This window comes from Balaenoptera musculus, chromosome 10 (genome assembly GCF_009873245.2).
Source record: "Balaenoptera musculus isolate JJ_BM4_2016_0621 chromosome 10, mBalMus1.pri.v3, whole genome shotgun sequence".
Lineage (NCBI taxonomy): Eukaryota > Metazoa > Chordata > Mammalia > Artiodactyla > Balaenopteridae > Balaenoptera > Balaenoptera musculus.
Window position 1 is genome coordinate 44,324,030 of NC_045794.1, and position 212,719 is coordinate 44,536,748.

Genomic DNA, 212,719 nt, shown 5'->3' on the forward strand with positions numbered 1-212,719 from the left:
GGTTTTCAGGAACTAATGGGAGTTGCCATCTGACAAGGGGTTTTTATTATAGGAAGAGTTTTGACTTATGATTCAGTTACTTTAGTGGTTACCAAAATGAGTGATAATCAAAATATTTAACAGCTTGTTCAGTAATCATTTATATAAGTGTTTGTATATCAATAAATAAATCAATAATAAAAATAGTCCCTTTTGTATACTTACTAAACTTCCTACTAGTGATGAAGTTTTTAACACAAATCATTCTAAATTTTTCTAAACCATTTATTGATTATTTTTGCAAATTGTTGTGGGAAAACTTTGGTTTGACATACTATCACTAAATGCTGTCTGAACCACAGTTTGTATTCCCCACAGTTACCAGAGGGGACTAGACGACGCCAGACATTAAATTGAAAGTCATTAGATGATGTGATATTTGAAAAAGTACAGTCTTCTTTCAACAAAATTGTTCATAATGCTGAATACTCTCCTGGCTTCTGCTAAACTAATATCAGTTATATTTATAATTTTCTAACTCTTTGTCTCGTTCCTGAGCTTCAGGTAAACTCTTTCAGACTTTCATCATTAAGGGTGATGTTACCCCTAGATTTTTCACAGATGCCTTTTATCAGGCTGAGGAAAGTTGCTGAGAATTATCAGGAATAAATGTCTGGTTTCGTGTGTACATATTCTCCTTTCTACATTGTTAACATAGTAAATTACATTATTTTTGAACATTAAACCAGCTTTGCATTCCTGGGATAACATCTACTTGGTCATAGTGTATTATCCCTTTGATCCTTTGTTGGATTGAATTTACTAAATATTTGTTTAGAAATTTTGCATTAATGTTCACAGCAGATATTGACCTGTAGTTTTCTTCTTTTGTTCTGTTTCTGTCTGGTTTAATGCCAACTTTTTACTGGCTTCATAGAATAAATTAGGAGGTATTCCCTCATTTAAATTCCATGGAAAAGTTTATGTAGAATTGTTTTTAAGGTCTTACTTATGTATTTGGTAGAATTCAGCAGTGAACTGGAGTTTTTCTTTGTGGGACAGTTTTTAACTATAATTTTAATTTTTTGAATTACTCAGTGAAATAAACTTGGACAATTATTGGGCTTGCCACATTTAAAGACATTTCAGGAATCACTGTCCTTTACTGCCTACTCTCCAATGTCTTGAAAAATATATATATATTGGTATGTATATGGGTGTCTATGTGGCATATGTATCAGAGGGTAGAAGGAGAGAGGGAGGAGAGAGAGAGTCAGAGCGAGAGTGAGAGAAAGAGACTCTCTGTTGTTATTGATTTAGAAAGTGGAGTAAATCTGGTTCCTTTTACTTTTTCTTGGCCAGAATCAGAATTCGACTCCTTTATTTTGCAAATCAAATTGAGCTTCTTTTCCAATCTGCCTGAGTAGTAGAAAAGCAGTGATTTTAGCTATGTATAAATGTAAAGAAACTAAAGGAATGCCTGGGAATTGGGGGTGAACTTGGTTATATAAGCAGCATTTAGTGATCTAGTTTTGGTATCCACTGGCATCAGAAAAATAAGAAATGAGTTATATTTATTACATGTTTGTGTTGAACAGAGACAGAAATTTCTGCAAGTGATATTTGTAAAACAATGCAATGAAGGGTGAAAAATATCCTTCCAGAAGAATATTTATAATTAATAATAACTTTGATTGACTCTGATTGAGAATATTGCTATTCTGCCAGAAGAAGACCAAATTCACTGGTCCTCAAACTTCTAAGTAGGGACTGACTTCATTAGAGTCAGTTGAGAGTCTTCAAAAATAAATGAATGATCCCTGCACTCGTCTCAATAGACTTTTCAATATTGAGACTAATTAAGAATGAGGTGTGATCCAGGAATCAGTATTAAAAGCGAAACAAAACAAAACCTCCCCAGCTGATTCTGAGGAATGGGGAAGTTTGGCAAACACTGACCTAGTTGACCTCCAGGGCCCTTTTTGCTTTTCAGAAAGACCACACATTTATATATATGTGTGTGGGTATATATATACATATATATATATTTCTAATTTACTTTCTTGTTTGTAAGAATAACTACATGGCTAGATCAAAGGATTTAGAACTTATTATGGTAGGTAATACGTAGGAGGGATTTTTAGTTCGGTCTTTGCATAATATAAAGAGTAGGATATTTCTCGATGTCAAACTGAAGAGTCGATCTAGGATTCTCTTTTCATTCTAGTAAGTAAAAATGAAGTACATGAGACTTAGAAATAAATAGGTCTACTTACTGAGTTCACTCAGATAGTTGAATAAATCTAATCTATACTGTTGAACATGTTGCAGTTAACTGCACTTTCTTCAAAGCTTCCTTTAAAGGAATAATGAGCTATTAAAATTCTTCAGTGAAGCTTCTTTTGGTATCTCCTGGATCTCAAGTAAGGTACTTGATTTTTAAAAATCTCAACTTTTTCTGAAGATAGTTTTCTTAATTTAGAAAAAAAATTTTTTTTCTGTTCAGTCTCATATATCCACTCTTTTTTTTTTTAAGGTTTTTAGAAATTTCATGTAATGTCTGAAACATTTATATTAACATATTTCCATACAAATAACCCAATGAAAGTTTAGTATTAGTTGTTTTGTTTGTTTGTTTGTTTTTATGCTGCAGGTTCTTACTAGTCATCAATTTTATACACATCAGTGTATACATGTCAATCCCAATCGCCCAATCATATATCCACTCTTAATGAGCACTTTATATTTCCCAGATCCTACATATTTTATTTAATTTATATACATCACTTAATTTAATCCTTTCAATACCATCTTATAGGATAGATGTTCTAAGACATATTTTGCTGATGAGAAAACAGAGTTTCATGGAATATGAACAATTTGTCCAAGACTACTTATCCAATGAGTGGCAGGACATGGATTAAAACTTAGATTTATGTGAATTAAACGCCACAGTTTTAACTAATAAGACATTTTTGACTTCATAAAAAATAGTAACAGAAGCTAAATTAGTTTCACTTTTTCTGACTCTATTGTAGTTTTGATTTTATAAAAATGTCCAAATTAAAATGTGACTTCAAATATGATATTAATTTCCTTGATGGGAAGATTTTTTTTGATATTTCAGAAATTAAAGATAGTAATGGGCACAAATTTATAACATAGAATTTCTTCTTTTCCACTTGGATTAAATTTTTCAGATATATTGAAAATTATTGATGTTTTATCCACATACATCTTTAGTATTTGATATTAAGCATTGATAGTTATTTTAAAAAGCAAAAAGCAAAACCTGTGCAACACAGATTTTGTTTGCTCTCTGTATTTGTGTTAATGTCTTCTGTTTAACAATGTATACAAAGACAAAAACAGTTCTTAGGAAAGTTAATCTTGTACTTCAACCATAAAGTTTGCTTCTATATATACAGAATAATTCATATATCTGAGATGTTAATGCTTGACAATAAAAGGAAAAAGATGTGCTGGAGTTTGGCTGCCAAAAAGGGAGCAGAGCTACTAGCAATCAGAGTTAAGTAGTAAATGGAGTAGGCAGTAGAGGTTGAAGAGTGTCTGCTTAGTGTAGGAGGTAAGAGTTGATCTATCATTTCAGATGACCTTCTTTAAGACTGGTGCTTCATTCCACCTCATGAAGCAGTAATCGCATGTTTCCTAATGTCTTTTATATAGCAGAATGTTTTAAGACCACCAAGTTAACTGCATCTTATGGTGGGAAAAGGAATTGACCTAAGTTTTCAGCTGATACTCATTCCTAAAACAAAAGTAATTTTTTTAGGTGCTTGTTTGCTTGTTGATTTATTTGACTAACATTTATTATGCATTTAAGGTGTTCTAGTAACTGCAAAAATTGCTTTTCATACTCAGTTTCATATTATTCTCACAACAATCCTATAGTTAGGTATTATTAGTACCTCCCATTTCACAAAAGAGGACTTCAAGGCATTGAAAATGTGGGTAACAATCTTAGATTCTTTTAGACTGAAAGAGGTGAAATTTGGACTCAGTCCATCTGATTCCAAGGCTCTAAACAAATGGCATAAAATGACTCATAACATCACTGTCCCAGATGTCCTTTGTCCATCCACATTTCTCATATCATTGACATTGAATATATTAGGAAAAATTATATATAATATATTTGGGTACTAATACTTCCAAAAGTAAAGTTATTCTGTCAGATGTAGTGCCAAGACAACCTCATCTTCTATTAGCATTTTTTTCTGTCATTTGCAGCAACGTGGATGGCCTTGGAGGGTATTATGCTAAGTGAAATAAATCAGACAGAGAAAGACAAATACTGCATCATATCACTTATATGTGGAATCTAAAAAAATACAACAAACCAGTGACTATAACGAAAAAGAAGCAGACTCACATATATAGAGAAAAAACTAGTGGTAGCCATTGGGGAGAGGGAAGGGGGAAGGAGAAAAATAGGAATAGGAGAGTAAGAGATACAAATTATTATGTATAAAATAAGTTACAAGGATATACTGTACAACATAGGGAATATAGCCAATGTTTTACAATAACTATAAAAGGACTATAACCTTAAAAATTGTGAATCACTATATTGTACACCTGTAACATATAATATTGTACATCAACTATACTTCAATAAAAGAAGAACCAAAAGTTGACAAGGCTTTCTGTAGGGTTCGGGATGATCCACTCATTTTCTCAGATAAGTCTCAGCTATGAAGAATGAGCTGAGTAGGACTTACTCAGAAGTGACCGAGTTTATTCTGCTGGGGTTCAGAACATCTCCAGAAGTACGGATTCTCTTATTTTTATTCTTCTTGCTTATCTACATGGTCACTGTGGTGGGAAATATCAGCATGTTAGTTGTCACTAAAATAGACTCCAGACTTCATACACCTATGTATTTCTTTCTCAGAAATTTGTCCTATTTAGATCTCTGCTACTCCACAGTCATTGCTCCCAAAACTCTGGCTACGTTCTTTCTTTCTTTTTTTTTTTTAAGCTGGTGAATTCTATCAAACGTTTATTTTTTTTTAATTTATTTTTTAACATCTTTATTGGAGTATAATTGCTTTACAGTGTTGTGTTAGTTTCTGCTGTATAACAAAGTGAATCAGCTATATGTATACATATATCCCCATATACCCTTCCTCTTGCATCTCCCTCTCACCCTCCCTATCCGACCTCCCTAGGTGGTCACAAAGCACCGAGCTGATCTCCCTGTGCTATGCGGCTGCTTCCCACTAGCTATCTATTGGACATTTGGTAATGTATATATGTCAGTGCCACCCTCTCACTTCATCCCAGCTTACCCTTCCCCCTCCCTGTGTCCTCAAGTCCATTCTCTACATCTGTGTCTTTATTATGCCCTGCCCCTAGGTTCGGCAGAACCAGTTTTTATTTTTTTAGATTTCATACATATGTGTTAGCATATGGTATTTGTTTTTCTCTTTCTCACTTACTTCACTCTGTATGAGAGACCCTAGGTCCATCCACCTGACTACAAATAACTCAATTCCATTTCTTTTCATGGCTGATTAATATTCCATTATATATATGTGCCACATCTTCTTTATCCATTCATCTGTCGAGGGACATTTAGGTTGCTTCCATATCCTGGCTATTGTAAATAGTGCTGCAGTGAACATTGTGGTACGTGACTCTTTTTGAATTATGGTTTTCTCAGGTATCTGCCCAGTAGTGGGATTGCTGGGTCGTATGGTAGTTCTATTTTTAGTTTTTTAAGGAACCTCCATGCTGTTCTCCATAGTGACTGTATCAATTTACATTCCCACCAACAGTGCAAGAGGGTTCCCTTTTCTCCACACCCTCTCCACCATTTATTGTTTGTAGATATTTTGATGATGACCATTCTGACCGGTGTGAGATGATATCTCATTGTAGTTTTGATTTGCATTTCTCTAATGATTAGTGATGTTGAGCATTCTTTCATGTGTTTGTTGGCAATCTGTATATCTTCGTTGGAGAAATGTCTATTTAGGTCTTCTGCCCATTTTTGGATTGGGTTGTTTGATTTTTTGATATTGAGTTGCATGAGCTGCTTGTAAATTTTGGAGATTAATCCTTTGTCAGTTGCTTCATTTGCAAATATTTTCTCCCATTCTGAGGGTTGTCTTTTCGTCTTGTTTATGATTTCCTTTGCTGTGCAAAAGCTTTTAAGTTTCATTAGGTCTCATTTGTTTATTTTTGTTTTTATTTCCATTCCTCTAGGAGATGGGTCAAAAAGGATCTTGCTGTGATTTATGTCATAGAGTGTTCTGCCTATGTTTTCCTCTAAGAGTTTTATAGTGTCTGGCTAAAGGTCTTTAATCCATTTTCAGTTTTTTTGTGTGTGTATGGTTTAGGAAGTGTTCTAATTTCATTCTTTTACATGTAGTTGTCCAGTTTTCCCAGAACCACTTACTGAAGAGGCTATCTTTTCTCCATTGTATACTCTTGCCTCCTTTTTCAAACATAAGGTGACCATATATGCATGGGTTTATCTCTGGGCTTTCTATCCTGTTCCATTGATCCATATTTCTTTTTTGTGCCAGTACCATACTGTCTTAATTACTGTAGCTTTGTAGTATAGTCTGACTACTATAGTCTAGTCCATTTTTCTTTATCAAGATTGCTTTGGCTATTCAGGATCTTTTGTGCTTCCATACAAATTGTGAAATATTTTTGTTCTAGTTCTGTGAAAAATGCCATTGGTAATTTGCTAGGAATTGCATTGAATCTATAGATTGCTTGGGTAGTATAGTCATTTTCACAATGTTGATTCTTCCAATCCAAGAACATGGTGTATCTCTCCATCTGTTTGTATCATCTTTAATTTCTTTCATCAGTGTCTTATAGTTTTCTGCATACAGGTCTTTTGTCTCCTTAGGTAGGTTTATTCCTAGGTATTTTATTCTTTTTGTTGCAATGATAAATGGGAGTGTTTCCTTAATTTCTGTTTCAGATTTTTCATCATTAGTGTATAGGAATGCAAGAGATTTCTGTGCATTAATTTTGTATCCTGCTACTTTACCAAATTCATTGATTAGCTCTAGTGGTTTTCTGGTAGCATTTTTAGGATTCTCTATGTATAGTATCATGTCATCTGCAAACCGTGACAGCTTCACTTCTTCTTTTCCAATTTGGATTCCTTTTACTTATTTTTCTTCTCTGAATGCTGTGGCTAAAACTTCCAAAACTATGTTGAATAATAGTGGTGAGAGTGGACAACCTTGTCTTGTTCCTGATCTTAGAGGAAATGGTTTCAGTTTTTCACCATTGAGAAGGATGTTGGCTGTGGGTTTGTCATATACGGCCTTTATTATGTTGAGGTAAGTTCCCTCTATGCCTACTTTCTGGAGGGGTTTTATCATAATTGGGTGTTGAATTTTGTCAAAAGCTTTTTCTGCGTCTGTTGAGATGATCACATGGTTTTTCTCCGTCAGTTTGTTAACATGGTGTATCACATGGATTGATTTGCTTATATTGAAGAATCCTTGCATCCCTGGGATAAACCCCACTTGACCATGGTGTATGATACTTATAATGTGCCATTGGATTCCGTTTGCTAGTATGTTGTTGAGGATTTTTGCATCTATGTTCATCAGTGATATTGGCCTGTAGTTTTCTTTTTTTGTGGCATCTTTGTCTGGTTTTGGTATCAGGGTGATGGTGGCCTCATAGAATGAGTTTGGGAGTGTTTCTCCCTCTGCTATATTTTGGAAGAGTTTGAGAAAGATAGGTGTTAGCTCTTCTCTAAATATTTGATAGAATTCGCCTGTGAAGCCATCTGGTCCTGGGCTTTTGTTTGTTGGAAGGTTTTTAATCACAGTTTCAATTTCATTACTTGTGATTGATCTGTTCATACTTTCTGTTTCTTCCTGGTTCAGTCTTGGAAGTTTATATACCTTTCTAAGAATTTGTCCATTTCTTCCAGGTTGTCCATTTTATTGACATAGAGTTGCTTATAGTAGTCTCTTAGGATGCTTTGTATTTCTGCGGTGTCTGTTGTAACTTCTCCTTTTTCATTCCTAATTTTATTGATTTGAGTCCTCTCCCTCTTTTTCTTGATGAGTCTGGCTAATGGCTTATCAATTTTGTTTACCTTCTCAAAGAACCAGCTTTTAGTTTTACTGATCTTTGCTATTGTTTTCTTTGTTTCTATTTCATTTATTTCCACTCTGATCTTTATGATTTCTTTCCTTCTGCTAACTTTGGGTTTTGTTTGTTCTTCTTTCTCTAGTTCCTTTAGGTGTAAGGTTAGATTGTTTACTTGAGATTTTTCTTGTTTCTTTAGGTAGGCTTGTATAGCTATAAACTTCCCTCTTAGAACTGCTTTTGCTGCATCCCATAGGTTTTGGATCGTCGTGTTTTCATTGTCATTTGTCTCTAGGTATTTTTTGATTTCTTCTTTGATTTCTTCAGTGACCTCTTGGTTATTTAGTAACGTATTGTTTAGCCTCCATGTGTTTGTGTTTTTTACGGTTTTTTCCCTGTTATTCATTTCTAATCTCATAGCGTTGTGGTCAGAAAAGATGCTTGATATGATTTCAATTTTCTTAAATTTACTGAGGCTTGATTTGTGACCCAAGATGTGATCTATCCTGGAGAATGTTCCATGCGCACTTGAGAAGAGAGTGTAATCTGCTGTTTTTGGATGGAATGTCCTATAAATATCAATCAAATCTATCTGGTCTATTGTGTCATTTAAAGCTTCTGTTTCCTTATTTATTTTCATTTTGGATGATCTGTCCATTGGTGTAAGTGAGGTGTTAAAGTCCCCCACTATTATTGTGTTACTGTCAATTTCCTCTTTTATAGCTGTTAGAAGTTGTCTTATGTATTGAGGTGCTCCTATGTTGGGTGCATATATGTTTATAATTGTTATATCTTCTTCTTGGATTGATCCCTTGATCATTATGTAGTGTACTTCCTTGTCTCTTGTAACATTCTTTACTTTAAAGTCTATTTTGTCTGATATGAGTATTGCTACTCCAGCTTTCTTTTGATTTCCATTTACATGGAATATCTTTTTCCATCCCCTCACTTTCAGTCTGTATGTGTCCCTAGGTCTGAAGTGGGTCTCTTGTAGACAGCATGTATATGGGTCTTGTTTTTGTATCCATTCAGCAAGCCTGTGTCTTTTGGTTGGAGCATTTAATCCATTCATGTTTAAGGTATTTATTGGTATGTATGTTTCTATGACCATTTTCTTAATTGTTTTGGGTTTGTTTTTGTAGGTCCTTTTCTTCTCTTGTGTTTCCCACTTAGAGAAGTTCCTTTAGCATTTGTTGTAGAGCTGGTTTGGTGGTGCTGAATTCTCTTAGCTTTTTCTTGTCTGTAAAGCTTTTGATTTATCCATCGAATGTGAATGAGATCCTTGCCAGGTAGAGTAATCTTGGTTGTAGGTTCTTCCCTTTCATCAATTTAAATATATGGTGCCACTCCTTTCTGGCTTGTAGAGTTTCTGCTGAGAAATCAGCTGTTAACCTTTTGGGAGTTCCCTTGTATGTTATTTGTCATTTTTCCCTTGCTGCTTTCAATAATTTTTCCTTGTCTTTAATTTTTGCCAATTTGATTACTCTGTGTCTCAGCGTGTTTCTCCTTGGGTTTATCCTGCCTGGGACTCTTCTGTGCTTCCTGGACTTGTGTGGCTATTTCCTTTCCCATGTTAGGGAAGTTTTCGACTATAATCTCTTCAAATATTTTCTCGGGTCCTTTCTCTCTCTCTTCTCCTTCTGGGACCCCTATAATGCGAATGTTGTTGTGTTTAATGTTGTCCCAGAGGTCTCTTAGGCTGTCTTCATTTCTTTTCATTCTTTTTTCTTTAGTCTGTTCTGCAGCAGTGAATTCCACCATTCTGTCTTCCAGGTCATTTATCTGTTCTTCTGCCTCAGTTATTCTGCTATTGATTCCTTCTAGTGTAGTTTTCATTTCAGTTATTGTATTGTTCATCTCTGTTTGTTTGTTCTTTAATTCTTCTAGGTCTTCGTTAAACATTCTTGCATCTTCTTGATATTTGCCTCCATTCTTTTTCCGAGGTCCTGGATCATCTTCACTGTCATTATTCTGAATTATTTTTCTGGAAGGTTGCCTATCTCCACTTCATTTAGTTGTTTTTCTGGGGGTTTATCTTGTTCCTTCATCTGGTACATAGCCCTCTGCCTTTTCATCTTGTCTTTCTTTCTGTGAATGTGGTTTTTGTTCCACAGGCTGCAGGATTGTAGTTCTTCTTGCTTCTGCTCCAGATATTATTGAGGCATCCAATCTTCAAAAATTAAGACCTAACTTGTTGGCTACTCCCCATCAGAGAATGCTGTGGCTTATAAATTCATCTTCCTTATTGTTCAACTACTGTCACAGAGGCCTTTATAGTACCTCCTTGTGTTGGAGGGTCTCCTGCAGAGGTGGTAGGTGGCTGTGGCTCACTGTGGGGACAAGGACACTGGCCGTTATGCTTTTTATATGATAATTTTTATTACTATTTCCCTATTGTGGACTGAACCAAGAAATAGTGTGAAGAAGAAAAACATGGCAATTTCTGAAGACTCATTTAACTATGACATCTTGTGCATGACAAGCAGAATTGTGAAACCAGAGTGAGTAATGACAAATCTCTTGTTTTAGATGTTTGTTTTATTTTCTGCAAAACATGATAGGGATCTGGTCGTTTGTGTTAAGTATGATTCAAGTCAGGGGAATAGAACAGGAAATGGAGTATGCATTAGTTTGCATGGACTTTTAAACTTCGTCTTTAAAATAGTCTGTGATATATAAAATTCTTGAGAATTTTAAATGAGAAATCCTTAAAACATAGCCTGTCTAGTCCATGTGCACGTTTCTTACTGGTACCAATTCACCACCAGAATCCAGCTCTCTTTATTCCAAATTCCATATTTTTTTTGCACAATACCTTACCCAAACCTAGATTAGGTAAGAGAAAAATATTTCTTAATAAGTAGGTTTTATTCCCCCTAATCCTAAGGATTTGTATATTTGGTAAGGAAATTTTCTGATTAACTTTTTGTTTTGAGGAGAATATCATCTTAATTATGCAAGAGGACAGAATCCCTCTAAGATATCCTTTTCATTTAAAGTGTCTAATGTGCCTTCTGGAGTTCATAGTTAAAAGAAATTTACATCTCTAATGCAGCAAACCCTGGAGACCAATCAAAAACTCACATAGCACTCTTCTGTTGTTGCCATTAATCACCTTGGTCCTTAGAGAATATTTATACAAATATTTTTAGTTAAAGATGAAGTCACCCCCAGGGTAGCATGTTTGGGGCCAGTCGACTCTGATGATTTCCAAATAGTGTGATTCCCAGTGGATGTCTAAAATAACACTGCATTTTCACAGTTAAGTGTGCCAGTTAGAGAGATACCTAAGAGAGTTGGAATCATGCCTTTGAGGTTAATGAGAAAATGGGACTCCACAGGTTTCAAAGTACAGTTGGGGTGTAGGGTAGCTAATTTCTCAAACTTCCTCTAACAATTTGATCTGTTTTACCATAATTAGCTATAGGTTATACCAGGGCAACCAGATGATTCCCACTGGGGGAATGAGACTTTTGCATCCTGCTATGAATTATCTTAAAGCCCATGGAAAATAACTCACAATTTTAATCTGTCTCATTGGGCCCTATTAAAAAGTAAATTTAGTCAAAGAACAAAATGAGAAAGAACTTTAAGAAATCTCTGAATAGGTGATTACAGGGCAAGATAAGCTGAAATAGCTTTAAGTAGTACATTACATGTTTAAAAATATAGAGTCAGAGACAAGTGTTTACTTAAGTTTTCATACTTGTCATACACACACAGACACGCACACACACATACTCACAAGAATCTCTTGGGTGAATGTCAGCATTATTGGAGTAGTTTCCAAAGAGTCCACATGTTAAAAGTAATTTTAGTACATATTCAAACACTATTATTTTCTGACTCCTTCCACAGGGAATTATATCTGCCCTTGACCACATCTTCTTTTAAAGAAATCTATTTGAAAGAGTGATTTGTAGCTTCCTGTTTAAATTCATTTTACATTTCTTAACGTCTGGAAGTTAGTTTAAAATTTATTTACAGTTATTTTTCCTCCAGTGGAAATAGCCATCTTATATTATTCATCAGGTTTAATAAATATAATCTAGAATAAATTGGGGAAAAACAAAAACTCTTTTTCTAAAACTGTTTTCTTTATATATGGACAAATTTGAATCACTGTTTCTCTTCTAACACTCACATGTAAAGTAACATTTTACCCAATTTCTTGGCATTTTAAATATATATATTTACATATGTATTTTAAAAATCAGTTTGAATAGTAAGATGCAATTAAACCATTTCTCCTGAGATGCTATTATTGGGAGAATGAATGAAGATATTTCCATTAGTCAATCAGATAAACACATTACAATCTTTACTTCACTCAGTTAATATACTTATTATTTGTATTCCCTTCAAGGTCACATATACAGATTATAGATTTTATATATATTATCTCAGGGCTATTGTTTGATTGATTAGATTGAGCAGTTGCTTTGAACCACATTAGAAACTATTGTCATATGATGCTCTAGCAATATTCTCAGCTAGTCCTTTTAACCAGAGCTGCCACACAAGAGAATAATAAATTAATTTCACTACTCATGATTTAGGATTTGATATCAACTAAATATCAAAATCATATCACAAGCAACCTGTAATAACAATTACGTATGCACAGGATTTGAGGAATGGCTACCAAAAAAATCCTTGTCCAAATCTTCTCAAAGACATCTATTATACTCAGCCATCTTTAAAGAGTTTTCTCCCTGTCACCCACCAAGAGTTCAAAATAACTCTGGGAAGATAATTATGGGGAGGAATTCTCTATGATGATTAAAATTGGTAAATATGAAAGAAGAGAGTGAAATGGTAAAAATGATGAATCTGTAATCTACATAAAACAATGCGTAGAGTCTTTCTACTTATATTTTCAGAATAATTGAAAAGGAAGACAAGGCACTATGTTAGCTGTTCATCAAAAATAAAACATTTTATACCTTCCAATTGAGGCTAATTCCAGACACTAAATAATTAAGCTATAATTCGAAGGTTTCTTTTACATTTCCCAGAACCTCATATCATTTAGAGGTGGAAGACTTATTATTTTTTTAAAAAAGAGGTAATGTTTAAATTTTAAAGCTTTTCCTTAAAGTAGAAAAATATTCTTGTTATCATTTTTAGTGAAATAAGAGAATTTCAGTTTTGATGATAGGTTATCAGATGATTGTGGGACAGAAATTAATTAATGATATATTTAATTATAGTTGTCTATCTTATAGCATTAATGCATATAAATAATCCCCCCAAAGATTGGAAACCATATTCTACCTAAAGATAGAGGGTGGGATCAGGAAGGAGTGATACAATGGATATTTAAATTTTAGGTACCCTCTTTTAGTGTTTATTTAACACTTTAAAATGCATAATGTTTTGTGTTTTTTTTACGTCAGAGAAGTGCTTTAAATAATTTAATTTAACAGACAGTTCAAACTGAATTCATTCTATATGCTTCCTAAATGAATAACCAATTAGGATACACTTGAATAAGTTTAATCAAATGAGAATTTCATATTTTTGAAGGCAGTCTATTTCATTTTCACATGGTTCTGCTTCTTAGAAAGATTTTCTTCATACAAAGAGGAAAGGTGCTTTCCTGTTAGTTCCTCCCATTGTTTTAAAAGCTACCTTTTTCTTCTTTAAGAATAAATCAGGGCTTCCCTGGTGGCGCAGTGCTTGAGAATCTGCCTGCCAATGCAGGGGACATGGGTTCGAGCCCTGGTCTGGGAAGATCCCACATGCCACGGAGCAACTAGGCCCCTGAGCCACAACTACTGAGCCTGCGCATCTGGAGCCTGTGCTCCGCAACAGTGAGAGGCCCGTGCACCGCAATGAAGAGTGGCCCCCGCTCGCCACAACTAGAGAAAGCCCTCGCACAGAAACGAAGACCCAACACAGCCAAAAATAAATTAATTAATTAATTAATTTAAAAAAAAAAAAAGAAATTAAACCTCTTGTCCTTTTACATGTGTAATGATAATAACTTTGGGTTTCTTGTATAATATTCAGCTTCCCTAACAACTTCAGTCAAACCTTATCTGTCAAGACCAAACATAGCAATCCTGTCCACCCTTATGTTCTTGCTCTATTATTTTACCTGGGTCTTTCAAATGTAGTAGCACTTAAAATTGAACAGAATTATTTATTTATTTATTTGAAAATATTTATTTGGTGCTCGCTTCTTGAAAGATGTAGATAAAGTCTGTGGACTTCTTGGATTGAATATTTTGGAAATCACTGATGACCATGATACGCTCTTAAGCAGCATATAAGTTATTGTGGAGAGGGATTCCAGGGAGTTATAAATGCTATTGAGAATAATAAAGTTAGGTGACAAAAACGAGTCATATGTGACACACTCTTTCTTTGATATACCCATAAAACAGTGAAGAAGCAAGGGAGGGAGTGATCCTGTTTCTTTGGGTAACTTTTAAATAATTTTAATAAATGTAATACTTTTAATAAAATTGCATATGTCACATTATCTTGAGAGCTAAAATGTCACGAAGCGCCAGATTTTTTTTTTAAAGTGTAAAAATGTTCAGACTTGACTATGTTCAGATACAAGCACTGTAAATTCTGTCCACCAGATGGCACTGCTAGGGAGCTTTTCATGGACAAGTCCTATACTCTATACAGTGAAATAAACTGCCTCTGAACTTAACTAACTGGTAGGATGTGAATATAGTTATATGTCATTTCCTTCCTTACAAGGCATTTATTCAGCAGTTAGTAACTTGGACTGATTGTATTGTGTATATTGAAAACACATATAATTTGGTAAAAATTTGTAAGTATACAAAATCCTATTCTGGGTTATTATACTTATCACCAGATTGGTCAATGTTGCCAGATCAATCAATAATTATTAACAAACACTTGACATCTGCTTTTCCCTAGTGATAACTGTATATAGAAATTGAGAAAATATTATTTTTTGAGTCTTACCTAAGCATTATTTTTAAAAATTCAAAAATTAACACCAAATGACTATGCATAGTGCTATCTAGGAAAGGGTGTAGACACTGATTATATGCTTTGGTCTGTGTATTTGGGAAATTTCTCTTGAGTCAGGTGATCCGGTCCCAAAGATTACTTTTGCATTATGTAATTTGTTTGGCTTTTTCCTTCTGATGAAAGTAGAAAAACTTCATAAAATTAGAAGTCTCAGAAATCCTGCCAAATGGATGACTCTGAATTGTTTATGCTATAATATGTGAGCAATATTTGTTGAAGAAATTTTCATTATTCTGAATTACTCTTAAAGGATATGCACATGTTAGATGGAATAACAACTATCACGAGAGATATTATAAAGTCAACTAAGATACTGCACAACGCCCAGCACACAGCAAGCTCTAAGTGTCAGCTAGAGAGTAAATGACTTAAGGCCAAAAATATGGTGAGTGAGCAAAGTGAGGGTGGGGAGGAGATTGTCTGAGCAATGGGCAGAAGTTTGAGACCCTTTTGCTTAAAGATGAAGATGGCTGGCTAATCTCCATGTATGGGGTAAATGGGGGTGATACAAGCTCTGCAAATCTTGGGAACCCAGACTTCTAGAAGACTCAAGGCCAGTTTCCTGTCTTTGTCCAAATAGTACATGACTTTAAGCAAATAACTTAATCTTTTTGTTCATCAGTTCCGCTGTCTTTGTAAGTGGATTCATTCATTCATTTAATAAGTGTTTAGCTGAACACTTGGCATGTACAGGGTACCATGCTAGTTGTTCTGGTGATTCAGTTAGCCTCTAAGACAGTTGATAACTTAGTGATCCAGAGCACAGGAGCTGGAGTTAGACAGGACTGGATTTGAACGCAGACTTTCTCAGTTACTGGGTATGTGACTTTGAGAAAGTTACTGTCTGGGCTTCCATGTGCTCATCTGTAAAATGGAGAAAATAAGGTTCCTATGTCATAGTGTGATTGTGAAGATCCAAAGGTTTCATGAATATTAAGCCGTCTAGCATAGTGCCTGGCAGGGACCTGGCACTTGGGAAACATTAGCAGCTGTGAAAACAGACAGCCCCTCACTACCTCCCCAACTTGCCCTGCAAAACCTTACAGTGGAGGGCTTCCCTGGTGGCGCAGTGGTTAAGAACTTGCCTGCCAATGCAAAGGACACGGGTTCGAGCCCTGGCCCGGGAAGGTCCCACATGCCGCGGAGCAACTAAGCCCGTACGCCACAACTACTGAGCCTGAGCTCTAGAGTCCGCAAGCCGCAACTACTGAGCCCACGTGCCACAACTACTGAAGCCCTTGCGCCTAGAGCCTGAGCTCCACAGCAAGAGAAGCCATGACAATGAGAAGCCTGCGCACCGCAACGAAGAGGAGCCCCTGCTCGCCGCAACTAGAGAAAGCCCGTGCGCAGCAATGAAGACCCAACGCAGCCAAAAATAAATAAATGTATTTTTTTAAAAAAACCTTACAGTGGAGACTCTTCTCTAAAAAGTGCTGGAGACTCTTCTCTAAAAAGTAATGTCTCATGAGAGTACCAGCAAAGGTGCTTTCCTCAAATACTTGAAGGCTGTCTGGTACAAGAGAGCTTTGACGTTCTATAAAATACAAAGAATTTAGCCAAGACCAATATAATCAAGACTTCTCCTACAGGCAGAGCAGGCCAACGCTAGACAAGGCTACCCCAATAGATGGTGAGTCCCCCATGACTGCAGATGCTCAAACAGACACCACACGGCACCCTTCTAAGATGTTGTAGATAACATCCGAGCATTGTCATGCTCAAATATATGACCCTTAAGGTTACTTTTAACCCTGAAATTCCATGGGTAATTATTTCTGACCATGAGGAGCAGAGATGCTACCATAGGGGAGGGAGAACTTGAGTTGAGCTTGAAGGATGAGTGGGATTTTAATAGAATGCATAGAAACATTCCCCGCAGGAGGCCTTCTCTATGGAAATGCATGGAGGCCTGGGAGAACAGAGTGTGGACAGCTGGTATCGCTGATCACAGGGCCCAGATAAGAGGAGAGTGAAGTACAACACGGCCAGTCCCTGCCCCACTCCCCTCACAAGGCAGGTGCCAGAACCTGACAATCTATGAAAAAGATTCTGCAGAACCCCAAAGCGGGATACAATTGGGCATTATCACACACGCAGTTCACATCATTGCACGACATTCTAAATCCACAGCCCCCCATGGTGATCATTAGATACAGGCTTGGGACAGTCCCTGACTCAGTCCACTGTGGGGGGCTGCATAGTTTCTTTCAGGCTGGGGTTTTGGTCCAGGGAATACAAAGAGGCCTAGGACATAGCAGCTACTCCATCCCTACCCTGTCGAAAGACCCAGAGTACACCTTGGAGTCAGGCCTGCACACAGGACCCAGAGCACAGGGAACAGTGAGAAATACATGGAATCTGGACTCAAGAGACCTAGATTCAAGTCCATGCCTGCCACTCCCTCCACATACCTCCAGCAAATTATTTAACCCTGCCTCATCCATAAAGTGGAGACCCTAACTCCCTCAGTTGATTTGAGAGGGACTGTATGAAAGGTGCTTTATGAAATTACAGGAACTGCTGATTGTTTCTATATAAACGTCTCTTTCTTGGCTATACCATAGGCTCTAGCCTGAAGGGATGGCTAAAGTAAATCAGACTCTGCCTGAATTCCTCCTTCTGGGGTTCTCCGACCTAAGGGCCCCCTCTTCTGAGGGTGCTTCTGGTCTACCTGGCCACCTTGCTGGGTAACTCTCTGATCATCCTTCTCACATGGGCCAGCCCTACCCTTCACTCGCCCATGTACTTCTTCCTGCGCCACCTCTCCATGGTGGAGCTCCTCTACACCACTGACATCGTGCCCAGGACCCTGACTGACCTGGCCTCCCTGCACCCCTGCACCATCTTCTTCCGGGGCCATGCAGCCCAGATGTATGTCTTCATTGTCCTGGGCATCTCAGAGTGCTGCCTGCTCACAGGAATGGTCTATGACCGCTAGGCTGCCATCTGCCGGTCCCTGAACTCCTCCACCCTCATGAGCTGGTGGGCCTGCATGGCCATGATGGGCATCTCCTGGCTCATGGGCATCATCACGGCCACCACCCATTCCTTCCTCATCTTCACCCTGCCTTTCCCCAGCTGCCCAATCATCCCACACTTCCTCTGTGACATCCTGCCAGTACTGAGGTTGGCAAGTGCTAGGAAGCACAGGAGCGTGATCTCTGTGATGACAGCCACCGTGGTCTTCATCGTCGTCCCCTTCTCTCTGATTGTCACTTCTTACGCCCGCATCTTGGGTGCCATCCTGGCAATGGCCTCCACCCAGAGCCACCGCAAGGTCTTCTCCACCTGTTCCTCCCACCTGCTCGTGGTCCTCCCCTTCTTTGGAACGGCCAGCATCACCTACATCTGGCCCCGGGCAGGCTCCTCTGTTACCACAGACTGCATCCTCAGCCTCTTCTACACGGTCATCACCCCCATGCTCAACCCCATCATCTACACCCTTCGGAACAAGGAGGTGACAAGGGCCCTGCAGCACATGGTGAAGAGGCAGGTCCCCTCACCCTGATGGGACTCAGGGGTTGTCTGCTCACTCACTGACTGCTACTCCTCCCAGCCCTCAGGTGCTGGTTTCAAACCCAGCCTAACAGAAACTATGCAGCACCTCAGAGATTAGGCTTCCTGGCAGAAAGCGTTGGCATTAAAACAAAGATAAATCTATATCTTACCTCCTCTCCCACACCCCAGACTCACTACCAGAGCATGAGTTATTAGGATGAGGCAGAATGGAAGGGAATGCTGCCAATGGGGAAGAGCATTTAATCTCTTTGAGGTTGTTCTGGATCTGTGAGCAAGGTAATTGCCATGGCTATACCAGTAGTCAGAGGTCCGTGTCAGTCATGAAGGCAGATGTCTAGGAACTTCACATCCAACTAAGTGACCCACCCAGAGGCCATGGAGGAGTTTACCTGGCCCTTTGACCTAGTTTTCTCCCAGAAACACACTGCAGTCTTATGCCCTGGATGCCTTTTTTTTTTTTTAACATCTTTATTGGCATCTTTATTGCAGTATAATTGCTTTACAATGGTGTGTTAGTTTCTGCTTTATAACAAAGTGAATCAGCTATACATATACATATATCCCCATATCTCCTCCCTCTTGCGTCTCCCTCCCACCCTCCCTATCCCACCCATCTAGGTGGTCACAAAGCACTGAGCTGATCTCCCTGTGCTATACGGCTGCTTCCCACTAGCTATCTATTTTCCCTGGATGCCTTTTAGAAAAGAGGGAACTGTTACCCCCTTGAAATATTCCACATGAATATTCTTCCCTGCCTTTCCCCATCCTTGATTTCTGACATCATCCTTAACTGGTGATAACACATCCAACTGGACAAGAGCATCTCCCTGGATTCCCTATTCTTATCCCAACATGTGTCATAAGCTTGATCCCGTACCTCCTTCTCTGGCATCTCAGACTGGGTGAAACCCTGAGGCCATCCTGGATGGGAACTAGAGAGTAGACACTTAACAGTCACTGTGGCCACCCAGCACTTGACCCTCCCTCCTTTGGGGAACTCTCCACTTTAGAAGTCTGGTAGGGAGAAAAACCATCACCCTCTGTGAGCTAAGAACATGTCCTAGCCCCCTAGGCATGTGACCCGGTTGCACCAGTCGGATGCACCCATGCCTGACTTTGAGTAGCAAATGCCCACAAGTGGCAGAGAGCTGCCCTTGTTCTCTGGCAACAGCAAAGAAAGCTGCAGCAGCAAGTTTCTGATGTAGAAGTGGCATCTGGTCCCTCATGGAAGCACCAACCGTTTCCTCAACTGACCAACTCATGTTTGGGAGTTACCCCTGGTTAATGATTGATTACAGTTTAGAAGTGTTTCTGGAAGGCTCCCTGGAAGAAGTGACTTGATGCAGTGTTTCTAACCTTCCTCACATCATGGCACACATAGAAAATGCTAATATTTGAATGGCACACCAGAGTAAACTGAAGGGAATTTGGAGGCATCTAGATAGGACTTGATGGAAAAAAATTCAATGCACTCTCTTTTTACTGTATAATTATAAGGAAAATAAGATATACAACAATATGGAAGTTTTTGAATACTGGTTTTACATAAAACTTCCAAATAAAATATTTAAATTTTTATACGAAACTTGAGCTTGCTTCCGTGAACATAAATTTTGTATTAGCTTTTGTACTTGAAAAATGACTAAACACCTCCTGATCAAAATTTTTTATTTATTTTTTAATTCAACTATAGTTGATTTCCTGATCAAGATTTTTAAGTATTAATTTCTTTTTTTAATAAATTTATTTATTTATTTATTTATTTATGGCTGCGTTGGGTCTTCGTTGCTGTGCGTGGGCTTTCTCTAGTTGCGGCGAGCAGGTGCTACTCTTCATTGCAGTGTGCAGGCTTCTTATTTCGGTGGCTTCTCTTGTTACAGAGCACAGGCTCTAGGTGCACGGGATCAGTAATTGTGGCCCTCGGGCTCAGTAGTTGTGGCACACGGGCTTAGTTGCTCTGCGTCATGTAGGAGCTTCCAGGGCTCGAACCTGTGTCCCCTGCATTGGCAGACGGATTCTTAATCACTGAGCTACCAGGGAAGTCCCAAGTATTAATTTCTTAAAATAAATATCGTCATCACAAAAGAAAACTATTCACAGAAGTGGGTGATAAAAAAATGTAAAATCCTTTTTCAAGGTCATTCAAAATTTTGCAAGAGTTTAAATTATAGGTAATTATATTTTTTTTTATTTACTAGCTCTTCCTTTTCTTTCATTGACAAGGGTAATGTTGAAAATTCTTGTTGATGATGAAGAAGAATTTCATATCCAATCATACTTTTCATGCATGCAGAACATGTGTGCATTTTTAGCACAGCCTCCGTGTGGCCGGCTTAGATACCATGATAGGGAACATCAACAAGCAACTGAAGGAAGATTCAGGACCAGTAGAGAGCTGGACTCTCAGGATGCCCCTTGGACTCTTCACCCTCCTACCCCTGAGGGCCACACCTTGGGCTGTTCACTGTGTGCCTTGGGCACAGAGAAGCCCACCTCCTCCACAATTCCACAGGCTCCTCATCCACACTGGGCAGCAGGATGCACCGGAGCTGGCTGCAGGGAGTAGGCATGGAGGTTGCAGAGCACATCATGGGCTGCCTTCCTCCCACCGAGGCCAAGCAGTGGCTACTGCTCATTCTTCTCAGCAGCTGCAGGAACCTCAGGGTGTATCACCAAACCTCACTCCTTTGGGGCTTGCCCCTGAGGAGTCTCAGGCCAGGCTGCTTATGGCCAGATGCAATGGGCCTGGCGTCTCCGTCTATTCCAAGAGCCCACACATCCAGAAACCAAGGGCTAAGAGGATCACTCTCTTACAGAACACCTGCAATCCGTGTGGTCTTCCTGCATGCCATGATACACCCGTTGGGAAACTCAAGTTTAATACACTCACTCAGAAAACACAAGTGACAAACTATGTCCCAGAGATGTGGGGCAAAAGGGAATAAAACACAACCTAATGGGGGAGAGAGGCCAATTAACAGTCAACTACAATCTTACAATTTTATATGAGATGTGTACCAAAGATAGGACAGTAAAGGGAATTCCCTGGCGGTCCAGTGGTTAGGACTCTGCGCTTTCACTGCTGGGGTGCAGGTTCAGTCCCTGGTCAGGGAACTAAGATCCCGAAAGCCATGTGTTGCGGCCAAAAAAAAAGAAAAAAAAATAGTATGGTAAGGAGCACAAGGGAAATGTCCCAAATCCAGCCTGGGAGGGAGAGAGACAGTTTCATGGAGGATGAAATATCTTAACTGAAGATAACTTAACAAGGGAAAGAAGTAGGAAAGGGAACAGAATGTGCAAAGGTCCAGAGGTGATAAAGAGCATGGCACACTCCAGGAACTGCAGGGCGATTATTACAATATGTAATAATTTATATAAATATAGATATATAATAGACATTATAGATATATAGATATATGATGAGCAACAGGGAAGTGACAAGAGAGGAAACTGGTGCAAGCAGTGACCAAATTTGTTGGGGTATGAAAAGGTCCAGTTAACCACACGTCTCTCCCTTTTGGGTTCTCTACCAACTAGGAAAATACACTGAAATTAGGTAGAAAGCCCAAGATCAGCCTTATTACTAGTCAAGCTGACTTGGAGGGTATGTCTTGAACCCAAGGTCACAATGAGCTTCCTCCTCCCTACATTTACCCCCAGTAACAGGCAGAGGATCTGTACACATCACACATCCCTCCAAGCAGTCCTGCCCCCAGCTCACCAGCTAAAGGCAAAGAGTGTGTGCAACCTCAAGCGGGCCAGGCCAAAGAAGAAAGCTAAGGAAGGCTTAGGCCACGCTGGGCAGAAATGCTTTCTACAGTATCATCAGTACGTTCACTCCTCCTCCCCTGAAGAAGCGAGTGAGGGGCTAGAGGGAACGGCAGGTGTTGTTTCCACCCCTGTTCTCTTCTGGGAATGGAATAAAAAATCTTCCATCTTGTGGAAAACCCAAGGAGCCGGGTAATAGATGTGCTCCCACCTCCACACAGTACAAATCATGAAGGATGTAGGGGTCACTTTAGAATCTGGGGACTCATCCTGAGTCACAAGATCAGATTTGAGTTTTTAAAAAATCATTCTACTGGTATGAAGAATAGATAATAGTGGCAGGAAAAAGAGACATGGAGACCACTAACCAGTTTATCAGTAATGGTGCCTAGTGGCAAACAATAGATTCCACTCTGCTCATCTTAAGCAGAGAGGAATTATTCAAAGATTGAGCAGTGCACGGAGCCTCCGAGGTGGGGGCAGGGAGCCAGGGTCCTCAGCGGTGCAGCAAGGATGACACTCGACACCCCACAGGGGCAGCCTCAGTATCCACACTACTGCCACCAGGAGCTCGGTTCATACAACCCTGCCCAGCGCACACTGACGGCACTCGGGACAACACATCACAGCTCTACCACAGCTGCCCCCAGGAGCCAATCATCTCTCCCACATGCTCTGTGGACTGTAAATTCTGCATCCTTACTCAGCCCCAAACCAAAGTATCCTGCAGATGAGTCCAACTGGAGGAACCATAGCCACATGCCAGCACCGTAGCTGCAAGGGTAGCTGGGAAAGCAAGTTTTCTGGCTACTACTTTGGGAGAGGGGGTTCATAAGACAGAAAACTTCCCGTACATTAGAGAGCTGTTCAAAAGGTGCTGGAAAGACAGAAAACAAGACAAATGTAGACAGCTACAAATCCCACTGCTGTCACTGGAATCCAGGTGATTCTAGCACACTCTCCACTGGAAAGAAGGGAGAAGAAGTACAGTGCAGTGGGCTGGTAGAAACTTGAGACAAAAAATAAATGATTAGCGCCTGAACGGGAAACACAAAAAGGGAGTGGAGCCAGGATGAATAGTAATAGTAATAGCTAAGACTGTCTGAATACATACTATATCAGTGTAGTAACACGATACTAACCCCTTGATTACCTTATGTAATTCCCATAAAAACCCTATGTGGAAAAAAAAAAAAAAAAAAAAACCCTATGTGGTAGGTACAGGGATGGATCCCAATTATGTGGGACCTAAAGCTTATATCCTTTGAGAGAGCCCTATTTAATAAAATAAGACAAAAGTACAAATATAAAATTAAGTACAATGTTTATTTTAAATGAAAAAAGAAATGGTTAAAATTATATATTTTTTTTTAACTGGCAGATGCCACAAATGAGATACGATCCAGAAAAATAATATATTTTTGTTACTTAACTCCCTGATCACCTCTATGATTCTTTTTCCCTTGTTTTTTGCTGTGTACTCTTTGATTGCCTTCATATTCATATGAACAATGATTTTGTAATACACTTTCTGCAAAGCAATTAGGAAGAAAATTTGTCTTCCCCCTAGCATGGTTGATTGAAATTTGTTGTTCTTTTATTGGTAGTTTAGAAAAAATATATATTTTTAACTTCACCACTCACTTTTGGTAATTTTGTGTAAGTTTTTAGGATTGTCAAATTTAGTCAAACCTCTATCAAGTTTCTTTCATATATTAGCTGTAAATTTTCCCAAAGTTTCAAGTTGTCTTGTGCAATGAATTATCTTAAATAGTCTTTGAACCTCACTCATTAGCCAGTTTGCCCTCAAGGTTTCCATTGCAGTACCATATTAAATTTGTTTTCTTCTTTGATGTCAGTATTTTATGTCTAATCAGCAGGACATCTAAATCTTTTCCCAGTGTGTTTATGTGAGTCACTCCTCTTCATTAACTGACTGGTGTTCAGGTTGACTATTGTCGCATAACAAACCACCCCAAATCAAGTGGCATAAAGCAATAGACAGTTTATTGTGCTCGTAATTTCTGTAGGTCAAGAATTTAGACAGAGCACACCAAGGATGTCTCGTCTCTGCTGCACAATGTCTCTGTCATCAGCTGGAAAAGACTCAGTAGCTAGAAGTGACTTGAACAGCTGGGAGCAGAATCATCTAATGGTTTCTTCATTCACATGTCGGGAGCCTGTAATGACTGAGTTTATTGACCTACACTTGATCTCTCCATGGGGCTTGGGCTCCTCACAGCATAGCAGCTGGTTTCCAAGAAGGAGTGTTCCAAGAGAAAACATCCAAAGTAAGCATTCCAAGAGCCAAGACAAAAGCTGCAAGGTTTTTGACCTAACCCTGGAAGTCACACAGCATCGTTTCCACCATTGGTTATAAGTGAGTCACTAAGGCAAGCCCAGATTTAAGAGTAGGAGGTTTAGAGTCCATCTCTTGATATAGGAGAGTGACAAGGTCACATTGCAGCAGTGCATGTGGGGGACTTCCGTGGTGGTCCAGTGGTTAAGACTCCACACTGCCACTGCAGGGGGCACAGGTTTGATCCCTGGTCAGGGAACTAAGATTCCACATGCTGCACAGCGTGGCCAAAAGAAAAAGAAAAAGAAAAAGTGCATGTGGGATGGGAGATAATGCTGCTGCAATCTTTGGAAAATATTATCTGTCAGAGATAGATTATCAAGTAATCCAAGAGCCTATACTTCATGCAAAATCTATTCCTCTTAATGGATTACTGTTTTTAATATAATTTGAAATTTCTATTATAATTCACTTCTCAGTATAAGAATAACTTCATCATTCGTCTTTATTGCTTTTGTTTCATATTTCATCATTTTCATCTAGGTTTTCTCTCAGTTCCTTTATAAATAAATCTGAAGATGACAAAGGCAGGTAACTTCATATACATCCAAGTCAACTAAAGGTGTTTTTGATTTCTCACTTTTTAATTGAAACACTCAAAACATCTTTTCAAATTTCAGTTAAAATGAAGCATTTGAATTTAATCAAATACTCCATTCCCATTTTTTAAAAAAAAGAAGAAAATTAATGGTGTGTTTATAATTATATGTGTTCCTGCATTATCAAGTACCTTTCTGATAGGAGAGAAATTTTTTTACTTAGAGGATGAAAACCAAATCCTGCTTACAACATTACACATGTGATGATTGGAAGGTTTTTTTGCCGTGTACTAACTTCTCGATCCATACATTTCCAACCTTGTTTCTCCTCCACTTCCCATATTTTTTTGGTGCCAGGCACCATCAGACACATTTTTACCATAATACATCTGGTGCTGTACTCTGTGTTGTAATGCTGAGTGTTATGGCACAGTGGGTAGACGGCGCATTCCTGGAAGTCATTCCTGCATCAGGACAACTAGCAATAACTTAACTGTATTCAAAAATAACTGTGGGGGCTTCCCTGGTGGTGCAGTGGTTGAGAGTCTGCCTGCCAATGCAGGGAACACGAGTTCGAGCCCTGGTCTGGGAAGATCCCATATGCCGCGGAGCAGCTGGGCCCGTGAGCCACAACTACTGAGCCTGCGCGTCTGGAGCCTGTGCTCTGCAACAAGAGAGGCCGCGAGAGTGAGAGGCCGGCGCACCGCGATGAAGAGTGGCCCCCGCTTGCCACAACTGGAGAAAGCCCTCACACAGAAACGAAGACCCAACACAGCCATAAATTAAAATAATTAATTAATTAATTAATAATTAATAAATAAATAAATAACTGTGAACCACATAAACCCAGATGGTACCATCCCACCAAACTCAAACTTTATCTATCCCCAACTCAACTTTGCCTTAGATCCAAAAACTGCCATGGCCACTTCAACAGCACCCATCACAAGGGGAAATTGGGCAGAGGAAGTCATAAAGGAGAGAGACAGAAGTTACAACAGACTGCAGTTAAAATATATCACTTTGCAATTTTTATAAAAATATATGAACATAGGACCACAATTGCTAGAACTTCCTGGCCCTTTTAAGGAGCCCATGCAAGTGAAGAGCCCCAAAAGTTTAAGCTTCACAGTAAATCTACCTCTAAGTAGACTCTTATCATATCAGTTGCAACAAGATGAGGAAACCAAGGCTCAGAGATGTTGAACTACTTTCCCTAGGTACCACAGCTAGGAAATAACAGACTTGAGTTTCCAACCCTAGAGCCCACACTTTAACTCTCTACACCATTAGTTCTCCCTCTGATAATGTGAGTTTAGAGAAAGTGGGAAGATGAGCGCAGACAAGGAGCTAAGGAAAATAAACAGAGCGAAAGGTGGAAAAAGGTTAGTGGCACAGATGAGGAGAAGCAGGATAGCCTGGACTGCCAGAAAGCCACTTCTTCTCACCTGGGCTACGTATGCAAATATTGAATAAGAAAATGCATTTTCCCCTGTCTTATTACGTGGAAAACAGTCCAGAATCAGTATGCTTTCTCCTGGAAGGGACAGAAGTTCACCTTTCTCGACTTGCCTCAGAGTTACACCAACTCTAGCTCTATGGCATCATTTAATCCACAGGCATCTTGATCATCTCACCATCCTGTAGGACACCTCATGGCCCATTATATTGATGAGACTATGCTGACAGCACCTGGAGAGAAGCAAATGGCAGGCACTCTAGATGCACGTTCATACCAGAGAGTAGGAGATAAGTCCCACCAAATTTAGGGACCTGTCACCTCAGTGAAGATTTTCTGGGGATGTCAAGACATCTCCTCAAATGTTAAGGACAAGTTGCCTCACCTTTTTCTCTCTACGGTAAGAAAAAGACCTCCTATGGGTCTCTGGATTTGGGAAACAACACATAGCCCATATGGATGTACTGCTTCAAACTACTTAGCAGGTGTCTTACAAGCCAGAGCAAGAAAAGGCTCTCTAGCTGGTCCAGGCTACAGTTCTGCCATCTGGGCCTTCTGAACCACCCAGAAGACCCTGAGATGTTCAGTGTCAGTGGCACTGAAATCTGTGTTAAGTCCAAGAGGCAAGCCCAGGTTTGGGAACCAAACCCAGGTTTTGAGAGCCAAGGCCTTCCCTTTGGGGCAAACAATTAGTATCTTATTGTGAAACTGTTCTCGGGCTCCTTGTAGGCAACAGTATATACTGAACACCTGACCACTGAACACCAGGTGACTATTGAACTGTACTGCTCACCATAGATTGGATGTAACTGATCCATCAGCCGAAAATTAGATATTTCTAGTAGCACTTCATCAACAAGCAGAAGTGCTAAATTTAGATGGGGCCCAAGCACACCCTAAAGACACCTTGCATCTACCCCTTTCCTCAGCAAATCACACCCAATTCATTCTTAATGGGGCTGTGAATAGAATAGCCATAATGGCAGGAAAGGAGGCCATGTATGAACTCAACAAAAGGGGCTTCTCTTCACCAGCCGACCCACTTATCCCCACTGCTGAGAATTCACTTGTCATTTACTTTGATTTGGTGGTTAAGAGCTTTGTGGGAAACAGAACTCCACCCTCCTCTACAGAAGCCAATAAGGCCAAAATACTGGCTTTCCCTAAACTCTTGGCAGCCAAGACACAGGTCTGTGACCTTAGCTAGTCCCGGTGGATGTATCTGCCTAAGACTTTTTTTTTTTTTTTTTTTTGGCTGCATTGGGTCTTTGTTGCCGCGCGCGGGCTTTCTCTAGTTGCAGTGAGCGGGGGCTACTCTTCGTTGCGGTATGCAGGCTTCTCATTGCGGTGACTTCTCTTGTTGTGGAGCACGGGCTCTAGGTGCACAGACTCAGTAGTTGTGGCACGCGGGCTTCAGTAGTCATGGCACGCGGGCTCTAGAATGCAGGCTCAGTAGTTGTGGAGCACGGGCTTAGTGCTCTGCGGTATGTGGGATCTTCCCGGACCAGAGCTCGAACCTGTGTCCCCTGCGTTGGCAGGAAGATTCTTTTTTTTTTTTTTTTTGGGCAGGAAGATTCTTAACAACTATGCCACCAGGGAAGTCCCCAGAGAAGTCACCAATAACCAATGGTGGCAGTGCCAACAGCATCCTAGCCAGACCACCCCTGTGGTATGACCTTGACCGTGGTTCTGATCTCTGAGTTTCTCTTGGTTCTTGATGATTTTCTAAGCCTGGTTCTCCAGGATTCCTACCAACACTGTGAGCCACCAGAGGCAGTTTTTCTCCACCCCAGAACTGTTCACTTGTTACCCCTTTCCTTCTCTCCCAAGGCCCATAGGGAATGGCTCATCTGATCCCTTCTGAGTTATCCCCACTCACAGCTTGTATGAGGATTTCCTCATTTCCAAATCCCCTCTCTTCAAAATCCCACAGACAGCTTCTCCCTTACCTCTCTTCAACATACATTTTAGATTTTCCAGCAACTTTAGTGAAATTCTTTTAATGAAGAAAGTTCCCAAATTTTTAAGATGTCTAAAAACCTCAATGAAAGTTTTCACTGAAGTTCACAGAAATGCAAATGATAGCAGTACCAATCATACTAGTAGTCAAAATAAACTATTTAACACTTTACTATTTGCCATGCACTGTGCTGAGCAGTTTTTTTAATATTTATTTATCTATTCAACAAACATTTCTTGAACATCTACCACGTGCCAGGCACTATTCTAGGCACTAGGAATACACTAGTGAACAAGACAGGCAGCATCCCTGCCTTTATAGGACAAGTATTTTATTGAAAGGAGAGAAACCATAAACTAATAAGTTGATTTCAGATGATGCTAAGTGACCATATAGCAAAGAATGACTGGGAAGGCTACATTTTATCCTCACGACTATCCTGTGAAGCATAGAAATGATGGAAATCATTGTTTTACACATTAGGAAAAATTAAGGCATAAAAATGTTAAGAAACCTCCCAAGATCTCACAGATAGTAAATGGCAGTCAGGATTGGATCTTGGAGCTTTCTAGCACCAAAGCCAAGCTCTAAACCACTGTGCCATAGTGCTATCTATAACCAGCCTTCTGGTAAACCTTCCTTAGCCAGCTCCATATTCTCCACTCCTAGACTTTCTAATATATTAAGGAACTCTATTCCACTCTTTAATGCCCCTTATTCCCAAGGACAGACATGGACTCCTCCATCCCCAGCCTTCCATATCCTCTTTTGCACTTACAGGAAGACCAGCATTCACACAAGTACTAAGGGTGAGTTTCTGCTCAAACAAAGGACTCACGTCAGAGGAAATTACTCTATTTCCCAAGTGGCTTCCTTCTTCCTAAATGGAGATGATCAGAGCTTTCTACTTAGATCCTCACCTCCAACTGCAGTTCCAGCCCTGCTTGAATAGCACCTGGGGATAGAGTTGCCAGATGTAGCAAATAAAAATATAAGACATCTAATCAAATTTGATTTTCTGATGAACAAAGAATAATTTTTTAACGTACGCATGTCCCAAATATTGCTTTCTCGAGAAAGATTAAATGGTGCTAAATCCTTCTGGCCAAATATTTCACAGGACACACTTATACCAAAAAATTACTTGTTGTTCATCCGAAATTCAAATTTAACTGAACATCCAGGGTTTTTTTTGGCAACTCTGTCTGGGGTCCCTGAAAATAGGGGGACCTCAGCCTCCAGAGTTGATGGTCACCACCTCAGGTGAAAGAAGCACGAAGCCACTTAGGGCTGAGCCAGTCCAATTTCAACACATCCTCCTCCTCTTGCCTCCACCCTTAGCTCAGAACATGAGGAAAAAGTCTCTCCCCTTGTCTTGTTCAGATACCAACTCTATCAGGAAGTCATTCCTTGAGTCTAACTTTGATGCCTCATGTTGCACTCTCAGTCCAAGTATGTCTCAGCCAGTCCTTGATAGACTGAGGGAAAGTGAGTTCATGCCCTTCTCATCAGGTCTTTTCTGCATTGCAAGATCCTAGACATCCATTCCTTCCCCACCCTGTTCTTCCCCGGGCTATCTAACCCTTCCTGACTCTTAGTCCATTTCCTTGCCCTGAACATTGGACTGCCCTCAGTTGGACTGTAAAACAACAAAAATTCTTTTGGAGGGCAATTTGGCAATATGTTTCAAAAGCTCTAAAATTGTGCATATGTTTTGACTCAGCAATTCCATTTCTAGAAGTTTGTGCTCTGAAAAGCATAAGTATACAAAGATATAACTGCAATGGTATCTATCTCAGCAAAAGCAATAACAAAAATATTTAATTCCAATAATAGAAGATTGCTTTAAATTTTAGTATCCAACTATATAGGTATTAAAATAATGCTTTAGAAGCCTACTTATATGGTAAAACGTTACAATATTGTTTGATAAAGTGGAAAACAAAAGTTGTGAGCAATTCACACAATATAATCCCATATTTTTAATTCTTAAAAATATGGGGGCTTCCCTGGTGGCGCAGTGGTTGAGAGTCTGCCTGCTAATGCAGGGGACACGGGTTCGAGCCCTGGTTCTGGGAGGATCCCACATGCCGCGGAGCAACTAGGCCCGTGAGCCACAACTGCTGAGCCTGCACGTCTGGAGCCTGTGCTCCGCAACAAGAGAGGCCGCGATAGTGAGAGGCCCGCGCATCGCGATGAAGAGTGGCCCCCGCTCGCCGCAACTGGAGAAAGCCCTCGCACAGAAACGAAGACCCAACGCAGCCAAAAATAAATAAATAAATAAATTATTTAAAAAAAAAAAAAAATATGTATATATACATATACAGAGGGAAACCAGACCACAATAATTTCCCAAGGGCATTATTAACACCAAAGTATTAATAGTTACTGTCTTTTCTTCTGGATGCAAAATTCCCTGCAATTAACAGTGTTACTTTTGTAAATTGGAAATGAAAATCAATGCTATTTTAAAGGCCCTCATGTACTGTGCCTTGAGAGTGATTTTCCTGCTTATATTACACTGTCCCTCTTGCAGCTTACTGCTAAAGGAGAGTTTATAAACAAGCAAGAATGGGCTGCCCAAGAAAAGTAAAATGGTGCTAGATCCTCCCAGCAGGCAAATTAAGGTGGCTTCAAGCAGAAATAGTGGACAGTTTACAAGAAACAAAAGCATCATCGTGGGAGTCCAGGAGCCAGACCAGACCTTCTGATCAGAGTCAGAGTCTAGAGATGTATGTGCATTTCTACCCTAGGATCAGAGGAGATGAAGAGGAAGTCAGTCCATGGGTGAGAAAGAAGCTGAGTAGAGAATATCAACATCTCAGGGATCCCGGGAGAGAACATTTAAGTCACAACAATGTAACTAGACAGATGCTTCCAGACCTAAAGCAGCACCAGGCAAGACTCGGCACCTGAACCGCCAAAGCCAGGTCAACTCTTCCCTGCCCTGTTCCTACCCCAGGTCAGACCTCGCACCTGAAGTAAAGGAGCTCATGTGGTAGCGGAGGTGACTGATGGGAAAGAGAAAGGCTCGCAGTGAGGAGTCTGGGAGAAGGGGGAGAAGCACTGTCTACAGGAATCGTAGCCCCAGGAAGGCGCCCTGAGCCTCACGAAAGACCAGAATTGTTCAATCATCGCACAAAACGGGCACCTCCTCAACCTCCCCCAAGTGCATGTCTCTCCAGCTTTGTACCTACAAACAAGTCAGGTCAAGGCCGTAAGAACAGGCCCCAGAAGCCGAGCTCTGAGCAGCAGGTCAGAGCCCTGGGCCCTCGAGCTGGCACCCACACCACCCAGGGACTCCAGCTGCACCCTCCTCCTTGAAAATCTCCAAGGATCAGGCCCTTATCTCCAAGAACTTGAGGGGGTCAAGGGCTCCAGACGTATCTCTTCACGAGCCGCCTCATTGCCCCTGTGACCTCCTTGTTTCTCAGAGTGTAGACCAAAGGGTTGAACATGGGAGTGATAGCTGTGTAGAAGAGGGCAAGGACCTGGCCCCCGTCCTGGGAGGAGCCTGCCCATGGCCTCATGTAGGCAACAGTCCCCGTCCCAAAAAAGAGCATGACCACAAGTAGGTGGGAGGAACAGGTAGAGAAGATTTTTCGACGTCCCTGGGATGTCGCGACCCCAAGGATGGTGGCAAGGATACGGGCATAGGAGGCTACAGTCAGTGAGAAGGGGGTCAGGATAAAGGCTCTCGTGAGGGCAAGATTGCCCACTTCACCCCAGAAGGTGCTCACGCTGGCCAGCCTCAGCACAGGCGGGATGTCACACAGGAAGTGATGGATGGTGTTGGCACCAGGGAAAGGCAAAGTGAAGATGAAGATGGAGTGAGTGGTGCCGGTGATGATGCCCACGTGGTAGGAGGTGCCCACCATGCGCACACACGTTCCCTGGTTCATCAGGGTGGAGTGACACAGCTGCCGGCAGACGGCGGCACAGCGGTCATTGGCCACGGCCTTGAGCAGCCCGCATTCAGTGATGACAGAGAGCGAGAAGTACAGCTGGGTGAAGCAGCCGGTGGGCGGGATGGTGGGGCCGGAGGAGAGGAGGTCGGCCAGCATCCTGGGCACGATGGTCTTGGTGTAGAGGAGCTCCACTGCAGAGAAGTGGCGCAGGAAGAAGTGCATGGGCAAGTGCAGGGCAGCGTCTGCCCGTGTGAGGAGGGTGATCAGTGAGTTTCCCAGCAAGGTGACCCGGTAGACCAGAAGCACCCCCCAGAACAGAGGGCCCGGAGGGAACCAGAACCTGAGAGCCCCAGCAAAACAAACTTAGTTACCGCTGTGACATTGCCACCTGCCATGTCCCCAAGGCCAAACTGGGAGAAGGAGCCAGGAGGAAGCTCAAGCAGCACAGGAGGCAGCTGGGCAAAAACAGAGGCTCCAGCAGCAACAGGAAAGGCATGAAACGGTCCACAAGAACATCCCAGGGATCAGGAGTGAGATGGGTCAGCACCCGGGCTGCTGGCACTTCCCTCCCAGAAAACGCCTCAGGACAGAAAGAAGGGAAACCAGGGGAGCAGAGCGGGACAGCAGGCCCTCCTTGAGGCTGGAACTTGAAAGACACGGGGATGGTTGGCTTCACTCACCAGAGTTCTGGGTTCTGGGAGCAAAGCGCTGGGACAGATAGAATAGCTCCCCTTTGAGAAAGTGGTGGAGGATATGGGCAGAAAGGTGGGTGTGCAGTCAGAATAAATAAAGCTGGCAGAAGGAGACTGGAAGAAAAATGGATCCAGCATGAGGCAGGGGCAGAGCTGGAGTGAGAGCAAGCGCGGGAGAAAGAGAACACACGGGATCAAAGGCTTCAGAGAGAAGGCAGGTGGGGCTTCTACCTGCACGTGGGTCCCCATGGCCCCCAGGATGGCCCTCCTGGCAGCACATGAGGGAAGCTCACTCCCCCCAGAGCCTGATTCCCAGAGCAGAGGCGGGGAAGCTGAAGTAGTCAGAGGAAGAGAGTTCTGCCTGGTGATGGGGCAGAAGGAAGCAGCACCTAAGCCTCTCTAACTCCCTGCTGTCAGGCCTGGGGTCTGGAGTCCACACCCCGAGGACAACAGAGAGACCACAATGTAGAGGAGTCTGGGGTGTATCCAGGGTCCCTCAGAGAGACCTGAGTAAGCTGGGCCCAGAAACCAAGTGTTCCTGCTCCCTGGCCAACATCTACCTGCTGAACTGTTCAGCCCACTACCCCAGGGGCTGCCCTCTGCCGGTGGCCCGCTCCCAGAATTAGTCCCTAGGCTTCTCCTTTCAGCGCCTGGAAAGCAAGGGAAGCACTTTTTCAAAATCCTTTCGTAAAACAGTGCTAATACTCAGAGAAAAGAAATTGCTGAGACAGCAACTTCTGACTTCTGGTAGAACTTCCCAACCCAGCCCGGGGGTTCAACCCACTCCCCAGCTGCTGAGGGAGATGTTAGAAATAGGAAACAGATCTCAGCTGGGGTAAATGACGTCCCCGACAGCAGGGGGTGACAGAGGTGACCAGAGAGGATGCCTCAAGTCCCAGTGGCTCAAAGAATAAGGACCAGAGAGAAATTCTAGTCCTTAGAAAGATGCATACCACTTAGCCAGGAAAGAAGCCTTCTTTGCCACAGGTTCACCTCCTGTTTGGGGTTCTATGAGATCCTCCTAATTCAAGGCAGTCTCTTGTTTATTTGGGTCATTTTCTATTTTAGGTTGTAATATATTTAATTATTAAAAGTTTCAAACAACTTATGTAGATAATCTACCCTCATGGAGGGAAGCATAATTCCCCACTCCTTAAGTGTGGGCTATACATAGAACTTTCTGGAAAGAAGGGGGAAAAAAGAGTAACTTTACAGAGGAGTAGCCTGACAAACACCACTTCAACCAGGTGATCAAGGTCAATGTCAGCAGTGTCAAATCAGGTGATAGTGTATTACCTTTGATCTGATGTGATGAGAACAGAACATCACCTCTGTGGCTTCCCTCCTAAAACCCCTAATTCCAGTCTCATCATAAGAAAAACATCAGAAAATTCCAGTACAGGAACAGGCTACAAAATATCTGACCAGTACTCCTCAGACTTTCAAGGTCATCCAAAACAAGGAACATCTCAGAAACTAAGGAGACATAACAACTAAATGTACCAGTATCCTGGAAGAGAAAAAGGACATTAGGCAAAAACTAAAGAAATCTGAATAAAGTATGGATCTTAGGTAATAATAATGTATCAGTATTGGTTCACTAATTGTGACAAATGTATCATACTAATTCAAGATGTTACTAATAAAGGAAACCGGAGGTGGGGTATATGAGAGCTATGTGTATTATCTTTGCAATTTTTCTGTCAATGTAAAACTATTCTATTTTTTTTTAATTTATTTATTTATTTTTAGCTGTGTTGGGTCTTCGTTTCTGTGCGAGGGCTTTCTCTAAAAGAAAATGTTTATTTTTAAAAGTGAATTTATTTACATGGAAAGATGTTCACAATGTATTATTAAGTGATAAAAAGCAAGGTAGAAAACAGTAAATTCTCAATATAAAATATATATTTAGATGAATAAACAGATGCATAGGTAGTTAAGACAGATATACACCGAAGTATTAACAATAATACGCTCTGGATGGAATGCACTTGGAGTGTCTACTATGATATCTTTGCTTTGTGGGTTTTTTAAGTGTGTTTTTGATCCGTTGATCACACAATAAGAAAAAATCATATATGAAACATTAAAAGAAAAAGATGGAATTTGTTTTAACATATTTTGGTATTTTTAAATATCTGATTTACTTTCAACCAATTATGCCTACTTGTGCCTTTGGAAATGTTTTTGTCAATAGTTTAATTTTGCAATTTGGTGAACAGTGAATGTTTCCGATTGTCAGTGCACATTTTTCAGACATATGTGTCTTAGAAAGGCTCTGAGAAGAACACTTAGGTTGTTTCCAGATTTACGATGTTGAGCATTTCTGCAAGTTCCTGTAAAGTTCTGTAAAATATTAAGTTCTCTTGATTGAAGCAAAATTTCTGCAATCAATCTTAACCACAGAATGCATTGCTTCATTCTCAGAAACTAGATTTTAGGTAGATTAAGAACTTCTTTAAAATCTCATTTAACACCAAAGTCCTGGCTGCCTTAGGTATTTTTGCTCTACCACTTTAAAATTTTTAAGTGAAATAAAAGATAGTATTTGAATAAAATAAAATAGTTATAAATAAAAAACAGGAAGGAGGTGGTAGAGAATCCGGGTAATGGACCCAAAAAGGCAGACATTTTTCCGTAAGAGCAGTGTAAATCTGGAGATATTCAAAATGGTATCACATTGCCCCCGTGTGGTGAATCTCTGAGTAGCCACGTTCCAGGTCATCCCCTCTCTCTGAGCTGTGGGTGAGGAGATGGTAAAAGGAAGGGGACTTTAAGGATCTACTTGTCCAGACTCCAGTCTACAGAGGAGGAAACTGAGATCTGGGAAAGCTCATCTGGTTCATCCTGGATCATTCAGTGAATTAAGGGCGGAGCCAAGCACGCCTGACAGGGAAGAGCCCACTCTCGCCTCAGGTAGGATGTTTCCATCAGGTCCATAGGTAGGTGAGGTGATTTCCGCCAAACCAGATTTCACATTCCTGGAATACACCTGCTTGCCGTTCCCCTGCCTGAGCACCTTTCTCCTCTTCTCCTCAAGTTTGCGTCCTGCCCACCTTTCCAGGCCAAGCACGGACACACCCCCTCTAAGAAGTCTCCTCTGCTTCTCCCAGAAAAACCACATCCCCTCCACAGCCTTCCATGCTGTATCATTTCAAAACTTAGTAACTTAGAACAACAAGCATTTATAAACTCAATGTTTCTGAGTCAAAACTCCGAGTGTGGGGGGCTTCCCTGGTGGCACAGTGGTTAAGAATCCGCCTGCCAATGCAGGGGACATGGGTTCGAGCCCTGGTCTGGGAAGATCCCACATGCCATGGAGCAACTAAGCCTGTGCGCCACAACTACTGAGCCTGCGTGCTGCAACTAATGAAGCCTGTGCGCCTAGATCCCGTGCTCCACAACAAGAGAAGCCACTGCAATGAGAAGCCTGAGCACTGCAACAAAGAGTAGCCCCTGCTTGCTGCAACTAGAGAAAGCCCGCGCGCAAAGATGAAGACCCAAAGGCAGCCAGATAAATAAATAAATAAAATAAATTTTTTAAAAAAATATCTGAAGGTTGACAACTGCAAAGTAAAAACATTTTAAAAAAAGAAAAATCTGAGTGTGACTTAGCTGGGTGCCTGTGGCTCTCATAAGACTGCGGTCAAGATGGCAACCAGGCTGCCCTTATCCCAAGGCTCCCCTGGGAGAGGGGCTGCTTTCAAGGCTCACTCCCGGGGCTGCTGGCAGGTCTCAGGCGCTCCCTGGCTGGTACTTCCCATTCCTTGCCATCAGTTCCAGCTCATACCGCGGCACAGCTACCTTCTCTCCGAGTGAGTGAGCGAGGGAGAGAGTGAGAGAGCGTGAGCCAACAAGGTGGAAGTCAGAGGCTTTTTGGAACCCAATCTCAAAAGTGACAGCCCATTGCTTTTTTTTTTTTTTTTTTCTTTTTGGCCGCACCTTACGCGACAGGTGGAACTTCCCCACCCAGGGATCGAACCCGAGCCTCCTGCAGTGGAAGCGTGGAGTCTTAACCACTGGACCACCAGGGAAGCCCAACAGCCCATTACTTTTGCTGTGCACAATCAGTTAGAAGTAAGTCCCTAATTTTAGCCCCAAAAGGTCCAGGTTACAAAAGACCACGCCTGTGATCTTGCTCACTCTCTCTCACGCTCCCGCAGTCGCTCAGAGGAAAGGCATCTGCCACGTTGTGAGCCCCAACGTGGCAAGGACCTGGTGTGTCCGTTTACTCAAGGGCAGGGGATTACATGAGGGCCTGAGCGCCAGGAGGTGGAGTGGCTGGGGGCCAGCTGCGGGGCTGCCTGCCACACGTGTGCAGCTCTGCTACGGTGGACATTGCCCGAGCATCTGCTGAGTCTAGCCCTAGTTGAATAATCACTTTAGTTAAATCCCATCATCTGCCTAGTGAACCAGGCGTTATTATTATCTCTTTGCAGATGAGAAGGCTGAGGCCGGGACATGTGATAGGTGTGGCTTGCCCAAGTCCCATTAGTCAGTAATCGAGCCAGGATCCAAACCCAAGCCTCTGACCCCAAGTCCAATGCCCTTTCTACCTCAGCTGCCTGCCACTGGTCACTCTCCAGGTTGGACTCCTGGTTTCACCACCAAGCTGTGTGACTCTGACCTCTCAGAGACTCGGTTTTCTCATCTGTAAAACAAAGATAATTCCTACCTCATAGGGTTGTTGTAGGAATTAAATAACATGATGTATGAAAAGCACTTAGCACAGTGTCTGGTATATAATAAAAGTCAGCATTCTGTCACATGAATCAGGGAAGAGGGAGAAGGTGAGTTCACCATGTCCATTTCCACCCTGGTCTGGGAAGACAATAAAATTTCAAAACCAAAAAAAAAGCTACCCGAAGGATACCAAGGTTGAAGAAAGTATGGGATTGAAGGAAAAGTACCTTGAAAGTTACTACTTTGAGTAGAGAGGAGCTTTAGGAGGCCCTCCGCTCCCAGCCTCTAGGGCAAGGAGCGGGCTTTCTTCATCATGTCCTGTGACCTTTCTCATAACAACATTTTTATTCAGATGAAAGTAGAAATTGGTTGGCTGCAGTATCTGGGGTGTGGGTTGATGGGTGGACATGAGAGGAGACAAGGAGAGGGAAAAAGAACTGAAGAATAATAAAACGAGAAACGGGATCCGTGGCTGTCAGCCAAGCCCACAAAGATTAGAAGATGAAACGGGTCTCAAGTTGCAGCTGAAAACATCAGGTTAGACCCAGGGAACTAGAACTGTAGTGGCCTCCACCCTAGAGATCACGAAGACACACGTAAGTCTAGGAAATCCATGTATCCTGAACCCCAGAACTTCCTGACTCCTGGGCTGAGCTTTCACTTCGTGGGGAAAATGGATAAGCGAAGATCTCACAGGTGCTAAGAGCTCCTGAGAGAGTGAGCTTGGGGCAGGAGACTGGCTCTCCAACCCCCTGAGATCCTTTTAGCTCTGAAAGTCTAAGGAGTGTTTTATGTACATCCACGTGCAACTTAATGATTAACAAATACTTTCTCCTCTGGGTTGCTGTGTAAGTTTTAACTAATTCCTCGGGGTCAGCCAAGTCTCCCTCAGGTCTGCCCCCCAGTCCCGCAGACCCCAGAGCCTTGGCAACAGTAATGACCTCAAATGAGAACATCTCCACAAGTACAATGGTAATCACAGCCACAATAACTGAACAATTAATTTTGTCCCTCAACATTAAAAAAAAAAGAAGACAGAAAGAAAAAAGAACACAGGGAACTATACCCAATATTTTGTAATAACCTATAAGGGAAGAGAATCTGAAAAAGAATATATATATATATATATATATATATATATATATATATATATATATATATATATATATATACTCAGTTATATATGTGTGTGTGTATGTAACTGAATGACAGTGCTGTACATCTGAAACTAACATGATACTGTAAATCAACTATACTTCAATTTTTATAAGTAAATAAATAAATAAAAAGAAAAAGTTTGCAACCTAGCAATGAATAGAGCACTTCAGCAATTTCATGATCTCATTTGGTCCTCGCATCAACCGTAGAGACAGGCCTAGGAGGTATTACTACCATGTTTTAGCAAAAACGGAAAACTAAGGAGCTACGACGTGACTGCAAAGTCACTTGGCCAATGAGGGTGGAGCTGGGACTTGAAACCTAGAAGCCAAATCTCTGGCTCCCGGTCCAAGACACCCTAATACACCACCCACTCCTGCCCAGCTGGGAATCCCTCCCTTACCAGCTCTGTCCCCACATCTGTGACTTGTCCTCTGAAAGCCCAGCTACTTCCAACATCAAGAGACCACAGTGTCTTACACGGCAACCCAGGAACAGCTGACCTCCTCTAAGAATCCCCCTACTTTCTCACATCCTGCCCCCTCACCACCAGCCAGGCTTCTGGAGCAAGGACGAGGGCATCCTTTGGGGAGGTCATTGGCCCCTGCCCACAGTCCTCACGATGCTTCTGTAACCTACCCACCACTCTGCCCTATGAACTTCCATCCCAGAGCTAAGGGGAGACTCGCTGTTTATATTTGTTAATTTGGTGTTTCGTTTCTTGTTGCCCAGCATAAATAGCTTACAAAGACACAACAAACAAACCAAAAAAAGGGGAAAAGTAGGAGCAAAGGAAATAAAGGGAAAGAAAATAAATGTTTAAAAAAGAAAAAGAAAGTTACGGATATAAAATAGAGCCAAGAATGAAACTTTAAAATGCAAAATATAAGACCTATGCCCTTCCTAAGGTTGGGCCACAAGTTTGGCTCAAAACTGTTTAGCAGCCAACCCAGAAAGGAAAGTGCAGTCAGTTCCAGAGTTCACAGTGTCCATGAGATAAAACAGAGATAGACTACTCAGGGCAGTATAACTGTTCTTGGAACTAAGACCAGACAGAAGTCTCTCCCAAGGACACCCCTAGAGAGATGACTGTGGTTCACGTCCTTACCATTGCTTTAAAAGGGAGTTTCTTGGGATGGATTCTAACGACTGCCCTCAACACAGGCGATGCCGTTGCACCAAAGGACCTTGGCAGCTGTGGGAGGGACCGGGCGCACCATGTACCCAGCTCTGTCCTCATGGACCTTGATCTAGGGCAGGATTTCTCAATCTTGGTATGACTGACATTTGCGGCCACGTCATTCTTGGTTGTGAGGGACTGACTGTTCTTGCCTTGTAGGACGGGTAGCAGCACCCTTGGCCTCTGTCCACTAGATGCCAGTAACACCCTTTTCCCCAGTTGTGACAAAGTGTCTCCAGACCTAGTCAAATATCCCTTCCGGGACAAGACCGCCCCCCCGGTTGAGAACTACTGACCCAAGGGTAGAAATCATTGCTTCTATTTTCTTTTTAATGTGGAGAGACAAAAGGAATCTGGTTTTATTTTTATTATTTTTGACAGCTTTATTGAGGTCTAATTTACGTAATACAAAATCCACTCATTTAAAGTACGCAATTCTTGGGAATTCCCTGGTGGTCCAGTGGTTAGGACTCGGCGCTTTCACTGCTGGGGCCCGGGTTCGATGCCTAGTCAGGGAACTAAGATCCTGCATGCCGCGTGGCACAGCCAAATAAATAAATAATTTTAAAATATATAGCTTAAAAAAAAATAAAGTGCACAGTTCAGTGGGTTTTAGTATGTTCACAGGGTTGTGTAACCACCACCACTACCTAATTTTAGAACATTTTCATCACTTCAAAAAGTTACTCTGTACCCCTTAGCGGTCACTTCCCATTCATCCCTCCCCCCAGTGTCTCTCAAATGGATTTGCTTCTTCTGGATATTTCATATAAATAGAATCATGCAACATGTGGAGTTTTGTATCAGGCCTCTTTCACTTAGCGTAACATTTCCAAGGTTCGTCCATGTTGTAGCATGTATCAGTTTATATCCTTTTTGTTGCCAAATAATATTCCATTATATGGATATATCATATTTTATTTATCCACGCATCAGTTTAAGGGCACTTCGGTTGTTTACACTTTGGGGCTACTATGAATAACTCTGCAACAAACTCTCACAATTTTTTTTGAATTATAGTTGATTTACGTTGTGTTAGTTTCAGGTGTACAGCAAAGTGATTCAGTTATACATGCATATATATCTTTTTTTTCAGATTCTTTTCCCTTGTAGGTTATTACAAAATATTGAGTAAAGTTCCCACACGTACAAACTTTTTTTTTTTTAATTTATTTTTGGCTGCGTTGGGTCTCTGTTGCTGTGCGCGGGCTTTCTCTAGCTGCGGCAAGCAGGGCCTACTCTTCCTTGCATGGGCTTCTCATTGTGGTGGCTTCTCTTGTTGCAGAGCATGGGCTCTAGGCACGTGGGCTTCAGTAGTTGTGGCGCTCAGGCTCAGTAGTTGTGGCTCGCGGGCTTAGTTACTCCACAGCATGTGGGATCTTCTCGGACCAGGGCTCGAACCCATGTCCCCTGCATTGGCAGGCAGATTCTTAACCACTGCGCCAGCAGGGAAGCCCACGTACAAATTTTTGAGTGAATATGTTTTTAGTTCTCTTTGGTATATACCTAGGAATGGAATTGTTGGTATGAGCTCTATGTTGTGTTGTTGTTGTTGTTTTAAAAGGAAGATGGGGCTTCCCTGGTGGCACAGTGGTTGAGAGTCTGCCTGCCAATGGAGGGGACACGGGTTCGAGCCCTGGTCTGGGAAGATCCCACATGCCACGGAGCAACTGGGCCCGTGAGCCCCAATTACTGAGCCTGCGCGTCTGGAGCCTGTGCTCCACAACAAGAGAGGCCGCGATAATGAGAAGACCGCACACCGCGATGAAGAGTGGCCCCCACTTACCGCAACTAGAGAAAGCCCTTGCACAGAAACGAAGACCCAACACAGCCATAAATAAATAAATAAATAAATAAAATTTAAAATAAATAAAATAAAAGGAAGATGTATTTATTTATACTCATTTTTTAGATTCCACACATAAGTGATATCATATGATATTTGCCTTTCTCTGTCTGACTTCATTTAGTATGATAGTCTCTAGGTCCATCCACGCTGGGCAGCTTCAATCTTAAAATATTGTCACTGATTATTTGACCAATGCCCTGATGATAGGGCTTTCCTCACTGACCAGATAAAGACAAGGCCTGTGAGTGGGGCTTTTCCAGGGATCTTCCAGAAAGGTCAAACAGTGACAATTCTCTGGGGTTCTGCTCTTTGGGGAGTGCTTCAGGAGCCCAGCAGGACTGGAGTTGCTTGGGTGTGGAGTGAGGTCACAGCTTTCTGTGATATTAATAAGTTGGTCCATAAGACTGGCACTCACGGTTTTCCATTGTTTTTAGTGCCTTTCTTGAAAGGGGAAATGCAGTTTTCACACTGTTTCAGAACATACGAAACCATGAGTTAACTTTCTACAACTGTCATAACTGATTTCACATTCTATCTACAAACTGCATGTGGCAGGCAAGGCCACCCAAAGAATGAGAGAGGGCTAGTCTTCTTCCATTTTTCAGACTGTGGGTATATTAGAAAATGAATAAGTGCCAGAACAGAGTTACTAAAACATTGATATTTTTTTTTAACATCTTTATTGGAGTATAATTGCTTTACAATGTTGTGTTAGTTGCTGCTGTATAGCAAAGTGAATCAGCTATACGTATACATATATCCCCATATCGCCTCCCTCTTGCATCTCCCTCCCACCCTCCCTATCCCACCCCTCTAGGTGGACACAAAGCACTGAGCTGATCTCCCTGTGCTTTGTGGCTGCTTCCCACTAGCTATCTACTTTACATTTGGTAGTGTATATATAAAACATTGGTATATTTTTTATGTTTATTTTTAACCAACCAAAACTTCAAATACAATCAATAAATGCAAAGACAATGTGACCTTATTGGCAATAATAGCAAAATCTATACTTGAGGGCCTTCATGAATACAAGGCCCAGGCCAAAAAGCTCTCCTGGTTCCCTGCGTGATAACAAGAGCCTTCCTTTCTGTCCTAATGGGAATTTCTCTGCTCCCCATGGGAGGAAGGGAGTGAGGATTCAGATAAGTCAACCTCAAGTTCTCTCTTACCAGGAGAGCACCTGTAGCTCAGTAGGTCAAAGTGATGCCTCCTCCCAGCAAACCCAAGGAGGTGGGGAGAAGTTCATCCTCCCCCATCCATGGCCATACCGCAGCCTCTGGCAGCATCCTCCTGCCTCTCCAGGCTTCCCGAAGTGAAAAAAAATCACTCCCAGTGCTATAATGGAGATTTACACCATTTCTTTCCTGTCTGGCCAGGGAACTCTGGACAGAGCAGTCCGGAATAAAAGGACGAGACTGCTGCTTTATTTAACTCATCCCTGTATCACACAGCAAAGGAGTCCTTAAAGACCCAGGACTTAAGAATAAAAAGGTTTCTTCTTCCTCTTTCTCAACCCATGTTCAAGCTTCAGATTTTAGCCAAATGCTGATAGACGTTTTCCTCTGTCCAGATTTTACCAGATCCAAAGTGGGGAGGAACTCTCTGATTTCATGAATGGAGTAGGTTTGTGTGCGGTAGCCAATTTCCTCACAAGTTATCTAAAAAACAAGCACACCTCACCATAGCAAGGATTAATTTTTCTCTAGCCAGTAAAATCTGGTTTCACATTAAGAATATATTGCCCCTCATGTTAAGATTTGGATTCTATTCCTTACAAAATGACAACCTATGCTAGGGAACACGTGACTTCTTCCCAAGCCTGCATTAGCTCTGCTAGGTCACGCATCCCTTCCCAGGTCAGGTGCAAACTTCAAGTTCCCATCCACAACACTCTCCCCTGAGAGAAGAAAAAAGGAGAGCTCAGTAAAAGCAGCTATCTGGCTTTGATTGAAGCTTTGCTCTGATCTTCCACATCTTGATGTTTACTAGGCAAAATAATAATAACCATACAGTGATATCTTATCTCTGGATGATGCAAGTGGTTTACAAAGCACTCTCACTTGCATTATTTCATTTGAGCCTCATCTGAGAGGTAGGCACAACATACTTTTCCCATGGAACAAAGGAAGAAACTAAGGCTCAGATAAATGACAGGCTACGTAGCTTGCAAATGGTAGAATGGGAACTAAGTGCAGAATTTCTGACTCACAGTTCAGTGCTTTTTATATAGCATATCATTGTTTATAGAGTGTTACTTCTTTAATATTGTCATGTCTTTTGGATATGTACCTTCATCTTCTTATGCAAGTTGTAAAAAATCCAATAAATGATATTATTTCAAGATGAGGACAACAACAACAGAAAAAAAGGAGAGCTCAGTACTTCTTAACAAACATCATAGTTGGCATGTTAACTCATATCCGATGGCTTCCATTATTTTTGCTGTGAAATACCAAAGCATTATATGGGAACATAAGAGGCTGCATGCAGAAGTTACACAACAAATATATGTAACAAGAAGAGCACCCTGGGTTGCTGGAGGGCACACACTCTTCTTGCCACTCCGCTCATGCTCCTTGTGAATTGTCCTTGTGAACAGAGGATATCTAAGATGAAAGTCTGCCAACTGCACTATAAAGCCGGGCATTCTAGCACAGCCACCCCTTCAGAAGGTGAAAATATTGCTTAGGATTGCCGAGAATAATGTTTACACTAGACATTCTGACCCCTACTCCAACCCTGAGCCTCTCCTCATTCCCGAAGCTGAGGACTCAGCCCCGGTCCCTGCCCCAACCCCAGGAACTGTCTCATCTGATCCTCTGGCCTTGACCAATGCTCACTGACTAAGCCTCTGCCTGTCTCCCCTACCAGTTCCATCCAAGTCTACCTCCTGCCTCACCCTGCCCCGGCCTGATCCTGGTTGGACTCCATTTGGGCTTGCTTAGCCAAGCCCAGTCCCAGGCCCCAGGCAGCTCCTGTCTGACCCTGCCTGTGAGGCACTGAGTCTGTAGATCTGCCCATGTGGGCACAGCTTAGACTGAGGCCTTTGCCACCACCCATTCCTGAAATCAAGCTCTGGAATGTCCAGGCAGCCCCACAGAGCACTGCCTCTTGGAGGAACCAGAGGGACCAAGGACCCTGAACTCACAAGCTCCATCCCCCTTTTCAGCCAATAAAGTGGTTTCTTAAGACAGAAATTCTCAAACGTAGATGTATAAGAACCTGCTGTATAAAAAAATAAATAAAATAAAATTCAAAAATTCCAAAAAAAAAAAATGTAGATGTTCATATGAATGACCTGGGGGACCTTGTTCAAAATGCAGATTCAGATTCAGTAGGTCTGGGGTGGAACCCAAGACTCTGCATTTCTAACAAATGCCCCGGTGAAGCCAATATCGTTGGTCCAGGGAACACACTTTGAGGACCAGGGTTCTAGAATACTAATTACTGTGGTTCTGCAAAATTTAAAACAAAGAAACCACACACACAGTTCACAGTAACAATGGCCCTAATCTCCACCAAGGGAAGAGAAGTTATTCCCTCACAGAATGCTCCAGCCCACAGAATCTAGAGTCTGTCGCTGCATATTTTGCACTAATCACATGCAGCACTGCTTTGCGTTTCACTTAACAGTTTCTTATAGGTGTGTTTTGTTTACTACTCGTGCACTGGTTCCTTTACAGCACTCATCCATTCTGCAAACCTTATTGATCTTTACTGTGTTGGTGCTATAGCGGAAGTTATCAGACCGTCCCTGTGCTCAACAGGCTCAACAGGGAGACAGATCTGTAAACCGGTATCTTCGGCACAATGTGATGAGCACAATAATAGTATCTGTAAATAATGTGAGGGAAAAGAGGCCTAGAACCCCATCTCGTCAGGGACTCATCAGGAAAGCCATTCCGGGAAACGAAGAGCCTGAAGTGAATCTAATAAAGAGAGGAGTGAGCCGAGCTAGGTGCAGGGGACCCGCCAGGCAGAGCACAAAACAGCCGGGGAGGGCTTCCCTGGTGGCTCAGTGGTTGAGAATCTGCCTGCCAATGCAGGGGACACGGGTTCGAGCCCTGGTCTGGGAGGATCCCACATTCCGTGGAGCAACTAGGCCCGTGAGCCACAACTACTGAGCCTGCGCGTCTGGAGCCTGTGCTCCGCAACAAGAGAGGCCGCGATAGTGAGAGGCCCGCGCACCGCGATGAAGAGGGGCCCCCGCTTGCCGCAACTGGAGAAAGCCCTCGCACAGAGACGAAGACCCAACACAGCCATAAATAAATAAATAAACAAATACTTAAAAAAAAAAAAAAATGAGTCCAGCTTTTAAACATGTTTGATGAAGAACTTTTGGCTGGTGTTGTAACTGTGTATCATGACTGGTTGTTTGTTTGTGTGTGTGTTTGTTTATAAAATGTTCTCTACATATAATTACTATTCTTTGTAACCTATTTATTTAAAATAAATTTGAAAACCTTTTAAAAAGAAGAAATGAGTCTGAAAATTACGTTATACTTTTTCAGGTGTGATAATATTGTAGTTATATTTTTTTGTTTTGTATCTTTTAAAGGTGTAGACTAAAATATTTAGAGATGAACTGAAAAGATTTGCTTCAAAACAATACTCGGGGGTGGGAGGGGAAAGTGGATGAAGACGTGGGCAGAGCAGGACTAACCAAGGGTCAACGTTTGTTAGGGCTGGGGACCGCACTGGTGGTCCAGGACCATCCACCCTCCCATTGCAGGGGGCCCAGGTTCGATCCCACACGCCGCAACTAAGACCCAGCGCAGCCAAATTAATTAATTAATTAATATTTTTAAAATTTAGGAAAAAATTCCAGAAGGTTTCAAAAAGAAAAAAAAAGTTGTTGAGGTGGATGACGTATACATGGGTGCATTGTACTATTCTGTTAACTTTTGTATGTATTCAAATTTTCCATTATACAAAGTTTTCAGAGAGAACCATAAGATGGAAGAAGGAGGAGGAAGAAGAGGAGAGGGGGAGGGGAGATTGAAAGGGAGAAGGAGAATAAATTAAGTCCTAGGTTTTCGCTTGAGCAGCTGATGGTGCCATTTACTGAGCTGATGAAGAGAATGGGCAGAGTGGAACACGAGATTTAAGGAGTATAGTAAGTCCCATTTTGGACACTTTAAGTTGGACACATCCAGGAGGCATGCTGAGGAAGATGTCATGTAGACAACTGGATATGCAAATCTGAATGAAACTCAGAGGAAAAATCTGCACAAAAGAGATAAATATGTGAATAATTAGCATATACATGGTGTTTAAAACCATGAAAATGGATGGAATTACTTAATGAGAGAATGTAGACAAAGGGAGATCCAAGACCAAATCCAAAGAAACAAAATTTAGAGGGTTGAGTAAATGAGAAAGGAGTCTGAGAAGTAACACCTGGGGAATGGTATAGAAAAAGGAAGACTGTTGTTGGGACAGCCTAAAGGAGATAATATTTCAAGGAGGAAGTAGTAGCCAACTGAAGCTGTTAAGGGGTCAGATAAGGTAAGAACAGGGTCAGAAAGAGAAAAGCAAATACCATATGCTAACACATATATATGGAATCTAAAAAAAAAAGAAAAAAAATGATTCTGAAGAACCTAGGAGCAGGACAGGAATAAGACGCAGATGTAGAGAATGGACTTAAGGACACGGGGAGGGGGAAGTGGAAGCTGGGACAAAGTGAGAGAGTGGCATGGACATATATACACTACCAAATGTAAAATAGATAGCTAGTGGGAAGCAGCCTCATAGCACAGGGAGATCAGCTCGGTGCTTTGTGTCCGCCTAGAGGGGAGGGTGGGAGGGAGAGGCAAGAGGGAGGGGATATGGGGATATATGTATACATATAGCTGATTCACTTTGTTATACAGCAGAAACTAACACACCATTGTAAAGCAATTATACTCCAATAAAGATGTTAAAAAAAATAAAAGGGTAACAGCAGAGACTAGCCACTGGATCTGGCAATGTGGAGGTCATTGACAGCCTTGATAAGAACAGTTTTTATTAGAGCAATGGGTTGGAAGGGGTGGAAGAGCTAATGAAAGGTGAGGAAATTTAGATAACACGAGCAGGTGACTCAAGAAGCATGACTGTGAAGTCGATCTATAAAATGAGGTTAGCTAAAGGGAGATGTGGAGTCAAGAGAGAGCTGAGTTTTATTAACCTGACATGTATTAGAGTACATTAGTATGTTGAAAGATGCAAGAAGGGGTAGAGATAAATGATTCAGGAGAAAGAGGAGATAAAACTAAGATTAGAATCCATAGCAGCATTGTTCATAACACCCAATAAAGTGGAAACAACCCAAACGAACATCAACTGATGAATGCATAAACAAACTATAGTATATCATACAATGGAATGTTATTTGGACATAAAAAGGATGAAGCATTGATACATGCTACAACACGGGTGAACCTTGAAAACATTATGCTAAGTGAAAGAAGCCCGTCACGGAAGGCCACATATAGAATGACTCCATTTATATGAAATGTCCAGAATAGGTAAATCCATAGAGACAGAAGGCAGATTGGTGGTAATGGGAAAGTTGGAAGAAACAGAGAGTGACTGCTAATAAGCACAGAGTTTCTTTTGGGGGTGATGAAAATATTCTAAAATTGACTGTTGTGATGGTTGCCCAACTCTAAATATACTAAAACCACTGAATTGCATAATTTAAACGGACGAATTTTATAGTATGTGAATTGTGAATTATCTCAATATCTCAATAAAGTTGTTATGTTATATGAGTAATAAAAAAGGTTGGGCTATAATAGAGACCTAAATAGGGCTTCCCTGGTGGTGCAGTGGTTGAGAATCTGCCTGCCAATGCAAGGGACACGGGTTCGAGCCCTGGTCTGGGAAGATCCCACATGCCGCAGAGTGGCTGGGCCCGTGAGCCACAATTACTGAGCCTGCGCGTCTGGAGCCTGTGCTCCGCAACAAGAGAGGCTGCGATAGTGAGAGGCCCGCGCACCGCCATGAAGAGTGGCCCCCACTTGCCGCAACTGGAGAAAGCCCTCGCACAGAAACGAAGACCCAACACAGCCATAAATTAATTAATTAATTAATTAATTAATTTAAAAAAAATAGAGAGATTAACCCTGGACAGGAGTAACAACACAGCCTCCATTATAATAAAGCAGGAAGGATGGGAGAAGATTCAGATAATCTGTAGGTCTTGTGATAGAAAAGAAAGAAGTTTACATCTGATAGTTTCTATCATAAAAGATGAGATAAATTAATCAATTAAGAGTAAGGGTAGAAAAGAGGTTATAATAGGTTTGAGGACAGAGGATTTGGTATGAAACATTCATCTCAATACTTATTTAACACAATTAAGTATTTTTATCTCAACCCCAAAGTCCACATCATTCTATTTTTTTTTTAATTTTAATTAATTAATTTATTTATTTTTGGCTGCATTGGGTCTTCGTTGCTGCGTGCAGGCTTTCTCTAGTTGCACCGAGCAGGGGCTACTCTTCATTGCAGTGCACAGGCTTCTCACTGTAGTGGCTTCTCTTGTTGTAGAGCACAGGCTCTAAGTGCGTGGGCTTCAGCAGTTGTGGCATGCAGGCTCAGTAGTTGTGGCTTGCGGGCTCTAGAGCGCAGGCTCAGTAGTTGTGGTGCACGGGCTTAGTTGCTCCACAGCATGTAGGATCTTCCCAGACCAGGGCTCGAACCCGTGTCCCCTGCATTGGCAGGCGGATTCTTAACCACTGAGCCACCAGGGAAGTGCCCCACATCATTCTTAATGGGTACCTTAGCCAAGGTACAGTCAGGCAGTTTCACTCTAGCAGTTTCCAACAGAAGCAGTGTAAGGTGGAGAACTGGTTTAAAGGGAGAAGTTAGGAAGGTTGGACGAGCGGAAGGAAGAAGGGGTGATACCCAGAGATCATAAGCTGAGAGCACCCTTGGGCTGGATCCCACAAACCCCTGCTGTGTCTGCTGTGGCCATTGTCACAACATGTTCTCCATTTGCCAAAGAAGGCAGAACTGGAATTGCTGAAAAAGTGCAGCCTTTGGCTCAGGCTGATGGAGCCTTGAATCACCCATCTCCACTGCTGCTACACAACCACCTCTGCCCACAACAGCCATCCTGTCCAGCTGAAAGCAGGAAGATGCTCCCTTCCTCCCACAGTCTGACCTCCCTCGAATGCTTACTATTGGCAGAACCCACAAGCACGGGAGCCAGGTAATTGTAGTCTGCAGACTCTTCATCCCAGCAATATAGAGCATAGTATAAAAGGGTGGGTGAAAGCCTGAGAGAAAATAGGTATAACCTGTGGGAAAGCATTAGATGTATTCCCATTAATTTCAAGAACAAGGAAAGGAATTTAGTGTACATACTACTATTTAACATTGTTCTGAAGGCATTAGTGAAAACAAGTAAGCAAGAGAAAGAAATAAAAGGTATAAAAATTGGGAAGGATGGAAAGAAAGAAGTAAAATTATTATTATTTACACAGATCATTTTATACCCAATAAGTCCAAATAATTAAATAGAAACAATTATTATAAACAATGAGAGAATTTAGTAAGATGACTAGGTGGAAAATGAACAAACATAAATCAAAAAAGATGATATATATATGCAAATGGCAACCAATTAGAAGATACAATGAAGAACAGACTCCCTCTTATATTAACCAAAAAAGTAAAATAACTAGACAATAGAAATGTTCAATATCTTTGAAATACTGCTGAGGGGACAAAAGAAGATGTGAATAATTGAGAAGACATAGCATACTCTTGGATAAAAAGACATGTCAGTTCTCTCTAAAATATATTTAATACAATCCTAATAAAATGCCCACAGCAAACATCATACTCAGTAGTAAAAGACTGAAATCTCCTTGAAGATAAGGAACAAAAAAAGGATGACCGCTTTCACCACTTCTATTCAACATAGCATTAGAAGTTCTAGCCAGAGCAATTAGGCAAGAAATATTAATTTAAAAGTATCCACATTGGTGGGACTTCCCTGGTGGCACGGTGGTTAAGAATCCGCCTGCCAATGCAGGGGACACGGGTTCAAGCCCTGGTCCGGGAAGATCCCACATGCCACAGAGCAACTAAGCCCGTGTGCCACAACTACTGAGCCTGTGCTCTAGAGCCCGTGAGCCCCAACTACTGAGCCTGTGTGCCCCAACTACTGAAGCCCACGTGCCTAGAGCCCGTGCTCCACAACAAGAGAAGCCACCGCAATGACAAGCCCACACACTGCAACAAAGAGTAGCCCCCACTCGCCACAACTACAGAAAGTCCGTGTGCAGCAACGAAGACCCAACACAGCCATAAAAAATAAATAAATAAATAAATAAATAAATAAATAAATAAATAAATAAGCAAATCATTAAAAAAAAAAAAGACTCCATGCTCCCAATGCAGGGGGCCTGGGTTTGATCCCTGGTCAGGGAACTAGATCCTACATGCATGCCCCAACTAAGAGTTTGCATGCCACAACTAAGGAGCCAGTAATCCACAACTAAGGAGCCCATGAGCCACAACTAAGGAGCATGCCTGCTACAACTAAGACCCGGTGCAACCAAATAAATAAATAAATCTACATTAAAAAAAAAAAACAGTATGGTATTAGATAGGGAATTCCCTGGTGGTCCAGTGGTTAAGACACTGCACTTCCACTGCAAGGGCCATGGGTTCAATCCCTGGTCGGGGAACTAAGATCCCACATGCTGCGTGGCCAAAAACAAAAAACAGTATGGTATTGGAGTAAAGACAGACATATAGAGCAATAGAATAGAATAGAGTCCAAAAATAAACCCTCAGTTACATGGTTAAATGATTTTTGACAAGGGTGCCAAGACCACTCCATGGGGGAAATGGAAGTCTTTTCAACAAATGGTGCTGGGGAAATTGGATATCCACATGCAAAAGAATGAAGTTAAGCCCTTATCGAACACTACACACACACACACACACACACACACACAGATTAACTCAAAATGGATTAAGGACCTAAATGTAAAACCTAAATCAAAAAACCTCTTAGAAGAAAACAGGGAAAAACTTCACAGCATTGGATTTGGCAATGATTTCTTGGGTAAGACAGCAAAGGCACAGGTAACAAAGAAAAAATAGACAAATTGGACTTTGTGAAATTTTTTTAATTTTGTACATCAAAAGACACTATCCCCAAAGTAAAAAGGCAACCCACAGAATGGGGGAAAACATTTGCAAATCATATATGATACCAGATTATTATTCAGAATAGAAAACTCCTAAAACTCAACAACAACAAAAAACAAACAACCCAATTCAAAAATAGGCAAAAGACCTGAATAGACATTTCTCCAGAGAAGATATATGAATGGCCAATAAGCACATGAAAAGATGCTCAACATCACTAATCACTAGGGAAATGCAAATCAAAACTACAATGAGATAGTCCCTCAAACCCATTAAGACGGCTACCATCAAAAACAAAACAAAACAAAACCCAGCAAACAACAATTGTTGGCAAAGATGTGGAGTAAACAGAACACTGTTGGTGGGAATATAAAATGGTACAGCTGCTGTGGAAAACAGCATGGTGGTTCCTCAAAAAATCAAAGATAGACTATCATACGATCAGCAATTCCACTTCTGGGTATATACCCTTTAAAAGAATTGAAAGCAGGGAGGGTCCCAAAGGGATATTTGTACACCCGCTTTTTTTGTCTTTTGGCTGCACCATATGTGGGATCTTAGTTCCCCAACCAGGGATCAAACCCCCAACCCCTGCATTGGAAGCACGGAGTCTTAACCACTGGACCACCAGGGAAGTCCCCCATAGCAGCATTATTGACAGTAGCTAAAACATGGAAGAAACCCAAGTGTCCATTGATAGATGAATGGATAAGCAAATGTGGTGTATACATATAACAAAATATTATTCAGCCTTAAAAAGGAAGAAGTTCTTCAATATGCTACAACATGGATAAGCTTGAGGACATTATGCTAAGTGAAATAAGCTAGTCACAGGAAGATAAATACCGTATGACTTCACTTACATGAGGTACTTAGAGCAGTCCCATAGAATCACAAAGACAGAAAGTATAATGGTGGTTGCCAGGGGCTTGTGGGGGGAGGAGAGAATGGAAAGTTACTGTTTAATGGATACAGAGTTTCAATTTTACAAGATAAAAAGAATTATGGGGGTGGATGGCGGTGATGGGTCCACAACAGTGTGAATATATTTAATACCACTGAATTGTACACTTAAAATGGTGAAGTTTTGTTATGTGTATTTTACTACAACAGAAAAAACAAAAAAGAAGAAAGAAAAAAATTAAATGATACCGCCAAAACAAAAGAATAATTACACATTTTAAATAAATGAATAAATAGCCATTCCACATGCAGGTATTTACACACAGGAAATACAAGCATATATCCACACAAAGACATGGACATAAAAGTTCATAGCAGTTCTATTTGTAATAGACAAAAACTGGACACAATCCAAATGTCCGTCAACAGCTGGATGGATAAATAATTTATGGTAACTCCATAAAATGGAATACCACTCAACAATAAAATGAATGTTGATTTTCTTTTCTCTAAACAAAACTTCCTTCGGCCACTATGCATGGGCACTCTACAAGAGGGAAAGTCCAATAGCCTCAAGTCTCACAAGGAGCATTTTCCAGGGCCATTGGTGGCCTCTGGGGGAGGACGACTTTAAACAAAGTTCCTGGTTGGGGCGGGTGCTCTGTCCAAGTCCACTGCCTCTGTCCTGCCGGTCAAACCCACTGTGCCCCGGCCAGCGCGGGGCTGAGGGATAAGTTCTGGGGACAATTCCTGAGTCAGGCAGGGATGAACTATCTCAGGAAAAGGTCTCCCACACGGCGCTGCTGGAGCCGGGGCAGCCCCTGTGCTGCTGCCCAGCAGAGAAGTTTTGTGACCTCCCCCACCACCACCCCGGGGTTGACACATTCTTCTCTGTGTTTGGCTTCTATCTGGGGCAGAGGCATGTTACAGTTTACAAAGCCCTGGGGGTGTTCCAGGGGCACCCAACCAGAATTTCCAGTTTGCATAAACTGAGCAGAACCTGAGCCCGGAATGAGGCCGGGACATGCCGAAGGAGTCCGCTCTGCCCGGGCATTTGGCCCCCATGAAGCTGTGATCTGAGACGTAGCTCCCCTCCCCCTTCCCGCGTCTCTCTGAGACGATCAGCACACACCAACCTCTTCAACTGGGCACAGCGCCCCAGAACTCAGGACACACTGGCACCACCTGTTTCTTCGCCCCACGTAATAAAATTGGTTGAAGAGCCTACGGGATTTTTGGGACCAGTGCCCTCTGGAGAGATTTCATACATCAACTCCACCCCGGCAAAGAGGAAACTGCCAAGTAGGAGACAGGGAACAAAGTCCTATCACGGGGCGAAAGGAGGCTCGAGTCTGCAGCGGCGGAGCAGAGAGACAGGCCAGTCACCCAGGGGAAGCTCCGCTCAGAGCCAGGCTACCATGGACACCCTGGTCCGACTCCTGCAGCTGCTGGTGCTGCTCCTGACCCTGCCCCTGCACCTCATGGCTCTGCTGGGCTTCTGGGAGCCCCTGTGCAAGACCTATTTCCCCTACCTGATGGCCATGCTGACAGTCAAGTGCAACCGCAAGATGGACGGCAAGAAACAGGAGCTCTTCAGCCAGATAAAGGGGCTGGCAGGAGCCTCGGGGAAGGTGGCCCTACTGGAGCTGGGCTGTGGCACTGGCGCCAACTTCCAGTTCTACCCATCTGGCTGCAGGATCACCTGCCTGGACCCAAACCCCCACTTTGAGAAGTTCCTGACAAAGAGTATGGCCAAGAATAGGCATCTTGAATACGAACGGTTTGTGGTGGCTTTCGGAGAAGACATGAGACAGCTGGCCAATGGCTCCATGGACGTGGTGGTCAGCACCTTGGTGCTGTGCTCGGTGCAGAGCCCAAAGAGGGTCCTGCAGGAAGTTCGGAGAGTACTGAGGCCGGTGAGCAGAATGGGAAGTGTATGGGCATGGGGCAACAAACGTAGCATCAGGCACCCCGGTGTCCAGGGCACCCAGGATGGGGAATCTCAGGCACTAGTGCATTAGACACCCGCCCACCCCCACCTGCTGGTGAACAGGAGATATGACCAGGGCCTGGATGGGGCAGGATAGGGCGCTGTGGAAGCACACAGGTGATCCACCTAACAAAGGGGGAAAGAGAGGTGAAGGACACCTAGGGATGTGGTGTTTAAATTGAGATCTGAGGGATTAAGCAGGGGGTGGAGGGAGCAGCGGAAACAAAAGAGTGTTCTAAGTAGAGGTATTAGGGGTAGTAGAATCCATAAAGTTTGGAACTGGGTGTGGACAGAAAGGAGTTTAGGAGGATTTCCAGGTTTCTGGCGTGAGCGACTGGTGGAGGGAGTGAGGGAGGGTAGAGAGAAGTGCCATTTGCAAGATAGGAGAAACCTGTTTTGGGCTTGTTAGGTCTGTGGTGCCATGGAGACGGCCAGGCAGAAAACCCAGAGGCACTTGGAAGTCCAGATCTGGAGGTCAGAAAAAGATGTAGCCTGGAGATTTAGATTTGGAAGTCACCAGCTTGCAGCTGGTAAATTCCAAGCACAGGGGTGCATGAGATCACCTAGGGAGGGTACAGTGAGGAGGGAAGCGCTGGAGGAAACCCAGCTTACTCAGGAGTCCAGCGCAAGCTTTCCCTGGGATGCTGGCTGAGAAGTCCGGGACGCATGCGTCTTGGTCTCGGGAGAGGGCTCAAAGCAAGCATCTCTGTATCCAATGAGATCTCTGCTCCTGGTTCTCCACCTCCCCATCTGTCTGCCCTCGGCTACGCTGTCCTTCAGGTCATTGTTTAAAAATGTCTCACCAGTCATCGCCCCTAGGTCACAGGAGGCTCTTCACACTCGCTTTGAGTTGGGGGGGTAAGAGCCAGGGCATGCAGAGAAAGTCACAGAGCAGGATGATCGCCCTAAACTCGCAGGCCAGCACCTCCCACTCCACCAAGAGGTTTTGACCAGGCTTGGTCAGCGGGATGGAGGTGAGAGTAGAGGAAGGTTGCGGAATGGAGCAGGTAAGTGACGCTCTCTCTTCTCTCCCAGGGAGGAATGTTTTTTTTCTGGGAGCACGTGGCTGAGCCGCGTGGAAGCTGGGCCTTCCTGTGGCAGCAGGTTTTAGAGCCCACCTGGAAACACATTGGGGACGGCTGCTGCCTTACCAGAGAGACCTGGAAAGATCTGGAGAATGCCCAGTTCTCTGAACTCCAGATGGAACGACAACCCCCTCCCATCAAGTGGTTACCTGTTGGCCCCCATATCATGGGAAAGGCGGTGAAATAAGCCCCTCCTTCTCCCACCTCTGTAGGGGGAACCTCTAACTTCAACCCTTCCTTGTGCAGTGAAAAAGCTCTATTCCCATCCTGACTACGGGGAGAAAACAGTTATACCCTGTCATATCCTTAACTGCAAATTCCTGGACTGGGTCTCCCAATTTTTGCCCACTACCCCTAGGACAGCTCCCCATCCCTTCCCCGTGTTCCCCCCACTTCTGAGACCACACCCACGTGCCCCCAGGACCTGGTCACAAAAGTCACCAGTATCCCTGCCAGGCCCCCTGGGCTCCCTCCAGCCACCACCTTTGTCCTGGGCTGTGGGGATGCAGAGAGAACCAGTCCTCTCTGGAGACCCTGGGCACGAGGGAGCAGGACTCAGCAAAGAAGCCAGAGGTTTTGTCCTCAAATAGTTTTTAATAAATAGACAAAATCCACTGATTGATGCGGCAAACTAAGGTCAGAGGCGAGGGGAAGCTAGGGAGGGAAGAGCCCCTGAGTCAGCGACATAACCTCCTCCCCACCCTCTGGGCTTAAGGCACTTTCAGGGAGATGGGTCCTTGGGGTCTCATTATACAGGGTGAATGGGAGAGGGAGGGATTAGGGTCCCTTCTCCCCACTTTTGCACCAGGACACCACTGCCCTCCTCACCCTCCCCCACGACCCATCCCTGATTTACCCCTCTCATCTCACAGCATCCTAAGGGGAGGTTTTGGGGTGGGGGGTGTGTGGTCCTCACGGGGAGAGAGGTCTGCGCCCCTGAGGAAACAGATCCTGCCAAATCCTGATGGGACACCAGCAACCCAGCCTGCCCTCTTCATCCCCAGGAGCCATCTCTGGAGAAGGGGTGCAGGGGACCCATGGGCCAGGCTGGGAAGGAGGAGGCTAGGCAGTGCCTGGCACAGGGTGCCCATCAGAGCCCAGCTCCGGGTGCCCATCCCCAGCCAGGATGGGGTGTGCATCGGGGCCCTCCCGCCGGGGGCTGCCCCAGTTGTTCCTCAGGATGGTGCCCGTCTTCTCCTCCTTGAACTGCTGCCGGTCTTCCCGTGGGATCTTCACCGCGTGGTACTGGGGCACAGTGGCTTCGGGGTACCGCGCTCGCTTGAAGAATCCCATCTGGAAGAACAGCAGGCCAGACATGAGGAGGCTGCAGGGCTGAGGTCCCTGGAGCAGATGCCCAGCACAGCCCAGCCTCTTGCCTCCACCGTCCCTGGGACAGAAAGAACCAACAGCAGCAGAAAGGGGCTGGCTGGGCAGCAGCTCGTGCAGTAAGCAGCCCTCACAGGTGCCACCGTCAGTGCTGGGTCCCCAGGTTCTCATGGGCAGCAAGAGAAAGACCAGGAGGGGCCTGAGGTGCAGGACCAAGGACATCTCCCTTGGTGCCTGAAAGAGGGGGTTGAAGGTAGAACATCAGGACTGCTGACCCCAAAGGTTTCCACACCCCCAAGATTTTTAAGAGACCCAGTAGCATCCCCTAGAACACAAACAAGAGCAGAGGAAAAACATGGCTTCCTAGAGCCTGCAAACTCCAGAATGATTCCTCTCAAGCCTCCTACGCACAACCCCTGTGTACTGAGCAGCATGGCCCTTAGGGTGGGCCCTCTCCTCTGTGAATATGGTAGCCTGGCCCCTCCCTAAGTCATGAACATGCTGGCCCTTACCTACCAAGACAGAAATGTGCCCCTTGCACACTCACACTCAGGACTTCCCAGGACTCCTACATGCTGGACTGCACGGCACCTCCTTGCACGTGTGTCTCTGCACACTCATGCCCACAGAAAAGACATGCACGGCACCTCCCTGCACTCCCCACGTGCTCACAACTCCAGGAGCCCACCCAACCCTTGTGCATGCCCCAGGCTGTGCACACTCACCCTTATGACCTCACCCTGACAACCACCTCCCCTCAGTTCCTGGAACTCACACCACCCTCATGCAATCTCCTTTCTACACCCTGCACATTCCTGGTCCCCTGAATGCTGGGAGCTCGACCTACGCTCACATACATACCCACACACGCGCGCACACGCGCGTACACACATGCTCACACACAACAATTACCCCACGGTCCCTGGACCCCCAGCTTCCGCAGCTGAGGGCTGCACGGCCAGCCGGGCCCGGTGATAGTTGGTGGGGAAAGATGAGCTCTGGCTGTTCCGATGGAAGAAGCCACACTGGCACGGAAGGGAGGAAGGGAGCAGAAGAGGTGGAGGATGGGAAGACTGAGGAAGGATGGGGGCCTCTACCTCTGCCTTGTCCCCCTTCCATGGGAGCAGGAAGCAGAGATTCTGGAGCCAGTTTCTCGGAGGCACCAATCTCCACTAAGAATGGCAAGGTTCCCAACAGTCTGGATGCCCAGAGGCCTGGTCCACTGATGGCTCACATTTGCCAGAGGGTGTGCTTGGTCCTGGGGAGGGGGGGGCAGTTCTCCATAGGGCCCCAAGGGCATGCATGGCTCCACATAGCCCAGATGTGGCATGTGGTTCAGGGGATGACCGCTGGTGATGGATGTGATTCTCTGTACTGACACGCGCATGAACGGGCTTTCAATGTGGAGCCCCAGACGCACACGTGATTCTGGCTACACTCTGTGTGTATGAGAATGGTTCCATGTAGAGCCTGGTATGTGGCGGTTCCGAGTTCAGTCCTGGCAACAGTTCCCTGCAGGCAGTTCTCCACACTGGTTGGCTTTCTTGGCCACAGTTTCCTTCCCAGCCTTACCCGCCATGCTCTAGTTAATTCAGACCACACTTCCCTGCCTCCATGACTTTGCCTCTCATAGTCCTTCTGAAAGGCCCAGACCCACCCATCCCTCTCCCCACATCCAGATCCTACCACCCCACCTTCTAAGGCACAGCTCCAGGGCCACCAGCTCTCGAGCTTGCCCTCGCCTGAATTCCCACTGCACTTTCTTGACTTAGTCCACTGCCTCGTCCTTGACTACTCCCCTCCCCAACTAGACTATAAAATCCCTGAGAACACGATCTACATCTGACTTATCTCTGAAACATCCAGGGCCTGATAGAGACCCTGGTACACGCAGGGTAAGTGCTCAATGCAGATTTGCTGAATAAATGGGAGACTGAGTGAGAGAACCACACCATGAAAGGCCACCTGCCTGACAGGGGAGCCCTGCGCCCACTGGCGTCACCCTCCCCAAGGCTCACCTTCCACATGAGCAGCACCAGCAGCGCCAGCACCAGCAGCCCGGCCAGTACAGCCAGAAGGATGACCCACCAGGGGACTCCTTCTGCCACCACAGCCACGGGGTCCAGGTATACCATCACTGGGATCTGGGGAGCAAGGGGTTAAGGGAACAAGGGCTGGAGCAACAGGACAGAAGAGCTTCCCCTGCTCCACCTCCCCAGCCCGGCAGCTCACCACTGTGGAGGCATCTCTGAGCAGCAAGTTCTTGATGGAGGACTTCACGGTGATGTTGGCTTGGACAATCACTTCCAGGGACTTCACAGCCGAGTACTCCTAAGGGAGCAAGGAAGGAGACCCTCCTCCTAAATGCCCCCATGCCCCCACCTCCCCCCAGCTCCTGAAGTTTGTAAAGGGAATGGTGCCCAACACGGAGGGTGTTTCTGCCTGTCTTGGGTTGAGAGTGTGCTGCATTTGGACAGGAAGGAGGAAGAAGGAGAACTGAGCCCCAGGGCAGGTGTTGGGGAAGAGGATGCCCAGCCCAGCGCCCCAGCCTGACTCTCACCTCCAGGAAGGTGCTGTTCCAGAGGCGGCCCCAGACATGCAGCACAGCTGCACGGTCAAAGCTGTAGAGAGGGCAGCTGAACACCACGCAGCTGGCCGTGCCCCGGGTGCAGTCCTGGGGACCAGGACAGGCAGGGCTCTGAGCTGCTTGGCCCCAGCCCACTGAGCTGCCCAGAGCCCAGCACCCTCACAAACGTGGTAACACAGACACCGTCTACCCAGAGCCTTCCCTCCATCCCTCCGTGAGCTCCCATTTTCCCCTGGCTCTTCGTTCAATATCTCTCCCATTTTCCTTACCTGGCTTCAAACTCCCCTCCTCCAAGAAGTCTTCCCAAACTAACCCTGTGGTCCAAAATAGCAGCCTAGCCCAAATCTGGGCTATTTGGCTTTGAAATGCATGGGGAGCAGGGAGGAGGTCTCTTGACAGCGGCAGGCAGAGTATCTTCCCCAGTAGATGCTTATGTTACCTAATGACAGTCCCATATATTGAGCATCTATCTGCAAGGTACTTATCTCACTTAAATTCACAACTGTCCTGCAAGGTGCATATTATTATCATCCCCATTTTTCAAACTAGGAAATTAAAGTTCAAAGAGGCCAGGTGACCTGCCTCAGGTCACACAGCTAGCAAAGCTGGAAAGAGGTGGAGCAGATACTTGAACCCAGGTCCAGAGTGGGCAAAGCTGCACTCCTTTGCGAAACCCAAACTCACTGAAGGAGGAGGATGCCCCAGGAGCTGCTGGGGGGACAGGGGACTTAGGCCCTTCTCCTTCCAAGCCTGCCCTAAATCCATTTGGCCCAATCCTACCTAATGGCCCATTTGCCTAAAAATTAATGTTCTATTCATCACGCCGCCTATACAGAAGAATGGCCACTTTCGAGCAATTCAAGAATCCTTGGTCAATTTGTCTAAAAGTCATTTTAAGTAAAAGAATCCATTTCAAAGTTCTTATCAAAAAGGGTGGCCTTTCAGAAGAAATCAGTCACCTGGAGAAAGCAGGACTATCCATGTAACAGGGAAACAGCAGTTACACAAGCTCATACCACCCCTGAGCTGCCTTCATTTGCTTTCCACCATGCTCTCAGGGGGACAGGGAAGCCGAGGGCCCCCAGGAAGGATGGGCTGTGGCAGCGGAACTTCCTCCCAGACAGATGCCACCAGAGCTGGCCCAACTGCTGCCCTCCCCCTGCCAAGGTCTCTTTGCCTCTTTTTGCCTCTATTGCCCATCCTTTCCACACCTGGAATTCACCTTCTGCCACCAGGCCAAGCACCCCCCGATCTGTGTCCCCCCTCCCACTCTCACTGCCAGCGCCATCCTAAAAGGGACCAGTACACAGAGTCTGCGCTAATCTGCTCAGCGAGCCCCCTCAGGAACAAAACCGTGTGAAACAAGGAGGAAACGGGGAGGCAAAAGGGCTCGAAAAGGATAGGCTTAATGAATCACATAAATATACGATCGATTTAATTATTAGAACTTTTAAAACCTTCAAGTGTTTTTTGACATTGTGAAAATCAAGCAGGTTTCCTTATGCAAATTGACTTTCTGTCCTAAAAGAATTCAAAAGGATAACAAACAGATCTCAGAGATGGCTAAAACCACCCCCCTATAAAATGTGACCTTTCATACAAACGCAGGGAGAATCAACTGCGTGGGCAACGGGCTATGGTAAGTGCCCTGCTCTGGAGTGAACACCTGGTGGGCACGGGGGAGCTGCGGCGGCGGCAGCTGCTTCACAGGTGTGATGTGAAGTGCCCTGTCACCTTGCCCCCGGTGTCCGTGACCATCACAGTTGTTGACAGGCCACCCGGCACCCTGAAGCTCCCTGCCCTCCCCTCTCCCCGCCATCCTCTGTCATACCCCGTGCCCCACCCCATCCTGCCTGGGCCACGTCTGCCCCGCCCTCACCAGGGTGACGTTTTTCTTCTTCTCAGCAGAGGACACTGGCCACCAGGATGTGCTGGGCTCCGGCTGCTCATGATGCTCCTGCGGCTCCGGCTGCCCCAGCTCCCGCCGCCTCCTGTCCCTGCTGTCCACATCCTGAGGTGGGGAGGGGCCCAGTGAGGGTCCCTCCAAACGCAGCAAGGACAGGTGGCACCTCCTCCCCAGCACCCTCCTCCTGGCCCCCCGACCAGCCACAGACCCCCAGCCCCATGGCATCCTTCCCAAAGTCTGACCACGCCCCACCCTGCTTCCGCCGCCCCACCCACCCCGCCTAAGCCTCACCAGGTGGAGGATGTTGGGCCTGGGGGAACAGAGTCCCCTCTGCCCCGGCCCCTGCCCGCCCTCCAGCTCCACCCGCATGGGATACAGCAGCCACTTCCCGTTGGCAATCTCGTGGGGCCACATGATGTTGAGGAAGGCCGAGCCCAGGGTATTGAGTGACTGGCCTTGGTTGGAGACCTGTGGGCACAAGAGAGTGCGAAGGACAGGTTCTAAATCCCCAGAGATGGAGGGGACAGGGCTGCGGGGAAGCATAGCTTCAACAAAGACTCAGGATCCGAGATCCAGGCACCATTCTCTGCCCACCCCAAACCCAGGAAAACCCGGAGATGTCACCAGGAAATGCGGGGAGGCCCCAGCCAAGCAAGGGCAGGGCTCTGGGGAGAGACATCAGCCCTCCCCCCATGTCCCCGTCCCCCAGCAGAGGCCCCTGGGCCCTCATGGCCTCCCCAGACCAGCAGGTGGGATGTCCAGTCAGGAATGAGCAGGAAATGGTCAACTGAGGCCTCAACACAAACACCTGCACACAGCCAAGGCCCAGGAACTGGGAGAGGTCTCGAACTCGCCGGACCACCAGGCGCCAGATGGGAGAAAAGCCACAGCCCTTGGGACATGTCTCAGCTTCCCCTCTGTGCCAAGAAGGGAGGGACCTCACCAGGCCGCTTACCGTAACCTCATACTTGACCTTGCTGCCCACATCTCGCTCAGATTGCATGGCGCTCTCGCCCCGCACCACGCCGGAGAAGAAGAGCTGCTGGGGAATGGCCACCCTGGTGAGGAGGGGTCAAAACAGGGGCTGAGGAGGCCTGGGGCCTGATGGAGGGCCAGGCCAGGTGAGGCAGAGCCCAGGCCTGGGTTTGGGGTTAACGATGCCCACCCCTCTGGCGGAGGTGCCCACCTGGACAGGGCTTACCCCGTGATGGACAGTGGCAGCTCGATGAAGACACGGGCTCGGGCAGAGACCGGCTGCAGCTCCTGCTCGCTGATCCTGGCGTGTGGCAGGGGCAGGTGTGGGCGGCGGGCACAGGCCCCGCCCCAAGGGACCAGGTGAGGACAGCAGAGCCCTTTCTAGGTGGACTTCAAGCCACTGCCCCCACCCTCACCCACCCTGCCCCGCCAGCCTTACGTGGCCAACAGCAGCTCCACCTCCAGCTCTGTGGTCTCAATGGTGATCCCTGAGGTGCTAAGGATGAGGTAGAAGGTGACCTAGGCAAAGCGTGAGCAAGGTTAGAGTCCGGGAGGGCGAGGGGCTTGAGGAGGGGTCAGGGGTGAGAGAGCCGCTCGGATAGGGAGAAGGGCAGGTATGCCGACCTGGGCACCTCTCTTCATGGGGTTCCCCAGCTCACACTCGACATGGGAGGCGTTCTCATTGGACAGGCACAGCGGCTTCTCCTGGAGTGGGGACAGAAGGAGAGATCAGCTTGGGTTACTGGAGCCCCCAAGACCCCATCCCTGCCCTGCCCCGGGTCCTCACCGCAGGGTCCAGGGCCCGGACTCCTGAATAGTGCAGAGAGGCAGGGAGGGTGACCAGGAGCTGGGCTTCATGGGCGTCATCCCCATCAGCCTGGGGCTGGGCTGGGTCCGAAGGCAGATTGGTGACCTTCAGCTCCAGGCCGATGACTGGCTGCCCACTCAGTGCAAACAGGGCTGTCGTCCCATCCGCATCCCTGGGGGGTCAGATCCCACTCACTCTAAGACCTGAACACCTGCCCCCGCCTCTCCCTCCCTTCCTCCTCTCCCCGCCAGTGCACGCTGCCTGCCCCGACTCCCTGAACCTCTCCTCCCACCCTGGCTCTCCCAAATCTCCGCACACACCGGTCCAAGCCTCAGACTCAAGAGAGTCAAGACTGGGAGTCAGGGGACCTTTGTTTCTGGCCCCAGCTCCAGCACTTACTGACCTTGGGCAAGTAACTTAACCTCTCTAGGCCTCCGTTCTCCATCTCTAAAGTGGGACTAGTAATATTTCCTGCTTCATGGGGTTGTGAAGACTTAACAGTGAGATGTATGTGAACTGTATAATTTTTTTTATATGGTGAAGGATTGTCACTCTCTGCCAGAGGAGCCCCTGTGGGCCCCTCACTGCCCTCATCCTGCAAACTTCTGAGCTCTCAGCAGGTCCTCCCCACCTTCCACCTTCCACCCTCTCCCTGCAGGCTGAGCCCCCGCTCCTGCTGGCCTTCCCAAGGGGACTTCCTTCCGTCCCTTGATCTCTTGCCTTCCCACCCCACCTGCTCCCTCGCTCCCCCTCACATGGGCAGAGGCTGAAACTCCGTGTCGCTGACACGGGCGCAGAACCGGGCGTGGACCAGCTGCAGATTGCTCTGACACACCTTGTCTTCACCACAGCCTTGCTTCAGAAAGTGGATCTGGGAGAGATTTGAAGAGGGGGTCATTCCCAGGGGGTGAATGTATCGCCAAGGCATATGGCAGGGTAGAGGATCACGGGAGTAAACAACCTGAGTTCAACCCGCAGATCTGCTGCTTCCTAGCTGTGTGATACCCAGCTGGTCACCTAACCACTCTGAGCTGTGCCCTCATCAGTAAAATGATGGGAGTATTACGATGCCGTGGTAGACACCAGCAGGCTAGTCCACAGCGAGGCCGCATTTCCTCAGCCTTTCTTGCATGTAACTAAGTCCCAGACTTAGAACGTGAAGAGAAGTAAAGGGCATCACTTCCGGACTGGCCATAAGAACCACACAAGGAACTCCCCGCCCCCCTCCAACTGATGGGGATAGAGGTGACTTGAGGACCTTGGAGGCCACATTTGAACATGGCAGACCCCCACCACCCTGGGCCCCTGAATGACTGCCTGTCCCCTCTGACTAGGAACACATGATAATTTGGGCCATTTTACATCTGCGGTCCACCTGTTACAGCATCTAGAGATACGAGGAACCACTGGGGTAACATGAAAGAATTTTGCAAGCTATGAATGTCACTGGCGAGGAAGTCATGATCCCTGTTCCTCCCAGCTTCTTCTCCTGGGCTAAACCAGAACGCATGCTCACCTCTGTCCGCTGGGTGCTGGGCTGGTGGGCATTGAGGATGGGGGCCACGGGGGGCAGCCCCTGGCCAGGAGCCTGTCGCCGGAGCCGAGGGGTCTGGAGACTATAGGACAGAGTCACCACGATGGCCCGAAGCTTGTCTTTGACATTCTCCTGGGGAAGGGAAAAGATAGACGTGGATACAAGAACAACCCCCAGACCCCAGCCCTGCCCAAAGCCCCCAGCCAGACCTAGGACAGATCCTGAAACCTGGAAGGAGGCTCAGGGAGACGAAGGAGAGAGGCGGAGAACTGGGCTAGGGGGGGGAGAGCAACTGGGGTGGAGAAGGGAGGACAGCCAGGATTTAGGGCTTCGGGGACCAGACGAGAAGATGGAACCTGCCATGGCCATCTCCAGGGCGTATAGAACTTGACAGGAGATGCAAGAAAACAGCAGGTAAAAGAGAGGCCCAAAAGGGAGCCTTCCCAAAAGTCGAGATCTTAGACTGAGGTGTGAGTGTGTTTGGGAAGAAGATGAGAGGAATCCAGGAAAAGAGAAGATGCGATGACAATGACCCTCAGAGGCCAAGGGGTCAGAGTCCACCTGAAGCTGAAGCATAGTGTCTCCACAGACTCGGTCATGCTGGTGTTTCAGCCACACGGTGCCTGAGGCCTGGTGCTTGGGGTCATCTGGGCCACGGCTCAGGAAGGTCACACGGGGCACCTGGCCCCGGAGCCTCCGGTCTGTGTCCCCATCTAACGTGTAATCCAGGGCTGTGGCAGGTGGGAGAGGAGGGGCCGGTGAGCTGCAGAGCAGCTCCAATGGGCTCTTCTCTGCACCCCGGAGTGACCCACCCTGACACCCAACGGGGCGGGCGTGGAGGGGCCTCACTCACCCACAACGGGGCTGTAGCTGCTGGGCGATGCAATGTAGCTGAAACAGACCCTGAGGTCCATGCTGCGGGGACAAAGGCAAGGCTGACAGGCCCAGGCCACACCCCAACCCTGCCCACTCCTGCCCCAGCCCCAGCCCCAAACTGGGCAGACAGGGGAGAACTGGACCCTGGAGGCTCCCCTCCACCCTCCCCTCGGACCCCGCCTCACCAGACCGAGTGGCCACTGGCGCAGTTGGGCTGCTCTAGGTCGATGTTTCTTGGAAGAATAGAGACCTCGTGGGAGACATGGAGGACGGGCCTGGCCCTGGGGAAGGGGGAGTCCAGGGCACAGGAAACATGAGAACATGAGGCTGGGATAGAGGGGAGGCGGCAGATCTGGCACTGCAGAGCGGCTCCGGCCTTGGGGAGGGGGAAGCCAGCAGAGAGGGAGGGCTCACCTGAAGAGCACGGCAGTGTCGGCCAGGGAGCCCACCAGCAGGTCCGGGTAGCGGTTCCCATCCACATCCAGGCCGCCCGACAGAGAGTAGCCAAAGCTCTTAATGCCCACAGCCTCGCCCTCCAGCACCTGCGGGACCAGACCATCAGCCTCCCCACCCATCACCTCCCAGCCTCTGCCTCCCCCGCCCTCTGCTGTTGTGCCCCCCAGGTCCCCCAGACACCCATTCCCTCATCCCCACCACTCCCCTCACCTGGGAAGGTTTGACGACAACCCCCAGGCTGCTCCCGTGGTAGATAAAGACTTTCCCATCCCCGTCGAAGGGAGCCCCTACAGCAAGGTCTGCAGGAGTGGGAGAAAGGCAATCAGACCTGGGGGCTGGAGGTGGGAGGCATGAGGTCCAGGCCCCTACTTTCCCTCAGTCACTCAGTTCCATACCCTGTGTTTTCTATTTTATTGAGAGGCTACTAAGTCCTGGGCACCTTACACATGTCATTTTTAATCCTTTCAGCTACTCTCTGCAGGTATCACTGGCTCAGAAAGGGGACCTGCCCAAGGTCACAAAGCTGGTAAATGGTAAAGCTCAGACAGGAGCCCAGGTTGCTCCTCTCCCTGAGCCCTCAGAAGACCTTCCCCTTGACCTCAGAGGCACTTCCGCACCCCTGCCCCTCACCCCTCCCTCCCCCCCTTCCCCAGCCTTCCCTGTCCCCATTCACACCTGGGAAGCCATCTTGGTTGAGGTCCCCCAGGACAGCCAGACTGATCCCGAACATGGAGTCAGGAGAGCCGCAGAGCCGGAGAGGGGAGACCCCAGCCCAGTGACCCCCCTGGTTCATGTACACATACACGGCACCCCCCAGTTCTTCTTGGCGCTCAAAGTAGTAGGGGGCACCCACTACCAGATCTGTCCAGCTATGGAGAGAGGGAGACAGCCAGTGGAGTCAGGAGGAAAGGCCAGAGGCCCCTTACCCCTCCTAGACCCAGCCTCCCCCAGGCTCCACCCGCCTCGGCCCACTCTCACCCGTCATTGTTAAGATCAGCCACCGCCAGCGAGTAGCCAAAGCCAGAGGTCAGGCGCTCCCCGGACAGCATAACTTCAGGCACCAGGCGACTGGCGCTGTCTTTGCGCAGAATGACCACAGCACCCTTGTGGTTGGCACGGGGGGCCCCTGCCACAAAGCTCAGCTCCTCTGCTCGCACCAGACTCTTCCCCGAGTCGATGGAGAAACCTGGATGGGGGCGACTCACCAGTGAGCTCTCCCCACCAGACTCCCAGCCAGGGTAGGTCACAGGTCCTCCCACCCTGCCCCTCCCTAAAAGGTAGAGGTGCCCTCTGAGGTATCACCACCACAGCTGGACCACTCCTCCTCCCCTCCAGAGGCCCGGAAGCCCTCCCCACCCAGAGACTAAGGTCTGGCACAAGAAGTGCGATGAGGTCAGCCTCAGGGACTGGGGAGGAAGGAGAAAGGCAATGGCTGAGAAGGCCAGGCCGCTGGGCTGGGGGCTGAGGCGCCGGCAGGAGCTGGGCCAGGGCGCCCCCATATGATTCCCTGGAACTGCTCTCCTCTCTGCACACCCAGGAGGCCCCCATCCCATCCAATGCACCTTCTTTGCCCCCTACTCCCACCATCCTGGCAGGAAGAGGAAGACTTCACGTGGACGGGAGAGGAGGAAACGGGGGAAATGGGGAAGAGCTTGATTCACGCAAGCTTCTCCCAGGCCTCGTTTCCTCCTCTTCTGCGGAAGGATGCGGATGAGAAAGGAGAGGGACTTACCAACACAGCTGGACCTTTCTCCGCACATGCCCACCATCCATCCCTCAGAGAAAGTCCCCCAGAGGTCTAGCCTCCTTCCTTCCCAGTACAGCCTCAGCCCACCTGGATCGTCCTCCATGGAGACCCCCGTTCACAGCCCCGAGGCTTCACCCCTGGGCCTCTTCTCCTTGGGCCTGGTTACTGGGCTCAGCTCTTGTCTGTAATCTGGGCCCAGTGGGTGTTTCTCTGGGTACGTGTTGGGGGGCAGGGCAGGAGAGGTGGGGAGGCCAGGCCAAGCCCCCAGGGCCCAGGAGGACGTGGAGGGGAGCTTACAAACCTAAGTAGCTATTCAGGGCCAAGTCTCCGGCTGGTCCTGGGAGCCGGTCAGCAGGGTCCAAAGTTTTATACACCAGCTGGTCAGGGTCTGAGCTATCAATGTTGGTCACAAAGAGCAACCCTGCGGGGGGCGGGGCGGGGGAGACACCAGGGAAGGGACATCCAGAGGAGGGGCCACAGAGTGGGGAGACAGAGGCAAACAGAAAGAGGAAGACGTGGAGAAAGAATACGAGAGAGACAAACAGACCAGAGAGATAAGAATCAGAGACAGAGAGAGAGTGAGGGACAGAGACAGAGACGGAAGGATGGGAGCATGGAGAGAGAGGACAAGAGAGGAGCAGAGGGTTAGAGCAGCTCCGGGCCAGGGAGGGGTCCCTACCAAAGTAGCTGTTGGCAGGGACCGGGATGAGGCGGGGGTCCTGCTCCTTCTCACCCCCCGCCTCGTAGGGCCCGTCGTCCAGATGTGCCAGGTCCGCTGAGCCCTGCACACAGAGCTCCACCCTGGCCGTGCCTGCAAGGACAGACCTGTTAGTGCCCAGGGCAGGGAGCAAGGAGCACCCGCAGGCCGGGCGCTAGTTAGACAGGCACCCAGGGAAGCCCCTCCTCTCCTTTCCAGCCCTATCTCCACCCCCTCCCGGCCCAAGCTGCCTGGGGTCCCCCAGACTTGGCATCACACTCACCGAGTGTCAGCCCGGCCAGCGGCAGCGTGCGGAGATGGGAATGGGAGTGATGAGGTGTGGGCTGGTGTGTTGGAGCATGCGGGCCCCGGCTGGGCATGTGGGAGCTCATGCCAGCATGTTGCGGAACTCTCAGCCATGCGGAGGAGAGGCGATGGCCCCGTTCGTGTGCGTGCTGGCGTGGCTGTGGTGAGAAGCGTGGCAGGGCCCCAGGGCTCCACGGCAGTGAACATGTGGGCGTGCTTGGCCACATGCTGCCCCCAACCCCCTCTCTGAGGTACTGGACATTTTGGTTCCCTTCTCCCCTCCCCAGGGAGTCACTCACCCTTCCAGTTATAGGTTCCCGGGGCCCCAAAGAGGAGGTAGTGGCTGTCGGGGGAGAAGGCGGCGGCCGTGCCCTGCTGGCAGAACCCAAATTGTTCGTGGCCCTGGGGGCGTCCCTCACAGAACTTCCACTCCCCGCCATCCAGCTCATCGCGGATGGCCAGGTCCTGGCTTAGCACAAAGCAGCGACCAATCACGTCCCTCGTCTCCAGGATCTGGTCCACACGCTGCCGCGCCTCGTATCGGTGCGCACAGGTCTGTGGGAGCAAAGGAGAGGGGCTCATTCCACTGTGAGGGCCAGGACCCTGCTTGAGCCACGCTGCCCGTGTGCAGACATTTGGCAGACACTGGTTCACTTGCACACAGGTGCACGCGTGCGGGTGCATACAGGCGTGCACACACACACAGACACATCTGCCAGCATCACTGGGGCACCGCCCCCCAGCCCAGTGTAAGGCAGATATATAATATAATCCCCTGCCCTATCCTCTCTGCACCCACTTCTTCACCCACAGCACAACTAAGCCAGCACCCAGAACTCACGTCTCCTCGATCCCGCCAGATGGGACTATCCGCAACATGCCCAGCTTGGTACTGCCTCTGAACCTTTCTAAGCACTGCCACCTCGTCTGCAAAGAACTCCCTCCCTTCTCCACACTCCAAGTGTTGCTTATTCTGGAAATCCTGGCTCAAATCACCCCACCTGCAGGAGTCTTTGCTCTCCACTCCTCCCTTGAACTTGTATGGACTGGGGACCATACCACTCACTTAGCATTAACCATATTCTGCCCCATAGGGACTTATATTATTGTTTGTGCATGTTAGTGATGACACAGAGAGAGAGAATGAGAATCTCTGGAACTATGCAGGAGGCTAGCTGAGAACCAGGCTTTTCCCTGAGTTTACACGTCCTCTCTCAGTAACTAGCACAATGCCTGATGTTTAAAAGGTTCTCAGTGAGTTTGACAAATCAGTGGATGGATGAACGGTTAGACATTTTTAAATTTATAAGGACAGGGACCATGTCTTACACCTTTTTGTATCTCTCTGAGGTCCCCGGAAGCGGACCATCATACCATATTGCCAACCTGAGTTCTGTAAGCACATCTGTGCATATGCACACACCATACACACACACACACACATACACACACCACCCTTGCATAAGTGACAAGAAGTGGTACTCATTGCAATTATATTACTGTTACAGAGTCAAACTGTTTTTCCTTCTTTTTAAAAATTAATTTTCATGACCTTTTTCAATAAAAATAGTAAATATTAAAAGTCAAAAAAAAAAAAAAGATATGGTACTCACAACAATCTTGCCCCCAGGTCCCTGGCTCCGAACACTGACTCCCAACCACTGGTTCTCCTTACTCTCCTTCTGTACGTCAGCTGGAGGCGGGACACTGGGAATTAGGGGAGGAAAGAGGAAGCCAAGTCCTCCCCTCCCCTCCTCCTGTGCCCCCCACCCCACCCCCACAGGGCCCTCACCTCCCCGGTCGATGTCCACTCTGTAGCAGTCAGTCTCTTCCAGGCTCAGTGGGCAAGCGAAGAGGCCTCCAGTGCGATTCGCCTGCTGCCCAGGCAGGGCCAGAGCCTGGGGAGCGCCCACCAGCAGCCTGCATGATGGGGCAAGGGCAGGAGTTGGTGGCCAGAGTGCTCCACCTCCCCAGAGCTGCCCAGGGCCAACTCCTCGGTACCAGGCAGAGTGTTGAAGGACTAAGGCAAAGGGCCAAAAGCCAGTTTTCCCATGTCCTGATACGGGCAAATTAACACACTTGGCCGTGCAATCATCACATTACGCATGCACATACTATCTGGATGAAGAACCACATACATAGTAGATACACACACACACACACACACACACACACGCTCACGCCACCCAAGCAGCCTGGCCAGCACTGCTGGTTTGAAAGAACCGCCTGTTCCCAGCACCTGTTCCTGACCAGCCCTTCCTACCCCCCACTCCCTGGCCCCATCCCCAAGCTCTGCCCTCCTTCCCAACCCCAGTTCAGTCGAAACCTTCCAAGAAATGCCAAAAATGCTGGGAGCAAAAGTAACAGCACCATGAGGTGGTCCAGGGACCAGCTTTGCGGGGCCAAGCAAGAGACTAGATATGGGTCCACCTCCCTCACCCTCTCATCGGGGATCCATCAAAGACCCACCGCCCAGTAACCGTGCCAGCCCAGGATTCTATCAATCACACCGGCTGGCATGGAGGTAGGGGCAAGTTTCTCTTTCTGTCTCCAATCCTAGCCCCATTCTCCCCATACATCCTGAATCCCCTTCCCCATCCTTCCTTCTGCTCCCCCATCCATGATTTTCCCCATTCTGCCCCCCGCCCCACCCCAACCCAGCCTTCTCTCCTACCTCCCCCTCAGACGCTTTCCCAGCTACAACTTTCTTGGCAGGACAATTTTCCATGATCACAGCCAAGGCTTCTTCCCCAGGGGAGGACTGTGCTGGGAATGGAGGCTGCCTGGGTCCCCTGGGGAGGACCCCCAGGCCAGGAGTGAAGGAGAGAGAGAGGTGAGGTGATTGGCACCCAGCTGGCTACAAGGATCTTCTTTTCGCAGAGGGCGACTCAAAAGCGTCAGCAAGACAAACCTCAAGGCCTCTCTCCCCCACTCTTTTCCTCCATCGCCCTTGCTGGGGCATGAGGCCCAAAACTGTGTGGGGCAATATTGCAGACAGGCATCTGTGGGGCACTGTGCCAGTTCTGATGGGGCACAGAGCCAGTCTCCCTTCCCACAACTCCTCCTCGTCTCTTAGCAGCTGTCACCCCATGTCAGAGCCAATGTCACGAGAGAGGGGGGTGGGGAGTGGAAGGGAAGAGAGCATACACTGGGCATTCGTTAACAACTATTTATTGAGAACCTATCATCTGCCAAGCCCTGTGTCAGGCACTGGTGAGACAAGGAAGTAATATTTATTCAGCACCTAATATGGGTCAGGCCCTAGGCTAGATGCCAGGGATATGAGGAACTAACGTTTATGACTCTCTACTAGGTGCCGGGCACCGGGCTAGGCATGTTACCTGCATTATCTCATTTAACCTGCACAACAATCCTATGTGAGGATTCTTTGCTTCTCTTTCAGATGAGGAAACTCACTCAGAGACATTAGTTGGATGCTGGAATTCAAACCCACATCTGCCTAATTCCAATATCTGTGCCTTTTCCACCCAATGACTGGCCACCTTCAGAAAAGGAAGACAGAGATGAGGAGAGGAGGGTACCCAAGCAGAAAAAGAAACTAGGTGGCATGGCCAACCTTCAGACAAGTCCATGGTGCTCCCACCTCCAAACACAGAGATGGAGAGCCCTTGGAGGACTGGGGCTGCCTCATTCATCTTTGCATTTGCCCCCTAGGAGGTGTCCATATGTGTTTGCTGGACCCACACATTATGCAGACTCACAGAGACACACAGTGTCTCAGCTGGTCAGCGCATAACTAAGCACCAGGAGAAGCTAACAGTCGTGTTTAATGCTCACATCTCCCCTGGAGGTCATGAGTAGGGAGTAGAAAGGAGGGGAGGGGTCCATATGGAGGAAAGAAGCTGAGTGCATAGCTATGCCCAGCCCCACACTTGGTGGAGAACAGACCAGACCATCCCACCTGGAACAAGAGTTCCCACACACAGCCTCTCCAGTCCCTCCACCTCTGCCCCAGCCACACACTCCCTCCTGGCTTCATCCCATGATCCCCAGCCACCCCAGACCTCTGGACAGAACAGTATCCACAGATGCAGCCACCGCAGAGAGAAAGGCAGCTAGGAGCAAAGGACTCCCTGGGAGCCTGGCTAAGTGGAGGTGAAGGAGTAGCCCAGTACCTCTGCACTTCTCAATTCCCCATTCACTCCAGGCTCCAACCCAAGTCCGGCCCACTCTGACTCTCTCAATCTGGGTGGCCCTGTGGGGAGGGTGCTTGGCCTGGAAGGTTGGCTCAGCCCGGGGGGTGCTCCAGCCAAGCCTTTGGATCCAGGCTCCCTGTAAGGCACTAAAGCTACGCTCCAGCTCTGTGGATCACCATACAAGAAAAAAGGTACCAACACTTTCATAGCACCCACTGTGGGCCTTGCACTATTCTCAGCATTTTACATGTGTTAACAACTCTTTCAATGCTCACAACAACTCTATATGGTAGTACAGTTGATGGTATTACAGCTGATGGAAATAAAAGAGGCTGAAACCACAGAGCAAAGAAGGTTACACTTCAAAGTCTCATCTGGGGCCAGATTGAAAGACATCAAAATTGGTGAGGTCTTTCGATCAGCGAGTGCTGGGGAAGGTGACCTGCAACCCCAAAGCCAGGGACTTAGCGAGGTATCTGGCCTCTCACAGGCCACGAGACAGCAGAGCGCCCCCTGCTGGAACAAGAGCAGGGTGAGGGGGTCAGGCCCCTCTGGGAAGGCCCCCAATTTGGCTTAGGGGCCACCATCAGAGACGAGGGGGAAATGACAGGAGACCAAGCTATTAAAAATAACCTAGAATTTGCCTGGAAATAGCTCAGAGAGCTCAGCATGTCCTAAAAAGGCCTCCAGTCCTAGAACTCTAGCACATGGCGGGAGGGGGGAGGGAGGGAGACAGAGATGAGGGAGGAAGTAGACAGAAGGCTGAAGAAGAGATGAAGTCAGTAGCTTTCCATTGCTCCCAAAGTTTGGGGGACCGCTTGACCCCGCTCCCTGATGACAGGGATAATGGAAGAAGAAGAATCAGAGCTAGCCCCTCCTCCCTGAGCAGGGAAGAGAAATGAGCTCTTGTCCCTACTCTCTGCCCCCAGGCCAATAGCAGTGGGGAGAAGACAGTCCCAGTGGACAGCACTGATCTCAGTAATGGACACTTAGTGTGGCTTAGGCACTGGCCTAGGAGAGAAAAGTCCCCTGGCAGGAAGGGGTGGGCCGCTTTCTTCCCCTTCCTGCCTCTCTTTTTAAAATCGTATAAGGAGCTGGGGCCAATAGTACAGGAAGCATGACAGTCACAGGCCCCATAAGTGTGTCTTTCTCCTACGGGTCCCGAACTGATTAGAAAATAACCAGAATTGTCCTCTGCCCCTCACTCTCCCTGCCTCTCCCCACTGCTGAGATTCCTGGAGCTGGAAATTTCCTGAGGAGGAGGAAGGGGAACAGCCTGGCCAGCATCCTTCCTGGATCTCTCTCACTGCTGCTGCTGCTACAACTTTGGAGGCTCTGTTTTCTGCCACCCTCTATCACCAAGCCACCTAGTGCAGACTGCCAGACCCTCCCAGGTCCTCTCCCAGCCTTCCTGTGGTCCTGAGCCACAGAAGCGGCAGCCCAGCGTCCCGATGCTCTCTTTCCATCCCATGGCAATGCCCTGGCAGAAAGTTATTTCTGGAGTCTACCCTCCATCCCTTCCATGGCACCTTCAGCCTCTCTGTCCTTTCCCTCTCCTCCTGGCCTAAGCAGAGGCCAAATGCTCAATCTCCCTTCCTGAGGGAGTTCAGCTTCCAGAAGGAGGGGAGCCACAAGCACTGGGACTGGAACAAGAATGCAAGCCGGGGTGAAAGTTGAAAGGAGATCGCTCCCAGCCAAGACAAGAACCTTGTTCTCCAACTTATCCCCAAAGCAAGATCCTGGGTCTCAGACCCAAGACAGGCAAGGCTCCAGGCTGGGGTGTGGGTTATCTGTAGGCAGCCTGAGTCTTGATGGGGTTGGAAGATTGAGAGATGGGGCGGGCCGGGGGGGCACCTGTGGCTCGGGCACGGGGATTCTGCGCGGGTGTGGTGACTCACCAGCTTTGGGGTCCGGGCTGCAACTGGCGATGCAGAGCCACAGAGAAGCCGAAGAGGCTCCCTGGCTCGCCCTCCTTGCGCAGGGCGCCCATCACGTCCAGATTGAAGGCGACAGCCCCTGGGAAGAGCAGTCCGGCAAGCAGGGAGCCAAGAAGGTAACAAATCCCAGGGGCCCCCCATGGATCGCGGCCCGGAGTCCCTGCCATGGGGCGACCCCCGCGCGCGCTCTGGAAGAGCGCAAGGAAATCCGCTCGCCCCCCGAGTCCCAGGTCTCCCGGGGCGGGTCTCTGGTCTCCGAGTCTCGCTGGTCCTTCAGGGGGTCTCCCAGTCTTCCGCCTCGCCACCCCTCTCCCGCCGCTCCGCCGCCCCAGCACCAGCCAGGACAACTGCAGCGGCCGCAACCCCTGGTCCACTCCGGCTCCCGCCTCCGCTCCCACGGGTGGCGCCCCGGCCCCGCCCTCGCCCCGCCCCTCGGCCCCGCTGCAGGTGGAGGCCGCCGGAGTCGCAGAGGGATGCCCAGGAGGGTGGCTCCGGGTGGGAACCCTCCCAGTCCCACCCCACCTCGGGCGCCGCCCCCGCCAGCGCTCTCCCTTTCCCCCCACTCCTGCCCTACCCCGAGAGCGGTGGAGGCGGCGTCTGGGAATGGGGAGGGAGTGAGAAATACGGATAGAAAGGCGCCGAAAAAGAGGAGCGGCGGAGGGCGGGACGGGTAAGAGATGGGAAGTGGATGAGGCTAAAGGACAGTCTGGGAAGAGAGAAATGCAGAGAGAAAGATGCAGATGAGTCCGGTGTGGTCGCTTAATGCTACCTTCTCCCCATGGACACACAGAGCACCTCTCCTGCTGTTTAAATCAAACCATTTCCCACCCGATCCCATCCCACCCCACCTCTCAGAGTCCGGCAGTGGCAACGGCTCTGCTAGACACATACATCGTCAGCGGTCAGAGAAGCAGAGGAAAAGACTGGCGAGAAGAAAGAAAAACTCAGCAGGCCTGGGGAGGGGAACAAAGGAGGCAGGTAGAAAGAAAACTGAAAGAGAAAAGAGATGGTGAAAGAAGGGTAAGAGTTTGATCAACAAGGATGGAATGAAGGGAGAAAACAAGGAAAAGACTGAGGGTGATATAGGAAGAGGAAATTAAGCTGGGGGGAAAGCATGGACTGTCAAAGAAGACCAAAAATGTGAGAGATTGGCCCCAAGAGGCAGAGAGATGGGAAAGATGTCTCCGGCTTCCAGATCCTTCCCAGAACCGTACATTTCCTACCCTCCAAAGGGGAAGGGATTGGAGGGGACAGGGTCCTGCGCTGGCCCAGGCAGGATCGGGGTGGGGCTTCCCAGGGATGTCCACAGGGACTTGTCCCTCTGCCTCTCCCTTCCCCCCAGGCTGAGACAAAGGCAAAGGGGGGGGAGGACATTTTCCAACTGTGCTATTTATAACTCTAATCCAGAAATGGGGCCAAGAAGAGAGATAGGAAATAATTTGACACAACTGGAACCTCACTTGCTGCCACATCCCGTTCCTAGTTCTCTTTCTTACTGGGTGTTGGTCTTGGGTATATCCATCTGTCCATTTTTCTCCCTTCTCTCTCTCACCCTCTGGTTTTGTCTCATCCCCAGCTCTGTCTTTATCCCCCTTCTTGTCTCTGTCACTTGGAATCTTTCTAGACTATTTCTCAATGTCTCTAATGTTTCCTTTGCCCCCCAAACACTATCATATCCTTAAGACTCTCTGTTCTCCCTCCCTGTCTTCAAAGCTCCAATATGTGTTCTCCCTAATTCCTCTTCCCATGTTCCCTTTGTCTCTCTTACTTCTTCTTCCAGGATTATACGTAAAATTTTTTTTTTTTAATTTTTTAAATAGGCTCTCACTCTGCTGCCCAGTGGGACAATCCTTGCCCTGTGTAAGTTACGATACATTTGAAAGTTTAGGACTTCCCTCGTGGCGCAGTGGTTAAGAATCCGCCTGCCAGTGCAGGGGACACGGGTTCGAGCCCTGGTCCAGGAAGATCCCACATGCCGCAGAGCAATTGAGCCCGCGCACCGCAACTACTGATCCTGTGTTCTAGAACCCATTAGCCGCAAGTACTGAGCCCGCGAGCCACAACTACTGAAGCCTGGTTGCCTAGAGCCTGTGCTCCACAACAAGAGCCACCACAATGAGAAGCCTGCACACTGCAGCAAGGAGTAGCCCCTGCTCGCCACAACTAGAGAAAAGCCCACGTGCAGCAATAAAGATCCAATGCAGCCAAAAAATAATAATGAGAAATTTAAAAAAAAAAAAAAAAGAAAGTTTGGGCCTCCATTTTTGCGACACTACACTTGTGGCCATCCCCTCCAGGGGACCAGCACACGTCTAAACAGGTGCTGTCCAGGTAATTCAGCAGGCTGGCCCCGAGATCCTACTTTTATTATCCCCCAGATATGCCCTCTCCATTCCTTTTCTATCTCAGAGCCCAGACAATGGAGAAGAGCTGATAGGAGAATGCAGAGGAGTAAAGTCAGGATAGAGCCCGGACTCCTGACTCTCAGCCCAAACATCCGACCGGGGTCAAAATGCCTTCAGAGCCCCAGCTGCCTCTCTCTCTGCACCTGCAATCCTTGCCTCCCTCCATCTCTACTCCACTGGCTCCTGCTAAATCCGAGGCTGAAATCAGACGCCAAGAATCTGCTTCTGACCTCCTCTGCCCAAATATTTGAGAAGTCACCTCACCCACCACAGGAGGAAGGAGCAGGAAAGAAGAGAGAGAGACAGGCCACCCAAAATTAGCCTGGCTATAAATAGCCGGGAAAGGGAGGGCGGGGAACATGAGAGAGTCCCAGACCAGCCTAGTAAATGTAGATGTGTAGATTTTCCCTAAAGGAGAAGTGAATCCAGATTGTTGGAGTGGGGAGCAGTATTTCAGGTTAAGGGAGAATGAAGAAGCCAGAGGAATCCAGAGAATGGAACAAGCTTAATAGTCGAATAAACAACCTGCCAGAGAACTTTTGTATTTGAGTTCAAAGTTCGGGAATTCATTAAACTAAAACCAATGCTGGGAATTCCCTGGTGGTCCAGTGGTTAGAACCCCACGCTTTTACTGCGGTGGGCCCGGGTTTGATCCCTGGTCGGGAAGCTAAGATCCCACAAGCCCTGCAGCACGGCAAAAAAAAACAATACCAAAACACCAATGCTGATACTATGTGTTTCCACTAATATAACAAAACTGTGGAGATGAAGAACAGATTGGTGATTGCCGGGGGACAGGGATGGGGAGGTGGAGGTGTGAATATAAAAGGATAGCATAGGGAGTTCCTTCCTGGGGATGAAGAGTTCTGTATCTTGATCTTGGTGGTGGTTATCGAATCTATCCGTGGGATAAGATTGCATAGAACTGGGCTTCCCTGGTGGTGCAGTGGTTGAGAATCTGCCTGCTAATGCAGGGGACACGGGTTCGAGCCCTGGTCTGGGAAGATCCCACATGCCACGGAGCAGCTGGGCCCGTGAGCCACAATTACTGAGCCTGCGCATCTGGAGCCTGTGCCCCACAACGGGAGGGGCCGCGATAGTGAAAGGCCCGCGCACCACGATGAAGAGCGGTCCCCGCACCGCGATGAAGAGTGGCCCCCACTTGCCGCAACTAGAGAAAGCCCTCGCACGAACCGAAGACCCAACACAGCCAAAAATAAATAAATAAATAAATAAAGTAGCTATAAAATTAAAAAAAAAAAAAAGATTGCATAGAACTACGCACACACACAAATGAATGCATGTTAAAAAAAAAAAACTGGGGAAACTTGAATAAGGCTTGTAGGCTAGTTAACAGCATTGTACCTATGTCAGCGTCCTGGTTTTGATATTGTGCTACAGTTATATAAGATGTCGCCTCTGGGGGAAGCTGGGTGAAGGGTACACAGGATTTCACGCACTATTTTTTTGCAGCTTCCTCTGAGTCTACAACTATTTCAAAATAATTTCAAAACCTTTTAAAAATTGATGGATTCCAGACCCAGCAAAGACTTTGGCCCTTGTCTGGCAGCCCCTCCCCCCCTCTAACAGCCCTCTTCCCCTCTGACAGGGATCTCTGTTTTTCACCTCCTCCAGATCACACATTTCCCAGCTGCCATCTCTAGCTTAGGAGCAGACACTTCCAGGACACACACTGCAGGGTTAACTTCTCCCTGTACCTCATCTGGCAGCAGAGCCTTGGAGCATATGTCCCAGGGTCAGCCTCTTCCTCCCCAACATACATGAGGACTTTCTCACCCCACCCACTTCTCCAGCACTGGAATCCTTCTGCTAGCCTCTGAATTCCGGCTGGAACCAAAGTTCGAACTATGGGAGTGGCTGGGAGAGAAAGAATATAAACATGATTGAGGACAGTCAGTGGGGAAATGACTTGACCGCTCTGGTCTTCGAGGATCCCAGGGAAACCCCTTGCGTCTTGGGGAGAAGGACTGGGAGGTCACTTCCCACAGTGAGCCATTTAGACTGTCTTGAGGGCCCCTTTTCTTTGAGCACTGGCTTCAGGCCAACATTTGGAACTTGGCCACACCACCAACGGCCCCCTCTTGAAGCCCAGCCAGATTTCCCAGAATGAGAAGCCTTCTCCACTCACACCATGTCCTCCCTCAGTCCTCACCCAACTCCTAACGACTCAGCAGCATCCGGCCCTAAGGCTTGGCCCGGCCAGTCAGCTTGGAGCTTGCTAATTAAAGCTATCTGAAAGAGACCTCAAAAGAACAGGGAAATGAGTGGACAAAAAGAGTATGGAGTTGCATTCGTTTATTCTAAGAGAAAAATAATCTGAGTGAGAAATTGTAAGCAGAGGCGGGCAGAAAGAGATTTCAAATTTCAAGTCATTCTCCGAATATTCATGCAGCCAGTGTCCACCTCTACCAAAGGCAGGTGGAGCTGAGTTTCAACCACAGTAGACACTGAGGTTAGACAGTGAGCAACAAGGGCCCAGAAAAAGAGTAGGTGGAGGATGACCCTGGAGAGATCAGCTGGAGTCCCCAGATACAGGCACCCATGTCCTCTGCCCAGCTCTAGGGCAAAGGAACAGCCAGTGTGTGGGAGAGGAGGGCGGGGCTGATGTCCGCAGAGTCCTGGCAGCCTCTGTACCGTTGTGAAATGCCAGGCAGTTGTACCAACGGGGTGAGGGTAATACAGGATGAGCCTGGCACTCTCCGTGAGTCATCCTAATCTTAACAACACAGACTCACCACTGAAACCCCCAACACCAACCCTCCCTCGTTAGCCCCTGCCCTCTGTTTCACGATCCGCTTGTCACCATTCTCTGGCACCCCTGCCAACCCCTGCCTTTCTCTCCCAGCTTTGCGAGTGAGGCACAAGGCATCTTCCAGTCTGCCTCTATTTTGCTTGCTCACTGCGGTTGGAAGCGAAAGCCAGAGTGGGGGAGGACTGGGCCAGGCTGCCCTGCAATGCTCTCACTCTTCCCACTTCTATTGATCAGCTCCTCTCTGGAGCGGAGCCTCTTCCCAAACACTCCCCCCACTACCAGGATTCCCTCCAACTGATGCCCCACAAGCATAGAGAGGTATAATGACAAGAGACATGGAGCCGTCCCCAAAAGTGCTTCTGGGCCTCCCCCTCCTGGGTTCTCTCCCATGGTTTCTACAGTATAGTACAGTGGTTACACTCAAGCTCCGGCATCAGATAGCCCAGATCTGTATCCTAGCTAGACCACTTATGAGCTCTATTACTGCACTGCTCTGTACCGCAGATTCTTCCTCTGCAAACTGGGGATGACAGTTATTATACTTCACATGATTGTTCTAGGAATTAAATGAAACAATACACGTAAAGTGATTCACACATGGTAAGCACTCAGGATATGTTGTTAAAGAAGTACACATATAAGCAAAAACACATAAACACAGTATCCAACGCTTTTTATTCAGAGTTTTTATTTTGGCACTTAATGTTCTGCTTTATGCTGCCACTTAACCATTTCACTCACTAATCCTTTGAAACTTGTACACCTCCCGGGATTTAAGATGCTACTCTGCAAAGAGTTGAATGAACTAATAGTAATCTTCAACTTTGACTCAGAAAATTCAAGAATGTTCTATTCTAAATCAATCAGCGGGACTTCCCTGGTGGAGCAGTGGTTAAGAAGCCTGCCAATGCAGGGGACACAGGTTCGAGCCCTGGTCCAGGAAGATCCCACATGCCACGGAGCAACTAGGCCCGTGCGCCACAACTATTGAGCCTGCGCTCTTAGCCCACGAACCACTACTAAAGCCCGCACACCTAGATCCCGTGCTCCTCAACAAGAGAAGCCACCGCAATGAGAAGCCCACGTATCGCAACGAAAAGTAGCCCCCGCTCACCGCAACTAGAGAAAGCCCGCGCACAGCAACTCAGACCCAACGCAGCCATAAGTCAATCAATCAATCAATCAATCAGCATCCATTTCTCCTCCCCCTGCAAGTAGATGTAATAAAATCAATTTCCAACTATGTAACTGAATCACAAAGTGAGAGAATGCCAAAGTTGGAAATAGCCTTAGATATGGTTTAGTGCAGTGATTCTCAACCTTGGATGCACATTAGAATCACCTGAACAGGGCTTCCCTGGTGGCGCAGTGGTTAAGAATCCACCTGCCAATGCAGGGGACACGGGTTCGAGCCCTGGTCCAGGAAGATCCCACATGCCACGGAGCAACTAGGCCCGTGCGCCACAACTACTGAGCCTGTGCTCTAGAGCCCGCGAGCCACAACTACTGAAGCCCACGTGCCACAACTACTGAAGCCCACGCGCCTAGAGCCTGTGCTCCACAACAAGAGAAGCCAACACAATGAGAAGCCTGCACACCAGAACGAAGAGGAGCCCCCGCTCACAGCAACTAGAGAAAGCCCGCGAGCAGCAACGAAGACCCAACACAGCCAAAAAAATTCATTCATTCATTCATTTAAAAAAAAAAAAGATCACCTGAACAACTTTTTAAAAAATAATTATACCAGGCCTCCACCCTCAGAGATCTAGTTAATTGGTCTCTGACCAAGGCATATTTTTTAAAACTTCCCCAGATGATTCTAATGTTTAGCCAGGGCTGAGAACCACTGATTTAATCCGATCTTCTAATTTTACTAAGGAGAAAACCAACACCCAGCGTGGATAAGCAACTTGCCCAAAGTCACCCGGCATGTCAGTGCACAGTGCACCAAGAAAGAATGTTGTAATAGCAAGAATATGTTGCTGACGTTTATAATTTTTTCTTGTTGGGGTTAATCCCAGAAGCATTTCTCTTTAGTTCAGAGAGGTGTTATATAATTTACCTTTTACTTTGGCAGCAGCTTATTCTGCTGGTAAGACTGAAATAAAGGGGTTTGCATTCCCTAACCACAAAAGGACAGAGATGGAATTGCACATTCACCACACATAGCCAGCCAAATTAGCAAAGCTCCCTAGGAGGCCGCTGGAAGGGCCTAAAATGTTTCTTCTCGACAATGATCACCCAGAGCTGAGGGACTTTGGCGGGGTGGTGAGAAGAGAGAGAGCTGGCAGAGAGAGGAAAGCATTCCCCCCCCAGAGGGAGGAGCTGAGGATCAACTGAAAACCGACCAGAGCTGCCAGGAGGGAACGGCCAGGGAAGGAAAAGAATTTCAATGAGTCCTGGGAGCCTCTGCTCCCGCAACAACCGAACCGTGATGGACAGCCTGGCAACAACAACCCTCCTGGGAGCCTGAGATCCAGAGGAGATTAAAAACTGGTTCTGCAATGTGGGTACGAAAGAAAATTTCTTCCCACACTCACCAAAAGTGAGCTCCCAATAAAGACAGGAGCTCACCTGGCCCTACTATCCTCTCCCTTCCCAGCCAAGATCCTCACTACCTACCACCCCAAGTCTCAAAAGGAGGGCGGTTCCGGGCCTCACGTGACACTGCAGCCACGTGACCCCGGGCCCCGCGGGAGCCGAGCAGCTCGTTCCAGTTCCGGGAGCCGGAGGGGGCCGGGCGCGCCCTGCCCCCAGCCCGCCGCGACCATGCTGTCCCGCCTGCTGAAAGAACACCAGGCCAAGCAGAATGAACGCAAGGAGCTGCAGGGTGAGCCAAATATCCAGTCCGCCGTTTTCTCTCCCACCGCGGCCTAGCCTCAGCCCGGAGCCTGGACCTTGAGTAACGGCCCAAATCCAAGGAAGGGCGCAGGCCAGTGGGCACGGGCATGTGGGAGAGGGAATTAGAGGAGCTTTTGGGGGAGTTCCGTTCTCTTGCCAACGGGCCCTGGTCTCTAGCAGCGCTCCCGTCCCCCACGGCAACGCCCCCCACGCTAAGTCTCAGCGGCATCCTAGCCCCGCCCTCTGTCACGGAACGCTGTGCCGATTGGTCCAGGGAGCCGCTCATCCTGGAAGTGGGAAGGAACGCTCCTGAAGGGTTGGGGACCCGGCAGAGCTGGGATTCTTGGAGGCCTGAAACCACCGAAATGGGGGTGGGGCCCTTGTTTTCTGAATCCGGGCTGGGAATCCCGGAGTTACCAATCCTAAGGCCAAGACATTGGGAAAAGCGTGCCTGAGAGTCTGGCGTCCTGGGCGCTGCCACAGACTCGTTAGCGTCCCTGGGCGAATCGCTTCCCTTCTCAGGGTACCAGTTTCCTCACCGCTAAAATGAAAGGGCTTGCTTTATGTTTTGCAAGGTCCTTTCAGCTCTGGCACTCTGAGATTAGTTGAAATGTTCCCACAACTAGCAGAATAGTAATGAATGGGTGAGGGAACCTTAAGCACCACCCCTCAGAAAACCAAGTCTCCAGTCTAATCCCTTTTCCCCCTCCACCCAGAGAAGAGGAGGCGAGAGGCTATCACTGCAGCGACCTGCCTGACAGAAGCTTTGGTGGATCACCTCAATGTGGGGTATGAACCTCTTCCCATCAACACCAACCCCGCCCCCCCAAGTTTAGGCACTGGCAAGGTCTAGCCCTCAGACTGCTCTTGAGGGGATGAGATGTCCCGCTCATTCCCCTATCCTCCCCCCACCCAGCTTAACTTTTATGGAGAGAGGCTTGAGCCAGCTCTGACCCCTAACAAGGGCAGGGAGGAACAGCTGCGGTGGTTGGAAAAGCAGCCAGATTTCCCCTTCCCAACAATAACCTCCCTGGTGCTCACAACTTGATGCCATCTGGCCACCTCTCTTCACCCGTCCAAGTCCAGCTGTCACTTCCAGCGGGAGGGAGAGCACCGTCCTTCACCACAGCTTCCCAGCCCCTCCTTCTCCACCTCCCACCCTCTGGCAGACCTGGAGAGCAGCTGGCAGGAAAGAGATGACACAACTGGTGAGGGTGAGGGCAGAACCTATGCCAGGAGCCACCTTAGAGCCAGGCTGTCACTTCCCTTCCTTCTGGGTCTCCAGAGACCACCCCTTGCTTTGGTCCTAAGTGAGGATGCCAGTAATGACCAGAGACTTGGGAAGGAGCAAAGAACATTGTCTCTTGACCCTGAGTGACCCAGAAAAGTGGAGAGATGATGATCTGATAGCCAGGCCATCTGTTGGGAGAAAGGAGGCAGTATGATGCCTTCCACCCCAGGGCAAGTCGAATAGCTTGGTTGTGAATTCAGAGACTGAGTCACCCAAGTGAGCCAGGCAGGAACTGTCACCTTCATTGCTCATCACAGGAAGATTAGGGGGAGAGAAGGCTGTGGTTGGGGCCTCTGATCTCCCTTCCCTCCAGGCCTCTCCCTCCACGCATTGTGAATGAGAGAAAGCAAGAGGTCAACAGGGAAAATGAGGATTTCAGGAACTCCCAGGGGAATCTTGAAGCATTGGGAGCACCCTGCTATGACTGTTTCAGCTCCTACCACACCCCGTACCGTGACCCAGCTGTCTCCCAGAGAGAAGGGACAGGGTCTGTGCCTTCCCTCCCTCCCACATTGGCGCCTCCTGGGCTCTGCTCTGTGGTTGGCCCAGGCTTCTCCTGCTTCTCTTCCTTTGCTAGGGGCCACCCCACTTTCAGCTTAAAGGGCAGCTAAGCCAAAGCCAGATTAGAAAGGGTTTTGTGTTGCTGCCCACGGCTCCTCTCATTCCCCGGAAAGGAAAACAAAGGCTCAGTCTATCTCAGCCCCTGTCAGGTGTCCTTCCCACTCTCTGGACACCCCCTGCCCGTCCCCTTGTCCCCTCCAGTCCCCACAGATTCCAGTGGGTGGGGGCAGCGGATGTGGAGTCTCTCAGCTGACCCAGAGCTTTGGGGTGGGGAATGAAAGATTTATCAGCCAACAAGGGGGAACAGTTATTGCACAGTTATTGCGGGGGCGGGGGTGTGAGCGGGGGGGGGGGGTGGGTGGGTGGGGATAGCAGCCTTGGGGCAGTAATGTAACTGCAGGCAACCGTGATCGAGGAGAAAAGAAAACCTGTTGCCTAGAGCAGAAGGGAGAGAGAGAGAGAGAGTGTGTGTGTGTGTGTGTGTTCGTTCATCTGTGTGGGCGAGAGGAGAAGGACCGGGAGAGAGACAGAGCCAAGAAGCAGCCCTTGGGATATCTTCCCTTGACCCTGAGTTCCTGGGGAGGGGGTTGCTCTCCCATCCCACCCCAGATTCAGGGAGGAGCCCAATTTCCCTTCCCAACTTCTCGCACAGATCCCTGGCCTTCCAACCATTGCCAGATGTGTCCCTGCCGCTGGATTTCCCAAGCTTCCCCACGCCCCCTTTTCCCTCCCAGCTTCTTCCTCAGTGATACCCCCCAGCCCCACCAGGTTAACCCTCCCTTTTCTCACCCAGCTTCAAGAACTCCTCTGGGGGTAGGAAGTGGTATGTTTCTGGTCAGCTCCCAGCTAGGCTCTCCTGGGAATCCTGGGAGTGGAAGGAAGGGACCGGGCTCATTTGCATGTACTTTGTAGTCATTTGCCTCACATCCAGGAATGGCCAAAATCACACGGTTTTCTCCAGCCTGACTCCTGACTGGCCTCCCACTCTGGCAGTGGGGTATCAGTTCTGGATACCACTCCCCACCTGCTGGGCGAGTTGACCTCCTTCCTCCTCCAACCTCTAGCGTGGCCCAGGCCTACATGAACCAGAGAAAGCTGGACCATGAGGTGAAGACCCTACAGGTCCAGGCTGCCCAGTTTGCCAAGCAGACAGGCCAGTGGATTGGGATGGTGGAGAACTTCAACCAGGCGCTCAAGGTAGGCCACGCTCCCTATGTCTCCAGCCACATCCTGCGCCCCCATCGGCTGCCTCCAGCGGGGTCACCTCAGGCCTGGGGTTGAGGAGGAAGTGGGGATCGTCCCAGAAACCCCAGAAATCTATGGCCCCAGTGTCACAGAAGCTAGAGAAGTAAAAGCAGCTGGTGGGTCCACACAAAGCCGTTTCTAGGGGATGGAATGAAAGTGCCCCCATCCATCCCCTAGAGCCACACCCCGCCCACCCTGACTCCCGGGCTCCCGCACCCCACCACCACCTTGCAGGAGATCGGGGATGTGGAGAACTGGGCTCGGAGCATCGAGCTGGACATGCGCACCATTGCCACCGCGCTGGAGTACGTCTACAAAGGGCAGCTGCAGTCGGCCCCCTCCTAGCCCCACTGCCCTCCCCTCCCCCACTCCTCCTACCTCCCCCCAGGCGGGCAGGAAGGAGGGGGACAGGCTATGAATAAAACACAAGCCTCCATGTCTCTGTGTTTGTCTCAAGGAGCTACTAGCTCAGTGTGGGGGGTAGGAATGGAAGGTTCGAAGGCTCTTCCCCTGAGCGATGGTACCTTTTGGGTAGAGGCTGGAACTAGCTTCCTCTTACAAGCTCAACTCTCTTCTCCTCCTTGGACCTGGTACCTGACGCAGGTACTGTTGGGTAAGCAGAGGGTGGGAGTTTCCCACCCCTCCCCAGAGAAGATCAGGGGGCCCTGTCCCAAGCTTCCTAACCCAGGACTTCCATTTCCCGCAGAGGAGAAACAAGACAGGGAGCAGGCCTGGTCCAGCTCTGGCTCTCTGCCTCTCCACGTGCTCACGGCCTCTCCCAGCCTGGTGCTAAGCAGTGTCATGAGTCTGGACCAGTTGGGAGATTAATTCTTGGGCATGGGAGCACTTCAGGGCAGGGAAGGGGGAGGAATGACAGGTCCAAGGTCACCAACAGAGAGGGGCAGCTGCCATCCTTGACAGATCCCTCCTCTTAAGAATCTGTGACAGGACTTCCCTTGTGGCGCAGTGGTTAAGAATCCGCCTGCCAATGCAGGGGACACGGGTTCGAGCCCTGGTCCGGGTAGATCCCACATGCTGCAGAGCAGCTAAGCCCGTGTGCCACAACTACTGAGGCTGCGCTCTAGAGCCCGCGAGCTGCAACTACTGAAGCCCGGGCACCTAGAGCCCGTGCTCCACAACAAGAGAAGCCACCACAATGAGAAGCCCGCGCACCGCAACGAAGAGTAGCCCCCGCTCGCTGCAACTAGAGGAAGCCCGCGCGCAGCAACGAAGACCCGACGCAGCCAAAAACTAAATTAAAAAAAAAAAAAAAAAAAAGACTAAGCCTTGTGGAATTCAAAAATTTAGAAAAAAAGAAAAAAAAGAATCTGTGACAGAGGTGGTCAGGAAGCCCCACTGGAAAAGAGAGCCAAGCAGGGCACTGGGCACTTCTGGCCTGTACCAAGCCCTGGCTTCAACCCACAGGCCTCAGCTTCCCTGGCTCCTCCTCCTCCTCCCCCACCCCGCCCCACACGCACTTAATACGTCTGGCACCCAGTCCACCTGCCTCGGACTTTGGCCTCAGTGGTAGCTAGTGTGGGAGCCTGGGAAGCCCTGGAGCAAAGTTTCTCAAGCAAAGCAAAAGAAGAAACTTCAGGTGTTGTAGTGCCTGCTAGCTTTCCCCTGAGAAGGTAAGCAGGGTACTGGGAGCTCGGGGGCTATGAGAAGACAGTCAAGATATTCATGTATTGATAACTCAAAGCCTAAAGCTTTATCATGTGCCGCCTCGCACTTTATCCCCTTTGATCCCCCGCAGGTCCCAGGTGGGCATGCTGGGTGTTAGCCCCACTTGGTAGATGAGAAAACAGGTTCAGAGACACAGTGAGGTGCTCAGCCTCACACGGCAAGCTTGGAGCCAGCAGGACTAAAATGCAGGGGCTCCGTATGTGTCTCCAAAAACAAGGCCCAGCTGGTTTAGCAGGAGGTAAGAGGTGATAAACAAGATCCCTCTGCTCCTGTGTGGCGGGTCTGCACACAGGACCCAGCTCATCTGGTTTTAGTTGTTACCCACAGATACAGGGTCTGCCCAGATCTTCGCTTTACTTAGATGAACTGTAGTTTGCCAGTTATCTACCAAGCAGATAATTTCTTAGTCTGCTCAAACCAGAGACTTCCAGCTAGGGGGAAGGTATGAGGGGCGAGGGCTGGTGGACCAGAGTAAGCCAGACAAGTCTCCCTGCCCAGCCTCGGCTGCCACCTGCAGGTCACGTGGGGTCCGGCCATGTGGCTGCCTCTGCTTCTGGGAGTCTCACTCTGGGCAGCACTGTGGTTGCTCAGGGACCGGCAGAGCCTGCCCGCCAGCGATGCTTTCGTCTTTGTCACCGGCTGTGACTCGGGCTTTGGGCGGCTTCTGGCACTGAGGCTGGACCAGAGAGGCTTCCGAGTCCTGGCCAGCTGCCTGACCCCCTCAGGGGCAGAGGACCTCGAGCGGGTGGCCTCCTCCCGACTCCACACCACCCTGCTGGATGTCACAGATCCCCAGAGCGTCCGGCAGGCAGCCAAGTGGGTGGAAACACACGTCGGGGAAGCAGGTGAGTATGGCAGGGGGCCACCGGGAACGGGGCGTAAGGTGTGCCCTCGCAGGGGCTGTGGGAAGCTAGAGGGGCTGCGGGGGAGGAGCAGGGCTCAGATCCTCCCGGAAAGGAGAGGGGCCGTTGGAATGCCTCACCTACCCCGTGCCTGTCTCACCTCCCCACAGGGCTTTTTGGTCTGGTGAATAATGCTGGCACGGCTGGCATCATCGGGCCCACACCTTGGCAGACACAGGAGGATTTCCAGCGGGTGCTGAATGTGAACACACTGGGTCCCATCGGGGTCACCCTCGCCCTGCTGCCCCTGCTGCGGCAGGCCCAGGGCCGGGTGATCAACATCACCAGTGTCCTGGGCCGCCTGGCAGCCAGTGGAGGGGGCTACTGTGTCTCCAAGTTTGGCCTGGAGGCGTTCTCTGACAGCCTGAGGTGAGGGGTGCCGGGCCCTGGTCCCAGTCCAGCGGGAGCCCACTCAACAAGCAAATTAGCATCTGCCCTGCAGAGCTGATGAAAACAGCGCGTGGTGCAAACTTAGAGACAGTTTAGGGCTCGAGTTTGTGGGTTCAAATCCCAGCTTTCTCTCATGTGAGCTTGGTGACCTTAGGCAGTTACTTCTCTTTTCCCCAGTTTGTTCCTCCTCTGTTAAATCAGGATGAGAAGGCCTGCCTCATGGGTGAGTAAAGTGAGGTACATGTGAGGCCCCAACAGAGCCTGGCACATAGAAAATGCCCCCAAAAGCCCGCTCTCATCTTATTAATGTTATTATTACTAATAACAACTATTACTTACCACGAGCTAGTACCTCTACTGAACACTTTCTCATTCAGTTCTCCCAAAAATCCTGTAAGGGTAGGTGTTAACACCCTTAGGTAACATAAGTTACCCAAGACCACATGATAGTTAGTGGGAGCGCTGGCACGTATTCCCCGGGTCTGCTTGCCTACAGACCCTGGTCATTACATTCTCCTGCCCCTCATCTTTAGACAATAATGTTCGAAGTCCCACGAGAGCACAAGGGAGACTTAAGGATGACACAGGAACAGAGTTCGATTCCCCCAAGCTGGGCCCACCTCCTGAAGGAAGTCTTCCTCTGTCACCATCACTCAGCAGATAACATCAATATCTACTTTTGTCCCTATGCCTCAGTCTTTTAATTTTCCAATCAGCATCACGGAACACATACTCTATACTTGGACTTCTGCAATCTGTGCCGAGTACTCCCGCCTTCCCCCAGCAAATACCAGTCTACACCCTCCATATCCAGCACTTGGGGCTCAACCCTGTGTTTTGGGATCTAGGGAATGTGTTCTTCCAGTTCAGGAGTCGGCAGATTGTGGTTCTCAGGCCAGATCTCGCCAGCTGCCTACAAGCTAATAATGGCTTTTACATTTTTAAATGGTGACACTGTAAATGGTTATATAAGTAGCTACATAATATCATTAATTTTAGATCTGCAATGCGAAAAATATTTACTGTCTGGCCCTTTAAGAAGTTTGCAGGTCCCTGCTCTAGATGCTAGAAGAGAATACAAAGGAAAACAAACCTCAAAAATACCTCCTTCCCTCTGCCCCACTTGCCCCTCATCCCAGGGCAGCGGGGATATCCCTTCCTGTCATGACCAGTGACCCTGTGATGCTTTCCCATCTTAGCCTCCCTACCCATGTCCCTGAAGTCCTCTCCCTATAAAGACAAGAACCCAGAAACCTCCCGCTGCCCCCACTCCAGGCGGGACGTGGCTCCTTTTGGGGTACGAGTCTCTATCGTGGAGCCTGGCTTCTTCAGAACCCCTGTGACAAACCTGGAAAGTCTGGAGGACAACCTGCAGGCCTGCTGGGCACGGCTGCCTCCAGCCACACAGGCCCTCTATGGGGAGACCTTCCTCACCAAGTGTGAGTGATGATGGGCCCACGCAGGGGCATATGAAGGGAAATGAGAGTGCCACAAAGGCCAGGCCTGCACCAGCCTGCTGGGAGGAGGTGGGTAGGGCAGTCAGGGAAGGGGTGAGGGTGAATGGGATGCCATAGGAGAACACCCAGGCCATGTGCAACCTGCCCACTCCCCAAACTGGGGAGGGGACTGAGGACCCCTCTCACCTCTACTGGGCAGCAAGCCCCAGGACCCAGGAGATAGGGCCTGAGGTAGGCTGGAACGGGACAGGGACACTGATTACAACCGTCCGCTGGGCTGCAGATCTGAGAGTGCAGCAGCGCATCATGAACCTGATCTGTGACCCGGACCTGACCAAGGTGAGCAGGTGCCTGGAGCATGCCCTGACTGCCCGTCACCCCAGAACCCGCTACAGCCCAGGCTGGGACGCCAAGCTGCTCTGGCTGCCAGCCTCCTACCTGCCAGCCAGCCTGGTGGATGCTGTGCTCACCTGGGTCCTTCCCAAGCCTGCTCAGGCGGTCTACTGAACCCAGCTCTCCAGCAAGAGGTTGTTGTTCAAGGCAAGGACTTTGATTTATTTCTGTCCCCCACCCTGCACTGCCTGGTACAAAACAGGCACTCAATAAATGTGTACTGGGGCTTCCCTGGTGGCACAGCGGTAAAGAATCCGTCTGCCAATGCAGGGGACACGGGTTAGAGCCCTGGTCCGGGAAGATCCCACATGCCACGGAGCAACTAAGCCCATGCACCACAACTACTGAGCCTGCGCTCTAGAGCCCGCGAGCCACAACTACTGAGCCCGCGTGCCACAACTACTGAAGCCCGGGCACCTAGAGCACATGCTCTGCAACACTAGAAGCCATGACAATGAGAAGCCCGCACACCGCAATGAAGAATAGCCCCCGCTCGCCACAACTAGAGAAAGCCCGCACACAGCAACGAAGACCCAACAGAGCCAAAAATAAAAAATTAATTAATTAAAATGTGTATTGTTCAAAACAAAACAAAACAAAACGCACTATAGGTGGGCAAAAATGAAGGTGCCCAGTGGAAGACCCCATGTAACTCCTAACTAACCTAGGCTGACATCCTCCAGGGTCTCTGGCCCATTTAGTACCTGCAAAACAACCAGCACCCACTGGGGGGCGCAAGGGGATTGTCTTGCATCTGTAAGGCATCTTTGAAGCTGCACCTGGAGGGGTGGCCACTAGAGGGCACTGTTGGATGTTTCCTTTCTACCTGGAGTAAGGTTGAAATTCAGTGTTTGGAGTGGGAATGGGGGCATGGGGAGGTGATGAAGAGGGGTCAAGGCCAAGCTGGGTGGTTTTCATGGGAAAAAAGCCAATACCCTCTTAAATTCTTCTGTTATCTAACATAAGTCAAGAAGGATAGACACTGGCCACACAGGTATAAAAGCAACTTGTCACCATCCTGAAAGGAGCCAGGCCCCCTTGAGGGTCAGTGTGGCAAGGAGTTGCTGGGCCCTCAGAAGTGGGCAGAAGGCCAGAAAGAAGATGTCGACAGTGGACGTGGGCTGGTCTCTCCCAGGTAGGACCTTTGTAGAGAATCCCTTTGACGTGGGAAATGGCTTCACAAACCCTTCAGCACTGAGCCTGGTAGCACGAGACTAGGAGACAGGGAGGGCAGTGGGCCTCAGCCTCCTCAGGATCCCCACTTCCACTGCCAGCCCAACGAACGCCTTCAGCACAATCCTCCTTTCCCCCAGACCCCCCAAAATAGGCTTGCCTTTCCAGAGGTGCAAACAGAACAAGGTCGCAGAGGAGAGGAACATGGATGAGGAGGGGGAAGGGATAAAGTATCACTCTTTAAGACAAACTGAGACTCTCTCTCTTTTCGGTCTGAAAAAATAATCCGTTTAATTGAAAAACCTGGAGTATACTACCCACTCCCCTGGATGAGGGGGCTGAAGAGACTAGACCCCCTACATCACCTCATAGCCACTTCGGATGCTCTTCACAAGGCAGCAGGCAAAGATGATACCCAGTACCTAGAAAGAAAGACAGAGATGGGGGTGAAGAGGAGTCAGGAAGGCAAGGTACCCAGGACCCACCCAAGAGACCCCAAACACAACCAGGGCTCCCCTCCCCAGGCCAGCACCTCCTGCTCAGCACCCTCCCACTGCCCCTAGATCCCAGATGCTCAAGGGCATCTCTCACCTCCACAAAGGCAATGCCCAGGGCTGCTGCAGCCACCACCAGCATTTTGCTCCTCAGCCAGCCCCCGATCTTCTCCACACAGCCCTGAAGGGTGGCAGGCACACAAGACACCATCAGAAACTTCCCACCCACCTTCCTTGGACCCCCTGTCTCTCCCCCACCCTCTGTACCTTTCACCCCACCCCTAGCATTCCCAAATTCCCTCCCCATCCCTGACGCCCAACTTCCCAGAGCCCCAACCCCCTCCACCTCCACCCCGGGTCCCTCTTTCCTCCTGAAACATTTCCCAGCTTCCCCAAGTCCCCTACTATCTCAGCCCCCTCCCTACCTCAGTATGGATATCCTTCATGTTGAAATTAATCCCACAGCCCTGAGTGACATTGACACAGCAGGAGTCAGGGACTCGCTTGGTCACGATCAGGATCTTCTCCCAGTCTGTGTAGTTAGCCGCCCCGCAGCACTTAAACTGTGGAAAGATATGGGGGGAAAGGCTGTTAGGTGAACCTCCATCTTCAACATGGAGATGAGAATCTCCCTCCCCCATTACCCCTGCTCCCAGCAACCCCACTCACGTCTTCCTGCATCCTGTCCAGGATCAATGCTGTGTGGTTGTTTTTGGGATAATTCTGCATCTGCTGCCGGAAATCCTTATTAAATTCTGATATCACCTGGGAGTAGGGAGGAGCACTGTTGAGGCCAGAATTCAGGGCACCTGGGTCCCAGAGTATCCAGACCTCTGAGGCAAGGCCCTCCCCTTACTCCCTGCTTACCTTGTCTCTAAACACATAGCCAGCAATGGCTGCAGCCACCTCCACCAGCATGATAAGGGACAGGAAGATGGCAAACTGCAGATGCAAAGGACGGGAGTCACGTTTGGAGTCTGGGTGAGAGGGGCCTGCTGGTCTCGGGAACATTCACCAAGGTTTCCCTCACCCACCCACCCCGACAAGCCCCCTCCAGAGAAATGCCCTTCTGCAGTCCCAGGCACCCAGGCTGGCCCGCACCCACTCACCGTGATCATAAGACAGTAGTTCTCCTTGCAGGCTCCACAGCAGCCCACGAAGGCCACCAGGAAGAGGAAGGCACCCACTGCGATGATGACCACGGGCAACAGGGAGCCAGGGGTGGCCCCCGGGGTGATGGTCTGATTCAGGACGAGCTGGGCCCCTATGCCCACGGCGATCAGCCCCACTGCAAAGGCCTGGGAGGAGGGCAGGTCAGGATTCAGAAGACCCACAACCCATCAGCCCTCCACGGTGGAGGGTGGCGGGTGCACCCAGGACACAGGCAGAACCCCGCGCCAGAGAGACCGATTCTCACAGCTCCAGGAAACTTTTGACTATGGGGGACAAGGAGGACGCGTCCTTGCCCCACAGTGAGGGCTGGGAAATTGTTCAAGGCTCTCTGGGAGAAGGCAGTCAGGAGGAACCACGCCTTCCTTCAAGCAGCTCCTCACCAAAAGCAAAAAGAGAAGTTCCCAGAAAGCCTTGACCCCAAGGCACATAATCCTAACAAAGAGTAGTGCTTCCTTTGAGCCTCTTCCTATGGGCCTCTAGGGCTCCCAGAACTGCTCTCTCACTATCCTCCAATGCCCACCACATCCTCATCAGCTGTGACTAGGGTTCCTCAGGCCAACTAGGCCAGGGAGGAGAAGGGAGGAAAAGGGGGTAAAAGTAGCCTGCCCCCTCCTGGACAAACAGTAGCCTCTCCAGCCAGGAGCCCAAGACGGGAGCAATTGAGGTGGGCAGAGCCCTTACCCACCCCAAGCAGCGGGGAGGGGTGATGAGGGAATGGCGAGGAATGAGGGAGTGGAGGGGGTGAGAGGAGGGTGGCGATAGCATCAGGCGGTTGGCTGGTTGCCCCACTGCCCCATATCACAAGAGATTGGGTCACCAGACAGGAAGGGCCCGGAGGGGTTATGGGGAGGGTGGCCGGCCACTGTCGGTCCAAACCAGCCTCAGAAGTTCCTAAAAGCTGGAGGAGGAGAGGACGGCCGCGCTGGCCTCGGTCGTTCCCCGGGCTTTCCTTCCACATCTGGTCCCCAGCTGCCTTCATTCCTGGCCCCTCAGCCCTCACCACTCCGGAGCCAGGTCTCCCCGCACCCTGCCAGCGCGCCCTCACCGTCCCCGCTCCCCACTCACGCAAAAGGCCAACAGAAGAACGTAGAGCAAGAACTTGACACATTTCATTCCTCCTTCCACCGCCATGGCTGCCTGGCCTGGGGCAGAGGGGACGACAGGGGGATCAGAACCGGTCGAGGGGGGATCTCGGCTTCCGAGCTCCCTGCCGGCCCTCGAGACCTTCCCTGCGGGGCCCCCATTCCCGGCCCCTCCCACCCGGAAACCCGCGGTCAGATCCACGTCTCCCAGCCCCCTCTTCTCCCCGCAGGAGAGGGGCGGGGGCGCCCGCCGCCCAGCCCGGACCCCGCCCCGCCGCCTCCGAGGCCTGGGACCCAACCCAGGGCGCCGGCAGGGGCCGGGGCCGGACGCCCAACCTCGGCCCTCCAGCCCCCAGGCGTTAAACAACCCCTCCCCACCCAACTAGTCACGAAAAACAGTCCTCAGCCCCAGCCCGACCCCCAGGCCCTTTCCCCTGGGTTCTAACCACCGCCAAACAGAAGCGCGGCCGGCGCCCCCCCGCCCCGGGCCTCCGGAACTTTGCAAAGTTGCAAGGGCCTCGGGAGCGGCGGGGAGCGCGGCGGCTCTTCGGAGGCCCGGGGCGAGCCCCTCCCCACCCCACGCGGAAACCGGCGCGAGCCCCGCGGCCTCACCTTGGCTCCCCGAAGCTGTGCGCTGCTCTCCCGCCGCGGTTCAGGGGCTCTCTAGCTGCGCCCCCCGGCTCTGGCCCCGCCCGGCGCCCGGCCCCGCCCCGGCTCCAGCCACAGCGCCCCCCCCCCCGCCGAGTGGCCCCAGCCTCCCTCATGTGACGCGGGAACAGCTGCGGCCTGAGTCACCCAGCCCGCGTGGGGAAGGCCGAGCCCCCAGCCCGGTCGAGGCCACGTGGCCCCTACCCGTAAGACAGCGCCCACCCCCGCAAAGAGAGAACGCCCAGGGCAGGACCTCGGGGTGCCTGGCGCCCGTCTGGCGCCGCCAGAAGGGTGCTACCTCGGGGTAGGAGAGCGGGACCCGGCGCCGCCAGGTTCTCTCTGGCTCAGGGAAGCGGAGGAGACGTGTGAGAGCCAAAGGAGGGATGAGCGGCCCGAAGTTACTCTCTGAGCGCCCGGCCGGGCGGCAGAGCTGAGTCGAGGTGACAAGATGGTCTTCAAGAGGCCTGCATCCTCCACCCAGAGCCCACTCCCTTCCTCTCGCTCCAACTCCGTTCCACCCCTTCCCCGAGTCAGCAGAGGGCGCTGCTGGCTCTCTGGAATCGGGTAGGGGCAGAATAAACTTTCAGAAAGTCCCCAGCCTCACACCCTGGGAGTCCCCCAGCGTCCTAGAGTGGGTGTTCCTGTCCCTCTCTCTTAGTCCCTTCTCCATTTTCTAGGGCTCCTGAGTAGTGAGCCGAGAAGTGGAGGAAGCCCTTCCCAGCACCATTCCACCCAATCATGGCACGTCAGAGTCAGGTCCCTCCCTCTGGGAGAGGATTGCTGAGGTCAGCTCCCACCCCTCCTGGATCAGCCTGTTTAACGGTGGAGGCGTGGGGAGGACACTAAGGCGGGCATGGCATATATCCCCTGGATTTCCCCATCCCATCCTAGCGGACAGCCGAGAGGGCAAGGCCAGGAGAGGACTGGAAGGTGAGGGGGTGGTCTCAAGCTGCCTCCCTCCCTGCGGGCCATGGTGGTCCCAGAAGGAGCTGTGTGAACAAGCAAAGGACAGAACCAACCACCACACCCCTGCCCCCCTGGCCTGGACCCCACCCCTTACGTTCTTCTGGTCCTGCCTGAAGAACCGTTTCCTGAGCCTTCGGTATGTGTACACAAGGAAGGAAACTGTAAGAGCAGAAGGAAGGAGATCTGGGCTGGGCTGAGAACCAGTTTCCAGGATCACAATCTTCCAGCAAGACACACCAAGCCCCTTCTGGACTTTGCTTCCCAGTTATCACGGCAGGCAGGCTGTGGAGGAGGAGCAAAGATGCTGAAGAAAGGAGTATTCATCTGTTTCTGCCAGGCACGTGCCGGGCGCAGGGCCAGCGAGGTGAGGCAATTGGTGGCCCTGTCCTCTGCCAGCAGGCAGAACCGAGCCCACACTGTGAACAGAGGCAGAAACCCCTGGTGGCAGCTGGATGAGCTCAGAGGGAAGGACAGGTGGTGCCTCTGCCCCAGAGAAGAAAGAAAAAGAACGGATTTCACAGAGGTGGGTGGTGCGCTCCCAGGTGACCTTAGACAATAAAAGGGTAGTCGCTCCGTTCCAGGGACAAGGAAAGGGCCAAGTGTAAAAAAGGAGTACTTTTCAAAGTCCATGGGGACTTCGGTGGTCCAGTGGTTAAGACTCCAAGCTCCCAATGCAGGGGACCCGGGTTCGATCCCTGATCAGGGAATTAGATCCCACATGCATGGCGCAACTAAGACCCGGCGCAGACAAATAAATAAATAAATATTTTTTAAAAAAAGTCCATGACACATTGGGGTTGGCCAGCTCACAGAGCTGAGGAAGGATGTGGTGACAGATGGAAGTGGGGGAAGGTGGTCTGAAGTCAAGATGGAGAAACTTTAGCTACCTAACCACCACGTATAATGCTTGGTCTTTGACTGAATCTTTGCCTGAACAAACTGACTGTGAAAGACATTTTGGGAACAGCTAGGCAAATCTGAATATAAACTGAGGATTAGACATGAGAAAATAATTTTGTTAGCCGTGATGATAGTATGATTATATAGGAAAATTATTTTTTAAAGATGCATACTAAAATATTTAACGGTGAGATGTCCTGTCTGTAATTTATTTTGGAATACTTCATAAAACAATAGATGAAGCAAAAAAAGAAGACAGTCTGGGTGACAGGACTGTTGAGAACCTAGTGGCTGTGTGGGGTGTGTTCTAGAGGCAGAGGGGAGAGAGTGAACTCTCTTGGGATTGGCCCTACCGTGAAAGGAGGGATGAGTGCCTGGAGGGTAGCTGGCACATCATGGTCCAAGGGAGAGCTGATGAAGGCCAGAACCAGGGAAAGGAGGGGAAAATCCTTGGAAAGGCCCTTCAGAGGGAAGATCAAAGAATGGGGTGACTGCTTACCTGTGGGAGCAGGAGAGGAAGTGGGAAGAGTCTGAGATGACTCAGAGTTTCCAAACCTGGACGCCCAGGGGAGAGGTGGTTGTCACCCAAGGCAGGAGGCACACGAGAGGCAGCTGCGTGGAGATGTCCCACCTGGAATTGGGGATGTGAAACTTGGGAGGGAGGCCTAGTCAGACTGGAGATAAAAAGTGATATCTAGGACTTCCCTGGTGGCGCAGTGGTTAAGAATCTGCCTGCCAATGCAGGGGACACAGGTTCGATCCCTGGCCCGGGAAGATCCCACATGCCGCGGAGCAACTAAGCCCGTGCGCCACAACTACTCAGCCTGCGCTCTAGAGCCCGTGAGCCACAACTACTGAAGCCTGCGTGCCACAACTACTGAAGCCTGTGCGCCTAGAGCCCGTGCTCCGCAACAAGAGAAGCCACCGCAGTGAGAAGCCCACGCACCGCAACGAAGAGTAGCCCCCGCTCACCGCAACTAGAGAAAGCCCACACGCAGCAACAAAGACCCAGTGCAGCCAAAAATAAATAAAATTTTAAAAATATATATATATAAAAAAAGTGATATCTAAATCCATAGATGGGTGAAGGCCAGAGCAAGAGAAGAAAACAGAGACAGAGTTTTGGGAAACCCTTATGTTTAAGGAACATGGGGGAGTAAAGGAGCTGAAAGGGAAAGGAAGTTGCAGAGCTGGACCCCTGCACTCTGCCAGGCACTGTGCTGGGCACTTAGAGCCATGAGTTCATTTAATCCTCATGACAACCCGGTGAGGTTCGTATGATTTGTCCTGTTTTAGAGATAAGGAAACTGAGGCTCAGAGACAGGGAGTGATGTGCCCAGAGTGCAAGCAGGTAAAGGGCAGTGTTAGGATTTGAACCCATATCTCTGGGGGTTCCAAAGCCCGTGCTTTTTCCTCTCTCTCTCAGAGGCCAAGAGAAAAGAGAAGTCCATGACAGGAGGAGGGGACAGTGGCCAGAAGCGCCAAATAGTAAAGAAAGGTGAGATGCCAGAGAAGGCCACTGGCTGGGGCGGCCTTTTCCAGAGCAATGTCAGGGCAGGATCCCAAGCACCTGCTGAGCGGGGAGTGGAGGCATCCAGGTAGGCAGGGGTGGAGCTGAGGTGAAGGTCAGGAGAATGGGACCCTCCTAGAGGAACGCCAGGGGGAGGGCAGGGAGCAAACTGTGGCCAGTGCAGAGTACTGCAGCAGCTTGGTCACGCAATGGGAGAGAAAGAATGGGGCCAAGGAAGATAGGAAAGGATGGGGCCAGGGAAACCCCGGAGAACAGACCTGTGTGGAGCTGCAAGGGAGAGGGCAAGAAAAGTCCATGCCTGGTCACCTTCATAGAGACAGAGAGTAGTGTGGTGGCTGCTGGGGGCTGGGAGGAATAGGGAGTTATCGTTCCACTGGGTATGCAGTTTCTGTTTAGGAAGATGGAAAAGTTCTGGAGATGGATGGTAGTGACAGTTGCACAACACGTGAATATACTTAGAGCCGCTGAACACTTGAAAAATGGTTAAAAGGGTAAATTTTGTGTATGTATACATAATTTTTTTTTAATTTTATTTAACACAATTTTTTATTGAAGTATAGTTGACTTACAAAGTTGTGTTAATTACTGCTGTACAGCAAAGTGATTCAGTTATACATATATATACATTCTTTTTTTATATTCTTTTCCATTATGGTTTATCATAAGATATTGAATGTAGTTCCCTGTGCTATACAGTAGGACCTTGTTGTTTATCCATTCTATATATAAAAGCTTGGGGAATTCCCTGGTGGTCCAGTGGTTAGGACTTTGTGCTTCCACTGCAGGGGGCACGGGTTTGATCCCTGGTCGGGGAAGTAAGATCCCACATGCCTCGATGAGGCCAAAAAAAAAAAGTGAAAAAAAAAAAGATTACATCTGCTAACCCCAACCTCGCACTCCATTCCTCCCCCGACCCCCTCCCCCTTGGCAACCACCAGTCTGTTCTCTATGTCCCTAACACAATTTTTTTAAAAAGAATGGCCTACCCCGCTAGCCTGGGAAGTAGGCATAGAATCCTGTGTACCTCTGAGTGGGGAGGAGGCTGACCTCAGACTTGGCCTTCACATCACATCCTTCAGAGCTTTCAGCACCAACTCCAAGTGCTAGTGTCCAGAAATGCCACCAAGCCACCTGATTAGCTCAGGCTTCTGTACCTTCAGCGCCTGGCACTGGCTGGTGGTGGGTGAGCTGGAGTGGGCTTGTCCCCTGCCCACACAGCAGAGCCAGGCTGCCCTCTAGCTCTCCAACCAGGGCCAGCAGCAGGGCATGGGGGCCTCAGGTGTCCCAAGCAAGGGTGGTGCCATCTGAGAGCATGTAGGCATCGGCCAGACCCAGTGCAACACACAGTAGCTTGTAGCCAGCGCCCAAGGCCTCCCAAAGCTCAGATCCGTACAGAGTCCAGCGCCTGCTGCAGACACCTTCTCCCCTCCACTCAGCAGGACCCCTGCCTGAGCCCCACTGGGAGGGGCCGGCTCAGAGATAAGACGCAGGCGCCCTGGTAGTAGAGGCCCCAGTGAACTGGGAACTTCTACCTGCAGAAGCCCTTGGGGGCAGGGGAGCATGGTAGAGGAGCCAGGAGGCATGGGGAAGGAGAGGAGGAAAGAGAGGGAAGAGTTGAGGAGGGTTGGAGAGGGGCACAGAGATACAGGAGCAAATAGAGGAGGGTGGAAGACAAGGGAGAGGTTGGGGGATAGGAGAGGGGAAACAGACATGAAGGAGGGGGTGGAGAGAAAGAAGGGGAGGAGACAGGGATGGGAGAGAGAAAGGAAAAGGGTGCATCTCTTCACTAGGGAAGGTAGGAAGGGTGATGCTGGGACTTAAGGTCAAGAGGTTGGGTCTGAATTGGGGGCCTGAGATTTCAATCCAGAGGCCCAGCTTTGGATGTGAGGGAGGCATGGGTGCCTGATGGCAGCTCCCAGATGGCAGGGTTAGATCAAAACAAGGGCAAGGTTGGAGATGTTCTGATTGTTGGAGTCTGTGGGCATAGAGAGGGGCCTCCAGTCACTGTGCGGCCAACTCCGACTCTGGGCAAGACTAGGTCAGCGCGCCGTGGTACCCAGGAGAACATCATCATTGCCAAAGTCAGCTTACCTCCTCACTGTGAGGAAAGTAAGGCTCAGAGAGGTGAAGCCACTGACTCAGGCACCACCTGCAGATGAGAAACAGGGTCTTGACACACCAGCTCCGGTGCTGGGTGCACCATGTTCGCCGTCAGCAAGCAGCACCCTGAGGTCAGAAGCCTTGGTGAGAGACATGTTCTGCCCCACGTGAGTGGGTGACTTGGACTAAACTCTCGCCCTCCCTGAGCCTCAGCTTTCTCCCACTTAGGCAGGAGGGAGACTACTCCCTTCCTCACCTCACAGGGCAGTTGTGAGGGTCAGAAGAGAATGAAGGGGATCAATTTTGTTACCTTAAGAATGATAAAGTCTTGATCACACCCTGTTTTTAGACTCATGGGAATTAAGATGATTTCACTTTGAGAAATATCTGGACGCCACCCCACTTGAGATGGCCAAGGAAAGGGTTGGGAGAGACAACCCAGCCTCCTTTAGCTCCTCCTACTCAACTTGGCCTTGGCCCAGAGTTCCAGCTCCAGCCCCACCCCCACCACCCCCACCCCCACCCCGCTGCCAGGCTGGATCCTCAGCTCTCGCCCCCATTCTTACCCATTCCTTTCACTGCTCCTGCGGCCCCCAGCCCCTGACCTCTGGCCCCTCCTCCTCCCTACCCTTGCCTGACTCCCGTCCCAGCCTCCCCCCAGCCCGTGTCACTGTTACAACAGGGTCAATCCAGATGCCCAGCTGGTGACTGGGCAGGACAGGCAGCTGCAGCCCCTGGCCTTCCATGAACCACCTGGACAGGGAGCTCGGCTGCTGTGTGGTTCTGGACCAGGACCTGCTCGGGAGTGCAGTGGTCTCCACCTGAGAGTCAGCATGACTAAGGTTTCTCCTGAGAGGGAGCAGACAAGAATCTGGGAGAGGGACTTCCCTGGCAGTCCAGACTTTGCCTTCCAGGGCAGGGGGTGCGGGCTCCATCCCTGGTCGGGGAGCTGGGATCCCACATGCCTCGCGGCCAAAAACCAAAACGTGGAACAGAAGCAATATTGTAACAAGTTCAATGAAGACTTTGAAAAAATGGTCCACATCAAAAAAAAAAAATCTTTAATAAAAAAGAAATGAATCTGCGAGAAAGGAGAAAGAGGCAATGCGGGGCGGGCTGGTTAGCCCAGGTTTCTGTTCCTTGAGGCTGGATCAGCACATCTACCACGGGTTTGAAGTCCCTGGAGAAGCAGACTTTGTGCTCAGACCCCTCCTTTTCTTTGACCAACAGCTGGAATAGTGGTGCCTCCTGCCAGCATAGTTGGGCCATGGGGCCAGCCTTGGCCACCGCCCCCAGCAGGACCCCACCACGGGCCTGGAGAAGGAGCAATAGGAAAGAAAGACAGGAAGAGGTGGGCAGGCCTGGGGAGACCAAGAGTGAAGGTAGAAAGAGGGCACACCCGAGGACTGAGAGGGCTGGGCCTGCCCTGAGAAAGTAGGGGGAGCGGATGGGGGCAGGGGCGCTGGAGGAAGATGTGAGTCCTAGTGATTCTCAGGGTTCCCCACTTGTATCCCACCCATCTCCACCCCCTCCCTCCAAAACACTAAGTCTTTGGCTCCCTCTTCCCAACCTCCAACTTCTCCTAGAGGGCCTCGGGGTTAAAGAGGTTAGCAGGCCTGCCAGGCAATACAGGCAGGATAATTATAGGGTTTAGAATAGTGGTGTAGGAGAGGATGGTAATTACACAGGGAGGTTCTCTCTGAGGGCTTCAGGGTTTGTGGGCAGGGACCTGGGAGGGGCCCATTCCACAAACATACTCTCCCCAGTCCAGAATAGCCTCCCCACACCACATTCCCTGAGGCTCCTGCTGGGAGGGCCAGGAGGGGAAAGCCCCTCCTAGGGAAGCCCCCCTTCCCAGCTGCTTCTCAATGGCCCAGCCTTTCCCCTCCTTGGAAAGACCTGCAGTGCCAGGGAATGAGTCCACTGACCCTAGTAACAGGGTCTTTAGGAGGACGAAGCAAGAAGAGATGGGATTAGAGGTCATGAGTTACTGCCCACTAAGCCCAGCTCTGATGGACAAGGCAGTTTCAGTGCATGGTAGCAGTGCAGGATAGCAGGAGCCCCTCCTCCTCACAGTGGCTCCCCTTTGCTGGGGTCTGCAGCCCTGAAAGTGGTCCAGGTGTCTCTGGCCTCGAACCCTGGTGACCAGCACCTGGGACCTGCAGTTCCTTTTCCTGAGGATGTAACATAAGGGACCCTCTACCCAGGGCTACACAAGCACCTCTTGCCTACAGCAGCTCTTGAAACCTCATTCCTGCTTCTCTCCCAGCAGCTCACACCCTTCAAAGCTCAGTGCCTCCCTTACACCCCAACCCACATTTGCTATGAACCAGTCAGGACCTTGAAGGAGGCGGGCCTGAAGGTTGCCTGGGTAACACCGGGAGAGGGGCACCCTTGGCAGGAAGACAGTTGCCTGGGAGACCAGGGCAGTGGGCGGGGCCCTAAACCCTGGTTAGCTAGTGTTGTGATGAGGAAGGATCTAAATGTCCACATCTCTCCAAATTCCTTTTCAGTAAAGCCATCAGGGTCCCCTCCTCGGGACTGGGTCTAGGGCAGCTGGAAGTCTGAAGCTCCTGAAAGAGACCTCCCAAGGTTTACCTGCAACTCAAGGGAACCCAACAGTACCGAGCCGGAGGGAACTCAAGGAAAGAGGCAAGATCTAGGAGGGGGTGGAGAGAGAAACAAGGCTTAATACATTATGATATAGAACTTCTTGAACTAGAAATCTAAAGTGAAAATACACAAAGTATGCAAAAAAAAAAAAAAAAGTCGTTTTAGACCCACCTCCAAGCAGAAATTCCCGATTCGACCACCAGATGGAAGTCTTGCCCACTCATTGGATTAAATGCAGTCCTGTAACCCGCGGGAGGAAGCCAGGAGGCAGAAAATCCTTTCTGTCTCACAAGTTCCAGACTCTTGCTCTCTAGTATTTGGCAGATACCCATAACTCCTTATGGCGATAAATACACAGTTTTCTTTCACTAACCTGGCTCTGACCAGAGCCAGTGAGCAGGGTTCATTCATTCTTTATTCAAAGCCGTTAAGGAATACTTTGGTGAAAAAAGCTCCCGCTCTCTTGGGTCTCACAGTGTGAGGCTGATAAGTTGGGTAGTAGTAATGACTAATTATCTCATTTAGAACTGTGTGTCAGGCAGTTAATCTTCATAACTTTATGAAAGAGGTACAGTATTGTTATCTCCACCTTACAGATGAGGAATCTGAGGCATAGAGCCAAGTTCACACAGCCAGAAAAGGGGGAGAGCTGGGGCTTGAACCCAGGCAGCCTAGTTTGAGTTTAGAAGCTATGTGATTAACCTCCGTGACACACAGGATGGTGCAGGTATAGCTAGGAGTAGCATCTACTCTAGTCTTGGAAGTCAGGAATGGACTCCTGGAAGACATGTCCAGAATCTCATCTATACTGAGACCTGAAGAAAGAGTAAATTGGGGGGGGGAGGGAGGGAGTGGAGGTAGGAAGGGGAGTTGTTCAAGAAGAGGAAACAACTTGTGCAAAGATTCGGAAATGATCAAGAGAAAGAGGGTGAAGGCTACATCCAGGTTTTTGACCTGGATGATTGAGTGTCATTCACTAAAACAAAACAGAGCAGGATGGGGGCACAGTTCAGGGGAGAGAAGTTCTCTGTTTACCATATTTAAACTATGATATTTGAGGGTGTGTCCAGATGGCGATATCAAGGAGGCATCTGGCCCCTGAAAAAGGGGGCCAAGTCTTACTTATCTTTGCATCTCTCATAGACCTGCCGCTAGCTACATGTTTGGTAGGGAAGTGAAAGCTGGGCCACCTCCTCTGAGGGAGAAAGAGGTGACACCACCTCTGCTCTCAAGGAGTTTGCAATTTTGCTGAGGATATGACATCAGAGAAACATTTTGGAGAACAGGATACGCCAGAATATGTGGTGAAGGTAATCACTGCTCTGGGAAATCAGAAAAGAAAGCAAATAATCATGAAAAAGAAGCCCATGAAGGCCACTATTAATTGATTGTTGTGTAATCCTCACAGCCAGTTGAGGGCAGGCAATGTGATCCTATTTTATAGATGAAAAAACTTGATGAAATGTTGAGATGCTCGTGTCTTGGAGGGAACCAGCTGTCTAAGATTTTTGGTTTTTTTGCTTTTTTTCATTCTGCTGCAGTCTTAGTTCCTGCTCTCCATGGAATGGATCATCTCTTCAAAGCTCCCCAGCTTGGTCCTCCTCATCCCTACCCAACCTTCTTCCTTCACACCTGGACCCCCAGTTTCTAACCTCATTCCACTCCAGCTCCCCAGACCAACTCTGTCCTTACACCCAGTGCTCCATCTAATGCAAAGCGGAAACCAATGTCTCTCTGTTCTGCCTGAGAAGCCCAATGATGTTCATCCACGTATTCAGTAAACATTGTGTGTGCCAGGAAACAAGCAAGATCTGATCTGATCCCCTCAAATATTTTCAATCTACTGGTTATTTGTCTATTGACCTCTAGGGCTTTAGACTCAAGAAATCAGCCTGAAGAAACTGAGGTCTGGGAAGAGGTATCCAGAACCAGAAGTTAAGCACTTCAGGGGCATTTTAATACCTTGGCACTCTTATACTCTGCCCTCTGGCTGTACCCAGGGTTACACCTGAAGACTAGGGCTGGTCCTACATCTGGGTTTCTCCCCTTGGGACTTACTTTCTCCAACTAAGGCATCTGAAGGCAGACCTCCCTCTCATCCTCACCCCTGCAACTACAAGCCCCTTCTCAGACTTCCAAGACCCTGCAGATCCAAAAATCCAGAGGTCCAGATTCCTCTGCAAGCACAGTGGTCTCTGGCCCTGTTTCCTCCCACTCCTCCCCTAGTGGTCCCCACTTCCTGCCTTTTCCAGCCTACTGACTCCCTTATCCCCTTATCAATCCTCAGTTTCAAGTACACATTCTTCCCAGCTCTAAGTCTTCCTCTGGTCTCAGGGCTTCCCACCACCTCTCCACCTTCTCAGATTGTCCCTGGTCTCTTCTTCTCCTATTCTTCCTCACTAACCCCCATGTCCATCTCTTGCTTCTTGATCCCCCTGATGAGCCCAGCCTGATGCTTCCCTCCACACCCTCCCCACTTCTGGTACTGGGCTACTTCTGATAGCTGGGGCTCCTCTGGGCTCAAATTCACCTCCTCCCCCTTGTGCTCTCAATGCTCCCACCAACGCTGACTCGTCGCTGGGCTGTCTCTGTTTCTTCCCTCGGGAGTCTCTGTCTTGCCATCTCTGCCTTCCCCTGATCCTCTGTGTCTGCCTTCTCTGTGTCTACCAAGGGGCTCCCTAGGTATTGCCCAGTCTCTGGGCCTCCCCCGCCTCCCCCTCCTGATTTCTCTCCCTCTCTCATTCCCAGGGTTCTGGTCTCCGTCCCATCAGCTCCTCTGCCCTGTTCCCATCTCTATGCACCCCTGACCTCCTGTGGTCTGGATCTGTAGACCTCCAGCTCTCCCCCTGTCTAGCCATACCCCCTCTCCTCCCTCTAGTCTCTCTCCCCTATCTTTGTCTCGTGACTCCCCCACTAGTTATGCCTGTCACTTTCCTTCTCTGTCTCTAGTTAAGTCTCTCCTCTCTGTGTCTTCCCCCCTCTGACCCTCTTCCCCCCCCCCCTCTTTGTCTCTCTCTCCTCTTCCTCCCGCTCTATCTCTGTGCCTCTGGTCTGTGTCTTCCCCCCTTTATCTCTCAGTCTCTCCTTGGTCTCTCTGACTCTGACTTTCTCTATCTCTCCTTTCCTCTCCCCCACCCCAATATCTCTGTCTCTCCGTCTCTCTGAGCCCTCGCTCCCTCCCTCTCTCTCTTTTCCTCGGCTCTCTCCGGCTCCCTCTCTCGCCTCGGATGACAGCGCTGCCTCTTTTGTTGGCTCCGCAGCCAATCGCGGCCGCTGACGACACGGGGGCCGGGGCTATAAAGGGCCTGGCCCGGGCTCGGGCCCCCCCAGCCGCCCGCCCCGGCCGCCCGCCCGCCCCGCCCGCGCGCCCGCCGCCCCCGGCCCCCCCGGCCCCCCCTCGGCCGGGCAGCCCCCAATCCCGCGCCGCCCGGACCCCCTCCTCCCCCCTCCCTCCTCCCTCCGCCCCCTCCCCGCGGGACTCCGGCGTCCCCGCCCCCCAGTCCTCCCACCCCTCCCCTCCAGCATGGTGCTCGCGGCCCCGCTGCTGCTGGGCTTCCTGCTCCTCGCCCTGGAGCTGCGGCCCCGGGGGGAGGCGGCCGAGGGCCCCGCGGCGGCGGCGGCGGCGGCGGCGGCGGCGGGGGCCGGGGGGGAGCGCTCGAGCCGGCCGGCCCCGTCCGTGGCGCCCGAGCCCGACGGCTGCCCCGTGTGCGTGTGGCGGCAGCACAGCCGCGAGCTGCGCCTGGAGAGCATCAAGTCGCAGATCTTGAGCAAACTGCGGCTCAAGGAGGCGCCCAACATCAGCCGCGAGGTGGTGAAGCAGCTGCTGCCCAAGGCGCCGCCGCTGCAACAGATCCTGGACCTGCACGACTTCCAGGGCGACGCTCTGCAGCCCGAGGACTTCCTGGAGGAGGACGAGTACCACGCCACCACCGAGACTGTCATTAGCATGGCCCAGGAGAGTAAGTGGGAGGCGGGGCATGAGCGGTGGGATGCTGGCTCCCACTCCGGCTTCGGGAAAGTGAGCGGCTCCCGCTCCGAAGCGGGGAGCTCCCGGTTGCTCCGGCCGGGAAGCCTTTTCTGCGAAAACTTGATGGATTGGGGGGCGGGGGCTGCTCCACAAGTTTTTCGAGCTGTGGAGATGGGCTGCGGAGTTGTGTGCACGCCCCGCTCCCGGAGGTGAGGGGGCAAACGGAAAGGGTTGCGAGATACGGCTTCCCACCCGTGTGTGTGTGTGTGTATGTGTGTGGGGGTGTTTCGGGGAAGCTGGGGTCCCCCTGCAGCAGAGGGGAAGGGACAGCAACTCAGTCCTGAAGGACCCTGGTGGAGAGGCTGGAGAACAGGAGCGGGGGGCTTCGGAACCCCCGCAGTCCCAGCCGGGCTGCCGTGCTCTCCGCCTCCCAATGGCCCTGGCACCACCTCAGCACCCCTTCCACCTTGGCCTTCGCAACGCGCCCCCCGGGCTGCAGAAAACCTAGTGCTCCTCTCCTTCTCCCAGGAATGAGATCCCAGAGCCCTGTATCTCTCCCGTCAGTCCAGCTGGCACCCGTCCCATCGGGAGCCCTTCTGACACCAGGTCTCCCAAGGGGCCGGGAAAGCTGTACCTTCTTGGTACTAACCGAACTCAGAGAACTCAACTCCGTTGCGCTGGGGCTAAGGGCACCCATTTGGCAGCTCAAACCTGAGTGTTGTATCCCATGTTCACGTGCCCTTAGCCGCAGCCAGACTTGAGGCAAGAGAGGAAGACCTAGGGGGATAAAGAAAGCAATAGATGGGGGGGGAGGGGAGGGGGAGGGGGGGACCCAGGCATCCTAGTCCCTGGCCAAACGGAAGATGAACATGTTAATAGACTTGAGCTGCTTTGAAATTTTATGGCCTGGAAAATCCAGGCCAACACTGTCCCCCCCCCCGAAACCCCCCAGCTCCCCCCTAAGGTCAGATGACTCCCTTTTCCCCTCCCCCACTGAGGTCTCCCCCATCCCAACAACTCTAGGGAGCCAGGCCCTCCCTTATGCCCTAGTGGTTTGGCAAGTCACCCCCGACCCCACAACTGTTTGGTTTTATGGCTCTGAACAGAAGAGGGGGAGACCGGTTTATTGGCAGATGGGTCATAAAAAGCTGGGGGCTGAGGGGAGTCCTAGTGGCCCGCCCCCCAGGGAGAGGCACAGGAACCCAGGCGTGCATCCGGGAGGCTGAGTGCCTCACACTGCCACCAGTTTTTCTGTGACCCTAACTCCACAGTACCGGTCAGGGCTGTAAAGAACACTCGGAGGACTAGGAAACTAACCTGGGGTGGGGGGTGGGAAGGCCTAGGATCTGGTCTTGAGTTCCTCTGTCTCCCTTCTGCTCTTAAGGCTTGTGCTTTATAGAAGCTAGGGTCAGTCTGAGACTGGCTGAGGGCAGGGGTGGGGGCAGGGATAGCAAGAGTTAGAAACGGAGAGTGGTAGAGGGATTCTGAAAAGAGTTTGCTGGAAGAAGGTGAAGGGTGCAGAGGAAAAAGATACTTTGGTCTGTGTGGTGCAGTGTGTGAGGATTTCCAGAATGAGTGATGGAGCTGAGGACTTCCCCTTGCTCATTCTATCCCTAGCATCTCTTAACCAATAGGCCTGAGCCCAGAGTTAGCTCTGGTAATGGGGATGCAGGAAGTGAACAGACACTGCACACACAGTTTGGGAAATGCTGGTTAGACTCAGGGGCTGGGGAGGACGGGGAAGGACACCAGCAGGTGGGGTCCCACCTCGGCTTCTACCCTCCTGCCACCCCGGACTTGGATAACTAGGGAACTGGGTCTCCATCCAGGTATTGTACGTCCCCTTTAAGAGCCAAGCTGAGCTCTTAAGGGAGGGAGGGGGAGCCGAGGGGCGGGGAGGGAGAGAGGGGAAAAGGAAAAAGAGACTTTTATAGTCTAATCCCCAGGGACCCGCTTTAATAAGAGACTTGTGCTCTGCTAATCGGGGGAGGTGTTTGTCAGCAGCGATGGCCTCCGCTCCCCTCCCCCTTCCTCCCCTCCCCCAGCCCTCAACCCTGGACCCCAGCCCCCACCTCTCCTAGGCTGCAGTGCCTGCCCTAGTTCCTCCACCCTCTCAGGCTCTCCCACCACAGCCTTCATCCTGGGAACCCAGCCCCCTTGCCCTTCTGGGAGCCAAGCCCAGCCCCTCAGTTTCTCTCTCTCCTCCCTACACCAAGAGGCCCCTGCCCTCTCAGTCCAACCTCCTGCCCCTAGGCCTTCCAGCCGGAGTAAGGAAAGTGTGTTTGGTGTTTGGGAGTGGGGCGTAAGGGAAGAGGAGGAGGTGGTGAGCAGAGAGGGGGTTGGGCTTTTGCTGAAAATAGTGCAATGACCTCTCTCCAGAACAGAGCCGCCTACTAAACCTGACCTGCTGCCTGCCACCAACCCGGATCAATCCAACACAGATGTGGCTCCTTCCCCTCCCTTTGGGAGCTGGGCCTGTGTGTGTGTTGGGGACTCTCTCAAGCCCCTTGTTTCCCTCTGTGGCTCTACCTGCTTCTTTGTTCTTCCCTCTGTTTCCTTCCATCCTTTATCTCTACCCCACTAGTCTTAGCTACTTCCCTCCTTTCAGCTTCTTAACCCCCACTCACTCCTTTTGCATCCCTCCTCCTCTCCCAGTGTTCTCCAGCTCCCAAACCTATTTCTTCTCCCCCTACCGTGATCTTCCACTCTCTTCCTTCTTTTTTCCATTTCTCTGTCAATCTCTTCTAACATGCCTTCATCTCTGTCTTTTCTCTATTCTTATCTCCCTCACCATCTCCAGTCCCCTGTTTCTTCTCCTTTCCCTTTTCTTTCTCCAAATGTCTTCATCCTGTCCCCTTGTGATACCAACTGTCCTCATATCCAGTGGGGGAGAAGTGTATGGTGATTCCCGGGGGTGAGGATGGGGGACTCTGCCTGAAGGAACCAAAGACTTAGAGAGATGGGCCCCTGGAGCCCAGTCCCCCATTACTAAGCCTTGGGTCAACTTACGTAGGGACATATGTTTAGAGTTTAGAAAACTAACAATAAACCAACTGAGAAACTACTGCTATTTTCACATTCTTTATTTAATGCTCAGCACTCCTATGAAGCAAGGATTATTATCTGTATCACTGAGAAGCTTGGTGAATAAGGTCAGATACTGGTTAATGAGTCAGGCAGTGATTAAACCCACTTCAACTGTAGTCAAAGAACAGTGTTTAGATGCCGGGAAGAACTTTCAGGCACTTGCTTATATAATTTAAGATTGGGAGTTTAGGGAGTTCATTCAGCATGCACTTACTGAACACTGCCCCGGTACTATGGGAGGCAATAATGCTACAATGGTGAGCAAAACAGAAACAGCATCGACACAGTGTCTACTCTCATGGAGATTAGTACCTAACGGTGAAGACAGGCAGGGAAATAAAACAATCCCTATACTGAAATTAGGCATAGCAGGCTATTTGGATTGTTGCTTGTCACTCTCCATCTCACCAGCAGCTACCCTGCCCCAGGGACTCTCCTAATCCCCCGTCTCCACTCCCCAAACCCTACCCCACTGCACTATCACTGAAGCTCCAGCTGGAGGATAACTGGACTACCAGTGCCCTGGGACTTTGGAAAAGAACCAAGGGAAAGCTGCAAAGGAACTTTGTGTCTTGTGTCCTGAATATGTGAAGATCTTTAAGTACTTTCCTCCCCATCTCACTTGAAGTATCCTCCTTCTCCTAGGATGGGGGTGGGGGAGTGCTGATGAAACAACAGATGATAAATTCTCCATGATTATGCAGACCTGGGCATGATACATAAGGGCTTGGACTTCCTGATCATCCTTACATGGCTCTGGAAGCTCATTCCCGATTCTTTCTCAGGCTATTTAGAGTGAGAATTAATATCCAATAGAAACATGATTTAGGGCACTCCCAACTGATTTAAGAGATTAGAAAGGGGAACTGAGAGGAGCTGAAATGGAAGTAGAGGCAGATATTGAGAATCATACTTTAAACTCAAGAAGGGTCAGTTTATTATCCAAAACAAGGGGAAATTGGCCAAAATGTAAAGTTGGGATGTTAAACCTTTGTAAAGACTCACTGGCACTGGACTGAGAAACCAAAGGAAGCTTAGGGGCGAGAAGACTGATTAAAGTTGATCTGATGTGCTGAATACTAGTTCTGATGCTTTGGGAAAGTAGGAGAAAAAATACACGGAGGTAGTTCTTCCCTTTCTTAAAAGTGGAGGCATTAATGGTGATGAGGAAGCAGCAGCTGAGGGAACTTTTCTCAGGGTCAAGGGACTGAGCAGTCAGATGCATGGGGAGTGCTTGAGTAGTTCCATTCTTTTGGGTGTGTTGTTTCTGGTGGGAATGATGGAAGAAGCCTAGATTTGAATTCTGGTTTACTTCATGGAATAAATTTAGCCCATGATCCCTATCTGGACCCTGGGTTATCCATTCCCTGAGGCCATCTGTTTTGGGGGCTGTGCCGGCCTCCACCTGGCCACCAGACAAAACAGAGCAGAAATGGGGCAAGGTGACCTGAGGACAGCAGGTGTGATATGAGCTTTGGCTTTTATGGAGAGCATCAAAGGTTCAGGAAAAGTTGGAGGAAGGGAAGACTGAAGGTGGAAGAATTCCCTAACAACTATCTTTGCAGGTTATCTGGTAGAGAGGAACCTCTGCATTAGGGCAGACAGATTAAGGAAGGGGTGTAGATCAGTAAGGCCTGATAGAGCCGTTATCTTACAGGGAGAGCAGGGGTTGCTGTTCTAGGTACCAGTGACATGGTAGTCAAGAAGGCAGGCAGGGAAGAACGGTAAAGAACTGGAAAATACAGGCTGAGGAGTCTGAGTTGCCAGCGTCCCCCTCCACAGACACCATGTGCTGATACTGTGCCCCCTTCTCTCTTATCAGCTGACCCTGCGGTGCAGACAGATGGCAGCCCTCTCTGCTGCCATTTCCACTTCAGCCCCAAGGTGATGTTCACAAAGGTACTGAAGGCCCAGCTGTGGGTTTATCTCCGGCCTGTGCCCCGTCCAGCCACAGTCTACCTGCAGATCTTGCGACTGAAACCCCTAACTGGGGAAGGGACCGCAGGGGGAGGGGGCGGAGGCCGGCGTCACATCCGTATCCGCTCGCTCAAAATTGACCTGCACTCACGCTCCGGCCACTGGCAAAGCATCGACTTCAAGCAAGTACTACATAGCTGGTTCCGCCAGCCACAGAGCAACTGGGGCATCGAGATCAACGCCTTTGATCCCAGTGGCACAGACCTGGCTGTCACCTCCCTGGGGCCGGGAGCCGAGGGGCTGGTGAGCAGGGAGCCTGAGATATTGGCAGATATGTATAACCTGGCCCTGAGGAGGTGGGGTGTTGGAAATGGTAGACCAGAAACGTAAAGTGGGTTGGGGACCAGCATTATTTTTCTAGGGCCCGGAGCTGATTCTAGAGGAGAGTTAGGTGGTGGTAATGGGGTGCTATCACTTTTCAGAGATCCAAGGGGGGCAACAGTTGAAAACTAGATTTGGGGTGAAGTAAATCTATTTGAGTAAATAGATTCATGGGACAACAAAGATGGGCTGTTGTTGAGACCTTGGGCCAAGGGGCTGATGAGGATCAGGTTGCCGGAAGAGAGAGAATTGGGGAAGGTGAGTTGAGGGAGAGGTGGCTAGCTGGCAAGAAAAGTGGGTAAAAGACGGGCTGGGGATGGGAGCACTGGAGAAGCTGAGAAATCAATAGTCTCTGTTCTGATGCCCCTTTGAGGGGCAGGTGAGAAGAAACAGGGAGTAAGAGCTCTGCAAGGCTCTATCACATCTATTTCTCCTCTCCCTCACCCCCAGCATCCTTTCATGGAGCTTCGAGTCCTAGAGAACACAAAACGGTCCCGGCGGAACCTGGGCCTGGACTGCGATGAGCACTCAAGTGAGTCCCGCTGCTGCCGATACCCCCTCACTGTGGACTTTGAGGCTTTTGGCTGGGACTGGATCATCGCACCTAAACGCTACAAGGCCAACTACTGCTCCGGCCAGTGCGAGTACATGTTCATGCAAAAGTATCCGCACACCCACTTGGTGCAACAGGCTAACCCAAGAGGCTCTGCTGGGCCCTGCTGTACCCCCACCAAGATGTCCCCAATCAACATGCTCTACTTCAATGACAAGCAGCAGATTATCTACGGCAAGATCCCTGGCATGGTGGTGGATCGCTGTGGCTGCTCCTAAGGTGGGGGACAGAGGATGCCTCCCCAGCAGACCCTACCCCTAGACCCCCAGCCCTGACCCCCTCCCCCCAGGCCCTAGAGCTCCCTCCACCTCTTCGGATGAACATCACACCTTGTTCCCTGCCCAAGCAGTGTGCAATACAACCGAGGGAGGCAGGTGGGGAATTCAGGGGTGAGGGGTTTGGGGGAAAGGGGGAAGAAGAGGGGGCATGGTCAGGTGGGGAGTTTTTGAGGTTTGAGGTGAGAAGGTTTGGCAAGAAGACAGAGAGACGTAGAGACAGAGGTAGTGCAGAGGAATAGAGACAGGAACAAAAAGAGCAGCAGTGAGAAGAAGGCAAAGGGATAGAGATGCAGAAGAGACAGAGACTAGGCAGAGATAAACCCTGAGAAAGAGACAGAAATGGAGTATTGAGAAAGCCCCACACCAAGCCTCCTTTCTTCCACTGGCAAGGTGAGGGGCTTGGTATGGTCTGGGGAGATCCCCTGACTACCATTCTCAGTAAGAGAGGAAATCAAAACCCATTCTTAGCTTCTTCCCTTTCTCCCTCCAGCAGTGGCTGGGGGAAGGGAAGTGAGGGCAGGGGCAAAAGTGAGGATTTGGGAATTTTATTTATTTATTTATTATGACTTTTCATTTTTTGGTATTTGGCTTTACTGAAATAGATGAGCCCCTGCCCACTGTGCCCTATTTGTCCCTTATCTCCCAAACCCTGTTCTTCCTCAATACTCACCTACTTAAGCACTTGTTTAAAGCTTCCAGGGTTGAGAATGGGAGTAGAGGGCAAGAGGACTGACACATGGAAGTTTCCAACCCAAAATCACCCTACTTAACCTTCCTGAGCCAAACGGGTTGAACTGAATTCCAGCAGTCACAGAAACAGTAAGAGGTTAGGGTTTAGGAGCTGGGGGGGTGGGGGGTGGGAGGGAGGGGCTCAACATCCAGTATCTGTATGAGAGCCACGAAACTTAACCCTCAGGTCTACCCTCACAGTACTGACTTAGGCACAGGTGTGGCCTGCTTATGCCCAAATTCCCCCCAGCCAAGAGAGAGACCAAAGAGCCTGTGGAATGCCTCTGCTCCCAGCCTCTATCTTCAGGTCAATAAAAAGAAGAGTAGAGAGAGCCCAGAGTCCCCAGGTCTGGGAAGGGTCAGGAGGGGTCAAGAAAGGAGTTGTAAGGAGGCTGAAGGTTACAGGGCATTTGAATCCAAATCACTGCTCTGGGCTAGGGAATAGAGCCAGCAGACCAAGGTGGAAGGGATTCTGGAAGGGGGACATTTTAGTCCCCCAACCCCAAAGCTCAGGGTGGAAGGGGGTAGAACAAAGGAGCAGAGTGTCTATAATTATTTTTATCTTTTATTTTTGGAATCTAGCAGTACCTGGCAGCAGGGAGGGGACAATACAAGTGGGGAAAAGCACCTGACAAGGCCAATTAGGGCAGAGGTTGGGAAGGATGGAGACCCCCTGGTTTGGGAAGCTAGGAAGCAGGCAGGGACTGGTTGCCACTCCAGGTCACTAGCTGGGCCTATTCATTCCTCCCACAATCCTGACCCACCCTCCTCTGGACTCACTGTGCCTCAGTTTCTTCCCCTCGATGGAATGAGAAATAGCAGCACCCGCCACAGCCAAGAGATGAATTCTGAGCACTTACCACGGGCACTTTATGGACATAAAATACCTCTCGCTGTGGGACAGATAACCAGGGCACCAGAGTAGTGGTGAAGAGATGTGAGGCTTAGAGGAGTCACAGGCTTCAGAGTCCAAGTTCCCCTCTGCCTCCCAGCTGGACAGTGCCTGACGACAAGGAGCTGAGAACCTCCTGAGCCATACCTCACCTCCAGACCTCTTGGCTCCCGGCAAGAGCCTAGAGGATGTCAGGAGAGGAGGGGGAAAGAACCTTCAGCAAAATAGTCACTCTAAGTAGAGCCAGCAGTCGTGGGTCTGATGCAAACAGTACTGAACTAAAGTAAGCCCAAGCTGGAGAGCTGACCTGGAAGGCTTGTTCTTCCCAAGAGCATGACTTTCCTGCCTGGCCCAGCTGGTGGAAGGGGCAAAGGTATGTGGCCACCCTTGGAAAGGTGATGTTGGTGAGTTTTGACATCTTATTCCCATTCCCACAGTGAAAAAGTGAGATATTTCGGTACCGGAATGGGCAAGGGCTGTTAAGTGTCTCAACTTGCCTCCTCCCAGATAGCAGCTATACTAACCCCCAGCCTCTCCTCTCTGGCCCCGTTCTTCATCATTCCTTATGCCCCAATCTTGGAGAACAAGATACACGTGACCATCAACACCATTCACATTTCCTTGGTGGAAAGAAAGGAACAGAGAAGTGAAGAACAGAAGACGCCTCCTCCAAGGGCAAATGTCCGTGTCTCTTGATCTTGGCACAGGGTGGGGGCTGGGCAATAGGCATCAGGTGACTTCCCTCTACAAATTCTAGAGAGCTGGGGCATTAGACTTGGGGGACACTTAGAATATGCCCCTTTAATGCCACCAAATAAAGACCTTTGGGGGAGGGTCTTTCTCTTATGAACATAAATCTATGAGTTGAAGTCTCATTCCCCTGGTCCTCCTCACCCCCAAAGAGGCATGGGGTAAAGAGGCTTGGGGGCACAGCCCAGCAACCTAGTGGGAACTAGTACTCCCCTCTCCCACCTTATGATGTGTGTGGACCTGGCCAGTGCCCCTCTGATCATAATTAGTGTAATTATTATTTGTGTATTTGTTACACCGTGTGCGTGATTTGCCTTTGTTTGTTAAGGGTGTCTGAGGAGTATGGGGCTGACAGGGGCACTGGAATGCCGGGAAAGGACTTCTTCACTGAGATCAAGGCTTCCTGGAGGGAACCATTGCAAAAAGGCCATCAGGCAGTTTTCAAGTTATGTGACATAGGGCAAAGATGGCCATAGGGTGCTCTGAGTTTTGGGATGGTCACATGACACAATCCAGCACTTGAACCTGAAAAAAGAAAAATAAAAGCAGTCAAAGAGTTTAGAATTCAGTGATGAGCTCTTCTCCCTAATCAAGCGCCATGTTTACACCTTGGAGACCAGGAAGCAGAGGATCTGAGGGAGAATGAAACTTTGTGCTCAAGGACTAAGAAGATGGGGGTCTTTGAAGCAATGAACACTAGGGTCATTTGGGACGAGGGCTGGGACATGCAGCCCATGGGAGGTTGGGCAGAGGATGGGAAAGAAAGGCAACCTAGTACAACACTTCACTGGAGGCTTGATCCTAAACAGTCCCAAAGACTACAAAACCCTCTCCCAGCCTCCACAGAACAGAAGATCTAAAAGTCCTCTTGAGATGGTTCAGCTAATATCTATCCTATTCTGCAGTTCCCTGACCCTAGGTTTCCTCAACAAAATTTCAACAAAGTCCACAAACCAACCCAACTTTGAACTTCCAGTGTACCAAGAGTGGTTAAGCATCTTACGTATTCTTTGATTCTACTATAAAAATGTTGCCCATATACCTAGAGCATACTTCCCAGGGCATGAGGGGGGGGGGGGTAGCAAAGGAATCTTGCTTTATAACTGAAAACAAGACAGGAAAGTTCCTGTAACATCAATCTGATCCAGAATGGGGGACAATGTGGGTTCAATGTGCCACCATGCTTTCCCTGTCCTGTCAGTTCTGTCAGCAGATTGACCCCACCTCAGACCAGCTACACCTCAGACCAACTACAAGTTGAGGGAGGACCGAAGTGCTACATATTGTATCCTCTCCCCAATGAACTGCTTTATCTCCATCTATCCCTACCTTTTGGCCTGAGCTAAAAATAGGTTCCTCCCCCTCCATTGCTCATTGTTTCCTACATTGAGAGGACACCCAGAAGAGACTGCAAGATGACGTTTATCCCCAAACATCCTGCAACCTAATGGATGAGAAGCTGACCTATACTCTGTCTTTGCCTGTGTCAGGGGCCCCAAGCTAAGAACCAGCAGGCAGTGGCACTTAGAGCTTCTGGTGTGTAGTGAGGCAGAAGCAGGGAAGTCAATGCCCCCAGCCACAACGTCAGCTTTCCTGCCAGTGAGCTGGAGGTAAGGGAGCAATTGGGACTCCTTCTACCTCTTCCCACTCTCTGAACCCCCAAATGCACCTGCATATGTGGTATGCATACACATACACACTTACAAACTAGTCCACTCAGACCCCTACCCTCTAGCTGGAACCTACTCAAGGAAAAGAAAATACTTCTATTGTAAATCACCTAGTAAAATTAAGAGCCAATAGTTACTGAATGATTACTCTGCAAACTATGGTAAGAAAATTATGCACCATACATAAATATGATAATATCAATTCTCACGGCAACCTTCACAATAGGGGTGCTATTGGCACAGAGTCTAGAAAAAGAGTCAAGAATGATTAAGTAATTTGCCCAGGGTCTTGGATCCAGTTGAGCTAGTGTGGTAGAACAAGGAATTACACCAAAGTAGTTGCTATACAATATTTCACTCTAATCTATTAATAAGTGATCTGAGAGGTGGAAAAATTAAAGGCTGGGACAACTGAGAAAGGAAAAGAAATAAAGAGAAAGCTGGGAGTACTTTGGGCTCAAAAAGGATCCCCAAAAGTTGTAAAACCTGACATTTTTCAGTCCCTTTGGAAGGGAAAACAAGAAGAGTGTGGACATGTTGCAAGAGAGGGGGGGACATTAGAGTTTGGTGGATTCCAATAATCAGAGGTGAGTGACAATGTCAGGGGCCTTCATAAAAGAGAACAGGGAAAAATAGCTGTTCTCACTTACTTATATAAGGTCTTTCCTTCCCCCTGATCTGTTTCTCATGTCAGATATGGCAACAGGACTCAACACCAAGAAGTGTTGCTCTTATTCACATCTTCCTTCCTTATAGCCCTCATCCCCACAGAAGCTTCTAGCCTTGTATCTTCAGAAGTAAGTTCCCAGGATTTGGGGTTGGGGGAAGGGCAGTTTAGAGTGATGGTGGAGAAAAAGAGAATGATCCTAGAGAACCATAAAAAGGTGCAGATTTACAGCTGACGGAGCTGGTTCCCTCCGCATCTTTATAGACTCCCTCATTAAGAGCTTCCAGGTATGCAGAGAATGTCACAGCTTCAGAACAGGGAAAAGAAGCCTGAAGTCAGCTAACTACATCTGGATCTCGGATTAGCTACACTAAAGAGACTAGGGGATAGGAAGGAAGGGTACTTGGATCCCAGATAAAGAACTGCAAGCTTGGATGCCTGTTCTGCCATTCAAGGGACTTACTATTTTAAGACTGAATTAGTAAAAAAGACATAGGCATCCTGAACTATTCACACTCAAAAAGTATGTGTGGAATGATTACAATGAGACAGGAAGAGGAGGATCTGGTGATCAGGCTTGGAGGTGAGAGACTTCTGACCAACATAAGAACAGCTGCTGGAATGGGATGAAAAGGGCTAGTAAAAAATCCACACAAATTGAGAAACACTGTGTCAAAGATATGGGGAAAGCGAGTTTAAGTGTGGAAAAGACTGATTAGGCTTCAGGAAGAGAATCCTGGGGGCAGGGGTTGGGGGTGGGGAGGCTGAATACCTTTCTGGAACATTATAGAGGATAAGGAGACAAAGTAAAGAAAACTTCTGAAGGACCTAGTGCTCCACTCCATTATCAGCATCTGCTCTATTCCTCTACCTCTTTTTTATTTTGGGTAGAAAACCCTTCCTGAATCTATGATCTCTGTAAAGCTACAGAACTGAACTAATTCTCTCTGGTTCCGTTTTCAGAGAGACAGAGTAAGAGAAAGGAAAAGCTAGCCTCAGAATCAGGGCCTGAAGAAAAGGGAGGCAGACAGTATAGGCCAGAGATGATAGGAGGAAGAACTTTAACCGGCATTCCTTTTTGTTCATTTCTCCAAAGTTTCAGAATGGGGCAAAATTCACAACAAATGGGCAATCTTTGGATCTCCTCATTCTAAACTTAGGTCCTTGTCCTCCAGCAACCAAGGAGACTTTGTGGAAAGAGATTCTTGTTAGGAAGGTGATCAAACCATTACTTTTCTATTAATTACAAAACCAGACAGAGGTGTTAATAGAAATGGGAACGAGGAATTACACCACAGCAACATGGGATCTGATAATGAGACCAAAGTCTTCAGGTACGGTGCCAAGCTCTTAAGCTTTATTATCAGAAAACCAAACAAAACCCAACCTTATATAGATGTACAGAAGTAAAGATTAAGAGGAGAAACCCTATACCAACATGTCCAAAAAGATTAAGTAGCAGGTCTCAGATCTACATGAAAATTCAAATGCAAACAAGCAACCCTGCTTAGGGAGAGCCAAATATTTCTAAATAGGAGGCTCAGCAAGGAAAATGGATTTTAGTAGTATCTATGAAACATTGCCACCAAAACTGCAAAAGTATATTTCTGCAATAGAAGACAAACTAAACTAGCATAAGGCTTGACTAGAAAATAGAAGCCTCCAGTCCAAAGCTTACGTTCCCAGTGATCTGGTAATAATGCTTAATACCTCTGACATCCTGTCATACTCTGAATCCCCATACTTCTAGCTCTGAGGGGTACCCAGCCAATCTCCTTTCCTGAACTGCATAACCAACAGGATCCCACATATTGGCTTCGACTGAAACCAGACAAGTCACTCTTGAAAATAGGGCCCTTCCGGACTCCAGAATAGGGAGGGACTCTGGACTCCATTCTATTATAGACTACCAATCACTAGTCCTTGTGTTTATATCCTTTGCACCTCCTAAAACCCACAGTGTTCTCCCTATCTTATTCCAGTGGGTCATGTCAACCTGCTGAAGCAAAGATTCAGGGTGAAACCTGGCCTCTTCATGGAGGATAAAGAAGTAAAAGGATGCCTGTGAGTATGAGAGAAGTAAATAAATAGGCTTAAAGGGACATACTCAATCCTTTTCCTTGTTCTCTTTTCTAAAGGATAAAGGCATTATGGCTAATTCACTATAATATTTGCCCCTGAAGCTCTCCTTATCCGGTCTAATCTGGCACTAAGAACTCAAAGGAGCACCTGATAAAACACACTGTTTTTTTTCTATTTTTTTTTTTATTAACAAGCAAAATAATAATTAAAAAACAACAACACAACAACAAAAACCTTAAAGTTGGAACTGCAGTAAGTCAAACTGCTGCTGGAGTTCACGGATGTACCTGGGGTACATGCTCCCTCACTGCAAGGCAGGACCTAGGCACATGACTGTGCATTTAGGTATATATGTGACCAGGAAGAGTCGAAGAGATGGAAACCACTGGAGAACAGAAAGCATCAAAAGCTTTTCATCAGGCAATCCCAAAGCGCTCTGCTCTTTTCCTCTTCTTTGCCTATAAGGAAGAAGCAAGAAGAAAAAAATTAGATTGCAAGACAACAGTGGCCTGGGTTCCTGGCTGCTTTAATCCAAACTCACATGGACTGTCACAAGGTCCAAGAAGGAGGGAAAGCCAGGCTTATGCTTGGCAGCCAGAGATTTAATGTCTGAATCTCTCTAGTTATCCAGTTAGAGCTGGTTTGATGGGAAAGGAGAATAAGGAGGGGAGAAGACTGTGGGGAGTAGGGGGTGGGGGCGGGAGAGGAGGAAGAGAATAGTGGTAGAAAATGGAAAGATTCCTGAAGGAGAAAGGGCCACTCAGCCTTACAGCAAGTTAGCCTGGAAACAATGGATCCTTAAACAGGCTGGGAAAAGTCTTCCAGTCAGTGGGGAGATGGGAAATTTCAAAGGACAAAAGGTTGACCAATGCTATTTCATGGAGAAGGTGAAGGGGATGCCCTTCTGGGCAGTTAGGCCCAATCAGCAACTATTCCTTCGGCCTCCAAATCCACCAAGAGGCATATAAATCTTCAATGCCAACAGAATAAATGGGGGGTGGGGAGGCCCCAACATGGATCTCTTAAGGGAGGCAGTGTGGGAGAGAGGGCACAAAATGGGTGGGGGAGAGAAAGAGAGAAAGATATTTTTGTTCTGGGAGTGACTCACAAAACACTACTGAGTCCTCACTCTAACCACTGCCCCCAGAAAAGAGGGGGCTTTTTTAAAATTCCATTCACAGAGGAGGTTAAAGTTATATTAAAAAGAAAAGCTGAGTGGGACTTCCCTGGCGGTCCAGTGGTTAAGACTCTGCGCTTCCAATGCAGTGGGTGCGGGTTTGATCCCTGGTCGGGGAAACTAAGATCCCACATGCCGCGTTGTGCACGGCCAAAAAACAAAAAAAAGAAAAGAAAAGCTGAGTGCATACAAGCCAAGCTCACTTCCACCTGGATTACTGACACAATTCTTTGGAATCAAATGAAAGTCACCTGGTTCATATAAATTCCATCAGCCTCAAAAGTTACTACTCCCTTACACATACTAACTCTCCTAATAAAAGCCACTATTCCTTTCTACTCAACAAAATCCTCATCTGCCTTATCTTGGAGGTCAAATGTACCAACTCAGTGAGCATGCCTGGTCTAATGACAGTTTCCTTGGCAAAGAGGGAGTAATTTTAACTAGAATTAAAACAAGCCTAAGTTTACTTCTAGCTCATCCTGGCAAGTCAGCAAGTAAGCAGACATTTACTTAACAACAGGTAATGCTTTATTCTGAATTAGTAGCACAAAGAAGAATACAAAATCCTTTAGTTTTTTCATAATGGAGAATGTAAACTGATCAGATTCTGAAATTTTCAGGGTTTATTACAAGATTGACTCTGATATTTATTCATAAAGAGACTATAAGATTTTGAGGGTTTCCCTGGTGGTGCAGTGGTTAAGAATCCGCCTGCCAATACAGGGAACACAGGTTCAAGCCCTGGCCCGGGAAGACCCCACATGCCGCGAGGCAACTAAGCCTGTGCGCCACAAGTACTGAGGTCGCACGCCTGGAGCCCGTGCTCCGCAACAAGAGAAGCCACCGCAATGAGAAGCCCGCGCACCACAACTAGAGAAAGCCCGCATGCAGGAACAAAGACCCAACGCAGCCAAAAATAAATAAATAAATAAATAAATTAATAATAAAAAAAAGATTTTGAGTGTGTCAGGTAATAGAGTTTCAGAGGCCATCTCTAGAAGTAGATGGAAAGAAGTAAATTTGGATTAAATGGAAGAAGTAACATTTCAAATTCCTCACCACCTAAGAAATTTCTATAATTCTAAACAGGCTGTGCAGGGTCTAGGCTGTGGCACGCGGGATCTTCGCTGTCGTGTGTGGGATCTTTGTTGCGGCATGTGGGATCTAGTTCTCTGACCAGGGATTGAACCCAGGCCCCCTGCCTTGGGAGCTTGCAGTCTTAACCACTGGACCACCAGGGAAGTCCCTAAACATATTCATTGTTTCAACTGTTCATGTACACCTCTGCTAATGCTTGGTCTCCATTATAGATACTCTCAAACCAGCAAATCAATATTGTCTGTCAATGCTCTGAGCAGTCTGCCAATGCTCAGAATCTCAATGAATGTTACTCCAGAAAATACCGGGATATAGATGCACACAAGTCTTAAACAAACAAACAGACAAACAAAAAGCCATTCTTTCATTTTGAGAAACTATCTGTAAATAAAGTGATAAGAACAAGAAGTCTCATTTGAGGACTTCCCTGGCGGTCCAGTGGTTAAGACTGCGCTTCCAGGGACTTCCCTGGTGGTCCAGTGGGTAAGACTCTATGCTCCCCAAGGCAGGGGGCCCAGGTTCGATCCCTGGTCAGGGAACTAGAGCCCACATGCCACAACTAAAAGATCCCACATGCCGCAACAAAGATCCCGCACGTGGCAACGAAGATCCCATGTGCCCCCAACCAGTGCAGCCAAATAAAAAAGTAGTGGGGTTGCGGTGGGGGGAAAGGCTGCGCTTCCAATGCAGGGGGTGCGGGTTCGATCCCTGGTCGGGGAACTAAGACCCACATGCCATGGAGCACGGCCAAAAAATTTAAAAAAAAACAAATAAAACAAAACAAAAAACGTCTCATTTAAGCCCACTGTCCTATTCCAGAAGGGAGTTAGGCACAACTATATTTGTGTCTGGGTTGGATATGGCCTTCATTAAATGATGAAAGAAATTTGCTTGGCAGATAATCAGAAACACTGCTACTTACTGAATACTTGACATTTTACACAGAATCATTTCATGCTTAAAATACCACTTCGAGGTAGGTTTTATTATCTCCACCTTCCAGACGATGAAACTGAGGCTCAGAAAATTACTATAACTTGTAAGAAATATAGTAATACTAAGTGGCACAGTCACTTATCCAAGCTTAATTGATTCCAAATCTTGTGCTCTTTCCTACTAGGTTAACTGGCTCTTAATAGTGAATTACTTAAGTATACTGATGGAATTAAGTGGGGCCACTTTATCCAGAAAACAGATATCAAGCAAAGTACCAAAAATCTTGTCATTTAGGCACTTAAGAAGTAGGCCAGGGAAATAACAATGTTTCTCCATTCTGTTTGTTTGTCTTCATTTTCCCTTCAAGGGTCCTGTGAAGCATTCCAGGTATATTTTACCTCTGTATCCTCTGTGGTTCCTGTTCCAGCTGAACTTGTGACAATCCCAAATCGCTCCTTCCTCTTTTTCAGCTTCTCGTCATCCTCAGACTGTTCAGGGACAAAGAAAAGGGCTGAAACAAGCTATCCCTCCATTCACAAGATAAATGGGAATGAAATTATAACTTATTTGCTACAATATGCTAGCCAACCTTGTGTCAAGAACTAAGGATCACACCCACAGAAAAAAACAGATAGGAAACTGAATAAGCTAGCATATGGCATATTGTCCCTAGAATGACTAAAAACGTAATGTTAAGTAGACTTCAATATTCATAAGACAAGGAGAGTCAAGAAAACAGTAGGAAACACCCATAAAACAAATTTCTGTGCTAAAGAAATTTTTGTAGTTCAGAGATATGGAAAACTGAGGCTTTACTAATAATACCTGCAGAGAGCAGGTTGGTAGAAGGCACCCAAACTATTTGTCGAACACTGCTTACAAGTTCCATTTTCTTGCTAAGGAAGGGAAGGGGAAGGGGGCCAGAGTGGTGTTTCTGAAGAACTTACAAAGAAAGCTAAGTGTTATGAACACCCAGCAAAGTCATAGTAGGCTCTGGAGTTTGAAATGATTCTGAAGTAAGGAAACAGCTGCAGTCATCTCTCTGACAGAGATGCTCTGGACCTTTTCCAAGCATCCAAGAGACTCATGGTGTCTGCCCTGTAATTGGAGAGAATGTTCCAGCATACTATGAATCGGAGCTGGCCATTCTCCTATAGCATTTATTTTTCTCATACATATATATACTTTTTAAAGCATTATTCATTTTAAATAATTTATTTATTTTTGGCTGTGTTGGGTCTTCGTTTCTGTGTGAGGGCTTTCTCTAGTTGTGGCGAGCGGGGGCCACTCCTCATCGCGGTGCGCGGGCCTCTCACTATCGCGGCCTCTCTTGTTGTGGAGCACAGGCTCCAGACGCGCAGGCTCAGTAGTTGTGGCTCACAGGCCTAGTTGCTCCGTGGCATGTGGGATCTTCCCAGACCAGGGCTCGAACCCGTGTCCCCTGCATTAGCAGGCAGATTCTCAACCACTGCGCCACCAGGGAAGCCCTCTCCTATAGCATTTTAAAGACTGAGCTACTGTTCACATCCAGCACTGTTCAATGTCAGAGTCTCATATATATTATATTCTCACGAGGACCTAAACCCTGCCACTTTATTTATCCCACTTTAACAGTTACTTATTTTCTCCTTTTCCACCTTCCCCTCATACCCTGTCACCAGCAATCAAAAGCCCAGCCCTAGGATTAGAAACAACTAAAAGTATGTGGGCTTCCTGGGTGTTTTTTCTCCCCCCAAAAGCATTTTCTAGAACTTGACACATCTAGACAAAGATCCTATCTTCTCAGATATCCCAGGGGACCCTCTACTCCATACCCACACAACACCCTAATCATGAGCCAGGACAGTTTCTTTGACTTTATTTACAAAAGTTAACCAACATAAGGTCAGGTCAAACGTGTTGAAACAAACTTTTTTTTTTTTTAAATTGGGGTATAGTTGCTTAAACAAACTTTTGAGCAAGCTTATGTGTGGTGCTCCTGAGCTGGATTTTTTTTTAAAAAACCCAAGAAGTTCATATTCCTGACGTACGTAGGCAGGTTGTGTCTCTGAGTGTCCCAAAAACCAGAGTCAAAGGAAAGGCAACCAAGAGGCCTACAGAGACACAAGAACTTTTGAAATACCTTTACTCTCAACCCTGACCATGGAGCTGCGTTTGTCCCTACGACCACAGGAACCACCTCTTGGTCAAAAGCAGAGCAGCTATACAGCCTTCTGTGTTCAATCTGTCTAGCTAGCGCAGCTCTCTGAACACAGTAGTCAGGATACTTTCTCAGTCTTACTTTGGCTCTTTCAGCTTGAGAAACGTTCATTTTCTTGCTTTTGCGCCACCTGCCTTCTAGCAAGTAAGAAAGAAGCTAAGAAGGGCTGGTGGCTATTGAAGGACTGAAGAATCCTACACACGAGTTATCACTTAATCACAGTGTATTACTAGAATAGAATACTGCCCACGTACTTTTTCTGCCTTTTTCATTATAACCATCAGCAAATCCATAGTAGGTGCATAATTAATGTAATCTAAACTACTGTAAAACACTGAGCCAGGTTCCAAAGGAAAAAAGTATTCCTGTCTTTAATGATCATAAATTAAAATAATAATGATTATTATTATAGCCACTAACATTTGGGTGCTTACTATGTGCCAGGTACTATATGAAGTTCTTTACATTCAGTATCTCATTTAGTTGTTTTAACAATCTTAAACATATCAGGTACTATGACATACATAGCAGGTCATTTTATAGACAAGAAAACTGAGGCTTTGAGAGATTTAAAGTAACTTGCCCAAGTCTCACAAATAGTTAAGTGGCAGAGCCAGAAATGCAACCCAAGACATTTTACTCGAGAACCCACTTTCTTAACTTTACCAAAACCTCAGGTATCTTACATAAGCACTTCTTTGGAATAAGAGTAGCAGAATGGAAGTAGTGCTTAATTTCCAAGGGAAAAAGGATCACTAGGATCCTTAGCTAAAAGTAGTTATAGGGCTTCCCTGGTGGCGCAGTGGGTAAGAAGCCGCCTGCCAATGCAGGCGACACAGGTTCGAGCCCTGGTCCGGGAAGATCCCACATGCCGCGGACCAACTAAGCCTGTGCGCCACAACTACTGAGCCTGTGCTCTAGAGCCTGCGAACCACAACTACTGAAGCCCGCGCGCCTAGAGCCCGTGCTCCGCAGCATGAGAAGCCACAACTCGCCGCAACTAGAGAAAGCCCGAACGCAGCAACGAAGACCCAACGCAGCCAAAAATAAATAAATTAATTAAATTAAAAAAAAAAAGGTAGTTGTAAACTACTTCAACAACTTCTACGTCACTCAAATGACTGGGTCAATGCAAGGATCCTACCCCCTTTACCATACCATATGCCTCTACTTCATAACTAACTAGGACTCCAATTAGTAGTCTCATACTAAAGATTTTCTCAACTCAATTTGTTTCTAACCTTGGCTAACTGGCTATTCCATCTGTTGAACTGTATGAAACGAATTAGGGTTTCCAATGAACACAGGCCTCACTATATTTTTCCTTACCAAAGTCACTAGGAGGCTTTTCCTGATTTTGTCTACCACCGCTAAGATAAAAAGTGAATAAGGGATATAAATGGAGATTTCAAAATGAGAACCTCTATAGAAGATTCTAGATGAAAAATTCTCCATTTCATTAAGCCTCCAGGCCAAGCAGGAAACAGCTTTAAGGGAAATAAAAGGAGCATACCATACCCTTCTTGGGGATAGGCAGGACTAGATCATATCCTGCTGAACTGCCACTATTTACTTTTTTCATTCAATTCAGCGCTAGGGATACTTCAGCACGTTCACATCACAGAGGGAGATGTTACTGCTGAAACCTAGCTATTCTCTCTGCACAAATCTTGGGGCCATTCCCTTCACAAATCTCATCACAAAGCCTACGTCCATTTGGAATGTGTGGGAGAGCCTTTCCTCTGGTTCTCTACTTCGCCGTATCCCAAAATGGGGAGTTTGACTTCTAAATTAAATTTCCTGTTTCTTTTTGAGCTCAAAGGTGAGGAAAGAACGAGGGAGGAAAAGAAGGGGGGGTGGGGTCAGATGGATATATTTCTCTAGCCACTAAGGCTAGTATCAGAGATTTCCCCTTGAGATTCCTTTTTTAATCCTCTGGTGCCTTCTCCTGGAGATCTAGGCAGAGCATCTGCTCCAAATATACCAGGGGCTCTAGGGGGAAAAAAACAATACAGATGCCCCCCACCTCCCACCCCTACGAAGAGCCTGTCCACCCCTCACCCGCAGAGACCAGCGAGGGTTTTATTTATTTTGTGCATGCCTGCCCTTCTCTCCCTACCCAGTGCCCCTCAGCTCCCCTCCTAAAGCCTCTTTCCTCCTTGCCCTGCAGGGAAAGTGCACAACAGGCCCAGTAAATCAACACAGTTCTAATGATCTCTCTCACTTGATCCTTCTAGCGTGACGGTGTCGCATGGAAACAAATGTACAATAAACTTCACTCCATCTTTAGCTCCTTGCTGACAGGTTTTGATTCATGGGATGGTGAGACCCATCTGAAGGAAATTACCTCGATCAAAATGCATCTCCCTCTGCATTCATCAGGCCAATGCTCCCCCAGGCCATGCTCAAGTGCACAAATGGGGTTGTGCATCTGCAGGCAGCACTGACCCCCCTAGCTCAGTGTCATATGCATTTGCAAACCTTTCCCTTCTTCATCCCTCCCCCACTTCCCTCCCACAAACCCTCAACCACTAACAAATCTTTTTTCTTCCCAGGCTTGCTCCCGTGTGGGAAGAATAGTGCTGGAATCTGAATCGCCCTTATTTGCTATCAAGTGAAAACTCTTCAAAACACACAACTTGCCTCCAAAATCAGAAGAGAAACCTGTCCTCACTGACTAAACACAAGCACTGGATATTCAGATTGATCCATGTACTTCACTTCCCTCATTCTCTCACTCAAGACTTAAAGAGCAAGCCAACTAACTGACCGACGCCAATAACTTCAGCATACATGATCCTCACTCCTATCTCCCAATAACTGCCCTGTTTTTCTTTTCAGAAGTTTGGTGATAAAAACAAGAAAGAGAACTGTGTAAAAGAGGAGAGGGGTTGTATAAGAAGCACAGGGCAGAAAGCATGATATATATTTAATAATGCCCCCATGAATCACTATCACTGTATTTTCCATCATGGAATAAGATAGTTCCTAACTGAACCTTTCAGAAGACATCTTCAACTTTTCAAAATTCACTTTTCTTCGTTTCCTTTTCACATTGGCAAATCCTTGGACAATATAAAGAAAATGATACCTGCTTAAAGAAAAGACTGAGACATTCCAGGTTGCCCCAAGATTCAAATTACATGTGTGAAAGTGCTTAGTACATAGGAACTATCATGTAAGTATTCAATAAACGTTAGCCATTATTTCTACTGCTTCCTTCTGGTCCTTGAAACAAAGTCTGAGACCACCAACAGAATTTTGAAGCTAACAATGCCATTCATTCTTCTTCTACACTACAAGTGAAGTCATCAAAAGTTGTCAAGAAACAGACACTACCAAGGCAACAAGGAAATTCCCTTCAGTTGCAAGGCAAATGATATTTGGAAAGAGGATCAGATTTAAGGTTAAAGTGTAGCAGAACAGTAACTCAGCAAAACCACAGTCTTCTCCATCAGGTACTATTAACCATCTTCTCTTTCTGGGACCCTAAAAAAAAACAACTATGCTGTCAGGCTTTAACTGATATCAACATCCCTAACAATTAATGACTACAAAAACAGATATCTATATAAGGTAATGTCCAAGGGAACTGAGCAAGGATCCGACCTCTAACTCTGTAGACCCAATTCCAGGTACTCTAAAGGCCCCTGAGGAATTGCTTTCACTGAATTACACAACATCAGTTTCTATCAACATGGTCAATAACACTGAAACCATAAAATTAAACCATTCATCCACTAGTCATTCAAATAACCACTGAGAGCCTACTTTGGGTCAGGCACTGTTTTCTGGCATTGGGAATAGAGAGATGAATAAGACAAAAATCTTTAACCTCATAGGGCTTATGAATTCACAACTGAATGACTATAAAGATGTGTGCCACTGTTCATTACATTACTGCATTATGAGGACTCATAGGGAAATTTTCTTTCTGATTCCCAGACCCCAAATAATTATGCTTTTGCTGAGCAACTTGTTAGTTTTACCTTTTGAACCCTGTGAATCACTGTAAACAGTACAATTGTGTTTTCCTCTTTCTACTGACTGCTATAAAGTTTGGAGCAAAATGTGTGGCCTGTCCCTGGCAAGTGGTTTTGAAAATATTTCTATTAGAAAGGAGAGGCCAGGGCTTCCCTGGTGGTGCAGTGGTTAAGAATCCGCCTGCCAATGCAGGGGACACGGGTTCAAGCCCTGGTCCGGGAAGATCCCACATGCCGCGGAGCAACTAAGCCCGTGCGCCACAACTACTGAGCCTGCACTCTAGAGCCTGCGAGCCACAACTATTGAGCCCACGAGCCACAACTACTGAAGCCCGCACGCCTAGAGCCCGTGTTCCGCAACAAGAGAAGCCACTGCAATGAGAAGCCCGCGCACCGCAACGAAGAGTAGCCCCCGCTCACCACAACTAGAGAAAGCCCGTGGGCAGCAACAAAGATCCAACCCAGCCAAAAATAAATAAATTAATTAATTAATTAATTAATTTAAAAAAAAAGAAAGGAGAGGCCAGAAGTATTGAGGTGAGAGAGAAACGTGAGCTCAAGAGACGGAGATCAGGGAATTTCCTGGCAGTCCAGTGGTTAGGACTTGGGACTTTCACTGCCAAGGCCTGTGGTTCAATCCCTGTTCGGGGAACTAAGATCCAGCAAGCCGTGTGGTGTGGCACGGCGAAGAGAGAGAGAGAGAGAGAGAGAGAGAGAGAGAGAGAGGGAGAGATGAGCGAGGATGAGAGAGAGAGGGAGAGCGAGAGAGAGGGAGGAGAGAGAGAGAGGGAGAAGGGTGCGGAGAGAGAGAGAGAGCGGGAGGAGAGAGAGAGAGAGGAGAGGAGATAGAGAGAGAGAAGAGAGGGAGAGAGAGAGGAGGAGGAGAGAGAGAGGGAGAGAGGAGAGGAGAGAGAGAGAGAGAGAGAGAGAGAGAGAGAGAGCGCGCGCGAGAGATGGAGATCAAACACCCAGATCCAGAGGTAGAAACTTAGAAGACAAGATGACATAAAGTTAGTCACAGGGTTGGTGCTGGTCCTTTAAGAACTTATTCCTCTCTAAATACAATGGGATTAATTTAAAAAAAAACCAAAAACACCTCAGTGCCCCAAGAAGGAAAAGGAGAGGGAATGGAAGTACGAAGTTACAGCTCGAAATTTTAAATTAAGGAAGGGCTCTTGTCAGTGGTTTCCATGGCATATACACTGTAGCCAGGAATTAAGTCCCAAGATCAGCTGCAACAAGTGGCAGCGTGAATATCACAGATGCTTTCTAAAGTGATTGCCTCTTTTTATGGCAGAGTACCATAGATAAAATCTCTACCCAAGGACTTCCCTGGTGGTCCAGTGGGTAAGACTCCATGCTCCCAATGCAGGGGGCCCGGGTTCGATCCCTGGTCAGGGAACTAGATCCCACATGTCACAACTAAGGATCACATGTGCTGCAACTAAGACCCGGTGCAGCCTAAATAAATAAATAATTTTATAAAATAAATGAAATAATATCTCTACCCAAAATGGAGTTCCAGCTTTACCTTCCAAACCCAACTTGTGTCTTCAAGATTCAAATTCAGGTGAACATTTTTCAAAACTTACTAATTTTATCCTGAATACAATAAAGAATACTGCTTCAAGCTTAGTGTGCTAGGGTTATTTGCTCTGCCAAAAGGAGTCCACTTTGATTTAATTAGCACCCCATGGGCTGTGCTAAAGTATTCACCTTTTTTTTTTTTAATTTATTTATTTGGTTTTTTTAAAAAAAATAAATTTATTTATTTATTTATTTTTGGCTGCGTTGGGTCTTTGTTGCTGCGTGCAGGCTTTCTCTAGTTGCGGCAAGCGGGGGCTACTCTTCGTTGTGGTGTTGCAGGCTTCTCACTGTGGTGGCTTCTCTTGTTGTGCAGCACGGGCTCTAGGCGCATGGGCTTCAGTAGTTGTGGCTCATGGGCTCTCTTAGAGCACAGGCTCAGTAGTTGTGGCACACGAGATTAGTTGCTCCGCGGCATGTGGGATCTTCCCAGACCAGGGCTTGAACCCGTGTCCCCTGCATTGGCAGGCAGATTCTTAACCACTGAGCCACCAGGGAAGTCCTATTTATTTGTTTTTATTTTTGGCTGTGCTGGGTCGTTGTTGCTGTGCGCGGGCTTTCTCCAGTTGTGGTGCGCGGGCTTCTCATTGCAGTGGCTTCTCTTGTTGCAGAGCACGGGCTGTAGGCTTGCGGGCTTCAGTAGTTGTGGCTTGCAGGCTCTTGAGCACAGGCTCAGTAGTTGTGGTGCACGGGCGTAGTTGCTCCGCGGCATGTGGGATCTTCCCGGGCCAGGGCTCGAACCCGTGTCCCTTGCATTGGCAGGCAGATTCTTAACTACTGCGCCACCAGGGAAGCCCAAGCATTCACCTTTTTCAATCTTATTACCAGTGCCACTCTGGATCACAGAGATAAACTAGGAGAAACAAAACAGTGACCCAAATGTAACCAGGCTTATGCAGGGAATTTGAACTCAGTAAATCCCAAAACACAAAGCAAGAGTATTTACGAATTCAAATAAAAGATATCCTCACTGTTCTTACAGGAGACCAAAAGAATTAACCAAGCCAGGTATTTTTTTCTGGTCAGTACAACGAGCTCACTCATATCATTCCTTCTTACACTATGTATGAGAAGCAGAAATTCCAATCTAAACAATTCAGTCAGAGATATCCTTACAAGTAGAAAGGGACATTTCAGGGAAGCTTAGGTACTGCTGAGTTGGAGTTGGCCCTTCTCCTATAGCTGTTTTAATGACTGAGCTATTGCTCACATCGACACTGTTCAATGTGTAAGAGTCTCATATATATTCCCAACAGGACCTAAACCATGCCACTTTATTTATCCTACTTTAACAGTTATTTTCTCAGAAGTCTTTTCCCTGGAGTGATGGAAGAGAGGCTGATAGTGAGCTATGGATGATCACAGTTTGCAAAAAAAAAAAAAAACAAACCCAAATAATTGCCTCCTTTTGTAATTGAATTACCATACTAAGATGTTAATAGTTCTCAGGCCAATCTGATTTTCCAAGGGAATGTAAGGTAAGAGCCAGGCAAAAAGGAAGACAGGGAGCCTTCTGGTGACTTTCCTGACTTTCGCTGCCACGTGACTGATGGCAGGATGAAAAGCAGTGCCTGGGGGCTTTCAGGCAATGGTAGATTAATAATGACATGGCCTTGACTTCCCAGAGGTAAAGGTTATGAAACACTCCAGGGTGAGTGGGCTTCTAATTTCATACTCTCAGGGTGAATGGCAGCAACTGATGGTTTTTCTCTCAGAAACACTTTAATGCTTAAACACACAGCTGTCACCTCCCTGCCCCAGTTTCTGAAATTCATTTGAACATGTTTATTCCTCAGCCTTTATGCCAGCCAGACCACAGAACACGAGGTGGTAAGCAGGACTAAAGGTGAAGGACTGGACTAGCAGAGGGTCTCGTCCATCATCTTAGCACACACAGAGTAAAGAGATACTCCAATACCGCCACACATATACACATAACACACCTCCCAGTACAACAATCTTACCTACTCTCAACAATCTTTTAACTGTTGAGATCAGATTCAACCTTCTAGAGCCAGAAGGATGCCAGGAACTGTAAAGCAACACCAGAATTAGAGACTACCAGGAACCGTATCTCCTATCTTTACAGTATTTGAAGCCCCAGTACACAGTCAGCTCAGAACCAAACACTCTTCTGAGTCACTAGCTCCCATCACTTCTTCTCTCTTGTCCAAATCAAGCTTCTTCCCCAACCCCCACGCTTGTCCAACCCCAGAGGAGGTCGTCTCGGTCTTGCTCTAGCTGATTGTAGGACAAAGCAAGGAAGGTGGAGGAAATGAAGGCTTCACACTTGAGACCCCTGGAAACCAAGTTTCTATTAAAAGTCCCCACCTCCCTCCCTTAAACGTCAGGAAGCTGCTGCTTTTAAGGATAAGCGATGCAGAGCTTGGCAGAAATGTCAAGAAGTCAATAGAGGGAAGCTAAAACCTTCTGAGGGGAGGTGAATTCTGTCTTAGCCAAAATATACAGAGAATGAAGGACAACAGTTACCTGAGCATTCAGAGATTTACAATGAGCGCTAGGAAAGCAGATTCTTTTCCCCTAACATATTTTAAAACGCAGATTTCTGGCTTCGCCCCAACCTTATAAATCTGAATCTCAAAAGGAAGAGCCTAGAGAACTGTAAGGGACCCCTGGTGACCCTTATGTGCAGCAACAGTTGACAATACTGCAAATAGCTTCGAGACAGTATAGACCAAAAAACCAAAACAAACCAACCAACCAACCCCCACCCCACCCTCACAACAAAGAAACCCTCACAAAAACCCAATAGGCTGCTACTCCACTCCAACTTTCCCCCCAAAGCACTAGGGGCCTTCCAAAAAAGCTTATGCTTCCTACAAACAGGTTATCTCAGCTGCAGGAATGTGAAGGGGAAAAGAAAGCTATTAAGGAATCACAGCTGGCTCTAAGGCACACCTGTCTTGCTGCCTTCCTAGAATTCAAATAGAGGAACAGAAACTCTTTTACCAAGGGAGTTCAATACAGGAAGAACATGCTGAAGCAAGATCCGGGAACACCTCAGATATGTGGGGAAAAGAAAGAGGCAACCAGGTTCAAGCACACAAAGGTATTTTTTTTCTCTATAGAACTGGTATAGAGAAAGAGGGAGAGTATCAATAAAGTAGAGAACAGACAGGGGAACAGACGGCTTTTGTCTTAAGGCTCATGTGTTTTACTTGTACATTTAGAGCACTAAGCAGGTCCATCATATAAAACCTCTCATCCTGTGAGTCTGTTCATTTCCAGTTGCTCTTCCTCCTGAAACATTTCATACTCAAGATGAGCATGACAGTGAAAATTCTGAAACTGCCCCCCTCTACTCTACCTAAATAAACTCTTCACCCAATAAATATTTTCTAACATCCAGACACCAAGCATTTCAAATATAATCTCCTTCTCAGTAAGATATCTTCATTGCTAGGGATTTAAAGATTCAATATGTGATATAAAATCCAAATGTGGAACCCTCTGAAAATTCATTTCTATATCTGTCCTAACAATCTGCTCTGGGGATGAGAAGGTAAAAATGGATTAAAATACTATCTTTAAAAATATAAGAAAAGAATAGCAAAGGAAAAGGAAGGGAGGAAAGGAGTTAACATTTTCTAGATCTTAACAAGGGACCTCAGATTTTATTAAAAACAAGGACTTTGCTAGTTTGCAAAAATCACTACCAAGTATCTTCCTATAAAACATCTCACGATCTGATGCCCTGTCTCATTCCCATCTGCAACTTCAAAATCTATAGGATTTTATTTGACCTGCTTCAGCTTTCAGGCATAAAAAGCAACTTTACTATTTTAGTGAGTACACAAGAGAATGAACTATCACGTTATTATTAAACCTTACTTGAACCAAACCCATATGTATTCTTTAAAATGTTACCTCTCCTTATCAATGTCAGCCTAACAAACAATATTACTCAAGTATTAGTCTCTCAAGTATTAAAATACATCTTAAACATTCCTATACTGCTACTGCTCTCACATCATGAGGAGCGTTTGAACACCAAAATTTCATACCCCCCCCCCAAAATTAATAACACAAACACAAACCAAAACAACAACAACAACAAAACACCCCACACTTTTTCCTCCCATACACATTTTGAAGGATGGATAGACTTGGATTCAGAGGGTTAGCTCACATTTCACCATAGCTAGGGAGAGTACCTGGAGTGATCGGACAGATATTGCTCTGCTTAGAGAGCCAGCTAGCTACCGGTCACCTCAAAACTAGACATACAACTAGATATACAATCAGATATGATTTACAGGTGGGTTTTAAAAACCTTACATGCTAAGAATCTAAGAGTGGCACTTTTTAAAAAACAGGCACTCAGGGACTATCCTGGCAGTCCAGTGGTTAAGACTCCATGCTTCCAATGCAGGGGGCACAGGTTCAATCCCTGGTCGGGGAACTAAGATCCCACATGCTGTGCAGCACAGCCAAAAATTTTTTTTTAAAAAATAAATAAAAATAAAAACTGGCACTCAGAGAATGACCCCACCCCAAGAACTTGGTTGGCAAAAACAGCTGAAGGTATTTAAAAGTAAAAGACTCAACAGAATGCAGTATTCCCCTCCTTTTCCAGGGTATGTTTACTCTTGGGGCAAAGACTAAGGGGGACCACAGAGAGGCATAAAACTTGTTTTTTATCAAAGTCATCAATTCTGACATGTTAGAAGAAGGAATGCAAAGACATTAGTGGGGGCGGGGTATCAAGCAGAGGAAACAGAAAAGAGAGTAAGTTTTTTTTCTTACTACAAACTTTTGTACCTCTAGTTCTTTAGGTTCAAACTCAATGAATGAAATCAGAGAGAGAAAAATAAAATGAAATGGTACAAGATTCTAGTGGTCTCAACCACGTACCTTAGGGAAGTATAAACCCTCTATCACAAACTTCTCAAAGATCCAATTTACAGTGAACAGGGCAAAACACCAGCCACAAATGCTGATATAGCACCAAAAGTTTTCTTGCTTCCCCCAATTTTTAAAGTTTTTCCTCTAAAGTGGTCAATTTATATTCCTAACATTTCTTGTCCAACTTTTTTCTCAACCATAGCCAGGTAAAAAGTATGTGTTTGAGGTTTAGGGTATAGAGGGAGGGTAGAAGCTGAGCAAAGAAAAACCTGATTCCTATTTCTCTAGTTGAAATTAGAATACATTTTCAACAGCCCTGGGCAGGAGAGAAAAATTCCATTCTGCCTCTTTGCTCTTCCAAATTCCTATAGCCAAGTGGTTCAACAGCAGTTGAATGGCACACATAATGACATCATTGATTGGAATCATAATAGAAGGGAGTGAGAAGAGCGGGTGTGGGGGGGAAGTGGGAAGGGAGGGAGGTAAAGATGTATTTGTGTTACAGACAAAAGACAAGTTCTGTTCCTCAGCAGGGACAAATGAAGAACCAGATGAAGGGATAAACTGAGGTCAGAGAGTTTTCCCTATTGTTTCCTCTTTAAACAGCTCCTTCACCACTCCCTCAAGGTTTGTTCCAATGGATGGGTATAGAAACAGCAGCGTATGTGTTTTTATCTTAGAGGAGAAGGTAGAAGGAAAAAAAAAAGCCAAATATTTATTTTCAAATTATTATGAATTAAGAAGGGGATTTAAAGGACTGGTTAGATTTTAGCTGGGCCTTAAAATGCTCCCAGAAATGCTGAGGACTATGTGGGGTTGGGTCTTGGCTTTTCTGAAATTCATCTTCTCTGATAGCCACTCTCAATTGCCATCTCTATCTACTATATAACCTGTTTTTATCGTCTTTTCTTGTTGGTTAATGTAAGTTAAAATAATACAATTTTTCAAGTGGAAGAAGCATTTTTGGGGGAAATGACAATCTAGGATGAAGGAGGAGGGGAGGGAAATTTCCCCCCAAAGCCCTTGATCAATGAAATACGATGACTGAGAGGATCTACACTGAAGTTTTTTCCATCTGCAATCCTACTACCTGCATTTTTCTTGGTCTCATGGGGCACCATGAGAAAAGGAAATAGAGTATTAAGTGTTGCCCTTGGCCTAAGTACCGCTGCTTGAATATATGTGGTTGGAAAGAACCCAAACCTACTCAGCATGCTACTTTTCCTGGGATCTAAATCTTCTACCCCTTTAAAAAATATTCTACCAAACTCCTCACCATAGCTTATGGTTCCTCAGGTCCTTCCAGTTCCACGTTGACAATGTCCTATGCATAGTCCCACAGTTCTTCCTTTGGAACAGGTTCGTATACACATGCCTAAACTAGTTAACAAATCCCAATTATAGACCCTCTGAGAAGGCTGGTGACCAAATTTTTTTTTCGTGGCCATGCCACGCAGCTTGCAGGATCTTAGTTCCCCGATCAGAGACTGAACCCGGGCCCCCGGCAGTGGAAGCTCAGAATCCTAATGACTGGGCCACTAGGGAATTCCCTCAACTTCTAAATCTATACTGTGGGGGCTTCCCTGGTGGCGCAGTGGTTAAGAATCCGCCTGCCAATGCAGGGGACACGGGTTCGAGCCCTGGTCCAGGAAGATTCCCACATGCCGTGGAGCAACTAGGCCCGTGCGCCACAACTACTGAGCCTGCGCTCTAGAGCCCGCGAGCCACAACTACTGAGCCTGCGCACTGCAACTACTGAAGCCTGCACACCTAGAGCCCATGCTCTGCAACAAGAGAAGCCACCGCAATGAGAAGCCCACGCACCGCAACGAAGAGTAGCCCCCGCTCGCCACAACTAGAGAAAGCCCGCGCGCAGCAACAAAGACCCAACACAGCCAAAAATGAATTAAACAATTTAAAAAAAAGAAAGTAAATCTATAGTGTGAACTTCCTTTTTTTCCATATCCCACTGACTAACCTCTGTACCAAAACCCACTGCTGAAGGGAAGAAACAAATATTCTTCATTTATTTCAGATGGTGGAAGGGAATCTAGATAGAAACAAATAGGCCTTCCAGAAGAGAGTGAATGGAGACAAGCCATAATGAAATTTGTGTGCTAGAACAGGGGTTCCCAACCCCTGGACCACGGACCAGTACCGGTCCACGGCCTGTTAGGAACCGGGGCGCACAGCAGGAGGTGAGCGGCAGGCTAGCGATCAAAGCTTTATCTGCCGCTCCCCATCGCTCCCATCACCCCCTGAACCACCCCCACCCTCCCCCCACCCACACCCCCCTCAGCCGTGGAAAAATTGTCTTCCACAAAACTGGTCCCTGGTGCCAAAAAGGTTGGGGACCGCTATGACAGAAGACACTTGTGCCCTCCTGTGCTTGGAACTGACTCTTTGTCCCAGCTTCCTCTTTGATATCGCAACACATTTCAGCGACAAGCTCCTCAAAAACAATAGGTCCAATGTCTCTCTCACTCTGAAGTGGTCCATCTCCAACAAATGGTGAGCAAAAATATACAATTATACGAAAGGTTCATGAAACTAATCACTGCAGCCACCCAAGACTCTTCTAGCTACCAGCCTCAGCAATAAGAAGATAGTCAGTGGAGGAATATTTAATTTGTTTTCAACCTTTTTATCAATATATTCTAACACTGTGTATCACAGAACATTCATCAGGGAAGAAAACTGGCAAAAAGCACGAACATGGAAAAAGTAGCCTTTAGGGTTTACAGGCCCCTTAAGATAACTCATTAGGATAGTTACCTATATGAAGAACTACAAGTAGGGAAAACTCAGTAATATCCTAGTAGAGAAGTAAGGAAGATGTACTAACGTCAACATTTACTACTACTAATCAAGAATCAAGAAGCAGTAACACATGCCCCTCACAGTCTCGGGAAGGGAGAAAAGTATAAACCACACTTCAGTTTTCTGCTTAGTGCCTGGGCCTGGTGTTTTTGTTTGCGTTTCTTTGTAATACTTACCTAGCTGGATTTCCTGTAACTTCCTCAAGTATCAAGTTTCACTTTCCCAAATGCGTCAATGTTTGAAAACAAACAAACAAAAAAACCAATCCATGCAAATTAGCTACATCAGTTAACAATACCTCTCTAAGCTCAGACCCAGTTTCTACCAAAACTAATGTCCTATGACCATCATATATTAACTGAGCTGGCTTCCCATCTATTTCCCTTACCCATTCCTTTTAGAGATGAATTTCTTATGTGCCAGGCCAAGTCCTTCATCAAGAGGACTGACCCAAACACTACTTCTCTTGGGAGGCATGGAAAACTGACAAAGAAAAAAAAAACAACCAGTTAAGCACAAGACTGAAAACTTAGCTGGTGATCAATCAGAACCAACCAGGCAGAGGTTATTTATCTGGGTTTTGTTTTGTTTGAGGGGGTGGGAGGTTTCTCAGTCCACAGTCACTATGAAGCTTATAGGAGAAAAGGCATGCCATTCTATCCTCAAATAGCCCAAAGAGTTGGAGGGGACAATTTACAGCCTCTTGTGTAAAAAATGTCTATAAATGCCAGTGCCATTCTTTGCCCTGTCACTTCCCATTATCCTAAACCAACAGGATTCTATTTACTGAGACTTGAGCTGGAAACATGAACAGACAGGTCTTTTTCTTGGGCAGGGGGAGAGAGGGAAGATGGTTGGGGGGGTAGCCACATTTCTTGAAGTTTCTGTGTACTGCCTAATGTGTACAGTATACTAGTGGAGCTGAAAAGTGAAATATATGAGCAGTCATGCAAAAGTTAGCCAAGGAAGAATAGCAGAAATTCGATACCCTCAAATTTATAATATGCTGAAGCCATATATCTAAAATATGAAGAGGAGATGGTCAGATTGTGATAGTTAAAAAAAAAATCTGTCACAAACACTACGGCTCACTCCTCTCACACATTCTCTCTCTTTATCATATCCACTGGTATGTAGCGGAATCTACTGAATGAGAAACAATGATGCAATGAGGGCTTAAGCTGGATCAAGCAAACGCAAACTCCATGCAATGAGGTGACAGACAGTGGGTCTCTCTCATTGCCCCTTTTAGGATACTAAGATGAAGAAGAGGTATCTTCACATCACCTATTAACCTCCACTATTTGCACCATATCTAACTGAATGAAATCTGTGCTGGAGACTGTAAACTTAAAGACAGATGACCAAGTTACACAGGAGGAGGCTATACTGGAACCCAGGACCCCAGGATGAGATGGACATAATTGTGCTGCTCTGGCTGTTCCATAAATACAAATTTAATCATATCACTAACCTCTGGCCAAGCAAATACTAGGTAGCAAATCATCTCTGGTGATAGAGAACTGTTAAACACAGGACTCCGAACAAAGCAACTCTTACTGAGAACGCAGCAGTTGCATTTCATGATTGGGTCTAGAACACTAAGTTCTAGAAAAAAAGTTACTTGAAAAAAAGAACAGTTCCTCTTCTTATCTCTTATTCCCTTTCCTCCAATTTCTCTCCTCCTACAAATTCACTCTGAAACTGCTTATATTCTACAAGTACTAAAAAATTCTGGGCTATGGAAACAGTGATCCAAACAGGTGGTCTGATAAAGGATTTCTATGCTACTTCCAAGTATGAAAGCTGTGTGGGAGATATAAGCTGGACTTGAGTTGTCCAATACACATATGGCTACTTAGGTTTAAAATAATTAAAAATTCAGTTCCTAGTCACACTAGCTATTGTGTGACTATACTGATCATTAGCCGCATGTGACTACTGATCACATTTCAGGTGATCAATAACCACATGTGGCTAATGACTAGTGTACAGGCATACCTTGTTTCATTGTGCTTCGACTTACTGTACTTCACAGATATTGTACTTTTCACAAACTGAAGGTCTGCAGCAACCCCATGTTGAGCAAGTCTACTGGAGCCATTTTTCCAACAGCATTTGCTCACTTCATGTCTGTGTCACATTTTGGTAATTCTTGCAACATTTCAAACTTTTTCATCATTGTTATTATATGTGTTATGGTGATTTGTGATCAGTGATCTTTGATGTTACTACTGTAATTGTTTGGGGGCACCACAGAACATGCCCAAAGAAGACAGAGAACTTAATCAATAAATGTGTGTGCTCTGACTGCTCCACCAACTGGCCGTTCCCATCTCTCTCCCTCTTCTCCAGCCTCCCTATTTCCTGAGACACAACAATATGGAAATGAGGCCAATTAATAACCCTACAATGGTGTTTAACTGTTCAAGTGAAAGGAAGAGTTGTACATCTCTCACTTTAAATCAAAAGCTAGAAAGGCATGTCAAAAGCTGAGATAGGCCAAAAGCTAGGCCTCTTGTACCAAACAGTTAGCCAAGATGTGAATGCAAAGAAAAAGTCCTTGAAGGAAATTAAAAGTGCTACTGCAATGAACATTAGAAAGAGAAGAGCAACAGCCTTATTGCTAATGTGAAAAAAAGTTTAAGTGGTCTGGATAGAAGATCAAACCAGCCATAACATTCCCTTAAATCAAAGCCTAATCCAGAGGAAGGCGCTAACTCTCTTCAATTCTACGAAGGCTGCTGAGAGAGGTGAGAAAGCTGCAAAAGTCTGAAGCTAGCAGAGCTTGGTTCCTGAGGTTTAAGGAAAGAAGCCACTTCCATAACACAAAAGTGTAAGGTGAAGCAGCAAGTACTGATGTAGAAGCTGCAGCAAGTTGTCCAGATCTAGTTAAGATAATTAATGAAGGTGGCTACACCAAACAAAAGATTTTCAATGTAGATGAAACAGCCTTATATTGGAAGAAGGTGCCATCTAGGACTTTCACAGCTAGAGAAGAGAGGTTAATGCCTGGTTTCAAAGCTTCAAAGGACAGGCTGACTCCCGTGTTAAGCGTTAATGCAGCTGGTGACTTTAAGTTGGAGCTAATGCTCATTTACCATTCCGAAAATCCTAGGGCTCTGCCTGTGTTCTATAAATGGAAGAACAAAGCCTGGATGACAGCACGTCTGCTTACAACATGGTTTATTGAATATTTTAAGCCTACTGTGGAGACATATTGCTCAGAAAAAAAGATTCCTTTCAAAGTATTACTACTCACTGACAATGCACCTGGTCACCCAAGAGCTCTGATGGAGATGTACAGTGAGATTAATGTTGTTTCCACTCCTTCTAACACAACATCCCTTCTGTGGCCTACGGATCAAGGAGTAATTTCAACTTTCAAATCTTATTATTTAAGAAATACTTTTCATAAGGCCACACGTAGTGATTCCTTTGATGGATCTGGGCAAAGCAAATTGAAAACCTTCTGGAAAGGATTCACCATTCTGGATGCCACTGAGAACATCTGTGATTCATGGAAAGAGGTAAAAAAAAATCAACATTAACAGGAGTTTGGAAAGAGTTGATTCCAACCCTCATGGATGACTTTGAGGGGTTCAAGACTTCCGTAGAGGAAGTAACTGCAGATGTGGTGCAAACAGCTAAAGAACTAGAATTAGAAGTGGAGCCTGAAGATGGGACTGAATTGCTACGATTCATGGTAAAACTTGAACAGATGAGGAGCTGCTTACAGATGAGGAAAGACAGTGATTTCTTGAGATGGAATATACTCCTGGAGAAGATGCTGTGAATATTGCTGAAATGACAACAAAGAATTTAGAATGTTACATAAACTTAGTTGATAAAGCAGCAGCCAGGTTTGAAAGGATTGACTCCAATTCCGAAAGAACTTACTGTAGGTAAGATGATATCAAACAGCACTGCAAGTTACAGAGAAATAATTTGTGAAAGGAAGAGTCAGTCAATCAATGTGGCAAACTTCATTGTTGTTTTATTTTAAGAAATTGCCTAGGAAACACATTTGTCTAGAACTCCACACAGCATATGATTTATATTTACTACATAAATATTAAACTACATATAATATTTCCTTCATTTTGTACAACTCCTGGACAAAGATGATTTATTTTATATAGTTCTAAATTAATTTTATAATGTAATTTATATATCTGTCCCATCCTTAATTCTACTTCAAGTGATTATGTAATGCAAAGTAATTTGGGAAATCTATTAATTATGTGAAAGTAACATTCAGGAGCAAGGAATAGATACAATATTTCTATACACTGCATTTTGTACTAAATTTAGGAAGTAACTGAAACAGATCTTTTTTCGTATATAAAGCTGAATTTTTAAAAATAAATAATAAGCATAAATTATTTCACAACACAATTATTTCAGCTGCATCTTAGTCACTTGGCAGTCTGAGGTTCAGAATGCCACTTGGTTGCATTGGTTGTTTGAGGACATTAAAAGCAAGAATTTTTTTAATAAAAAATGCATTTTTGGCAAAAAAGAAGAAAGAAAAGAAAAGAAACTGCCACTGCCACCCCAACCTTCAGCAACCTGATCAGTCAGCAGCCGTCAACATAGAGGCAAGACCCTCCACTGGCAAAATGATCACAACTCGCTGAAGGCTCAGATGATGGTTAGCACTTTTATTTTAGCAATAAAGTAGTTTTCAATTTAGGTATGTACACTGCTTATTTGTGACTCACTTTACTGCAATATTCACTGTACTGTGGTGGTCTGCAACTGAATCCAAAATATTTCTGAGGTATGCCTATATTAGATAACAGATTATTTAATAGAACAATATTTTGTAGAATATTTCTATCATCACAGAAGGTTCTACTGAACAGTGGTGGTCTAGATAGCAAAATAGCAGGAACATTTTAATGGTTTATGAGGCAACTTAGAACAAACCACTGAAATTAGGATAATTCTGAAAATCAGTATTTATGATCAATGTAAACGGAACCTATACTCAAAAAGGACATCTCAGAAAGTCACAAGCCTCCAAGCAAAGTGGTCCTTGGAAAAAATCGTATATACTCTAGTACAGTGCTACTCAAAATGTGGTCTGCCTCCTATTGCTTGATCCCCAAACTGCTTATCAGTCTAGAAATAAGTCCAGAAATTGAGAGTGTTTAGAAACTTCCAAAGTAATTTAACATTTTTTTGACATTTTTATTTTATTTCGCCAAAGTTACCTCTCGACAATGAATTGCAAATTTTTAAAAACTAGTCTTTCGTCACAGAATTTGCAAAGCACTACTCTAGAACATATGTGTGACAATGAATGTTATTAGAGAACAGAGCTCATATAGTTAGAGTTCTGCCAATTACCATTATCTCATTTTAACTCTTTAGAATTTAAAATGGGAACTGTAATCTTATCAATGATCAACTGAAACACAGAAGTTAATTGACTCAAAGTGATAAAACCAGAACTGAAAACCAAGGAAGGAAACTAAAATTTATTGAGGGTCCAGACGTCCCTGGTGGCCCAGTGGTTAAGAATCCATCTGCCAATGCAGGGGACACAGGTTTGATCCCTGGTCCGGGGAGATCCCACATGCCGGGGAGCAACTAAGCCCGTGCACCACAACTACTGAGCCTGAACTCTAGAGCCTGAGAGCCCGAACTACTGAGCCCACGTGCCACACTGCTGAAGCCCGTGCGTGTAGAGCCCGACCTCCGCAACAAGAGAAGGCACCACAATGAGAAGCCCACGCACTGCAACAAAAAGTAGTCCCCGCTCACCGCAACTAGAGAAAGCCTGCGCGCAGCAACAAAGACCCAACGAAACAAAAAAAAAAAAAAAACTAAATAAAAAAAATTTAAAAAACATTTAAAAATACATAAAAACAAAAATAAAATTTATAGAGGGTCAAAGTATCATTATGTTAGGGAACTGCAAATATACATTTATTCTTCACAAACATGATGTTAGGTGTTACTCCCAGTTTTATAGATGAGGATCAAAGAAGTTTAGTAATTTGCTCAAAATCAATAAATGTATCTCTTCATGTTTTACTCAGCCTCCTGTGGAGGCTGAAAACAGGTCAAATATAGAGAAGAGAAGGGAAAAGACTGATATCCCTGTATAACTCAGGTGGGCAGCACAGGGTGACAGACAAATTCCTCTCAGAAATGTGTCCCTATGAGCTAAGTAGTAGGAGATATCGTGTTCAATTTTGTTAATTTTGATAGAACACACAATGTATGGCTGTTGGCATAACTGATGCCATCTTGTGTCCATTCAGTTCCTCCTGTCCTTCCACTGACTCTACCTAGGGCTGTACTGTGTAGTAAATCTCTTCTCTGTCATCAAGGGCTCTGTAGTTAATAGATATTGTTTAATGATCATTAGGTCTGGGTGGCCTCTATACTCTGTTAGTCTCTAAACAACAATGAAGACCTTCACTGATATATTCACGGCGCCCACAAGACTAGTTACCCATTCACAAATCTTGACTTGGGAATGCACTTCCTGTTTCCAAGCATGTACCCCCAAACCCTGGGTTAACTATAAGTATAAAATTGGCCCAATGGCCCCTCAGCAGTGTGGAGTGCAGCTGTGAATGCTTCCAGATTGTCGTCTACCTCATCCTACCCTGTAAGTAAGTTACCCTATAATAAACTACTCCATTGATTATATATATATGCAGCTGCCTGCCTCATTTTTCACATCAAGGTACCTTCTCAGTTCAGTGGGTACCTTTTGTTCCCTCCGTCCTCCAACACACAAACTCATACAATTCCCTAAAGGAGTGGTTATTGATGAGATTCTCAGATACCTAGGCCTCATATACAAAACAAGGAGATAGATGATAAGAAGGGCCACGGATCCAAGGCACCTTTCCCCCTGACCATCTTGCAAAACACAAATGACTTTTGGTTTATAATAACTCTTCCCTATTAAGCTGCTTGTGGTTTAAGGATCATATATTCTGCCTACCTCTCAACTCCTTTATTTTATTCCACATAAACCACCAAATACTCCTACTGAATACCGATGGTCTCAGCATCAAGTTGGGCAAAAAGACATGATGTTATATTTCTGGTAAACACAAAAAATGTAACCCAAAGGGAAGGAAGATGAAGCACAGTTGTGTGCAAGGTTATGAGTCTCATAGGGACACAACTAATGTTTACTTTTATATATTCAATTTTTCTTTTCTGAGCAAAAATATAACTACCGTCAGGTAAGTTTTTTCTAATGGATTTCTAGAGAGCTAAATGCTTCCATACTCGAGTGGGAAATAATTTTTTTTTTTTCCTAATGATGGTTTTTCTGGTTTGAAATAGTCTTCCCTTAATCCTACCACCACTTGAACAACCAAGAAACATGCTCTCATTCTCACAAAACAAAGATTAAGAGACTACCGGCTCTAGGCAAACAGGAAAGTCCTTAGCATTTTCTCCAATGTGCCTAGCAAAACTCCAAACACAACAATGCCTTGTAGAATTGATCACTCCCCACAGCATGGTGTCAACAAAGTCATCTTGCTTACACTAAACAGTATCAGTTAGCAGACGGGCAGAAAGAATGAAACAATTTTCTCAGTTTTGTTCCAAAGAACCTCCAAATTTTACTTTTAGGTACCTTTGACCTACAGACAGGACTGTCTTCCCCTGATTATTTAATTTCCATTACGCCTATATCAGAAGTTAAAGCAGATGTAACGTCACTGAACTCAACAAAGAGAAATATAAATCTTGTTCTAACAGCTAGCATGGAAGCTATGCAAACAATCTGTAGAAAAAAACAACTAACTTTGTTTAACAATAGCCATAATGTAATCAATAGTCAGTGAGAGGATGTGATAGTCAAAGGACTGCATTAAATGAAGTGCTGAGTAGCCAGTTTTATTCTTAGGACAGTCATTTCCAAACTATGTAGCCCCAAGCTGCTCTAATGTTGCAAAAATAGTACCTTACCTTTCTGGAGATTGAAGAGACATTCAAACCAAATCTTTGAGCTCTTTCCTTTAACTTATCCAGGTTAACCTACAAAAAACATACGAAAAAAAAAATATTAAAAAAAAAATCAGGGACTTCCCTGGTGGCGCAGTAGCTAAGAATCCGCCTGCCAATGCAGGGGACACAGGTTCGAGCCCTGGTCCGGGAAGATTTCACATGCCGCAGAGCAACTAAGCCTGTGCACCACAACTACTGAGCCTACACCCTAGAGCCTGCAAGCCACAACTACTGACCCACGCGCCACAACTACTGAAGCCCGCGCGCCTAGAGCCCGTGCTCCACAACAAGAGAAGCCACCACAATGAAAAGCCTGGGTGCCGCAACGAAGAGTAGCCCCCGCTCGCCGCAACTAGAGAAAGCCCGCGCACAGCAATGAAGACCCAATGCAGCCAAAAATAAATAAATTAAAAAAAAAAATCAACACAGAAGGCACAAACTATGGTCTAAAGCTAAGAGTTCAAATAAGCCTATACAACATCAAAGATGCCCTATGTGCCAAATTAGGAAACTAAGTGGCACTCATCCATGCCACTAATTATTAAAAGTTCTCTCCTGGAATGCAGTGAAAGATTCAGCCCTGCCTCTTTCATTCATCAAAGGTGGCAAAGGCCTAGGGAGGGTTTAAGATCAAAGTAGGCCAAACACTGCTTGAAAAAGCAAACAAATGTCTAAATCATCACCTCCAAACAAGTCCATCATTCACAGTCCAAAATTGTTAATTCCTATACACAGCCTTTGCAAGTAGTTCTTAACCCTATGCCCTAGCAAAGAGAAACTGTCACTGCAGCTCTCCGTTCTTCAGAACACAAATCTACTACCAGTACCCAACTCAATTTCCTTCCTTCCTTTTTCTTGGAAGCCTTGATATATAAGACTTATCATAAGGATATTTGGGACATTATCATTACTACTACTACTGCTACTAACTTCTACTACTACTACTAAAACATTTCACCTTCACTTACATTATTAAACTGTAATTCCAAGAGCAGGATTTCATAAAGCTAAACATATTTCACAGCATTTGCTTGCATTTTCTAAACATGCTGACCAGTCATAATGGTCCAGAAGGCGTACTATCCTAGTCTTTATTCTCTGGTATTTGACAGGTAGTGTTGAAAATTATCAGTATCTACAAAATAGAGCTCATAAGTTGCTTCCACAGATTCTCTTGTGGTAGTTAAGAGTTTGACATTATCCAAAACCACTGGATGAGGCCCTAAAACTCCAGTACCATAAAACAAAGAGTTATATGGATTGTCCTCTAGCTAACAAAATCTACCCTTTTTTTTTCAAGAGAAGTGGTAGGAAGGAAGATGTTTATAATGACTTTGAAGATGCAGCAATTTCCCTGACCTCTCAGTACCTCAAACAATTCTTTCTATTTAGGACATAAGACACTGTACTGAAAACAGTCACCAAACTCATATGATCTCAGTTTCCTCTGATCTGGGGAGAAGAAGGAAATCTTTAACGTAACTAACTGTACAGAGTTAAGATTTGGCTCTCAAGGTTAAGAAAAAAAAAAAAAAAGATTTCTTACCATAGGCTTGGCATCAGATGACAGGCCTAAAGAAATAAATTAAAAAGTTTTATTTAATATTCTTAAAAGTCATAAAGGAAGTTGACGTCTTTGAATCAAGTTAGACAGCATAGAAATCATATATAGGACAAATGTCCTTTATCTTATGAAGTTAAAGAAAAGGCACAGATTACATCTAGAAACCATGTCTGTACCCATTGTTGTTGGGAACATAAAACAGTACAGCCACTTTGGAAAACAGTTTGGTAGTTCCTCAAAAAGTTAAACATGCAGTTTACCATATGACCTAGCAATTCTACTCCTAGGTATATACCCAAGAGAAATGAAAACATATATCCACACGAAAACTTGTATATGAATGTTCACAGCAACATTAGCCATAGTAGCCACAAAATGAAAACCCAAATGTGCATCAACTGAGGGGTAGATAAAATGTGGTATATCAGTACAACCTAATATTATCTAACAATAAAAAGAAATGAAGTAATGATACATCCTAAAACAGGGATAAACCTGGAATACATTATGTTAAGTGAAAGAAGCCAGTCACAAAAGACCATGAATTGTATGATACCATTTATATGAAGGCAAACTTACATATATAGAAAAAACTTAGTGGCTGATTGGTGGGGTGGGGCAGAGGGAGTGGATGAGAAAAACTGCTAATGGGTATGGGGTTTATTTTGGGGATGATGAGTATATCCTAAAATTAGACTATGATGATAGCTGCACAACCCCGTGAATATATAAAAAACACTGAATTATATACTTTAAATGGATGAGTTGTATGATATATGAATTATATCTCAATAAAGCTGTTAAAAAAAGAGAAAAACATCTTATCTGGACAAAAGACCAGAGCTACTATTATAATGAGTTAAAATTATGGCTTCTTAAAGCCAATGTTCTGTCCTGAAATTATCACTAAGAAGCAAATAGTATATTAGCCTGTAGGCCCAACCCCAATCTAGTCAATAATTATTTACTTAAAACTTTTCAGAATTTTATTTTAAGCAATCTCAATATTGTAGTTGGTTCCCTAACTTTCCACTGTAAACTTTCAGGTATGGACTCAACTTTTACCATAACCTGTGTACTAGGAACTGTTACATATTTTTATGTTCTCACTCATAAAACAGTATTTCCTTCTAAATGTTGCCAAATTCTACTCTTTTAAGAGCTACTCTGTAGTTCTAGGATTATATGAATAACACTGAATGTTACCTACACATTATTTTATTGGTCAGTTTTCCTCTTTAGGCTAAGTATTAATTTTAACTTTTGCCTTTCTTCAAATAGCACCATTTAATATCTTTAAAAACTTTTGGGACTTCCCTAGTGGTCCAGCGGCTAAAACTCCGCACTCCAAATGCGGGGGGCCCCCAGGTTCGATCCCTGGTCAGGGAACTAGATCCCACATGCCTTGATTAAAGATCCTGCATGCCACAACTAAAAAGATCCTGCACGTGGCAACGAAGATCCTGTGTGCGCAACTGAGACTCGGTGCAGCCAAATAAATAAATAAATATTAAAAACTTTTGTTGTACCATCACCAATCCTATTATCTCTCTCTTGATATAACTAAATATCAGAGAATATTCTGTTTCTAAAGCATGTAGTGACAGTGACCAGAATTTCGCTGGTCTTTTATTTTTTTATTTTTACTTATTTACTTTTTTGACTGCATCGGGTCTTATTTGTGGCAGGAGGGATCTTTCGTTGTGGCATGCAGGCTTCTCTAGTTGTGGCACACGGTCTCTAGAGCACACAAGCTCAGTAGTTAAGGGGCAAGCGGGCTCTCTAGTTGTGGTGCAAGGGCTTAGTTGCCCCGCAGCATGTGGGACTTAGTTCCCCGACCAGGGGAACTAAGGGATCAAACCCACGTCCCCTGCATTGGAAGGTGGAGTCTTAACCACTGAACCACCAGGGAAGTCCCTTGCTGGTCTTTTAAAAGGCATAGCAAAACTCTACAAGATCTTTGGAGGACATTTTCTTAACAAACTTGACACTACTAACAGGTCACTAGGAAGACTGCATTGGATCAGAAGACTACATTTAAAGTCTCTGAGGGACTTCCTTGGTGGCACAGTGGTTAAGAGTCCGCCTGCCAATGCAGGGGACACGGGTTTGATCCCTGGTCCGGGAAGATCCCACATGCCGCAGAGCAACTAAGCCCGCGCACCACAACTACTGAGCCTGTGCTCTAGAGCCCGTGAGCCACAACTACTGAGCCTGCGTGCCGCAACTACTGAAGCCTAGGCGCCTAGAGCCCGTGCTCCACAACAAAGACAAGCCGCTACAATGAGAAGCCTGCACACTGCAGTAGCCCCCGCTCACCACAACTAGAGAAAGCCAGTGCACAGTAACGGACCCCAATGCAGACAAAAATAAATAAATAAATAAAATTAAAAATAATAATAAAAATAAAATAAAAAGAGTAACTTTTCCCCCTTATTACAAATACATATTCAATGTAGAAATTTTAAAAACACAGACAAGCAAAACGAAGTCACTCAAAATTCCACCAACCAGAGACAATGAATGTCATCAATTTAGTATATATCCCTCTAATCTTTTTTCCTAACCATACATGCACTTTTATTGGAAAATAGGAACATACTACAAATATTTTATAACTTGCTTTTTCCATTTATCTGTCTGACAAATATTCTTCAGTATAATTTTAAACATCTTCATGGTCTTTTAACTGTACTATGGTACACACTTACTCAACCAATTCTCTATTGTATATTACATTGTTTCCAGTTATTGATCACTATAAATAACACTGTGATAATCCTTGTGGCTAAGTCTTTTACCCAAGATTATTCCCTTGTAAATTCCTAGAAGGTAAAAGAAAAATAAATAAATAAATAAATAAAAGAGACTCTTTTTTTCCTTTTGCCACTCACACTAGGCAATATAACACTGGACAGGTACACAATAATTACATGCTAACTTGAGACATCAGAATAAAGAAGGTATTAGAAACTTCTCTGAAGCGATCCAAGAAAAGGAAAACAAATGTTGGCACTTCCTCCTACTCTCTCATAACTTTAGCACCTTCTTTAAATTGCCCAGGAAGCCTTAAGCATGGTTTTACCTAGAGCAAAGAGGTGGATATAATAACCTCTTACAGGCTTCTAGAGCTAACAAGTTTACCTTAATTTGGAGAAATGGAATCTGTTGTGCCAAGAAAGTAAAAACATAAAGATAACTTTCTCAGAAGTCTCTGTACTCTTACCTTTTGATGGAACTGAAGAAATCCCAAATCTGTAGAAAGAAAAACAAGCTCAATTTTAGGAAGCTGTTCACACTCCTGGTTGTCTGTCTCCGTGTCAAGTATACATATGGCACTTCTTGCTTGTGATCTCAAGCCTTGCAATCATTAGCTAATTCTAACAACCCCATGAAAGAGGTTCAGTTGACTCTTTTTCTCACCAAGAGTCCAGAGAATAAGTTAAGAGGTAGCCTTATCAGAACTGGGAGTAGCAGTCAGTTCCTGACTTTTACCTATTACAAAAACCCTGCTTGATAATAAAACCCAATCTATAGCTACTACAACCAATCAGCAGATACGTTCTGAATAGAGCCAAGAGAGTGTTTCTTTCCAGCAAGGCCTCTATTCTACTTAAAATCAACAACTATATTTAAAACCTAGGAACACATTCCCTCACCTTCATATTACCACGATCTCAGGTCTAAAAGGCTGGGAACACTCACCTAGCTGCCCTGGCAGCTTTCTTACTCTCCAAGCTCACAGGTACATTGAATCGTTCAGCTCTCTTCTGCATCCTCTAAGTGATAATAGACAAAAGAAGGGAAAGAGAAAAATTCAACTTCTGGTTTCCTTCTTTTAAGAGAAAAGTCATTTAGAGGTGTGTATCTCTACAACATAGGGATTAATTTCTTAAGGTCCAAACTGAGTTATATTGACAATCATAGAAGATATCAGGTTGTATTCATCCCAGGGCTTAACTCAACAGTCCTTTCCAGAAAGCAAACACAAAAAGACTATTATTACATTCATGTCCTCAAAAACAAAAGGGAAGGAATAAAATAAAACCCGCATTCTGTATCAAGCCAAGAAGACAAAAGCTGTGTTTGACTGACCTTTGAAAATGGATCAAAGGAACAGCTTGGTTCCAACACTAGTTGTACTCTTTCAGTTAGGAATGAGGCAGCGTTGTCCTATGCCATCTCTATTTTAATAGTACAAAAAAACCCCACAGATCTTCACTGGAACCTAGTTTCAGAGATCTTGAGACAGAATCCAGAGAAATTTCAATCTCACCAGCTAGCTAGTAGTAACTTAAGAGTGACATCTTCCCTTGTAACTTTTCATCTCTTCCAAGGTACAATCCTCTCAAACTCTAATCTTAGTTTATAAACATCTTAAAAAGAGTTACCACTAAGACCAAAATACTATACAAAAAGACTACGGCCTCAAAGGTGACTAAGCCAGCCCAAATATATTCCCAAGTGTGGCTGGTGGAAAAATGTATCAATACCAAAATCTGTCAATACTGATTTTCTGCCTATGAGTAAATATTTTAAAGTGATGATACAGACAAAATAAAGGGTAAGAAACAGAAAGAAATATATATATATATATATATATATATATATAGACTGCTCTTCTGAAAGAATACCTACCTCAGTCTGTGGTATTTCAGATGTAATTTTTACCACTTTTTTCTCTGCTGCCCTGGAAAAGGGATTTTTAAAATCAGAAGACTGATATTCTAACCAAAACCTTTGAAGTGTATAAGAATTCACCTGAATCATGTCCTCTGTCCCATATCTCTCTACCACCCTTCAGACCAAAAAAACATGAAGCCCATTAGACCTTTAGTTCCTTGAAGTGTCATCTACTGATAAAAGAGTTTAAATAACAGACTAAGCTACTTTGCTAGAGTATAAGAAAGTAACAAGGAAACAAGTCTGGTTAAATATACTGAGCTGAGGGAAATGCCCAAAGAACACCGGAAATCATTTCATTTACTTTTAGGAACTTTAAATGTACTTTTGGACTAATGACTATTCCTCCAACCCTCATTTAAATACCAGCTCTCAATTTTCATCACAATTAATGAGTGCTCTACAAGGTCTGGTTTCCTTCTTTTACAAATCCCTTACATCTCCCATGGGACCGTAGCTCCAGCTGGAACAGTCGAAGTGGGATAAATAAAAATGCCAAAGGGAGTGGGAAGAAAAAAGGCTAAGGGGAGTCTGAATTAGGAAAACATGATAAGTTACTAGTCAAAAGGTTTAAGAGAAAACAAAAGAGGGGGGACCAGGGGGGCGGGAGACAAAGTTCGGAAGTACTCAGGATAAGTGGAAGGGCATTAACCCTCCACCAAACAACTCTCATAAAACTGTGGGTCATAACCAGTCTCATTAAGGTCCCTCATTTAGAGACATGGGAGGCTTTTGTTCCAATATCCCAGACACTTTTCCCATTTGATGCCCTGAAAGGTAGTAATGGTTTAATGGCATTTTCAGAGGAAGCAATTCTGGAACAGGAACTTACTCTCTCCTCCATCCTTTTGTTGGAGGTCCCTGGACTGACAGATAAGCAATGGGAGCCCCCTGCTGACCATAACTAAGTCCTGCAATATTAAGTGCCGTGGCTTGAGGAGGGGGGAAAAAAATCAAACTAGAAACAGAGGTATCTTTTTGGAGAACCTCAAACAAAAGACAAAGCAAGGGGATCTCCTTTTGAATGTTCAAAGGACCTAAATTAGCCCTGTACATTCTGACTTTTAAAGAAATTTCTGATTTCTTTCCATTTCCCAGTCATCTTTCCTTCCCCAACCCTCTCTGTTTTGTTCAGGCAGAAAGGGACACTGAAGTTTAATGTTCTACTTGAAGTCCAATGCCATTAAAATAGCAGTCCTCTCCACCAAACCCCAGGCTAATGACTTCCTCCACATTCCCATCAGTACACTTCATGGCAGAAAGGGAACCGGAGAGAGGAAGCTTCCCTCAGCTCTGTTCCAACTCCCTCAGGCACAATTAAGCTCAAGCAATAAATAACATCATATTCTGGGGCTCATGTGAAATTTCTTCTCTTCACTCAGAAGTTTCGCCCCTACCCATAGTCACATACAAAACATTCTCCATGCTACGGGGACCCAGAATCTTTCTGTACATACTTTAGTCTAACCACTACTATCCCTCTAACAAGCAAAAACACAACCCCTCCCACACACACTTTCAATTTCTTTGTTTAGAAATTCACTGATAAAATTAAAGCCCTCTAAACAAGGGAATTACACATTTTACATATTATAAAAATAAACTACAAATTTTCAAACTTCATAATTTTTAACCCACACAGGCCAATTATCATTGTATTTATTTCATCTTCCTTCTTGCCCCATAACTCCCCAAAACATCTCTATTTTAAAGCTATCCCATTGGCCATTTTCTCAAGGCATTATATCTAAACATAAACCTCCTATGATGGATGATAACTAAATGGCTTTAGAAAGCAGTAACATTTGACAAAATCTAATAAAACATTAAATGCACATCTTTTCTAATGCAGAAAATCCATTGCTAGAAACTTATCCTTTGGACATACCTGCATAAATTTAAAATTAGTTGTATATGGACATACACTGTATTTTTTGCAATTATGAATAATTTAAATGTCCATCAACAGGAGACTGGTGAAATTACTGTTCATCCATAGAATGGAGTACTATTAGCTGCCAGAAAGAATAAGATTCTCAGTTGATAACAACTAAATCTAGGTGATGGGTTCATGGGGGTCTATTTACTATTCTCCTAACTTATGTATATACTTGTAATATCCCATACTGACAGGCTAAAAAAGAAAAGACCTACCACTTACTAGGATAATTATCCTCATTTCATAGGGTTGACGTGATGATTAAATGAGAATACATGTAAAACACTTAGAACCTTGCCTATATATAACTAATTTTTTTTTGGCCGTGCCATGCGGCATGCACAATCTTAGTTCCCCAACCAGGGATCGAACCTGTGCCCCCTTCAATGGAAGCGTGGAGTCTTAACCACTGGACCGCCAGGGAAGTCCCTATAACTAATATTTAAATAAAAACATTATATGATGATATAGAAAGATCTCCATATGTGAAAAAAAATCAAGAAACTGACAATATGCATCATGGGTGTACATATGTATCTGTACATGCACATATACACACACCATATAAAATATTCCAAAAGAATATATTAAAAACCTCTGGGAAGTCAGGTGGGGGTTGAGACAAGGGTACTTAATTTTCAATTTATATACTCCTCTATGTACTGTTTGCTTTGACTTTTTACATCTATTGTCTTTTATAATTAAATGGATTAATACAGCTATGAGGAACAAAAATGTTAAAAAGGACTCAACTGTTCTTAACATGCTGGAGTATAAGATGGCCGGACATTTGCCGGGAAACCCCAAATAAAAAATGTTTATGATCAACCTTGTGGAATAATTTAAATAAATCAAGATCCACTTTTCACTCTAGTACTTTGTCCTCCCCTCCCCCACTGTAAATCAAAAAGGAAAAGAGAATACAGTGTTACTTGAGACATAACCTTGCTCAGCACCCTCTTCCCTTACAAAATTCCTTATATGCAGAAAATGTGCATGATTCTCTATACAGAAAAAGAATCATCTATTACGGTGATACAACAAAGGCTAAGAGAACTAAACTTTATCTGGGCTCGAAGTCTCCTGGTCCTAATTATCTATTACATAACCCAGAGACAAAGTTACTTTGCTTCACTGGGACCATGTACCTGAAATGAACAAGACCTTTCTGAAAATGTATGATCTAATGAGAAATGAAAAAGCCAATGGGGGACTTCCCTGGTGGCACAGTGGTAAAGAATCTGCCTTCCAGTGCAGGGGGCCTGGGTTCAATCCCTGGTCAGGGAACTAGATCCCACATGCATGCCGCAACTAAGAGTTCGCATGCCACAACTAAGGAGCAAGCAAGCCACAACTAAGACCCGATGCAACCAAATTAAAAACAAAAATATGGGAATGTATACATTCCAATGGGAATGTATAAGAGGTAAACAGAGTGTAACACTAAAAAATCCAGAACCGTCTGCTCTGTCCTCATTATAAAAAAGGGATAGTTACACATCAACAGTTTTTTCAGGAGGTTCTTCCTCTTTGACAGGCAGTTCTATGGGCTTCGGTTCTTCTTCCTAAAACCAAATGAAACAAGATGGTTAAAATAAATCAAGAGTAAATACCTATCAACAGAAGAATATGAGAACTCCAAAACGAACCAATCTTTCAGAACCTTCATTCCCCCTTTATGCTCCCCTAACGAGTTAGCATTGAAGCCCTCTAATGATTGATGTTTAGCAACGTGACCAAGGCAGTGGCACGCTGCCAGGCCAGTGACTAGCCTTACTCTCTCCAACTCACCTCTGTTTCATCTCCCAGTACATCTTCTTCATTTGCCTCCTCTTCAGCTAAAGAATATTAAAATAATCAGGTCAAGCCCTGCTACAAAACCATCTTGATCACTGTACTTAGGCTAAAATTATAATCATTTTGCTTTCCCAAAATAAAATTCAATAATGAAGGCAGAAATGTTCATAAAATTTGCTCCACATGGAGAAGATAAAAACTATATTCTCTACCTAACTAACATCAATTAAGAGGTTGAACTCCAGCTGGACTGAAAAACTAAACATGATGAGGTCAAACTACAACATTAATAAAAAGTACTGTGGCAGAATTTAGTGGTGGGGAAGAATTTCTAAAACAACAAAAACAAAACAAAAAACCCAGAAGCAAGTACTATGCAAAAAACTTATTTTTCAAAACTAGGAAAGGGGGCTTCCCTAGTGGCGCACTGGTTAAGAATCCGCCTGCCAACGCAGGGGACATGGGTTCGAGCCCTGGTCCAGGAAGATCCCACATGCCATGGAGCAACTAAGCCTGTGTGCCACAACTACTGAAGCCCGTGCGCCTAGAGCCCGTGTTCCGCAACAAGAGAAGCCACCGCAATGAGAAGCCTGCCCACTGCAAGAAAGAGTAGCCCCTGCTCGCCGCAACTAGAGAAAGCTCACGGCCATCAATGAAGACCCAACACAGCCAAAAATTAATTAATTAATTAAAAAAAAGATTAAGATGATAAGTTTTCTTTAAAAGTACAAAAAACCCCCCAAACCAGGAAAGGATACCGCAGAAAAAGAAATAAATGTCAAAGAAGATATTTGTGTCTAAAACCAACATGGGAATAGTCACTAGAATATATGATATGCCTGCAAACTAACAAGCAAACGATGAGAACCCCAAAAGAAAAATGGGCAAAGGAGAAAGCCAAAGAACCACGAACAAAAGAAATGTTTAAACTTTTTAATAAGTAGAGGATTGTAAATTGAAACCACTAACAGATTAGCAAAAATTAGGCCACTTGTTAGGACAGTGAACCCTCATGTGCTGATGATGAAATTTATACAGTAATTCAGAAAAACAATTTAGTGGTGTTTAGTCATATTAACTATACATTTATGAACAGATATTTATTAGCAACCCCATTCCTGGGTATATACCCCCAAGACTCTCACACAGGAATATAAGGGAATATGAAAGAAGTAGTTCAGGAATCAGTCACTGAGTGAACTAAATAAAACATGGTGAATTCTATACATCATAGAAAACCATGCAGGAATTAGAATCAATAGACTAGATGACCGCTACATCTTAAAAAAACACAGTACTTAGAGAAAAAAGTGTGCAATAAAGTAAGGCTATGCCTCATTGCCATTACATAAAATTACATGTAGACCAAACAACACTACCACGGTTTATAAGGACAAAGACAAAAAATATATATCAAACACATTAGAATAGTTGCCTAAGAGAGTTGGGGTAAAAGGAATGGGAATAAAAGGGAATAAATTAAATCAGAGAGGGATGATACTATGCCTTAAATGAAGTGTTTTGTTTTTTAAAGTGGAATTAGAGAATGTCAGAAGCTAGAAGGGACCAGAGATTACTTAGGTTTTATGGATTTCAAGGGTGGAGACACTTGTCTCACTTCACAGACCACAAAAGACACTTAGCCATGAAAACAGTGGCTGTCCAAAGTTACCTAGTAAATTTCTGGCTCAAGAGGAATTAGACTTCAAATCTCAGCTTCTCAGTCTAATTGATGCTTGCTTTCCCATACTTCTTGAAAATAATTTGTTGAAATAAAATTACAATGTCTTTTTAAAAGGGGGGGGTATTTCTTCTCATTATAACCACTGTTTTAGATGACAAGAGTTTTCTTGATCGAGTTAATTAAAATCTTACATCATCAACAACCTAAAGGAAAAGAAGAAATCTTCTGTATGGCAGAGCCTAAAAATTAATCCTCTCGGGCTTCCCTGGTGGCGCAGTGGCTAAGAATCTGCCTGCCAATGCAGGGGGCACGGGTTCAAGCCCTGGTCCAGGAAGATCTCACATGCCACGGAGCAACTAAGCCCACGCACCACAACTACTGAGCCTGCGCTCTAGAGCCCACGAGCCCAACTACTGAATGAAGCCCATGCGCCCAGAGCCCATGCTCTGCAACGAGAAGCCACCACAGTAAGAAGCCCGTGCACCGCAACGAAGAGTAGCCCCCCCCACTCGCCGCAACTAGAGAAAGCCCGCATGCAGCAATGAAGACCCAATGCAACCAAAAATAAATAAATAAAATAAATAAAACTATTAAAAAAAAATTAATCCCCTCACTCACATCACTCTTTGCCTCCACAAAGAACTCACCATGCTCTTCAAGATATGCCTGGAGCCTGTTGATGAGATCTTGTTTTATTCCCTTGGTCTCCAAACCACGAGCAAGACACTCCTGCTTTAGTTCAGCAAGCTGAGAAAAAAGAATAAAGCTTTTCCTTAATTTACAGAATGAACCTGGTGGGGGAGAAAAGAAAAAGAGGTAGTTCTCACAAGAAAGAAAAAGAAACGAAAGTTCAACCCAAAACTACTGTCTTAATCCCACCAAGCTTCTAGGTCCACAAACATGATCTGCTTCCCCCTAACAATATTCAATATGCAAGAGGACTTTTCTAACAGATGGTGAAGAATAAACCTACTTTAATCAAATTCTGATCTATTCATACATTTATTACATAAATCTTTAGCTATTTCTGAGGGGGGGTGGTCTTTCTTTCCCAAACAATTACTGTACCAGCTCATATAAGGAAAGAATGAATCTTTTAAGTAGAATATCTAATTATCTAAAAGCAGATTTTCCTTACTATATCTATTATCCCAGATCCTTTACTGCAATCTACCATATACATGCATACAAGTTTGACCACCACAGAATTAGGTAGATGTGTTAGCTAGCTTAATGTCAATAATGAATCACTTAAAGGATCTTTGCCAAAATGGAAAAAAATATGTAATGGCATGCCACGACATGGCATGAGTTGAAGATTTTTAAATCAGTAACTTGACTAAAGATATCACAGGTATACTTATCAACTTTGCAGACAACAGAAGGAGGAAGAATTGATGGATTACTGACAGAACTAAAGGTGGGTGGGTGGGGATGTCAGGGGGTGTTGCTGGCTCTTCAGGGAAAACAATAAGCCAAAATGAAGACTCAATTTAGAAGAAATAAGGTATACCTATAAAGTACTACACTTATATTCAAAACTTAAATTGTTAAAAAAACAGATGAACAAGATCTGGCTCAACAGTAACTCAAAGGATAAAGACCTCAGTCAGGGTTTTAGATGATTACAAGTGCAAAGAGGGCTAACAGCATGATTTGTTACCAAAGTAATTCTAGGTTAAGGGTAACTAAAAAACAGAATCTATATATATATATATATTTTTAATTTATTTTATTATTTTATTTATTGTTTCTGGCTGCGTTGGGTCTTTGTTGCTGCACGCAGGCTTTTCTCTGCTTGCGGCGAGTGGGGGCTATTCTTCGTTGTGGTACACGGGCTTCTCATTGTGGTGGCTTCTCTTGTTGCGGAGCACGGGCTCTAGGCGCGTGGGCTTCAGTAGTTGCGGCACGTGGGCTCAGTAGCTGTGGCGCACGGGCTTAGTTGCTCCGCGGCATGTGAGATCTTCCCGGACCAGGGATCGAACCCATGTCCCCTGCGTTGGCAGGTGGATTCTTAACCACTGCGCCACCAGGGAAGCCCCAGAATCTATATTAAGTGATTAATAGCCTTACTGGGCTCTATATTCTCATTTTAAGGAGCGTAATGACACGCTGATCCAAGGAGAACCACCAAGAAAAGGAAGGTTCCAAAAATCCTATATGCAGATCAGTGCACAGATAGATATTTGTCCTGAAAAAAGACTTTACTAGTTTCGAAGTACAGATCTAAGACCAACCAGTAGAAGTTAGAAAGCAGATTCCTATAGAACTTTACAACTAAGGGAATATGCTGGTCAGCTCTAGAAGGTTTTCAACCAAGGAAACATTTGGAAATGGAGAGGGGAAATTTTTGGGTTTTTTTTTTTTCTGATTGGGCATTCAGTGAGTGGGACAGGCAGGGAGGGATACTATGTGGAACACTGTTCTACTCAACAAGCCAACAGCACCCTCTATTGAGAAATATGGTAGGTAATCACCCATTAAAAGTGTGGAGTGGCTGCAAAGCATAACATGGCCTCTGAAGTCAGACTACCTTGGGTTCAAATTCCAGCTTTACCACTTACAGCTGTGTAACCTTGGGTGAGTAACATAACCTCTTTGTGCCTCAGTTTCCTATGAAATGGGGATAATGCAACAGTACCTACAGCATAGGGTTGTTATGAAGATTGAACCAGCAAATACTCATAAAGCATTTACAATAGTGCTTGGCAGCTACTAACACTTTGTAAGTGTTAGACAGACACTGGGTGAAGGGTTAGACAAAATTAGACAGAATCACTGCTTCTCAGATTTCTGCATTTCATAGATCAATATATTTTTAAATAGCTAGACTGATAGGGCTGCCAAGTTTTTATAGCATTCCAACCAGGTTGTGGACCAATACTTTTGTAAAGAAAGAATAAAATCAATTACTAGAAAAATGGTCATACACTTGGATGTAGCAGTGATGTCAAACTGCTATAAAAGTTTCTAAAAGCTTACTCAATTTTTTTTTTAAACTTATCTCATCATTACCCAGTAACAGTTCATGGATGAGCACTGGCCTACAGATGATACAGTGAATAGTATTAATCTAGAATCTAGATTCTAAGTGATCTCTAAGGTCCATTTCTTAAGTAATGGACCTTAAGTAAGAATCTTGATCTTTCCCATGTTGGTACTTTATTTTTTCTCAGTTTCCTGGAGAACAAGTCTTTTGATTTTAGTTACACTTTTAAGAATTTTGTTGGTTATAAAAGTATTATGTTCACTGCAGAATAGTTTGAAAATTCTGAAAAGTACAGAGGAAAAAAAAAGTCTTATGTAACCCCGGCGCCTAGAGATCACCTAACATTTTAAATATATCATTTACTCTGTGTGTGTGTGCGTGCGCGTGTGTGTATGTTTAGAGGGTGTTGTTTGTTTACAAAGCAATACAATTTCTTTACTTCCTATAACTCCTAATCTTCCTCAGAAGACTCCATTCCTTTTTTCTTCTCCTGGTTTAAGTAACATTAAGACCACCTAGGGAAAAGGAATGTAAATACTCAGGCAATTCAAAATTCAACTTTCTAATAGTTGTTCCTCCCTTCCCAAAACTGTGTAGATATGGACAAAAGTTTACAAAAACCTCCAGATGACAGGGAAACAGACAGTCGGTGATGGATTTTGCACAGGATGCTGATCTGGTAGACTTGAAGCTGACAGACTGGTACAACTGGTTGTTTAGCTTGGATAGCATCCACCACTGCTGACCACTGACCTTGCTATTGCTGTTGGTCACTGAAATCTCAGCCCCCCACTGGCTCCTAGTCCCTAACCTAAGGTCTCTGGCTCATTCAGCAGTCTTCTCAGCACCTCCACGTCCCCTTCTCTGGTCAAATGCGAATGTTACATATAGTTTTTACACACTGTTGTATTACTTTATTATTATATTATGGGTTCTGCTCCTATACTGGGACATTATTTCAAAAGGGAAATAGATGAGTGAAAATAAAATAGCTGAAAATGAAGTCGTTTCACACATTTCATTTTGGCACAATTACATTAGTAAAACAAAACACTTTTAAAGCCTCAAATAAGAATTTATAGGGACTTCCCTGGTGGCGCAGTGGTTAAGACTCCGTGCTCGCAATGCAGGGGGCTCAGGTTTGATTCCTGGTCAGGCAACTAGATCCCACATGCATCCTGCAACTAAGAGGTCGCATGCCACAACAACTGAGAAGCCCTTGAGCCGCAACTAGACCCGGCGCAATCAAATAAATAAATATATAAATAACTTATAATATCAAATCTTACCCATTTTTTAAAATAAATTTATTCATTTTATTTATTTATTTTTGGTTGCACTGGGTCTCACTGCTGCACGTGCGGGCTTTCTCTAGTCACGGCAAGCGGGAGCTGCTCTTTGCTTCGGTGCACGGGCTTCTCACTGCAGTGGTTTCTCTTTCTGCGAAGCATGGTCTCTAGGTGCACAGGCTTCAGTAGCTGTGGCATGTGGGCCCAGTAGTTGTGACTCGCGGGCTCTAGATCGCAGGCTCAGTAGTTGTGGCACACTGATTTAGTTGCTCCGTAGCATGTGGGATCTTCCCAGACCAGGGCTCGAACCCGTGTCCCCTGCATTGGCAGGCAACCTCGCAACCACTGTGCCACCAGGGAAGCCCAAATCTTACCCATTTTTATACGCATTTGACTTTAAAATGTTTTAAAACAACATACTGTGTTGGCCAAAAAGTTCGTTCAGTTTTTTTTCCGTAAGATGACTCTAGTAGTGCTTAGTTGTCTTTAACTTCATTAGAAACAATTTGGTTAGACTGTATTGTGACAGCTGTCATATCAGTGTGCATTTAAAAGAAAACATCAAAACTGGTGAATTTTTGTGTAGCCATTTTAATATTGAAGATGGAACAAAAAAAAGCAACACTTTCGGCATATTATGCTTTATTATTTCAAGAAAGGTAAAAACGCAACTGAAACGCAAAGAAAGATTTATGCAGTGTATGGAAAATGTGCTGTGACTGATCGAACGTGTCAAAAGTGGTTTGCAAAGTTTTGTGTTGGAGATTTCTCGCTGGACGATGCTCCACGGTTGGGCAGACCAGATGAAGTTGATAATAATCAAATCAAGACATTAATTGAGAACAATCAACATTATACAACGCAGGAGATAGTCAGCATACTCAAAATATCCAAATCAAGAGCTGAAAAACATTTGCACCAGCTTAGTTATGTTAATCGCTTCGATGTTTGGGTTCCACATAACTTAAGCAGGAAAAAACCTTCTTGACCTTATTTCTGCATGTGATTTTCTACTAAAATGTAAATGTTTCATTTTTAAAACAAATTGTGACATGCAATGAAAAGTGGATACTGTACAATAATGTGGAATGGAAGATATCGTGGGGCAAGCGAAATGAACCACCACCAACCACACCAAAGGCTGGTCTTCATCCAAAGAAGGTGATGGTGTGTATATGGTGGGATTGGAAGGGTGTCCTCTATTATGAGCTCCTTCCGGAAAACGAAACGATTAATTCCAACAAGTACTGCTCCCGAACTGAAAGCAGCACTCGACGAAAAGCGTCCAGAATTAGTCAATAGAAAACGCATAATCTTCCATCAGGATAACGCAAGACCACATGTTTCTTTGATGACCAGGCAAAAACTGTTACAGCTTGGCTGGGAAGTTCTGATTCATCCACTATATTCACCAGACATTGCACCTTCGGATTTTTATTTATCTTGGTCTTTACAAAATCTCTTAATGGAAAAAATTTCAATTCCCTGGAAGACTGTAAAAGGCACCTGGAACAGTTCTTTGCTCAAAAAGATAAGAAGTTTTGGGAAGATGGAATTATGAACTTGCCTGAAAAATGGCAGAAGGTAGTGGAACAAAACAGTGAATACATTGTTCAATAAGTTCTTGGTGAAAATGAAAAATGTGTCTTTTATTTTTACTTAAAAACTGAAGGAACATTTTGGCCAACTCAATATTTAAAAAGCAAGGTATACTGAGTGAATTGTATGGTATGTGAATTGTATCTCAATAAGGCTACTTAAAAACGCCAAGTTACAGAACATTGTATATAAGATACTAACATTAATGTAAAAAATAACATGCACACACACACCACTCATATGTGTATATACAAGATGCCTGGACAAGAAATAGGTAAGTTAACACTAGTTGAATCTGCGAAGAAGTTTGTTGAGGAGGGAAACTTTTTACCATGTACCCTTTTATACCTTTAATATTATGAGGTTGAGCATGAATTACCTATTTAAAAATTAAATTTTCAATATCTAAAAATCCCATTTCTCAGTATTAATAAGGCATTTTTCATGCTACCTAACCAAACAGCAGAGAAAGGACTGATCAACTGACTACATAATACATTTGACATTAATCATTCATCACCCTGTGATTTCTAATTTATTAATCTTGAATTTTGATTCAAATCATTTTCATCTGTTAACTCTCAATCTGGTTTGTAAACCTTTGAAGACAGAGGCATTTTACACCATTTAAACATTTCATATGATAGGAACTCAAATGTCAAGTATTAATACATGACAGGCAAAAGGCTAAGTTCTTTGAACATCATTTCCTCATTTAGTTCTCAAAACATCTATGTGGTTGGTATTATGACTGCATTTCATAAATTAAGAAATTGAGGCTCAAAGAGACTCAATAATTTGCTAAAAAAATCACCCAGCTAGAAAACAGTGGAGCCAATATGCCAGCTCAGATCTCTCTGATTTAAGCCCAATTTTATGTTTGTTTGTTTGTTTGTTTGTTTGTTTGTTTTTAATATTTATTTATTATTTACTTATTTTGGTTGCGCCGGGTCTTAGTTGCAGCAGGCGGGCTCCTTAGTTGCAGCATGCAAACTCTTAGTTGCAGCATGCAAACTCTTAGTTGCAGCATGCACGTGGGACCCAGTTCCCTGACCAGGGATCGAACCCAGGCTCCCTGCATTGGGAGCGCGGAGCCTTATCCACTGCGCCACCAGGGAAGTCCCAAGCCCAATTTTAAATACCAAGATGAAGGACTGCTTTCATGTGCACACTATCTCTCTTACCATTTTCCTCTTACCTCACCTCCTCAGCCTCTTTGCTAGCTCTTCTTCCACCCAACCCTGTAAATACAGATATTCACTAAGACATTCACTAAGGAGACTTTGGTCTTCTCATCCTTCCACTTGTACCAAAGGCTTTTTCACTTCCCAGAATCCAACTATTGGCAAATCTTGTCAGCTCTACCTTCGAAATATACCCAGAATCTAATCCCTCTTGTCTTTCTTTCATACAGATCACTGCAAAAACTCTTCAGCCCTTGAACCTCACTATAGTTTATTCTCAACAAGGTAGTCAGAGTGATCTTTGACAGTTTAAGTCAGAACATGTCATTCCTCTATTCAAAAATCCTCCATTGGTTTCCTATCTCATTAAGGGTAAAAGCCAGAGTCCTAATGATCACCTCTAAGGTCCTCTTATAATACTTTGCACAAGGCTTACTCTTTCACTTCCTTCAAGTCTTTGCTTAAACAACACCTTTTCAATGAGGCCTTCCCCCTAGTCATCCTGTTTAAAATTATAATACCCTTCTCTTCCCACTGTACTCCCTCTTCCTATTTTTCTCTACAAATCACTATCTGACATACTATAAGTTTTACTTATTTATTGTACCTTCCCCTAATAAAATATAAGCTCCAAATATATATACACACACATATATATTTTTATATATATACATATATACATATATACATATATATATATATTTATATATATATATATATATATAGGCTCCATGAAAGCAAGAATTTTGTCTGCTTTGTTCACTGCTGTATCTCCAGTGCCTATGGTAGCTGGCACATGGTAGGCAATTCATAAATATTTTTGAATAAGTCCCAAACCATTATTATCAGCTCTCAGCTCTGTTTAAAAAAATAATTTTATTTATTATTTTTTATTTTTTATACAGTAGGTTCTTATTAGTTATCTATTTTTACATATTAGTGTATATATGTCAATCCCAATCTCCCAATTCATCCCACCACTATCACGCCCACCCCCGCTTCCCCCTTTGGTGTTCATACATTTGTTCTCTACATCTGTGTCTCTATTTCTGCCTTGCAAACCGGTCATCTGTTACCATTTTTCTAGATTCCACATATATGCATTAATATACGATATTTGTTTTTCTCTTTCTGACTTACTTCGCTCTGTATGACAGTCTCTAGGTCCATCCACATCTCTACAAATGACCCAATTTCGTTCCTTTTGATGGCTGAGTAATATTCCACTGTATATATGTACCACATCTTCTTTATCCATTCATCTGTTGACAGGCATTTAGGTTGCTTCCATGACCTGGCTATTGTAAATAGCGCTGCAATGAACATTGGGGTGCATGTGTCTTTTTGAATTATGGTTTCCTCTGGGTATATGCCCAGTAGTGGGATTGCTGAGTCATATGGTAATTCTTTTTTAGTTTTTTAAGGAACCTCCATACTGTTCTCCATAGTGGCTGTATCAATTTACATTCCCACCAACAGTGTAAGAGAGTTCCCTTTTCTCCACACCCTCTCCAGCATTTGTTGTTTGTAGATTTTCTGATGATGCCCATTCTAACCACTGTGAGGTGATACCTCATTGTAGTTTTGACTTGCATTTCTCTAATAATTAGTGATGGTGAGCAGCTTTTCATGTGCCTCTTGGCCATCTGTATGTTTTCTTTGGAGACAGCTCTCAGCTCTTAAGCAGGAGACCCACATTTCCAAATGACTACTAGATATCTCCAAGTGAATATCTCAAAGACATTTATACCCAAAACTGAACTTATCTTCTCTCCTGCAAAAAACTGGCTTCTCCTCCTCCTCCCAACTTAGACTAAAGGTATCACTACTTGGAGTCTTCTTTCATTCCTCCCACATCTAACTGATCTATAAATGCTTGTAATTCTATATTCCAAATTTCTTTCAAATTCATTCCTACTCTAAAAGTCACGAACTTATTTCAAGTCTTAGTAAGCTTACTCACTTGACAAATAGTTACTGAGTACCCACTGTGTGTCAAGCATTATCTTAGATACAGGAAAATAATCATAAGCAAAACAGAAAGAGTTCTTGCCCACATGGAGCTTACAATCTAGTAGGGAAACAAGGCAATCAATGATCATATACATAATGTTTAACTGATTAAAAAAAAAGAAGTACAGGGTCCTATAAAAGCGTTTAAAAAGTGGTCTGACCTTGTGTGCGGATAGATGGAACCCATCCTACCTAAGGGTTCCTTGGTTAAATGATGTTTGACTGATATCTGAAGGGCAACCAACAGTTAATTAGACAAAGGTATGGGGGATGGGGGTGGCAAGGGCACTGCAGCCAAAAGCATGTGTAAATGTTCTGAGCACTAAGGTAAAGAAAGGCAGTTGTGCACAGTGATTAAGGACAGGAATTTTGGAGACAGACTGCCTGGATTTGAGCCACCACTTATTACCTGCGCAACCTAGGGCAAGTTATCCAACCTCTCTGAGCTTCCGTTTTTTCTCAGTTTTAAATGGGGACAACACAGGCATTTACCTTACTGCCTTAGGATTATCATGAGAATTAAATCAATTAATGTATACAAACAGATTTGACCAGTGTTTGCCACACAGTAAATGCTATGTAAATGTTAGCAATTAATGAATAGCCACTCTGAGAAATGAAATAAAGCCACCGTAGCTGGAGTGTGAGAAACTAAGCTGGAGAGATTGGCAGGGATATAATTAAAGGATTTTAAGCAGGGGAGTGACTACTGTAATAAAAATCTAGCTGGTGACATTTCTTCCTCTCCAAACCCCATCCTTCTTACTGCCAAAAGAACACAAACTGGGAATTCCCTAACGGTCCAGTGGTTAGGACTCCACACTTTCACTGCCGAGGGCCCGGGGTTCGATCCCTGGTGGGGGAACTAGGATCCCACAAGCCATGCAACGAAGAAAAAAACAAAACAAAACAAAACAAAAACCAAAAACTGATCACATCAGCTCTACTTTCCAATCTCCAAAGGTTCCCCACTTTCTGCCTACATGACAAAAACCGAACACCTTACACAACTTATAAGTCCTTTTCAGTATCACTCCAATATACCTCCAGTCACACAGTTCACCTACTTTCCTTTCCAAACTATCTTCAAACACCAACATATACGCACTTTATGCTTCAATATTACAATGTCTCACTGTTCGCAGCACTCTGAAACTAGTACACCCTTCTTGTTCTCTCCTCTGTAGTCCCTTTTCTCACACTGACTGGAAATCTGGTACTATTACAGTTCAGAACATTTTCACCCATAATTCAGTCTCTCTTTCCAACTGTGTTGGAATGACTCCATTTCTACAAAATCTTCAGAAATTTGCAGTTGATGTGGATTTACATATCAATTCAGATAGATAATATTTTTCCTTCTACTTCAAAGCCTGTTCCTTTCCTCTGAGACCCCACGCTAAAGCCCCAAACTCCCTTTATAAAAATGGAAAGTTTTTTTTTAAAAAAGAGATAAACCCTAGGTCAGCCCAAAAGTCAGGATCACACCATCAAGAGCAACAGTGGAACCAAACATTAACCGTCCTGGAAGTCAGAATCAAAGGCATGGGTTCTTAACCAGAGGTCCAGGGACTCCTCAGGGCTACAAGGTAATTTGATGAAGCCCCTCAAATCGCATGCAAAGTATGTGTACATGCCTTTATCTGGGGAAAGGGTCCATATTTTTCATCAGAGTTTCAAAGATATCTGTGACCTCCAGAAGGTTAAGAAGTGCTCTAGAGAAAAAGCAAAGACAACCAAATATGATTAAAAGAGTGAACCCTTTTTAGGCTGTCAGGACTGCCTCATGTTCTCTAAGACTACCTGAAATCAGGTCAGAGGACATTATCCAATCAAAATCAAATTTTTTTCTTTTTTTAAATACACCTTTTCTTTTTTTTAATATTAATTAATTAATTAATTTTTATTTTTGGCTGCGTTGGGTCTTCGTTGCTGTGTACGGGCTTTCACTGGTTGCAGCGAGCGGGGGCTACTCTTCGTTGCGGTGACCAGGCTTCTCATTGTGGTGGCTTCTCTTGTTGTGGAGCACGGGCTCTAGGCACGCGGGCCTCAGTAGTTGTAGCACACGGGCTCAGTAGTTCTGGCTCACGGGCTCTAGAGCGCAGGCTCAGTAGTTGTGGCGCAGGCTCAGTAGTTGTGGCACATGGGCTTAGCGGCTCCACGGCATGTGGGATCTTCCCGGACCAGGGCTCGAACCCATGTCCCCTGCACTGGCAGGCAGATTTTTTTTTTTTAATAAATTTTTTTATTTTATTTATGGCTGCGTTGGGTCTTCGTTACTGTGTGCGGGCTTTCTCTGGTTGCGGTGAGCGGGGGCTACTCTTCGCTGCGGTGTGCAGGCTTCTCATTGCAGTGGCTTCTCTTACTGTGGAGCACAGGCTCTAGGCGTGCGGGCTTCAGCAGTTGTGGCACGTGGGCTCTAGAGCGCAGGCTCAGTAGTTATGACGAACGGGCTTAGTTGCTCCGCGGCACGTGGGATCTTCCCAGGCCAGGGTTCGAACCCGTGTCCCCTGCATTGGCAGGCGGATTCTTAACCACTGCGCCACCAGGGAAGCCCCAAAATCAAATTTAATATAGAACTGACAAATACAGATTTTTATGTAAGGTGGAACTCCACAAACCAACATAAAATCCATAAAGGCAACTCATAAGGCTGGTGACTTACTCTAGGGGTTTCAAAAATGGAACTAATAAGGGGACTTCCTTGGTGACACAGTGGTTGAGAGTCCGCCTGCCAGTGCAGGGGACACGGGTTTGATCCCTGGTCCAGGAAGATCCCACATGCCACAGAGCAAATAAGCCTGTGCGCCACAACTACTGAGCCCACACGCGCCACAACTACTGAACCCACGTGCTGCAACTACTGAAGCCTGTGCGCCTAGAGCCCATGCTCCGCAACAAGAAAAGCCACCGCAGTGAGAAGCCTGCGCACCACAACGACGAGTAGCTCCCGCTCGCCACAACTAGAGAAAGCCCCCACGAAGCAACGAAGACCCAATGAAGCAATAAATAAATAAATAAAAATTTTGGAACTAATAGGAAAAAAGTATTAGATCTTCTATTCATATTTCCTTTTTATCCCATTCATTCAAAAATTCCTTTTCTGTGTATATTTTATAACATACATAACGCTATAGTAGTACATAATTTATACAAGTAAGCATACATATAATGGAGGTAGTTGCTCAACTTTTTCTACTTGTCATTCTATTAGTAGACCACTGATACAATCTACACACTTCAGCACCACCAAGTTAACAGTAACTCCAGGATAACACAAAACCCCACTAGTACAGCTTAGAATCCAAGAGCAAGAAACCTAGCAACTTTCACAGAAAGTCTAATTCGTGTCAACTAATAAGTGATTACAAGTACCTCTCTCTGCCCTTATTCTCCTTATACTTTTTTTTTTTTTTTTAAAGCTCATCAAACTTTAAAGGATCAGTTTTCAGCTTGGCCTAAATCAGCCTGGTTTGTCAAAGGTTCCTGGGATGTGACCAAAACATGACCGAAACACGTGATGGGAAAACTACTTGTGAAACCACAAATGTACAACTAATCGAGATATTCTCTTAATTCACCCTAAAAGAAACTACTTTTTTCTTCCAGGAAAATAATAATCTAAACACGAAACAGCTATTAAGATTCCCAAGACACAACTTAAACCGGCTTCTGTGACTGTCACCCAGTGGTGAGACCAAGAGATGCAGGGTCCGTCCGCGATACGAAGTGGGACAGAAGTAACCCTAACCTTGGAAACGTTTTCCCAAAATATTACAGCCCTGAGTGACTTGTCTCTTGGGTGGTGGAGGGCAGGGTTGGGGGAAGGCTGGCGGACGGAGAACAGCGTTGAGAGAACTCGAAAAACTTTTCAACCTGGGGTATCTGTGCCTTCACTACCTCTTAAGGTCTCCTAAACCTCAGGCCTCTAAGGGGGAGGCCCATCTTCGGAGGGCTCTCCTCAGGTTTCCAAGTTTGCCCCGGGGGCGTCACCCCACCTAAAAAAAGGGAGGGGAAGCATTTTCTGGATCAAGTTTGAGACCTAGACAGGCAGAATACACGAAGCTGCCATCATCTGCTACCGTGAATCTCAGCTTTGTACAAGAGACTGGAAAGCATCAACCCAGGGAAGAAAAAGGGGTCCCGGGCCCGGCACGGGTCCAAGAGGAGGGGACCACTGACGTAATGCAGTCTGACGAGAAAGGAAAAGAGAGGACAGGTTGAAGGCACTTACACAACACGATGGGGAAGTGGCGGACGACACCACAGTGGAGGAAGGAGCCGAATAACAAGTAAAGATACAGTAAAACCGTGAAGAGAAATGGGAAATTAGGGAAGGCGTAGTAGGGAAGAAGGGAGGCACAAAAGAACAGAACTACGGCGGGAGCCGGAAAACGACGTGGAAGAACCTGCAAGGAAAAGGCGCAAACCAGCCGGCAGAATTCAGTCTCCGGAAAAGTCCGACCCGGCCCTCCCCGCCTCACGGTACCTTCAGCTTATGGAGCTCCACCGTTTCAGTCGCCATCTTGGTACCCCTTCACTCCGCCAGGCCCCCACCCGCTGCCTCCGCCTCAGCCTCCGCCTCCGCCTCCGGGAGCTCCCGCCTCGGCGCCGACAGCCACGGCCGGCCAATCGCTGTGGCTTTTACTCCCGCCTCCTACCATCAACTCTTTCCATTAGTCAATAGCTGGAGTCGCCCTCACTCCTCTAGCGGCTTTCCCCACCTCTCTCAAAAGCTGGGACCTGGAGAAGGGCAGGTTCGGCACATCCCGAAGGACGGAAATGGTGACCAATTGTGCGTCCCGGTGGCGGACCGCCAGCCAATGGGTGGTGGCAACGCTGACTCCGCTTCACCAATAGGGAGAGCGCAGATGGGCCGGGGCCGCTGCTTCCTGGAGACCGCAGGTGTAGAAGCAAGCGCCGCGCCCCAAGCTGGACGGGCTTCCGAAGCTGGCAGGTAGGGTTACGGGAGACTGGGAAGCGGTACTAAGGAAAAATGGTGGGAAGCGAAAGGGGGTGGGGGGAGGTGGAGCGGCGGCGAACGATAGACCGAGAGAGGGGCGAAGACGACAGCCCTGAGGGGAGCCGACGAAGGAGAGAGGGAGCCTGGGGGAGCAAGGGGCGGATTCAGCACTAGGGTTTAGGGAATTTTAGGTAGAGGGCGGGCCAGAGCTGCTTCTTAACCAGGCGTCATCAACTTTAGGGCGAGCACGATTTTAAAACGGCCAAGTTCCGACCATCATAGCCGCCCTGGAGGCGGGACTAGGGCTCCATCTCTCGAGACGCTCAGCTCACGTCCCTTCCTAGTTCAGTGCAAAAGCCCTGGGCACATTCTTGCAGCACCCCACGCTTGAGAGAAAGAATTAGGATGCTGCGTGCTTACGTGCCAAGGAGATGACACAGGAGAGGCAAGCCCCCGAGGAAAAGGTGGGGTTAGAATACATTAGAAAAGGTAGCTTTACCCCCTCAACCTTCCTTAGTGGTTCCTTGATTGTTTCCCATGACCCTCTTCTGGAATTTTGGGTGTACCTAATGTCTTCACGGTTCCTTATTAACTTCCTCAGGAAAGTAAAGTGACATACTTCTGTTTCCCTTGCTCCTTGAAGCACACCCAGCCTATGCTTACTCCTTCAAGTTACAGTTGAAGTGTAAGGATCAGAAGAAAGATTACCATAATATGTCTCTAAGATGTAGAGAGGACTCTTCTTGCCTTCTAAGTTTTTTTCCCCAAGTCTTCAGTTTTTCCTTTGTGCATGATGGGGAAGTTCTCTCATTCCCAATAGAGTCCGGGGGATTTGGGCTGTTCAGGGGACAACTTCGAAGAACAAACTCAAAGAGGGGTTGAGAGGAAATTAAGCTGGACTCCTGCCTGATCCCCCGCTGTGGTAGGATGAATGTGGGGGTGGCACACAGCGAAGTGAACCCCAACACTCGAGTGATGAATAGCCGGGGCATCTGGCTGGCCTACATCATCTTGGTAGGACTGCTGCATGTGGTCCTACTCAGCATCCCCTTCTTCAGCATTCCTGTTGTCTGGACCCTGACCAACGTCATCCATAACTTGGTGAGCACTAAACCATGACCTTTTACCCACCCCAGGCTTTTCCCAACCAAAAACAAAATAAAATCACCAATTATTTGGGGATTTCTGTCTTCCTTTTGGGATCTTAGCATACTTCTTGGGCTGAAGGACTGCTTTCTGCCCCCCTCACACTGCCCCCTTCCCTCCTCCCAGGCTATGTATGTCTTCCTACATACGGTGAAAGGGACACCCTTTGAGACCCCTGACCAAGGAAAGGCTCGGCTACTGACACACTGGGAACAGATGGACTACGGGCTCCAATTTACCTCTTCCCGAAAATTCCTCAGCATCTCTCCCATTGTACTGTGAGTCCAGGGGGAGATACGGGAGATGCTTCAAAAGCCAGGTACAAAGGTCCACAGGGAATCTTTTAAAAAGCAGACTTCTACTCACTTAGACCCTGTGAAGATATGATATACTAGGTCTAAATCTGGAGAGAACAGTAAAAAGTAGAAGACAGTAATCAAGCATTACTTGCTGCCTCCTTGGTGGTAGGGGAATGGAGACGGGACTGAGAAAAGATAAAACACCAAGTAAAACAAATTATTTTACACTTCCAAAAGAAGTGACTAAATAAAGGCAGACCTGACGTGAATCTGTAAGAACTAACTGAGAAGTGGAAGCAAAAAGGATTCTAACAGTCATATAGGCTGAAACTGCTTCAGCTGTCATTTGCCACCTGTCATTAACAATAAAAAAAAAAACACAAACTAATTTATAGATCTCCAGTTAAAGGTGCTATCCGATTATCTCCCCAACCCCAAAGTAAATACTGTTAATATAGCTGGAATATTTTCAGATATCCTAGGACTGCATGCAGTAAAACTGGTCATGTAAAATAGAAGAGAAAGTTGCTGCAAAGGCCTGAATATGGATAGGGAAGGCCAACTTCACTCAACCTATTTCTTCTCTCCCCAGCTACCTCCTGGCCAGCTTCTACACCAAGTATGATGCTGCTCATTTCCTCATCAACACAGCCTCACTGCTTAGTGTACTGCTGCCCAAGTTGCCCCAATTCCATGGGGTCCGTCTCTTTGGCATCAACAAATACTGAGGAATGGGGCTGGGGACGTTGGAACAAAGGGATGTAACATCCCTCCTTTTTCTATACTGTCTTCTATATCTTGAAAGCCTGAGAACTATGTTTCCCAAACTCCCAGTGGAAACTCAAACTCCCAAATTTTCATTGGAAAATGGGGTTCCCTGGGCCCAGCCCTGCTAGGAGCAGGTTTCTTTGACTCAGGAAAGACAGGTGAAGTAAGGGGCAAATCACTCTCCACAGCAGGAAGCCATGTTTGGGCAGCTTTTTGGTTGATTAAGTTTTTCCATATCATCCACTCCCACCACCTTCCAGCTCTGTTTTACTGTGTATTTTCCTTATAATAAAGGTAATTTTTTTCAGATATGGCTACAGTTTGGTCAGCAGGAAGGGTAGGGAGATGTCTTCATAAGGCTGGGGAAGAAAGATGCAACAATGACTTACAGAACTACAAAATTTCTCTAAGGTTTTTTTGTCCCCTCTCCCTTGGTCCAGTAGGAGGTGCCCTTCACTCTCAGCTAACACTTAGGAGGGAAAAGATTCTCAAATGAAAAAAAAAGGGCTTCAGCTATATGGGCAAAGAAGAGAGGGAAGATACAGGTTGCCAGTTATGTATTTATAGAAAGATAATCCCCTGGCTTTAAATAGATATGTACATACAAATATGAACAAACTTAAAAAAATACAAACCCTTGGATCATAAGGGGGCTGCCAGGAGCCCCTCTATCCTTCCCCCTCACCCAAGGGCAGAGAGCGTGAATCTGTTTTTTAAAAATTATTAGTTTTGGCCATCCCTGCAGCAACAAGCACGAAGTTGGGTGATTACCCACAAGGTGAGAGTTCCCGCTCTCTGAACTCTTATCTCCTATAATTAGGGTTACATGCTTTCTCGTTCTGTCTTTTTACTAGTATATTGGGGCAAAGGAGGGGGCTCCCTCCTGAAATGGGTCAAGAAATAATACAGACACGTTTAAAAAGAGGGGGGAAGGTGTCATCTGCTGTAGAAGCAAAAGACAAGAAAAGGCATACAGACCCCAGGGAAATACCCAGTTCCCACACTACTATGGGAGATATCGTCCAGCCCAGGTCCAGGCCCTAGGTTCTTTGTTCTAGCCACCCCCTATTTCTTTGGTATTGTCAGAAGACAAGATTCAGTTCCTGGGTGCTGGTGGAGGAGGGAGAGTGGTTCCAGGGCTTGCTGTAAGTACTGAGTGAACAATTTGAGCTTAAAATTTTCCCTTGTTTAAATATTTAAAAATAAACAAATCAAACTCCATCCTGTGCTGTACACAGCCCTTTTGACTCCCTGACATTGATTTGAGGAAAGAGAGGGGGTGTCAACGTTGGAAGGGCCTCCTCACTTTCTTCCGCCGCTTCGGTTTGGCTTCTCCCTTGGGTACTGTGCTGTTGGGCTTGGAGGCTGCAGTGGCCCCAGGGCCCGGCTGAGGAGCTGCAAAGAAGTTCCCGTTGGACATCTGGCCTGGGGGTACTTGAAAGATCCGGCTCAAGAAATCCTGAAGGTCAGCAGGAGGGGCATCTGGGGTAGCTCTGAGAGGAAAACAGAAGACATGATGAAGCAAGAGATATTGGAGTCAAATGGTTACCTATGTTACCTATTTATACCTATTTTAAAGATATACTGAGTCAGTTCCCAAACTTCTTAAAGGGTGAGACACCTACATGTCCTAAACAGCATGTCATGAAACCATGTTCAGAACTAGAATAGTGGATAGATTATTGAGAGGAATACCACCTACCTCTGCCGCCCACTGGTGCCTGGCATCCGTGAACCAAATGAGATGTGATAGGGGACTCTGTGGGTATCTGGGGAGATTCCCACACGCTGGCATCCAGCCCACTCTGCAAGCATGAGAGATAATTAGCCAAAATATCACAGTTCTGAGGATCTATGAGCCCATACTTCCAGAGGACAGTGTACCTGTGATGTCATACACCTTTCCATCCATCAGCGCAAAGTAGGTGATCTTGAGGCCCAACATGCTTGACTCTGCCCAAAAGTCTCCTTCCTCAGCAGGATGCAGCCTATTACACTCAGCACAGTATCTGGCACTCTTAGGTTCCCGATCCATTTCAAACCTCCTGCAATCCAACAAAAGGACAGTTCCTTAATAATCTATCAAGAAGCTTACCTAGAGCATTGCTGTAGTCTCCATTACTGACATCTCATCATTACTGACAAATATGGTTACTGACTCAGTTGTTACAAATGCCTACGTGCACCCTGCCCTCAACCTTCTATCTTAAAGCTAGAACTATTATCTTTTCTTCTTGCTAATTCAAATCCTCAATCTCTTAACAATATGGCAAAAGTAGAAACCTCAGGGTCTTGTTACTTACCATCTGGATCCCACAACTACCGACAATACAAGGAAGGTTTTTAGCTACCCAATCGCTGTCCCACTCCTGTCCTATTTAAATCATACCTATGCTTTCCCTGGCATCGGCTGCACATCATAGTATTCATTGCTTCTTTGAGGTCGTCCTGCAGCTTGGACAGAAACTCATTCACTGACCGGCTCAGCTCATTTTCTGCCATTCGCTTCCTGAGAGAAAAAAGGCTTTGTAATAAGTCAGAGGGTATTGAGTGAGGGACAAAGGGAGACAGATCTATTGGCTTCTTGAGGCCCCTGGCCAGCTAGACAAGCCACCTCAGTTCTCTCTGCCTCAGAGAGCCTCCATCCACAAGTCCAATGATCTCTGCTATTGAAGATTATTCATTTACCCCACCTGACAATTTCCTAGCTCCAACTTACATCTCATATTCCTTCCGTCTTTCAGGGTTGCTGACAATGTCCCAAGCTGCCCGCAAAACCTTGAAGGCCTCCTCAGCCCGGGGATGATTATTTTTGTCAGGATGAACCTACCAAAACACAGATTTCATCACATATCCATTCCAACCCTCTCCCTATTTTGGGTCAAAATAACCTCATATCAAAGGGTTCTCCTTCACCACCCTTTTGAAGAGTCAATATAGCTTAATGGTTAACTGCTGTGGCTCTGCAGACAGATCTGGGTTTAAGTCCCAGCTCTGTCACTTATTAGCTATATGACCTAGAATATTTTATCTATCATGGATTGTTGGGAGTATTAAATGAGAATACACATGAAGCATATGGCACAGAATCTGGCACCATGGCGATCTACCATCCCAGTGTGCCTGGGATTGTCCCAGTTTTAGCACTGAAATTTCATGTCTCAGGAAACCTTTCAATCCCAGGCAAGCAGGGATGGTTGGTTTAGTATGTGTGTGCCTACCTGGCACACACATACTAAACCCTCATATTTTAACTTTATTGTCAGTCATAAAGTTAAGAGCTCCAACATACTCAAACTCTATTTTCTAACTAGGAAATTCTCATATCTACTCAGAACTTCCTACAGTAGTTTGCCTTTCTGTCCCAAGAGTGAAATATTGATAACATACCACGATCCTCACAGGCTTTTTATCCTCTTTTCACCCTTTTCTCCAAGACAAATAATATCCTCACTTCCTACAGCTTCCTGATTGTTCCCATCCTCATACACCAAAAACAGAGATAAAGCTAGTCTCTTGACTGAGGCCAAGTAAACAGAATGCTGTTAAATCTCTCACATTCCCAAACTTATAGAATGTGGGTAATGGTCAATTTAGGGCCTAATAAAGGCAGTGAGAGGTTGTATAAAGGAAGCCCACAGGGACTTGCCTGGTGGCCCAGTGATTAAGACTCTGCGCTTCCAACGCAAGGGGCACGGGTTCAATCGCTGGTCGGGGAACTAAGGTGCCACATGCCGTGTGGCACGGCCAAAAAAAGAAGCCCACAGATACTCTGGCCCAGAACAAGAGGGAGAACTTTGGATAGTAGGGCAGGTCTACTGAGGATCAGGGAACTTTACTACAGCTCTACTTCAAGAAAGTAAGTTGAAAATGAGAATTTTTGAATGATACTCCCCAAGAGAGGATGTCTGCTAAAAGACATGAAGCTGAGAAAAGAGCTCTACCATTAGTAACAATTTGAGTGTGAACACTGTTCCCCACTCTCAGAATATCCCAGGCCATCCACTAAGGGACATACATTTCCCACCAAACTATTGATAATTTAGTCGTCTGGTAAGTTACAGGCCTGGTACTTTATTGTGCCTTGAATGGTTAATGGAAACTTTGGTTGCCCATTCCCCTTTAGTGTCATGCAACCACTGAGATAATTTACACACTGTGATATTTTACCAGTCAAGTTCCATACACTCAAATAGGCCTCCAATGCAATTTACACACATTACTTATATTCATAATAGCTTTACTTGTACAGAAATAGCATATCTAAAAATAGCATCTGAATAGCTATTTCTAAAAGCAATTTGATTGCATGTTTGTATTAAACCATTTCCCTCGAGTATGATAAGTCACAACTCCCAACTATACCCCCCTTACCAATAAAAGCAACCATATTTTCATGTATGACATGAAAACGTATGTACATGCCTCTCCAAGATTTATGTCCCATTCTCCTTCCCTTTCCCACTCTGGGTTGTTGGTCTTGAAACAGCTGTTTTCTCTCACCTGGTCCTGGAATAATCACTCACATGTACTCCCTGAACGTTCCCACACTAGTGCACACTTGCCTCACTGGGACAGACAGTTGGATTTCCCTGTATTCAAAAAACACTCATTTGTTTAGGAGAGAAGAACTGCCAGGCTTTCTGACTAGGTCTCTTCTCCACCCTACTCAGAGGGATTTCACCTGGATATTCCAGGCTGAGTGAGTCCAACACTGTCGAATACACCAGGTTCGTTGATTTTCATTAAGAAAAAGAATCTCATGACAAAAATCTTCAAGGGAAAGTCAGATCCCATAGTAAAGGGGGGAAAAGTCTTTATGACTCTTTCCTAAGAATTAAAGATGCTCTTCGTCTTCAAGTTGACTTTCTACTCTGCCTTCCCTTTATTCCACTCTCCCAAAAATTGTAATAGAAAATAAAATATGGGAACAAAGAACTGGAAACAGGGGAAGGGTACTCACCATCACTGCCAGCTGCCTATAGGCCTTCTTCAGTTCAACATCTGATGCTGTGGCTTCAACCCCCAACACATGAAAAGGGTTTAGCTCATCCTCAGGAACCCCAGCCATGGTCAACAGTCGAGCCACTTCCTCTTCAGGCTGGCAGTAGCGACCACTAGCTACAGGTGCATTCCCCTGCCTATTGGTCCTCTGCTTGAACCAAGGCAACTCCAGCCAACCCCACTGAACTATTCTTACCAGCTGCTGCCACGGCCTGCTCTCTCTCAGCAGAATCAGGCACCGCTGCCAGGTGGGAGAAGCCAGCCAAGAGAAGAGCCAGGTGGCTTTACCCCTCCAGCCTAACCGGTCACTCAGTCCTACCAGAAACCGCCAGCCCAACTGTAGACAGCCCAACAAAAGGGCCAGAGCCAGGAGCAGCAAAGCACCCAGTAGCCTAAGAAAACGGGTGAACAGCCCTGCCCCATAGCAAAACCCTTGGCTCAGAAACTGGAACATCACCTGGGCCCTGCCCCCCAGCCGCCCTGCCCAGACTCCCACCCAGACCCAAAAAAGGTCCAGATCACTGCCTTTCAGCTGCCTGCATGCACAGATGAGATGGCCACAAGTTTCCACGTACTCCCCCACTAATACCAGCAGTTCGATCAGCCACCAGAAGCCTGCCTGTCCAAGCTGACACAGTTCCTCTGCTCCCCACAATCCCAGTCCTCTGCGCTTATCTGCCTGACTCCGTTTCCGACCCAGCCGATGTCGACCAGGGGATCTGGGATCTCTGCGTCCACCCTCCCGAGTATCCTCCTTGGCTGGAACGCGGTGCCGTTGTCTCCGGGGTGCAGGTTTCTTTCCACTGGGCACACGTGAAAAATCACTGGGAAACTTAAGAGGTTCCTCCTCATCATATTCCTCTTCCAACTCTTCATCTTCCCCCAAAGCTGGAGAGGTACAATGGTGGCAAAAGTTGCTAGAAGAGCTATCTCCTCCCTCAGAGTAAGGCCCTTCAGGGATTCCAGGGGTTCCCTGGCAGTTACAAGCAGGTGGAATGGAAAGAAAAGAAGGGTTCCCATCCTCCTGGTACCCAGCCTCATTCTCTCTGGAGAGTTCCTGGTCCACTCCTGACTCTTCTGAAGATGCCTCACTCTGATCAGGGTCCTCTCCATCCCTAGGGGGTCCTGGACCCCTTGGAGGGCCATGGCTTGGATCTGACCAGTGGGCCGGATTTGGGGGCTGTGTGTACTTAGGACTAGAGTGCTCTGTGAGGCAGCGGGTACCATTAGGAGCAGGCCCAGCTGAGTCCCTGAGTCCTGAGAATGAAAGTATTTCAGGGTCCACAGAGGGTCCTAAAGTCCTGAGGGAGGCACCACCACTGTGGTGGGCTCCACACAACCCTCCTTCTCCGGGGTGCTTCTGGGCCATGACCCCAGGGCTTCCTGAGGATTTTAGGTCACAGCCATCATGGTAAGTTCTGATGCCTGTAACAAAGGTATCAAGGTGGGGATGATCAAGGATAGGACCAAGAGAGAGGTTACATAATCTTAAATTGGGGATATATATTTAACGGACCCACCTCCCTTGTTTTCCCGAGTTCTTTTGGGCATTCATTACCCCAGCAATAAAGCCAATACTACATTAACGACAACCCTGCTCCCTCCCCCCTCCTCCAAATTTTTTTTTTTCTTTCTCCAGAAAGCTATAATGCTGAATCAGGGAAAAAGGGAGGTACAACAAAGGGTGTGGTCCTGGGGTCACTCTTGGGAAAAAGGGAAAGACGACCGGAAAGGGGGCCGCAGACTGCCAGAAAAGGGTGGGGACCGTGCGGTCCTTAAGGAAAATCTGGGGGCGGAGCTTGTGGTTGCCCCTGACAGAGACAACCGCGAACCCTCGGGCTGGGTAGAGGGGACCAAGGTAACATACCGAAGAGCGGAGGTAACTCCTCCCCCTCGAGCAGCTGGGCCGAGGGCCAGGGGGAGCTACGAGAGCAGCTCCCCCGGCTCCGCCTCCCGTTCACTCTCTGCTTCCGCCTTCCGTCCCCGCCGCGGCGGCCGACCTGGGGCTACTTCCACTTCCGGGGTCACCGGGGAAGACACGGGAAGGAAAAGTAAAAGCAGTTGGCGGAGGCGCGAGCCAGTGCTGCAAGCGCGGAGTCGAACCAGTGGGGGCGGTCCTGGGGAAGCACTGGCCCCGCCCCTTAAAGGGCTCTCTGCTGCCGCCCTCCGCGTGCTGAAGTGGGATCCCCGAAGGTTGCGCCACTGGAAGCGAAGCAAGTGGGCGCTGCAGCAGTGCCTGCGGACTGGGGGCAGATTCTCAGGTTCCTCTGGCTGTATTCTTGGGCTTGTGCCGAGACCGGGAGATAGAGGAAAGCCACCGAGCCAGTCTTTTTCCCTTGCAGTCAAAACCAGGGAGCGTAGGGGAGCCACCGCACTGATCCCTTGCTGTAATGAGGACAGAGGCCCTTTTGTATCATGCGGGGGTGGAGCGGAGGGGAGGACGCCCCGGGCCTGGCCCCGCCCTGGCCCTCCTACACTGCCCCTTTCTTCCCACCAACCCTCGCCGCCCCCCCCACGCCCCCGCCCCCGCCACCGCGCCTGACCCAGCTGGCGAACTGCCCCGTATAACTGTAGCTCCCACGGCCCGGATCCGCGCCTCTGGGTGCAGCTCTCAGTCCCCGTCACGAAGCGGGACCGGAGGACTGAGAGCGTGGCTCCACTGGGCTTAGGACCCGAGCGGAGTGCCAAAAAACACTGCACTCATCTGCATGCTGCTTTGCATCTCGTTTGCATACCAAGCTGTTCGGTCGACGTTGACAAGCGCCCCCGCCCCCACTCAGACCCGGCTTGGGTACCCTCTCTGTCGGTCCCCTCCTCTGCACACGCCTCTCCGTTAGTCCCCCTTCCAGACCCCGTCTTTGCTCCGCAAGTTTTTCTACCCATGAACCCCTCGTCGGCGCCCCCAGACCAGTAAGAGCACCTTCCCGGGGTCCCCGATCCCGACCACCAAGTTCTCCAGAAGACAATACTCCAATTCTCTGGGAAGTGGAAGAAACCAAGCCGGAGTAGGGGGGCGCTGGGACACCAGTAGGGGTTTTGAAAGCTTCTAGTTGTTGAGTCAGCGCCTAAGTATTCAGAGACCTTTCCCCAAACCTCTTGTGGTTCACCCAAGACCGTTCCCTGCTATGGAAGGGGGTCTCTGATCCCAGCCTAGAGCCGTAGGCAAACTGGGTCCCCCCACACACAGGGAAAAGAGTTGGAGGGTCCCGCCCCGTGATGTCACCCCCCCCACCCTGTCCCCTTCCTCCACCCCCACCCCCCACCCCCCGCCCCCAAGCTGGTTGCTTTTAGCTCACGGGGCTTGGGCTACGAGTTGCAAGAGTTTAGGGGGCAACGAACAGAGTGGCCCTGCGGGTACCCACGCCCGACAGCCGCCTGAACGCCTAGGACTCCGGGCAGGGATGCAGCTGGGGGTCTAGGGAAGCACATCTACCCCCTCCTCTCCTCAGCCCTGACAGGGTGGTGAGTAGTTAACACCCCCTCCCCAACCTCTCCTTGTTTAGAGTCCCCAGACTTCCAAGCGGATTGAGGAGAGAAACCCCAGGGATTGCCCAAGCCAACTCTCCTGCTTGTTAAGACCTTGATGTCCAAAAGAAGACAGCTGAAGGGAAGTGCCTGCACCCACCCTACCCCACTCCCATAGTGCCCCCACTGCCAGCCCCTCCTTGGTGTTCTCCTTTCAGGAACAGAGATCATATCCCACTGGCAGCCCTGGCACCCCAAGGGAAAGGGGGAGGTAGGAAAAGTCCCACCAGTGTCCTGAGGGGAGGAGCAAAATACTACCAGGATGTGAGATGTTGTCTGTGGGCAAGGTGCCTGCTTAGTCCGTGAGGGATCGTGGGAGTTGGACTGTGGCTGAACGCCCCTTCCCCCAATAACTCCTCCATCTGAAGCCAAGGCTTCAAAACCCTGATAAAGTGTGGCTTTCTACTGGATTCCTTGTCCCAAACTCTTGGTGTCTGATTTTTCCCCCTCTTCCTTCTCTTGGGTTGGAGCAACTGTCGGGAGACCCCCACCATGATTCATTCTCTCCCCTTCCTTCTCCTTCTCCCCCCCTCTATTAAGTCCATTCTTCCCAGTCCGGTGTGATAATTTTGAGTCCCAGCTGCAGATGGGGCAAGCTTTCTTTTCGGCTGGAACAAGCTGCTGAGTCTTTAGCCTCCAGGCTCACTAGTACCCCTGGGCCCCTCCCTCCACAGACCGAGGACTTCCTACTGCTCCCACCCCCCCCTGAAAAGCCAGGGGACAAAGACTCATTACCTTTATAAGATTTGAAGTTCTACTTAATGTCCTTGTTTCAGAGGGTGATAAAGAGACAGCTGGCTCCCCTTAACCTGGTCCTGTAGGTTTCTTCAGTTACCCCAGCAGGGCTAAGCTCCGTCCTGAATTTGGCCTTTCTTTAAAAGAAATAGAGGTACAGAGTCCTCAAGATTCATGGGCACCTGAGTTCCTGCCCCCTACCCCCTTGCAGGTTTCCCAGCCCCCTCAAGACATTCATGGATGGATGAGAGGAGCTGACACTGACCTCCCTCTCTGTGACCACCTTCTCTTCGGCCATGGAGGAAGCCTTGCTGCCCCTGGCCATGACCTCTGACCCCAGGCCCTTTAATCAACAACTCCCAGAGCCTCCAGACCCAAGATGTGTCTTGGAACCCCAGGACAATCCTGAATTGGCACCCGCCCTGGTGTGTGCTCTTTGCTGCTGCTTTGGAATCATCTACTGCTGCTTCGGTGAGGGCAGGGCCAGGGTTCTGGGGGGCAGCTGCCCAAGACCGTCACCCTCAAGGATGATGCCAACTTTCTCCTTTGCTCCTGAGCCACCTCTTCTCCTCTGTCAGGGGATGCCTACCTTCAGTGTGGCTGATCTGCTCTTGCCAGCTCTTTTTCATCCCCCATGCCCACACCCTCCAGCTCTGAGCCCTGGCAACTATCATTTGCCCTCCCCTTGCCTCCTACCTCAGAATTCCATTCCCAAATTACCCTCTATGCTTAAGGCTTCTTCACCCTTCCCCAATAATCTGAATCAGCCTGTGCCGATTTCTTCCCGTCTGCCATCCCTGGAAGGACGAAACCTTGTTTCTGTACTTACTCCCCTCAATGCATCCGTCTTACCTCCTGATTTGCTCTCCCATCCCCTCTCAGTTCCTGAAAAGTCCCTACCCTCCCTAGATGATCCCTTTCTGCCCTTTGCCTTGAGGTCCCTGTGTGTGCTGCTCCTGCCTTCTGCTCCTCTGGTCAGCCAGTCCTCTCCTTTCTGATTCATCAGAGCCATCCCTGGAGACCTCTTTCTGCCTCTCAGTGCCTCCTGCCTCCCTTCCCAGGCTACCGCTGCTTCAAGGCAGTGATGTTTCTCTCCGGCCTGCTATCAGGAGCCCTGGTGATCTTCCTGCTGTGCCACAAGGAGCGTGTGCTAGAGACACAGCTGAGCCTGGAGGTGAGCGCGGGCATTGCGCTAGGCATCGGACTCCTCTGCGGCCTAGTCACCATGCTGGTTCGCAGTGTCGGTCTCTTCCTGACTGGTCTCCTGCTAGGCCTAACCCTGGGCGCCGGGGTCCTGCTGGGCACTGAGCCCATCTACCAACCACCTTCAGCCTGGGTGCCGGCTGGGGGGCTGGTGGGGCTGGCACTGCTGGGAGCCCTGCTCACGCTTCGGTGGCCACGTCCATTCACAGTTCTGGGCACAGCCCTGCTGGGTGCTGCGGTGCTGGTGGCCTGTGCTGACTACTTCCTGGAGGGGCTGGCACTGGGCAGTCGGCTGGGCCAGCGCTTGCAGGCACTTCCAGCCTTGCCTCCTCTCTGCTGGTATAGCTGGGTCTTGCTGGGGACCTGGCCAGCCCTGGGGGCCCTTGGGGCCCTGGCCCAGTGGAAGCTCATGGATGAGGAACGTGGAGGCCACACCAATGGTGAGTTACTGCCATGGTACAGAAAGCAGCCAACCTGTGCCTTCTCATGTCCCTGGTTCCCAGACTTGAGGAGGGGAAGGGGGAAAATACACTTGAGGCAAAAGGCAGAGGTGTCTAAGGTGAATGGGGCAGGGCACTGAAGAAAGTTAGAGTTGGAGGACCCAGAGTTCTGGGTAAGAATGAGAAGAGTCATTGTCGGTGGGGGGGAGCAGGGAAGAGTTATTGGGGACTGATATGGAAGGAAAGGAAGATGTCAGGGAAGTCCAGAAGGAAAGGGTAGGAGGATTACAAAGAAAAGTTTCTTTAGAATAACTGGGGGGGAAATGAGATTTGAGAGAGACGTAACAGGGAGACTGAATGGGTTTCTCTAGAGTATGAGTGTATTTGGGGGTGGGTTTCAGAGTCTTAAGAGGCCTCCCTGAGTCTGTACTGCCCCCTCCCAAGCAGTGGTCTTGAGCCACCAGCGAAGGCATCTCCAACTCCTTCGGATCCGTCAGCAAGAGGCTAAGTGGCACCGGACCTCCCCTGGGGTGGGGCTCTGTGAGGGCAGCTACCGGCGCCCGCTCCACCCCAGCGCCCGGAGCCCTGCTGACAGTCTGGCTCCAGTGAGTGGAGGGGTAGGGGGTGCTCAGGGGCATGGGAGAGAGGGCACATGGGGATGCTTAGGGTGGAGGGGGGCTCTGATCCAGCCCCTTTCTTCTGCCCTCTCTGCCCTGTGCCCCTCCAGAGCTATCTCCAGAGCCTTCGAGAGCGCCAGCTGGGACCAGGCACCCAGGCCACAGCTCCCCACACTGTCCTGGACCTGGATTCTGACTGTGGTTCCACTGTACCCCTCACCACACCTTCTGGTTCCACCCGGACCTGAGCCTAAACCTCCACTGATGCCCTCACCCCTAGCAAGGGCCTGGGAACACTAGGTGGGCAGGGCCTAGGCCCACAGGATCCAACACAAACTTCCCCACCTCTTGGGGATGGAATCTGTGCTCCAACCCAGAGCAGCCCTGTAGGGATATGTTTTAGGTACAGATAGAGAGGAATCTTGTGGAGAAGGGAGAGGAATGGAAATATGAGTACCTACCTCTGTCCAGTAATAGAGGTGCCTTGGTCCCTAAAGTAACTGACTCCCTAATTCCCTCCAAACCAAACCAAGGAGGACCGTTACCCAAATAGCCTTCTATATACCCGCCTCAGTGTGCCTCACAATGGTAAAATAAGGGGTTTTGTTTTTGTAGGACCTATAGAAAATCAGGAAGCCCCCTAAAGCACTTGATAGCTTTTTGATGGGGAGAAGGGCAACAGAGGAGCTCAAGGATCCCTAATCCCCAGGTCCCTCATTAGGGGGCAGTTGGGTTCCTGGTTAGCCTTTCCCTCTGGACCCTGTAGGCTCAAGCCCCCTTCTCCTACCTCAGTTGGGGGTACTGTCCTCCATGGTGCTTCCCTTTCCTTTCTTCTTAATGTGGGGAAGACCACAGGGCAGTGCCTGGCTCAGCACCCACCTTCCCCCAAAGCTGGCTTCTTGCTCCAAGGAGAGAGCATTGGCCCACATGCCAGAGTCTTGCCCTTTTGCCCAAAGGAGCCTGGTCTTCAGGGCTGCGTGAAAGACAAGTGCCTTCTCTGCCTCTCGTTATAGGTGACACTAATCTCCTTAACCAGAACATTGTCCCAGCCACTAACCCATTCTAACTCTCCACTACCCCTGATTCTCCTGCCCAAAGTCTGTTCCCTGGTTCCCCAGACAGCATGAAGGAAGATATGTCCCTGCCCCGGGGAAGCAAGGTTATGATGGGAGGGAGGAAGAACACGGGAGCATGTGAATAAAATGGCATTGAACATTGAACCAGGGAGTCCAGCCTCTACTGTTGCTGCTCTTTTCTTTCTTTGCACCCCAGAACAAAGGGTTAGCCATACTGACAAGTCCTCTGTCCCTTAAAGATCTGATGAGGGTACCTTTATCAGACTGGACTACCGTAGGAGCTGCACACGCACAGCCAGAGGAAGAGTTGTTCACTGCTCTCTCATGAACGTGAAGTTAACCTTTATTAAGCACAAATGTGCCAGGCACTTCACATATAGTATTTCATTTAATGCAACAACCCTGCAGGATTAGTATTAACCTTATTTTGCAGATGGGAAATCCAAGGCTTAACGAGGTTAATTAACTTGCCCAAAGTCATAAGCAAGTAAATGTGATTCTCAAGGATTACAAAGCCATTGCTCATTTTACTGGCTATGCTGTTTTCTTGCACTTTATCTAGGAAGAACAGGACCCAGGCTTTCCCAGTTGTGGCCTCCTGTCAGCTAAAGGCCTGATGGCTGCCTTTCCTCTACCAATGTCCTCCAGAGAGTAGATGACACAGTTGGAAGTGCTATCTAGGATGGGGAAGAAATGGATGGAGTTGGGGGCTGAGTTAGAGAGTCACTGACCAGGAGGGAAAGAATACAGGGGAGTGGTGGCTGGAGCTGGGACATTTAGAGGCATGAGGTCCATGGTTCGTGCTCGTGCTGCAGCAGACGTTTGATTGAGGTCTTAGATTTCTGGGTGGGTGACGTTACCAGGGAATAAAAGGGCGGTGGAGGCTGTGGCTAAGGGGGTAATGTCCAAGATCGTATCTCCGGCTGAGCGGTCAGTGTGCAAAGTGATATCTATGGCCAAGGAAGTGGTTTCCAAGGTTGTTCCTGTGGCTGAGGAAGTGGTGTCCCCATCTGATGGTGTGGCGTCTGGGGTCTGGGGACGACAGTGCATCAAGTTGTGGGCGATATCTCTGGGATAGCCTTTCTCTACTCGAAGCTGCCGATTGAGGCGCCAGTACTGTTTGCCCTTAAAGAAGTAGACGCGGCCATCCCGCCAACTCATGGCACCTGAGGGCTGGTCTGGCACTCCTGTAAACAACCCCTTGGTTGGTTTGGGGTAGCGGCTGAAATCAGTTTGGGCCAGCTCGTCCCACTGCCAGTAACCGGAGCCCTAGGTGTGGGGCAGACAGGGAGAAAAGGAGGATGAGAAGAGAGCTTAGGGACCCCCCCAGAGGTCTACCCTCAGCCCACAGCAGCTGCAGAAGAACTCCCTTCAAGAGCAAGTCCGCTTCTCCGTGTGAGGTAGCCCGCCCCTCCTAAGAAGGGATTTGCCCTTGCTTTGAACTTTATACCTTAAAGAGGAACACCTTTTTGTTGAGAGGCCAATAGAGAGCAGCATCCAGGTTGGGTTCTACCCTATTCAGCTTCTTGGGGAAGCCAGGAGACATCTTGAAATTAACGTAACGCCACACCTTGTCTCCTGAGAGCATGTAAGGAAAGAACAAGTCACCTCTGTCCCCAGGTGATAGCTTTCAGTTCCTCCTTTCCACCGTCTCAGAAACTTCTCATCCCTCCCTCCTTTTATGGATTCTCTGATCATAGGCCCTCCTCAGGTAACACACTGTAAACTAGTCCCCTTACCCTTAAAGAAGTGAATCCATTGCGTCCGAGGAGAGTAGACAGCAGCATCCAGGTTTCCTGGGAGCCCCTCCCAAAGGGCAGACACTTGGAACAAGGGACCCAGCCCTGAATCTGTCACGGTCCACACGTAGTTTCCCTTGAAAGCGTAGGTCTTCCCTCGGGGCCCTGAGAGCATAGGCATGTCAACAAGTCAAAAAGATAGGGGTCAAATAAAGACTTGTGGGTATCTCAGGCAGACTAACCATTTGCTGTCCTCCCACAGGCTGATTTCTCAAAAATTCATTCAACTTTAATTCAAAGAGAAGATTAAGGGCAGAGAAGGAGGACCCAGTGTTCAGCCTCTCCTTTATTCTTCATAGCAAATCAGCCCTGGCCCAACAAAACAAAACAAAAGCCCTGCAGATAGCTGCTCCCCCTTGGGGACCTCCCCTCCTACCCCAGGTGGCTTCCAAGTTGTACTTCCATGCGGGTATAATACCCTCTCTAATAGACATTCAAGTTAAGACTGTTTTCTCCATCCTGCTGTATTTCCAGATGTTTTTAGTGGCCCTCATAGGGTGGCAGCAGAGGTAAATTCCAGCCTGGCCCACCTTTAATTTGGCTCTGAATCCTCCCTCCCCATACCACATGCCTCCTTCCATGGCCACTAACCCCTGTCTGGTGGTTAACTGCCATTGCTTACACTGAGGTCCCATGTCACTCCCATCTCAAGGTCAGCAGGCCACCCCACTGCCTGCCTACAGCCTAGAGGGGAAGGGTCTTACCCAGCATCATGGCATCCAGTTCACCACTGCAGGGGTCTGGCATGGGACTGGGTTCTGTGGGCACTTGGGGTACAGTGGGGAGCTCCATCTCTTCTTCCTCATCCTCTGTCTCTGGGCTTTTCTTGCCTGCAAGGTAACATAATCCTGCTCAGGGAGAGAACTCAGAGCACTGGCCTCCCCACTCTTCTACTGTAAGTTCAGCTCAGAGGTCCCATAGAGAGGAAAAGGGAAACCTAGAGAGCTTTCCTTGGTGGGAGGAAAGATCATATTGATATCAGCGGGAGACATGTTTTTAGTTTTGAGAGGCACTAGAAAGGGAGAAGGGGGTTTGCTGGAATGTTCATTCTTCATCCCTTAGAACAGGTATGAGGGGAGAGAGCTCTGGCAGAAAGATTAGACCTGGAAGTGTCAGAAAAACAGCTCCTGGGAGTTCCCTGGTGGCCTAGTGGTTAGGATTCCGGGCTTCCACTGCAGCGGCCTCATGGCCTGGGTTCAATCCCTGGTTGGGGAACTGAGATCCCACAAGCCACGCGGCGAGGCCAAAAAAAAAAAAGGAAAGAAAAACAGCTCCTGAAAATGAAGAAGGCCGAGTAACTGGGCAGGAGGAAGAGAAAGAAGCCAAGCCATTTCCCTCCATGAAGATTAGACTTGTCTCTTCATGCCTGAAGAGATACTGGTCAGACTGACCTTCATGATCACTAGGGGAAAGGACTGACCATAGAGAGCCTGGATCCCAGCCACATCATCCGGGTGCAGCTTGAAGTGGGGCCGGTAGCCAGCATAGACAGGGGCCATGAGGGCCTGGGTGTATCGGGAGTGCCCAAGCCCCAGGGCATGGCCCAGTTCGTGGGCTGCAATGATGCGCAGGTTCACCCCCCGGTAGGTCTCCTCAGTCCAGAGCTCATCTTCATCAAAGTGCACACTGCCCAGCTCTGGGATGTCGGCATGGGCCAGGACCCGCCCTGGACAAAGGCAAAGATAGACAGGAAGGAGGTCAGAGTCTCCTAGGGTGGAGCATCCCCTGCCTGTTATAAACTCCAATGACTCCATTCCCTTAAAATTCCCCCATGTATATTCACTGTCTCTTGGATACCTCTCACTCCGTTCAGATTCCGCTGTCATCATTCTGTTCTCTCAGGGATGCCCATCACTCTGTCCCTTTACCTCCCAGCCACTCTGTCATCTCTGGCCCTGTCCTCTCTGAGGTATGCCTTGAGCAGAGGAACTTAAGCCAACGAAGAAGGCATAAGCTTCAAAGAAGAGGCTTGCTAAGTCCCCAGGGAGGTGACATGCTGCTCCCCAAGGGAATATTAGAAGGTGGTTAGAGAGTGTAGGGTGCAGTTGAGCATGGGGGTGGCCTGACATTAAGGTTCCAGAGTAACTGACTCAAGGGGACAGAGGTCTGTGAAGTGAGAGTCGAGAGCTGGTGCCTACCAGGCCCATCAAAGGTATTGGAGCAGTATGGGCTTTGGCGGCCATGGAAGGAGAGGCGGATATCAGCCCAGCCAGCCTTCACCTCCCGGAAGGTCAAGGGAGCCACATTGCTCCAGTACTGGAAGGCTTGAAACAGGGCTGCCCGGGCTGTGTAGGATGGGAGGGTGGAGGGCAGGTTCAAGATGCGGAAGGTCAGGTGCTTCTTTCTCCAGCGGCCTGGTTAATTGGACCAGAAAATAGATTAGAAGCACAGATACTTTTGCCAGCTCGGAAGAGTTCCCCTGAGTCTGGGCACTCACTTAGCAAAGCTGTGAAATAACCCCTCCAGGCAAGTGATGATCAGTTAATTACCAGGTGACCATCCATTCAACACTGAGCTCATCCAGGCTGTCCCAATGCCACCTGTGCTCCAGAGCCATGCCACCCCCTCCTCTCCCTCCCTTTCCCAGGCTCAGCCCTCACCCAGCAGCAGGTATTTAAGGGTCTTCTGGTTGAAGGGGTCCTCCAGACCACAACGGGGCTGCCTCATACGGGCCCTCGTGGCATCATCTAGCTGACCTGAGACTGGCAGCTCAGATGCTTCCTGAAAAGCTCTAGAAAGAGGGAGAGGGGTGGGTCCAGCAGGGCAGTGGCATGTGGAATGACTAAGAACTGGGGATAGCTCTTTGGCCCCCCGCTGCCCAAGGTGGTGGCTGAGAATGGCCCAAAATCTCTGAAGCTGATGAGATCACTCCAGGATCCAGTCCTCGTAATTGGGACTTCCTCTTCTGTTCTGCATAAAGGCAATACTCAGCTTCACCTCCTGTGTTCATGCTCTTATTTGGGTAAAGTGCCATCTGGCGTTGCCTTCTTCCTCTACTGCAATTTCTAACCTCCTCCTGATCTAGGTAAGTGTCCTGCCTCCTGCTCTGGAGACTCTCCCACCACTGCTCCCACCTGAGGGCCTGTCCTCCCTTTGCTTTCTTCCCTCCTGGCTGGACCTGTCCCTCCCAGCCCAGCCTGCTCTGGGGCAATTTCATCCATCAGGCGCCGCAGGTACTGTGACTTTTCAAGGGCCTGGGAACATATCTGAGAGCAGAAAGAAAAATGACCCATTAGATCCAAAATATGAAAACTTCAAAATAGAAATAAATAAATCCTGTATTAAATGTCTATGAAAGGCAACATCATGTCAACAACTCAGCTCCAACTTAACTCAACTCACAGTTTTACATATAAATTATACTTCATGTGGAATGTGACCAAATAGTAGTATTTTGGATATAACATGGGATGGAGCCTCCAAAGAAGTGCTTGACTGTGCCCTCATCTTTGAATCCCCATCTCACCCCAGGCCCCACCACCCATTCCCTAGATCCCCAACGTGGACCTGGGTTAAGCAGAGGTGGGCCTGGGGACTGAAAGGGTTGAGAAGAGAGTAAGGAGACCTTGTGACCTTGACCCTGAAGGCATGCACCTTATGACCTCTCACCTCAGAGCCTCTATGATATCTTCTGGCCTGAAGTCATCAGGTCCTTCTAGAGGCTTCTGTAGGTACCCGTATTGCAACAAGTAATCCTATGATGAGGGTGGGGGTCAGCAGAATAAAAAGAGGTTAGTCTCTGGGTGAAGCTCTAAGTGACCTAACAGCCCATAAGGACAGGAGGGGACAGACGTGGAAGGACTAAAGGAGAGGCACATTAGGGGAGGAACAAGGGGAAGGAGTGGAGATGGGTAGGGGTGGATCATGGAATAGAGGAAGGAAGGGAAGGGAAAGCAGTTGTAGGTCAGAAGGGAGGCTTGGATGGGACCATGGAGCAGTTCCTCCATCCGTCCCCCAGCCTGGGTCTGACCTTCCCAGGGCACTCACCACTGCTGCCTCCTCTCCAGGCCCCAGGGCCCAGCACGAGACTGTCATGGGGAGTAGGAAGCCCAGCCACAGCCGCTGCCAGTTCATGGTCCCACCAGGCAAGAGCTCCAGAGGCTGTTTGTGCCTTCTGCCCTGAGATTTCTGGGAGCCTGGGGGAGCAGGGCTAGGTGGGGGGCTCTTCCCTTCAGTTCTTTTCACTCTCTAGTCCCTGGTCCTCTTTATAAAACTTCAGAGGAGGGGAATTGGGGGAGTGTCAGTAGGAGGTGACTCAGCCCAGAGATGTGTTGCAATTCACCATTAACCTCTGCCCTGCCAGAGAGCGGAAGTCAAGAAGAGCCTCCAACCCTGTCCCCCAGGGTCCTCTGCTGGAGACCGAAAGACTTTCCATATTGTCCTGGGGGTGGGTATCCTGGCAGGATCAGAGGCAGAATATCTGCAAAGACTAGGGATAGGGACCATGGCCATCCTCTGAAGCTGGACATTCCTGTGCCCCAGTGACCCTTGGGTAGCAAACCCCTCGTCTGCAACCTTCATGTCTCCCTATCTGCTCTAGGATAGGAAAAATAAAAATAAAACTAAGAGGTAGGAAGCAAGTTGCTTAGGTGCTTGGGTTTCAGGTGAAGAAATGAAGGATGAGATCTCAGTTTCTTTGCATCCAAGACCAAGTTGGGAATTCAGATGCTCTTGAAACCTACTTGTGTCTGCTTTAATAAAAAGTCATCATTTCAAGCATTTAATGTACCTGGAATGTGTGGGTTGGGGGGAAGGATAACAAGGATACAAAGAAGTAAAGGGCCGGAGCCTGCCCGCAGGGACATTACAGATAGGGTGAGACCAACACAAGCCCCTGAAATGAGGGGAACCAGGGAGCCAGGCAGGAGGTGCCTCATCCTGAGGGCCATGGGGCTGTGGGAAGGCTCGCAGAGGAGGCAGGCTTTGAGCTGGGCTGTGAAGACTGGCTATGAGTTGGATGGAGTAAAAGAGTCCTGAGGAACAGGGACGGTGCAGGTCTTGAGCAAAAGTGCAGAGGGGAAAAAAGCCAGCTGTGCTCAGTGAGAGGTTCTGAGGCTGTGCTTCGTGTCTACCCCAGGCTAGGTCAGTGCTTCGGGTGCTGCTTAGTATGTCTTTGTCAAATGAATGACCAGGCTGGGAGAGTGGCTGGGAGCCAGAGATTAGAGACGGTCTTGAATGCCATGTAAGAAAGAAGAGAAAAACTTACAGTTAAAGAACTACTTTGTGTTAGGTGATTCATATATTATCTCATTTAATTCTCACTATCCTCCTATGAGGGAAGAATTATTCTGACCTTTTTTTAAAAAAAATATTTATTTATTTATTTATGGCTGCATTGGGTCTTCGTTGCTGCACGTGGGCTTTCTCTAGTTGTGGTGAGCGGGGGCTACTCTTTGTTGCAGTGCATGGGCTTCTCATTGTGGTGGCTTCTCTTGTTGTGGAGCACGGGCTCTAGGAGCACAGGCTTCAGTAGTTGTGGCTCGCGGGCTCTAGAGCGCAGGCTCAGTAGTTGTGGTGCACGGGCTTAGTTGCTCCGCGGCACGTGGGATCTTCCCGGACCAGGGCTTGAACCCGTGTCCCCTGCATTGACAGGCAGAGTCTTAACCACTGCACCACCAGGGCAGTCCCTCTGGCCATTTTTTTAAGAGAGGAAATGGAGATTCAGAGAGGGAAACTTGACTAAGGACATGGAACTCCTAACTGGCCTGGCATATATTCAAATCCCTCTGCCAACTCCTAACCCGCGCTCTTTCCGTGCACCACGCTGACTCTTAGAGCTTTGTTCTCTAAGTGGTTAGGAGCCACTGAAGTTTCCACCATCATCTGTGCATCACACAACACTTACATACCATTCAAATGCACAGGGAAGTAGGGATAGGAATGGGGGAAGGAGTTACTGAACTCATGTTTTCAGTGGGACCCCAGTTCTGAGCCCTTCCCCACATCCCAGGCTGAAAGGCTGGCAGGCCACAGGGGAACCCTTCACACCCCAGGATGGAGGTGGGGGATCCTCCTGACTCATATCGTTGCCCTCAATGATGCTGGTCCTCTAGACCCACTCAGCACTCAACTGAGTAATAATCAAGTGACTAAGTCCCAAATGGCCAGTGACAGGCAAGCAAGGACATAACCTCTGACTGATGAGTGACAGAGGCCGTGACTGAGGCCATGATCAAGGCTGCTGCCCACAGGAAATGAGGGAGCTTGGGAACCAGCTCCGTTCAGCCCCCTGCAGGGCTTTTCTCAGCCCTGCCCTTCTCTTCCTCTTTCCACCCCTCTATCCCTCAATCCCTCTTCTTTTTTTTTTTTTTTTTTTTAAATTTTTTTGCAATTTTATTTATTTATTTTTTTAAACGTATTTATTTACTTATTTTTGGCTGCGTTGGGTCTCTGTTGCTGCGCACTGGCTTTCTCTAGATTCGGGGAGTGGGGGCTGCTCTTTGTTGCAGTGCATGGGCTTCTCATTGTGGTGGCTTCTCTTGTTGCGGAGCATGGACTCTAGGCGTGCGGGCTTCAGTAGTTGTGGCACTCGGGCTCAGTAGTTGTGGCTCACAGGCTCTAGAGCGCAGGCTCAGTAGTTGTGGCACACGGGCTTAGTTGCTCCGCGGCATGTGGGATCTTCCCGGACCTGGGCTCGAACCCATGTCCCCTGCATTGGCAGGCAGATTATTAACCACTGCGCCACCAGGGAAGTCCAATCCCTCTTCTTTTGAGAAGAGGACATGGGCCAATTGAAAATTATATATTTTTTTCTGATTAAAGTCTTCTCTATTTTTTTTCTTTTTTTAAAATTTTTATTTTATTTATTTTTGGCTGTGTTGGGTCCTCGTGGCTGCACGCGGGCTTTCTCTAGTTGTGGCGAGCAGGGGCTACTCTTCGTTGTGGTGCACGGGCTTCTCACCGCGGTGGCTTCTCTTGTCGCGGAGCACAGGCTCTAGGCGCGCAGGGTCAGTAGATGTGGCGCACGGGCTTAGTTGCTCTGCGGCATGTGGGATCTTCCTGGACCAGGGATCGAACCTGTGTCCCCTGCACTAGCAGGCAGATTCTTATCCACTGCGCCACCAGGGAAGCCTTCTATTTCTTTTTTTTCTGAATAAGTTATCCATTGCTCATTAGTAAATTTGGAAAATACCAAAATAAGCAAGGAAGAGAATGAAAACCACCAGTAAATCCTACCCAGAAGAGAACCACTAGTAACATTTTGATGCATTTACTTGGAACTGTCAGTGGCTCTGAGTTCAGCTCCAGCTCTGCCAGCCCAGCCTCAGCCCCTGGATGGAGACTGTGAGTGGGATGGGAGAGAAAGTGAAAGGAAGTAATGAGCATAGTGGGGGAGGGACAGGAGCCGAGAGGGGTGTGGGGAAAGGGAAAGGAGTAAAGTAAGATGAATGCGATAGAAGATTACTCCCTCCCCTTGGGCACCTCATATAGCAACAACAACAACAAAAAGCGGGGGTGGGGGAAGAATGCTTAGGAGTGTATGTTAGTACGTTAGTGAGAGAGATAATGGTTATTGTAAAAGGTAAAGGGTGGGCACTCACTCTGGCCTCGGAGCCACATTCTAGACACTAAGGAGCCAGGGAAAGAACAGAGTGAAACGGTAAAAGTTGCCAAATAGTTTATCTCATTTAAATCTCAACAACAACCCTGTGGGCTGGTATTATCACCTTCTATGGAAAAGGAGACTGAGTCTCTAACAGGTTACTTTGGGTCACACAGCTAGGAAGAAGCAGCGGAGCCTCAGGCCCAAGCTATGATCTTCGCAGTCTCCCAAGAGTTTCCACAGGCCCCCAAACAAACCCCTTAGAGCCAGGAACTGCAAGCTGGGCGTGTGTGCAAGACTGCATGACTAACTGTTCCCATAACGGCATAATGACCTCCACTTCCGCCAGCCCCCACCCCCTGCGCCAAGCTGGCCCAGCTCTTTTTCCCTCTGAATTTGTCATCTCTCACTGGGGGACATGTGGGAATGTGTGCGAAGGGTTAGGACATGCGGTCTGCCTGCCCCCAAAAGAGAACTTGAGTCTGAGAGAAAGAGCTCCTGGGTTCTTTGGCTGGCTTGCTCCCATTCTGCAAACTGCTTTCCCTCTCTGCCCACAGATTGTGGTACAAGAGTTTGTATAGAAATATTTTTAATTAAAATATTTTAAACTGTAGCAGCAGGAAGTAGGTAAGATTCTGAGAGTATTTTCTTATGTTCAGGAGCTATGGGGCTGTGGGTGAAGGGCAAAGGTTGGCAGAGGTCTCTAAGCCCAGGAGAAGCCAATCTCCAAATCCGCACCCACCCCCCCTCTGACAGCATCCTCACCCTAATGGGGTGACCTGGAGGGCTGGACATTCTAGTATATAAAGGGCAAGTCTGGGGTCTGAAACTGGAAACTGGAGGTGAGAAAAACGTAGGGTGTAACCAAGTTAGGGCTGGCCTAGATACTGCTCTTGATCTAGAGAAATGTGGGAGAAATATAGTGTCAGCCTCTGGCCTGTTTTCCCCTGAGAGCCCTGAGGGGGTCAGGAGAGAGGGCAGTTTGCCTGGCTGGATGGGGTTGAGTTCTCGCCAAGCCGTTATCTTGGAAACCTCTGTTTTTAAGAGGACCCCTCCCCCAACAAACACACACACTCCTTTAATTAGTTATGAGTTCCTAGAAGCCAGATGGGAAGCGATGGCCAGGATTGTGCACAGCTGGATCTGGTTACTAACCGGGAAGTGGGAGGGGCTTGGGGATGGCTCAGGCCTGGGCCAGCATATTCTGTTCCCAGGATACCCCAAACTTCCTCAACCCCCATTACAAACACTTTCTGGCATTCCCTCCCACCCGCTGTTCCTTGAACACACAACCCCACAGGCACTAGCCTAAACTGGCTCGGTTGAGAGGACATCAGACCCAAATCCCTCAGCTCTTCGGTTCCTGTCAAGTGTTGGGGAGACCAAGGTCTGCTCCCCTTCTGCAATCCACATACAAAGGTGCTTTCCCACAGGACTCCCCTGGAGATGCTGGAGGCTTCTGCTGGTGGTCCCATTACCCAGCACAGTGCCGAAGGGCTGCATGAGAGGATAAATTCTAGCATCTGGAATAAGGAGGGGAGTAGAGGAATGAGTGTAAGTGTTCTTTCGGCATCTGGGATGATAAGGAAATGATGGTAACACAAAGGATTTTTGCTCCTTCTGGGAACGGCAGCCTTTTCCTTAACAAAACCCAAACTGATCTTTATTGATTTTCCCAAGCGAAGTGGGATGCTGGGGAGCAATTTGGCCTTCTGTCCTCACTCTGTGACCCCAGGTCTGCCTTAATGTTTGGGGACTGTCATGGGCCTGGAAAATCCACATTTGTCTCCCTTTGGTGTTGGCAAAAGTGTTTGATAGGAGGTTAGCCAGAGAAGGAGTTCAGCACTGACTTCCCCTTTTGAAGAGGGTAGTAACTAAATGTGGGACAGAGACCTTGGGAAAGACACAAGTTTCTCTGTTTTCTGTCAGGGCAGCAACTGCGGAGGAGACGGCTGTTGGGGTGAGAAGGCTGCCCTTGACCTGGGTGGAGGGGGTATGTAGGGAGACAGTTCTCTTCTGCATCCCCTGTTTTGCCCCTAACTTACTTCAGAAAAATAGTGGGTGTTCACCAGTGTAGTTTTGTTTTTGCTTTGTAGTGAACTCATTAGTTGGACAATGGGGGAAGCATTGACACAGTACAAGTATATCCTGCACAGAGTGAGGACGAAAGAGCTCAAGGACTTTACAGTGACAGAGACACCATATTCCAGTCTGAGTTGGAGCTGCTTTGGCATAGGGAGCACTGCTCCTCAGCTGTGAAGGAATTTTCTGAAAAGGGAAATAGGAAAAGATAGCTGAGAAAGAAGACCATTGATCCTAAGGAAGACTGTATTCTCAGATTTTATTTTTAATCCAGAAACTATTCCTACGAATGTGTGCTTGCCTGTTGCCCAGTTTTATAAGACCCCTTAGTGAGTGTGTGTGTGTGTGTGCATGTGTGTGTTATCACAGGAGTGATGCTTCCATGTTATAAAAAATTGGGATGATACATAAATATCTGCCTACTTTCAAAAAGGAAGACAGATTTTGATGGGATGGAAGCACACTGGGAGGAAAAAATCAGAGAGATCTTTGAAAACCAAAAGCTGGAACAGGTGGAAAAATATCCAGTTGATCGCTGGCTACAAAGTAAAGCTGGCTACTGACCAGAGTAGCCATGGTGATCAATAAGATCAGAAAGAACTGGTTGGCAAGATGTAATCCCTCTGCTATTAGGCCAATGGTGGTGGCCAGTGGCAAAAAGAGTGTAAAAGAGAAGCAAGAGAAAAGGGCAATCAGGTTGGGGAGCTGAAGAAGCACATGAAACCAAACCCAGCTTAGATTAAGGTCATGTACTGAAGGCAAATTGAAAGTTGCTTTTCTGACTAGACAAATATAAGGAATGAGTATTCAGCTGTCATTCATTGCTTTACTTATTGACTCTGTCAGCGCTTTTTAAACTTTACTGCCAATTGACACATACACACTACTATATATAAAATAAATAACTAATAAGGATCTACTGTATAGCACAGGGAACTCTACTCAATACTCTGTAATGGCCTATATGGGAAAAGAATCTTAAAAAGAGTGGATATACGTATGTATAACAGATTCACTTTGTTGTATACCTGAAACTAACACAACATTGTAAATCAACTATACCCCAATAAAAATTTTAAAAATAGGGGCTTCCCTGGTGGTGCAGTGGCTAAGAATCCGCCTGCCAATGCAGGGGACATGGGTTCGAGCCCTGGTCCAGGAAGATCCCACATGCCGAGGAGCAACTAAGCCCATGCGCCACAACTACTGAGCCTGTGCTCTAGAGCCTGCGAGCAACAACTACTGAGCCCACGTGCCACAACTACTGAAGCCCGCGTGCCTAGAGCCCGTGCTCCACAACAAGAAAAGCCATGGCAATGAGAACTGCGCGCTGCAGCGAAGAGTAGCCCCCGCTCGTCGCAACTAGAGAAAGCCCACGAGCAGCAACAAAGACCCAATGCAGCCAAAAAAAAAAAATTAAAAGTATATCATAAACCCTGGGAAAAAAAAACTTTTCTGCCAAAATTCCCAGATAGATCATGAAAATAAATATGTAGAGGGTAGAGGTGTATGTACATAACTGTGGTGGTTACTTCCTCAGGGTATTTGTCCATCTCACAATGATTACCCTTTCTCTGTCCCCCTTCCACAGGGTCAAATGGGTGACTTCCAGTAACCATGTTTATGCCATGTAAAACTAAATATAGAATTCTACGTCAATAGGTTTTTTTTTTTTCCTTTGAGTACTTTAAACTGCTGATCTCCATAGTTTCTGATGAGAAACCCATAGTAATTCAAATCATTGGTCCTGGACTTCCCTGGTGGTGCAGTGGTTAAGAATCCGCCTGCCAGTGCAGCGGACACAGGTTCAAGCCCTGGTCCGGGAAGATCCCACCTGCCGCAGAGCAACTAGGCCGTGTGCCACAACTACTGAGCCCGTGCTCAAGAGCCCGCAAGGCACAACAACTGAAGCCCATGCACCTAGAGCCTGTGCTCTGCAGCAAGAGAAGCCACCGCAATGAGAAACACGTGCACCGTAACAAAGAGTAGGCCCCGCTCGCCGCATCTGGAGAAACCCCACGCGCAGCAGCAAAGACTCAACGCAGCCAAAAAAAAAAAAAAAAAAAAAAAAAAAAAAGAAAAAAGAAAAAAAAAATCATTGGTCCTCTATATGGTAACGTGTCATTTTTCTCAAACTGCTTTCAAGATTGCCTCTAATTTTTGGTTTTCAACAGTTTGACTGTGATGTGCTTAAATGTGGTTTGCTGAGCTGCTTTTTTTTTTTTTTTTTTTTTTTTGGCTGCATTTGGTCTTCTTGCTGCTCGCGGGCTTTCTCTAGATGCGACGAGCGGGGGCTACTCTTTGCTGCAGTGTGCGGGCTTCTCATCGTGGTGGCTTCTCTTTTTGCAGAGCACGGGCTCTAGACACACGGGCTTCAGTAGTTGTGGCACATGGGCTCAGTAATTGTGGCTCGCTGGCTCTAGAACGCAGGCTCAGTAGTTGTGGCGCAATGGCTTAGTTGCTCTGCGGCATGTGGGATCTTCCCAGACCAGGGCTCGAGCCCGTGTCCCCTGCATTGGCAGGCGGGTTCTCAACCACTGCACCACCAGGGACGTCCTATTTATTTTTTTAAATATTTATTTGTTTATTTTGGCTGCACCAGCTCTTAGTGGCGGCATGCGAGATCTTTTAGTTGCAGCATGTGAACTCTTAGTTGCGGCATGCATGCAGGATCTAGTTCCCCAACCAGGTATCAAACCCGGGCCCCCTGCATTGGGAGCACGGAGTCTTACCTACTGGACCACCAGGGAAGTCCCACTTATTTATTTTATACAAAGTAATATGTACCTCTTAATCCCCTATCCATATCTTGCCCCTCCCTTCTTTCCTCTCCCCACTTGTAAACACTAGTTAGTTCTCTATATCTGTGAGTCTGTTTCTTTTTTGCTATATTCACTAGTTTTATTTTTTTAGATTCCACATGTAAGTGATATATTTGTCTTTCTTGGTCTGATTTATTTCACTTAGCATAATACCCTCCAAGTCCATCTATGTTGTTACAAATGGCAAAATTTCTTTTTATGGCTGAGTAGTATTCCATTGTGTGTGTGTGTGTGTGTGTGTGTGTGTGTGTGTGTGTGTACATATATATGCACATCTTTATCCATTCGTCTGTTGAGGACCCTTAGGTTGCTTCCACATCTTGGCTATGGTAAATAGTGCTGCTATGAACATTGGGGTTCATATATATATACCCAAGCGTGGAATTGCTGGGTAGCATGTAGTCCTATTTTTAGTTTTCTGAGGAATCTCCATAATGTTTTCCACAGTGGCTGACCAATTTACATTTCTACCAACAGTTACTGAGCTTCTTTGATCTGAAAATTTATGTCTTTCACCAAATTTGGGAAGTGTTCAGCCATTATTTCTTCACAGAGTTTTCTACCCCATTCTCTCTTTCCTCTCCTGTGACTCCAATTAAATAAATGTATATTAGATTTCTGATATTATACGTTTCTGAAGTTCTGTTCACATTTTTCAGTCTTTTCTTTTTTTCTATATTCTTCACACTGGATCATTTCTCTTGAACTATCTTCAAGTTCACTGAATTTTTCCTATCTCCAAACTGCTATTAAGTCCATTCAGTGATTTTTAAATTTCAAATACTGTATTTTTCAGTTCTAGAATTTTCATTTGGTACTTTTTTATAGTTTCTAGTCTTCTGCTATTTTCTATTTTTCCACTTATTATGAGCATATTTTTCTTTACTTCATACAGAATTGTTATAATAGCTGCTTTAAAGTCCTTGCCTGATAGTTCTGATGAGTTATTGTATCAGTCCAGGTCCAACCAGGAAAGAGAAACCACATGGCAATTTAAACAAGAAAAGTTTAACATGCTAGTGGGACTTCCCTGGAGGTCCAGCGGTTAAGACTTCTCGCTCCGAATGCAGGGGGCCTGGGTTCAATCCCTGGTCAGGGAACTAGATCCCACAGGCTGCAACTGAAAGATCCCACATGCTGCAACTAAGACCTGGAGCAGCCAAATAGATTAATTAATTAATTAATTAATTTTTTAAAATTACACTATAGTGGTGATCATTTTCTAACATACAGAACTATGGAATAACTATTTTGTGCACCTGGAACTAACATAGTGCTGTAGTTCAGTTATACTTCAATTTAAAGAGAAATGAATTAGGGGAGTTCCCTGGTGGCCTAGTGGTTAGAATTCCGGGCTTTCACTGCCGTGGCCCAGGTTCAATCCCTGGTCGGGGGACTAAGATCCTGCAAGCTGTGCAGTGAAGCAAAAAAATAAAAAGAATTAAACTATAAACATTGACAGATAGTGGATCATAACAGAGCTAGGCAAGGCCACCAATTAAAGAAATAGAATAGTTCCCAGGCAAGACAAAAAAAAAAGAAAGAAAGAAAGAAAAAGAAGAAGGAAAAAAGAAAGGAAGGAAGAAAGAAAGGAAAAAGAGGAAAGAAAAACTAGGCCCATCAAAAGGACTTTTGTTAGTCATGGAGGCATTAAAAAGCAGTCACAGGGGCTTCCCTGGTGGTGCAGTGGTTAAGAATCCACCTGCCAATGCAGGGGACACGGGTTCAAGCCCTGGCCTGGGTAGATCCCACATGCCGCAGAGCAACTAAGCCCGTGCACCACAACTATTGAGCCTGTGCTCTACAGCCCATGAGCCACAACTACTGAGCCCGTGTGCCGCAATACTGAAGCCCGCGAGCCTAGAGCCCGTGCTCTGCAACAAGAGAAGCCACCAAAATGAGAAGCCCGCGCACCGCAACAAAGAGTAGCCCCCGCTCGCCACAGCTAGAGAAAGCCCACACGCCACAACGAAGGCCCAACGCAGCCAAAATTTTTTTAAATTTTTTAAAAATTAAAAAAAATATAGCAGTCACAGAAGCAGACACTGGCAATGGCCATCCAAGAACTGTGTTGAGAAAATGAATCTTGGCAATAGACTTGAGTATTCAGGCCATTTGACAAGGCCATTCCTACTGTGAAAGTAAATGCACCACAGTGTAGTCTGATGCCTTCAGTCTTTCTAGTAGTATAATTTACTTTTCAAATCCCAATTTCCATCCTGCAGTAGGCTGAAAAATGTGCCTCCCGAAAAAGACATCCATCTCTGAATCCCTGGAACCTATTATCTTATATGGCAAAAAAAAAGTGGGGGAGGACTTTGCAGACGTGATTAAATTAAGGATTTCGACAAGAGGAGATTATTTTGGATTATCTGAGTGGGCACTAAATGCAATCAAATGTATCCTTACAAAACAGAGAGAAAGGGAGATTTCACATACAAAGAAGAGAAGACAGTGCGAAGACAGAGGCAGAGATTGGAGGGATGCTGTCACAAGCTAAGGAATGCTGGAGACCACCAGAAGCTGGAAAAGGCCAGGAATAGAGTCTCCCTTACAGCCTCTGAGGGGAGTGCTGCTTTGCTGCACCTTGATTTTGATCCAGTGACACTGATTTTGAACTTCTGGGATCCAGAACTGTGAGAGAATAAGTTTTCACTGTTTTAAGTCACCATGTTTGTGGTAATTTGTTACAGCAGTCATGGGAAACATGCATGTTCACCAAGAGACCTTCTGAATATAATTTGGTGAACCAAATTAGGAGCAATGTTTGTGGGAAGGTAGAGGGCTGGTTGTGCTGACCCAAATATTCTGTTTTTCATGGCAGGTGTAGTATGTGTAAATTGGTAAATTGACACTATAGTTTATATATTCTGGTTTATGCAAGTCTTGTGAGCTTGACTAATATGAGTCTGACCCCAAGATCTCCTCTCTGTGCTGACAGAACCAGATGTCTGACCCTGTGGGGATATTTGCAAGATCCTGGCCATGGTAAACACACCAAGAAAATTAATACCATCTTGTTGAGGTCTTTTGAGAGGCATATATCTGGTCTCTCCTGGTTATTCCATGATCTTACTATCAGTTCTCTGATTCAAAACTTCATTAATAATAACTTTATCATGGGACGGACAGTTTAAAAAGCCTTCATATTCCTTATCTCATTTAATTCTCATAACAATGTTGCAGACTAGGTTTTATCATTATTCTTATCTTTATAGTGGAGCAAAGTAACATTCAGATCAACTAAGTTTTGCCCATGGCAAGTGGAACTGAGATTTGAACCCAGGTCTTCTGAGTCTGAACCCTAGTGACTAGAGTCATTCAACAAACAAACATATATATTGTGTTTCATTATGCATTAGGTACCAAGAACCAGGAATTCAGATATGAATAAAACTAGTCTTGTGGGCTTCCCTGGTGGCGCAGTGGTTGAGAATCTGCCGGCCAATGCAGGGGACATGGGTTCGAGCCCTGGTCTGGGAAGATCCCACATGCTGCGGAGCAATTGGGCCCGTGAGCCACAATTACTGAGCCTGCGCGTCTGGAGCCTGTGCTCCGCAACAAGAGAGGCCGCGATAGTGAGAGGCCCGTGCACCGCGATGAAGAGTGGCCCCCGCTTGCCACAACTAGAGGAAGCCCTAGCACAGAAACGAAGACCCAACACAGCCATAAATAAATAAATAAATTTTAAAAAATAAAAAATTAAAATTAAAAAAAAAAGTTTAAAAAAAATCAAAACAACAAAAAACAACTAGTCTTGTTTCTACTGCCATGAGGAGCTTCCAATCTAGCAGGAATAAGTATGTATGTACAAAGTGCAAAAATGTTTATACCAAGGGCAGAAACAAGTGGAGCAGAAAACACTGTACCTTACGTTGCACATTAGAAACTATAATTCACTGAATCTGTGTTTGTATTTGAGTGTTTTAGCATTGTTACAGCCTGCACATTATTATCTGGGACACTATTGCTAGATAAAATATTGTTTGTACAATCCAATTAAAACAAGCTCGCCACCCAAGAAGAGGAACTCTAAGCAGAGGGATTTACATTAAACAAAAACACACTTGGAGCTAACTCTATGTCTGTCTATGTTAACTGCTTGCTGAATATATAAGTAGTTTACATAGTGTTGTTCTTCCCAATAATTTCATGTTTCTAAATTAGGTTAAATAATCCATTCAAATATCATTAACCTTAGAAATACCTGAACTCAGGAAGACCCAACCCTTTCTCTAGATCAGTTCTCCATAGTGGCTGTATCAATTCACATTCCCCCCAACAGTGTAAGAGGGTTCCCTTTTCTCCACACCCTCTCCATCATTTGTTGTTTGTAGATTTTCTGATGATACCCATTCTAACCGGTGTGAGGTGATACCTCATTGTAGTTTTGTTAGGAACCAGGCCGCACAGCTGGAGGTGAGCGGTGGGCTAGCGAGCGAAGCTTCATCTGCCGCTCCCATCGTTCGCATTACCGCCTGAACCATCCTTCAACCCCTGTCATCCATGGAAAAACTGTCTTCCACGAAACCGGTCCCTGGTGCCAAAAAGGTTGGGGACCACTGTGCTAACCTGAGTCATACAGATTGTTAATCAAGTGGTGCTGAAATAGGCAATATTCCTGATTTAGGTAGTGCCTGGTAAGGTAGTCTCACGAGTGCTGAGCAGGAGAGGTAAACCAGACTCTTAAATTACTTTAATACATGGGCCTATGTGATAAGTACCATGAGAGACATACAAGAGGCTATAGAATTTGGAGATGGAAACAACCATTTTCAGTTGGAAGATTCTGAGAACAGTTAACAGATGAGTAACTTCTCAGCTGATCTCTGAAGGATGGATAAAACATTTTAAAATAAACTTCAGGGACTTCCCTAGTGGTCCAGGGGTAAAGAATCAGCCATCCAATGCAGGGGACATGGGTTTGATCCCTGGTGGGGGAACTGAGATCCTACATGCCGAGGGCAACTAAGCTGGTGCGCCACAACTACTGGGCTCGCGCGCCTCAAAGAGAGAGCCCGCTTGCTGCGAACTACAGAGCCCTCACGCTCTGGACCCCACGCACCACAACTACAGAACCCACGTGCCCTGGAGTCCCCCCAGCCACAGCTAGAGCGAGAATACCCGCACACCACAACTAGAGAGAAGCCCACGAGCCACAACTAGAAAGAAGCCTGTGCACCACAGTGAAGAGCCTGCTCCACAACGAAAGATCCCACATGCCTCACGAAGATCCCATGTGCCGCAACTAAGACCCGACACAGCCATAAATAAATAAATAAACAAATAAATAAATAAAAATAAAACAAACTTCAATTTTTAGTTTATTAAAAATGCATGGGCTTCCCTGGTGGCGCAGTGGTTGAGAGTCTGCCTGTCAATGCAGGGGACGTGGGTTCGAACACTGGTCTGGGAGGATCCCACATGCCGCGGAGCAACTGGGCCCGTGAGCCACAATTGCTGAGCCTGCGCGTCTGGAGCCTGTGCTCCGCAACAAGAGAGGCTGCGATGGTGAGAGGCCCGCGCACCGCGATGAAGAGTGGCCCCCACTTGCCACAACTAGAGAAAGCCCTCGCACGGAAGCGAAGACCCAACACAGCCATATATAAATTAATTAATTAATTTAAAAAAAATTTTTTTAAAAATGCATATTTATTGTAATAAATTTAGAACATAAAAATTACATAAAAGAAAAGAAAAATCATCTATAATCCCACTACCCAGAAATAACCACCACTAACGTTTTGCAGTATTTCCTCTTAGTCTTTCTATGTAATTAAGAATTCTTCTTAAAAAGAACATAGTTGTTTTTTTAAGTTTCTCTATGGCAGTCTGTTATACATCATAGTATATTTCATCAATGGCTTGTTTGGGGACATTAAAATTGTACTCTTGGGAATTCCCTGGTGGTCCAGTGGTTAGGACTCCGCACTTTCACTGCTGAGGGCCCAGGTTCAAGCCCTGGTTGGAGAATTAAGATCCCACAAGCCATGTGGTACGGCCAAAAAAAAATTGTATTCTTTATTTTTGTTTTATTTTGTCTCATTTTGTTTTTGTAAAAATACTCTTAACAAAACATCCTTGTGACTAAATCTCTACATACCTCCTTGTATTTTCCTTAGGACAATTTCTTGCAAGAATAATTTCTTTGTCCAAAAAAAAAATCTTTTTTAGGCCTCTCATTAACATTTTTAAAAATTGTTATAAAATATACATATTTTAATCATTTTATAAGTAAAAATGCAGTGGCATTAAGTACATTAACAACATTGTGTAACTATCACCACTATCTATTTCCAGAACTTTTTCATCATCTCAAGCAAAAACTCTCTACCCATAAAACAATAACTCCTCATTCCACCTCTCCCAGCCCCTGTTAATCTCTACTCTACCTATTATCTCCATGAATTTTCCTATTATAGGTACCTCATTTAAGTGGAATCATATAATATTTGTCCTTTTTTGTGTCTGGCTTCTTTCACTTGCATGATGTTACCGAGATTCATCCATTTTTGGCATATGTCAGAATTTTATTCATTTTATGGCTGAATAACATTCTATTATATGTATATATCACATTTTCTTTATTCATTTATCTGCTGATGGAAACTTGGGCTTTTCCTGATTTTTGGCTATAGGCCTTTAATATTTTTGACAAATTGTCCCTACAAGAAGACTTTAACAATTTGCACCAGCAGAAGTATGAGTGTGCCCATTTCTCTGGTACTTATGAACACTATACCCCTTTTTTTTTTAACAACATAATAGTAAAGTATATCCTATTGTTGTTTTACTTTTCATTCCTGATAAAGACACATTACATTTGGAAAAACAAAGACAGCAGTGCAAGTCAGAAGACAATGGAATGACATCTTTGAAGTACTGAAAGAAAAAATGCCAACCTATAATTCTATATCCAGTGAAAATTGAATTGTCTGTTTATTTCTACATGGCAAAGTAATCTGACAAATTAGCCCTCCCACCATTTAATTTAAAAAAAAAAACTAGAAAACTGTACAAAATAGATGAACTGTTTTCAGATATTGGCCAAAGGCAACACAGGTTTACAATCCCTGAGAGAAAAGGAAAGAAAACATATTATGTGAGCCTTTCAATTATCCCAACTATCTGACCAGAGATACGTTCCAGACAATATCACAGGGATGGGAAATCCAAGCAGAGTACAGTGGTTTTGCTGAGATAAAGGGACAGAGATTAGATTTTGGAAAGGCTGAAGAGGTGCGATTCTGTGGAAGACAGTACTAGACAGAAGAGAGCTATGTGAGGAAAGAGCTCCACAAATTTTCATAGTGGCCCTGTGAGTCTTTGACTGAACAATAGACTGCTCATGGATGGGAGTGAGAGGGGAGACTCCATGAAACTGGCCAAAAATCAACTATCAGGTAAAAAAACAACTGCTGAAGAATTACAAAGTGTATAATTACTGGCACTTACACAGCGATGGGAAAATTAGAGTTCCAACCAGTCAGACTGAAGAGACCTTGTTGAATACTCAGAGTATTCAGTAGAGACTTCAAAAAAGCTATGCCTTAGGAGTAGGACACCTACAAGCCTGAGAGTAAAGCTACCCTAGACCTACCCTTACAAAGTTTAAAAACATGCCTCGAAAGTATCAAGCTGATATTCAAGTAAATTAGCTGCCTGCCAGAACAAAGCCCAACACTCTTTAAAGGAAGGAAATAAAATCCAGAAACTCAACAATGTAACATTCACAATGTCCAGCATCTAATAAAAAATTACTAGACATGCTCCTTGCAACCATCAAATAAATAAATAAGTAAATAAATAACATAAAAAAGGAAAATGGGATCTATAGCCAGCAGAAAAATCAGACAATAAAAATAGACCCAGAGACATTCACAGAAAGATAGACAAGATGAAAAGGCAGAGGGCTATGTACCAGATGAAGGAACAAGATAAAACCCCAGAAAAACAACTAAATGAAGTGGAGATAGGCAACCTTCCAGAAAAAGAATTCAGAATAATGATAGAGAAGATGATCCAGGACCTCGGAAAAAGAATGGAGGCAAAGATCGAGAAGATGCAAGATGGAAGATGTTTAACAAAGACCTAGAAGAATTAAAGAACAAACAAACAGAGATGAACAATACAATAACTGAAATGAAAACTACACTAGAAGGAATCAATAGCAGAATAACTGAGGCAGAATAAAACATAAGTGCCCTGGAAGACAGAATGGTGGAATTCACTGCTGTGGAACAGACTAAAGAAAAAAGAATGAAAAGAAATGAAGACAGCCTAAGAGACCTCTGGGACATTAAACACAACAACATTCACATTATAGGGGTCCCAGAAGGAGAAAAGAGAGAGAAAGGACCCGAGAAAATATTTGAAGAGATTATAGTCGAAAACTTCCCTAACATGGGAAAGGAAATAGCCACCCAAGTCCAGGAAGTGCAGAGAGTCCCAGGCAGGATAAACCCAAGGAGAAACACGCTGAGACACATAGTAATCAAACTGGCAAAAATTAAAGACAAAGAAAAATTATTGAAAGCAACAAGGGAAAAATGACAAATAACATACAAAGGAACTCCCATAAGGCTAACAGCTGATTTCTCAGCAGAAACTCTATGAGCCAGAAGGGAGTGGCATGATATATTTAAAGTGATGAAAGGGAAGAACCTACAACCAAGATTACTCTACCCGGCAAAGATCTCATTCAGATTTGATGGAGAAATCAAATGCTTTACAGACAAGCAAAAGCTAAGAGAATTCAGCACCACCAAACCAGCTCTACAACAAATGCTAAAGGAACTTCTCTAAGTGGGAAACACAAGAGAAGAAAGGACCTACAAAAACAAACCCAAAACAATTAAGAAAATGGTAATAGGAACATACACATCGATAATTACCTTAAATGTGAATGAATTAAATGCTCCATCCAAAACACAGAGAGTTGCTGAATGGACACAAAAACAAGACCCATATATATGCTGTCTACAAGAGACCCACTTCAGACCTAGGGACACATACAGACTGAAAGTGAGGAGATGGAAAAAGATATTCCATGCAAATGGAAATCAAAAGAAAGCTGGAGTAGCAATACTCATATCAGATAAAATAGATTTTAAAATAAAGAATATTATAAGAGACAAGGAAGGACACTATATAACAATCAAGGGGTCAATCCAAGAAGAATATATAACAATTATAAACATATATGCACCCAACATAGGAGACCTCAATACATAAGGCAACTGCTAACAGCTATAAAAGAGGAAATCGACAGTAACACAATAATAATGGGGGACTTTAACACCTCACTTACACCAATGGACAGATCATCCAAACAGAAAATTAATACGGAAACACAAGCTTTAAATGACACAATAGACCAGATAGATTTAATTGATATTTATAGGACATTCCATCCAAAAACAGCAGATTACACTTTCTTCTCAAGTGCACACGGAACATTCTCCAGGATAGATCACATCTTGCATCACAAATCAAGTCTCAGTAAATTTAAGAAAATTGAAATCATATCAAGCATCTTTTCTGACCACAACGCTATGAGATTAGAAATCAATTACAGGGAAAAAAAGTAAGAAACACAAACACATGGACGCTAAACAATACGTTACTAAATAACCAAGAGATCACTGAAGAAATCAAAGAGGAAATCAAAAAACACTTAGAGACAAATTACAATGAAAACACGACGATCCAAACCCTATGGGATGCAGCAAAAACAGTTCTAAGAGGGAAGTTTATGGCAATACAAGCCTACCTCAAGAAACAAGAAAAATCTCAAATAAAGAACCTAACCTTACATCTAAAGCAATTAGAGGAAGAAGAACCAAAAAAAAACCAAAGTTAGTAGAAGGAAAGAAATCATAAAGATCAGAGCAGAAATAAATGAAATAGAAACAAAGAAAACAATAGCAAAGATCAATAAAACTAAAAGCTGGTTCTTTGAGAAGATAAACAAAATTGATAAGCCATTAGCCAGACTCATCAAGAAAAAGAGGGAG

The 212,719-nt window shown here is 46.6% G+C and overlaps 13 protein-coding genes and 1 long non-coding RNA gene across 31 annotated transcripts; 8 read left to right on the forward strand and 6 right to left on the reverse strand.

Moving 5' to 3' along the window:
• The first annotated feature begins 17,679 nt into the window (after positions 1 to 17,679).
• LOC118901571 (olfactory receptor 10P1) lies at positions 17,680 to 18,607 on the forward strand. The gene is given in 2 exon segments (XM_036864800.1): positions 17,680 to 17,735; positions 17,737 to 18,607. Coding segments are annotated over 2 exon segments (927 nt in total).
• Positions 18,608 to 32,071: 13,464 nt separating this feature from the next.
• LOC118902618 (olfactory receptor 9-like) lies at positions 32,072 to 33,006 on the reverse strand. Its single transcript, XM_036867175.1, is given in 2 exon segments — positions 32,072 to 32,937; positions 32,940 to 33,006. Coding segments are annotated over 2 exon segments (933 nt in total).
• A 21,251-nt stretch (positions 33,007 to 54,257) lies between these two features.
• Positions 54,258 to 56,926, forward strand: METTL7B (methyltransferase like 7B). Its single transcript, XM_036866185.1, has 2 exons — positions 54,258 to 55,153; positions 56,263 to 56,926. Exons 1-2 carry the CDS (start codon positions 54,656 to 54,658, stop codon positions 56,497 to 56,499), a joined length of 735 nt encoding a protein of 244 aa, XP_036722080.1. The 5' UTR covers positions 54,258 to 54,655; the 3' UTR covers positions 56,500 to 56,926.
• ITGA7 (integrin subunit alpha 7) lies at positions 56,887 to 75,993 on the reverse strand. 8 transcript variants are annotated; one of them, XM_036866184.1, is made up of 26 exons: positions 75,586 to 75,926; positions 71,323 to 71,450; positions 71,144 to 71,223; positions 69,830 to 70,085; positions 69,207 to 69,338; positions 68,829 to 68,948; positions 67,759 to 67,966; positions 67,456 to 67,649; positions 66,991 to 67,079; positions 66,739 to 66,866; positions 66,510 to 66,605; positions 66,302 to 66,363; positions 66,010 to 66,179; positions 65,431 to 65,580; positions 64,670 to 64,785; positions 63,894 to 64,086; positions 63,731 to 63,811; positions 63,546 to 63,625; positions 63,333 to 63,407; positions 63,087 to 63,189; positions 62,423 to 62,599; positions 62,105 to 62,236; positions 60,199 to 60,312; positions 59,871 to 59,969; positions 59,657 to 59,782; positions 56,887 to 57,605 (listed from the first exon to the last, which is right to left on the reverse strand). In XM_036866184.1, the coding sequence occupies exons 1-26, from the start codon at positions 75,789 to 75,791 to the stop codon at positions 57,375 to 57,377; spliced, it is 3,546 nt and encodes a 1,181-aa protein (XP_036722079.1). In that variant the 5' UTR covers positions 75,792 to 75,926; the 3' UTR covers positions 56,887 to 57,374. The 8 variants fall into 8 exon arrangements, with proteins under 8 accessions (XP_036722079.1, XP_036722078.1, XP_036722077.1 ...); XM_036866179.1 differs by lacking the exon at positions 69,207 to 69,338 and adding an exon at positions 58,551 to 58,663 and having other exon boundaries at positions 57,408 to 57,605; XM_036866178.1 differs by lacking the exon at positions 68,829 to 68,948 and adding an exon at positions 58,551 to 58,663 and having other exon boundaries at positions 57,408 to 57,605.
• On the forward strand, positions 75,657 to 77,420 carry LOC118902157. The gene is made up of 2 exons (XR_005021522.1): positions 75,657 to 75,740; positions 76,480 to 77,420. It is a non-coding gene; the product is annotated as an uncharacterized LOC118902157 (long non-coding RNA).
• A 6,010-nt stretch (positions 77,421 to 83,430) lies between these two features.
• Positions 83,431 to 87,178, forward strand: BLOC1S1 (biogenesis of lysosomal organelles complex 1 subunit 1). Of its 2 annotated transcripts, none has more exons than XM_036864658.1 (4): positions 83,431 to 83,632; positions 84,360 to 84,432; positions 86,560 to 86,692; positions 86,918 to 87,178. In XM_036864658.1, exons 1-4 carry the CDS (start codon positions 83,572 to 83,574, stop codon positions 87,083 to 87,085), a joined length of 435 nt encoding a protein of 144 aa, XP_036720553.1. In that variant the 5' UTR covers positions 83,431 to 83,571; the 3' UTR covers positions 87,086 to 87,178. The 2 variants fall into 2 exon arrangements, with proteins under 2 accessions (XP_036720553.1, XP_036720554.1); XM_036864659.1 differs by having other exon boundaries at positions 83,467 to 83,632; positions 86,975 to 87,178.
• A 1,066-nt stretch (positions 87,179 to 88,244) lies between these two features.
• Positions 88,245 to 91,879, forward strand: RDH5 (retinol dehydrogenase 5). 2 transcript variants are annotated; one of them, XM_036867616.1, is made up of 6 exons: positions 88,245 to 88,371; positions 88,925 to 89,271; positions 89,439 to 89,697; positions 90,994 to 91,157; positions 91,459 to 91,715; positions 91,839 to 91,879. In XM_036867616.1, the coding sequence occupies exons 2-5, from the start codon at positions 88,962 to 88,964 to the stop codon at positions 91,680 to 91,682; spliced, it is 957 nt and encodes a 318-aa protein (XP_036723511.1). In that variant the 5' UTR covers positions 88,245 to 88,371; positions 88,925 to 88,961; the 3' UTR covers positions 91,683 to 91,715; positions 91,839 to 91,879. The 2 variants fall into 2 exon arrangements, with proteins under 2 accessions (XP_036723511.1, XP_036723510.1); XM_036867615.1 differs by having other exon boundaries at positions 88,267 to 88,371; positions 88,944 to 89,271.
• Positions 91,880 to 93,006: 1,127 nt separating this feature from the next.
• CD63 (CD63 molecule) lies at positions 93,007 to 96,225 on the reverse strand. The gene is made up of 8 exons (XM_036867312.1): positions 96,103 to 96,225; positions 95,474 to 95,550; positions 94,345 to 94,533; positions 94,103 to 94,177; positions 93,905 to 94,000; positions 93,661 to 93,798; positions 93,333 to 93,416; positions 93,007 to 93,163 (listed from the first exon to the last, which is right to left on the reverse strand). Exons 2-8 carry the CDS (start codon positions 95,537 to 95,539, stop codon positions 93,098 to 93,100), a joined length of 714 nt encoding a protein of 237 aa, XP_036723207.1. The 5' UTR covers positions 95,540 to 95,550; positions 96,103 to 96,225; the 3' UTR covers positions 93,007 to 93,097.
• An 11,546-nt stretch (positions 96,226 to 107,771) lies between these two features.
• GDF11 (growth differentiation factor 11) lies at positions 107,772 to 130,790 on the forward strand. The gene is made up of 4 exons (XM_036865856.1): positions 107,772 to 108,207; positions 113,125 to 113,522; positions 114,051 to 114,432; positions 129,251 to 130,790. Exons 1-3 carry the CDS (start codon positions 107,772 to 107,774, stop codon positions 114,429 to 114,431), a joined length of 1,215 nt encoding a protein of 404 aa, XP_036721751.1. The 3' UTR covers position 114,432; positions 129,251 to 130,790.
• LOC118902001 (SAP domain containing ribonucleoprotein) lies at positions 121,459 to 173,321 on the reverse strand. The gene is made up of 11 exons (XM_036865863.1): positions 173,171 to 173,321; positions 160,255 to 160,354; positions 157,918 to 157,964; positions 157,624 to 157,691; positions 154,143 to 154,194; positions 153,210 to 153,283; positions 152,731 to 152,759; positions 149,487 to 149,512; positions 147,902 to 147,970; positions 124,894 to 124,983; positions 121,459 to 121,739 (listed from the first exon to the last, which is right to left on the reverse strand). The coding sequence occupies exons 1-11, from the start codon at positions 173,204 to 173,206 to the stop codon at positions 121,698 to 121,700; spliced, it is 633 nt and encodes a 210-aa protein (XP_036721758.1). The 5' UTR covers positions 173,207 to 173,321; the 3' UTR covers positions 121,459 to 121,697.
• A 35-nt stretch (positions 173,322 to 173,356) lies between these two features.
• On the forward strand, positions 173,357 to 176,164 carry ORMDL2 (ORMDL sphingolipid biosynthesis regulator 2). 3 transcript variants are annotated; one of them, XM_036865864.1, is made up of 4 exons: positions 173,357 to 173,638; positions 174,571 to 174,745; positions 174,917 to 175,068; positions 175,682 to 176,164. In XM_036865864.1, exons 1-4 carry the CDS (start codon positions 173,505 to 173,507, stop codon positions 175,815 to 175,817), a joined length of 597 nt encoding a protein of 198 aa, XP_036721759.1. In that variant the 5' UTR covers positions 173,357 to 173,504; the 3' UTR covers positions 175,818 to 176,164. The 3 variants fall into 3 exon arrangements, with proteins under 3 accessions (XP_036721759.1, XP_036721760.1, XP_036721761.1); XM_036865865.1 differs by having other exon boundaries at positions 174,917 to 175,109; positions 175,682 to 175,813; XM_036865866.1 differs by having other exon boundaries at positions 173,562 to 173,638; positions 173,885 to 174,745.
• DNAJC14 (DnaJ heat shock protein family (Hsp40) member C14) lies at positions 176,108 to 183,830 on the reverse strand. 2 transcript variants are annotated; one of them, XM_036865851.1, is made up of 8 exons: positions 183,782 to 183,830; positions 182,729 to 183,246; positions 180,821 to 182,286; positions 178,577 to 178,683; positions 178,247 to 178,366; positions 177,742 to 177,902; positions 177,560 to 177,662; positions 176,108 to 177,350 (listed from the first exon to the last, which is right to left on the reverse strand). In XM_036865851.1, the coding sequence occupies exons 3-8, from the start codon at positions 182,228 to 182,230 to the stop codon at positions 177,140 to 177,142; spliced, it is 2,112 nt and encodes a 703-aa protein (XP_036721746.1). In that variant the 5' UTR covers positions 182,231 to 182,286; positions 182,729 to 183,246; positions 183,782 to 183,830; the 3' UTR covers positions 176,108 to 177,139. The 2 variants fall into 2 exon arrangements, with proteins under 2 accessions (XP_036721746.1, XP_036721748.1); XM_036865853.1 differs by lacking the exon at positions 183,782 to 183,830 and having other exon boundaries at positions 182,729 to 183,316.
• Positions 183,831 to 184,133: 303 nt separating this feature from the next.
• Positions 184,134 to 188,601, forward strand: LOC118902000 (transmembrane protein 198-like). Of its 5 annotated transcripts, none has more exons than XM_036865857.1 (5): positions 184,134 to 184,323; positions 185,333 to 185,592; positions 186,183 to 186,764; positions 187,209 to 187,369; positions 187,492 to 188,601. In XM_036865857.1, the coding sequence occupies exons 2-5, from the start codon at positions 185,418 to 185,420 to the stop codon at positions 187,627 to 187,629; spliced, it is 1,056 nt and encodes a 351-aa protein (XP_036721752.1). In that variant the 5' UTR covers positions 184,134 to 184,323; positions 185,333 to 185,417; the 3' UTR covers positions 187,630 to 188,601. The 5 variants fall into 5 exon arrangements, with proteins under 5 accessions (XP_036721752.1, XP_036721753.1, XP_036721757.1 ...); XM_036865858.1 differs by having other exon boundaries at positions 187,212 to 187,369; XM_036865862.1 differs by lacking the exon at positions 187,209 to 187,369.
• A 178-nt stretch (positions 188,602 to 188,779) lies between these two features.
• On the reverse strand, positions 188,780 to 194,476 carry MMP19 (matrix metallopeptidase 19). Of its 2 annotated transcripts, none has more exons than XM_036865855.1 (9): positions 194,244 to 194,463; positions 193,866 to 193,951; positions 192,857 to 193,462; positions 192,395 to 192,610; positions 191,677 to 191,922; positions 190,961 to 191,086; positions 190,197 to 190,361; positions 189,908 to 190,035; positions 188,780 to 189,726 (listed from the first exon to the last, which is right to left on the reverse strand). In XM_036865855.1, exons 3-9 carry the CDS (start codon positions 192,921 to 192,923, stop codon positions 189,292 to 189,294), a joined length of 1,383 nt encoding a protein of 460 aa, XP_036721750.1. In that variant the 5' UTR covers positions 192,924 to 193,462; positions 193,866 to 193,951; positions 194,244 to 194,463; the 3' UTR covers positions 188,780 to 189,291. The 2 variants fall into 2 exon arrangements, with proteins under 2 accessions (XP_036721750.1, XP_036721749.1); XM_036865854.1 differs by having other exon boundaries at positions 188,783 to 189,726; positions 192,857 to 192,987; positions 194,244 to 194,476.
• Between the last annotated feature and the right edge of the window lie 18,243 nt (positions 194,477 to 212,719).

What these genes read in the sequence shown, in the direction of transcription:
- METTL7B (XM_036866185.1), top strand. Translation starts at nt 54,656, where the DNA reads ATGGACACCCTGGTCCGACTCCTGCAGCTGCTGGTGCTGCTCCTGACC. An exon ending in TTCGGAGAGTACTGAGGCCG is followed by an intron (nt 55,154 to 56,262) that starts GTGAGCAGAATG and finishes CTTCTCTCCCAG; the next exon opens with GGAGGAATGTTTTTTTTCTG.
- ITGA7 (XM_036866184.1), bottom strand. Translation starts at nt 75,791, where the DNA reads ATGGCAGGGACTCCGGGCCGCGATCCATGGGGGGCCCCTGGGATTTGT. An exon ending in AGTGGACATCGACCGGGGAG is followed by an intron (nt 71,224 to 71,322) that starts GTGAGGGCCCTG and finishes TCCCGCCTCCAG; the next exon opens with CTGACGTACAGAAGGAGAGT. An exon ending in CAACCAAGATGGCTTCCCAG is followed by an intron (nt 67,080 to 67,455) that starts GTGTGAATGGGG and finishes CCACTCCTGCAG; the next exon opens with ACCTTGCTGTAGGGGCTCCC.
- BLOC1S1 (XM_036864658.1), top strand. Translation starts at nt 83,572, where the DNA reads ATGCTGTCCCGCCTGCTGAAAGAACACCAGGCCAAGCAGAATGAACGC. An exon ending in TGAACGCAAGGAGCTGCAGG is followed by an intron (nt 83,633 to 84,359) that starts GTGAGCCAAATA and finishes CCCTCCACCCAG; the next exon opens with AGAAGAGGAGGCGAGAGGCT. An exon ending in ACTTCAACCAGGCGCTCAAG is followed by an intron (nt 86,693 to 86,917) that starts GTAGGCCACGCT and finishes TCCATCCCCTAG; the next exon opens with AGCCACACCCCGCCCACCCT.
- RDH5 (XM_036867616.1), top strand. Translation starts at nt 88,962, where the DNA reads ATGTGGCTGCCTCTGCTTCTGGGAGTCTCACTCTGGGCAGCACTGTGG. An exon ending in AACACACGTCGGGGAAGCAG is followed by an intron (nt 89,272 to 89,438) that starts GTGAGTATGGCA and finishes ACCTCCCCACAG; the next exon opens with GGCTTTTTGGTCTGGTGAAT. An exon ending in GGAGACCTTCCTCACCAAGT is followed by an intron (nt 91,158 to 91,458) that starts GTGAGTGATGAT and finishes GCTGGGCTGCAG; the next exon opens with ATCTGAGAGTGCAGCAGCGC.
- CD63 (XM_036867312.1), bottom strand. Translation starts at nt 95,539, where the DNA reads ATGGCGGTGGAAGGAGGAATGAAATGTGTCAAGTTCTTGCTCTACGTT. An exon ending in ACTACTGTCTTATGATCACG is followed by an intron (nt 94,178 to 94,344) that starts GTGAGTGGGTGC and finishes TTGCATCTGCAG; the next exon opens with TTTGCCATCTTCCTGTCCCT. An exon ending in GCTATGTGTTTAGAGACAAG is followed by an intron (nt 94,001 to 94,102) that starts GTAAGCAGGGAG and finishes CCCTACTCCCAG; the next exon opens with GTGATATCAGAATTTAATAA.
- GDF11 (XM_036865856.1), top strand. Translation starts at nt 107,772, where the DNA reads ATGGTGCTCGCGGCCCCGCTGCTGCTGGGCTTCCTGCTCCTCGCCCTG. An exon ending in CATTAGCATGGCCCAGGAGA is followed by an intron (nt 108,208 to 113,124) that starts GTAAGTGGGAGG and finishes CTCTCTTATCAG; the next exon opens with CTGACCCTGCGGTGCAGACA. An exon ending in GGCCGGGAGCCGAGGGGCTG is followed by an intron (nt 113,523 to 114,050) that starts GTGAGCAGGGAG and finishes CCTCACCCCCAG; the next exon opens with CATCCTTTCATGGAGCTTCG.
- LOC118902001 (XM_036865863.1), bottom strand. Translation starts at nt 173,206, where the DNA reads ATGGCGACTGAAACGGTGGAGCTCCATAAGCTGAAG. An exon ending in GGCATATCTTGAAGAGCATG is followed by an intron (nt 157,965 to 160,254) that starts GTGAGTTCTTTG and finishes AATATTCTTTAG; the next exon opens with CTGAAGAGGAGGCAAATGAA. An exon ending in CATCTGATGCCAAGCCTATG is followed by an intron (nt 147,971 to 149,486) that starts GTAAGAAATCTT and finishes TGTTTTTTGTAG; the next exon opens with GTTAACCTGGATAAGTTAAA.
- ORMDL2 (XM_036865864.1), top strand. Translation starts at nt 173,505, where the DNA reads ATGGGTGGTGGCAACGCTGACTCCGCTTCACCAATAGGGAGAGCGCAG. An exon ending in CGGGCTTCCGAAGCTGGCAG is followed by an intron (nt 173,639 to 174,570) that starts GTAGGGTTACGG and finishes CCGCTGTGGTAG; the next exon opens with GATGAATGTGGGGGTGGCAC. An exon ending in AGCATCTCTCCCATTGTACT is followed by an intron (nt 175,069 to 175,681) that starts GTGAGTCCAGGG and finishes TTCTCTCCCCAG; the next exon opens with CTACCTCCTGGCCAGCTTCT.
- DNAJC14 (XM_036865851.1), bottom strand. Translation starts at nt 182,230, where the DNA reads ATGGCCCAGAAGCACCCCGGAGAAGGAGGGTTGTGTGGAGCCCACCAC. An exon ending in ATAGGCAGCTGGCAGTGATG is followed by an intron (nt 178,684 to 180,820) that starts GTGAGTACCCTT and finishes GTGTTTTGGTAG; the next exon opens with GTTCATCCTGACAAAAATAA. An exon ending in CGATGCCAGGGAAAGCATAG is followed by an intron (nt 177,903 to 178,246) that starts GTATGATTTAAA and finishes GTTGGATTGCAG; the next exon opens with GAGGTTTGAAATGGATCGGG.
- LOC118902000 (XM_036865857.1), top strand. Translation starts at nt 185,418, where the DNA reads ATGGAGGAAGCCTTGCTGCCCCTGGCCATGACCTCTGACCCCAGGCCC. An exon ending in AATCATCTACTGCTGCTTCG is followed by an intron (nt 185,593 to 186,182) that starts GTGAGGGCAGGG and finishes CTCCCTTCCCAG; the next exon opens with GCTACCGCTGCTTCAAGGCA. An exon ending in CTGCTGACAGTCTGGCTCCA is followed by an intron (nt 187,370 to 187,491) that starts GTGAGTGGAGGG and finishes GTGCCCCTCCAG; the next exon opens with AGCTATCTCCAGAGCCTTCG.
- MMP19 (XM_036865854.1), bottom strand. Translation starts at nt 194,330, where the DNA reads ATGAACTGGCAGCGGCTGTGGCTGGGCTTCCTACTCCCCATGACAGTC. An exon ending in CAATACCTTTGATGGGCCTG is followed by an intron (nt 191,923 to 192,394) that starts GTAGGCACCAGC and finishes GCCTTTGTCCAG; the next exon opens with GGCGGGTCCTGGCCCATGCC. An exon ending in TGGGATCCAGGCTCTCTATG is followed by an intron (nt 191,087 to 191,676) that starts GTCAGTCCTTTC and finishes GTTACCTTGCAG; the next exon opens with GCAAGAAAAGCCCAGAGACA.